This window comes from Lynx canadensis, chromosome D1, assembly GCF_007474595.2.
Source record: "Lynx canadensis isolate LIC74 chromosome D1, mLynCan4.pri.v2, whole genome shotgun sequence".
NCBI classification, from domain to species: Eukaryota; Metazoa; Chordata; class Mammalia; order Carnivora; family Felidae; genus Lynx; species Lynx canadensis.
In genome coordinates this window covers 708078-996435 of record NC_044312.2, presented here as the reverse complement: position 1 = coordinate 996435, position 288358 = coordinate 708078, and the positions used below count along the sequence as shown (strand labels likewise).

At 47.5% G+C, this 288358-nt stretch overlaps 5 protein-coding genes and 3 long non-coding RNA genes across 13 annotated transcripts in view; 3 read left to right on the top strand and 5 right to left on the bottom strand.

Annotated features, from left to right (window-relative positions):
- TMEM123 (transmembrane protein 123) overlaps positions 1-34908 on the top strand; it is a 57051-nt gene extending 22143 nt beyond the window's left edge. The window contains exons 3-5 of the mRNA XM_030330862.1: positions 30280-30540; positions 31374-31527; positions 33008-34908. Coding sequence (XP_030186722.1) covers positions 30280-30540; positions 31374-31527; positions 33008-33032 — 440 coding nt within the window. The 3' untranslated portion in view covers positions 33033-34908. The remainder of the gene's footprint in view (positions 1-30279; positions 30541-31373; positions 31528-33007) is intronic.
- On the bottom strand, positions 32337-39690 carry LOC115524517. Of its 3 annotated transcripts, XR_003972119.1 has the most exons (5): positions 39674-39690; positions 39091-39243; positions 35515-35659; positions 32995-35134; positions 32337-32698 (listed from the first exon to the last, which is right to left on the bottom strand). It is a non-coding gene; the product is annotated as an uncharacterized LOC115524517 (long non-coding RNA). The 3 variants fall into 3 exon arrangements; XR_003972118.1 differs by lacking the exon at positions 39674-39690 and having other exon boundaries at positions 35515-35635; positions 39091-39105; XR_003972117.2 differs by lacking the exons at positions 39091-39243; positions 39674-39690 and having other exon boundaries at positions 35515-35808.
- A 641-nt stretch (positions 39691-40331) lies between these two features.
- On the bottom strand, positions 40332-67220 carry BIRC2 (baculoviral IAP repeat containing 2). The gene is made up of 9 exons (XM_030330860.1): positions 67128-67220; positions 63275-65399; positions 63084-63183; positions 59399-59477; positions 58752-58800; positions 43652-43894; positions 41582-41836; positions 41266-41307; positions 40332-41156 (listed from the first exon to the last, which is right to left on the bottom strand). The coding sequence occupies exons 2-9, from the start codon at positions 64167-64169 to the stop codon at positions 40963-40965; spliced, it is 1857 nt and encodes a 618-aa protein (XP_030186720.1). The 5' UTR covers positions 64170-65399; positions 67128-67220; the 3' UTR covers positions 40332-40962.
- LOC115525293 (proline-rich protein 2-like) lies at positions 66275-67252 on the top strand. Its single transcript, XM_030332419.1, has one exon. The coding sequence runs from the start codon at positions 66275-66277 to the stop codon at positions 67250-67252; it is 978 nt and encodes a 325-aa protein (XP_030188279.1).
- A 10615-nt stretch (positions 67253-77867) lies between these two features.
- On the bottom strand, positions 77868-79095 carry LOC115524519. Its single transcript, XR_003972121.1, has 2 exons — positions 78789-79095; positions 77868-78414 (listed from the first exon to the last, which is right to left on the bottom strand). It is a non-coding gene; the product is annotated as an uncharacterized LOC115524519 (long non-coding RNA).
- A 363-nt stretch (positions 79096-79458) lies between these two features.
- On the bottom strand, positions 79459-97596 carry LOC115524514 (baculoviral IAP repeat-containing protein 3-like). Of its 2 annotated transcripts, none has more exons than XM_030330858.1 (9): positions 97527-97596; positions 90975-94045; positions 90766-90865; positions 89332-89410; positions 86467-86515; positions 84298-84540; positions 80539-80793; positions 80077-80118; positions 79459-79723 (listed from the first exon to the last, which is right to left on the bottom strand). In XM_030330858.1, the coding sequence occupies exons 2-9, from the start codon at positions 91885-91887 to the stop codon at positions 79530-79532; spliced, it is 1875 nt and encodes a 624-aa protein (XP_030186718.1). In that variant the 5' UTR covers positions 91888-94045; positions 97527-97596; the 3' UTR covers positions 79459-79529. The 2 variants fall into 2 exon arrangements, with proteins under 2 accessions (XP_030186718.1, XP_030186719.1); XM_030330859.1 differs by lacking the exon at positions 97527-97596 and adding an exon at positions 96513-97326.
- A 220-nt stretch (positions 97597-97816) lies between these two features.
- On the top strand, positions 97817-100711 carry LOC115524518. Its single transcript, XR_003972120.1, has 3 exons — positions 97817-98013; positions 98595-98815; positions 100207-100711. It is a non-coding gene; the product is annotated as an uncharacterized LOC115524518 (long non-coding RNA).
- Positions 100712-168847: 68136 nt separating this feature from the next.
- On the bottom strand, positions 168848-282993 carry YAP1 (Yes1 associated transcriptional regulator). Of its 3 annotated transcripts, XM_030331841.1 has the most exons (9): positions 282682-282993; positions 279212-279462; positions 226294-226409; positions 205846-205959; positions 191045-191220; positions 188847-188894; positions 178685-178815; positions 174663-174775; positions 168848-172563 (listed from the first exon to the last, which is right to left on the bottom strand). In XM_030331841.1, exons 1-9 carry the CDS (start codon positions 282991-282993, stop codon positions 172325-172327), a joined length of 1500 nt encoding a protein of 499 aa, XP_030187701.1. In that variant the 3' UTR covers positions 168848-172324. The 3 variants fall into 3 exon arrangements, with proteins under 3 accessions (XP_030187701.1, XP_030187702.1, XP_030187703.1); XM_030331842.1 differs by lacking the exon at positions 188847-188894 and having other exon boundaries at positions 191033-191220; XM_030331843.1 differs by lacking the exon at positions 188847-188894.
- Positions 282994-288358: the final 5365 nt, after the last annotated feature.

Genomic DNA, 288358 nt, shown 5'->3' with positions numbered 1-288358 from the left:
TGATGTGATAAAAATTTCTTCAGTGTTTGGATTTCTTTTTCTTTAGTTTTTGTGCACAGGCACACCTTGAAGATACAGTGGTTTCAGTTCCAGACCACCACAGTAAAGAGAGTTAAATGAATTTTTTGGTTTCCCAGTGCATTTAAAACTTAGGTTCACACTATAGCCTATTAAATGTGCAATAGCATTCTATCTAAAAAAGTACATATCTTAATTTTAAAAAGTTTATTGCTTACAAAATGCTCATCGTCACCTCAGCTTGAAGTGAGTCCTAATATTTCTCCTGGTGGAAGGTCTTGCCTCTGTTGTTGGCTGCTGACTGATCAGGGTGTGGTTGCTGAAGGCTGTGGATTTATTAAAATAAGAAGACCAATCTTGCCACATTGTGTGACCTTTTTTTCCCATGAACGATTCCTTCTGTGTCACGCGATGCCATTAGATAACATTTTACCCAGAGTAGAACTTCTTTCAAAACTGGAGTCCATCGTCTGAAACCCTCTGCTGCTTTATGAACTAAGTTCGTGTCCTGTTCTGAATCCTGTGTTGTCATCTCAACAGTCTTCACAGCGTCTGCACCAGGAGTAGATTCCATCTCAAGAAACCACTTCCTTTGCTCGTCCGTAACAACCAGCTCTTCATCCGTGTACGTTTGATCACGAGATTGTAGATGGATCCGGTCTGTCTTCAGGCTCCACTTCTGACTTGAGCCCTCTGGCTGTTTCCTCCACATCCGCAGCAACTTCCTCCACTTTGCTCTTGAACCCCCCACAGTCCTCCCTGAGGGCTGGAATCAACTGTTGTGAAGCCCTGCCCCCCCCCCTTTTTTTTAACATTTATTTATATTTGAGAGAAAGAGACAGAGCATGAGCAGGGCAGGGGCAGAGAGAGGGGGAGACAAAGGATCGGAAGCAGGCTCCAGGCTTCTAGCTGTCAGCACAGAGTTGGACGCGAGGCTCGAACTCAGGAGCCACGAGATCCTGACCTGAGCCGAGGTCAGATGCTTAACTGACTGAGTCACTCTGGCGCCCCCAGCCCCACCGTGAAACCCTTTTTAATGTTGATGTTTTGACCACTTCCCATGAATCGCTCATGTTCTCACTGGCATCTCAAATGGGGAATCCTTTCCACAAGGTTTTTCATGGACTCTGCTCCCATCCATCAGAGGAATCACTGTCTGTGGCAGCTACAGCCTTAGGAAATATATTTCTTTCCTTTTTTAATTCCACTGTAGTTACTGCACGGTGTTATATTAGTTTCAGGTGTACAACATAGTGATTCAGCACGTCCATATATGACTCAGTGCGCAACATGAGCGCACTCTTGATCCCCTTGACGTAATGAAAGGTATTGCTTAAATAACAACACTTGAACGTAGAAATTACTCCTTGGTGTGTGGGTTGCAGGGTGGGTATAGTGTTGGCAGACATGAGAACATTGACCTCCTTGGACATGTGCATCACAGCTCTCGGATGACCAGATATCTTGTCAGTGAGCCCTGATGTTTTTATTTTTTTTAAGATTCCACTTTTAAGTAGTCTTTACACCCAGCGTGGGGCTTGAACTCACAACCCCAAGTTCAAGAGTCACACGCCCTACGCAATGAGCCAGTCAGGTGCCCTAGCACTGATATTTTTAAAGGAAACTATTCTTCTGAGCACAAGCTCTCAACCTCGGGCTTAAAATAATACAGCGTGGCCTTTGGGCCAGTAATTCACCAAAATGACCAACACAGAGGGAAAGAGGAGACGCGCCCACTGCGTGTTCTCTGGCCTCCTGGAAAACGTGGCCGTGTCCCTGTAGCCACATACCTTTGAACCCAGGGGACGCTGTGGACGCGGAGGGAACGGGCTCCGGTGAAAGGAGCGCCCCCTGCAGGTGCCGCCGTGGCCACACCGGAAGTGTCTGCAAGACTCCCAGCATGCTCTTGGTACGGTGGCGAGCAGGCCGGTGAAGGGCAGGATTCGGCCGAGAACTAGGGCACGTGGCGAGCCGCCGGCTTCCCGAAGCGCGGGAAGGAACGTGACTGGGAAGGAAGGAAGCCACGCAGCGAGGTGCTGGGGCTCAGCGGGGGCGCCGGCCTGGCCGGGGACCCCGTGGGAGGGCCTGAGCTGCTGGGGCCCGGGCCCTGGGAGTCCCCGCGCGGGCGGTGTGAAAAAACCAAAACCCTCTGGACTGTTAAGATATTAAAAATGAAAAGCTCGAGCGCTGCCGTAAATAACAGTGCCGTCATCGGGCTTTGTTGTTCCAACCGGGGCCCGGGTGGGGTAGCCGGGGCGGCACCTGCAGAGTGGCCCCTGGGCCCCGGGCCCCCGCGCGGTCGTCGCCGCCCTGGCCCTAGCGGGAGGGTCAGCCTGTCCTGGGAAGCCGGGCGCTGACCCGTCTCCGGCTAGGACATCCTGGGCGGGCCCTTCAGCGGGGGCCGTCTTGTCCACGCTGAAAATCTGTCGTTTAGTGTAGCTCCCTCAGGTGGGCCATCCAAGTGAGTCGGCGGCCTCTCCACCGGGTGGCTGCGCTGGGGCGTCGTGGAGACGGCCTCACGCACCCACCTGGCCAGTCTCGAGCTCCGCGGCTTCCTCACAAGTGCCCTGGGTGACACTTTGGCGTAAGGGAGCGTCGTGGCTGGTCTGATCTGTATTGGGACCTTTCGATCGTCGTCCACACTGGCAGTAAGGCCGCCTCACTCGCTCTCTTACTCGTGTGCTCACCGGAGCCGCGCCTCCCACGTCTCTGTGGAACTTCTCTGCTCACAGCTCGCCGTTAGGCCGCAAGTGAGGCTTTCCTCACTAGGCCCAGTCACTTGTAGCGTTCGAGGCGAGCGGACGCCTGAGACCCTTCTTTGCACTTGAGCGCTTAGCGGCTGTCACGAGCAAGAATATCCTGTCCCCTTGAGGTCGTTCCAGCCGGACTGAGAGTCAAGTGGACATGAGACGTGAGCAGAAGATCACATTTAATAACGTATGTATGAGGAAGCCACACAAACATACAGACTCCAGCAACACACACAGTGAGGTGTGTCCGTCATCCTGAACCAAGGGGGTGGGGGTCTGAGTCTTGAAGGAGTGAGTCCTCTGGAAGAAGGAGGCGTTTGCCGGGCCACTCACACGATGGGCCTTGCTAGGCTCCTCCCTGTCCTCCGTCCCCCGTTCGTACTGGCGGCTCTCTGTGGCGACCGCTGGCTTCCTGGGGCAGGCCCGGCCCCTCACGTAGGTGGTTTGAGGTAGTTGAGGGCTGGCGGGGGTGGAAGAGCCTCTGCTGAATCTGCTGGTTCCTGATGGCTTTTAGCTCAAAATGGTCTTCATGCCAAAGTGGCCCCCCGTGGTGCAGCCTGCCCTGGGCCCCTGCAAGGCTGTCGGTCTGCTTCCCATACCGTTGTGCCTCCGGGAAGAGGGAGAGACCAGAACGGCGGGTCAGGGCGGCAGTCAGAACACACACGCAGGTGCGGTTTGTGGCGCCCCAAAAGAATTAGAACAGGAACACCAAAGATGACTGGTCGCCGTAACAAGTGTAATAACGTAAAAGCAGGACACGTTGCCACAGTCACCAAAATGTGGCGCAGACACGAAGTGAGCAGATGGTGGGGGGGAAACGGTGCTCGTTCGATGCAGGATTGCCATAAACCTTGAATTTGTTTTAAAAAAAAAATAATAAAGCGGTTGTAAGGTACAATAAAGGGAAGCACGAGAAGAGGTCAGCCTGCCTCCCTTACAGGTTTTGGGAGTTCGTATAGAACACCGTGTATCTTCACAGTCTCTTCAGTTGGTGGTCCCTGAGGTTAGAACACATCCTAAAAGCACTACGTTTTTACTCTCCCCTCCACGTTTTATATATTTGACATCATATTGTATGTCTTTTTATTTCGTATGCCTTCTAACTATTACAGATACGGTTTATTTTTACCCCTTTTGTTTTTTAACTTTCATGCCAGCTTTATTTTTTTTTTAATATTTATTTATTTTTTAGAGACAGAGCGTGAGTGGGAGAGGGGCAGAGAGGGGGGGACACAGACTCCGAAGCAGGCTCCAGGCTCCGAGCTGTCAGCACGGAGCCTGACGCGGGGCTCGAACCCACGGACCGTGAGACCATGACCCGAGCCGAAGTGGGACGCTTAATCGACTGCGCCACCCAGGCGCCCCTCATGCCAGCTTTAGAAGTGGGTCATTCGCTGCCTTTATTATATGTGTGCTTTTGCCAGTGAGGTGTTTTTTCTTAATTTTCCTCTAGTTATGGCCTGTTCATTTCTCCTTTAAAAGGTCCCTTTAACAGAGGGACCTTTAACCCCTTTAAGTTTTCCTTGTATGGGAAACTCCTGATCTTTCCCTCAGTGCTAAGCGATAATATTGCTGGGTAGAGTGTTCTTGGTCGTAGGTTTTGTTCTTTTTACTTTTTTTTTTTATATTAGCCTTTTTTTTTAAGCTACTTATTTTTGACAGAGAAAGAGAGAAAGAGTGCACAAGCAGGGGAGGGGCAGAGAGAGAGGGAGATAGAGATCCAGAGCAGGCTCTGCACTGAGAGTGGAGAGCCCTATGCGGGGCTCGAACTCACGAACTGCAAGATCATGGCCTGAGCCGAAGTCAGACACTAAACTACTCAGCCACCCGGGTGCTCCTGTAGGTTTTTTTTCCTGAGGGCACTTTGAATAGATGCCTCTCCCTTGGGACCTGAAAAGGTTGTGCTGAAAAATCAGCTGGTGGTCTTTGAAGGCTTCGGTTTTTTTTTTTTTTTTTTTTTTTTTTTTTTCCAACGTTTATTTATTTTGGGGACAGAGAGAGACAGAGCATGAACGGGGGAGGGGCAGAGAGAGAGGGAGACACAGAATCAGAAACAGGCTCCAGGCTCTGAGCCATCAGCCCAGAGCCTGACGCGGGGCTCGAACTCACGGACCGCGAGATCGTGACCTGGCTGAAGTCGGACGCTTAACCGACTGCGCCACCCAGGCGCCCCGAAGGCTTCGGTTTTATGTGGCTGGTTGCTTTACTGTTGCTCCTTTGCATCTCTGTCTGTCTTTGTGGACCTCTTTGGGTTTTTCTTGTTTGGGACTCTCTGTGCTTCCTGGGCCTGGACATCTCTGTCCTTCCCCAGGATAGAAAACATTATCCCTTCACGTACCTTTTCAGCCCTTCCTCTCTTCTCCTCCTGGTTCCCCTGTAATGTGAATGTTAGTGTGCTTCGTGTCATTCCAGATACCGCGTCAACTTTCTGTATTTTAAAAATTCCTTTTTGTCGGGGCACCTGGGGGCTCAGTCGGTTAAGCGTCCTAAGCGTCCGCCTTCAGCTCAGGTCATGATCTCACGGCTCATGGGTTTGAGCCCCGCGTCAGGCTCTGTGCTGACAGCTCAGCGCCTGGAGTCTGCTTTCAATTGTGTTTCCCTCTCTCTCTGCCCCTCCCCTGCTTATTCTCTCTTTCTCTTTCTCCCTCTCAAAAATAAATAATAAACATTGAAAAAAATTTTAATTCCTTTTTGCTACAAATTAGATAAAATTCCTTTCTGCTGCTGAGCTTGGGTGATTCCCACCACCCAGTTTTCCAGATCTCGGATCATTTTTCTTCCTCCTCTGCTTTGCTGTTGATTCCTCTAGTGTATTTCTCATTTCAGTTATCATAGTTTTTAGTTCTGATTGGTTCTTATAGTTTCTAATTCTTTGAAGTTCTCCATATGTTCATCCATTCTCCTAATTTGGGGGGTTACCTTTTGACTCTCACTTTGAACCCTTTCTCAAATTGTTCATCTGTTTCATGTAGTTATTTTTCTTGAGGGTTTGTCTCATTCTTTTGCTTAGAATGTATTCCTGTGTGTCCTAATTTTGCCTTTGCATTTATCTCTTCTCTTAGGTAGATCAGGTATGTCTCCTGATCTCGAGGGAGTGGCCTTCTACAGAAGGCATCCTGCAGGGCTCTGAGGCATAGTCTCCCTAGGCCACCACAACTGGGCACTCCAGGGATGTCCCCTGTGGGCCTCATGCACTGACCCTCTTGTGGCTGAGTCATGACTGCTGCTGGTGAACTGGTGGGGCGGGACTTCCCCATCCCCCAGCCGGAGCTGCTTTGGAGGGGGGGCGGGGGCTGGTCCTGTCTGAGGCGGCCCACTGAGTATGGCAGGGAGGTGCTTCGGAGGGGCCCCGGTCCCAGCTGAAGCTGCACCCCGGGTGTGGTGTGGGTGCCTGCCAAGGTGGGCAGTTTGGGCAAGGGGGCTCTGCGGGAACACTGGGGTTACAGGAGTGACGCTCACACGGTGGGTGGGGAGTGTCGGAAGTGTCAGCAACTGGTGTTGGGTCAGCTAGGCAGAAGGAGAGTGAGAAAAGGTCCTCTGCTGGCCCTTCTGTTCCCAGAGAAACTCCCACGAAGATGCCCGTGCTTGGCCTTGGTACGACTTGTCTTGCGGCCTGTGGAACATACGGTCTATGCTAGAACACGTTCCCCGTGCTCTTGAAAAGAACGTGTATTTTGTTGTCAGACTGATTTGCGTATGTCTCTTGGGTCCATCTGCTGTGGGACATTCAAACCTGCTGCTACCTTAGTAATTACTGTTTCTCCTTTTGCCCCTTAGTTTTTGCTTTACATATTCTGCAGCGTTTGGGTACATAAATAATTATAATCGTTACTGCTTTTGAGAGAGCAAGAGCAGAGGAGAAGCGCAGAAGGAGAGAGAGAGAATCCCACGCAGGCTCCATGCTCTCAGCAAGTAGCTCGACTTGGGGCTCGATCCCATGGCCTGAGCCGAAATCAAGAGTCAGACGCTGAACCGACTGAGCCACCCAGGCACCCCAACGGTTGTGACATCTCTTTGAGGGATTGGCTCCTTTATGATTACATCATGGCCTTGTCTGTGTATTCTTGGCACTTTCAGTTTAAAGTGTATTTTTGTGTCCACTAAGTGTAGCTACTACGAATTCTTCTGTTTACCATTGGCTTGGAATCTCTCCCATTCGTTCACTTTCAGTCGGTGTGTGTCTTCAGGGCTATAGTGAGTCTCTTGTAGGTGGCATGTCCTAGATCTTGTTTTTTTGTGTTTGTTTTTAATCTATTCGGCCATTCTATGTCTTCTGATTGGAGAGTTTAATGCATTCTTATCAAAAGTAATTGTTCGTACGTAAGGATTTACTTTTGCGTTTTTGTTGATTTTTGGCTGTTTTGTAGATCCGTTGTTACTTTTTTCATATCCTGCTTTTCTGTGTTTGATGTTTTTTGGTGTTTGAATGCTTTGACTTCTAAATCATGTTCTTTTGTGTAATTAACTGTAGATTTTATCTCGTGGTTATTATGAAGCTTACATAAAATATTTTAAAATTTAACACCCTGTTTTAAGCTGATAACAACTTCAATAGAATTCCTAAGGTTGACACTTCTGCCTCTGGTCCCCCTTATACTTTAGATAATTAATGGTAGTTTATGGTTTTTTTGTGTCGTGTAACTTGTAACACATCTTTGAACGTATGGGTATTTTCTTATCGAACTTGTGGAGTTCTAAATGAATTCTGTACCACCATTACCACAACAGTATCACTGAGTTTTACACTACCTTTGTATGCTTTTGTGATAACTTTTGTTTTTATTTTTTTAAAACGTGTATTTTTGAGAGAGAAAGAGAGGATGAGCAGGGGAGGGGCAGAGAAAGAGGGAGACGGGGGATCCAAAGCAGGCTCTGCATGACAGCAGAACGTACCGTGGGGCTTGAACTCACGAACCACGAGGTCATGACCTGAGCCCGTCAGATGCTCAACCGGCTGAGCCACCCAGGTGCCCCGACAGCTTTTTTCCCCATCGGTATTTGAGTGTATCCTCCCCTTCCTTCCCTGCCTGGAATACCCTTGTTGAGAAGCCTGCCTGTAACCCCATGGGCATTCCCTCACATCTGATTTTCTTTTCTCTTACTGCTTTAATGGCATCGTTTCGTTTTGTTTTGTTTGTTAAGAAAAAAAAAGAAAAATCGTTCTTTGTCTTAGACTTTGACAACTTAGTCATAGGGTGTCTTGGCACAGCCCTATTCGTGTTTGACCTTTCGGGGCTCCTTGTGGCCTCACGAACCTGGACGTCTGTCTGTCTCCTGGGGTTTGGGAAGTTGGAAGCTAGTAATTTGTTCCTTTGGTGTGACGCTCACTCAGTTGTTCATGAGTCTGCGTGTGTAAGCAAGCCGTTGTCTTCTTCTAGAGAGTCAGGTCTTCACCCGATGTGTCCGTTTGGGTTTGTGGACGCGGGCAGGTGGGCTTGCTCTTGGGGTCTGTGCGATCGGCCGCAGAGAGATGGGCGGGACTGGTGGCTGGGTTCCCTGCCTGGGCGAGGCGGCATGGTGGGCGCTGTGGCTGCCTGGACTTGGGTGGGGCTGGCCGTCCGGGCTGTCCACACTGTCTGGGCCATCCACGCTGTCTGCACCGTATACACTGTCGGGGCCAGCCGCACCAGCTCCTGAGCAGCCGGGGGCTGGGCTCTGAGCCAGTGTCTCTGCCGTGGGGGGCCGCCAGCTTTTCTGCAGGTCCGTTGACCCACCCGCCGTGCGCCGTGAGCAGCCCTGAGGACGGCCCGTGATGCGTGCCGTGTGCGGTTTGTCTCCACGGCTGAGCGGGCTGCAGGGGGAACAGCGCTGGAAGGGGTGGCGAGGGCGCGTGAGCAGAACGAGCTCCGGGGCCCACAGGGCTCGTGTCTGGATTCGGGGTGACTCTGGCTGAAGCGGGCCACCGGCTCTGTCCTGCGGGCTGACCCCCGTGTGCGCTGCTCTGCAGGCTCCGAGCGTTTTGCGGGCCTCCCTGGGTGGGGCCGGGCCGGGCTGTGGCTCTGCTTTCCCACCAGGACAGGGCCGGGGCGAGCTTCCCGGCAGGCTGTCTGGGCAGGAAGGGGCCCGAGGCTGCACCCCACGGTTGACCGGCCTGGGCGGGGGCAGGCCAGGCTGCAGGGCCAGCAAGTGTCTTCATTTGAGGACCCGCAGGAGGCAGGGCTGCGGGGCACACGCTCCCTCGGCTCACCCCTGCCTGGGTGCTGCAGATGAGCGGGGTTGCTGCTGGGCCGGCCGGCTGGGCCCTGCGAGGGGGACGTCTGTTTGCTAAGATCCCCGTTGGGCACAACTTGAGTGGGGGCTCCCGAAGAGGCACCGGCAGGATGGGGGAGCTGGATATGCGTCCCGGGTCCTCTCCCGCCTGGAGGGACCACAGGTACCGGGGGCATCTGCCCGGTGCAGCGCTGGCCTGGGGGAGGGGCACTGCGATCACCCGTGGCCGCCTCCTACCTCCTGATGTGCTCTGTCTTCGGCCTCTGCCTCACGGTCTGGGACTCTGTCGCCGCTGTGTCGGGTGTGAGTAGTTGTTGAGCGTGTGAATCGTGGTGGTTCTCGGGGTGGGGGGCACAGAAGCGTCCTGTGTCGCCGTCCGGCGCCCTCACTCTCGAGGATTTCTTACCAAATGCCGACGTGCAGTCCCTGCTGTTGGAATTTTTCCTCATCAACATGTACTGCTACGTAGTTTAGGAAAAGGAGTCGTACAAGTATTTTTTAAGTAAAAGTGTGGATTTCTAATGTGTTTAAAATGTGGACCTTGTTGACCTACCTCCTTTTATTGATGCGAATCTCCTTTTTCACTGAGTGAAAGAACACGCGACTCCTGTGTCCGAGGAATCAGATGGGCTCGTGATACAGCTGCCAGACGGGATCCTTGACCTTTCCACAGTCATACCCTGTGGTCATGAGAAACTCAGGAAGGACTGGCCAGTGCCATGTGATGTGTGGTCTCCAGGGTCAGTGAGACCCCGGAATAAGGCACTACCTTTGCCAGACCGGAACAGCCCCTCCAGCGGATGACACAGGGCGGGGTGGAAACTGAAGAACACTGTGGAATCTGCACCCTCAACCCCCGGGAAAGTAAACACTTACACCCTGCTACTTAGAGACAGATGGTATAGACTTAATCTGGACAGTGCCCGTCAAGTGTCCTAACAGGCAAAATACAAGGGACTCCTCGGGGTATCGTTCTGGGGAGACCACAAGATTTAGGAAAAGATGTCGGCAGGAAACGTCACTTTGCCTTACTCGTAGGATTTATCTTTCCGTGTGTTAAGCCCTATCCTGATGCTCAGCTGTGTGATAGTCACTGTGTAAGCTCACGAGCACCCTACAGCTCTTGCCTGAACCCTCAGACTGAACGAGGAGAAAGTGTTGAGTGGTGCTCGTTGGCAGTCAAATGGACGATTCTAGGCATTCGCTTGCCTTGGAAGTGTCGCTGTGTGATCCAGATTTGACGTGACTTCGTCCTTTCCGTCCACAGAGCTCCTGTTTCAGGGTCGAGCAGTCTGGAGTGATTCTGTACCCAGGACACTGTGTAAGCGTCATCACGTTGGTGAGACTTGGCACCACACGTACGGTCCGTGTGTCACTGTCTCTGCAAAGAGCGTAGCCTCCCTTCCTCCTGGGTCTCCCGGGGTTGCTGCTCCTAATCGAGGCTCCAGGTTCAACTTCTTAGACTAAGTGCTTCAGGTGCTAAATCCCTGTGAATTCAGGGAGTCTGGCCGCGTCCACCGAAGCGTGCTGTGTGTAAGATGTAAAACTTGTGCTTAGTGCAGTGCTCTGATGGCGGCAGTCGGCTTGGCTTAAGTATGGTGACATGTGGCAAACAGGACAGGAGTTTCTGTTTCTGTGTTTGTTCGTTTTAGGAGATGTTTTTCTCAAGGCTGGAGTGGAAGATTCAGAGAGGGGTGCTGAAGACCGTCTCCAAGAGAAAAGTCTAATCGTAGAAGCTTCCACTTGATTCTCCAGAACTTACCGTGTAACAGAACACTTCCTATAACTGTCCCGCAGGCACAAGCTGAAAAGAGCATTCTGGGGGTGCCCGGGTCGGTTAAGGGTCCAGCTTCGGCTCAGGTCATGATCTCATGGTTCATGGGTTTGAGCCCTACATGGGGGGCTCTGTGCTGACAGCTCAGAACCTGTTTGGGATTCTCTCTCTTTTCTCTCTCTCTCTTTCTCTCTCTCTCTCTCTCCCCCTCCCCCCTCAGACTCTCTGTCAAAAATCAACATTTAAAAAAAGTGCATTCTTGTAGAAAGACAATTTTTGAAAAGGATAAACCATAAACACTATTATGAAGAACCAGAATAAAACCAAGAAGGAAGTGGCCTCGCCTGAGTTATTACTACTTTAGGGCTGGAATGAACAGAAGATCTCTTACAGTGTTGCCACCAGGGTGTCTGTGTGGATTGTGTTCCATCCGGGGAGAGGGACAGGCTGGTCTGGTCACTTGTCCGTCCGCCGTCCCTCAGCCCCACAGGGGGAGCCGGTGGCCCCTGTCGCGGATGGTCGTGGATGGTGCTGGCCCTCGGTCCCTCCAGGACCCTCCATCGGCTCTGTGCTCACCCGTGAGCTGCGGCAAATGCGCTGTGTCCCCTGGAGTCGGTGAGTGGTCACGCCCGTGACCCGCGGGGTGTCGGTCCTGCTCAGCAGGAGCATCTCCAGGGGGTCAGTTACCCTGGAGAGGCTTCCCCGTGAGCTCTTCCTGCGGCTTCTCGCAGGTGCAGCTGTGCGCCTTCTCCAGTCTTCACAGATAGGACGTCCCGTCCTGTTCCCGGCCTCTCGGCAGGATGTTTCCTGAAAACCGATGCCCTCCCTGCCCCTCCCCTGCGGCAGCCACCCTGTCCCCTCGCCCCCGGGCCATGGGGGCCTGGGCCCGCCTGACGCTCGCCCTAATCGGCAGAGGCCAGGGAACAACAGCTGAAGTGTGTGCAGTGAGCACGGCCACACTGGACACCAGACGTTGTCCTGCCCCGCGCCGCCCACGGGCAGGGTGACCAAGAAAGTGGGGGAGCGGACATGCCTACTCTGTCACCGGTGTCCCCAAGCGCAGGACGGTCCCAGAGGCGCACGCCATGCGCGCCCCGGGGAGCCGCCAAGGTCTCCAGGGACAAGTGTGCACCCAAGTTCACCGGGAAGAAGTGGGAACACACATCCTGCCCCGAGGAAGAGGGGGAGCGGGCAGCGAGCTGCACAGGGAGAGCAGGGAGCCATGTCATCGGTGGAGAGGATGGAAGGATGCCCCTGTGTTCCCACCGCAGCCCGGAGGCCTCAAGGGGACCACGACACAACCTTTTCTGGGGCTCCCTCCCCCGCGCACGGGCTGGTGTGGCATCAGACCGCAGATGCACGGCCCCTGACACACGCCTGCTCGTCCACAGTTGGCTACTCCCGTGGTGACAACCCGATGTCCTGGCCCAGGCGGGAGCCACCTGCCACCGCGTGATGGACGGGGTGTCCCCAGACCGATAGAAGTTTTCTCCCCGTGTCCGTCTTCACGGGTGAAGGACGCCCATCGAGACATGGGGATCAAACGGCCTTTGACACACGATGCCGCAAGCTCATTGGGTCTCATTTCTCACGCTGCAGGAAATTGGCCCTTGCTGTTACACAGCAGTGACGGAAGGGATCCCAGATCGTGGCGTGCATTATCGGTTGTGAACCTGCTGCTTTTTTCCATTTCTATGAAGTTAAAGACCATCTCGGTAACTTCCTGAGACGGCTAAGACTCCTGAAGTCACCCCTTCAGGGAAAAAGTGGAAAGAACTTGATCCTAGGGAAACTTGCACCCAAGACGATGGTTTTACTTAGATAGGTTTTCCTGTTTGTAAAAAATCTGACTGTTTGCCCTTTGTTAATGTGGTTCCCTGCAGAGCAGCTGACGGCAGGCGGGCAACCAACCAACTCGGCAGATCGGTGGGAATAGATTATAGCTGGTAGAAACTTCTGCCTTGGTGGGGGGAGGGCATAAGTGTTAGTAGCCCTTAAGATAAGAATGGGGGAATGGGAAATAAAACAGGCATCTGATTTTAACCTGCAGGGGTTCTGTGAAAATTGACGGAGGCAAACTGTCAAGAGTGTAGCGATGCTTGGGAAACTCTTAGTTCACGAGTGCATTTTTACTTAATTTTTTAAACGTTTAACCATTTTTTGAGAGAGAGAGCACAAGCGGGGGAGGGGCAGAGAGCTAGGGGCACAGAGGGTCCCTGGCAGGCTCGGTGCTGTCATTAGAGCCCGATGCAGAGCCCAGACTCGCCAACTGTGAGATCGTGACCTGAGCCAAAATCAGAGCTTCACCCCCAGGCGCCCCCACAACAGCGTTTTTGAACTGTTGGCTCCTGTTGACTGGTCCATTGGCCTTGCTTTTTCTCACCCTAGTTCAAAGCAGAAGAATTACGACGTGACCTGACACGTCTGTGTGCCTCAGTTTCCCTCTACTCAATGGGGTTGTAGTGCGGATTACATGGGTGACTGTTCGTGTAAGTGCTGGCTCTTGTTCTGACACGCACGCGGCGGTCGGGAGTGGGGGTGGGGGGGCGGGTCCGAGCTCTCGGAGGTCACTGCGGACCCTCAGACTCTGCCTCCGGAACCCGGCTGGTCTTGGATCCGAGCCACCCGACGGTTCTGCGGCCCCCGATAGGCCCATGACGTTCCCTCGCCGCGTCCTCCGTGCGCCGGGCAGGGTGCGAGATACGGCGGGAGCCTGGGACCTGATGCAGGCAGTGCCCTTACCCTGCTCGAAATGTAAGTGAAAAGGCGGGAAAGAAATCGCCCTACCGAGAGGTGAGTGGGCGAAGTGCGGCCCCACAGGGCGCGCTCGGAACAGGAGAGGTGGCTTCCAGGTAGAGGGTCTGGAAGGAGGTCGCCCCTGAACTGGCGAGCGGACGTGCCCGTCAGAGACGCCTCCCGGGGGAAGAGGCGAGCACGGCGGTCGGGAGGAAGCGGGTCTGTGCCGCGGCCGTGTCTGTGTGCGCGTCCCCTGTGGGGATGGAGGCCGTGACCATGGCAACCGCTGGGCTCTCAGGCCGGGCTTGGCACAGGTATCTCCCCTGTCCCCGAATTCCGCACGGTAACCGGGTGAGATGAGGAGCGTGGCCCTGCTTTAGAGGCGGGGCACGCGGGTTGGAAAGCGTGTGGCCGTTTGAGCGCCGGAGGCGTTAAGCGCACGAGCCTGTGACGCTCGGCTGCCTCCGCAACGTCTCGAGTGCTCGATGGACAGAGGGTCAGACGCGTCACAATTGTCCTTCTTCCCACTGCTGTGTTTCCAACACGCAGGTTCTCTGCCACCTCCGGCGTTTGCCGGAAGCCCGTTCTGAGACGTGCCTGCCCGTGAAGGTGAACGCGGGTCGGAGCAGAGCTGCCCGGTCAGGAGGGAGCCCCGCGAGCGGCCCCCTCGCCCTTTTCTGTATCACATCGGGGACCCGGGTGACCCAGTCAGCGTCGTTAGCGTGGGATTCAGGGTGCTGTGGGTCCCGGCTCCACTCCCTGGTGTCTCCCCGTCTGTGACATGGCGGGAACAAATATTAGGGAATACTTAATAAACCGCTCACTGTTTTTGTAGTCACGCCCTCAGGGCTTCTAGATACACGGGGTCTTTGTTCGCGCCCTCGAGTGGTTCACATGCCTGTTTCAGCCTCTGCCTTGTGCGGAGACCCGACCGTCAGCCTTGCCTTGGTGTCGGCCGCCTTCCCGGGGCCCACGCGCCTCTCGGTCCGTGGCTTTGAATCAGCGGTCGGCCAGAAAAGCACGTAACAGAAACTTGTTAGCAGGGTCTAAAATTAAAGCGGTTTTCTTTTCTTTTATAGGGACTGAGAGTTGTTTTAATTTCAATTTATGCAAGTTTTTTTATTTTTCTTTTGTCACTATGGGCTTTGAAAAAACCGTTCAAGTTAATGTGGGTGCGCTTACTTAGACCATCTAAAAGAGGATCTGCCCCACCCATCTTCCCCTCCCAGTAATTCCCTAGAAATATCACTGGTGTGAATGCACCAAATGGGTACATACGTGCTGTTCTGCAGCTTGCTGGGAAACACTGATGTTTCTGCGTCGGCACAGTGTTGCATCTGCTGTGTGACCGAGCCCCGGCACGCGGTGACGGGAGGCTCGTCTCCGGGCTCCGTGGGTCAGGAGCTGGGCACTAGCACAGCCGGTGCCGACGAGTTCGCTTCAGGAGGCCGGGCTCGAGGGCCCACTTCCCAGGTGACTCCTCCGCTGGCCTCCAGGCCTCCGTTTCTCCTGGTGTAGCTCCAGCGCCCTCACAAGAGGGGGTGCCTGCTTCCCCTGAAGCGAGCAGTCCCAGCGGTCACTAAATCCTGGAGCACCAGGCAGGAGCTGTCCTTCCTAAGACCTAGCCCGAGAAGTCACAGAGCGCCGCTCACTCTGCCCTCTGCTTGCTTAGAAGGAGGTCAGTGTCAGGCCTCCATCGGGGGAGGATGGGTTAGGGTTCACCTTGCAGAGGGATCAGAGAACCCACGGATGTGCATTAATCACATCAGTATGTGTGGCTCCGTCCCCTCCTTGGTTACGTTTCACGGAACGGACGCACCGTGATTTTCTTAGTCCTTCCCTCATCGGTGCGTATCGTCTTGTAACAAGTGCCGCGCACACACACCCCTTTCCCCCGTGCGCCTTTCCTGGACGTGGGATGTTGGTCGGTGCTGGCTTCAGCGCGAAGGCCCAGGAGGATGGATCTCCTAACACTCAAGGGCCGGAACGCGTACGAACACATTTCACCTGTGAGCCTTGGCGTGAGCCGTTACATGTCATCACGGCATGGAAGCAGCATCGTGAAACGGCTCTCACGATAACGTAGTTAAATGTCGTGAGAAGGGAGGTGGAGGGGCAGATGGCAGCGTGACGAAATTGATGAACGTTGGTAACGTTAAATACAGAAAACAGGAACGGAAAACACCTCCTGTGCGGAGTTACTCGCATAAAATTTGAGCATGTGATACTACTGTATCACTTAGAAGTAAAATTACAAAGAAATCTGGGGCAAATTCAGGATTGTGCTTACTCTGGGGACCACAGCTTCCAGGAGTTTCTTAATCAGCAAATTTTTATTAATCAGGATAGTGAGAACACAGTGGTCATATAATTCTTTGTACCTTTTGTACATCTTTCAGTTTTAGTTACTTAGCTTTTTTTTTTTTTTTTTTGGCTTAAAAAAATTAAGAGTGTTTCAATATTTAAATTTTTAAAAATCTATGATCTTTTTTTTTTTTAGGTGTATTTATTTTGAGATAGAACAACTAGGGGGGAGAGACAAAGAGAAAGGGGAGAGAGTGAAATCCAATCAGGCTCCGAGCTGTTAGCACAGAACCCTACACGGGGCTCGAACCCACGAACCTGAGATCATGACCTGAGCCAAAGTGAAGAGTTGGCCACTTAACCAGCTGAGCCCCCCAGACACTCCAGCAATCCTCTTATTTTAGCTACAACTTTTGGTGTTAACCAATATTTGTTTTGTTTTTTTTGAGAGAGAGACAGAGACAGTGCAAGCAGGAAAGGGGCAGAGAGAGAGGGAGACACAGAATCCAAAGCAGGCCCCAGGCTCCCAGCAGCCAGCACCGAGCCTGACACAGGCTCTGACCCACAAACTCTGAGATCACGACCTGAGCCAAAGTTGGACGCTAAACCGACCGAGCCACCCAGGCACCCCCAAGTATTTGTTCATTGATAGTGGTTTAGTGCAGTGAAGGTGGTGAGTGATAAAACAACTAAAGTATATACAGCGAACCTTCATCGGGAGACAGCAAGCAAACACGTGAAAAGGTCACCAGGCTTGGAGTCTGGTGACGCGGTGAGATTTGCTCACCGCCTCCTGCAGTGACGTGGGGCATTTCTCTGGCGTTGGGGTCTGTGTTTTCGCCTGTGGGTGGCAGGGGACAGCCCTGACTTTGAGAGGCACCTATGCACAGCGACTGGCGTGGACTCCCACGGGCACCTGCCCCCCTGGTTCCGATACCGCTCCCAGCACTTAAAGGGATACGGGTCTTTCGTAACTGCAAAGTTGATGTTTTTCTTTAGTCTTACAAGAAAAAAAACGCTCAGTATCAAATACCTTCTGACACCTTCATACAGTGAAATACCGTTTGCTAACGGATACTGGACTATATGGTTGTCATCTCTGAAGATTTGTTTTTGCTGACATTTGAGCAGATAGTTTTTTTTGCTGAGCGACCATCTCTCTGTGGTGACGCTCCGAGCAAGCGTCTTTGGTGGCGCTCTGAGCTCTTTAATGACCGAAGTCTCCTGTGGTAGCTGCTCCTCACACTTGCTTCTTGTCCGTGTCTAGACCAACAATCTTCGTAACTGAACGACAGCACCACCTGCACAGGCTTTTGACATTGCAAATAACAGCCCTAATCGGACACCTAATTGGGGTGTTGCAGAACAGTCAGGACGTGTTTCCGCACACATTTTAGCCCTGCTGGGACAACGAGACAATACAAGGGCGTGAGCGTTTGGGACTGTCGTGTGTGTATTTCTCAACGGAGACGCGCTGGTGTGTGTCCTGCGTGTAGGCTTGTAGGACGTGTGGGAGAGCAGGACTGTTTGGTACACACCCAGCTCGGGCTTATTACACACGCAGAGCAGTTCCGAGAGCTGTTGTCTCTGTCTAGAATCTGGTGACTGGCACCTTCTCAGCCAGCTGCTTGTCGAAGGCAGCAGTGAGGCGACGACGCAGTCACTGTCCCTGAACGAAGCTTCGCCACTTGCTTGTACTACTTTTCGTGACTGGCGGCCAAACACAGTGCCTGAGAACGGGGTCTTGAGTCGCCTGCCCAAGTTCAAACCCTGGCTTCTCTTACTAGTTAGAGCTCACGTTGAACCCCTGCCTGCCTCAGTTGTACCTGCAAAGTGGGGATGACCATAGGATCTGCCTCCAGGGGTGGTTATGAAAATTGCTAGTGTTATGGAAGATTTTGAACGGGGTCTAGCTTGCAGTGAATACCGTTTACTTATCCAGTATGTGTGTGAGGGGTGGACAGATCTCTGTAGAGCCTGTCCACCGAGCTCATTCCGGGTCGGGTCCATCCCGACCATCCCCCGGTAGTAAAGGCCGTGTCCTTCCGGTCGTGTGAGTCGCACAGGCTAATAACGGTAAGGAGGACTAACACTTGTTGGCAAATGGTACTTGCTTCCCTCGGACCAGACCGGAGCCACGGAGCAAGGGGCCTCTGTGCAGCTCCCAAGAGTCCCTGTCAGGGCAGAGAGCAGGCAGGACAGGGTGGGGAGGGGTTTGCAGGGACACACAGGTGCTAAGCCAGTGTCTTTGTGCACATTCACGTGCGGTGCACGTGTAATACGTATTCGTGCGCCTATTTCTACACCCAAATTATCCTTTTCCATTCTCTTCCAATACGTTTTCTAAGTTACTACAGAGAACGGTGTAGTTTCAGCATTTAATTGGGAGGAAAGATAGAAACGATCAAAGCCACTTCAAATGTACTTCCGGCATCACTCTTTCTGGACTTTTTAAAACAAGGGAGAAACCATTGATGTTCTAGCTAATCCAGAAAAGCTGCTCCAGGCGGGGGAGGAGCAGACAGAGCCAATGGCGGAGGTGAGAACCCTACTTCCAAAGTGGGAGTACCAGCAAAGCGACCCCGTCTTTATACCAAATGCTTCTGCTCTGTGCCGCCAACTTCTGTTCGTAAATAAGTGGAATTCTGTTTTTGGATGAACGGCTCTACTCCTGAATCTGTCCCCTCCTCTACTGATGGAGCCCCGTCGAGCCCCTCTGCTGACGTGCGGGGATGGAATGGACAGAAAGGGGAGGGGAGCGGCCACTCTCTGGGGACTGGACACAACGCTCTTCGGGGGAGGGGGAGGTGGGTCGAGGCTGCGATGGTGGATGGCACTGTCCGGTCGTGTGGGTGGGTGACTGGTCCGTGTCCAGCCCCAGCCCCACCCCAGCCTCCGGCGGGGGCTGTCGTGCTTACACCCTTGGATTAATCCCGCGCCCATGCGCACGAGGGGCGGGGTCTCCTGGTTTCAGGCTAGGCTGCTGGCAGCCAGTAAGCGGTTGCTCGCGACGTGAGGGAGCACGCTCTTCCTCCGTTGCAGGCCTTCCGGAAGACGCCTAGTGCCCAGCGTGGGCGGGGGCTCCGTCGGCCTGACCGCTGTGCGCTGCGTTCAGGGAGAGTCTGTGGACGCCGCGTCGCCTCCGACAGCCGGGATGTCGTCCCGCCAGACTGACGAAGCGGGATCGCCTTTCTCGGAACCCTGTGGTGGGCACAGTTGTAGATGATCCCCAGGGCCGCTCACACCGTGTGATTCCTTCTCTTCGGGGACGGTGAGCCCGCATTCCCGTGGAAAGAAGGATCTTGCAGATGCGATTAGAGTTACCCATCCGTTGACCTTTCGGCCCCTGGTCAGGTGGGCCTGAGCTAAAGCCACCAGGTGTCTGTGGCCGGCGGCAGGGGGGTGGAGAGATGGCAGGCGCGTGGCGGACATGCTGATGCTGGCTTTGAAGGCAGAGGGGCTGCGGGAACGTGGGCGGCCCCTGGAGCGAGAGGGGCTCGGAGCCCCAGGCTCGGGGACCTGGCTTCCTCCAGCAGCCTGCGGAGAAGAGCTCGGCTCGGAAACCTGGCTGAGCCCTTCCGCTGGAACTTGCTGGAACATCCACAGCCAGGAGCTAATCCAGGGTGGTGTGGACGCTTCTGAACACGTGGACGTGTTCACCCGGCAGCGCAGGACGGTCGTGTCTGGGTCCCAGGCTCTTTCATGAGGCGCTGGATGTCAAACCTCGTCTTCGTAGGGAACGCCTGTGTGTCCCGCTCACGACTGCGGAGGGGGGGGGGGGGGCACGGCTGCCTTGTCTTGGTGAGTGTGGCTGGTCTTGGGTCACTGTGCACCCCGGCTTTTAAAAGAGCAGCACTTCTCTAAATCATAGACCTTTACTTTCGCGAAGTAGAGTCCATCTAAAGTGTGTGCCCGTGTCGGGGCGCCTGCGTGGCTCAGTCAAGAATCCGCCTTCGGCTCAGCTCATGATCTCACGGTTTGTGAGTTCGAGCCCCACGTCGGACTCTGTGCTGACGGCTCAGCCCGGAGCCTGATTCAAAGCCTGGGTCTCTCTGTCTGCCCCTCCGCCCCAAAATAAACAGACATTTAAAAAGATGGCGATAAAATGCGGGCCCATTTCTTAGAGGCCTTTCCCACGAAGGCTTTCCCCCACGAGGAGACAGACCTCAGGCACTGTTCCTCCTCGACCGTGGTCATCACCCGTGGCGGGAACCGTGCGGACCGCTGGCGCATCGCGTGACGTTGGCGAGGAGGGACGCTCCGGGCTGAACCACCCGAGGTGCTGGCTTAGTGTCCCCGCACTAACGCGGGAGGCGGCCTCGGCGGCCGTCTCCTGGCTCCCAGCGGGGCGTGCCGTTGAGGGGAACAGGCCTGCCTCTTGCCCGTCCCCGCCTCTGGTCTCCGTTGAACTGGTTTCTGCCTCATCTGGGCTCGTGGGAGGACTGGAGGCGCCCTTCCTGTTACGGTAAGCGGGTGAGGGCGGCTTGTAGGCGGCCGGCGTCCTTGCGTCCTTTTGTCCTTCCGCGGCGGCTCCGCCCCGGTGCGCAGCTGCCTGTGAGCCGTCGCGAGAGCAGAGCCATCGCTTCTGCGTGCGCCCCGTGTACCAGCCGCCGTGCCCGCGTCTCCCGGGCCGGACGCACAGCCCCTGCCGCGCACGAAGTCTCCACGTCGAGGGGCCCCGACGCACACCGTGCGAGCAGCTCGTCCCGGGCGGTTCTGGGGTTCCGCTCCCGTAAGCCGTGTGCGCCTGGTGCCTGAGGGACGGCGTGGTGACCCTGAACTCCTCTGTTAGTCCTTACGGACTGACACCCGACAGGCCGCCAGAGTTTCTGTCACGAAGAGCCACGTGGCCTCCCTCCCAGCCCCGCTCCGCCCCCACATGGCAGCGGCGCGGACCGCAGGTAAGCAAGTGGCCACGTTCCGAAGAACCTGACTCGCGAAGGCCCGCGAGTCGGGCCTTGCCGATCCTCGCGCCTGGGGTCTTTGCCGGGGAATTCAAGTCGTCCAAATCGCGGCGAGCGGCAGGGCGCCACGTCGGGGAGCGCTGGCGGCCGGGGGGCTGCAGCCACTCCTCCCCAGCCCTCGTCGCCCAGCCCCTCATTCCAGGCGTCGTCCCTGCCTCGCGTGGCTCAGGTCCCTGCGGTGGGTCCTGGCCTCCCGCTCCTCCTGGCCTGTGTGTCTCACCCCCCCCCCCAGTCCCCCCGCTACCGCCGGGGAGTCCTCGTGAGTCCACGCGCACCCGCTGTCTTCTCACGCCACCCCGCACGCGGGTGACCCTGTGCCGCGTCGCCCCGGCGGCTCCCCTCCTCGCCACGCTCCTCCTGCCTTCACGCTTGAGCCTCCTTCCGTCCTCACCGCGTCCGCCCTCTGTGGCCTGGGTCGCCCGTGCCACGCTTGAGTTCTAGGCCGTGCACGTCCCCTGCGCCACAGCAGCTTGGGTGCCCTTGGCGTGCTTTCTCCTCCCATCATTGGTAACAGCGCGTCCTCTGTCAACGGGCAGCACGTGTGTGTGTTTACCCCAGGGTAAGTTACGCCAGATTTGTAGACTCAAATAATTGGTGGGTTTAAGTGAATTCGGCCTCACCCAGCACCTTGCTCATCCATGTTTAGGGCTCGCCGTGCAAGGCTGATCTGTCGCCGCTTTCCTCCCCCTAGACGGGTACTTGAGGGCTGGGAGGTGTACTCGGTACCGAATCTCAGAGCCTGGCACACGGGGTGCTCGATGTTGAGTGAATCCGGGGGTGGTTCGAATCATGTAGCAATGAATGGATGATCAGTGGGTTTTTTAGTGAGATGTCTACTTTTTTAAGAACGGTGAGCGTGAACGCTGAAGAAGTCCCAGAACGCACAAACCTAGAACGGAACCCGTACATGGAAGAGCCACCTCGAGATGCCGGTTTCAGCAGAGCTGGGGCCAAGCTGGGTGCTCCTGGGTTCGTTCTCCGTGTGCACGAACTGTCCCTTGAAGGGAGCCTCTGAAAGTAGAGTTTGGGGCGCCTGGGTGGCTCAGTCGGTTAAGTGTCCGACTTCGGCTCAGGTCCTGATTTCACGGTCCGTGAGTTCGGGCCCCACGTCAGGCTCTGTCTGTGCTGACAGCTCAGAGCCTGGAGCCTGCTTTGGATTCTGGGTCTCCCTCTCTCTCTGCCCCTCCCCTGCTTAGGCTCTGACTCTGTCTTTCAATAATAAATAAACGTTAAAAAAAAAATTAAAAAAAAAAAAAAAGAAAGTAGATTTTGGACTCTGGCCTTCAGGAGTTCTTACCTTTCCTCCCAGGGAAACCTCTGTCTGCGTCCCAGGAAGGGGTGGTGTGTGTTTGCCGGGCTGACCACGTCAGAAGTCTGTGCGAACCTAGATTCCTTTCTGGTAGATGGATTTAAGCGGCACATTCCTCTCTCTCTCTCTCTTTTTCTTTTTTAGTTTTTTTTTAATGTTTTTATTTTTTGAGACGGAGACAGAGCATGAGCAGGGGAGGGGCACAGAGAGAGGGAGACACAGAATCCGAAGCAGGCTCCAGGCTCTGACCTGTCAGCACAGAGCCCGACGCGGGGCTCGAATTCACAGACTGTGAGATCATGACCTGAGGCGAGGTCGGATGCTCAACTGACTGAGCCACCCAAGGCGCCCCTCTCTCTCTCTTTTTAAAATTTTTTTTTTTTTCAACGTTTATTTATTTTTGGGACAGAGAGAGACAGAGCATGAACGGGGGAGGGGCAGAGAGAGAGGGAGACATAGAATCGGAAACAGGCTCCAGGCTCTGAGCCATCAGCCCAGAGCCTGACGCGGGGCTCGAACTCACAGACCGCGAGATCGTGACCTGGCTGAAGTCGGACGCTTAACCGACTGCGCCACCCAGGCGCCCCTCTCTCTCTCTTTTTAAATGTTTATTTGTTTTGAGAGAGAGACAGCGTGAGCAGGGGAGGGGCAGAGAGAGAGAAAATCCCGGGCAGGCTCCACACTCAGTAAAAAGCCCAGCATGAGCTCGAACCCACAAAGCACGAGACCATGACCTGAGCCTAAGTCGAGAGCTGAACACTTAACCAGCTGAGCCACCCGGGCGCCCTGTGAAATGTCCTTTCTTAAAACGTTTCTGGTTATGACTTTTGTCTTAAACACTATTGCATATGATTATAGTTTCAGCACTGTTGTTTGAGTATAATCGGTGAACAATTACAGATGTACAACATATGATGACTCGATATTTGCATGGCGAAATGATCGCAGTGAGTCTGGTTAACCTTTGCCACCATACATAGTTAGAAGTTGGCATCATAAGAAGAAACTTTCTTAAGACGTACTCTTAGCATGTTTCAAGTATGCAATTTGGTCTTATTAAGTATGGTCACCCTGCTGTGCTTCACGTTCCCTTGACTGACTGACTTTATAACTGGAAGTTTGTACCTTTGACCCTCTAGATTCACTTTGCTCCCCTTCCCTCCCCAACCCCAGCCCACCTCTTAGAACCACCAATGTATCGTGTCTGTGAGCTTAATTTTTTTAATTTCACATATAAGTGAAAATCATACAGTATTTGTCTTTCTCTGAATTATTTCATATAGCAAAGTACCCTTAAGCTCCATCCACATCGTCCCAAATGGCAAGATTTTTTTTTTTATCACTGAATAGTATTCCATCGTATACATACACCACGTCATATTTATCTTTTTACTTGTCAACCGACACTTAGGTTGCCTCCATATCCTGACTATTGCAGGTAATGCTGCAATAAATACGGGAGTGTATATACATTTTTACATTAGTGTTTTTGTTATCTTAGGGTAATCAGAAATGGAATTTCTGGATCATATAGTATTTCTATTTTTATTTTTTTATGTTTGTTGATTTTTGAGAGAGGGAGAGAGGATCCGAAGCGGGCTCTGCGCTCTCAGCAGAGAACCTGATGTGGGGCTCGAACTCGTGAACCGTGAGATCGTGACCTGAGCCAAAGTCGGATGCTCAACTGACTGAGCCCCCCAGGTGCCCCTGGTATTTCTATTTTTGATATTTTGAGGAACCTCCATATTGTTTTCCAGAACAACTACACCAGTTTGCATTCCCACGAATGGTTTAAGACGGTTCCCCTTAAGCCACATCCTTGCTAACACCTGTTGTTTCTTATGTTGTTAATGTGAGCCATTCTGACAGGGGTGAGGGGGTATCTCATTTTGGTTTTGGTTTGTATTTCCCTGACGATGAGTGACGTTGAGCATTTTTTTCATGTCTGGTGGCCATCTTCATGTCTGTGGAAAAATTTCTCTTCAGATCCTCTACCTGTTTTTTTTTAATTGGATTGTTTTTCTTTTGCTGTTGAGTTGAATGACTTCTTTATGTATTTTGACTATGAACCCCTTATGCGATGATTTGCAAATATCTTCTCTCATTCCATAGGTTGCCTTTTCATTTTGTTGACGGTTTGCTTTGCTGTGCAGAACCTTTTTAGTTCGGTGCCCCATTTGTTTATTTTTTGCTTTTTTGTTGCCTTTGCTTTTGGTATCCGATGAAAAAAAAACAATAGCTATGGCTGACGTCAAGGAGTGTGCTGCCTATGTTTTCTGCCAGGAGTTTGTGGCTTAAGTCTTAACATTTAAGTCCTTAATCCATTTCACGTTAATTTGTGTGTGTGGTGTAAGCTGGTGTTCCCGCTCACCCAGCGTCCTTTGGGGAAGACGCTGTTTTCCCCATGGTATATTTTTTGATCTTTTGTTAGAAATTGACCACAGGTGTATGGGTTTATTGGGGCTCTTCTGTTCTCTTGATCTAGATGTCTGTTTTTCTGCCAATACACGCTGCCTGGATCAGTACAGATTTGTAGTAGTTTGAAATTGATGTCTCCAGCTTTGTTCTTTTTTGTCAAGATTCCTTGGGCTACTTGAGGTCTTTTGTTGATTCCATACAAACTTACGGATTTCCTCTTTGTGTGAAACATGGCATTGGAATTTTGATTGGGACTGCGTTGGGTTGTAGACAGCTTTGGGCAGAATGGATTTTTTAGCGATAGTAATTCTTCCAATGCATGAGCATGGAATAGTTTCCCATTTATTGGCGTCACCTTCAGTTTCTTTTATCAGTGTTTTACAGTTTACTGTCATTCACCTTCCCGGTTACATTTATTCCCGGGTGTTTTATTTTCTTGATGCAGTTGTAACTACAGTTGTGTTTTTAACTTGCCTTTTTGCAGGTTCTTGGTCAGTGTTTAGAAATGCTGCCGATTTTGCATAGTGATGTCTGTATCCTGCAACTTAACTGAATTTGTTTGTTAGTTCCAACACTTGTTTTGGTGGTGTCTTTAGGGTTTTCTGTATGTAATATGCCATCTGTAGATGGCGACAGTTTTACTTTTTCTTTGCCAATTTGCCTTTTATTTTTCTGCCTAATGGCTCTGGCTAGTTGAATAAAAGTGGCAAGAGGGGCATCCTTGTCTTGTTCCTGAGCTTATAGAAGTTTTCATTGAGTATGAAGTTTGCTCTGGGTTTGTTACATATGGCCTTTATTGTGTGTTACGTTTCCTCTGTACCCACTTTTTTGAGAGTTTTTATCATTAACAGATGTTGTATTTTATCAGTTACATTTTCTGCATTTGTTGAGATGATCATGAGATTTCTAACCTTTATTTTGTTCCTGTGGTGTATAATTGATTCAGAGATGCTGAAGCATCCCTTGCATCCTTGGAAAAAATCCCACTTGATCATGGTGTAGGATCCTTTTAATATATTGATGAATATGGGTCGCTAATACTTTGTTGGAGATCTTTGCATTTATTTTCATCAGAGATAAAGGTATTACATTTCTTTGCTTGTGGCATCCTGATCTGGTCTGGGGATCTGGGTAATGCCGGCCTGGTAAAACGTGTTGAGAAGTATCCCCTTCTCTTATATTTCCGAAAGTGTTTGAGAAGGAGTGTTGTTATTTCTTTGAATGTTGAGCAGAACTCAGCCTGTGAAGCCGTCTGGCCCTGGACTGTGGTTTGTTGGGAGGTTTTCTTTACTGACTCGGTCTCCTTAGTAGTGATAGGTCTGGTCGGGTCTGTTCGGATTCTCTTATCTTCTCATGCTTTCGTCTTAGAAAGTTGTGTGTTTTTAGGAACTTACCCGTTTATCGTAGGTTGACCGATTTTTTTGGCAGAGAATTGCTCCTGGCAGTCTCTTACGGTTCGTTCTTGCTGATTTTGTGGTATCCGTGTATCTCTTTGATTTCTGATTTTATTTCAGTCCTTTCTGTCTAGGTGATTGTAGCTAAAAGTTTGTTAATCGTGTTCATCCTTTCAAAGAATCAGTTCTTTGTTTCGCTGGGCTTTTCATTCTCTCCCACTGTTATTTCCGCTGTGATCTTCGTTGCTTCCTTTCTTCACCTAACCTTGGCCTTTGTTCTTTCTCTGGTTCCTTGAGCTGTAATGGTAGGTTGTTGCTTTTGGAACTTTGTCTCTTGAGTAGACGTTCATCTTTGTAAATTTTCCTCGTAGAGCCGTTGTTGCTGTATCCCATTCGTTTTGGTGTGTCGCACTTGCATTTTCATTTGTCTTCAGGTATACTTTGATTTCCCTTTTGATTTCTTCTTTGAAGCGTTGTTGAGTAGCATGTCGCTTAAACTTCACGTAGTCGTAAATTTTCAAGTTTTCTCCTAATTGATTTCTAGTCGCATACTGTTGTGGCTGATAGGCTTGGTATGTTTGTTTTTGTTTTTGTTTTTTTAATAAGACTTGTGACCTAACATAGTATCTATTCTGGGGAATGTCCCACGTGCACTTGAGAAGAATGTGTCTGTCTGCGAAGTCCACCTGGTCTAACATTGTTTAAGGTCAGTATTTTTCTTATTTCCCTGCCTAGTTGATCTGACTATAGGGTTGCTCTTATTGGTTTTCTTACTCCCTTGTGGTCTATTAATGGCCGCTTTATACACTTCACTCCTCTATGTTGGGTACATTAAATACACACAAATATCTTATTCTCTTCTTGAATTGACATCTTTATTCAGTGCCCTTTTTTGTCTTGTTACATTGTTTGTTTTAAAGTCCATTTTGGGGGCACCCGAGTGGCTTAGTGTGTAGGGCATGTGACTCTTAATCTCAGAGTTGTAAGTTCAAGCCCCACATTGGATATGGAGGCTACTTAAAATTAAAAAAAAATAATAAAGTCTGTTTTATCTGATTTAAGTGTGGTTACCCCAGCTTTCTTCTAGTTGCCATTTGCACGGAATACCTTTTCCCGTCCCTTCACTTTCAGTCCTTGTCTTTGGGTGAGCTCCACTCAGAGACACGAAGTGAAAAGGCACTAGTGTCCCATTTAAAACTAAATGTGATTGTAAAGTCTTCATGTGTATTTTTAAGTGTGTATTTGATGCCCTGATGAAAGCACATGGTCACCCTCAACCTTGAAATTGTTAGGTTAAAGGGAAAACATGGCACCTAGCTATACCCTTGGACCCAAGGCTGCAGGAGTGAGGGAAGTGGCTTGAGCGGAGCCGTAAGGAGACAGCCAGGTAAATCCAGACGGTGGACGCGGTGTCCCTGTTGTCAGTGGTCCTGGACACTGGCCTGGTTTCACATTATTGTCCTGGGTAATTGTCTCGATGAACTGAAGAACCCCGGCACCCTCTTTGATATGATGATGTTCAGATGGCGTTGGTGGTGACCCTGGGGACAGGGGATGTGACGGTGCAGCTCGGTGCAGGAAATACGTACAGCTCATGAAGCTCATGCTCAAAAAAGGGTAAAAATTGGTGCAGCTGGGGGAGGGGGAGCTCAGTCAAGCGTCTGATTCTTGATTTCGGCTCAGGTCATGATCTAGTTGTGAGTTCAAGCCCCGTGTGGAACTTTGTGCTGTCAGCGAGGAGCCTGCTTGGGATTCTCTGTCTTCCTCTCCCTCTGCCCCTCCCTCCCCTGCTCTCTCTCTCTCAAAATGAAAATAAAAGGAATAATGACTCACTGATGTTCCCTCTGTCACAGGCACTGTGCTGCTTGCTCAACCTAAATTATCTCTGTTGCCTCTCGTAGACCCTTGTGTGGCACCGTGTTTTCTAGAGGCAGGAGGGTGAATCTCCTTTTATGAGATCCCTCCCAGTGACCTCATTGTGACTCGATCCCACGTAAGGATCCTGTGTGCCAGTGTGTGGGACATCCTGCGGTCCTGGGGTGAGGGCGTCCCTTTGAGTTGGGCCCGCCCCACAGAGCAGCAGCTGGCATGCGTCGAACACGCCCTTCCCCCACAGCTGTATCCACTGAGCGCTGACTTGGACCTCGGGTGCCTCTGCCTTCCAGAATGATCCTAAGATGATGAAGCCGTGGTCATCCGAACCTAGGGCTTAACCCCCTGTGCCAGGCCGGGCCACGGCAGCATCGGGGCTGGCGGTGGGGAGGGGACATGGACGGCTGCTGGGCTCCGGTCGTCCTCGCATCGCAGGACTGGACGCTGGTGGGCTGGGAGGCCGGGACGCCTGCTTCGGGCCGAGGTGGACTCCTGGGCCTCCCCCGGCTGGGGCCCGACTCCTCCCGACCCGGACTCCACACACCCGTGGCCCAGGTCCTGTGTCCTCCTTGCCGGTCACCCTCCTCCCTCTGCGGAGCGTGGCCACAAGGCAGTCAGTGGGGCAGGTGCAGCCGGGTGGGGGGTGGGGGGAGCGAGCTGTGTACACTGTGCAGGGCCTGGGGGCTGCATGGGGCAGGGGTGGGGGCCAGACCGGGGTCGTGGGAAATACCGCCTTTGCTGTCAGTGTGAACAGTCTACACCCAGCTCCGCTTTCTAAGCTTCACCGCCGGGACCGGGCCCTCGTCAGGCCAGAGTCACTCGGTCTCTGTGCCCCACAAGTCCAGGGGCTGCTCCGCCGAAGGCTCTCCTGCTTGGTCCGAAGCGGGGGTGGCGTTCTCGTCTGCCCCTTCCTGAGCAGAGGGACGAGCGGACGGACACACGCACCCTCCCGTGACGACCGTTTGGGCCTCGACGGCGTCTCGTTTCGGCACTTTTACTGAGATCCGGTCCCGGCTGTGCGCCGACAGCTGTGCGTTTTTGCAGAGCCGTCCCCACACGGAGTCCGAGCTTTGGGCACCGAGCGCGGTCACGGGGTTTTGCCTTGTGATGACGACCTCGCAGATTTGTTTTCGGCAACTTGGAAACGCAGTAAGAGTGCGTGCTCCGCGCAGTGTGCTGCGTCCCGGGACTTGCTCCGTGCCCGGAGCCCTGGGCCTTGCGAGCCCCTGTCCTGCCCCGGGTGCCACCCGCACCCGCACAGCTTCTGTCCCTCGGGGGCCGGAAGACCCGCGAGTGCACATGGGCGCACGAGGGCGTAGTGTCACTGGGCGGGAGCTCCTCGCCGGCCTCCTGGGATCTCGGTGACGCTCGTGGGCATCGGGACAGTTAAAAAGCCCAGGGGCCTGTCGTGTCCGTTTGTAGAAATGTTCAGCTGCTCGTTTCTTGAACACGGTTGGATTTTCTCGCTTGGAAAGACTAAGCCGTCGCGGCTCCGTCTTTGCTCGGGTGACCTGGCGCAGCGAGGGGCCAGGTCTCGGGGCAGGGGCGGGGCGGGCGCGCGGGTCGCGCCGCGCCTCCTGGTGGACTGCGCACAGATCGTGCTGGGCTGAAAATGCGATAGAAACGCGTGTCGAATCCACCGCGATGGCACGCACCGGTTTAGAACAAAAGGGAGCGTGTCCGTCCTGAAGCGTGTCGTCTGAGCACAGAGCACCCACAGTAGCTCAGGTTCTTGCCACTTGTGTCCTCCGCTCGGAATCACGAGAATTTACTGGTTCACCGGTCTCCATAGCACAGCAGTGTTCCTTGGGCCTTGCTAAAAAAATGGGGTCACACGGCGCGGACGAGAGCGCACCGTAGGGACCCGCGCCCGGGGGAGGTACCGGGAAGCCGGTAGACACGCGAGCCTGGCGTGTCCGGAAGTCTTCGAAGAAAAAGTCCAGCGGACTGGAGGCAAGGGTGTTCCTGTCGGCGGCAGTCCCCTCCGGCAGTGACGGAGCGCGACACCCCCGGCCTGAGTCGCTCTCCCCGGGGAGGAGCGTGCGAGTGCCGGCTGAGAGGTGGAGACAGGCCCCGTGGGACGGCAGCGCCGCGGGTGAGCCCGAGGACAGGGAACAGGCGGAGATCATCACGGCCGTGCGAAGGGGCGGAGAGAGGACGGAATGTCTCTGTCCCCGGCAGCGTGCGCCTGGGGTGAGCTGGCGCTGCCGTCGCCGGGGCGGGGACCCGGGACACGTGCTCGGTGCGCACGGGTCCGAATCGTCCCCGTGAAGGCCTCCGCCCCAGGCGCGAACGGGGGTCTCCGGGATTGAGGGGTGTCTGGAGCCTCCAGCCGTGGGAGGTCGTCCCGACAGCCACGCCCCGGGGGGCGGGGGGGGGGGGGGTCACCCCTGACAGGCTCACCGGCCGGCCACGTCGCACGGGGTGCGCACTCCCGGCCACCCACCACCCGCGCCGTCTCCGTCCTCCCGTCAACTCCCTTCCCAGAGATGAGGGCCCTGTGTCATGTTCATGTGTCTCATTCTCGCAGGCAACGCCACCACAGTGACCTCCAGCCACACGGGTGCGCCCCCCAACACGACGAAAGCCCTCGCGCCCGCCCTGTCCCAAGTCCTCAGGACACACGCTGTCAGCACCTCGACGCCCACAGCAGCACCCAGATTCACGACACGGGGGGCCTCCCCGAACACGACCTCCGCCACCCACGTCTCCCATAGCGCGTCCCAGATGCCGTCCACCGCCAGCACGGCCCACAACCGTTCGGCCACCTCTGTGCCTTCACCCGTGACAAGTACGTATGGGAGCTGAGCCCCTTCCGTGCTCAAAGCCGGTGTCAGATGCCGCACTCGCGTGGCTCCGTTCCGGCGGGAGTGCGGACGACCGTGTCGTGTACAGAAATCACCCGTGCGGGTGCCGCCAACCTTGTCCCCGTAGGAAGCGGGTTTCCCCTGAACCAGGCCATGTGACTGGAGGAGGAAGTCCTACCCGGATGGTCCTTCGCGTGGTTGTCCGGGCCCCTCGTGCGCGCCTGGGCGGGGCCTCCACCCCCACAGCGTGCTCACGGTGGTGTTGGCTCCTGGGTGTCACGGGCGCGGCCACGCATATGGTGTCCGCCAGCACGCTTCGTGCTTGGACTTAAGATGGAACGTGAAACCACGAGCTCAGAGCCCTGGCATCGTCCCTTCAAGGTTTTCCAAGTTCAGGTCCGCTTGAAGGCCAGCACAAACGGCAGGCTTCGTCGTGTCTGCCGCAGATTTCTGTATTTTCTACCCTAAAGCCTTATTCCTGCAGTTTGTGTTCTGAAATCTGCTGTAATGTCACCAGGGCCCTCGATGTGATACAACAGTCTATTTATCGAACAGAGAACTTCCGTTAGACGCCCTGGTTCAGGCACCGATTCTTCCCGGGACAAGGGAATAAGGAAACAGTCCCAGAGGGTGCTGCCCGAGGCTGTGGTCCCCCAGCACAAACACCCTCAGGTGGGGGAGGGGCCCCGGGGCCACCGGGCAGGAGGCCGGCTGGGGAGCTCCTCCCGCGGCTCTGCTTCCTTGGATAGAGATTCGAGTGGCAGCTTTTTGTAATGTTTTTTAAAAACCACTAAAGCCTACTTTTCTTTTCTCCTAGTCACAGCAACTATCAATTCTAAAGAAAACCCAGGATCGAAATTTGATATCGGCAGCTTTCTCGGTGGCATCGTATTAACCCTGGGAGTTCTGTCGATTCTGTACTTCGGATGCAAAACGTACTATTCACGAAGAGGCATTCGGTACAGAACCATGTGAGTTTGGATAGGATTTCTGTATTTCTTTCACGATCGTGACAAAATACCGAAAGGGGGCCACAGATTTATGAACTGTACTTGCGAACAAAAAATGGATGCTCGTGCCGGTACAAATGTCCCGCTTCCTGAGTTCTCCCTCTTCACTCACCCCTGTAACCTTACCAGGAGGGTGTGGCTGGTGCTCGTCAGTAGCACTAAGGGAACATCCTTGGTAGAAACCTGGTTTTCAAGAAATTCTTCACGGTCTCATTTTCTAAGTCATTGCATCAAGTGAGTTAAGAGCTCTTACCACGTTCACCCTTTCCATAACTGTGTGGGTCTTACGTTGTTTGGAGGGTTTAAGTCCCTTTTGGGGTTTTTTCGCTCTTATAGAATACAAGAGCCAATTCGTTCTTTTGATTCTTAATGTACTGTAAACACCACCGAAGGGCTACTTTTCCCAATTTTTTAACTCGTCATACACGTGTGTCCCACACCAACTTTCACGTCGGGAGCTGGTTTAGCAAACTTGCTTTCAGAGCATCGAGGTGTTTTGCCAGATTCTGTGTTTCTAGAAATATTTATCATGTGTGCTTGATAAATTTCACCAGTGAAGGTACGTCTTGATCATAGGACATGAAATGCCACTCACTCTGTTATAGCATCAGTGTTTATTGATGTAAATGAGGCTACAAGTAGTGAAGCAAACCGTGTTTTCGTTTTAAGTTGCCTTAAGCACACAGCATGTGCTGTAGCTAGTAGGAGCCAGTCTTCACATACACAGCCGTGCTCCGCTGCCTGGGAGGGGCTGTGCCTGGAGTCTGTTGACAGAGCCCCAGAGAAAGTACCTCACGGACTCGAGTGAAAGTCCGCGCTGCTTTCGTTTTGTTCCCCCTCTACGGCACGTCTCCGAAGTTAGGGTGCACCTTACCGTCCACGGACCACAGCGCCTTTTTCTTAGTGCTACGGGACGGCACATTTAGAAGCCGAGAGCCGCTCTGAAGTTCGAGTTCTTACAGAACGCTGGATTTGTCTGTCCCGCTCAAAACTGGAGACGTTCCCCACGTAGCAGTTGTAGCAGTGAGCATGAAAAGGTTACCCGCGGTGACAGAAGCGTGCAGGGGTGGGGTTTGGTGCAGGAGCGGCACTTCTGGGCACCTTCCCACGTGCTTGCTTGGCTTCAGGTCCTCTGCAAAAACGAATAAAGGAAGCCAGTACGTAAATAGGGTTTCCGGGAGGATGAAAATGAGGTATGTGACACCCGACACACAGGGGATGGTCCAGGAAGGAGGGTGCCTGTTTTGGATTTCTGTGGCTATCGGCCGAGAAGCCACAAGGGGCAGAGCAGACATTCGAGGGTCACTATGGGAACCCTCACGCCCCGTGAACAAATTTCACGTAAATGACAATTTTCATTCTGCAGCTTTGAAGTTATGTAAAAATACTAACCGAAACCGCTTTGGCACGAATACAAAACAATTTTACCTTTTGATTACAGCGATGAACACGATGCCATCATTTAAGGGACTCCAGGCACCAATGGGAAGATCAGTACAGCCCTATCGATGAATTTGGATGACTCTCCTTGGAAACAGTATACGCAGATCATGTTTATATAGTACGTTGTACGTTATACGCATGTAAAGATTCCTCAGGATTACTGAAGAGTTTGGTTTCGGTTTTTAAATGAGCATGTGCAGTGGTTACAGTCACTTCTAAAAACACAGACCAGTGCCGTTCTCCTTCTTGTGGTCTTGGTCACGCCGGGGGAGTAACTCACTGGGACGGCACGTACTGACGACGACACAGACCTTCACTGCTCCCCAGAGCCGGCTCTGCTCTAAAGCCACACCGCAGAAATTCCGAGTAAATCAGGTCTCCGACATAACTTTAGTTTCAAAGCTTCATGCTTGGGTGAGAAACAAAATGCACCACCCCGCCCCCAGCACGAGAACGTGTGGCTGAGCCCTGTCAGAGCTTGTGTCATCGTTACGGCTTCTGTGGCACTTAGTCTGTCTTTTCCCTCTCTCATTTCTGCACGTCGTAGCAGCGTGTTCACGATCTCGTCCGCTTACCTTCCTACCGTGAGTGTTGCCACTGCTGGAAACTGCGCTGTTTCATACGCACCGGTTAACTGTAGGTTGAGTCGTAGGATGGTTTAATGTAGTGTAAACATACTAACATAAGCCCCTGTGGTATTTCTCTAGAGTTCTAGAAGGCTGTGTGGATCGATCCAGGGATAGGAGGGCACCCCTCAGGCTACTGACCTACAGGAAGATGCTGTATTTTTGTGCACTGTTGATTTTATCTGATTTGGGGATATACTAAAAAACCTTTATTCCAAATACAAATCCTTAAGCAATTTTTAAGACCAGAAACTTTTCTTATTCTTTAGGCCCCTCCTCTCCTGTAGAGGGGCACTTTAGGCTGCATTAGGTTAACAGAAAAAGCACGGTATTGTCGGGACACCAGTATCAGTCAACTTATGTTTGGGTGTTCAGTTTTCGAGTTTACAACTCACGGTCAAGTTTTGACAAAAAAAAGGCTGTTTCAGTCATACTAAATGACTACGCAAAGTAAAGTACCACCACTTTCTGCCAACAAGCTAAGCTGTCCTGATGACAGTGCGTCTACACTGAAGAGGATGGCCCTTCTGGGACCAGCTTTTGGCCTTCAGAGAATGTCAAGAATTTTGATACGGGACAATCCTTCCTAGTCACTGTGCAGCCAACTGAGGTGGTGACCATGGGTAGTGTGGTGAGGACAGAGAGGTGGGCTGACTGTGTAACTTGCCTACCTGGTCTTTAAACCACTTTGATGGATACAGTGATGGGGGCCTTTTACCTTTTCGTCCTTTTGTCTTCTGCATTCTTCAGTACTTGAGGTCGAACCTTGTCTTCCCTGATACTTGCTTCTCTAGCACTTTGAAGATGTGAAACCACTTTTTTTAAGTACTACAGGTCATTATATGCCTTTAAAGATAGAAATAATGTAGTTAATGTTTTCTCTCTGCTACCTTCAAATACCAGTAGTGGGGTGCAGTCACTTTTTTTGGTTATCTGCAAAAATAGAGGGAAGTGGTAACATGAACCACTGTTTCCCTAAGCATAAATTTATATCCCAATTATGTTTAAATATTTCATTGCATTCTCAGAGAATGTATTTACTTGAAGATACATTAGAATCCAATCTGTGACTTTAAATGTCTTTGGATAAAGTTAATTTGCATACAGATAAATGAGAGTTCGCAATATAGTACAGTGAGAATTTTGTATTTTTGAGGAGGAAAATTTTAAGCAAATTTTTTACCTCTTTTTTTCTTTTTCTTATAATGACCAGCTTTTGGTATTTCATTGTTACTGAGATCTATTTTTAGAATAAAACTTTGTCTTCATCTAAGAGGTTTGTGTGTGTGGTTTTCTTTCATTTCCACAAACTCAAGAGAAATGAAAGCCCCAAATAAAGACACTATTTAAGTGTGTTTGGCTGAGAAAGCTGTTACAAGCGCAAATTCTTACCCACACCCAGACATCCTGGTTCAATGTGTTAACGATCCCACCTGGGGAATTCGTAGGACCACCAACCTCTGCGAAGGACTGCCCCGGATTCTCCTTTCATGCCCCTGCTTTACGCAGTTGGGTAGAATTATAAAAACAGGTATATTTGTGTTAGAAATAAAAAAATGACTGCCCCCAGTATACAGTCCAGCAATACACTGAGGGGTCTCCCCTGCACCTACGAGACCCCCATTGTGGTCTCGACCACTTGGAACCTGTCACAGGAGAGCTTGGGGGGGGAGCCTGCGTGGTTCAGTCACTTGAGCATCCGACTCTCGATTTTCAGTTTGGGTCACGATCTCACGGTTTGTGAGATTGAGCCCCGTGTTGGGCTCTTGGTGCAGAGCCTGCTTGGGATTCTCTCTCAAAAATAAACACTAAAGAAAAAAAGAAGGGAGGTCTTGTGGCGGGTAGCGCTTCGGTCTGTAGAGGTCGGACGGCATCCTACCTGCAATGCCCAAGTTCACAGGCATCCCTGCTCGCGTGCAGAAGCAGCAGACTGGTGCAGTTCTGCCCGACTCGGATCCTCAACAGAAGACCGTCAGCAGTCCGGAAAGCCTGGTCTGTCCCTGCCCAGACAGAGGAGCTGAGCTCTAAAAGCAAGAAAAACATAAGAAACACACATCCTACCAAGACTGAATCACCAGGCGAAAATCTCCCCATGAACAACAGCTGGGACCAGGTGGCTTCACTGGTAAATTTTACCAAAGAAGAAATAATGCTAATCCTTCCCAAACTCTTCCAAAAAAATAGAGGAGAGAACACTCACAAACTCGTTTTATTTCATTTTTTTTACCTTTATTTTTGAGAAAGCATGCAAGGGCGAGGGGCAGAGAGGGAAACAGAATCCCAAGCAGGCTCCAGGCTCTGATCTGTCAGCACAGAGCCCGACGCGGGGCTCGAACCCACAAACCGTGAGATCATGACCTGAGCCGAAGTCGGATGCTTCACCGACTGAGCCACCCAGGCCCCCACAAACTCATTTTTTAAAGTAATCTCCATGCCCAACATGGGGCGTGAACTCACAACCCCGAGATCAAGAGTCACGTGTTCTGCCTGAGCAAGCCGGGTGCCCCCCACGGACACATTTTAAAAAGCCAGCATTACCCTGATCCCAAAGGCAGAGTCCCTGATGAATATAGATGCGAAAATCTTTAAAACTAGCAAAGAGAATTCGGCCCATTTAAAGGATCATTTGCCGGGACACCTGTGATTTATCCCTGGGATGCAAGGCTTTTCTGACACATGCACGTAACACACGTGATACACCACAATGATGGACTGCGATCATACAGGTTTGGTTTTCTTAGACAAGAGCATCTGACAAAATTCAACATCTGTTCACGATGAAACCTTAAATTAGATCTGGAAGGAATGTCCTTCCGCTATCATACGTGGACGGCGTACAGGCTATCATCGGGGTCACAAGGAAGACGGGGGTGGGGCACCTGGGCGGCTTAGCCAGTTAAGCGTCAGACTTCAGCTCAGGTCATGATCTCGCAGTTCGTGAGGTCGAGCCCCCGTGTCAGACTCTGTGCTGACAGCTCAGAGCCTGGAGCCTGTTTCGGAATCTGTGTCTCCCTCTCTCCCTGCCCTTTCCCTGCTCACCCTCTCTCTCAAAAATAAGTAAACAAAAAAGAAAAAGAAGACGGGGTAATCACTATTTGCACACAAGATGAGAAGTTCGAGCCAGAGCAGTTAAAAAGAAAGAAAAGGCATCAGAATTGGAAAAGAGTAAGTACAATAGTCTTTATTTGCACACATGTTCTCATAAACAGAAAGAAAACCCTAAAGATCCACCAAAACCGGTTAGAGCTAATGGACACAGTTGCGAGATAAGAAACCGATGCTCAAAAAGCAGTACTTCTACATACTGACAACAAAGCGTCTGAAAAATAAAGATGATCCCATATTTATAACACCAAAAACAAAGTACCTGCGATTAAATTTAATCAAAAAACACAGAGATTTCTACACTGAAGACGACAAGACACTGGGGAAAGACACTGAAAACAAACAGAAAGGTATCCTGTGTGCATGGATTGGCAGAATTAATGCTGGCAAAACCCATAATCTGTAGTCCTCTTAAACCTGGTACCCATCCTGCCTGTCCAACCTTGTTTCTCGTCTCACTATTCACGTTCTTTTTCCAAAAATGCCTCATCCATTTTTGTCTTTCTTCCTATTTCTCCCTCTGCCTGGAAAATACCTCTGTTCTCCAATTCAGCATACTCTAATCCTACTTAATCCTTGATAGCCAACAGTAGACAAAAATCAATGACATTGACAGACTACAAAACCCAGAAATGGACCCACACCTATATGGTCAGCTCATCTTCGGCAAAGCAGAAAAGAATACACGATGGAAAAAAGTCTCTTCAACAAAAAGTGACGGGAAAACTGGATGGTTGACATGCAGGAGAATGAAACCGTACCGCCTCTTTTTTTTTTAATGTTTGTTTCTGAGAGAGACAGAACACGTGAGTGGGGGAGGGGCAGAGAGAGGAAGACACAGAATTCGAAGCAGGCTCCAGGCTGGAACCAACGAGCTGTGAGAACATGACATTAACCAAAGGCGGACACTTAACTGAGCCACCCAGGCACCCCCTGTACCACTTCCTTACACCATATACAAAAATAAATTCAAAATGGTTGAAAGGCCTAAATATGAGACAAGAAACCACCAAAATCCTAGAGAACACAGGCAGCAACCTCTTTGACATCGGCTGTGGCAACTTCTTACTAGACGAGTCTCCAAAGGCAGGGAAACAAAAGCAAACATGAACTATTGGGACCTCATCAAGACAAAGACCTTCTGCCCAGTGAAGGAAACAACAAAACTAAAAGACGACCTACTAAATGTTAGAAGATGTTTGCAAAAGACAGACCCAATAAAGGGATAGTATCCAAACTCTATAAAGAACTAATCAAACGGGCAGAAGACATGAATAGACCTTTTTCCAAAGAAGATATCCAGATGGCTAACAGATGTCACACATCTCAAAAAAAGTGTCCTATATATATATATTTACATATTTTATATATATACTTACATATATATATTTATATATACTTATACACACACACACACACATATATATACGTGTGTATATATATATATATATATATATTTTTTTTTTTTTTTAAGTGTATTTATCTTGAGGGAGACAGAGAATCCCAAGCAGGAGCCACGCTGTCAGCACAGATCCTGACATGTGGGGCTCGAGTCCATGAACTGTGAGATCATGACCTGAGCTGAAATCAAGAGTCCGACGCTCAACCAACAACCTCCCAGGCACCCCTCAAGTGACATACTTTAAAAATCTGCATAGGGGCCCCTGGGTGGCTCACGTGCTTAAGCATCAGACTTCGGCTCAGGTCATGATTTCACAGTTAGTTCATGAGTTAGAGCCCAGCATCAGGCTCTGTGCTGACAGCCTGGAGCCTGCTTCAGATTCTGTGTGTCCCTCTCTCTCTGCCCCTCCCCAACTCGCGTGCACTCAAACATAAAAAAAAAAAAAAAAAAAAAATCCGCATATACTGGTCTCACACAGCATATGTGTGCTGTTCAAGGCTCATCCGTACCATGTGTAGACCGCCACCCAGGCCTCCAACAATCTACACTTCACTGAGCCTAAATTTGCACCGTTTACAAGTCTCCTAGGGTTTTAAGCATTAAATAAAGCAATTAACAAAGCATCTGACATTTGCCTCTTGGTTCAGGTACACCTGTTATGATTATCATTGTTAGGAGAGCAAAAAGGAAGCGACTAAAACCGACTCACCCTGATCTAGGCAGACAGGACTCAGCAGGTAGATAAAATGTGAATCACGTTACCACTTCCTTACACTTCATGCAATATTTTTACCGAACGCAAGAAAGACGTTCTTACACATTAAAATGGACTAGCTGAACAAAGCCAAGACAGATCAACTTTCAGATACACAGAATTCAAATTTAAACACTTGGTTCTTATGCTGGATCACAGTCCGTGCAATTTTTAAAAATATTAACGCAACTTACTAGAATCATTTGTCCAAAAAGCACAGGCTAAGGAGCCAGGCAGACCCATGTTCAAGTTTTCCTTTATGGCTGTTGGCAGGAATCAGGCTAATGCGCTTCTCGCACGTTGCTTTGTCTTCGAGGGCCACCGTAACAGAGCGCCAGACTGAGTGACTTAAACAGAAACTTACTTTCTCACCGTTTCTGGAGTCAGCAGGCTACAAGATCTGGTTTCTTCGGAGGCTTCTCACCGCGACTGCTGATGGCCACGTTCCTCTGCTATCTCTGGGTGTGTCTGCATTCAGATCTCTTGTGAAGACACCAATCCTCCTACACTTGGGCTCACCGGACCTCCCTTTGCCATCATTACCTCTTTAAAGGCCCCACCTAGAAATACACTTCCATTCCCAGGTACTAGGGAGACAAGGATGGGGAGCATAACAGCCCGGGACCGCATCCTAATTGTTTAAAGAACACAGCACTGGGCCTGGCACACAGTGGATCCTCAACATATACAGCAGCGATCAAGCAAAAGAAACAGAACAGTTTCTAAAATGACTTAATGTGCTCTCAACTCCTTCTGGAAGGGCAGGGACCGACTTACCTGCAGACGCACGCACGCGGACCTACCAACTCCATCAGCACCTCCTGCTGGAAACAAAGGTGGGAAGAGACTGGAGGATGGAGAAATCTGGACTCTTCCCAGTCTCTAAGGGATCTAAGGAGTTACAGGGTAAGAAGAAACACGGAGCATCTAAAGTATCTGAGCTTTCCATGGGACCTCAGCCATCGACCAGATCTGGGACAGTAAGCCGGGCCCAAGGAGGAGTCCCCCACCACTGCCTGCGTTCCACCTCCTCAGCTCACCAACGCCCACGCAGCAAAGCCATCACACTCGTTTTTAAATCCCAATGCAGATTTACCAAATTTGTTTTAATATGGATTTTAATAATTTCTATAATATAAGGGCACCTGGGTGGCTCAGGTGGTTAAGCGTCCAACTTTGGCTCAGGTCATGATCTCACGGTTTGTGGGTTCGAGCCCCACGTCAGGATCTGTGCTGACAGCTCGGAGCCTGGAGCCTGCTTTGAATTCTGTGCCTCCCTCTCCCTCTGCCCCTCCCCTGCTTGCACTCTCTCTCTCTCTCTCTCCCTCTCAAAAATAAACATTAAAAGAAAAAAATAGTATCTATAATATAAAAGCAACTAGATACTGTCATCTAAAAGAATTTCATAGGTCACATTAAACACTTCTTAGTAATCTGTTTTATGAATTCAATTTTTTATTTAACAGCTAACATCTGAGTGCTTACAGGGTGACAGACACTACCAGTTATGTACATTAACTCATTTAAATCTCATAAGGCATATAGAAAATAATTTTTAAGAGAAAAAAATGGTGCAATCTTTTTAAAGAACTTTATTAAGATGTTTCTCACAAATTAAGAAAAAGCTTATGTACCAGTAAGAAAAACACACTTATTTCAAAACACAAATGAAAAAACACCAGAGAGAATTTGGCACCAGGATTTGGGGCAAGTCCAGAGCTCCTGGTGTCCGTTTCTTTTACACTACATGCTAATGCAGCACTCAAAGCCTCCAGAAAGAATTCCAACACCAGGCACTGCTGCAGTGACTCCCCAGCGCTGAGGCTACGCCTGTGCTCACACACGTACGGCACTAGGGCCCGCCAAACGGAAACCTCCCCTTTTGTAGCAATAAAGACTAGCATTAAATAGGATAAATGATACTATTTTTTGAAACAAGACCACTAGTACCAAAGCAGATTACAAGTGTCATAATTAAAGAACAATCTTTCTATATTCCGGATGGCTTCAAATGTTCAACAATGTTTTCGACACTTTTCTATATAAGCAAACATACGGTTTTTCTTTTATGAGAGAAAGGTCCGGACGGTGCCCTTGATTATACCCCTGCAAATGGGGCATTTTCTGAGGGAAGGGGCGCAGTCTTGGCACACCACCAGGTGGCCGCAGGGAATGAACACTATGGACACTTCTCGGTCCAGGCACACTTTGCAGGTTCTTTCCTCCTGCAGCCTCCTCAGCTGCTCTTCCAGCGACAGACCTGAGACGAACAGAACACCTGAGTGAAATTCAGTTCCTACTTAATTCCCGTTAGAAATTTTAACCACGGTAATATTTCAGGTTGGTCTCGGGTCTGAATTTTGTTTTACCTGAAACATCTTCTGTTGGAATATACTTCATGTTCTTGTCCACTAAGGAAAGAAAAACAACAAAAAGCATTATTCCACCAAACAGAAGGTGGCTTCACCTGCTCGTTCTTTCCCACCCGCTGTCTAGTGAACACAGGTTCTACCTACAGACTGTCAGGAAGCACGTAGCCCTACTACGTCCGTGATGAAATCTTCCTTTTCTTAGAGCGAGTTACATTTATCGACTACAGTTTGTGAATTACATTTATCTTGTTTGTCAAACTTCAAAGTGAACATCATCTGAAAGGTTTCTAAAATAATTTTACCAAAAACTCACCAAATAAGTTCTTATATAATGTAGGGTCAATTTCTTTTAAGCAGCTTTTGAAGATGTTGGCAGCAGCATTTCCTTTGACCAAAACGGTATCAATCAGTTCTCTTGCTTGCAAAGGTATCTGTGTTTTTTGCTTAATAATATCATGTTCCTGTTTATTAATGACATTGGCCTTTAAAAGATTATCCAGGATAGGAAGCACACACGTCAACTGTTGAAAAAGAGCCATTCTGTTCCTCCGAATTAATGACAGATCATCTTCATTTAAAAAAGAAAAAAGGAAAAAAATCCGTTAGATTTTAAAACGTTCCAACCGTGTGCACACACACAGTCACTAACAACCAAGCCTACAAACAGTTCAGGCAGTAAATACATAGGAGCTTGAAAAAGAAGCACAAAATTACCTGTTTGCGATTTAATGCCTATCATCTAGAAAACTTCTGGAAGATACAGCTAGGGCATATTGTGTAGTGCACACAACACACAGTGTCTGTTCCTGTCACTTCTAAAAGTCTACATACTTACATGTCTCATGACCCTGCTACCTAAGAGAATTTTAAAGGACAGTAGAAACTTCCCACCTCTACTTTTCCACCCCCCAGGAAAACTGATAACACTGACTTAAGTTTTTTTAACGTTTATTTTTGAGAGATCGCACACACGCAAGTGGAGGAAGGGCACAGAGGGAGGGAGACACAGAATCCGAAGCAGGTTCCAAGCTCCGAGCTGTCAGCACACAGCCTGAAGTGGAACTCGAACCCAAGAACTGTGGGACCATGACCTGAGCTGAAGTCGGACACTTTACCGACTGAGCCGCGCAGGCGCCCCTGATAATACTGACTTCTATTTGCATTACATCACTTTAATTTCATTAGCACTTTCATATCAACTGCCTTATTTGATAAAAAGATCCCGTCAGGTAAACAAGGCAGGTATGACGGTTCTCACTTTCAAATACGGACACCACCGCCTCAGCAACGACTGCCGTCCCTGCGGCCAGAGAAAGCACCGGCAGCAGAGCCAGCATCCCAGCAGAGAGCTCCTCCCTCCGAGTCCATGGCTACCACGGAGCCTCCCCCCCCCCCCCCCCCGGCCAGGCCCCCTGGCTGCCTGCCCTGAGCGCGACCCCTTCCGGGTCAATCGAGTGAACACGAGGCGTCTTCAGGTGCTTGCAGCTTCTCCCTTCATCCTAGAGCGACCCACACAGCGTGTGCCACTGTCATCTCCACTCCACAGGGGACACGGCCGACGTCTGGTTACGGAAACTGCAGCGTGTGACTGACAGAGCCCGGATTTAAACACAAATCTGTACCAACTGAGAAACCAGACCTGAAATACTTTCCTACGTGACAGAGTAAGGTCCTCAACTCCTCCTGTGGTTCCTCACAAGCTCCAGCCTAAACCCCAGTGGGCGCTACAGACACCACCTCCCTCCCCTCTGCCGGCTCAACTCGGGGCCTCCCCTACACCCCACACCGAGTCTGGGAGCCCCGAGCAAGCACCACAGCCGGCACAGTACTTGACACAGGTGCTCGCGCTCAGTTAACACTGCAGAAGGAGTGATCACTCGGGGGGCTTAGCCTGACGTGGACGGACACCAAGATAGTGCCCTTGCACCGGAGCTGCTCACCAAGTCCTAGGACTTCATCACTAGCTCTATTTTCTGTATAAGGACCACTCAGCAAGGATCAGAGAGTTAAAATACTGCTTTAAGAGTACGATTTGAAGAAGGTGATCTTAAAAAAAAAACAAAAACACAACCTGCACTCAACTTTAAAATCTTCCTTTCTCAAAACAATTTAAAATTGTTCTATATCAAGAAGAAAAGCAATACGGCTCAAGAAAAGTGACGCTAAGATCCTCTGATTAGCATAAGTCTCAGGTGTTACTGAAAGATAAACGTATTTTAGAAAGCCTAGAAAGCCACGGTCAATGATCGTCAGCACAGCCCACAGGGCAGAAGGAGACGACGCGCAGCCGCCAGCAGTGAGCAGAGGCGGGTAGGCCTGCATCGGGTCACCCAGTCCCAGGATCCTCATGGCAATAAGGCAGGTGACTAACACTCCCCAATACCTGATGCCAGCTCTTCAGTTTGTCTTTCCTTCTCTTCTTCTCTGGTCTCATCTTCAGCATCAAGAAGTGCCAACACAATATCACTGACTGTTTTGTAATTCTCCCCGCTCGTCAGGATCTTGCTCTGAACGGTCTGCTTCACCAGGTTTCTACTGAAGCCCATCTCCAAGGCCGCTTTCACCACGGGTGTGTTCATCATGACGGCATCTTCGGAGGAATTTTCTCCAGGCCCAAAATGAACAACTATTTGAAAAGACAGGTTACCAATGGTAAGTTCCACAAACATAAAAATACGGAGAAAAACAGTATGTCCCTTACCAGGCATATATCCTGGTAAGGGATATGAGCTATATGCACCAATTACCTATAATTCCAACAAAAGTATCAACTCAAGAAGGTTCAAGTGAGACTGTAATAACAAGTGAGACTATAACAAGTGTAATACACTTTTCCAAAATATCACTTCCTGGGCTGTGTCCTGGAACCTACTTGATGAGAGACTCGCTAAGGACAGCACTTAGGAATTCATGTCTTTTTTAAATCCCCGAAATGATTCTGAGGCACGGCCATTTTGGGGAACCAATACACTATACAAACGTAGGTATAGTCCAGGAAAGCGGGGGGGATCAACAAAGACTTCATTAAAGATGGCATCAGAGTTTGGACTTGAAGGATAAACAGCATCTACAGAGGTGAACAGACAAATCAGAACAATATGGGAAGGAGAGTGACATGGGAGACCAGTTTGTGCAAAATAGGTCTCAAGATGTAAAATGTGGGTGAAGAAGTAATGTGATATCAGACAGTGACAGGTGTGGAAAACAAGAAAACCAGTAAGATAAACTAGGAGGCAGGTAGACAATGGAAATGATGGGGGGGAGGGGGTGGCCAGGAAAGCATTACCAGGGAACAGGGACACTTGCGTGAAAATTACAAAGAAACCTGACTGCCACCTACTGGAGAACTGGCATAATAACAACTCCCTTGTTCAAACATCTGGGGAAAAGCTGTCTGAAGGTAACACCAGAACACACATGGGAACCAGAAGGAGGAGCTCCAGGAGTACTGGAAAAAAATCTCTAGGCAAACAGAAAAGCAACCGTAAAAGCCCTAAACAAGACAAAAATCATCTCAATGTATACAAGAAGTGTATAAGTGACAAGTAGTCAAGAGATACAATGATCCCCAGATCATGTAGAGCCTTGCACATTTGTATTTTACTATGTGCTAGAATGTTATGCAAACACTTTAAGCAGAAGAAAGATGAAATTTGATTTGTTTTTCCCAAAGGTGACTCTGGCAGCTCTGTGATCAACTCTCATGAGGTAGGATGGGATGAAGAGACCAATCAGGACACTATCACAGACAGTGATGACAGGTCTCCATCAGGTGGACGGGGGCACTGAGATCTGGGTGGGGCACAGGCAATGAAGGCACGTGGACGGTCGTGCTGGGCAGGGGCACCGAGATCTGGGGCACAGTATGAAGGCAGGAGATGGAAAGACCTCCACGGATTAAATATACAAAGTAAAGAGAAAAACTGGGATGATGCCTACCCAGAGTCAACTTTTTGACCTTAACAGGTGGGGGCCGTTAACAGAGCTAGGGAAGACCAGACAAGGAACAAATCCAAGGGATGACGGACAAGAGAAAAGATTTACTTTGGTCATATTAACCCTGAAATACCCACCATAGTCAAGTAGAGATTCAAACATGCAGGTGGACATGCCAGCCTGAAGCTCATAAAATGAAGAGATAAATTTGGGCCAAGTGTCGAGGGATACTCTATCATTTGTGGTTTGAAAAAGGAGCCACAAAGGAGACTGTTCATGATTAAGCAGAGAAATCGCGGAAAACCAACAATGTGGTGTCCAGGAAGCCAAGCAGAGAAGATGTCTTAAGAAGGATGCAGAACAATCATGTCAGCAAGACTTCTGAGTAAGATGTCCCCCCACACGTATCTTGACTCAACAGCAACTTGGAATCCACCTGTCAACAACAGCGCTTCTGAGCAAGCTTTGAGATGCAGGCAGATTTTGAAACCCCAGTGGAGTACAAAACCAAGAACTGTTTTAACAAGACGGGCGGGCACCCGCAGGGCTGACAGTCCTGGCTACAGCCCCACGCACAACTCCATACCCTTCAGGACGTGGATACAGGCCATCTGGCTTGGTCCTGCACCAGCACCCCCCACGTCTTGGTCCTACACCAGCACCCCACACGGCCTGACCCTGCACCAGCACCCCCCACGGCCTGACCCTGCACCAGCATCCCCCACGGCCTGACCCTGCACCAGCACCCCCCACGTCTTGGTCCTGCACCAGCACCCCACACGGCCTGACCCTGCACCAGAATCCCACCACACACAGAATGAGGAGGAGCTAGGCCTACCCACGCTTTGGCACAGAGACAGGTCTGTAGACACTGAAACTGCCTGTGAACTGGATGTGGCATAGTCTGGGAGCCACGAGAGAGAAACACACCAAATTCAGTCAAAATGCAGACTACGAAAGGACCTCGTAAAGAGGCTCCAACCTATCCCAGCTGCAATCTGCAGACAGGCCTGCTAGCCCCGGGACCCAGCAAGAGACACCCCCAGTACACACCTAGAGTGCCTGAGGGACCCCTGTACTTGGCTCCAGCTCCCCTACTCTCGGTCCACAGCAATACAACTGGCATGGGACACTCCTGTCTCCACCTCAGAAGATCTTGAAACGGCTCCAGCCTCCAAATGCAATCAGGAAACAGTCCTGCCCCCCAAGCCATCTAGCAGGAGACAAGGCCACCTGTGTCTCCACAGCCAGGTCTACAGACCTCAATCTTGGCTGTAGGACCTGAAACAGCCCTGGGACTCAGTTCCAACCCCTCTCAGCCACTGTCCAGGGCCAGTCCCGCCGCGCCAGGAACCCATCCGTGACCAAACAGGAGCCCTCCCGAGGACCCAGAGGGAGCCACACCCATCTGTGTATATGGTAACGGTCGTGCTGTCTGAGGACCCAACCGTGGACACTGAAGCAGACCCTCATCCCAACATCCTACGGAAGAATGTACTGGCAGTGGAGGCAGTACCGCCCAACAAGGGACGGACCAGACAGGATCCGTGCCAACCCCAGCCGCTGGAAACAAGACCAACCACGGATTCCACCACAGACCTAGCAACAGCTTTGAAACTGGCTCCAACCAAGCATCGGCCAAGGGAAAAGACAGGAAAAGGTCTTTATCTGCCAAAAACCAGCGTGAAGACCAGAAAAGATGGTTCTTCCTTCAAATGCGGACACCACCGAAATGCTACTCAGATCATGCAAAACAGGCAAAAGGACAACACCAAAGAAAACCAATAAAGGTCCAGGAATTTACCCCAAAGAAATGAATAGAGATCTACAATTTGTTATCATCTTACACTTAATGAAATTTAAGAGAACAAAGGAAGGCAACTAAATGAAATAATACGTGAACAAAATCAGAAATTTAATAAACAGAAACCACACACACAAAAAAAAAATCCTAGGGCTGAAAAATACACTGAAAAATTCAGCACAGGTCTTTAGTAACTGCCTTGACCACGGAGAAGAAAGAATCTGAGAGTGAAGGGAGATTATCTGAAATTAGCCGGTTATAGGAACAAAAAAGTGAAGAAAGCCTATGTGAATTACAGGACACCACCGAACAAGTGAATATCCCATCACAGGGGTTCCAGAAGAGAAAAAGCAGGAGAAAACTTATTTAAAGAAATAATAACTAAAAAGTCCCAAATCAGGAGACAGATATGGATACCCAGTATTATCCATGGATACCCACGGATAAAAAAATCCAGTATCCATGGATACAGTAAAATCCGAGAACCCTGAACATGATCAACCCAAACATTCCTCTAGATCGGCAATAATCAAAATGTTAAGAGTCAAAGATAAAGAGGGAACTTTGAAAACTGAGGGAAAAAAAGATTCCTTGTATACAAGGGGCACCCTCAGGCTGCCTGCAGACTCTGGAGAAACCCTGCAGGCCAGGTGAGACTGACAGGATACATTAAAGAGTGAAAAGACAACAACCACACTAAGAATCACTGCAAAACTGTCCTTCAGAAAATAAGAAAAGGTAAAAACATTCCAGACAAAAGTTGAAGGAGTTATTCACCCTAGACCTGCCCCACAAGTAATGCTAAAGGGAGTTGGGCAAGCTGAAGGGACACTCAGTAACACGAAAACATATACAAGCACACAATTTACTGGTGAAGGTAGACAATCAGTCAAATTCAGGATTCCCTACCATGTAACCATTCCTCTGGTATAAAAGCTAAAGGACAGTGACAATAATAAGTACAGCTAGGAGCACCTGAGTGGCTCAGTCGGTTAAGCACCCGACTCTTGACCTCAGCTCTGGTCTTAATCTCAGGGTTGTGAGTTCAAGTTCCATGATGAGTGTGGAGCCTACTTAAAAAATAACTAAGTAAATAATACCTATAGCTAAAATAACTTGAATAGATACAAAATAGGAAAAGATATGAAGTATGGCATCAACGGTGTAAAATGTACCGTAAAGACAATAAAAGTGTAAGTTGTAACCAGCTTAAAACAGACTTACATCTATACTTTGTTTTAGGTTAAGCCTCATGTGAACACAAAGAAAAAACCTAGAATAGATACACAAAATGTAAAGAAAAGTTAATTAAAAGCATACCACTACAAAAAATAAATTAAAAAGAACTGCAGCCAGAGAGGAAGAAATGAACAAAGGAATTCAAATGTCTTTACGTTACCAGTAATGACTTTAAAACGTAAATGAACTAAGTTCTCTAATTAAAAGACACAGAACAGTTGAATATTTTTTAAAAAACAAAAAACAGGGGCGCCTGGGTGGCGCAGTCGGTTAAGCGTCCGACTTCAGCCAGGTCACGATCTTGCGGTCCGTGAGTTCGAGCCCCGCGTCGGGCTCTGGGCTGATGGCTCGGAGCCTGGAGCCTGTTTCCGATTCTGTGTCTCCCTCTCTCTCTGCCCCTCCCCCGTTCGTGCTCTGTCTCTCTCTGTCCCAAAAATAAATAAACGTTGAAAAAAAAAAAATTTAAAAAAAAAAAAAAACAAAAAACAAAAAAGAATGCAAAAAAAGAATGAACTAAAGCCCATGGTGGGCAGAAAGAAGACAATATTAAAGATTAAAGCAGAAGTAAGTGACACAAAAACTGTAAAGACCATAGGAAAAAACAGTGACACTAACAGTTGGGTTTTTTTGAAAAGATATACAAAAACATGACAAACCTCTAGCAAGACTAACCTAGAAAAAAAGACTCATACAAAAATATAAATGAAAGAGAACACATTAAAACACATCCAAAAATGCAGAAGATCCTAAGAGACTACTGTGAACATTACAAACTAAACAATCTATATGAAATGGATAAATCCCTAAAAACCTACAACGTAACCACGACTGAAATCAGGAAAACATAAAATATCTGAACCAATAACAACTAAGATGACTGAAGCAGTAATAAAAACCTCACAACAAAGAAAAGTCAAGTATTAGATGACTGAATTCATGAATTCTACCAAATATTTTAAAAAGGATTAACACCAATCCTTCTCAAACTCTTTCAAAAAGATGAAGAGAGGGAACGATCCTAAACTCATTTCATGAGGCAGCATGACACTAAAGATAGATAAGGACACTACATGAATAGGAACCACAGGCCAATATCCTTAATGAACACAGACACTAAAATTCTTGGGGACGGTGAGGGCTAAAATGGCAGTGGAGTAGGCGGACCCCAGGCTCATCTCATCCCTCCAACACAACTCGGTAACTATCAAATTATCCTCCATATCCAGAAATCAACCTCAAGACTAACAGAACAAACTCCACAACTCAAGGGAGAGAAGAAATCACAACTGAGGAAGGTAACAAGTGTACAGACGTGGTTTGGGGGGAAATGGATCACAGGTGCTGTGGATGGGGGGCGGGGGTTGGGCATGGTCGCAGAGAAGGGAGAGAGAGAGAGAGAGAGGAACACACAGGTGAATGCACAAGGAGAACGTTTCCCCAAAGCCAATGGCTTGGAAAATCAGAGGGGCTGATTTTCATGAATTCTTACCACCAGGAGGGCTTAAAGCCTGGAGTTTCAAAGGTCAGAGGGCCTGGCTGGGATGAAGCCTGTAAGAGTTACCTGGGGAGAAGGCAGGCAAACAACCTGGAGGCGGACAGCATGGAAACAGGATCTGAAAAATGCCTGGGGCACACGTGGCTTCCCTGTGAGGCAGCATTCTGGGAGACGGGGGGAAAAAGCAGCCAGCTCCCTCCCAGGGGAAAAAGCAGCCAGCTGCTGCCATTTCCCTCCCCTGCCTCTCAGCATCGACAGACTCAGCCACCTGCAGTAAACAGCACAGCGCCCACACTGGCTGCCTAGCCTGCTTACACCAGATCCCACGCCCCTGCGCTCCGCCAGTACTACCCTTCTCAGTCAGGTTTGCCTCAGTCCCCGTGTGGGCGACTCCTTCCTCAGAAGACAGACAGAAACACCTGCCCACACCACATAGAAAACACCCACCCACACCACATCTCCGAACCAGAGAGCTCTGCAGAGCTTTAGTTCCAATGGAGGTGGTGACAGGTCTCACTTCACAAGCAGACCAGAGTAAACATCGTTAAAACTCGCTACGCTCAGGCCAGGGACCAAACACTGCCCACAGCCCTGCAAGAAACATTAAAGGGGACTCTGAGTGGAAAGGAGAGACCAAAAGCGACAAACATAACAAAGGAACAGAGAAAACCTCCAGAAACAAAGTAATAAAAAAGCACTGAATTCCTATTTATTGACAATTATTCTGAATGTAAATGTACTAAAGTCTCCAGTAAAAAAAATAAATAAATAAATAAGGTATCAGAATGGATTAAACAACAACAACAACAACAACAACAACACACAAGATTTATCTATATGCTGACTATAAGACTTTTGGACCTAAAGACACCTGCAGATTCAAAGCAGGATAGAGGGGCGACTGGGTGGCTCAGTTGGTTACGTGGTTGAGATCATGATCTCATGGTTCATGAGTTCAAGTCCCACGTCAGGCTCTGTGCTGACAGCTCGGAGCCTGGCGCCTGCTTTGGACTGTGTGTCTCCCCCCCTCTCTGCCCCTCTCCTGCTTGTGCTCGCTCTCACTCTCGTTGACTCTCAAAAATAAATAAAAAAACATTTAAAAAATTTTTTTAAAAAGTGGGGACAGAGAAACATTTATCATGCAAATGGCGTCTAAAGAAAACGGTCTAAACGTCTAAAGAAATGGTAGCAGTACTTATATAAAACTAGATTTTAAACAGAAGACTGTAACAACAGATGAAGAAAGGCATTATATCATAACAAAGGAGACAATCAACAAGATAACAACTATATATTTATGTCCCCAACACGGGAGCACCCAAATATATAAAACTATTAATAACAGAAAGGGACTCATTGATTATAGTTCTATAATAGTAGAGGACTCTAACACCCCACTTACATCAATGGACACATCACCTAAACAGAATTATATGTTAAATATTATTTAATGTCAAACTGGTTTCCATACAACACCCAGACCTCATCCCAACAGGTGCCCTCCTCAATGCCCATCACCACTTTCCCCTCTTCCCCACCCCCCATCAACCCTCAGTTTGTTCTCAGTATTTAAGAGTCTCTTAAAACACACATACTTTCCAAGTGCACACGGGACATTCTCCAGAAGAGATCAGATATTAGGTCACAAATCAACAAGCACAAAAAAGTGAGATCATCATGCATGTGTTCTGACAACACTGCTATGAAATTAGAAGTCAACAGCAAGAAAAAACTAAAAGACCACAAATACACGGAGGCTAAAGAACATGCTACCAGGGGTACCAGGGTGGGCTCAGTCAGTTAAGCACCCAACTTTGATTTCAGCTCAGGTCATGAGCTCACAATTCTTGAGATGGAGGCCTGTGCCTGCTTGGGATTCTCAGTCTCCCCTGTCTCTGCCCCTCCCCCCTGCTCATGCTCGTGCACTCTTCCTCTCTCTAAAATTAAATAAACGTTAAAAAAAGAAAAAAAAAAAGAACATGCTCAAGAAGCAAGAAAAATCTCCAATACATAACCAAACATTACACCTAAAGGAGCTAGAAAAAGAACTACAAAGTCTAAAGGCAGCACAAAAAGGGAAACAATAAAGATCAGAGCAGAAACAAATGATATAGAAACTAAAAAAATTGAACAGATCAATGAAACCAGGAGCTGGTTCTTTGAAAAACTTAGTTAAAAGTGATAACCCCCCAGCCAGACTTATCAAAAAGAAAAGAAAGAGAAAGGACCTAAAAATAAATAAAATCACAAATGAGAGAGGAAAAAGAACCAACACCACAGAAATACAAACAAGTATAACAGAATATGATGAACAACTATATGCAACAAATTGGACAACCCTGAAAGAAATGGATAAATTCCTAGGAACATATAAACTACCTAAACTGAAACAGGAAGAATAGAATACTTGAAGAGACCAATAACCAGCAAAGGAATTCAATCAGTAATTCGAAAACTCCCCACAAACACAAGTCCAGGGCCGGATGGCTTCCCAGGTGAGTTCTTACCAACATTTGAAGATGAGTGAATACTATTCTTCTCAGACTATTCCAAAAAATAAAAGGGGAAGGAAAATTTCCAAATTCCTTTTATTAGTCCAGCTTTACCCTGATACCAAAATCAGACAAAAACTCCACTAAAGACAATTACAAGCCAATACGCCTGATGAACATGGTTGCAAAATTCTCCACAAAATATGAGCAAATCAAATCCAACAATACATTAAAACAATCATTCACCATGATCAAGTGAGATTTATTCCTGGGTTGCAACGATAGTTCAATATTCACAAATCACTCAATTTGATACACCACATTAATAAAAGGTAAGAACAATATGATCTTTTCAACAGACACAGAAAAAGCATCTGACAAAATATAACATCCATTCATGAAAAAAGCCTCAATAAAGTAGGTTTGGAAGCAATACAACTCAACATCATCAAGGCCATATATGAAAATCCCACAGCTACTATCATAATCAAGGAAGAAAAACTGAGAGCTTTCCCTCTATTGTCAGGAAGACAGGGATGTCCACTCTCACCTTGTTATTTAATACAGTACTAGAAGTCCTAGCCACAGCAATTAATCAACAAAAAGAAATAAGTCATCCAGATCAGCAATGAAGAGGTCAAACTTTCACTATGTGCAGATACCATGACACTCTAGATAGAAAACCCAAAAGACTCCAGCAAACAACTGCTAGAACTGATACACAAGTTCAGTGAAGTCACAGGATACAAAATCAATGTACCGAAATCTGTTGCATTTCTATACATCAATAATTAAAAAGAAAGAAAAATTCAGGAATCAATCCCATTTAAAATTGCATCAAGAATAAGACACCTAGGAATAAACCTAACCAAAGAGATGAAGTATCTGTACTCTGAAAACTATAAAATACTGATGAAACAAACCGAAGATGAGACAAAAGAAATGGGAAAACATTCCATACTCAAGGATCATAAAAACAAATATTGTGAAAACGTCAATACTACCCAAAGCAATCTAAACATTTGCAATCTCTAACCACAAGAGACCCCCAATAGCAAAAGCAACCTTGGAAAACAAAACAAACAAACAAACAAAAAAAAAAACACAAAAAAACAATGCTGGAAACATCACAATTCCGGACTTCAAGTTCTATAACACAGCTGTAGTAACGGAAACACTACGGAACTGGCACAAAAGTAGACACATCTCACAATGAAACAAATAGAAAACCCAGAAATGGACCCACCACGATATGGTCAATTAATCTGTGTCAAAGCAGGAAAGAATATCCAATGGGAAGAAGAATGTCCCTTCAACAAATGGTGTTGGGAAAACTGGATGGCAACATGCAAAAGAATGAAACTGGACCACTTTTCAGCCAAACTAAATTCAAAATGGATGAAAGACTAAAGTGAGACAGGAAACCATGAAAATTCTAGAGAACACACGCAACAACCTCTGACATCTGCCATACCAACTTGTTAGATATGTCTCCTGAGGCAAGGAAAATAAAAGCAAAAATAATCTATGGGGACATCATCAAAAGGCTTCTGCAAAGGAAGCAATCAAAAAAACTAATAGGCAACCTAAAGAGAAAATATTTGCAAATGACGTTATCTAATAAAGCTTTAGTGTCCAAAACATATAAAAAAAAACTTGTAAAAAAAAAAAAAAAAGGCAGAAGACACCTGGGTGGCTCAGTTGGTGAAGCGTCCGACTTTGGCTCGGGTCATGATCTGGTGGCTTGGGGGTTCGAGCCCCAAATCAGGCTCTGTGCTGACAGCTCAGAGCCTGGAGCCTGCTTCAGATTCTGTGTCTCCCTCTCTCTCTGTCCCTCCCCTGCTCACACTCTGTCTCTCAAAAATAAACATTAAAAAAAATTTTTTTTAATGGGCAGAAGACATGAATAGACATTTCCCCAAAGAAGACATCCAGATGGCTAACAGACACATGAAAAGATGCTCAACAGCACTCATCATCACAGAAATACAAATCAAAACCACAATGAGGTATCACCTCACACTGGTCAGAATGGCTAAAATTAACACAGAAAACAACAGATGTTGCACTGATGATGGTGCAAAAGCAAACTGGTGCAGCCACTCTGGAAAACAGTATGGAGGTCCCTCAAAAAGTTATAAATAGAACTATTCTACCATCCAGCAATTGTGCTACTAGGTATTTACCCAAAGGATACAGATACACTAATTCCAAGGGATAGATGCACCCCAATGTTTACAGCAGCACTATCAACAACAGGTGAATTATGGAAACAGCCCAAGTGTCCACCAACTGATGAATGAAGAAATAAGATGTGGTATGTATACGTAATAGAGTATTACTCAGCCATCAAAAAGAATGAGATCTTGCCACGTGCAACAACATGGATAGACCTAGAGTGTATTACGCTAAGCAAAGTTAAGTCAGAAGGACAAATATCATATGGTTTTACTCATGTGAAATTTAAGAAACAAACAAGAAAATGGAAGAAAATAGACAGCCAACCAAGAAGTAGACTCTTAACTACAGAGAACAGACTGATGGTCACCAGAGTAAGGGTGGGTGGGGGGATGGTGAAAACAGGTAATGGGGATAAGCGGAGGGACACTTGCTATGATGAGCACCGGGTGATGTGGGGAAGTGTCGAATCACTATACTGTACACCTGAAACTAGTGTATGATAATACACTATACATATGTTAATGGGAATTTAAATAAAAACTTAAAAAAAAATTATCAACAAAATACTACCAAACTGAATTCAACAGCCTATTAAAAAGATCACATAGGGGCGCCTGGGTGGCTCAGTCGGTTGGGCGTCCGACTCCGGCTCAGGTCACGATCTCGCGGTCCGTGAGTTCGAGCCCCGCATCGGGCTCTGTGCTGACTGCTCAGAGCCTGGAGCCTGTTTCAGATTCTGTGTCTCCCTCTCTCTCTGACCCTCCCCCATTCATGCTCTCTGTCTCTCCCTGTCTCAAAAATAAATAAACATTAAAAAAAATTTTTTTTTAAAAAAAAGATCACATGTGATGAAGTGGGATTCATCCCAGGGATGCAAGGATAGTTCAACATATGCAAATCAGTAAGCACGATAAACAACATTAATAGAAAAAAGGATAAAAAGCGCATGATCCTTTCAATACTCAATAGATGCAAAATTTGAGAAATCTGCATGTGAAAGGCAACACCCTTTCACAACAAAAGTTCTCAACAAATTGCATACAGAAAGGACAAACATGGACATGGAAGGACACAACATGAAAGCCATATATAACAAACCTGCAGCTAACATGCTAAATGGTGAAAAGCTAGAAGCTTTTCCTCTAAAATCAGGAATAAAACAAGGGTATCCACTCTCCCCACTTTTATTAGTACTGGAAGTCCTAGCCATAGCAATTAGACAAGAAGAGAAATAAAAATGAAGTTTTAATTGTGTATGTTTGAAGATGACATGATCTTATATATTCAAAATCCTAAAGACTCCAACAAAAAAGTTACAATAAGCAAATTCACAAAGCTGTAGAACTAAAAAGTCACATTTCTGTACACTAACAACATAGTAACTGAAAGAAAAAAATCCCATTTATAATAGCATTAAAGCAACTGTATCTCAATAAAACAATAAAATACTTAAGAAAAATATTTAGCCCGGGGGGTTAAAGATCTGTACACTGACACGGATTTAAAAAAAACAAAAAACTGGAAGACAAAAATAAGTGGAAAGATATGCCATGTTCACGAACTGGAAAAATACTGTTAAAATATCCATACTACCCAAAGCCATCCACAGAGTCCATGCAATCCCTATCAAAATCCCAATGTTACTTTTTCACAGAAATAGAAAAGAAAAATTCTCAAATTCATCCCAAACAGCCAAAGCAATCATCACGGAGGAAAAAAACAAAAACAAAAAAAAAAACAACCAAACCTGGAGGCATCACACTTCCCGATTTCAAACTTAATCAAAAAGCTACAGGAATCAGAACAGTATGGTACTGGATGAGAGAGAGACATATAAGGCCCATAGAACAGAACAGAGAGCTCAGAAAAACAATAAATTTGTGCACATAGTTAACTAATATTTCACAAGGGAGCCAAAAACATTCAACAGGGAAAAGCGAGTCTTTTCAACAAAGTGCTGGGAAAACGAGAGACTCATATGTAAAAGAATGAAATTGGACCCAAACCTTCTACCACCACAAAAATTAACTCAAAATGGATTAAAGAGTTAAATATAAGCTCTGACACCATTCAACTCCTAGGAGGAAATACAGATAAAAAGATCCCAGACACTGGCTGTGACCAGAATTTTTTGGATAGGACGCTAAAAAGCCCAAGAAACAAAAGCAAAAACCAGTCAAGGGCACTGTATCAAATTAAAAAGTATCTGCAAGAAAGTATCTGCAAACATGTATGAGAGAAGTGGTTAATATCGAAAAGTATATGAACTCCCAGAACTCCAAGGGAAAAAAAAAAAAAAATTTTAAACATGGGCAGAGGAGCTGAAGGTATTTTTCCAAAGACATACAGATGGCCAAGAGACACATGAAAAGATGCTCAACATCACCAATCAATGGGAAATGCAAATCAAAACCACAATGAGGTATCACCTCACACCTGTTGAAATGTCTAGAATCAAAAAGACAAGAAAAAACAAGTGCTAGTAAGAATGCAGAAAAGGGAACCCTGGTGCACTGTTGGTGGACATGTAAATTGATGCAGCCACTGTGGATAAAATCATGGAAGATTCCTGAAAACATTACAAACAGAACCTCCCAAGGATCCAGCAATCCCACTTCGGCATATGTACCGGAAGGAAGTGGAATCACTCTGTCCAACATTTATCTGCACTCCCGTGTGTACTGCAGCAAGATTCACAACAGCCAATTCATGACGACCTCTAAGTGTCCATCAACAGATATGAATACAGAAAATGGAGGCACACGCATACGCACACAGCGGAGTATCATTAACCCACAAAAAAGAAGGAAACCCTACCGTTTGCAACACGGATGGACTTTATCAGAGGAGTACGCTGTGAGGATCTGATGTACGGTGTATTGACGACAGCTGACAGCACTGTATTACACACTCTGAAGTCACTAAAAAAGTAACCCTTAAACGCGCGTATCTCACAAAAAAACTGAAATTACGTGAGGAGACCAATGTGTTCATCTTAATGTGGCTCAACTGTGCACTTCACACCCTAGACTTACATGGTGCTGCGTGTCAATTACATCCCAATAAAGCTGGGACGAAAGGGATGAAGCACTGAACTGTTTCTAAGGCTGAGGACAGATCAGTACATTTACTGAGCTGGTGGTTCTTGGTGACCATGACAAGAACAGCCTACAGTCGAGTAAGTTGAAGAAAAAATGACAAAGAAGAGCGTAAGCTCAGATTAAATTCTTCCTTTGTTGTAAAAGGAAGCCAAGAAGTGAGACAACAGCTAGAAGACAACACAGGTGCAAGAAAAGGTCCTGTTAGGGTGGCGACGGCACAGAAAGTTTGCACGATGAAGTAAGTAACTTGGAGACAGAAAGGGAAGGTCACTGCCCCAGCCAAGATCTTAACACTGGCAGCAGGTCTGAGATACGAGGACAAAGGCCAAGTGCAAGAGCTGGCCTCAGTCCTTTCAAGAGGGAATGGACAGGAGACGTTAGGATGGCCTGCGGACGCTGACTCTGCTAGGGGAGACGGAGCAGTTCTCTCTGCACCCGTGAAGCAAGGCTATGAGCTGACAGGAAGTCAGGGAAGAGGGTGTCGAAACTTAGGGAGAGAGGCAATGTCATTTTCTGAGGGAATCACGCCAGGGCGGCCCAAGACCACTCGGCCCCGGTAGCTTTTCCAGTTCTAACATACAGGAAGGAGTTATGTCAAACACCAATTCCAAACCCTCAACAACCCTCCCATGTCATGGTTCCCAAGACCCATATGCATCACGGTCACCTCGTTCTGGTCCTGCTGCAATTGTGACAATATTCCTTTCAGTGGCGTACCACCAACAGAACACCCCTTTCTCAGTGCAGGGCAGAAACCATGGACTGTCACCTTCACTATTTTGGACACACTAACGTATGTAACTTACATATGTTAACTAAATGCCTATCCTTGCACTAGAATACTACATACCTCATAACTAACTAACATGTAGCGTAAGTCTTCCATCGTGTCAACTGACCCTTTTCAAAAACACCAGCTCGTGGCAAGCTTCCCCTCTACGGGGGGGCGTATTGCTCACACCTCTAATCTGGTACCTGTGAGCTACCTGTGATGCTCAGGTCTCTTCTGCAGGCGTCTGGTCTCCCCAGTTGCAACGTCAGCACTTTAAGAACAAAGATTAGTATACCTGCCAGAATCCTCTAAAAGGGTCATGAATCTTAGTACATACGTCGTATTTGTTAACTTCCCTACACTTTTTCCTATGTCCTCATAAATCAAATTCTCTTTACATCCTTTCATGTTTAACATTCTTATAAAAATGTCCACTCTATATTTGGAATATTTTCATACGTACTTGGTGGATCAGTATTTTCATCTCCAGGAGTATCTGAAGTTGACAAAAGCTATGAAACAAAAGAAAAATTAATAGGTAAAATCGGAACTCTCAAACAACCTTGAACAGCGCACCATTAAGATCAGTGTACCTTGAGTAATGTACATAATCATCCGACAACTAGATAATTTATAAACTTACTTTGCTTTGTTTCACCTTAACCACCATAAAAATCCCCATAAACTTCACCTACTTCCAAATTAAAGTTCAAGTATTTCTGTAGCTTCAGGAAAGGAGGAACAAATATGAATGGCTTCTCATTCCACTGAAAAGGTGTATTTCAGCTAGGTCACTGTCAGTGATTCCAAACTCCTAACAAGTTGGTTGGTTTGTTTTTTCTTGAAAAGATAGAGGAAACACTACAGATCCTCCTCCAATTGCACCACAAATCTGTACAGGAGCAGAATGATTTTTCAAAAGACTAAAAGCAAAAAACCTTTTCTAAAAAGCCTTGAACAACGTAGTTACAAAAAGTAAAATTACAGATCTCACTAATTGGATATAAATCAACCATAATTTACAGGAAAACAGATGTAAATATTATTCATAATAATTTTTGGTTATTATTATTTAAGAGAATTCAGTGTTGCCAAATATAACTTACTCACCTGCTCAAGAAGGTGAGGGTATCGAGCTTGAATCTCATCAACAAAATCCTGCCCCTTCATGCGAATCAAGAACTCACATCTAAAAAAAAGGAGAAAAATTACTTTTAACAAGTATTATATACCAAAAATATAACCTGATCATTCTAGAAAAGTGGCTTTCAAACTCTGTGTCCCCAAGTATAAATATTTTACATCACAACACAAATATGTATGCATTTGTACATATCAAACAGAAAAAAAAAATCCTCGTATAACACTACTATCTCTTACTACGTATTGATGCATTCTGGTATTTTCTATTTAACCACATTAACACACAACAACAATGAAAGGGTTTGAAACTCAAAGGGAGCACAAGGTAAACCTTGAAAAATGCTGTTCTGGTCAGTTCATTTTTGGGGTTTCACATAGTCTCAGAAACTGTAATTTGCTATTTCTAAGATATAGTCTTTCACAACAAAGTAATTAACAATCTTTCTCCAGGGTCCACTCTTCCATTATATGTGATTACATGTGAAGCACAAACCCTCCCTCTAAAAAATACGCAAGTATTTCTATCTACATACAGTGTCTCCCAAATTCTTGCTTACAAACCACAACTTGTTAAAGAAGTTCCCAGTAACCTGCATTCCATTCCTTTTGTTTTTCAATAAATCGGTTCTAAACAACTCAATACCCATTTGCAAAAAACAAACAAACAAACAAAAAAAACCCTCCACCTTTGTTTGCCATACTACAGGCAAAAGTCAACTAACAAAGAAACACAGAACTAAGCTTTAAGCCTAAGGCAATGTAACTTCTAGAACAAAAACAGTAGAAAATTCTCTCGTCCCTAGGTCAATTAAGACTTCTTAGCAAAGAGATCAAAAGCATAATCCAGATAAAACTGAAAAACTACCATCCTTAAAACCCACTGTTAAAACAATGAAAAGACCAGCCACAAGCCGAAAGCTGGCTGGCAAAACGCTCTCGATAAAGAACGTGTACCCAGAATTTAAGAACTTTTCAAAGCTTAATAATTAAAACTAAAATGGGCAAAAAGATTTGGACATTTCACCAAAAAACATATGTAGATGACAAATAAGAAGCTCACCATCATTAACCATTAAGGAAATGCTCGCTGAAATCGCAGCGAAATACCACGACACACCTCCGAGAACGGCTAAAATAAAACCACCTGCTGATCCCAATCTCAGGGAAGAACGTGAGCACCTGGGGATCTCCCACACCGCGGGCGGGCTTCCGAAAACAATAGAGGGGTTCTCAGGAATTTAAAACTTGCCATACAACTCACCAATCTCACGCCCAACTACCCACCCAAGCAAAAAGGAAAACGTACGTTCCCAAGTGTTTACAGTGGCTTTATTCAGTATCACTCCACGGTGAGAAAAACCCAAATGCCCTTCACCTGGTGACTGGGTAAAATCAACAGACGTCATCCAGGCTTGCTCAAAACTTAAGTTTATTGTCAATGAGATAAAACAGCTGGTTGTCACTATGTTCTCGGTCTTCACACGGTTTTAATTTATTTTTATTCTGGGACCAATCAATTTATATTCCTGATGATTACAGCAGGAAGTAAAATGAACCCTGCTTAATATATCTCCCCTCCTCTAATAAATCTGACAAAGACACATTTGTCTTAGTCACTGCTATGTCTCCGGTATCTACGATAGCATCCAGCAGGCACTCAAATATTTGACGAATGAACTGTTACAATACAGTGATTAGCAATTAATCCATTTTGGTTTCTCATTTACTGAGATTAAAGGTTATCCCCAATTGAAATTTGCTGTTTTCAGACGGTTTACTAAAAGCACCCTGTCTTTTCCCTTATTTAGCCATCTAAAAACACAAATGACAGAAATAAACCAAGGTTTGGTTTGGTTTGGTTTTACTTTATAAAGGACAAAATGTAGTAATTCAAACACTGGAACAGGAAAGCTGTTTTTGTTTTTTTCATACAGTATTAAATTTCAAATTACGTGTACACAACCCCCTGGAGCTAGGCATAATCAAATCATTTAAAATTCTGACAATATGCTTTTTCCTACATACGTAACTTAACCAAGATATAGGTCACTTTGAGAGTTAAAAAGTCAAATGTTCTATTATGAATTTAAAGATAAAATTTTAAAACACAACTTTTAACAACGTGCTGATCCATAATAAAATATTTCTTACTTCAGGTTTCTTTTTTACTGTATCACACAAAAATGACAAAAGGATGTTTCAATTTCTTCAAGGGGTTCAAGAGACGACTCATTACTGTGAAAGGCACTCACAGGTCACAACACTGTGCTGTGCAATCCCACCTACATGAGGTAACTAGCTCAGTCAGATTCAGAGACAGGAAGGAGAGTCCTGGTGGGAGCAATGGGTACAGGTGACAGCTTGGGAAGGTGAGAAAATCTGGAAATGGAGGGTGGTAATGACGAACAACGATGTGATTGCACTTAATGCCACAGAACTACAGACTTAAAAATGGTAAAAATGGTAAAAGTGATAAATTTTGTTATGTGTTCTTAACCACAATGTAAAAAAATTGTCTAATCCAACGCCCCCATTATAGAGATGAGGACAGAGTTTCAAATGGGTCACACGACGTCCATCCAAGTTCACACAGCTCCTCAAAAACGAAAAATTTCTAGTTCTATTTCCACTAACAACAGGGCCTCTCAATTCTTTGTAGGCAACAGTATAAAACAAGAGACACCACTAGAGACACCGTGACTAACAGGAGATGAGCAACAGATCACAGATAACCCGTAAAGGGGGCACCCGGGGGGTTCAGTCAGTAAAGCATCCAATGTCAGTTCAGGTCATGCTCCCACGGTTCCGGAGTTCGAGGTCCCGCACTGGGCTCTCTGCTGTCAGCACAAAGCCTGCTTCAGATCCTCTATCCCCATCCCTCTCTGCCCCTGAGCAGCATATTCTCTCTCTCAAAATAAATAAATACAGTTAAAAAAAAAAAAAAAAGATAAACCGTAGAGAAAAAAATAATTTACAATCATAACCAAACTTAATCAGCTTTTATTCTATGTATTTTTAGGTCTTCTCTAAACCATTTTATGTCCCTTCTTATTCTTTTTTTTTTTTTCCTATGTATGTTCTTTCGTGCTACTTTACACATCCTTGTAATCCTTAAGATTTCTTTTTTTTTTTTTTTAATTTTTTTTTTTCAACGTTTATTTATTTTTGGGACAGAGAGAGACAGAGCATGAACGGGGGAGGGGCAGAGAGAGAGGGAGACACAGAATCGGAAACAGGCTCCAGGCTCCGAGTCATCAGCCCAGAGCCCGACGCGGGGCTCGAACTCACGGACCGCGAGATCGCGACCTGGCTGAAGTCGGACGCTTAACCGACTGCGCCACCCAGGCGCCCCCTTAAGATTTCTTTAAAGCAAAATGGGAACCTCATAAATAAAACGCAGGGCCAAAATGGTAAACCAATCATCAAGAGTAAGTTAAACTACATCCTGAATACATGGCTTACAAAAGAACAGAACATTCTGAAACACTTTTCATCAAAATAATTAACGCTAACTAACATTCGGGGTTTTAAAATGTTCCCCAATGGCATAAAAGCAGCTTTGATATACTGAAACGTAAACATAAACCACTCAAGGACGTCTACCCCTTGTAAGCCCAGGGTTTTGTGCAGAAATACCTTCCAGAAGAATTACCTTGGAAACCACTTGGCGTGCTCCACCCACGGGTCGTCTCCAGATTCCCAACACCTTAAGCCACCATCACAACAAAAGCATTTGACGTCATCATTGCGACCTGAAGAAAACAGACCGAAGTTCAACATGCAGGTTCTAATACGTAAACAGAAGTGAACGGGAGAAAACACACAGCTGTGCTAGGCTCTCACCCACGTAATAGAAGCCGGCACTGGCGAGCTGCTCGGGTTGGACCGGGACGCTCGACGGCCAGCACACGAACGTTCTCAGCCGAGCCGCGTGCGTCTGCATGCTCAGGTTTGAAATGCTAAACCTCAGCGTCTCCAGAGAATTTTCCAGAAACGGGCAGTTGGGAAAATGTCTCCGATGCTCTGACAGAGCGTCATCCTTCGGCTCCCAGTTACTGAGAGTGCCACCGCAAGCAAAGCAGGCCACCTTGTCCCCAGGCCCTATGTAATAGAAGCCGGCTCTCGCCAACTCTGAGGGTGACAAGAAGGTTAATGGCCACATGTGGTAAGTCAGAAATCGAGCTTCCTCAGTACTCATCGCGTAACTGTAGGGGTTAGTCCTCAACGGGGAGAAGTCTTCGAGTGCTCTAGAATTCACAGGGTTTGGTGAAAGGTTGGAATGAGAACCACTGAATGTGCCGTGTTCCAAAGTGGGAGACAGCAAATGCGGAAAACTGTTTCTCATTGGAGAAGCATTCTTAGAGGTGGATTCCAGACTAGTAAGAGAAACCAGACTGTGAATAAAACTACAGCTGGGATACAGCTGTTTATGCTTTTCAATAGGACTGTCTCCATGCTTCCAGTTGTCCAGCATCAGGCCACAGCAGAAGCATCTAACCTTGTCCTTCACACCAGTGTAGTAAAACCCAGCACGCGCGAGACTCCTTTCTGAGACAGGAACACCGGCGGGAAACGTCGAATACGTGGACATCCTATACAGTTCACATGAAAGGTCATACTGTATTCTTTGTTTGCTGCTGACTGTCCGATTTGCGAAGATCGTGCTATCTTCCATCGTACTCTTAATTCTCTGACAAGAAGAACCTGGCACGAGTCTCTGGGAAGTAGTTTTGTGCATGAGTGATTTCACTTTTTGATGGCTAAAAACCTTCACATGAAATTTCTCAACTCTTCGCCCTGTATTAGTTTTTTTTGTTGCTGTTGTTTTACCGTAAAAAAGAATCAAATAAGGTCCTACTTATGTGAAGTTCACCACACCCTCTTTACAGGATTTATACCTGAGTTTACACTCAGGTGGGATGAATATCTTTCCTTAAGTAGCAAGGTACTATTTAGTACTGTTTAAGACTATAACATCATTTGGTGTTATACTAACATAAAGGCCTCAAAGAAGCTGATACACGAAAGTATGTTAAAACTGCTGGATTCTGCAAGGAGGCTGATATTCCCCAAATTCCAAATTAACAACGTACCTTAACTATGCCTTTACTCTTAGTTATAAGGTACAAAGCCTGTTTATCAAGACAATTACTGATTATGCCTCAAGAAGGAAAACCTATACTCAGATTTCTTTCAAGCACTTTAACATTTTTTTAAAAACTTGTTTTATTCTAATAAACAAAAATTAATGTCTTCATAGAGTCATATTATCTAAAAGCTAATTTCACATAGGTTATCACAATATTCACTTAAGTGGGTTACATTAACTTCAGTACCTACTTCTGGGGATATCAACACCCACAAGCTTTATTGAACCTATAGCCTGTTTAGCGTGTATGATGTCAAAGGAAACGAAATCTCCCTAAAGCGAACTCTTCCACCTTGGTTAAATATTGTCTATATCTGTTTCTATTTCCTGCAGCATCGTTATGTTGTCTTTCTTCCTAACTCTGCCTACCAATTTATTATACTTGACCAGTCGAAGGTATTTTCTTCATCAACTACTGAACCATAAAATTCCCATGAGAGAAACTTCTACACTGCATTTAAAAAGCCAATAAACTATCTTTCATTTAGAAATCATGTATATAAAATATTCATTTTGTAGAGATAAATCAACTTACGAAGATAACAGCTTACTGTTTCTAGTGTTACCACAAATGCTTAACAAAACATCATAAACAGAATTACTATTTGCGCACATGTACCAGTAACTGACCCTACCAGGCTTCTTTCTGAAAACGCTTAATGTTTTAAAACTGTAATTCACACACAAAATTACACTCTATAGAATTCAAACTACATCCCTTTATAAAGTTCCTCCGTAATGGGACTCTCCATAACGGGATTACTGCAGGGGAAAGAAATGGGTGGGGGGAGGGGGAGTCGACTCTTCAAGGCTGAAAATCTGGAAAGAAGAAAAAAGCTATTTTAGAAAACTGTACTTTCATGGTAAACAAAACTAATAGACTGTTCAGGGTATTCAGTAAGTCTAAAAACGATTTACACTTCAGATAACTCCAGAAACAGTCACCAAAATTTTCCAACTAGAAAAACTCTTAAAATAAATGCAACATACCCCATGAGCACTGATTATACCTTTTTTAAAAATAATTTTAGAGGGGCGCCTGGGTGGCGCAGTCGGTTAAGCGTCCGACTTCAGCCAGGTCACGATCTCGCGGTCCGTGAGTTCGAGCCCCGCGTCGGGCTCTGGGCTGATGGCTCGGAGCCTGGAGCCTGTTTCCGATTCTGTGTCTCCCTCTCTCTCTGCCCCTCCCCCGTTCATGCTCTGTCTCTGTCTCAAAAATAAATAAAACGTTAAAAAAAATTTTTTTTTAATAAAAAAATAATTTTAGTATTTATTTCTCTGTTCCTTTTTTAAAAATGTTTATTTTGAGAGGGAGACACAGACGAGCAGGCGAGGGGCGGAGAGAAGACCAGAATCTCCAGCAGGCTCCACCCCAGCAGAGCCCCAGGCAGGGCTGGATCCCACGATCCCGGGAGCACCACCTGAGCGGAAATCAAGAGTCCCGCGCCTAACCGACGGAGCCACCCAGGCGCCCCAGCACTAGGATGATTTGTAAAACACAAACAGTGCTGAGGACAGACATTAGCACCTAGAAAGCTACGCTGCTGTTGGTCCCCCCACTTCTGGTGACCACTTCTAACAGCTTCAGGACACGTCTGGCAGTTTGCCGGACGCAAAAGACGGCAGCGGAGGAGGGAGCCTGCGGTCCCTAAGAGGCACACGAACAGCAGTAACCTGACAGTCACGCTGTGCTAATGCCGAGTCTCTGCAGGGCCAGGCGACTGGCAGTTAAGAAGAGAGGCAGCGAGAGCTCGCCCCTCTCAACACCTCACCCGCGCGCACAGAGCAGCCAGAAAACCCGCACACACCGCGGCCCGCGCGAGGCTTCCCTCACCTCGGACCCCGCCCTCCCGGGGCCGCGGGCGAAGGAGCCCCCCCCCGCCCCGCGCCGCCCTCAGCCGGCCGCGGGACCCCGCGCGCCCCAGACCCCGCCCTCCCGAGGCCGCAGCCGAGAGACGCCCTGCGGCCCGCCCCCGCCCTCCCGAGGCCGCGACCGAGGGACCCCGCACGCCCCGGACCCCGCTCTCCTGATCCTGAGGCCGCGGCCGAGGGACCCCGCCCTCCGCAGGCCGCAGCCGAGGGACCCGGCGGCCCGCCCCCAGCGCCCCGGACCCCGCCCTCCCGAGGCCGCAGCCGAGGGACCCGGCGGCCCGGCCCCCCGCACCCCAGATCCCGCGACCCGGACCCCGCCCTCCGGAGACCGCAACCGAAAGACCCCGCACCTCAGGTCTCGCGCCCGGAACCCCGCCCTCCAGAGGCTGCAGCCGACCAGCCCCCGCGGGGACGCTGAGCGCGCGGCTCTGCCGGAGTCCGACCGACGATGCGGGGGCGGCGGCCGGAGCGCACCTCCCGGCAGCTCGGCTCTGACTCCCCTCGCCCTCGCGAGCCTCGGGGCCGGGCTCTCGAGCCGCACGGGAGCGTCGGCGACCGAGAGCACAGAGCCCAGGCGCCTGGCCGAGGGACCCGCGGCCTTCCCCTCCCCCCACCCAGCCTGCGCGCCCCGACCGCCCCGAACCCGCCCCGCACCCAGACTGGGGCCGCCCTCACCGCGGACACGGCGCGCCGGCCTCCAGAGGGCCCGAGCGGCGGCGTCCACCGGAGATGCGGCCGGCCGGCACCGCTCCGGCGTCCCGAGCCCCCGCCCAGGCGGGGCACGCGCTGACGCGCGCTGACGTCAGCACGACGCCGGGGTTCGCGTGAGAGGGCGGGGCCTCACGCCAGCTGGCGCCCCGGACTCACTTCCTCCCGAGGGGCGGGGCACGCCCCGCGGAATTCCTCCGGAGCTGCGTCGGCGCCTGCTTCTGCGCCTGCGCCTGCGCTTGCGCTTGCGCTGTGGGCGCCCGCGCCTTAGGATGGTCGCGGGTTGCGGGGACTTTCGCTCGGCCGGGCTGGGCGGACGGGGCAGTCCCAGCGGTACGCGGACGAGTGTCAGGCCGCTAATCTTGCAGTCGGGACTTTGTACTCTCTCGGGAATCCCGTCTATTCATAATCGCTCAGTGTGTCCTTTTGTTCTTAAACTGTTGGTGTTGCGGTCTGGGAGCACGTATGTCAGGACAGCGTCCTCGTCCCGACAGCGCTCAACCCTGCCGTGAGCGCAGTACGGGGCCAGGCTTGGCGGCCGGTCCGCTGTGGACGGGGGACCGGGGCCTGCGTGCACGGCGGGCAGATGGGACGCCCAGGGCGTCCCCGCACGGTGATGAGCCGCGAGTGACTGCGTTTCATACGCGGTCTGTCTTCTCGCGGGGACCCTGGGGGCGACCTTTCTAGACTCCCAGCTTGCGAGCCACGTGGTCAGGCGGCCGGGGAATTCCAGGACCTGAGCGGTCTCCGTTTCCTGCCCCTGTCCCTTCTGCCGGGTCACCGAACAGGACACAGGGCTCCCGGTGACTAAACACTTCCAAATACGCGCACATGCCTCCCTACTGTGTCGGAGTGCAGCTCAGTCCCTGTTTCTCGGAAAGTTGCAGAACCTTCCAAATATAGGTGGGAAAATACATGTAGCAACACTGTGCGTTCTCAAGTCAAGATTATTTCTCTTTTTCAGTTCTTGTCCTGACCAAAAAAAGTAAGATAATGAATATACTTCCGTCTAGGGAACATTTCACATTTGAAGCACTCAAAAAAGCCTTAAATACTCTTCCCAAAAAGTATGTAATAACATTCAGGTATAATAAATACTGCTTTTTAACCTTAATCTTGTAGAACCTGGTGGTTTACTGTTAAATTTACTCAGTTACCCACTTCTTCATATTTCCAGTGTGGAGTTGGTGGTAATTTTTAAAAATAGGATATATATTTTTGCTGAGGTTGCCATTCTAACACTTTTCACATTCATGTAGGAAAAACACAGAATCTGAGACAATTTTGCGAAAAAATAGGACTGAAGGGACTTGTCCTCCAGACACCAAGTTATATGATGAAGCTGTAGTAATTGAAAGGGTATGGTATTAGCACATGGGTGGACAAATACAGGAACAAGATGAGCCCAGAAAAAAAGACGTACTCATGTATATATGAATTCGATGTGATGCTGGTATTACACATTAGGGAGAAAAGGATTAACTGGTCAATAAGTAGGGCTAAACGAATGGTTATTCCAGAGGAAAATGAAATTAGAACATGACCTAAGCTATTCAAATCCTGGTGGATAAAAACCCTGAAAGTGAACAGCTATCATTATGAATTCGGGGATTAAACCTATCTCATGACTTGTACTCCATTCAGTTCTTGTCATTATTGGTGGGCGGGGGAGATAACTTTTTCCTCCATCCTTCTAGGTTCTTGGCTGAGACGCCCCTGTGGCACAAAGATGAACAAGAGAAAAACAAACGCAAGTTTAATAACATGTATACCTCCTGTATACCATGGGAGAGACGGGAAAACAAAAACTCCGTGAAATGGGGGAAGTCATCACCTTAAACACCACCTTCAGCTGAAGACCAGATGTTGGGGTGGGGAGTCAGTTAAGGGAAGTTACAAGAAAAGCACAGTTGACAAGGGTAAAAGCTTCTATGCAGATATAAGTCCTTGCCTTCTCCATTGATAAGAATTTCTAGAGATGTGATCATCCCCCTCTTCCTGGTAATGCCAAGAAGACACCCTTACAAATGGGGATTTCCCTTGTACACAGAAACATCTCTTACAAAGGGCAACTTCTACTTGGTTTTCAGAGTTTATCCTGTGTCTGCTGTTTCTTAAAAATAACCAGCTCAAAAAAATTCTTATGTCAAACACATTTTGGGATGGCAAAATTCTACTCCACCTCAGGGCTCAGGTTTTATCTTATTCACCTTGGTTCCTGAGTCCTTTTTAACCTGGCCCTAGTAGTCTTTGCTCCCTGGGCTGGTTTTCTACATTTCTTACCCATACCTGTAATAAGCATTTATTCAAAGTGTCCCGGTTCATTGAGTGGTAGTTTTCAAGTATCATAAATCTGAATGTTTGTGGTGCTGATTCTTCTCGAGTTGTATTGTTTTTATAACCTGTTTCATGAAGAGAGCCAGGTAATATGGTCTTGTGTTTTGGGGGGGGGGGCGGTTGGGGGTGCATATTTTTATAATAAAATGCATCATGAATCTTACTTTGAATTCCAGTTCGTTGATCGTACATCCTTCCCTTCCTTCACGCTGAAAAATCCTGTCTCCATTCTACTCCCTTCCTAACCCATAGGTAATGATTTAAACATTTTTTATGGTTCATTTTTTTTTCAAGTTGTAGTTAATCATATATTTATCCATATCTCCCCTTTTCTTAGATAGATGGCAGCATACATTCTTCTCCCTTTTTTCACTTAATAATACATTCTGGAGATCACTCAATACGGGTGTATATGTAGAGAGAGATTCCCCACTTGTGCACAGTAGTCCGTTGTATAGATGTACCATAATATATTCAACTAGTATCATAATTATTCAAATACTTCCCTCTTGATGAACACCTTGGTGGTTTCCAATGTTTTGCTTTTACAAATAGTACTATAATGAATAATCACAAACATACACCTTATTTTAAGATATATTCCCAGAAGTTGGACTTAAGGTCAAATGGTAAATTCATATGTAATTTTGCTAGACATGGCCAAACACCCCTCCCCTTCCATAGGAGTGCTAGTGTTTTACAATCCAGCCAGCAATATATGTGAGTTCCTTTCTCTGCACAGCTTCAGCGGGGGAGTACATTATCAAACCTGCAGATTTTTGCCAGTCTGTTAGATTAATAGTATTTCAGTATAGTTTTAATTTAATTGCTCTATTTTGAATGAGATTGAACATCTCTTCATGTGTACCAATTGCATATGTAACATTTTATGTATTTTTAAAAAGTATAAAAAAATGTTAGGATTGATTATGTGGTACTGCTAAAGAAAACCTTATTCCGACACTTGTTGAAATGTCAACAGGTGAGAACAGGTAAGGGAGACTTTATTCAGGACGGTTGCAATAAGAGCATTGCAACAGGGAGACAGCAGGCTCAAGTCTGAATCCCACCAAGGCAGCTAAGGATTTACAGCCAACCAGCAGAATGAGGGGGTTCGTGGAGTCATCAAGGGCAGGGGGATTCTGGTTGAAGACAGGCTAAGGGCTTATACATCAAAGGTAGAGGGTAAGAAATTTGTTCAGGGGCGCCTGGGTGGCGCAGTCGGTTAAGCGTCCGACTTCAGCCAGGTCACGATCTCGCGGTCCGTGAGTTCGAGCCCTGTGTCGGGCTCTGGGCTGACGGCTCAGAGCCTGGAGCCTGTTTCCGATTCTCTGTCTCCCTCTCTCTCTGCCCCTCCCTCGTTCATGCTCTGTCTCTCTCTGTCCCAAAAATAAAATAAAAAAACGTTGAAAAAAAAAATTAAAAAAAAAAAAGAAATTTGTTCAGATATCAAGGGTGGGGACATTCTCACTAAGCAGAAGTAGCGGGATTCTTGCTAAGACTGGGAAAAGGGAAGGCAGACAGAAGATGTGGGGCTTGACCTGCGGAGAAGGTGCAGACTTAAGTCTGCAGGACAAACCTCACTCTTGTTTCCTGAACTTTTCCTGCTAGCCTCCCAGAACCGGCCTCCTTGTACCTTTATTTTCTTTGGTCTTTAGCTGAAGAAGGTATTTAAGCCTGTACTTAGGCCAATTCAAGGAGTTACTAATTTTTCCCATGTATGTGTAAGGTGTACATGTTGAACTGCTGTTTCTTCTTCTCTTGTTAATCAATCTCATAGTCATGAACTCAGAAGGGTAGAGGGAAAATTATTTAAAAAGAATTTACCTTTATTTTGAGAGAGTGAGAGCACAAGCAGGAGAGGGGCAGAGAGAGACAGAGAGAGAGAGAGAGAGAGAGAGAGAGAGAGAGAGAGAGAGAGATTCCCCAGCAGGCTCTGCACTGTCAGCCCAGAGCCCAACATGGGGCTCGAACTCACGAACCATGAGATCATGACGTAGGCCGAAACCAAGAGCCGAATGCTTAACTGACTGAGCCACCCCAGACACACTGAGAAAATTATTTTATAGTACATAGTCATATACTGCAGGGAAGGTTCTCCAGCTGGGGTCCTGTAAACTAGACTGGACCAAGATATAGTAACAAGAGAAAAACAGTTTACTAAAATGTGCATCACACATGTACATATGAGAACCCTCAGTAATGAGTAACCCAAAGAGGTAGTTAGAACTCGGGTTTAAACACCAACAAAGGAAAAGAGGTTTGGGGATTCTGGGTGAGAGAGGAAAGTCATAGGAAAATGACCAGGAAAAATATGGTAAGTTTCTTAGTAAGATGTGTTTTGGCGGATTTAAGACCATGCCCTCTGCATTGGTAAGAGTCAAGAGTCCTTCTCTTCCTGATACTTCAGAGGGAGACATGTCTACAAATGGAAATTTACTTTGTAAATATAAATTTCTGTTTGGGAAAGGAAAACTTGTGCCGTTTTTAGAGTTTTTCCCGCATGTGATGGTTCTCAATGGCCTTCAGCTCAAAAGAATCCACATAGCAAAGAGACACATTTTGGGGTGGCATTTTCTGGTACCACTGAGTACACAGATGAAATGTACACTTTCCTGAATTTTTGAAATACTTCAGTGAAAGGAATGAACAGAACCCAGAACATTAAGCACTGGAACATTTCGGCCCCATCGCGGTTCTTTGGTCCAACTTTTAGTTACTTGCAAGCATTCCAAGCACTACATTTCCACCTGTTTTTTTTTTTTTAAATCGCTTTATATTTCTGTCTTAAGACTTTGTTTTGTGTTTTCAATATATAAAACCTTTTCATTAGGGTTTTGAGGGGAACTAGAAAGAATCTGAACTCACTTGCTTTAATCAGCATATTTTGCATATGAAGACTTGACCAAGATGACTGCAGAAAAGTTTGTAGGGCTCTCTCCTGGAGAAGCTGAATGTTCATGGCAGCTTTAAAACTGTGTTGTCTATCAAAGTCAAATTTTCTACATTTCAGAAATATTTAAAAGCTTAATAAGTAAACTTTAATCATTTAATATGAATTAAAATCTCAGCAGCTCTAATTTAAAAAAAATCAATGAATTAAAAGTTAGGATGATAAGGGTGTTGTACATATGGGTTAAATGTGGTCCCTATATACGGGCCTCATACTATTTACTTCTCTTTTTTTTTTTTTTTAATGTTATTTATTTTGTGAGAGAGAGAGAAGAAGCAGGGGAGGGGCAGAGAGAGAGGGAGAGAGAAAATCCCAAGCAGTCTCCATACTGTCAGTACAGAGCTCATCTCCTGGCTCGATCTCACGAACCATGAGATTAGGACCTGAGCTGAGATCAAGAGTCGGGCACTTCACCCAGTGAGTCACCCGGCGCCCCTCAGGCCATTTACTTCTTCACAGCAGGCTGGGATCAGTCGCTCAAAAGCTTGCCTGCGCCAAACTCAAAATTTCACACATCTCATTGCTTTAAAATAACGCTTTTTTGCCTGCCTGCTTTGCCTGCCTAGCTAAAGACAAGCCCTCAGGCTACAAAGGCCCCCAGGCCACCGCTGCCCTCTTGGCCTCCTGACTCCGAGCGTCCCCGTCCAGCTGTTGTGCAACTTCACATGTGAGCCTCCCTCCTAGCGGTGGCCCCCGCTCTTGGTTTCTGGAAGGTCTGCTGTGAGGGTCTTCCGCTTGCACACTGTCAAGGCACCACCAAAACAGCGCTCACGTTATACGCTGCTGCCACCTGTTGCCGTGTCTTTAATCAGCCTCCGCATCCTCCTTGAAGTTATCACAAAAGGAATCACAATCCCAAGGAAAAGCCTTACGAGTGCAGAAAAATAGTCACAAGAAGTCATGCGGGCAAATACAAGGCAGAGGGGAGCTGGTTCTTCCTGTATGTCCTGACAAAGGAGGCAAAGATAAAAGATTTCTAGGACCCACAAAGCTGATGCAGGTCTGGGGTTTCCCAGACAGCAATCATGCGGGTGACTCTGGACAGCTGAGGCCATAGTTAATATTGTTAGAAAGCCTTGAAAAAGTGCAATAAATAAATATACAGAACTGTTAGGTGACTTAGAAAGTCGCATTCTCCCCATGCCCATTTATGTAAACGAGATTACATAAATATGGAAAACATATATTTTTAAAAATGACAGCATGAAATGATTCTCATCTTTGCAATATATCCAACACGTCACAATGTATTAAACTTAAGCATGAAAGTGAAACAGCCTTTACTTTAATCTCTGCTGCTTTTCCTTGGGTTATATGGCCTTGAGCAAATTCTTTAACTCTTTCATTCTTTTAAGAAGTATTTATGGAGTGTATACCTTGGACATAAGTTCTAAAAGTGCCATGCCTAGGAGCTCACAGGTGACACAGAGTAGCTTCCTAGAGAGAATAATATTTTATAGTGCACATTACCTTTGTATACACTCTGATGAGTCTCTAATGTCTTGGCAGTGAGAAAATTAAGAGCAACTCTATTTATCTAGACCTGGCTGTCCAATAGAAATGTAATGTCATCTACATAAGTAATTTTAAATTTCTAGTAACCATATTAAGTAAAAAGGAACAAGTGAGTTTATTTGTAATAATATATTTATATAACCCAATGTATCTGAAATATGAGTCAACATGTAATAAATATAAATTATTGAGATATTTTCTATTCTTCTGTACTAGAACTTTGAAATTCATTGCACATTTTATACTTACTACGCATCTCAATTTAGACCAAGGTACCTTTTAAGTGCTCAGTAGCCTGGCTAAGGACCTACCGTGTCAGAGCACACAAATCTATTTTCCACCAATATTTTCAAGTTTGAAGACCTCCTTCTCAAAATATTTTGAGAATAACCACATTATAGTTCGACGCTTTTAATATCCACTGATAAATCATTGAAAACGTTCTTATGAATAAATTCAACATTGCTTTTCCGTGTGTATTTATTTTGCGTGTGTCTACTGTTAAGAAACAAAACTGGGGGTGCCTGGGTGGCTCAGTCGGTTAAGTGTCCGACTCGATTTCAGCTCAGGTCACAATCTCACGGTTCATGGGACTGAGCCCCAAGTCGGGCTCTGTGCTGACAGCGGAGCCTGCTTGGGATCCTCTCTCTCTCTCTCTTTCTCTCTCTCTGCTCCTCCCCCCACTTGCGTTAAGCACTCCCTCCCTCTCTCTCAAAATAAACTTAAAAAGTCAACCGAATGAAGATGTACTGGGATGGGTGGAATGGGCACCGTCCCTTCTTGCTCGTGGAGGGGAGTTCCGAGGGTTGACTAGCTGGAGGAAATGAAAGGTTTTATAGGAAGGAGGACGGGGCAAGAAAGTTGTTAGCAAGAGGATTGTTCCCAGGAGGGGGAAGTGGGGGGTCTTATGCAGATGACCTCATCTTCCCCCGGGGGATGGAGAGGGGGATGGAGAGGCTTCCGTGGCTGACTCACTGTTGCTAACAGAAAATTCCTGAATGACCGGTGAAGACTATTTCCTGGGGAGCTTGAAACTGCAATTCCATTAGGTATTAAGCCCTGGTTTGGGGACACCATTTTTGGGCCTGTGGCCTTCTTTCTAACGCCATGTATGTTTGGAAAATAGTACAATAGGGCATGGTATTATATCACATTAGAACACGCTATGGATGAACAAGCTACTCTGAACCGAATTTTGGTCTGACAAAGTACGTGGATGGCTCTTTCTAGGCATGACCTGAGTTGTGCCGTAAGCACACCTATCCAGTAAGATGATTTGAGCTGACCCGATGACCCCTTTGTGACAGGCTCTTTGCAGAGGTGACTCATACATCCTGCCGGCAGGATGACCAGCAAACAAAAGGATTCCTACAATCCCCCAATTTTTGGCAGCAATTAACCCTATTCTCCTCCCCCGCCTTCACGCACCTGCCTGGAGACCCCAGGTGATGACGGGGTTGTTTGCATGTTTAAAGAACAGGAGCAGTTTCTAGTTAAGAACACTTGTGAAGCGTTCTAGGCACCCCCTTAAGCGTGTGAACTCATGAAATCCTCACCACAATTCCTTGAGATGCCGCTGTAGGATCCCCATTCCACACAGGTTCATCCAAAGGTACAGATGTTCAATAATTAGCCCAGGGGGACTCAGCTGTGACTTGACCCCCAAAGCCTGTATGGCTCATCCCTGTGCTATGCTGCCTTTCTTTTCTTTAAAAAAAAATTTTTGGGGGCGCCTGGGTGGCGCAGTCGGTTAGGCGTCCGACTTCAGCCAGATCACGATCTCGCGGTCCGTGAGTTCTAGCCCCGCGTCAGGCTCTGTGCTGACGGCTCAGAGCCTGGAGCCTGCCTCGGATTCTGTGTCTCCCTCTCTCTCTGCCCCTCCCCCATTCATGCTCTGTCTCTCTCTGTCTCAAAAATAAATAAAACGTTAAAAAAAATTAAAAAAAAAATAAATGAACATTAAAAAAATTTAAAAAAAATAAATGAACATTAAAAAAATTTAAAAAAAATAAATGAACATTAAAAAAAATTTTTTAAAATAAATGAACATTAAAAAAAATTTAAAAAAAAATAAATGAACATTAAAAAAAATTAAAAAAAAATAAATGAACATTAAAAAAATTTAAAAAAAATAAATGAACATTAAAAAAAATTAAAAAAAAATAAATGAACATTAAAAAAATTTAAAAAAAATTTTTTTAACATTTATTTATTTTTGAGACAGAGAGAGAGTATGAACGGGGGAGGGGCAGAGAGAGAGGGAGACACAGAATCTGAAGCAGGCTCCAGGCTCCGAGCAGTCAGCACAGAGCCCGACGCGGGGCTAGAACTCACGGACCGCGAGATCGTGACCTGAGCCGAAGTCGGACGCTCAACCGACTGAGCCACCCAGGTGCCCCATGTTCATTTATTTTTGAGAGAGAGAAAGAGAGAGAGAGAGAGCGAGTGTGGGAGGGGCAGAGGGAGAGAGCCGAGAGAGACAGACAGACAGAATGTGAAACAGGCTCCGGGCTCTGAGCTGTCAGCACAGAGCCAGACGCAGGGCTCAAACTCACGAACCGCAATATCATGACCTGAGCTGCCTTTCTTAAAGAGCAGCGCACCTCAGATAAGACTCTGTGTGGACACCTAGCACGTGCAAGTTCCGCAAACGTCTGCCATTATCAGGATTCTAATGCCTGTGTTTGTGCCTTTTTAAAAATGCTCTCTCCTGAAACACTGCGCTCCATCATTCAGGACACGGCTCCACACCCCACTTTGTTCGTGACTCTGTTTTGAACTGGATTGAGCTTTCCTTTCTAAAACGGCCCTTTGCTACCTAAAGGAGTGCAGAATTTGGCCCCCGGTTCTCGGTCGGTGATGATGCCATAACACTTTATCGATGGCAGGAACTCAGCAAGAAGAAACCCCACCCCCACTCACAGAAAGTGGCTCACTCACTCATTTGTTCAGTGAGGGCCTTTTCCAGGCCAGGCTGTGTGCTGGCCACATGCCGGTGAACAAAACACATGGCCCCCGTTCCCATGGAAATGTTCACGATGGAGTATGACGTTAAACAAATAAATCTATAACTACAAACTGCGTTGCACAGTAAGCATTGTAAGGAAAAGGTACAACAGTCTGCGAGATAGAAGTCAGGCGGGGGAAGTCAGAGAACACCTCTCTGAGGAGGTAACATACAGGGACAAGTAAGACCTGAAGTATGAATAGGATTTGTCAGGTAAACGGTGAATGAAAGAACATTCCAGGCAAAGACTTGAAGCGAAAGAGCGTGTCGCATTTAGAAAGCGCAGAAAGGCCACGTAGCTGGGATGCGGTGAGCCTAAGGGGAGAGGGGCCAAAAGTGAGGCAGAAACCTAGGCAGGCCGTGTGGGAATCTGATAAGGAGCAGGTAGATTGTGCAATGTGAAAAAAATGCCTATTATTTGCACAGTACAAACTGAAAATTCGCGTAGCTCCTCTTGACCACACGAGTGGGGGTGGGCACAGTCTTAAAAAGAATACTAGTGTCTTTCAAGGATATCAGTGTTGTTTCTAAAACAGTGAGTCTCTTAAGCGTTCCATCTGATAGTCTGGCCTGGAATATACTCAGTCAACACCATGAGGCCCACTGTGGTGTGTAAGGTGTCAGGGGGTGTGAAGATGGTTAAGTGACGGTGACCAAAAAGGGACCTAATGGCTCACAGCATCAGGTACACATGGGGAAGTGGGAGAGGTTAAACTCAGGGCAAAGGTCTGAATTACAACGCTTTTTATATGTTGTACACTGAGCCCCATTTCCGGGACTGGAGGCCAGGTTGGACAGGGGCGCAGGGGTCAAGGCTGGGGACAATCAAGTGAATTAATGCGCATCCAGTGCTCCCAACTGGGGCCTGATATATTGTCAGCACACCAAGCTGCCCTTACTATCCATAGTGATTTATTTTTTCCAAAACACAATTTCACGTTAAGTAACACATAGGGCGATAACAAAACATTTGAATGAATAAGTTGGCTATGTTAGCAACGTATTACCAAAATGAGCAATGAACAGGCGTCTCCCAGTGAGGATGGCAAATTTAAAATATTGTGTGTAGTATGCGGTAAGAACCAGATTAAAAAAAAAAAAAAAAAAAAAGGGAACCACACTCTGTAAACATTTATCCTGTAACAATGTTAGGTTACAAACGACCTAAGCAAGAAGGCAATGTTGCAATTAATTTGGCTGAGTGACTCCGGAGGATGCTGTTAGTATGTGGCCAGACAACTGAGCCTTTTTACAGAGAGGCGAAATCAGCTGCACCTGAGGATTCCCTGCGTGGAGACACCCCCTCCTTCCTGCTGGGTTCCAGACCTTTCCAGGTTGCTGGGTTTCCAGACACCTAGAGCTGCTTTCGATGGTTGTCCCTTGTTTGTCCCCCGCAGTATTCCCATTTCTGTGTCACTTCTCGTTTTGAAGCCCTAATAAGTCTACAGGAAATGAAGGATAGAGAATTATGAATCGGGTGTGCTGAACACCAAAAAGTAACGCCAACGAGGAAACTGTGCTGCGCCGAGAGTACAGAATAAATTTATTCAGAGAACCGGGCGCTGGTTCCAAAGGCTGCTAATCCGCATACTTCCTAAGTCCCAGATTTCATACCATAGTGGTAAGACCCAAACGAGGGCCTTCTGCCCATGGGCAGGCAGGCCTGAGACTTCCCGAATGAACAAGCAAGCTCGGTGAGAAGGCTGTCCGATCTCCGCTCCCACCGCCCTCGGGACCCTGCAGGTGCAGCCCTGCAGGTGCGAGCCAGGCTGGGCGAGCCCGGTGCCCTCCCGGTGTAAACGCAGAAGCATCTTACAGAAGGGGGTCTCAGTACAGCTCAACACTCCAGAGGTCTTCAGGAGGATGAAGGCAGCCACGGAGGGGCCAAACCACACAGAAAGATTTTCGGAACACGTGGAATGTTGGTGACTTTATTAAAACGTTCCTCACAGCATTCTTTACAAAACCACCAAGGCCCTAAAAAAAATCGCTCAACAAATATCAAGACCTTCTACACACAGGACACTGGTCCAAAGTGCTCCCGATTCTTTTTTCTTTTTTTTATTTAATTCTATTTTTTATTAACGTTTATTTTTGAGACAGAGAGAGACAGAGCATGAACGGGGGAGGGGCAGAGAGAGAGGGAGACACAGAATCCGAAGCAGGCTCCAGGCTCTGAGCCGTCAGCACAGAGCCCGACGCGGGGCTCGAACTCACGGACCGCGAGATCATGACCGGAGCCGAAGTCGGACGCTCAACCGACTGAGCCACCCAGGCGCCCCCAAAGCGCTCCCGATTCTTCATACAACTCCAACGTGTTTCAGTAAGTATTGAGCGTGGAGTGCTCTCTCTACTCCTGTTCACAGGAACGAAAGCCCACCGTTCTCTTGCTAATATACGTATGCTTCATATGTGTTAGGTGTACGTTTATATAGAACGGTTTTCAGCTGCAAACAGGTAAAAAAAAAAATCCTCAGGAAACCAAATCAGTATAGAAGTAAAAAACAGAATACGTTTGATCCGTTAGTTATCAAGTTTAAACAGTTTTGGGTCCTCTTCAAGACAGAAAGGTCCGGACGGTGCCCTTGATTGGGCCCCTGCAAATGGGGCATTTTCTGAGGGGAGGGGCGCAGTCTTGGCACACCACCAGGTGGCCGCAGGGAATGAACACTATGGACACTTCTCGGTCCAGGCACACTTTGCAGGTTCTTTCCTCCTGCAGCCTCCTCAGCTGCTCTTCCGGCGACAGACCTAACAAGAGAAAAGGATTTTCTTAATGTTTTTTAATTTTACTTTTTGTGAGAGCAAGAGCATACGCACGCGCGGGGAGGGGCAGTGGGGGGGGGGAGAGGGAGGGAGGGAGGGAGGGAGGGAGAAAGAGAGAGAATGCCAAGCAGGCAGGCCCCTGTTGGGGGGGCTCGATCCCACAAACCGTGAGCCCGTGACCTGAACCGAAATCAAGAGTCCGATGCTTAACCACCTGAGCCCCCCAGGCGCCCCGAGAAAAGCATTTTTAATGACAGGAAACTTGCTGCTTCTGCTCCCATGAAAAGCCAAGAAAATAAAACCAATGTTTTCTATTGGTTAAATTAATACTATTTTACCTGAAACATCTCCTGTGGGAACATACTTTAGGTCCTGTTGCACTAAGGGAGAAAAGCAAAAAGCAGTAAAGAAAATGGCACTATAACAAACAACGTTAATATTTATTCACGGAAAACACATCTTTAAACTAACAGCTTAGACTCTGGCCAAATGCTATACATAACTGTCATAACGTCAAGGCAATAAAAATCTTTTATCTTTTTGTGCAATTAATAGTTTATAAATTAGACTGAATTATTTTCAATGATCCCAAAGTATTAAGATGAAAGCATATTTTCTTTTTTAAAAACCTGAATTGAATTGAATTTTAGATTCCAGTGCGTTAGCAATGCAATATTCGTTTCGGGTGTACGATATAGCGACTCAACACTGATTGATGTACGACACCCAGTGCTTGTCACACGAAGAGCGTATTTTCAATTGGCTTAGAAAGATCCCCCGAATAACCGTGCAGCACTCACCGAAGAAACGCTCGTATAACACGGGGTCCATTTCTAGGAGACAGTTTTTAAATACGGTGACTGCAAAACTTCCCTTCACTAACACAGCATCAATCAGCAATCTTGCTCGCAGAGATGTTTGTGCTTTCTGTGTAATAACACTGTGTTCTTGCTCAGTAATCACTCTGGCAGTTCGGAGACCATCCAGGATGGGGAGTACGGAAGTCAGATGTTGAAAGAGCGCCATTCTGTTCTTCCGGATTAATGACACATCATCTTTGTAAAAAAGAAAACAAACATGTTCCCACTGTGCTCACACACTTCCTTCCACGCCTACACGTAACTGCATGAAAAAGCAACATAATTCGTGATTGGTCAGGCAGCGCAGGTGGCTGGGGTCGGGGCCACCTGCTGCCTGGGCCATCTTGACGATCACTGTGTTAAGCAGTTTGCATCACATATTATTAATTCCTTCCACCTCCATAACAGCTGTCCCAGGGAGGCGCCCTGCCCCCACTTAGCAGACCAGGAACCGGAGGCACCGGGAGGCGAACAAACTGTAGAGGACACACAACTCGCGAAAGTCAAATGCAGGCGGAGGCAGTCTGGAGCCGTGATCTGTGTTCCTGGACATTCTGAACAACTGCTGAGCCTTTAACCAAGTAACATTTAGAACCTGATAAAACTGAAATTCCAATTCAGTCTAGTCAGCTTGGGGAAAGATAAAATCAGGAGATGAAAACAACAGAACGTTTATTTCTCAAATGATCATTCACCCGTAAAATTTCTTCAAAATTCCATTTTAAGATGAAATTTTAATTATTTCCCCAAATTAGACACGATGTTGCCATTACTCAAATCTCTTTTTAGGAAGTGGGGAAAGGCATTAACAGCGTGTTAAAAATTAAATCCTACTGGTCAGGGATACCCTCCCGTCTACAGGATCACCATATTCCCCTTGAAGATCTAGGTTTTGTACCTCTTGGCAAAATACTTTGCATTTCAAAATTCTGCAATTTTATTATCTCCCGGCACTATGATTTATGAACCTAAGTTTAATCGTTATTATACAATTTTGCCATGACCCATAAGGCTCTTTCTATAAAATAACTAATGACAGAAGTGGGGCTATCTAAAAAACTTATGTGGGGGAAATGACTGTTGGATTTTAGAAACGCTGACTCTGTCAAGTAACAGGACACAAAAATAGAATCATTTAATAAAGGATAAAAAATAGTGCTTAGTCAAAAAGTCAAGGCCAGAGATACCCTATTTGAAGAGAGCTGGAGCTCTGGGAAAAAACTGGGAAATGGCCAGGACCGAGATTAGTGTGGGGCACAAAGAAAAGGCTCCACAAGTATGCGTTGAACAGAGGCGCAGGCAAGCCTTCATATGTAAAGAGCAGAAGGAACAAAGAAGTAATGGCCAGAGGGCTATGACTTTGCACCTAATGCACTGGGGTAAATCCTCTGGTAGAGAAGTAGTGATATAATTTGCACCTGGTGTTGAAGTATGTTAGTTTTTCCATCTAACATTTATGTTTCTAATTACATTTTACTTAGACAAATGTAACAAGTTCTCTGCAATTCCCAAGGCTTCTAAAATTGGATTGCTAGTGGTTGAGGAGAAAAGGACTCATCTGAAACTCACAGACTGCATTCTGGCACGTAAGAGGGAAAGACTTGAATAGACCTTTGAAGCATATTATTCTTTGGTTCTGGAAAAATTATCCTAAGTTTACTTACACACCTGTCAAGAAATTACTTACCTACTGCTCTTGGAAAACTATAAAATCATCAGTAACCTGAACGGAGATATTTTCGTTCACTCATTCAAACAGTATTTCTGGGGCACAAACTATGTGCACAGGGTGCTTGCCAGTGTGGACATTAGGGTGTGTGGAGACGCTAAGACATCTTTCTGACGATGTCAATTACTGTATATTGTTGACTGGGGTCATCTGTGCAGACTGTGGATTTTCTTTGAAAGAAACGTAAGTGCTTTATAGCTGGATGCCCTCAGACTTTGAGAAGTGCTCGCTGGTGACTAGCAGCTGAGTCGGAGCAGACCAGCACCAGGTCAAGCAGCCGTATCTCCACTTCACGGTGAAACAGGAACCCTGACGAGGCCAGGCAAAGATGAGCTTGGGCTCTGTCACTGCCGTCCCAGGGGTCTGCAGACTGAATAATGCCTGCTTTGGTAAAGCTAGGATGCCGTCCTGCTAGGATTGGGTACGTCTGTCTAGGTTGGCCCCGAAGACAAAGCCACCGGAGCGGTAGGCTTGTCCAAGCACAGAGCGGACGATCTTACGGTCAATCCTCCTGGGAGGAAACAGATCCCAGATGGCACTACACAAGACAAGGGGTGAACTTTTCTCATTCTGGGCTTTGGGGATACCGGGGGACCTGGGCTTTCGCAAGGGACGTCCCTAGTCATGTGTGTAAAACGGCCACAACTTTGGAGAGATGAACCAGAACAGAAGCTAAGCAGATAGACGCAGGAAGAAGGCCTCAGAGGCACCGAGAGGCCCAAACACTTAGAGCCGTCAATGGCCATCTGTGACACAATGCTCTTCTGTTATCCCTACATCTCCAGGAAGAGCTTGTTAAAAGTTGCAGTCTGTTTTCAACCGTGTTGAAAACACTTACGGATCTGGTCCATGCTTAGCAAAGGGTGGCAACGGAGAGATTTCTCTTGGTCTAGGCCAGAGGGATGGCAGGGTCCAGAGTCGCCAGATGGGAATGCACATGCTTGGGGGAGGAGAGTTTTGCAAAGGAAGGCTGAGCAGAGATGATACAGTGGCAGACAAGGCTGGCAAGATAACCTGTCCCGGGAGAATGGAAACAGCATCCTAGACCTCCCCTAAACAAAAGACACCCCAAAAGGGAACTAGGTTCCTGTGTGGGCAGGTAGGAAACTTAATCATAACCCATACATTAATGTATGTTATTAATGTTATCATAATGTCATTGGGCGGAGACACACTGTGATGGTAATTTTAAAATACATACTTGCCCCTGATTCTAGGGGGGCATATATGATTACATATACAGTCAACGACCCAGAGTAAAAATACAAGTTAAGAAAATCCTTTCACTCAGGGCGCCTGGGAGGCACAGTCAGTTAAGTGTCCGACTCTGGATTTCAGCTCAGGTCATGATCTCAAAGATGATGGTCAAAGATGAGCTTGGGCTCTGTTGCTGCCAGCCTGGGGGTGTGCAGGCCTGAATAATTCATGCTAAGCACTGAGGTAGAACCTGCTTCAGATTCTTTGTCTCTCCCTCTCTCTGCCCCTCCCCTGCTTGCATGCACACACACTCTCTCTCAAAATAAATAAACGTTCAAAAAGAAAAGAAAATGCTTTCATTCAATATATACATTTTCAATTTACTAATGAGCAATTCAAAAATATTAAAAAAAATTTTGTTAATGTGTATTTATCTTTGAGAGAGAGAGAGAGAGTGAGCGAGCATGAGCAGGGGAGAGCCGAGACAAAGGGAGACACAGAATCCCAAGCAGGCTCCAGGCTCCGAGCTGTCAGCACAGAGCCCGACGCGGGGCCCAAACTCATGAACCACAAGATCATGACCTGAGTCGAAGTCGGATGCTCAGCTGACTGAGCCACCCAGGCGCCTCTCAAGTATATTTTAATGTAAAAATTTCCAGAATTCAAATTCAGAACATTGAACACAAAATCTGATTGGACTATGAGCATACTTTCAGTAGCTCAGAGACATGAGCTCCATACAGAAAGAGACACTGATTACTAAATGCATGTACCTGATTCTTTTTCCTCAGTGGCTCTTTCTTTCTCCTCTTCCCTGATTTCATCTTCTGCATTAAGTAAATCTGATACAATATCACTGACTGTTTTGTAATTCTCCCCGCTCGTCAGGATCTTGCTCTGAACGGTCTGCTTCACCAGGTTTCTACCGAAGCCCATCTCCAAGGCCGCTTTCACCACGGGTGTGTTCATCATGACGGCGTCTTCGGAGGAACTTTCTCCAGGCCCAAAATGAACAACTACATAAAGTCGAGAATTTGGCACATGTTGGGACAGTCTACATATTTTTGGAATTGAAAGTTATTAGTTTCAAAAACATAAAGTCCAGTAAAATGTAGAGCCATTATTTTGTCTTAACTTTGTTAAACTTAAAATAATGATACACGCGTTCAGTCACGAAGATAAGAATATGGAATATCATATTCCAATACAAAATATGCATTCCCCAGCATAGCTGTGAGTGGGAGAAAGAAACAGAATGTCGAGGATCACCGGCCACCAAACATTCTTTTCTCCCCGTGATGAAGGAACAAAGGAGCTTTCTAAATCCAGTATGTTTCATGTATTTTTCAAAGAGGCACTGTCCTCGCTCACTCCATCGCCGCAGGGCCTCCTACTGAACCTCTCCTGTCTACTTCCTTCCCGGCCCTGCAACCAGAGTGACTGTCACACACAGATCTGACTGTGTCGTACTCCTTCTGAAACTCCATCAACAACTGCTTCGTTCTCACAGACACTCAACTGTGGCTTACAAGACGGCACCCAATCTGGGCCCCGCTCACCTCGTGAGCCTCATCTCTTGCCACTTTCTCATTCACGCTCTACACTCAAGACCAGAAGTCACAGGCTGGTGGCTCTTGGGTCCAAGCCCGCCCGCAGTGCTGACCACTCTTAGCGCTGGCCGGCTTCCTTCATGTAACTGTTCGTGATCCCACTTTTTTCTGGCCATACAGAATTTTGCTCATTTCTTCAAATGCGCCTGCTCTTTTGTGTGGCTTAAGACTTTCATGTATTCTCTCTGCCTAGAATATTCTTGTGCTCCCTTGGTCATCTGGTTAACTCCTACCCTTGCCTTCAGTTCTGTGCTAAGACAAGTACTTCCTCTGGAAAGCCTTTTCTGATCTTGCCAGTTTGGGTGACCCGCCCCTCATGCACCCCCAGAGCCCAGCACGCTTCACTTTTCCCATCATATCCCTTCCCCTGTGTCCTTGTCTGTATCTCTCGCACTATTAGCTCACGAGAATAGGACGTATGTTTACCCTGTTCTCTATTTTTTTCCTCCGAATAGCAGAATCACAATAAATATTTACTGAAGTGAATTAAACACTAGATAACAGAGTTATCATGTTATAGGAAGAATATGTGAGCAAGCTAATGTCGTGGTGCCCGCGCTCCCACAAGGTCTGAGAACAAGGGTGAGGCTGGATGTAAGCAGTGTGTTAAAACTACAGATAGTCAAGTCCCACCCTTAGATACCATGACTCAATATAGTAGGTTTAATGCAAAGACCAGAAATCTGCAATATGTTTTAAAGAAATTTTTAATGTTTCTTTACTTTGAGAGAAAGAGACAGAGCACAAGCGGGGGAGGGGCAGAGAGCTAGAGACAGAGACCGAGAATCTGAAGCAGGCTCCAGGCTCTGAGCTATCAGCACAGACCCCGACGCGGGGCTTGAACTCACCAGCCGAGAGATCATGACCTGAGGCAAAGTCACATGCTCAACGGACCGAGCCACCCAGGTGCTCCATAATCTGCAGTATTTTTTAATGTTCTTCAGGCAAATATGATACACACTGAAGTTTGACAAATACCGACTTAATGAATTTGAGAATGCAGTGCACAGTCCAGATCATACAATGTACATTATTACTATCATCACATTTCAATCACCAGAGTACCAAAAGGTTCTATTTAAATGCAGTAATTAGGGGCACCTGGGTGGCTCAGTCAGTGAAGCGTCTGACTTTGGCTCAGGTCACAATCTCATGGTTTGTGGGTTTGAGCCCCACGTTGGGCTCTGTGCTGACAGCTCAGAACCTGGAGCCTGCTTCGGATTCTGAGTTTCCCTTTCTCTCTGTCCCTCCCCTGCTCACACTCTGTCTCTCAAAAATAAATAAACATTAAAAAAATAATTTAAGTGCAGTAATTATCATCATTATACATACTTGGTGACTCAGCATTTTCATCTTCTGTGTTGTCTGAAGGAGATAACAACTGCAGAAAAAAAAAAGTATATAAATTAGGATAGATATAAGTCTTACCCTGTCCGTTATAATATAAATGAGTCAAGAGATCTATTTTATTCAATTTATTGGAAACTGACTAGCTTATAGGCAAATGATTTTTTTACCTCAAAAGCAATATTGCATCTACATTCAAAAGTAATTCTCTATGCCATAAACTATTCTTGATGAAGCCGATACTCATTCATGAAGGCAAGAAAAGGGCTACACCTTCTCAGTGATATGAGACAATCATTGTTTGCCTTTCATCCCAAACACCTGACATTTCCTGGGTCATCCTTTGGGATAAGTTGGACCCTAGATCAGTTCTACTGACTGTGGCTACAAAGTAACCCTCAAACTATTATATACATTCTTATCTGCTTTTCTAGGAAGATTATTTTCCTCCAGCACTTTGAATATTTCTTGCCATTCCCTCTGGCCTGCCAAGTTTTTGCTGAAAAATCCCCTGCTAGCCTTATGGGGTTTCCCTTTATATGCAAATATCTTTTTTTTTTTATTGCTTTTAAGATTCTCTTCATCACCACTTTTTAATTACTATGTGTCTTGGTGTAGACCTCCTTGGGTTGATTTTATTGGTGGCTCCCTGTGCCTCCTACATCTGGATTTCTGTTTTTCCTCCCCAGAGCAGGGATGTTGTCAGCTGTTATTGCCTCACATAAATCTTCTGCCCCCTTTCCTCTCTCTTCTTCTTCGGGGATCCATATAATACAAATATTGTTATGCTTGATGGAGTCTATTCTCATTTTGCATAACTTTTTTCTCTTTCCTGCTCAGCTTGATAACTTTCCATTCCTCTGCCTTCTAGGTCACTAATTCATTCCTCTGCTTCTTCTGTCCTGCTGTTCATTCCATCACCCAGGTTTTTTTTATTTCATTTAGTGAGCCTTTATCTCTGCTATGTTATTCCTTATCTCTATGTAAGGATCTCACTCATACTTTCCACTATTTTCTCAAGTCCAGTGAGTATCCTTATGATAATTGCTTTAAATTCTCCATCAGACTTATTACTTATCTTTGTTTTGCTTGGGTCTCATACTGTGATTTTTCTCCTGCTCTTCCACTTAGAACATATTCCTCTGTCTCCTCATTTTGTCTAACTGTGTGTTTGTTTCTGTGTGTTAATAAAGTCAGCTCCATCTCCTGCTCTTGAAAGTAGTGTCCTTATGAAGGAGAGAACCTTCCATGTCCTGCCGTGCTGTCCCCTGTTCCCCAGAACCTGGCCCTTCGGGGGCATGTCCTGTACGTGATGTGCGCCCTCCTGTGGTGGCTGAGCCCCCTCTGCCTTAAGTCCAGTCGTCCGCACAGGGTGTCTTTGCCTGTTGTGGGCAGGGTTTTGTCCCTGGGCTGTTTGTGGGCCAGTCTGGGGCCACCTTGGGTTTGAGTTGAGTCAGAGCAGGGGTTCGCCAGAGATGCAGTAGCACCGGCCTCGTGCTTGTTGCTCCCTGAGAAGTTTGTTGGTGAGCAGGGCCTGCCGTCAGACCAGATGTCTGCCCCCCCACCCCCACCCACTACCGCAGCCAGTTGGGACCGGTGTGTGTGGTTGTCTTCCCCTCCCCCTGGGGCGGGACTCATTTCGGAGTGGCACTGGCCCTCGTCGGGGCTGTTGCGCCCCGCCAGGCTTGCAGCCCCGGTTTGGATGAGCTCCGGCCAAGAGCATGTTGGATGAGATGGATCCACAAAGCGCAAAACGTGGTGTTAGCAAGGTTCATGCCAATCTTCTGGTTGCAGGGGACCCACAGCACGGGGACTGGGGTGGGCCCAGCAGAGGGGGTGGTGTGATTTAAGCAAGTCAGGTAGCAAGTGTAGGCGCTGCCCTGGTTCCCACAGGTGGCCACGTGCTTATGCTGAGGGACAGAGCAAGGAAATGGTGCCTGCCAGCTCCTTGGTTCCTAGAGAAGTCCCTCAGTGAAGTCTGAAAGGAGTAAACACTTCTGCCTCCCACAGGCCCCAAACTGCTGCTTAGTACTCTCTGTCTCCGCGGGCTGTTTGTTGTGCTGTCCAACGGTGGGGACTCAGCTTCCTCTTACCTATTGGCCGTTCCAGAGCTGAGCGTGCCAATTTTTAAAATTCCAGGTTTTTAGTCCTGATGGTTGTAAGAACTCACAAAATTCAGCCCTTCTGGTTTTCAAAGCCAGACGTCACGGGGATTCGTCTTGCCCACGTGGGATCCCTGCTGTGAGGGTCTGTTTCTCTCCCCCCTCTCTGCACCTGTGGCTCCCTCTCTCCCGCAGATGGCCTGCAGTCCACTGAGCTGCCACTGCGTCCCTGCCCTTCCTGCCATCTTCCACGTGGCCTTTTCTCTATATTTAGTTGTAGAGTCTGTGTGGCCAGTCTTCAGGCCGCTTTCTGGGTTATTTACTGATGTGGCTGTTCTCTAGCTGTATCCGGCGTGGACGAGGTGAGCTGAGGGTCCTCCTGCTCCGCCCTCTTCCCAGCAATCTCATTCCAGGAAGAGGAGAAGGACCAGTACAACTCTCATTCTCACATCTTTTCAAGAAAAAACTGTATAGTAAAACTATTACATGCCAATTTTTTCCCTCGAATAATTTAACTTACTGAAAGCTTGTTACAGAAATACTCAGAGCCATACCTTACATATTATTTTTCAGTAGGTCTCTAATTCAGCATCTGTATGCAAAGACTAGCTCTAAGATCATGTTGGGTGTTATAAAAAAATGAAACGTATTTTTAAAGCAACTCTTTGTTCGCTAAGTACTCCTCTCTGTGATTAGCAGAAGATAATTTATCTGTTGTTGACCAGTGATTTGTAAAAGCCACCCATACCTGTTCAAGGAGACAGGGGTGACTGGCTTGAATCTGACTGATGAACTCGTGTCCTTTGATTCGTATCAAATACTCACACCTGAAACACGAACAAAGTTAAGTCTGGGGGGTTGTTTTAACCCCATTATTTGTAGGCAGCTAAGTATTTCCAGGGAACATAAACGTACATATCAGCACTTAACATTCATTTCACACACGGGAAGAGGCAAGATGCCGTAAGTGAGAGACTGCACACAGTGCCTCACCAACGCTGGGGCTCCAAGGCTCACGGGGCTCTCAGTCTCCACTGGGAGCTCCCGGCTGTGCTCTTCAAAATTTCGGAGAACAGAGTCAAAGAGACAGGGAGAAAGTTGTCTAATAAATAATGCTGCTCTCTCACAAACCCTGCACTGCACGTTTAAAAGTTAAAAATACACGAAGCAGGACAAGAGAGGAATAATGAGGAAGGTGAACACATTTTCTAACAAGACAGATGGTCCCAAGTCAGCAGTTCCTAGATCACACACACCCACTGTCACCCAAGTATAAAAGGAACCCATATTCACCCTTGTCTTTATATATTCTCAAAGTTCCCGCAATGGAAAGCTAGGAGCACTTCTTAGAAACACCAGAAGTTTGGACCATGAACAATACCATCGGAAGCCTCTTGACTTCAATTTCAAAACAAGAGTACAAATAAGCATGGAATAATCAAAAGTAAGTGTAGGAACTGACCAGGAAGTGTTCTGTAGTGATCAAAGGAGGAGAGATGTGTCTATATTGACCCGGATCACCCTATTTAATACTCCAGCCTGCTTGGTGCTTCTGATTTTTCTCACCGTCCTGTTTTCTCTCGTTGTCTGTAGCACTTGCTATCTTCCGACATGCTACATAATTTATTAAGTTTTTATGAAGTGTCTGCTTCTCTGGCTATTAAGTTAATGTGTGAGACCAAGGATCTTGGGTTTGTTCAACTGAGTATTTTAACCCCCTGGAACACTGCCTGGCAACAGATGATCAATTAACATGAAATGCTGAATAAATGGAAATATGTCCAAGACATGAGGCTAACTGAAAAAAGGTTTCAAAACGGTATACAGAATATCTAATTCACTTAATACTGTATACGTTCATCTACCGATGTACGCATGTTTCAAGAGGTGTCTGGAGGGATAGTCACTAAAATGCTCACTGTGGTCCTCTTTAGATAATGAGGTTTCTGGACTTCTACATTTTCTTCTCTGTACCTCTCTACGAGGTGTGTACACAGGAAACCGTAAACCTGTATCTTCCGTCAAAACGGCTTAGTTATTTTTCTAAGCAATTCATCCTAAATTTATTCACGAGTGCATTTTTGAAAGAAAGACTAAAGCAACAGCCGACTGTCAGGTAAACACAAATAACCCGTCCCGTAACGATGACAAACGTTCGCACGCACGGTTTCAAAACAATCACCTTGGAAACCACTTGGCGTGCTCCACCCACGGGTCGTCTCCTGATTCCCAGCAGTGCAGTCCACCGTCGCAGCAAAAGCATTTGACGTCATCACTGTGCCCTGAAACGAATTTTGGACCGAGACCCGTGAACACACACAAGGTGCCCACTACGACGAGCTAAGGCACAACACGCGGGCCGTTCTCCCGCGACCGCACGAGGCCCCTCACCCATGTAGTAGAAGCCAGCCAGGGCCAGCTGCTCGGGGAGAACAGGCACGCTGGGGGGCCAGCTGCAGAAGCTTCGGGAGCGGGCCGCGTGCGTCTGCATGCTCCGGTTGGACACGGCGCACCGCAAGGTGTCCTGAAGCCGGCTTTCCGCGAACGGGCAGAAGGGGAAGTGTCTCAGGTGCTCTGACAGGGCGTCGTCGTCCGGCTCCCAGTTACTCAGTCTCCCGCCGCAGGCGAAGCAGGCCACCTTGTCCCCAGGGCCCAGGTGGTAAAATCCAGCTCTGGCCAGCTGCTCCGGCAGCGGGAAGGTCAAGGGCCAGCCCTGGAAAGAGTGCAATCTGGCTTCCTCGGCCTCCATCGCACGGTGGTGGGGACTCGTCCTCCGGGGACAGAGACCTTGGTTTGCTCTGAAGGTCACAGGGTTCTGCGGGAAGGTGGCGCAGGAGCGGCTAGGACAGCCCCCGTTTTCCACGCTGGGAGGCGGCAAGAGCCTGGAGCTCGTCCCTGAGGAAGGACAGGCGGGCTGAGAGGGGGCGCCCGAAGCGCTCACCGGACGTAGACTCTGGATGAAGCTGCAGCTGGGGTACAGCCTCCGATGCTTCTCCAGGGGACTGTCCCCCTGCTTCCAGTTGTCCAGTGTCAGGCCGCAGCAGAAGCACCGGACCCTGTCCTTCCGGCCCGTGTAGTAGAACCCGGCCCGGGCCAGGCTCCGCTCCGAGACAGGGGCGCCGGCGGGGAAGGCCGAGAACGTGGACATTCGGTACAGCTCACACGAGTGGTCGTATTTCAGCCCCGACACGGTGCCGCCTTTCAGCAGCTTTGATGACAATGTGCTGTTTGCTCCGATGTTCATGACGAAACGGACGGGGTGGCAAAGGGACCAGCCTTTCTCTGGGGAGGTAGCTTTGTGCATGGCTCTGGACGGTGGTTACTTTGATCACTAGGCGGACACCCAGAACAGGAAGTCTCTTGTCCTTCTTTCCCTCTGTGTATTCAGGGCTTCCGCATGGTGAGATTCTAAGCTCGACGCGGACACGCGGTAGGGGGAGAGTGTGTGCGACTGCACTTTTCCATAATCTTTACACACACAGCGCGAGCACGATGGCACACGGCACCTCGTCGTGGAAATCAAAACCCTGCGCACAAGCGGGGAGCGCTTCAGGTCACCAAGATGCCACTCGGCGTCGGGCACCCCTGCAGGCAGGACAGCGCCTCGGCGGGGGGGCTTCACGGTGCCCGGCTGGCCTGGAGACCAGGCGTGGGGCTCACACTGCCAGCCTGTTTTCGGGGAGGAAACCTATGCCCTGTACGTGCTCCACAGAAAAAAATCCAAACTATGTTTATTTTGCTTTTTTTTAATTATGAAATTTGGTAGCCAGAAGGAAAGAAAAGCGTAAGACCTGCCTGAACAGAAGAAACGAGTACGTGGGGGTCATTTCACTGATTGTAGGATGTATCTTTTTAACTAACACCTCTGTTACCCAGAGGTATCTTTCAGCTAACAAATACCGTATTTTAATTAGCAGGGCTTTTATCTCTTGGAACTATATAAAATAATGGTGTGTTTTCCAATTAGTGACATCTTAGATGCGATGGAATACAATCTATCCCAAATCGTGCTCAAATTAAGTAATTTTTCTTCCTAGAATATCTGTAATAGGAACAAGGAAACGATCTAGAATTTTCCTACAAACGAAGAGCTGAAGTGGGAACAGAATTGGCTGATGCATCTTAAGTCCTGTTTCAAAATTACCTGAACGACAATTACTTCCCATAGTCAGCAGCTTGGTTACTTAGTCCTAGTGATGCCAGTAGAACTTAGCAAACTGAATACTGTATTTCAAATAAATCCTCAGAGCAGAATGTGTTTGTTCAACTGGTCTTTTTAGGCTCAGCTTCACGCTGTTGAAAGACACTACCAAATCTATTCTGACAATGGATTTGTTTCTTAAAACAGTCAAAAGTCAGAGGGCTGAGTCTGTACACTAAGATGAATAATCGAAGTGTAAAAATGTGGCTTTGGTCAGAAATCCCAAAGACAGCATACCTTGAGTCAGAATTCATCGCAACAAGAAAATAATGAATTTACGTTGTCACAATCCCCTCCTTTTGCCAAACAGAGACCTTGTGAAAGTTCAGAGTTTCTCAATTACGACCAGCTATCAGTAAAAAGTTTCTGTGTCAGTAACATGAACAACAATCTGCAAACGGGTCTTCGTGGCTTCTCTAGCCGTGATTTCTGCGCAGTTTCCTGGGTCCCACAGGTGTTGGGGTTTCCGCTGCGACTTTGGCTCTTTACTTCCAGGTGATATGAGAAACGTAGCTCTGTTCCAGGGATCAGTGATTGTGTCTAACGTCAGCAGTGGACAAAAATTTTACACATTACTGCAGAAACCCTTCCAGGGCTAGTCACTGTGTCTGCGTAAGTCTGTTCTTTTCCCAAAATGGACCACCCAGCCATCATTCTCACCGTCATCCTTCTCGGAGATAACAGCCCATTCAAACAAGCCGAACTTGAGGCTTTTAACACATGCACAGTCAGATAAGTGCTTAGATCATTCCTTTACCGATCGTCCATGCTAGTGTGCCATACTCGACACTTGGGGCACCGCAAAGTCTTGTTCTGGACATTTCTTTGTCACCATGGAAGTCTCTTGACCTGTCAGAGGCCTCACCTGCGTGCTTCTCTAACTTAGTAGAGGGGTGAACATTGTTCTAGATAACTGTCGCTCATTTTCAGGTCTGTACCAAACACAAGTTCCTTCTCTCTGTTCTGTTCTGGCTACAATCACTTCCCTTTATATCCACCAGTCAAATTCAAAGACGAGATCATCATGACTTTATAGTTACACCTCATGCCACTAGACTGTATTGTTTAAAATTAACATCCTTTGGGATAATAAAAACTCCAGTTCACACTTAATTTGTTTCTTCATGCACAAAACTACCTCCCGGAGATCAGACTAAGTCCCTTTTAAGGGTGTTAGGCCTCCATTTTGAGATGTTTTGATTTATGGGGAAAAAAAATGGAAAAAATCTAGAGGTAGAACACTTTGCCTCTTTTGTAAAACCTGTTTAAAACGAGAAAAAGACAGTTTTAAAAGTCAAATACCTCACAGATATAACACAACGATCTCCCTGTAAACATGTTCTTCAAGCCAGAGCACTAGTGTTTGCTGATTGGCGACCTTGCCCAACACACGGTGCTGTGTGATGCACTGCAGAGGCCACGAAATCCCAAGTGAAAACCAGAGGGCTCCAGCGGGTGGCCAGCAAGGGCATTATTATGTTCGGCTTTCACAGAATTGGGTCTCAGTATTTTACTCATTTTTTTAACTTTGGATTTTGAAATGAATTCATACATACAGAAAAGTTACAGAAACGGGAGGGTTCCCACATACCCTATGCTCAACTTCTCCAAAGCTACTATCTTACGTGATTGTGGGACAACTGTAGAGGCCAGGAAATTAACATGGATACAGTGCTGTTACTTAATGTACTTGCCCTGCTTCATTACTAACACTGTTAAAAGTAAGAGATTTCCCATGACCCTAGATCCCAGGTCCTTGTGAAAACCAGACTGCCAACAGTGGGTGACAAGCGGCCGGCGGGCACACAGCGGCTTCATCTTTCACACAGGGCACACGCCCCGGCCCTCTGATACGGATACATTTGTCCCTGAACTGGGACTGTGGTTTTTCTCACAGTACGGTCAGCAAGGGAGTGAGACTGCTCTAATACCTGTGTCTGTCAAAAGTACCAAAAATGCAAGGTGGACAAAGAGAGACAAGTTTGGAGAAAAATGAGAGTCCTGTATTTGTGGAGAAGAAGAATATTCCTACATGTCAAATGCATAAATAGAGTGGGGTTTTGTTTAAAAGAGACACCCCCAGATCTGTTCGCTCTGTCACCTGCCTGGCCTCTATACATCTGAGACTGTGAACTGCTTACACAGGCCTTACGCTGAAGAAGGCACATGCGTGCCTGCGGAAACACAGGCAACAGTTGTATGATAAAGTACAAAAAAATGCCCACCCCAGATGGATTCAAACTCTCTTACCCTCTTCTAGCACGCAGACCCCAAATATGCTGGGGACCCCTGAGGCCTCCCTGCAAGCTTGAGGACCTTCACAGCCCTCCTCCCAGACTGGGGATCCCAATGGCCTCCTCCCAGGCTGGGGACCCTCACGCCTCCTGCCCCAGGCTGGGGAGCCCAGTGGCCCTCCCCCCAGGATGGGGCCCTCCCCTGTGGCCCTCCCCTCAGGCTGGGGACCCTCACACCTCCCGCCCCAGACTGGGGGCCCACAGTCTCCTCCCAGGCTGGGGACCCCAGTGGCCCTCCCCCAGGATGGGGCCCTCCCCTGCGGCCCTCCCCTCAGGCTGGGGACCCTCACACCTCCCGCCCCAGACTGGGGGCCCACAGTCTCCTCCCAGGCTGGGGAGCCCAGTGGCCCTCCCCCCAGGATGGGGCCCTCCCCTGCGGCACTCCCCCCAGGCTGGGGACCCTCACACCTCCCGCCCCAGGCTGGGGACCCCAGTGGCCCTCCCCCAGGATGGGGCCCTCCCCTGTGGCCCTCCCCACAGGCTGGGGACCCTCATGCCTCCCGCCCTAGGCTGGGGACTAGGACAGCCACAGCTCTGGTGAGCTAGGCAGCTCCTTGGCCCCTGCAAGTCTGCAAACCTGCAGGGCCCTCCTCAAATTTCTCCTCCACTGGCCCGCATCCTGTTTGCTAGACTGCTGTGCCTTCTGGCAGAGACCTTCACCTCCACAAACCCATGCCTTTCTGCCTCACAACCTACCCGCTGCCTCAGAAATCCTGCTCTCCGCCCCAGTCCCTCACCCCTTCCTCTCTGCGGACCCTTCCCTCGATGTAGCAAGCAAGCTTAAGTCTGTCTCAGTTTCAAAATGAAAACACCAACAAAAATCCTCTCTCGACCCCACTTTCCAATCTGGCGACTACCGCAGACCCCTGGACAATGCAGGGTCAGGGGCACCCACCCCTCTCCCCAGGCTGTTGAAAATCTGAGCGTAACTGCTGACTGCCGAAGACCTTAGTAACACGCTACAGTTGACAGGAGCCTTACCGATGGCACTCGACTAATGCATATTTGCATGTTATATGTACTATGCACTGTATTTTTGCAATAAAGCCAGCTAGAGAAAAGAAAATGTTAAGAAAACCAAAGGAAAATACATTTACAACGCTGTGCCGTCCTCAGGGGAACCACAGGCACGTAAGGGGACCTGTGCGGTTCAAACCCTGCTGTCAAGGCCCAGGTGGTGCCTGCGTCTCACCTTGTCTTCACCGCCAAGGGCCTCGGGTGAGACCCCCCTGTACAATTACATTCAGCCAGCATCACTTAAAAGTGCTGTCGATATTGTTAACGCCAACGCCTTCTTCCCCACAACCAGTGGAAATTACATTTGGCCCTGGCGCCTCTTAGATATGTCCCAGTCCCCTGGCTACTGTGATGCCACCCTCTGGGGATTCCTGTCTCCTTTCTAGAGGTTCCTTCACAGAATCATCCTCTTCTTACCCTTAGCGTGACGTGGGCAACCTTCCTGATCCCCGGGCTGGTGGCCGTCTCTACCGACTTGGGCGCTTGACAAATGCACAGCTGTGACCCTGGCCCCTTTCTGCCTCCCCGGACTGCGAGCTCCTCCGGATCAGAACCAGGTTTCAGCCCTGGATGGCCCACCCACTGCCGGCATCTGCCGGGCACCGTGCGGAAGGCAGACACGAAGTTCAGAGCGAACGTTAGCAAAGTTGACTGAGCGCCCGGTGATGACAACGCCCTCACGGTCACCGGCACAGCATTAAGAACATCAATTTTACAGTAATGACTCCCAAGTCTGCTCCCCGACGGTTTCATACGAGGGTCTGAAGTGAGGCTTCCTACGTTTCCACTCAGGTGACCGAGACCGGAGGGGTGCCCTTGGGCAAGAAAACGTCCCTGAGCCTGAGTTCCCTCATTGTCCACGGAGATAATAACGGTACCCCTTTCTGGAGACCGTGAGATTTGAACCCGAAACCACTCACTCAAGGTGTCTACAGGGTCCCGGCACCGACCACCGGGGAAACGACCAGAAATCTACTCTCTGTGCCACCACGTGCGAACATTCCAACGGTCGTTCCCCCGCGGGTTTGAGCAGGACTCGACCGGGGCCTCCCCACCAAGTTGTGGGGCGCCCTGTCCCGCAGCTCACTGGGCATCCACCGAGGCGCGGGGACACCTCCTGGCCCTGGGGTCACCCCGGCCGCGAGGGCCTCCCACCGCACTGGCCCTCCACTGGCTGGCGCGGGGGTGCACACGGCAGGGGCTGGGGGGGGGCATCGACCCTCGCCCTCCACCGCACGCCCCGTGAACCCCCCGCCCGCGCGAGGGGAGGTCCGCGCACCGTACACCCTGCCCCGTGGGCCCCTTGCCCGAGGAGAGGCCCGCGCGCGCGCACGCACGCGCGCGCCCGGCGGCCCGTTACCTCCTGCCGCCCCGGGGGGAGGTCCGCGCCCGCGCACACACGCCCCCGCGCCCTCGCGGCCCGTCGCGCACCTGCCGCCCCGAGGCCCCGCGCGTGCCGGCCGCGTCGTCGGTGGCCGCCGTCGCCCGGCTCCGGTGCGCGCCGCAGGGCGTCGCCGCCTTTTAGCGCCTGGCGCCGACCCCTCCCCGCCCCCCCCCGCCCGTCCGTGCGCCCGCGTCCGGCGCAGCGGCCGGTGCTTTCCTCGCGGGACGAGGGGGAACTCCGGGGCGGTAACCACACGCACTTCCCCTGACCGCGGCCTGGCCAGCCCTCCCCGCCCCCACCCCGGGGGATTTCCGCGACCCCGGGCACCACCCCCCCCCCCCCCCGGGCGGCCTTTCAGAGGGCCGGCGCCGCGCGCTCGCGCCCGGGCAGCGGCCGCGTGCTCGGGGTCGGCCCGGTCGCGCGTCCCCGCCGGCGGTCGCAGGAGCGAGGGCGCGGGCGGAAGCGCGGGTTCCCCGTGGGCCTAGCTGCAGTGCCTGGGACGGCGGCGTGGCCTTCTTCGTTGCCGGTAGCGAGGTGTGTGTGTGCGTGTTTGTTTTCGCCTGGTTGGTTGTTTTTGTAACTAGGGTGGGCCTGGCTATAAAAAAAAAAAAAAAAAAAAAGTCCCTTCCTTTAGGCTCTTGTCCCGCACCGGACAGCTCTCAGTGACGGCGGTCCTCTCCGGGACACCGGGGTCTGTGCACCTGCCGTCCCTGCAGCTGCCCGGCGCACGCGGGGGGACCGCCTGCCGGGGTACCGGATGGACGGGGGGCGCTCAACCGACTGCCCCGCCTTCCAGCACAGCTAAGATGGTCAGGAGCCAAAGGAAATCCTGTAACGTTATTCGGGAATTCTTCCTCCCGTGGAAACAAAACGGACGCCCGTTCCATTCGGCACAGTCAGCACGGGCTGGGGCGTCTTCAGGATGCGGTGGCTCCGGCCGCCCAGGGCAGTCGGGGCTCCAGCTGGAAGGGGCCAACGTGACCGAGTTCATGTCACGGGGAAATCGCAGTCCACTTCGACCCTGCCCCGTTCAAAACCTGGCAAGACGTTTTCAACTCACCTCGGAGGTGACTGAAAACCTTTTTTGTGGGCGTTATATGCTTTTGATCTTGTAGCCACCAAGAGGATTTTTGAAACACGAAACTCCTCTGGACATTTTGAACTTGAAAGCATAAAAGTTGTCACGGTTGCGAAGCACCTGCAGAATGCAAACACAGGTATTTTGGAACACAGTGGATCCGGCCCTCTTTTCAACCGATTGGTCGAATACAAATACCACAGCCAGCCATTCCATACCCACCATCGTCCATTGAACACCAGCTCGGCTTCAATAACTGTAAATATTATAGCGTTGCGTTTTGTCCTTGAACATTTTACTGCCCCCACAGATTTTTATTTAATTTTATTTGTTATTCCACTACAGGTAACATACAGTGTTATATTAGTTTCTGGTGCCTCCACAGTATTTCCGTATATGTTTGCGAGGGACAGCTTTATGATCCCTCTGGCACGTATTTCTGAAACAAAATGTGTATAAATTGAAATTCGTTTTTTTCCAAGCAAGGCACCTCGGGGGCTCAGTTGGTTAGGTGTCTGACTTTTGGTTTCGGCTCAGGTTATGACCTCACAGTTCATGGGTTCCAACCCCGGCCTTCGGCTCTGTGTTGACAGCACAGAGCCTGCTTGGGATCCTCTCTCTCTCTCTCTCTCTCTCTCTCTCTCTCTCTCTCTCTCTCTCAATAAATAAATAAATAAATAAATAACACTTGAAATTATTTTTTCCTGTGACCAAAACACTCTAAGTGTTAAAAATTTCTCTTTGATTGCATTACTGATACTAGTTTCAATACTTACTATACAGTTGGTCAAAACATTACGGATCAGGGGCATCTGGGTGGCTCAGGCAGTTCAGCGAATGACCCTTGATTTCAGTTCAGGTCATAATCTTCATGGTTCGTGGGATTGAGCCCTGCATCGGGCTCTGCACTGACAGCACAGAGCCTGCTTGGGATTTTCTCTCTCCCTCTCTCTGTGCCCCTCACCTGCTCTCTCTCTCTCTCAATAAACAAACTTTAAAATAGTTTTAAAGATTTAAAAATTAAAAAATGTAGATCACAAATGTTGATAATTACTAAATATAAAAAGTAAAACTCTATTATAAATGCAATCTCAGTGGGGGTGTCAGCTTATATTTGAACAATGTTCAACTGTGTGTTCATCAGTATTACCTATTACTAACTATAATAGGGCTCAGCATAGATTCTGCTCCTTTTATTGCTAAAGATTGTAAGTGTTGAAAACCTTCTTTACATAAGTAAGTATAGACAGGACCAGAAAAATGTCATTTGTCAATTTTTCACAATATTTTGACCTCCTGTTTTATACCTCCAAAATCCTTTAATGATCTTTAATTAAAAACTGTAATTAGTTACTAGCAGACAACTCCATTTTGTTGAAATCAGTGACTTGGAAACCACAGGCCCTTTGTTCCCAGAGAGAGTTGCCACAGTTAGCAAATGAAAATACAGGACGCCTCGTTAAATTTAAATCTGAGATAAAACAACAAATAGTTCGGTGGTATAAGTTTGTCTCATACAATACATATTCATTGATTATCTTACATTCAAATTGAACTGGCTGTCCTAGATTTCAGCTGGCAGCTCTATACCCAGATTTGAGAGTCATTCATGTTCTCAGCACCAATGCCAATTATCTCCAATTGTTCAGGAAGACTTTACACCTGGGGTGAGACGCTATTTTACAAGCCAAGATGGGTGAGCACGAAGCCTTCTCTTCAAGAAGAGAGCCCCACGATGAACAGGTTGGTGACAAGGCGGGACAGCCTGGCCCCCTTGGCAGCTCTTGTTTTCAGGCTGATCGGGTTTAGGAAGAGCCCCGTGTGGACTTGAAGCACCAGGCTGTCAGTTCCTTTAACACTGAGTTCCCACTTGCCTGGGGCTAATCTTTGTGAAGACGTGGTGAGCCTGCCCAAGGGAGTACCTGTCCCAACTGAACGACCAGCGGCCTGAGGAATCCCGGTGGGACTGGCTTTCCCAGGTGCTTCGGGCACAATGAGAGTGGAGAGGAGACCTACCTGCCAGGCCCCGGAGTGCATCGCCACGTCTCCTCCACAACCTTTCACGCAACTTTAACGATGGATTTTTTAAAAATGTTTACTTATTTATTTTAGGAGAGACAGTGAGAGAGAGAAAATGGGCAGGGGAGGGGCAGAGAGAGAGAGGAAGAGAGAGAGAATCCCAAGCAGGCTCCGCACTGTCAGCACGGATGTGGGGCTCGAGCCCACAAACCATGAGATCATGACCTGAGCTGAAAGAAAGAATCAGATGCTTAACTGCCTGAGCCACCCAGGCTCCCCGGTGATTGATGTGTTAAAAATAATTGTTTTCCTATAATAATGCTAAGGTGCACAGGAGCAAGGCTGCATGTATTTTGTTCAGCACACTATTCTAGTACAAGCAGGGTACCTGTAAACAGGGAGTGTTCAATAAACCTCTGTTGACTGAATGACAAAGACGGACTCAGTGTATCCACTTGGACCCTCTCTCTCCTAAACCTGCACCCATTTTTTTTTCTCTTTTATTTTATTTTATTTTATTTTTTTATATATATGAAATTTATTGACAAATTGGTTTCCATACAACACCCAGTGCTCATCCCAAAAGGTGCCCTCCTCAATACCCATCACCCACCCTCCCCGCCCTCCCACCCCCCATCAACCCTCAGTTTGTTCTCAGTTTTTAACAGTCTCTTATGCTTTGGCTCTCTCCCACTCTAACCTCTTTTTTTTTTTTTTTTTCCTTCCCCTCCCCCATGGGTTCCTGTTAAGTTTCTCAGGATCCACATAAAAGTGAAACCATATGGTATCTGTCTTTCTCTGTATGGCTTATTTCACTTAGCATCACACTCTCCAGTTCCATCCACGTTGCTACAAAAGGCCATATTTCATTTTTTCTCATTGCCACGTAGTATTCCATTGTGTATATGAACCACAATTTCTTTATCCATTCATCAGTTGATGGACATTTAGGCTCTTTCCATAATTTGGCTATTGTTGAGAGTGCTGCTATGAACATTGGGGTACAAGTGCCCCTATGCATCAGTACTCCTGTATCCCTTGGATAAATTCCTAGCAGTGCTATTGCTGGGTCATAGGGTAGGTCTATTTTTAATTTTCTGAGGAACCTCCACACTGCTTTCCAGAGCGGCTGCACCAATTTGCATTCCCACCAACAGTGCAAGAGGGTTCCCGTTTCTCCACATCCTCTCCAGCATCTATAGTCTCCTGATGTGTTCATTTTGGCCACTCTGACTGGCGTGAGGTGATACCTGAGTGTGGTTTTGATTTGTATTTCCCTGATAAGGAGCGACGCTGAACATCTTTTCATGTGCCTGTTGGCCATCTGGATGTCTTCTTTAGAGAAGTGTCTATTCATGTTTTCTGCCCATTTCTTCACTGGGTTATTTGTTTTTCGGGTGTGGAGTTTGGTGAGCTCTTTATAGATTTTAGATACTAGCCCTTTGTCCGATATGTCATTTGCAAATATCTTTTCCCATTCTGTTGGTTGCCTTTTAGTTTTGTTGGTTGTTTCCTTTGCTGTGCAGAAGCTTTTTATCTTCATAAGGTCCCAGTAATTCACTTTTGCTTTTAATTCCCTTGCCTTTGGGGATGTGATGCACCCATTTTTTAAATAGTGAAACATAACTTACCTTTTCCCTCCCAACTCTGTGAATATCCCAGCTATTTTATATAAAAACTCCACTTTTCCTTGCAGCACCCAAACATCACCTAAATATGTTTTCTCTCCAATACTCTTGTACACACAGAAGGAAGCGAGGAAATGCTTCAGGACAATGACAAGATAGACACACGAAGCCATTAGTATCTGGTTTACAACAGCCTTCTTCTGCTGTCCATGTCTAAGCAGGGTATGAGAAGCGTGTTCACCCCGTTCCTGGTTTGGAACTTCTAGGACTCTCAACTGTGGTGTGTTCTCATTATCCTATTCTATTTAAATCAAGTTTAAAATATCTGTTTCCCTTGAGGGCGATCATGATGAAAAAAATACTCCCTCTCTGGAAGGAATTTCACGTGGTCGTCAGTGCTCTAACAACTTCAGCGCCAGTCCAAGGGTATTTCACTCTAAGCTAGTACATTTTTAGTTAAGGAGATACATAGAAATTCTGCCCCGGAGTCTAGAACTGAAAGTAAAAGTGAAATCTAACAGAGGGGACATGGTGTTCCTGATTCCAAAGCAAATAGGAGAGTCACTGTGAACGTTGGGGATTTCCTGGTCTGTTGGCAACTTCGTAACTTGCAAATAAAACACAGATCAGCCCTGAACAAGTGCTAATGAAGAAGTTTACCTGGAAGTGTCTGTTCGTGTAGACAAAGTGATGACGCTGGGCCTCATACATGGTGGCTTACTTTTGATTTCTTTGTCCTGACAGCACTTTACCCGTATAATTTACATTACACAGTCAAAGTGCACACATCTTACGTGCACAGCTCACGAATCTTAACAAATGTGTATACTTGGGGGACCACCAACCAGACCCATACCAAGAACACTTTCCCACCACCCCAGGAAATTCCTTCATGCCTGTTTTCGGTCAATACTTATCCGTAGAGCCCGGCCCCCCGCCTCAGGCACTGTTCTGGTATCTTCTACCTCAGCTTTGGTTTGTCTGTTCTCACACTTCACAGAAGTGGAATTGTGTGGTGTGCACTCATAAAGGCTTCTTTCACTAACTATTTGTAGTTTCATCCACACTGTACCACATCTTAGCCGTTTGCTCATTTTACTGACAAATGGTATCTATTACCATAATTTGTGTATTCATTCTCCTGCTCATGGACGTTTGGGTTATTTCCTGGTTTGACCCCTTACGCAGAGTGAAGTTACGAACATCTTGGTCTGAGTCTTTGTGCGACTCTACGGATTCGTTTCTGTTTTGTAAACGCCTGGACACGGAATCTCGTGGGGTAGGTGCGTGTTTGTTTTCACAAGGAACTGCCAAGAGCTTTTACAAAACGTTTGCAGCACGTTACACCCTGCCAGCAATGTGTAACAACTCTACGTGCTGAACATCCCTCCTAGGCTTAGAATTGTTTACTTTCTAAATCTGACCTCTTCCTGGGAGTATGTCCTGGAATCTCATTATGCTTCTAATTTTTATTTCCCTGGTAATTGATGATGAATATATTTTCATATGCGCCTTCATGACTTCGATCCTCTCTTCTGTGAAGCGACTGTTCAAATCTTCTGTTTTTAAACTAAATCAGTGGGGCGCCTGGGTGGCTCAGTTGGTTGAGCATCCAACTTCGGCTCAGACTGTGATCTCACGGTTCATGAGTTCAAACCCCACATCGGGCTCTGTGCTGTCAACTCAGAGCCTAGAGCCTGCTTTGGATTCTCTCTCTCTCTCTCTCTCTCTCTCTCTCTCTCTCTCTGCCTCTACCCGGCTCACACACTGTTACTCTCTCTCAAAAATAAGTAAACATTAAAAAACATTTTAAACTAAATCGATTGACTTTTTATTATTGACTGAAGGGAATTCTTTACATATTCTGCATATGAGTCCTCTGTTGTGTGCATTGTGAATATTTTCTACAAGTTGGTGGCTTGCCTCTTGCCTTTACTAACAGTTTCTTTTAATAAGTAGAATATTTTAATTCTGATGGAGCCTAAGTTAATGTTTTCTTTTATGTACAGTACAATTTATATCCCATTTAAGAAGTCATTACCTACCTCAAGATCATAAAGATTTTCTTCTATGTTTTTTTTCCAGAAGATGTGATATTAACCTTTACACTTAGGACTATGATTCATCTCAGATTAATTTTTGCACGTGGTGTGAGTTGAGGGCCTAGGTTCATTATATATATATATATATATATATATATATATATATATGCTATAGATAGATACGTAGATATGTAGGTTTCACACTCAGCATAGACCCCGACACAGGGCTTGAACTCGTGGCCATGAGACCAAGACCTGAGCTGAGATCAAGAGTTGGACACTTAACCCACTGAGCCACCCAGGTGTCCCTCTTTTTTTTTTTTCCTAAATATTGTTCCAACACTGTTTATTGAAAAGACTCTTTTCCTCATTGAATTGCTTTGGTGTCTTTGTCAAAAATCGATTGAACTTACATGTGGAGGGGTTTTTTTTGGACACTGTATTGTGTTCTGTTTCTCTATTTGTCTATCTTTATGCCAATACCATACTGTATAGGTCACTGTATTTTTAAAATAAGCAGTGATACGAAATACCATTAGTCAAACTTTGTTTTTTTTTTTTCAAAATTATCTTGGTTGAGTCCTTTCAATTTTTGTATAATTCTTAGAATTGTGAATATCTTTTTAATTTTTTTTCTTAATTTTTTAAATTTATTTTTGAGACAGAGAGAGACAGAGCATGAGCAGGGAAGGGGCAGAGAGAGAGGGAGACACAGAATCGGAAGCAGGCTCCAGACTCTGAGCTGTCAGCACAGAGCCCGACGCAGGGCTCGAACTCACAGACTGTGAGATCATGACCTGAGCCAAAGTCGGATACTCAACTGACTGAGCCACCCAGAAGCCCGTGAATATCTTTCTAAAAGTTACCAGGAATTTGATTGGCATTATGTTCAATCTATAGGTCAATTTTAGAAGTACTGATGTCAACGTTATTGAGTCTTCTTTTTTTAATGTTTATTATTTTGAGAGAGAGAGTGGGGAGGAGGGGCAGAGAGAGGAAAGAGCAAGAATCTCAAGCAGGCTCCATGCTGTCAGTGCAGAGCTTGGTGCAGGGCTTGAACGCATGAACCATAAGATCATGACCTGTACTGAAACCGAGGGTTAGATGCTTACCTGACTGAGCCACCCAGGTGCCCTGTTACTGAGTCTTCTAATCCATGAACATGGTATGTCCCTCCATCCACTGCCTTATTTAATTTCCTTGTGTTCAGTACAAAGATCTTACCTTTTGTTACATTTATTCCTAAATATATTTTTATGCTATAGTATTTTTTTAAATTTAGATTTCCAGTTGATAATAATTTTTTTTAATTTTTTTCAATGTTTATTTATTTTTGAGAGACACAGAGAGACAGAGTGTGAGTAGGGAAAGGCAGAGAGAGAGGGAGACACAGAATTCAAAGCAGGCTCCAGGCTCTGAGCTGTCAGCACAGAGCCTGATGTGGGGCTCGAACCCACGCACTGTGAGATCATGACCTGAGCCGAAGTTGGACGCCCAACTGACTGAACCACGCAGGCGCCCCGGTAATATTATTTTTAAACTGAGTGTTCAGTTATTTGTTGTTAGAAAGTGGAAATAAAATCACTTTTAGTATAAGGATCTTTTGTCCTGCTACCTTGCTAAATTCACTTATTGTAGCCAATCCTTAGATTCTTCCGGATTTTCTTTAGCAAACTACCATGTCATCAATATATAAAAACAGGGGCATCTGGGTGGCTCAGTCAGTTAAGCATCCAACTCTTGGTTTTGGCTCAAGTCTTAATCTCACAGTTTATGGGTCTGAACCCCTGTTGGGCTCTGCACTAACAACACGGAGTCTGCTTGGGATTTTTCTCCCTCTATCCATTCTCTCTCTGCACCTCCCCCACTTGCACTTTCTATCTCAAAATAAATAAATAAAGTTACAAAAAAAAAAAAAAAGAATTTCCAGGGGTGCCTGAGTGGCTCAGTCAGTTAAGCATCTGACTTCAGCTCACATAATGATCTCAGGGTTCATAAGTTTGAGACCCACATCAGGTTCTGTGCTGTCATCTGGAGCCTGCTTTGTATCCTCTGCCCCCCCCCCCGCCCCTCCCTCTTTCAGACTCTCTTTCAAAAATAAAAATAAACATGTTTAAAAAAATGTCCAAATATTTTTTAAAATAGATAAAAACAAATGTATTTCTTTCTTTCATTTATTTTTTCTTGCTTGATTGCATAAGTCAGGACCTCTAATACAATGGTGATGAGACTTGATTAGGGTCAACCTCCTTGCCTTATTCCTCACTCAGGGAAAAAGTGATGTTAACCGTAGATTTCTCATAGATATTCTTTATCTGATTGAGGAGGTTTCTTTTTTTCTGTTTATTCTGTGAATATGGAGAATTGCTTTGATTTATTTATGAGTATTAAACCAACCCTGCATTTCTGGGATAAACTGCACTTGCTCAGGATCTCATAGCCTTATTATGTATTGCTGGATTTCATTTCCTAATATTATGTTCAGGATTTTTTAGTTGAGGGTAGAAAAGGAGAGAAACAACAGGAAAATGGAAGTGGAATAATTGAGATACCAGGAAAACATAGAGCACCGCTAGCACAAACTATTTAAATTCGGTAGAGGAGGTAAGAGCTGATTAAAAGTCAACAGTTTATATTAAACACACTTGCTGTGTCGGTGACCAGAGAGAAGGATGTGATGAAATACACTTACCCTGTTTGATCCCACGAAGTCAGTGTCACTGGCAGAATTTCACAGCCAGGAGGCCTCGGGCAGTGGCCGCAGACTCGCATCAGCCACGGACAATTCCTGAAGTGGGTCGGGGCGGAAGCAGTTAGTGGCTCTCACGGATTTGGGTTCCGGTGCAAAGGGAGATAAGGCAGGCGGAGTCACAACGGAAGGCAAAAGAACCCTAGGCGTGTGCCCCCGGACTGGACCGATTCTTACAGGGGCCAAACCGGCCGAACACGTGATCCATTTGCGGGAGAGGATGCTGGGAATGACAGTCTCGTCTGCTGGCTAGGAGATAAGGCTCTCGGACCCGGGGAAGCTTGTTTAGGGCAGAGGAACTGGGCGAAGAAGACTGGACGACGTTGTGGGAGACAGAGTGCATCCAAACACTGCGTGTGTGTGTGTGTGTGTGTGTGTGTGCGGGAGCGCGCTGGGCTGACTGGTCTCCCCACTCGCAAAGCTCCCCAGGCTCCCTGAATCCGTGCCTAGGAAGGTTTGAGGACGTGTCTCAGGGGCAGCAAGTTTAAAAGCTGAAGCGATCCATTCCAGAGGCCTGCCTCCCTCCTCCTACCATTTTCTCCGGGGATGAGGTGGAGGAAGGGGAGCCTCCGGAAATACCAGGATCCTCCGGGCCACGCCTGCTCTGCTGTCCGAAGAGAGGGGGTCGGATCACAGCCCCTCTCTCAGGGGTACTGGGAGGGCACGAGGGACACGTGCGGTACAAAAGCCCAGGAGGCGCCGGCCGGCGGGTCGCGCACCTTGGTCCTGGCCTCGGGCAGATGCAAAGTGCGCCCCGAGGCGCCTTCCCAGATCGGGAGCAGGAGAACCAAGCTTTGTTGTTGAAACGGTCCTGCGCCCTCTGAACTGAGGGGCGTAAAATCTTCTCGAAAGGAAACAACCTAAACCGTCTAGGGAGCCGGAGGCCGACTTGGCTTGGCGGGTCCGGGGCGTGAGGCACGCGGAGGGAGCCGTGGCAGAGGCGACGGCAGGCCCCGGAAGTCTGCAGCTGGCTGCCCGGCTTTGGACTCCGCTCTCCCCTCGGTGGCCACGTGGCACCACGTGATGCAGACGTCACCGGCGCCCAGCCCAGACCCCCTCCACCACCCTGTGCACCTGAATCCCAGAGGCACCAAAGCTGCTAACGGGGGACAGCTGTGACCCACCTGGAGCGTTATACCCCCGGTCGGTGTGGGTCTGAGACCACGACCACAGCTGCTGCCACTGCCTCCCCGCTCTTCCCCCGTGGACCCGGGGAGGCCAGACCCTGTCTTTGTTCGGCTCACCCTCCCTGCTGGATCCGCTCCCCTCCCTTGCTACGGGCTTCCCTGAAGAGCAGGACACTTGACAGATCCCGTGGCCCTGAATCCCGTGCCAGCCTCTGTTGCCAGAGAGCCTAACGGAGTGGTGCCTGGAGCGAGTCACCCGCCAGCCGCCCACCTGCCCTCAGCTCCGGGGGCACACAACCCTCCAGAGTGTTGTCAGGAAAGAATGGGCTGATGTTGTGAGGCACTTAGAAGAGTGTCTGGCCCACAGAAAGGGCTCGGCCACTTTAGCTCTCATTATGAGAGGTTGGTGCCGTCGGATAGAAGATAGGGTGGTTCTTCATGAGGATTTTCAGAATGCCCGATCGGTACAGTTGTTTTAGGACGGCTGCTTCTCAGGCCAAGTTCGTGTCTGACTTTTACCATGAGTCACAAGGAACACGGTACGTGGCCTCTGTGGTTCAGAACCCACCACCCCACCTGCGAGAAACAAACCCAACGTGCATCCATACTAAGAAGAGGAAAATACACAGCACGTGTATGTCCCTCCCCCAAGTCTGTCAGTAGAGCAGTAATTAAATAAATGGTGTTTGGACCATGGAACATCATACGACTGTAGAAAAAAAGTAAGTTGCCTCACAGAAGCAAACCGAAGTTCTTTCTGGAGGAATGCATCCTCAGAATGGGTCTCAAAAACCCACTGATAGAGCCGCAGTGAATATGAGCTTCCGTGTAAGGGTCGTAAGACGTCCAGAGTCATCAGATGCAAAAAAAAAGTACACCCAATATGTTTATAGAAATACAAGAGGGGGGCCACTGAGTGCTCCGTCGGTTAAGCGTCCGACTCTTGGTTTCGGCTCAGGTCATGAGTTCGAGTCCTGCATCAGGCTCTGTGCTGACAGTGCAGAGGCATGCTTAGGATTCTCTCTCTCCCTCTCTCTCTGCCCCTCCCCTGCTCGCTCACTCTCTTTCTCTCAAAATAAATAAATTAAATAAATATTTTTTAAAAAAAGAGGGAATTGAAAACATGGGTAAGGAGCAACAGATTATTAAACAGGCAGATTGGTAAAAGGACAGGACAGCACCTCCAGAAACTGAAAAATAATCACTGCATTGAAAACCATAATGAAATCATTAAACTGCTGACAAAGAGATAATGAACGAACTTGATAACCTGTGGAGACTGCAGCACAGAGAGACGAAGACACCAAAGGTTTGCCTAATTCCAGAAAGAGAGAGAGAGAGAGCAAAGAGACAGGGAAAATCCAGGCTAAAGATGCAGTGGCCGAGACTTCCCCAGAAATTTTCAAAGACTCATAGCCCCAGATTCAGTGATTTAAGGTGGCAATTGCTTCATTAAGCCACAGCCAAACAGAAACTACCAGTGAGTATTCAGGAACGGAGGACTTCCAGACATATTTGAAAAGTCCTTTCCAAATGCCAATAAGAACCTTGGTTTTTTAGGAATGTTCTCAGAGAGAACTTCTGGACTTACCCTGTCGGTCCATGTTATCTCTTTTAAGGCAGAGGTGATGTAACAGACTCCTTGTAATCAACGCGAAAGAACGGGTTGATGAAGTAAAACACAAAAGGATGTTGAGAGAAAAGAGCAATGTTCTTGTTTTAAAAAAATTTTTTGAATGTTTATTCTTGAGAGAGAGAGAGAGAGAGAGAGACAGAGCATGAGTGGGGGAGGGGCAGAGAGGGAGACAGAGAATTTGAATTGTGCTGACAGCTCAGAGCCCGACGTGGGGCTTGAACCCACAAACTGTGAGATCATGACCTGAGCCAAAGTTGGATGCTTAACCGACTGAGCCACCCAGGCGCCCTTTGATTTTTTTTTTTAAGCAGACTTCACACCCAGTGCAGAGCCCAATGTGGGGCTTGAACTCACGACCCTGAGATCAAGACCTGAGTTGAGATCAAGAGTTGGTCACTTAACCCACTGAGCCACCTTGACTCCCCTATTTTTTTTTATTTTTTTATTTTATTTTATTATTTTTTTTTTAATTTTTTTTTAATGTTTATTTATTTTTGAGACAGAGAGAGACAGCATGAACGGGGGAGGGTCAGGGAGAGAGGGAGACACAGAATCTGAAACAGGCTCCAGGCTCTGAGCCGTCAGCACAGAGCCCGACGCGGGGCTCGAACTCACGGACCGCGAGATCATGCCCTGAGCTGAAGTCGGACGCTTAACCGACTGAGCCACCCAGGCGCCCCTCCCCTATTTTTTTTTTAATATAGCTATTGTAGATTGCATTCTTTGGCAAGGAGACCTTCAGATGGAGACCGTGTGCAGGTGGGTTATGGGATGTCACCCTCAGAGATGACAGCTTTCAGCTCCTCACTGTCCCCTCAGAGGTCTTCCCCTGAGCACTGCCAGCAGGTGGCACCCCCCAGAGCTGGGGCAGTGAGGGACTCAGCGCTGGAGGCAGATCTGGACACCACAACACATTCACCATGATGGCCAAGGAGGAGAAGGCTTGCTGTAGTCACACATCTCCCCTCGACTTGAGGAACGTACATCCCGGAAAGGTTAAAGGTTCGAGGAAAAACTAACCACAGGAGATGGGCAGCCAGCAGAGCATTCATTCGTTTGACAAATATTTAAAGTAGACCTGCGGTTGTTGAACTTCGCGCAACAGACCGCAGAAGCAATGAATGGTGATGGATGGTCCTGACCCGTGTGCTGAAGCCAGGGGCTGCCTGCTGGTGAGGGCCGGTCACAAGCCCCTCTTCCCAACTGCCAGTGATGCCCAGCTGGCAGCAGGAGATGGACCGCAGTGGACGAGAGCCAACTGTTAAACACGTACCAGCAAGATAATGCGCCTCACTTCTGAGCCGATCATTCGACAGAATGTAAAGGGTTAAAACTGTCCGCTCTGCCGCTTGGGGTGCCTGGGTGGCTCCGTTGGTTCAACATCCAGCCTCAGTTCGGGATGTGAGCTCATGGTTTGTGAGTTCAAGCCCCACATCAGTGCAGAGCCCGCTCCTGATCCTCTGTCCCCCTCTCTCTCTGCTCCTCCCCCGCTCACGCTCGCTCTCTCGCTCTCTCTCAAAAATAAATATAACGTTACCAAAAAATAAATAAAATTGTCCACCCTGCCTCTCGTTGCACACACCACGTATGTATAAAAGGTAGGTTATCAACCAGAGCCTTAGACTCACGCTGTCCAGTGGAAATGTGTGAGCCACATACATAACTTAAAATTTTCTACTAACCATATTTTTTAAAAAGTAAAAAGAGTGAAATTGTCATTCTATACCTTATTTAACTCAATATATCCAGATTGTCATCGCAACATGTAATCAATACAAAAAGATTTCGTATTACCATGTATTTTATCGTACATTTTCAAGATCTATATGCTTACAGCACATCTTAATTCAGATGCTAAATTTAGGGGTTGGGAAGACGGCGGAGTAGAAGTACCCTAGGCTCACCTTGAGAAGAAAAGCGAGTAAAAACAAGATAAAAGGGGCCAGCCAGATGCGCAAGGCTGGACACTCCCCGTGCAGACTTTTGGCTTCTGCAATCTTGCTTACCTCCTGTGCCCACCGACGGCCTGGGTAGCACCACTGACGAGGGCCCCCTGCCCTTTTTCTTTGGTCTCTCAACCCCCTACCATCCCAGCCATAAGAGGAGGCCGACGCCAAGGTTCGGGGCTCAGCCTTTGGTGCGCAATAAACAATCTTTTCTGATTCCCTGAGTGCGTGTGGCTTGTCTCTTCCTGGGCGCCGAGTATTTGCTGTGACAGCCTTGCCCCAGGAACACAACTAGGTAACCATCAAATCATCCTAAATATCCCAGGTCTCAACCTGAAGACCAACAAAACAAACTCCACAACTAAAGGGAGAGAAGAGCCCACAGTGGAGGAGGTAAGAAGCACAAAGACGCGGTTTGGGGAGAAACACCACAGGAGCTGCTGAGGGGAGGGAGCCGTGGTGGAGAAGGGTGACAGACAGAGGAACACACGGGAGAGTGTACGGGGAAACAGATCCCCAGAGCAACTGGCTTGGAAAGTGAGAGGGGCTGAATTTCGTGAGTTCTTGCCCCCAGTGGGGCTTAAAGCCTGGAGTTCTAAAGTCAACAGGCTTGACGGGAATGGAGCCCGGCATGCACTGCGCTGCTCCTGGAGAGAAGGCAGAATAAAGGGCCCACAGACATGACGGATGGAAACAGCCCCCTGAAGAATGCCTGGGGCCCACAGCAGCGCGGTTACTTGCTCATCTCAGAGCACGTCCCACAGAGGCAGCTCCACAGAGAGACCCCTCCAGGAACAAAGGAACTGGCCAGCACCATTTCCCTCCCCCACCCCTTAGCATAAGCACAGGCCACCGGCAGGAACCAGTGCAGCCACACCAGCTACCTAACTTGCATGTACCGAGCCCCTCCCCACCCACCCTCTGGTGGAACTGACCTTCCCAGTCACACCTGCCTCAGTCCCAGGCCCCCGCCCCCAGAAGACTGGCCCAAACCCCTGCCCACACCGCGTCCCCCAACCCAAGACTTTTGCAGGGATTCTGTTCCAGAGGCAGTGGCGACAGGTCTCATTTTACAAGCAGACCAGCAATCGCTAGTTAAAATGCATCACACTCGGGCCAGGGACTAAACACTGCCCGGAGCAGGCAATGAGAGCCTCTGCAGACAACTGGCCTGAAGGATAAAACGGCCAGGACACAACAGCAGAGCACATGCAGCACACACTGGAGGGCACTACAGGACCTCCTCTTCCTAAGGTCATTACCCTCAAGTGTAAAAGACGAGGGTGACTTTCTTAACACACAGAAATAGAGAGAGGCAGACAAAATGAGGAAACAGAGAAAACTATGAAATGAAAGAACAGGACAAAATCATAGCAAGAGACCCAAGCAAAACAGACATAAGTAACCAGCCTGAGAGAGAATTTAGTGTAATGATCATAGGGGTACCTGGGTGGCTCAGTAGGTTAAGCATCTAACTTTGGCTCAGGTCATGATCTCGCAGTTCATGGGTTTGAGCCCCACGTTGTGCTCTGTGCTGACAGGCTCGGAGCCTGGAGCCTGCTTCAGATTCTGTGTCTCTGTCTCTCCCTGCCCCTACCCTGCTTGTGCTCTGTCTCTCTCTGTCTCAAAAATAAACATTAAAAAACAAAAATAACTAAAGTAACGATCATAAAGATACTTGCTGGGCTGAGAAAAGAGTGGAAAACACGTGAGAACACAAAGGTAAGGAATAACAGCAGACATAAAGGGCTCAATAAAAAAATGAGGAACACGCTTGATGGAATGAACAGCAGTCTGGAAGAAGCAGAGAAATGAATTCATGACTGAGAAGAAAGAGTAATGGAAAGTTATCAAGCTGAACAAAAGAGAGAAAAAAGAATTATGCAAAATGAGAATAGAGTTAGGGAACTCAGTGACTCCATCAAACATAATAACATTCACATTACAGGAGTCCCAGAAGAGAAAAGAAGGCAGAAAATTCAATTGAAGAAATAATGGCTGAAAATTTCCCTAATATGGGGAACGAAACAGAAATCCAGATCCAGGAGGGACAGAGAATGCACCCCTCCACCAAATCAACAAAGGCAGATCCACACAAAGACATATTGTAATTAAAATGGAAAAAGTAGGGGCGCCTGGGTGGCGCAGTCGGTTAAGCGTCCGACTTCAGCCAGGTCACGATCTCGCGGTCCGTGGGTTCGAGCCCCACGTCGGGCTCTGGGCTGATGGCTCGGAGCCTGGAGCCTGTTTCCGATTCTGTGTCTCCCTCTCTCTCTGCCCCTCCCCCGTTCATGCTCTGTCTCTCTCTGTCTCAAAAATAAATAAAAACGTTGAAAAAAAAATTTTTTTAAATGGAAAAAGTAATGATACAGAAAAAAAATTTTTTAAAGCAACGAAAGAAGACAGTTACACACATGGGAAACCCCATAGGGCTAATAGGGGATTTTTCAGCAGAAACTTGGCAGGCCACAGGGAGTGGCAGGATATGTTCAACGTGCTGAATGGGAAAAACCTGCATCCAAGAGTGCTCTCTCCAGAAAGGCTGTTACTCAGAACAGAAGGAGAGATAGAGAGTTTCCCAGATGCTAAATTTACATCAAAATACTTGAACTGTATTAGATTTCAAAAAATTCATGGTTGCAAAAGATTCACATACCCAAGTTGTTGCATACATACTTAAAATTTTCAAATAACTAAACCAAATACACTTATCTTCTTTTAATATTTGTATTCACATTGACAAAACCATTCATCTTTTCTAAAAATTGATTTGACTTTGAAGCAAAAGCATATCGAGTGGCCACAATGCTTTGTAGTTCAGTCTGGGAGGGTATAGGGCCAACACCAAACAAGGAATTGTATTCTTCCCAATCATGGACCCTATAAGATTTGGATATGTCTTTCATGTTTGACTGAATCTACACAGGGTTCTACAATATGCTACAGTTTTTAGGATTATGTAAGAAAACTAGCAAATTGATATTTCTTAGGTTGGCTAATCTGAGAAGAACCACATTGCCACATAAGCTAAAAGATGGCAGACTTGCGGGGCACCTGGGTGGCTCAGTCAGTTGAGCATCTGACTTCAGCTCAATGATCTCACGGTATTGGAGTTCAAGCCCAACATCAGGCTCTGCACTGTCCCAGTGGAGCCTGCTTGGGATGTTCTCTCTCTGTCTTTCCCTCTCTATCTCTCAAAATAAATAAATAAACTTCAAAAAAGTAAGCTTTTCTTTTGCTTGGTGTTTCAAGGTTTGCTTGCCCATGTGCAGTGTGATCTGAGTGAGAACACACAAATCATGCTGCCTGGTTCTGTCTTTGATTATTGACAACTCAGCAAACATCCATGGGAATAAAAGGCACAATACAGGAAACAGTCAGTGCTATTGTAATAGCGTAGTATGGCAGCCACACGTGTGAGTACAGCATGAAATATAAACTTGTCCAATCACTACGCTGTACACCTGAAAGCAATGCAACATTGTGTGTCAACTATACTCAAATAAAAAAATATATTAAAAAAATAAAATGTTGAATTGGAATTAGCAACAATGTAAATCTTTGTAAAATTCCTTTACAAGTCAACCAATGAGCATTGGTAAACAACACAAGACCATCAGATTCAGTTTCTTCTACTTCCCGCAACAGTCCCATCGAGTGGTGCTGAATCACAGCATTTGCATGTATAGATTGAACAATTTTAATAACTGTATCCTTGACACTTCCCATGAGTCTGATTCAGAAAACTAAGCAAAAATATTTTCACTATGTATCACATGGTAAAACAAAGCAATGAGGGAAACATCAGTCCCTTGTTTTAAACTCCCAATAAATCTGCCTTTTTTTTTTTATGTCATAGCTAGAGCTGTTAGAAGAAACTAATATTTTTCCCTATTTATCTGAAATTCCTTGATAGTCAGAAAAGGTTCAAATATATCTATGTCAGGGTTTGACGTTTTTGTCTACGAGTTAACGATACTTCTTCACAGATTTGGAAGTCCTTCAAGATGAAATGTATCTAGAATACTAACTGCACATGATTCATCTAAAACTTAAAAAAAAGTACTTGCAATCTTTCAAATTTTGAATCAACTGATTTTTGAAATTCTTTTTTTTAATTAGTGCTTATTATTTTTTTTTGAGAGAGAGAGAAAGAGAGAGAACAAGCAGGACAGGTGCAGACAGAGAGAGGGACAGAGGTTCCAAAGCAGGCTGTGCACTGAGGCAGAGAGGCCAACACAGAGCTCAATTCATGAATCGCGAGATCATGACCTGAGCAGAAGCCAGACGCTTAACCAACTGAGCCACCCAGGCACCCCTTGAAATTCTTTAAAAAGGCTTGTGTTTTATGGACGATTGTTTGGTGACTCCACCAAAAATATTTTACTTTTTATAAAATATGATTTTTACTCTTCTAATAATTTATAACGATGTTTCCATAACTGTAATGATTTCTTTTACCATGTCACCATCTAAAAATTATTTTCTTGGGGCACCTGGCTGGCTCAGTCAGAAGGGCATGAGACTCTTGAATTTGGTCAGGGTCATGAGTTCAAGCCCCACATTGGGTGTAGAGATTACCTAAATAAATAAATAAAGTTTAAAAATGCTTTTCCTTTCTGTGCAAGAATCTAAGCCATTTAATATCCGGCTACATTGCAAGCTCAGATCCTGTTAAACATGATTTTTAAATATTTCATTGGATATTTATTTCTGATTTCAGGGAACTAATTTATTCTTTTCAAACCTTTTGTGACTATTAAGTGGAAACATCAAATTCACTACATACTTGCAGAAAAGGTCCCTACTATTGTCTACTTTATTAGAGAAAATTGTACACCAAGCAAAGAGCTTTTTCATTTTGCTCTGGCACAACAGACTACAATTGTCATTCACTGTGAAATTGGAGGCATCTCTTCTTCCAGTCTTTTTTTTTTAATTTTTTAATGTTTTTATTTATTTTTGAGCCAGGGAGAGACAGAGCATGAGCAGGGCAAGGGCAGAGAGAGAGGGAGACACAGAATCCGAAGCAGGCTCCAGGCTCTGAGCTGTCGGCACAAAGCCCGACACGGGGCTCGAACTCACAGACTATGAGATCATGACCTGAGCCAAAGTCAGACGCTCGACCGACTGAGCCACCCAGGCGCGCCCCTCCCCCCTTTTTGTTTTTCTGCTCTGGTTGTGGGACTGACTTCTGCACTTCAGTTTGATTCTGCATCATTAGGATGCCCTAGTTTTAAACTTAAATTTTTGCCCATACTTAAATGTAAGATTAGAACAATAATATAATTATAATTAAACAGTGAGTATATCCATCTAATTACCAAGTACAGCTTGTATAGGTATCACTATACCTTGCGCCATCTGCATAAGCATTCAGATAATCACGTTATGATGTTACATTGGTGCATAGGAAACAACACTTAGATCATTTCGTTGACACCCGCTGGATTGGAGACGTGTGCATGTGTAATCCTAGAAAAGACACCTGCACACAAGGTGTACTATCACATCAAGTAACATTCGCCACGACTCATCACTTACAGTGAAATGCAGTCCTATCAAACAGTAGGGTTCTATTTAATAGAAAAAACTGTTTTACATTGGTTCAATTTGAAATTTTCAACGTATTGGGGCATCTGGGTGGCTCAGTCAGTTAAGCATTTGACTATCGATTTCAGATCAGGTCATAATCTCATGGTTCGTGACATTGAGCCCTGAAATGGGCTCTGTGCTGACAGTGCAGAGCCTGCTTGGGATTCTGTCTCACCCTCTCTCTCCGCCCCTCTCCTGCTCACACACTCTCTCTCAAAATAAATAAATCAACTTAAAAAAAAACAAAAAACACAGCACAGGGATGCCTGGGTGGCTCAGTCGGTTAAGCATCTGACTCTTGATTTTGGCTCAGGTGATGATCTCACAGTTTGTGAGTTGGAGCCCCATGTCGGCCTCTCTGTTGTCAGCACGGAGTCAGCTTGAGATTCTCTCTCTCCCTCTCTGCCCCTCCCCTGGTGTGCTCTCTCTCTCAAAGTGAATAAGTAAACTTTAAAATTTTCAATGTAAATTAATTGAAAACTCAGTTCCTCAGCGTGCTAGCCACATGTCAAGTGCTCAGGAGCCCACGCATCCAGTGGCCACCAAATCTGACACCGCGGCCTTATGCCACGCTTGCCGGTCCTGACTTGCTTTCCAGCCCCCATTTTCTCCTGTTTGCTATGCATTCAATTCTCTGTGCCTCCGGTGGACACTAGCTTGGACCCATCTCGCGTCCCTCTCTGCTCGCAACTAAGACTATCAAACTTGGCCCCTCCTCCAGCAGCAGCTACTTGGCTAGCACGTCTCCAGTCCAGCCTGGCCCCTGCCGGGTCTTGATGGGAACAGAATGGGGCAAATGTTAGTAAGAAGAAAACAGAGGTGAAGATACAAAAGGAGGCTGGAAAAAGCAAGTACCAACTCTAACAGAGTTTTACTCCTTGTCTTAAACAGATGACTTAGAAAAAAACATGCAGAAGATATTTCGTCGACATAATTATTTTTAAAAAATCACGCAAACTAAGAGAACTGAAAATAAGCCATCATTCTCACGTTTAAAAAACGAAAGAAAGGAAATTCTGCAGACAATTCAGAGTAAATCACCATCTGAAGCAAGAGTCTATGATGAATTAGCAGAGGGCAGGACGCACGCTTTCAGAAAAGGAAGAGGAGGTCAGCAATCCTAACGAACCGTCTAGGCCTGACCCACCCACTTCCTGTTATGCTAACTTTCGTAACGCTGTCGGCTTGGTGATGCTGCCCAAGTCTGAATCTCATCGAAGCACCTGGCGATGGCTCACGACGTCTTTGTGGCCAAATGGACAGAAACTGGCTGCGTGTTGGCCTAAGAGGCACTGATTCTTTTTGCAAGTAAAGTCTCCTCTGCCTCCAACATGGGGCTCACACAACCTGAGATCGAGAATCACATGCTCCATCGCCTGAGCTGGCCGGGAGCCCCGACGGGCACTGGTTTTTAACTGATGTGCAATCCAACCTAATGTTTGATGAAGAGATTCTTTTCTCCCTGCAGCTTTTAATGACGCCTCTAGAGACGTCTTAGCTACTAGCAGCCTACCGTTGACCGGGAGCCATGACATACATGGTCGATTAATTCCTATTTCTTGTGTGTGTTATGTAGTGGACTCTTACAGTAAAAGTCGGCTAGAGAAAGAAAGTGTGACTCAGAACGTCGTTAAGAGGGAATACGTTTACAGCACTTACTGTACTGCAGTGAGAAAAACCCACGTAGAGGTGGACTCATACAGTTCACACCCGTGTTGTTGGAGGGTCTGCTGTATCTGCCTTGCCAGTGTCCCCACATCGTCCCCCTGTTAACACCAGTGCCTGAGGGGTCTAGCCCTTGCCACTCCCGCTCATCGGTAAAGACAGTCAGGAGCTGAGAGCTCGCTAACTTGGGTCTCCCGTCCATACAGGGGATACTTAGTATTGCCAGGATTCTACCCGGCACAGATTATATCTTTCATTCCCCTGGTCTCTGCACTGCAAGGTAAATCTGATCCAAGTGAGGACCTCCTACCCCCAGAGCCTGGGACACAGCAGACACTTAAGAAATACTTGTTAGGTGAATGCACGAAAATTTTGGTTCAATCAAAGAACTTCCTAACCACAGAAGTTTTCGAAACTGGAAAGGACTTCCCCCTAAGGCACCACGTTTCCTGTGAGTGGGGATATCTGCTTACCAGGGGCATTGGGCAGTGCACTCAACCGCTAATGGGAAGCAGGGAGGGAACCGGAGAGACTTTACATTTGCTGGAAGTGTGACTACTCCAGCTTCGGGTAAGCGGCCTGAGGCAATCTCTGAACGTGGGTCACGATTTACTTGACCCAGCAAAGCCTACAAAATCATGCAAACCAAGAGGTTCAGATCTTGGTGTTCACTTTAAGAACACACGTGAAACTGTCCAGACCATCGGGGTGCGCGCACCCAAAAAACCAGCAAGACTCCGAAGGATGTGACTTTGCGGAAGCAGCACGTGCATTCCGGTGCCACGATGGTGGAGTTGGGGGTGCGCCCAGGCCACACAGTGGGGCTGGCCACAGCGTCGGGGGCCCAAAAAGAGTGCACAAGTTTTACTGCACGTGTTTACAAACGCAGAGAGTGATGCTGGCCTTGAGGGTTGGGACGTAGGCTCTCTGGTCACTGAGTACATCAGGGTGAACAAAGCCCCCAGGTGCAGGGCAGAACTTACGGGGCTCACGATCAGATTAACCCACCCAGGAGCTCTCCCTGCCCCACGGAGATGATCCTGATGGGAGAAGAGCAGACCGTTCCTAAACCAGAAGAGGAAGTTGCACAGAAGAAAAGATATCCCACAGGAAACGGAAGAAACAAAGACTTATGACCCAGGAGTCAATTCTGCATAAAATAAATGCACATAAAAGTACAAAAATAAAGTGACTATTAATAACGTTAAAAGATAAAGATATAAATGTGGTTGGATTTTTCATAAGCACAACTGATTTCTCTCTCCACTCTCCAGTTCTCTTCACACATGTGCGTTTGTCCCTCTCGCGCCCCATCTTTATGTAATCTGGATGTGGCTAGCCGGAGCACCCCACCTCGGCCCTGTCCCTTGAGATCTGGGTCATCCTGAGCTTACGTTTCACGGCCTGGGGGTGTCCAAGATGTCTATGAATTTCTGGAAAGGTGTGTGGTCTCTTCATCTCCATACCTCAACTACCTTCTGCATCTCAACATGCTATCTCTGTTCAACCAGCACCCACAAAACGTGAAATCCAGCCTTTTCATCATCTTCCGCCAACCTGAGCACATAGACCTCACAGAATTGCGGGGTCCATCCGATCACATACCGCCCACGGTGACAGGGACACCTCCCTGCCGACCTGTGTGGACTCCACTCCTTTCCTCTGTAGAGCACTCACCCCGAGTACGCCCAGGCTCCGGTGCCCACCACACACCCAAACACTGACCTGGCTGAGGGTCTTTGTTCCAAACAAAAGTAATGGCTTTCCCACGCAGGGCTGTGGCGCAAAGCTCCCTATGATTTTAATTGCCTCTTTTTACTCCTACAACGTATTTTGAGCTCGTACTATACGACACGCCTTAACTGCATTTCGTTTTTACCCTTTAGCCTGAATTGACACTAACGAACCTGATGCTGGAAAGAATCCATATGTGGTAACTGATTTCTTCGTTTAGAATAGCCAGAAAATAAGACACTGAAAGAAAGGTATGACCACTTCGCTTTCTGGGTAAATAAGAATTGACTTACTATTTTTATAGATGGTAACAACTCCTCCCCGGTGAGCTATCTAAAACACAACAACAACAAAAGTTTATTATCTTTTCTGATAATACACACATACACACTCATGAAATCAGAAAATACAATTTGGATAATGTAGGACAGCGAATACTTTTTTTTAAAAATTTTTTTAATGTTTATTTATTTTTGACAGAGAGAGAGAGAGAGAGAGAGAGAGAGAGAGAGAGAGAGAGCATGAGCGGGGGAGGGGCAGAGAGAGAGGGAGACACAGAATCTGAAACAGGCTCCGGGCTCTGAGTTGTCAGCACAGAGCCCGACGCGGGGCTCAAACTCATGGACCGCTAGATTATGACCTGAGCCGAAGTCGGACGCTTAACCGACTAAGCCACCCAGGCACCCCGACAGCGAATACTTTTTGAGTACTTGTTATGTGCCGGGCACTGTTCTAAGTGCTTCACCTGTTGTTATGAAGTGTCCCTGCCTCCACTAGCTGTTGTGGAAACTGAGAGGTACAGAGAGGTCACATTTCTTTCTCAAGACCACACAACCAGAAAATAATGATAACACATAATGACCCTATCTAGAGACCAACTTCATTTGGGTGAGTATTTACCATGATAAAGTCTTACACGGTATTTTAAATGACACCGAGGCGAACACATTATCCATTCATTTTTTGCTCACTTGTGGGATATTTTACCTCGGTATACATTCTAAGAAGCATTGTCACTGAGTTCAAGAATGTGCCTCAGGGGCGCCTGGGTGGGTCAGTCGGTTAAGCGTCCGACTCTTGATTTTGGCTCAGGTCACGATCTCAGGGTTCATGGGTTCGAGCCCCCATCCGGGCTCTGTGCTGACAGCGCGGAGCCTACTTGAGATTCTCCCTCTCTCAACCTCTCTCAAAATAAATAAATAAACTTAAAAAAAAAAAAAAAAAGAAAAAATGCGCCTTAGGTTATTTTAATACATTTGAGAGACTAAGAGATCATTTTTAAAGTGTATTCCTTCTTTGCGTTACTGTTCTGGATTGAACATCAATAACAAAATTTATGACTAGGTGTCGTCCCATTAGAGCAAAAACAGACTTGTAATGTTGTCTTTTCAAATCAAACTACTATCCATCGATTTTCCAAAAATAAACATATAAATGGATTTCCCCGCGGGCGCCTGGGCTTCTTCATATGGTTTGTCACATTTGAAACTACATTAAACGGTGAGCTTTCATTTCACAGGGCTGTTGGCACCTTCTAGTGGTAAGAAAGCAAAACGTGCCCGTGATGGTTCAGGTTTGTTGGTTTTTTTGTTTCTTTTGCTTTTTTTTTTTAAGTAAAAAGACAAACATAATCTACAGCTTCCTGGTATTTTTACTTTTCTTTCCTTTTGTTAGCAAAGCCACAAAGGCCATGAAATTCCAAAAAAGAGACTAAAATATTTCGAAGTCAATTCAGAGCACCATTCCGTCGTAAATGTGAAACTACGTAACGTATCGGTTATAAAAGGTCAAGATAGTTCAGGGAATTTTAGGTGTTTTTGGGTTTTTTTGAATGGTGACTTTTCTCAACGCCTCTGATTGCTAACCAGTACTGGATCTGTCATTGCGTTTGTTTGTGGTTAATGGTTTCACAGCCTCTAGCTCAGCATTACACGGACGGGCGTCTGGACAGACGGGTAAAGCAGAAGAGAAGATGTGCCCGTGCTCACTTAGTCCCAAAAGGAAGGAGACATGGCCCCACCGAGTCGGGCGATGGCTGAAGAAGGGACCACCCTCCTATTTCTTGCAAAACCATCTCCTATACCTGCGTTATGCTGAGACACTTTCACTTCTTGTTGAAGTTTTTTTTTTCTTTTTTTTAAATTCATTTAAGTCATCTCCACACCCCAGGTGGAGCTCGAACTCACACCCCCGAGGTCAAGAGTGGCCTGCTCCACCGACCGAGCCAGCCAGGCCGCCCGGTAAGACACTTTAGAACGCCATTTTGAAGGTTTTCTTTTTGACATCGTTCCAAACTCTGGACATAGTTTCCCTCGTGTGGGAAGTCTTGGTACGTTTTTTTTGGTTGCTGAGGGCAGTCAACATTTGGTGAGAGGGCTTCATTGTTCTGAGAGGTGGATCTAAGTCTGTGGTCGGGGCCACGGGCACTAGCGACGTCCTTTCCATGCCCAGGGGCTCTCTCTCACTGCTCCTGACATCACGCTCGTCTGTGAAGAACGAGGGACGGTGCAGGGAGGCGGTGGGAGGCACCGTGGGACACGTGGGAGGTTCCCCGAAGGCAGCTTGGAACACACTTTTGGCCGCAGAGAACACGGGAGCCGTGCTTACGGGAGGAGACTTGTCTTCTGGAAGGCCCAGCACAGCTGTTGCCGTGCCCAGACTGTCATCGCTGGTATCGTGTCCCAGGATGCAGCTCTTCCCCCATTCCCTCTAGTCCGGGGACAGGGGTGCAGCCGTGAATGAGAGAAGTCCTGCCTTCGGGGAGCTGACCTCGTAGTCGGGGGCCGAGGCAGACACACAGACAGCGGGCATGCTCAGGAGGAAGAGGAGAGGCAGGCGCAGAGGGCGGGGGCCCTTCTGGACGCAGGGTCAGGGAAGCCCCTCTGAGGCCTGGGCACCGGGCAGCGAGTGGCGAGGCCCGGAGGGGGAGCCCAGTGCCCAGGGCAGCCGGGGCTGAGTCAGCGAGCCCGAGCCGGGAGGAGGAGGGCGAGTGGGAGCGAGAAAGGTCACCGAAAGACGGTAACATTTACAGCTGACGCTTGAGCGGAGCAGGGTTAGAGGCGCCAACCCCCGGGCGGTCCAAACTCGACAGCTGACGCCCCCAAACTTAACCACTGACAGCCTCCTGTTGACCAGAAGCCTTACCAGTAACAAAAACAGCTGACTAACCGCATTTCTGTTGTGCGTGTTGTACGCTCCATTCTTAGGACAGAGTCGGCCAGAGAGAAGAAAATGCCGCTAAGAAAATCACGAGGAAAGCAGCTCTTCCTGCCCATGGGTCCTGTCCCCATGCTGTAATAAAATGACCTTTTTGCACCAAAAAAAGAGAAAAGAAAAAAGAAAAAGAAAAGAAAACCACGAGGAAGATGACTACATCCGCGGCACGTACTGTAGTTAATTAACAAAACCCTCAGGTAAGTGGACCCACGCGCTTAACGCCTGTGTTGTTCAAGAGCCGACCGTATCTTACGTCACTTATGATGCACCTTTTAAAATGAGATATTCTTGGGGCGCCTGGGTGGCGCAGTCGGTTAAGCGTCCAACTTCAGCCAGGTCACGATCTCGCGGTCCGTGAGTTCGAGCCCCGCGTCAGGCTCTGGGCTGATGGCTCAGAGCCTGGAGCCTGTTTCCGATTCTGTGTCTCCCTCTCTCTTTGCCCCTCCCCCGTTCATGCTCTGTCTCTCTCTGTCCCAAAAATAAATAAAACGTTGAAAAAAAATTAAAAAAAAATAATAAAATGAGATATTCTACGTGGTAAAACAAATATTATAAGACAGCCTCAAAAAAGCACTGATGACTAAACATTTGGGCATCAATAATGAACTAGATGACAAATGTCACACTGTCCCTGAACTATGATGACATTCGTCCTCTGAACGCGTCTGGGATTTAGCCCCTCCAAACCAAGGCATCTTCTGGATAAGGTCATTAATGCGCTCAACGAGACGTCTGAGCGCACACAGAATGCTGGGCACTGTGCCAGTTGATGGGAAGATAGTGTTTGGAGTTCCCAGTACGGGGAGGGGGAAAGACAGTCAACAAATAAAGCTGGACTTACACCTTGTGGCGAGCACCCTGGAGAGACGTGGCGGGGACAGAGGCCGGAGGGGGGCCGTGAGCACGTCTGGCGCGAGCGCAGACGCGTGGCCGGAGTGTGGCGGAGGAGGGCGGGGCAGCCCTAGAAGGGGCAGGGGCAGGGGCAGGGCTTCCCACTCTGTGCTGGGGGCCGGCTTGGGCCCAGGGGGTGTTCAGCCGCCTCCCCGGCCTCCACCTAGCGGACACCAGCAACACTCTCCCTGTCACCCCAGCTGGGACAAACGCACAGCGTCTCCAGGCTGTGCCGGATGTCCCCAGGTGACAAGCGCTGTGCCAGAGGCCCCGGCAGGGCCTGCACTGTGTCCTGAGTCAGTGGGAAGCCGTCCAAACGGCCGCTGTCACCCCCGCTTTGACTAGAGCCTGCCAGTTGCAAGTGTCTTCCCGGCGTGGGCGCCTCCGCATCCACACGTCCCCGGAGGCCGGCTCCCTGGGGTCCCTTCTGGGGCTCAGACGGCAGCCCCCGCCCGCACGGCTCTGAGCAGGGCAGCTTGGGAGAGCGGGGTGGAAACACACTTTGCTCAGCCGCAAGGTGGGCATGCCGTCCATCTCCGAGGGCCGCCAAGCCTGGCGCGGGGCCTGGGCAGAGGAGCACTCACCCTGCGAGTCTGGGAGGAAGCAGAGCAAAGCCCGTCTTGTGACGGCTACAGACGTGTGCTTCCCTTCGGACCTGCCCTTCGGAATAGCTGTGCCGCCCCTCGGCCACACCAGCCGCCAGTGCCGGCCTCCGGTGGCCACGCCTCCCGGATCTGCGCAGTCCTCCCCGGAGGGCGGCACCGGGGCCCGGGTGTCTCCGGGCCGGCCCGTCTCACCGGCAACCCCGGGGTCAGCGCCCCTGTCCAGCAAGCGGAGACCTGTCCCCTGTGCAAGGAGGTCCGAGGCCCCGCGGCCAGCAATGCTTCCTGCTCCCTTCTGGTTTTCATCCGCATGACTTCCCGGCAAGCCCCCTGGACTCCTAACTCTGCCTCAGCATCTGCTCCCAGAGGCCCCGAAGGACACACTTCCCACGTATGTGGTCTGCACTGTGCTCGGAACTAACTTATAGTCAGCTGCTCCCACCTCCGTGTCCCCAGGACACTTGGCTTGTACCCCTATTCCAGAGACGGGAATGGGAGCTGGTATTTACTGAGCACCTGCTGTGTGCTGGGAACTGTACTAAATCACAGATGTAGATACAGATACAGATCCTGATATATAGAGAGATACAGATACAGATAGATATATAGATACAGATATAGATTATATTAGATATTAGATATAGATATAGATATAGATATTAGATATTAGATATTAGATATAGATAGATACAGATACAGATACAGATATATCTCCACCCTGAATTTCATATTACCTGAGGACGGAGGCATCAACATTCCTATTTTGTAGACAAAGGCTCAGTGCTACAGCGATCTGTATTTCAGAATAGTTTTTCAATTTTTCTGACCAAAAATCCTGCGATTTAGTTTCACTATACTGTACTACAATACATTTCATGTGTTTTATTGATTTCTTGTACTTGATGTGATTGCCTTTCAAATATTTGAGGGTTAGATACCCTATCTTTATAGACAACTAAGAAGCCTGGTGCTATGCAATAAACACAGAGTAAATCCTTAAGGAACAAATGAACAAATGAATGGATGAATGATGGCTACAGTCCACTTAGTCCACTTCGACGCGAAAAGGTGCTTTTTCAGTAATTGCTAAAATGCACGGGCGTGTAACCAACACGGGCCTGGATACAGCAGAGCTGAGAAGGCCTCCAGGACTGTTCAAGGCTAGGATTCCATCAACTAGAAACGTCTGGGTTCCACAGAGGCCTGTGTAATGGGATTTGCAGCTGGGCCTTTCAGATTAAAAAATACTGCCACTTACAGTAAGAAGAAAAGCCAGGTAAACTGGGCCTGAGGCCAAGAGGAGAAAGAAATCAAAATGGCAGACCTCTGGATTTGCAGAAAACCCCTCCAGGAGTGAAGAGTAAATGCACCTGCAGGACGGGCTTGCCAGGTCAGCAGTGCAGTCTGGGAAATGGGTGAGTGCAGTGGGGCACGTGTGAAATCTCTGCTAGGGAAAATTGTGTGTGTGTGTTTTTTTTTTTAATGAACAAGTAGCTCGGTGTCTTATCTTTATTTTTGGCTCCCAAGTTTGAGACATCTGAACTAAATCAGCTGCTGAGGACTGAGCCACCACTGTGGGGCTTAAGGTTTGGCAGCCCCCCACTTAGTTGGATTGAAAAATTTGGGAATTGGAAGAGAAAAGATAATATCTAAGAGTACTTACAAAGGGAAAAATCTCATGATTCGCTAACCCCTAGCATTTTGGAGGGTTGGTGAGCATGAAGGGGCAGACATGAGAGGCTGGATCACAGAGGTTTGGGCATGTGTGGTTGATGTGATCCTCCCTTAGAGCCACCTTTCGAGGACAGTTTTGGGGCTGTAAAGAGGTCATCACAGAACCAAAACATTGCCACCTAGTGGCAACTCTTGTGAACTTACCATCTACCCACCCATTATCTCCCTCCACCACCCATCCATCCACCCATCCAACAACCCATCCATCCATCCACCCTCTCATCCACCCACCCACCATCTCCATGCATCCACCAAGCGATACATCCCTCCACCTACCCAACCATCCATCCACCCATCCATCCACTCACCATCCACCCGCCCATCCATCTACCCACCCATCCACCCATCCTTCCATCCATCCATCCACTCACCGTCTATCCATCCACCCATCCATCCATCCATCCATCCATGCATCCATCCACCCACCCATCCACCCACCCATCCACTCACCCATCCTTCCATCCATCCATCCATCCATCCACTCACCGTCTATCCACCCATCCACCCATCCACCCATCCTTCCATCCATCCATCCATGGATCCATCCACCCACCCATCCATCCATCCATCCACTCACCACCCATCCATCCATCCATCCATCCACTCACCACCCATCCATCCATCCATCCATCCACTCACCACCCATCCATCCATCCATCCATCCACCCATCCATTCACTGCCTACCCCTCCATCCATCCATCCATCCATCTATGCACCCACCCATCCTCCAATATTTATGTGTCTTCTATGTGTTAGGTACTGTATAACAGCAAACAGTGAAGGGTTAAAGTAGTCTTAGCCCTGGAGAGACTTATATTCTAATGGGGGACAGACAGGCCCCAAACCCCACTGTGGTGGTACAGCTCTCTGCAACTGATTTAGTTCAGAAGTCTCAAACTTGGAGGCCCAAAATAAAGATAATACACTGAGCTACTTGTTCACATTTTTTTAAGTAAAAATTAGGGGCGTCTGGTTGGCCCAGTTGGAAGAGCATGTGACTGACTCTTGATCTCGGGGTTGTGGGTTTGAGCCCCACGTGTGGAGTAGATATTACTTAAATAAATAAAACTTTAAAAGAAAACAGAGGAGTGAAAATTATCTTTTAATGGAGAAAAAAATGGACACATTATATGCGTGTAAAGCAGCTTCTGAATGAACCAGCTTGACCTTTTCCCAGGTATTTTTTAGCTACTTAGTACTACATCAATCACCTGCAGGGGAAGGGCAGAGAGTGAGAGCGACACAGAATCCGAAGCAGGTTCTAGGCTCTGAGCTGTCAGCACAGAGCCCGACGTGGGTCTTGAACCCACGAACCGTGAGATCATGACCTGAGCCGAAGTCAGACGCTTAACAACTGAGCCACCTGGGTGCCCCCAGAATAAGCCTTTTCACACCCTCTCCGTGTGGACATGCCATCGCCTGTCTATGGAACCAAGTGTGGGGGAGGGAAGGGTCCATCCGACCTCCCACCTCTGTGTAGTGGCCACGACAATTCTATTTTTTGAAACAAATAAGAAAATGTGTTATACATGGTTACAATTAAATACTAATCTGAGTATGATTACCCATTCCATTTTTTTAAGCTTATTTTTTTTTTTTTTTGAGAGGCAGTGGGGGAGGTACAGAGAGAGAATCCTAAGCAGGCTCCGTGCTGTCCGTGGAGAACCCAACTGGGGACTCGAAGTCACAAATCATGAGATCGTGATCTGAGCTGAAACCAAGAGTTGGATACTTAACTGACTGAGACACCCAGGAGCCCCCCAAAAACTTTTTCAATGTATATTTATTTTGAGAGAGAGAATGCAGATGGGGGAGAAGTAGAGGGAAGGAGAGACAGAGAGTCTCGAGCAGGCTCTGCACTGTCAACAAAGAGTCCAACACCAGGGGCTCGAACCCATGAACCACGAGATCATGACCTGAACTGAAATCAAAAGTCAGACGCTCAACCAACCGAGCCCCCCAGGCACCCGTGGATTCTATTTTTCAATCCGTATAAATACACTCACTGGCGTTCAGGTAGGAAGACACAACGCTTAGAAAGGTTGGACAATGCTTGTGACACAACCGCACCTTTAGACTCAGCGCAGAGAGAACATTTAAGAAACATAAACACAGGGGGGCGCCTGGGTGGCTCAGTCTGTTGAGCGTCCGACTTCGGCTCAGGTCATGATCTTGCGGTCCGTGAGTTCGAGCCCTGCGTCCTGTGCTGACAGCTCGGAGCCTGGAGCCTGTTTCAGATTCTGTGTCCCCCTCTCTGCCCCTCCCCCACTCATGCTCTGTCTCTCTCTCTCTGTGTCAAAAATAAATAAAAACATTAAAAAAAAAAAAAAGAAGAAGAAACATAAACATAGGCCTGGGAAGAAAACACTGTTCAACAGACCAGGCAGCCGTGACCACCACAAAAAGCTGAGAAGTGTCCCCCAGTACAAGCACCCTCAGGGACGCCAGTGAGGTCAGATAAACCCCATTCCGCATCCCCCCTTCCCCAGGACTTTCTCGGCCTCTCACAAGCTCCCCTCCTCAGTTTCACAGATGCAGGGAGGAAATACATCACCAAAGCAAAGATGGCCCTCTTTTCTATTTTACTAAAAATACCACCCACAAACACCATTACATTCAGTGACTAAAATAGGTCAAAACACAGCAACAAATGGGTTTAATTAACATGTCAGGAAAGAAAATAGTTGTGAGGAGGGCACACGTTATGATGCGCACCGGCTGTCATACGGAATGGGAACCATTACGTCCTACACCTGAAGCCGCTGGGATTTAAATAGAAAGTAAAAAAAGAGGGAAAAAAAAACCAACGAAAAAATAAAATGCCTGTGTGGCTTTTCTTCTATAATTTCACGGTTCCAAATACAGAAAGTGTGAAATCTTTGGTGTGGATTTTCACTGCAAAGTCTGGTCTCTGTTGCATCCACTCTATTTTGTCTTTCTTAGGTTTAGGGCCACAGATTTCCAAGCCACGTAACAGAAAGTAGTAACAGGAACATGCAGAATCGCGTAGAAATGCCAGCATTTCGTCTGCACCTGCCCTGGGCCCCTAGCTCCACCCTCCCAGAGCTGAGAGCCAAAGTCCGGGTTCTCACAGTGGGTCCACTGGCACTTTTGGTTTTTTAATGTTTATTTATTTTTGAGACAGAGAGAGACAGAGCATGAACAGGGGAGGGGCAGAGAGAGAGGGACACACAGAATCCGAAGCAGGCTCCAGGCTCCGAGCTGTCGGCACAGAGCCTGACGCGGGGCTCGAACTCAGGGACCGCGAGATCACGAGTCGAACCCTTAGACTGAGCTACCCAGGCGCCCCGGGTCCACCGGCACATGTTAGCATGCTAAAGTTTACCCATAAAACGCAGACTGCTTTAGGGGCGCCTGGGTGGCTCAGTCGGTTAAGCGTCCGACTTCAGCCAGGTCACAATCTCGCGGTCCGTGAGTTCGAGCCCCGCGTCGGGCTCTGTGCTGACAGCTCAGAGCCTGGAGCCCGTTTCCGATTCTGTGTCTCCCTCTCTCTGACCCTCCCCCATTCATGCTTTGTCTCTCTCTGTCTCAAAAATAAATAAACATTAAAAAACAAAAAACGCAGACTGCTTTAAAATCAGTTTTGTGTTCCTCGTCAATGATTTCAGGATCAGAAAGCTTCAGGAGATGTGGTCCTGTCAGTGGGCGGCGTGTGAGAGGAGATGTGATCTGTCACGAGCACGCTGCCCTCCGTCGGGTCTAATCTGCAAACTCTGCAGCATCGTGCCAGGCTCCTCGGGCTGCGGAAAGTGAGCTGCGTTGGCGCAGGTGAACGAGAGGATGTGGGTTTGCCCTGGGAGCCGGCGGGAAACAGGACCAGAGGCGTGAACACGGCTCAGCCCCACGAGCCCCTCTCGGCACCGGGGGTTCAAAATTCCACGTTTCTTAAACGGCATCAACAGCGGGACGGGTCGGTCCTCCGAGCAGCACGGCCCCGGTGCGAGGGCTTCTGGAAAGGGCAGGACGGTTCTGAGTGGGGGAGCACCCTGCCCAGAAGGCCCCCCCCCCCCCCCCCCCCCCGCTGCACGCCCCTCCACAGGTTTCCTGCCTTTCTGTCACGGGACACGGAGGGAGGACGGCTGTCGCGTCCGACAGCTCCCTTCCCGTCCCGAGGACGAGCGTGTGCGTGCCTCTGCGTGTAATCGAGCTGCTCCCTGTTCACACCGTACCCCCAGCAGGAGTCCGATGACGCGCCTGGAGTTTCACGCTCACCTCTCGGCGGAAAGTTCCAGCTTCCGGACGGGACAGGCCAGCACCTGCGCCCACAGGACTCAGCAGTCCTGGTGATTCTGCATCCAGCACTGAAACCCACCCCCCGCCCCCCCGCCACCCCAGAAAAGTCATGTCCAGCTGGAGCCTCGGAACGTGGCCGCCTTTGCAGATGTCACTGAGGTGGGGACTGAAATGCCATCGCCCTGGGCTGGCGTGGGCCAGGCATCCACTGACAGTGTCGTTACCAGACACCGAGTGAGGACACGTCCCGAAGCATGGGGAACAGGAGGTCAATCGGAGCATCGGACCCACAAGCGGGGGGTCGCCTGCGGCCAGGGACACATCTACATGTGGCGCCTAATTACTTGAAGGAGGCTGAGCAAACAGCACAAGCAGGACAGTCACCAGGACCCTTGTCCCCTGAAGCAGATCGCAACACCGCCCCCCCCCCCACCGTGAGAGGCGCCCACACACCCCTGTCTCCGTACACAAAGGGACGGCAAGAATCCAAACCCACAGGCTGTGCCAGCGTCCCCCCGGACGGCACGGCCTGTGTCACTTCCCCCTTCGTCACACCCACGGGAGACACTCAAGACAGCATTTCCTCACGGGGGCTCGCGCGTCACATGACGCACGCTTGACAGGTCTGCCGGCCTGTCCCCGATTAGTCGGCTTTGCGCTGGGATCCAGCCTGGGCCACGCAGGCAGGGGAAACCCTGTGGGCCCTGTAGCAGCCACGCGTGGACCCCAGGACAGAGGCCCCGGCACGCTTTCTCCCCCCCGGACCCCCCAGGAGAGGAGCCCGCCCCGCTGACCCCCGATTTCGGACTGGCGGCCTCCTGGAGGCCGGAGAATACACTCGTGTGGTTCTGAGCCACTCGCTCGGGGACACTTCCCTGTGACAAGGCTGGCGAGTCGGCGTCCACAAGTGGCTTGTCCAGAGTTCCTCAGCTGCTCTTTCGGACGCTGCGGGTCACCCAGCTGGAAGGCGGGCTCCCTTTGCCAACAGAGAACAGGCGTCTTTGGGCGGGCGACACGCCCGTCCTCAATCCTGCGTTTCCCAGCCAGGGATGGACGAGGACAGAGGGGCGGAGGGCACCGAGAAGGCTCTGCAGGGGAGAATGGATGGCGTCCCCCACCGCGGCCAGCGGCACAGGTGTCACGACTGGGGACCCTGGGGCTGGGACCCGAGCTCCAGGGAGGTGGAGTAAGGGGAGCGAGGGGCCCCGGTGGCTGCAGAGTGGCCATACCAGCCCCGGACCCCCGAACACAATAGAGGAATAACGACCAACCAACACTTCGTCTCCACCACTGGGCTCCAGGGGAAACCTGGTCCCCACTCAACCTCTGCTGAGAACCAGGAGCAGGATCTGAATGGAAACGCACACGACGCTACGATCTGACATTCACTCTATGACCTCGCGGCCGGGAGCGCAGGTGTGGGCACCGGCCCGGCTCTGCCTCCGACGCTGTGTGCCGTGAACACTGTGCACGACCCGTGTAACGTTCCAGGCGCCGTGACAAACGCCGCACACAAAAGTCCCTGGGAGCGGAGTGTCCCAGTGAGGGGGACATACGGTGTTTAAAAAATATATGGGCGCAGAGCACGTGAGCCGGTGTCGAGTGCTGTGGACAGAAATAGCCCAGCAAAGGCGGCCCAGAGTGCCGGCGAGGAAGGCTCGAGCCTCTGTTGGGGGTCAGGGTAGGCACCCCCCCACCCAGGAAGGTGACATTCGGGCCACCGCCCGCAGGAGGCAAAAGCAGACAGAAGGACAACCAGAGGCAGCGCCTTCCAACCCCAGCCCCCAACGTGCAGCACGAGATGACCTGACAGGATAGTCTCGAACATTCCTTACACATGTAATGAGTGCTGCACATGTCTGGTCCAAGGACTGGCTGGAACCTTGCTTGAAAACACCCCCCATCCACGAGGAGGTCCCAAATGGAAGCTTCTATGCTAGAGTTTCTCTGAGTCGGATGGCTGTTTACGGGGGGAATGGACGTGGAGACTGTTCCCAGGTCAAGTAAGCTTGGGAACCTGGCTCAAAAAAGTGAAATAGGATTTACTCACTGCAGGACTTCTCAGGTCCTTTAAAATGCCAGTGTAGACGATTGTCCAAAAGCGACTCGTGGCCCACTGACTCAGACACACTTATCCAACCGCGGGAGCCGTTTCACACGCAGGGTACCAGACTACTCCACGGAACACGCTTTGGGAACAAACGCTGTACTCGAGAGTCTGGCAAACACCTTCTGTAAGGGACAAAACAATCAACATTTTAGGCTCCGGGGGCCCAATGTTCTGTTGCAGCTAGTCGACTTGCCATTGCAGCCTGAAAGCTGTCACGGACGGCATGCGGATGCAAACGAATGGCTAAGATCCTACAATTTCGCCTCAGTAGAGCTCTTGCCTGTTACGTTACTCGTTTTGATTTTTTTAAACCATCTAAAAACGTCAACCGTCCTTGACTCGCTGGCCCTACAAGCACAGACTGGACTGCACTGGGCTTGTAGGCCGGATTCTGCCAACTCGGGCTCTAAACAAACGCGCTTTTATCCTGTGTTTTCCGTAACTGGTACATTTTTTAACGCATCGCTTCAAGTCGCATCAAGTCATCCCGGTCAGCAGAAAACGCGGTTGTAAATCACATTCCCAAGTGTATTTGAGGCAGAAAATGGTTCAGAAGAAAAATCACATGTTTAGACATGGATCCTTTATGACTTCTTCTTGATAGAAAAATAGTCTAACTCTGCACTTAGATTTTAAGCCTACTCTGATTATTAGGAACTATTGGGAAAAAAATTGGCATATACTTTTCTAGTATTGATTTTTATTTTCCTCTGCCTAATTTTTGAAAATCTACTTATCGCTCTTTCAATAGAAGAAATTCCAAATGCTTGTTGAAGGAACGCATCATCCTTCTGCTGAAAGGAAACGTTCGCATTCAGCCTGGTCTTAGCCAGAATTGAACTTAACGTTGTCTTCAACTTGCTCGCCTGCCTTTTTTCCCTCCACGTGGTACATCTACTTACTTATTGCTGCTTTTATTTATTTTTTTTATTTTTTTTAATTTTTTTTTTAATTTTTTTTTTTCAACGTTTATTTATTTTTGGGACAGAGAGAGACAGAGCATGAACGGGGGAGGGGCAGAGAGAGAGGGAGACACAGAATCGGAAACAGGCTCCAGACTCCGAGCCATCAGCCCAGAGCCCGACGCGGGGCTCGAACTCACGGACCGCGAGATCGTGACCTGGCTGAAGTCGGACGCTTAACCGACTGCGCCACCCAGGCGCCCCATGCTGCTTTTAAACGAGCATTTCCCCTTTCCCTCTCTTGCAAAAATCTAAATACCTTCATGCTCTTTCCTCTTCCACGTTTTGTTTAAATCTGTGCTCAGGATACAGAAGAGCCTGGCTCTCCCTATGGTGTAAATGACTTATACAAGCAAACAGTTCTACTATTCTGCTGGGCATGTTTGCATTTTAGCGGAAGGAATGGAGCTTTATGTCTGGCACTCAGATCCCGATGGAGCTGGCAGGTGAGAGGACCGTGTCTTCCAGGACCTCAGGGAAGTTTCCACTCCTGAAATCACCTCCCTGGCCCTCGAGGGGAGACACTCCCCTTCGAGCGGGTGGTGGAGTCACATGTGGTCCCAGGCCGAGGCCCTAGTCAAGGCTAGCCTCCTGGAGACCGGGCTGACTGGGGCCAACAGTGCCCTCCGAGAGGAGCCAGAGAAGATCCGGTGTCACCCTCCCTGGGAGGACGACAACTAGTTTTCCTTCAACTCCTCTGAACTGGCGGCTGACACCCCCGTAACGAGGGGGAAACACGAAGAGGTCCGCAGACGCGTCCCCCCCACACCCGTGGGCAAACTCCCTGAGGCGACCTGAGCTACCAGTGGAAACTCCAGCAGCAGCTACAGACAAAGAGAGGTGTGTGGGTGGGGACAGGCCACCGAGAGAGGCCACGAGGCCGGCACAGGGATGGCTCCCTGCAGACGACACCGTCTCACGGCCGGTCGCCCTCCTCCTGCACGCAGACAAGGGTCCCTCACGAAAGGCTGACTTCTCTGTTTGCAGGACGTCTTCTGCAGCCACTGTCCCCCAAAACGACCAGCTCGGAAACATCCTTTTGCCAAGCAGTGGGATGTGCTGGCCGTGGCACCGACACCCCAGGCCAGAACAGGATGTACCCCCCGCCCCCCGCCACCGCGGCCCGAGGCGGTGCTTATTCCTTAAGTTCTTCCCAGCTTCTCGCTGAACTCGGGAGGATGGTTGGGGAGCGGGTCAGGGCTCCCCCCCGGTGCAGGGACCCCTGGCCGGCAGGACCGCGGTCGGCTCAACCTTTGCTGCCCACCAGCATTAACCCCCCGGCTCTGCCCCACACTTTCCTCAACTAAACCTGGACACCTGCTTAGGACTTTGGGGACAGTCTCCGAGCCGCTGGTGGACTGCCTCCCCCGCATCGGCCTCACTGAAACACGTTCCTTTCCTGGGATTTTGTCCGAACCTGGCCTGTCCGGGGCCCCGAGCCGGGTGCCCCAGCGACAAACCCTGTCAAAAAACATTTCAAACCAGGGGCCTCTCCCCGCTGAGACGGTTAAGCCCCAACACAGAAGGGGGACGGATTGGGGTGCTTGGCCAGCGGGTGACAACGTGGCGCATCAAGGTTTGTGTCACCGACACTTAGTAGGTCTTCCTTGAGTAAGGTGCGGAAAATACACAAATGCGCGTCCAGCCCACCGAGAAGCGCTCTCTGCGCGGCCTGTCCCGGGCTTCGGACCGTTGCCCCCATGATTCGGAGCAGAGGGACTCTGAGATGCACCCGGGGATGTGAAGTTCACCCCGGTCCGCGGGTACGACGGAGTTCACACCACGCACTGCACTTCCTTCCCCCTTCTGTTCAGTCGCTCTCCACCAGGGGATGCGATTTCTGCAAACCCCTGCTCTTTATGCGGACGTTTTGCAGGGAGCCGCAGAGAGTAAGGCTGGAAGAGAAACGGGACCTTCGTGTTCTCACGTTACATTGTACTTTCCAGCCGTTTGAAGTCCGGGTAACCTTCCCCAAGTACTTGGCAAACTTTAAACCCTACATCTGTGAAGCTGGGGTTTTTTTTTTTCCTTCCCGTCACCTTTCACCTACTTTGAAATAAACCACTCATTGTTCTCAAGAGGGAAAACTCAAACTTGTTTTCTTTCTCTCTTTTTTTTTTTTTTTAAGTAACCTACAATGGAGGGAAGGTTTGCAATTAACTAATTTACTGTGCAATAAATCTGCAAGAAATTGAAGTGAACGACGTCAGGGCCTCTACCTGCTGTTTTTAATTAACAAAGCATAAACTCTCCTTTAAATTAGAAAGGTACATGAACCCCATGCTCCAAATGTTTAAATTACACAGAAACTTATATAATCAAAGGGGAAGAGGACAAGCCCACTTTCTTGTGTATACTGATTTGCTTTAACATTAAAATAATGACAGCAAATGCATGGAAATGAGAAGTGTGTTTGCAAATTTAATTAGATTTCACTTTTAGTTTTACCTATATTTTCCCAGGTTTTATCACTAAGAGACGATAAAAACTATTTTTTAAATCATCAAGACATTACATACAGGGTGCCACAGAGAAGAATAAGGCAGGACGCAGGGCTCTAGGATGGACGTGTATGGGATGAAAGGGACACCTCCTATTTTGCCTGCTAAGGCCTTTCGTGATCTGACCGCCTGGTTTACGCCGCTCCGTGGACCTGCCTTGCCCTGGAACCACGGGAAGCTGTTTGCAATTCTCCAAACACCCTCACCCCTCTCAGCCTTTATGCCTTTGCAAACACTGACCGCTAAGCCCTCTCCCCTGGGATCGCTTCGTGAACGTCTAGGAGCCCTTCAAGTAGCAGCTCAAATACCATGTAATCTTGGTGACTTCCAGGCCCCCAGTTACTCCTTGGACCCTGAGAGGATAGCGTCCAGACACAGTTACATCCCGTGTGATCATCGAGTTGTTTCTGTCCAGAGAGCTTCTTGAGAGGAAGAGTAGGGGTGGGGGGGGGGGATGTCTCATCTTTATGCTCCCAACAATTATCCACCCGGCCCAACGCAGGTGGGCGATAATGCCAGGTGGTGGAAACACCAGGGACCGAGCGACTCTGTCGCTGGCTGCAGGGAGGCAGGCCCGTGCTGAACTGTGGCCACGAGTTCCCCGCAAAGCCAAGAAAACGGCAGGTGCAGAAGCAGGCAGACGAGGCTCGCCGAGTGGTGGTGATGAGCCGGGGACCCCACCCGACAACTGCCAGGTGTGGGTTGGGGCAGAGGCAATGCGGCCAGACCGGGGGACCGCGGCTCTGCAGCGGGGACGAGAAAGACTGTCTGGGGGCGGAACTGACGCTTGACAGCCTGGGGGGGGCTGGGGGTCAAGGGAGGGTGTCGAGCCTGCGGCGGACGAGCACAAGGTGCTGGAGAAAGAGCACCGTGTGGGGGCAGGTGGGATCTGGGCACCGCAGGGGCGAAGGCCACGAGGAGCAGAGTCCCGGCCGGCCATCAGCCACGTTGCACGTTCAGGGGATGCTGGGGGCCTGCCCGTCGACTCCGCCTTCAGGTGCCACCTGTTTCCAACGGAAACGTGACCTGTTTCCTAAGGTGAGTTGCGAACACTTCCTCGGGAGGCAGCCCACACGGCGTTGGGACTGCTGTTCGGAGGCAGCGGGTGTGGGCAGCCGGGGCCAGGCCAAGCGAACTGCGCCGTCCGGATGCACCCGCGACGCTGGGCATCTGGAGAAGGTACCCCTTTGCTGCATCAAACGCGTGTGCTTTTCTACTGTAGCAACCGACGCCTGCCAACTCTTACCAAGCTTCCCGGGCCTGGAAGTCCAGGGGTCCGGGGCCGCGCATTCCTGGTGAATAAGGTCAAGCGTGTGGTGACGGGAAGTGACAGCAGCTGTGAAAACGACACTCCGGTAAAATGAGGTTGCAACTTGAAGGCAACGCCTCCCACTGACTTCAGGACAAAAAAGAGTATTTGTCATCACTGCACAAAACAGCTTCGTGAGAGGGAACTCTAGCTACAGACGCCGTTTACGGCCTGCCCTGCGGGCTCCCGGCTGCCAGCAGTGATTTGTGCTCGCGGGGTTTATGCACAAGGCACAGGCTCCGGGATGCTTATCCAGCTGCCGGGGACGGGGGCGGCGGGCGGTGCTCCGGATGGGGACAGGGGTGACCGGGTTCCCGGGACGGTTTCTGGAATCCAGAGCTTCTTCTGCACCTTCCAGGCCCTTCCTCTCACAGCCTAGTGGCTGAGGCAGGCAGGGGCCGCCAGGGCGTCGGTCTGACGGCTGTGGGCAGGAGTTTCGGAGCTGAGGGCCGGAAAGCACCACACAGACAACGTCTGGAAGGTAAAGTGCAAGTGTCTACCAAAAGGGGGAAATGGAGACGTGCAGAGAAGGCTGTGTTCAAGCCACAGGAGGAGACCTGGACCGTGCACATGGACAGGCCCCGGGCAGGTCACAGCTGCTGTCACGATGGGCCCCGGCAGGTCACAGGTGCCATCATGGTGGCCCCAGGCAGGTCACAGCTGCTGTCATGATGGCCCTGGGCAGGTCATGATGGCCCTTGGCAGGTGACGTCACGATGGGCCCCAGGCAGGTCACAGGTGCCATCATGGTAGCCCAGGCAGGTCATAGCTGATGTCGCGATGGCCCCAGGCAGGTCACAGCTGCTGTCATGATGGCCCTGGGCAGGTCACAGGTGCCATCAGAGTGGCCCCAGCCAGGTCACAGCCGCTGTCATCATGACCCCAGGCAGGTCACAGGTGCCATCAGGGTGGCCCAGGCAGGTCATAGCTGATGTCGCGATGGCCCCAGGCAGGTCACAGCTGCTGTCATGATGGCCCCAGGCAGGTCACAGCTGATGTCGCGATGGCCCCAGGCAGGTCACAGCCGCTGTCACGATGGGCCCCGGGCAGGTCACAGGTGCCATCAGGGTGGCCCCAGGCAGGTCACAGCTGCTATCACGATGGCCCCAGGCAGGTCACAGCTGATGTCGCGATGGGCCCCGGGCAGGTCACAGGTGCCATCAGGGTGGCCCCCAGGCAGGTCACAGCTGCTGTCACGATGGCCCCAGGCAGGTCACAGCTGATGTCACGATGGGCCCCGGGCAGGTCACAGGTGCCATCAGGGTAGCCCCAGGCAGGTCACAGCTGCTATCACGATGGCTCCAGGCAGGTCACAGCTGATGTCGCGATGGCCCCAGGCAGGTCACAGGTGCCATCAGGGTGGCCCCAGGCAGGTCACAGCTGCTATCACGATGGCCCCAGGCAGGTCACAGCTGATGTCGCGATGGGCCCCGGGCAGGTCACAGGTGCCATCAGGGTGGCCCCAGGCAGGTCACAGCTGCTATCACGATGGCTCCAGGCAGGTCACAGCTGATGTCGCGATGGCCCCAGGCAGGTCACAGCCGCTGTCACGATGGGCCCCGGGCAGGTCACAGGTACCATCAGGGTGGCCCCAGGCAGGTCACAGCTGCTATCACGATGGCCCCAGGCAGGTCACAGCTGATGTCGCGATGGGCCCCGGGCAGGTCACAGGTGCCATCAGGGTGGCCCCCAGGCAGGTCACAGCTGCTGTCACGATGGCCCCAGGCAGGTCACAGCTGATGTCACGATGGCCCCAGGCAGGTCACAGCTGATGTCGCGATGGCCCCAGGCAGGTCACAGCCGCTGTCACGATGGGCCCCGGGCAGGTCACAGGTACCATCAGGGTGGCCCCAGGCAGGTCACAGCTGATGTCACGATGGCCCCAGGCAGTCCAGGAGAAACCAGCTGCTAGAGAGGCTCCATCACACCTGAGGGGCCGGGCTGGCAGCTTTCAGGCCTCAGGGCCCTGGGACGTTAAGGCAGAGAAGGCGAATTTACAGGGAGACAGGCACGAACAGCGGCAGAAAAGAGCTCACAGGCACTTCTTGTTCCCCAGTCCCCGGACAAAACCACGGAAATGCAGACCTGATGACCGTGTGCACCTGATGGAGGGCTCAGTGGCCAGCCGCCGGAGCACTGTGGCCCCACACAGCCTGCCTGAGTGACGAGGGCCATGCTGCCTTCCCAGAGAAGCCATCTCGGTCGCTGACCAGATTGGGCCCTGCGCCCACACCCCTACTCTGGACGATCCCGGAGGCCCTCCTGACTTTAGGGACCCTGCTTTGCTGCTCAACGTCTCCCTCAACCCAAACGTCCTTCCTGCCCTCCTCCCCTCCCCTCTATAGGAAGTGACCCCAAGAGCCTGCACCGGTTACCTACTCTGTACTGACCGCCGGCTCAGAGTGGGCGTCCTGGGGACCCCAGCCCACACTGCGTGGTCCCAGAAGGACCAACAAAACTGGGATGGGGGAGGGGCTGGACCGGCCACCACCCACTCGGAAACGGGGACCCCATCCATGGAAGTTGAGGGTACGCACACAGTCCAGCACAGGCAGTAAGTAGACTAGTAAAAACTGGCACCAATAACAAAACGGAATGGGTTTTTATAGATGGATGTGCACTAGGTGTGACATAGCAGGTGTTCAAGAAATATGGGGGAAATAGTCACTTACGGGCAGTTCTTATGAAGCAGAAGTCGGGCTTTGGAAAAAGAAAACAAATGGCCAAGAGTAACCAAATGCTCACTGTGAAAACCAGAGGGCCTCGTTGGCAGCATAGAAAGAGGCTGGTGCTGCCCGCAGGGGGACCGGGGACAGAGCCAAGGACCAGACTAGGACCTAATCACAAGAGGAAAAGGCAAGTGGCAAGATGAGAGGGGAGCCCAGGGAAGCCTGACGCACTGAGAGTTACAGAAAACTCAGAGGTAACAGAACACAGCCTCCTAACGGGCAAAATAGATGCGTAGCCAGAAAGTCTCTATACAGGACAGACTACTCTATCTGTACAGTCAAAAGAAATCAAGGATGGATAAAAAGGAAGTTAAAGCCAGCCGCTCAATAAAAAGTCACAAATTCTTTGCCAATGTCTCAATCTGAACCAGTGTTCCAACTTGGAACCCAATGACCAAAAGAGAAGCCCGATCCCCAAGAGGAAGCTCCAGGAAACACCACATCTACATGGTAAAGATCCCCCCAGCCCAAGAAACCAGCGGCCGTGGACTTACCTAGCTGCGTGCTGGGGAAAGGGAATGACCAGATACTTCAAGAGTCCTTGAACCCTGGGTCTGACATGAATAATGGAGACCTGAGGTGACAGCACAGGTCCCCTTACAGAGGGCCGCAGAGGGCGGAGTACAAGTGGAGGCCAGCTCACAGGGGCCCGCCCGCTCTGCAGGCCACCGCAGCATGCACGTCCCTCATCCCCAAAGGGGGACCTCACGGTGGGGGCTTGGCCTGGGGGGTAAGGACCACTTTCGTGGGGAAGTCGGAATATGACCCTCTAAGCTCCCTCCCTCCGCTCCCAGCCGAGACACCGAGTCAACGCCGGCACGTCGGCCCCAGGAAAGCGGAAGAATGAATCAGGGCAGGAAAGGAGTCAATGGGAAGGTGACCTCGAGCCAAGACTTGAAGGATGTGAGGGTTGGATGGGAAAGAGAGTAACAACTCCAGGTTCTGGTTTGAGCGTCTGGACAGCGTCGTCGTCTATGAAGATGCGGACGCGAGAAAGCGGGTTTGGAGACCAACTGGACCCCTGAGCGTGGACTTGTGGAGGGTCCCGGGCTGGACACAGATGGCGTGAGGGCTGAGCGCTGACAGCAAGAGCCTGAGTGCACTGCACACAAGGGAACCAAACCCCGATCTTTGGTATGGAAGTAAAGCAAGGGAGGAGGGAGAGAGGAGCCCAGGAGGCAGGAGGGAAACGAAGAACCTTGCGGCGTCTGGAAACAAAGTCGGGAGGGTCTGTCCACCGTGTGGGGCCGACGACAGCCCTCCGGACCCACAGGGCGGGTGTCACTGGGGACCTCCACAGAAGCGCTGCTGAGGTCCAAGGTCTGACTGGGACGGAGTCAGGAAAGAAGGGGAGAAGAGTGTGCAGGACGGGCTGTAACCAGGGGAAGAAGGGGAACTCAGGGTTTACGAAGAAGGGATTTCAGTGGTGCACATGGGGGAGGGAAGACCGCGGAGGGAGGGTGTCGCATCCCCGCGGGGATGGGGGACAGGGAAACAGTAGGGGGTGGGGGCAGGAAGGGCGGAGCACAGGGGCAACAAGCAGGTGCATGTGTGGTGGGGCAGGAGCTGTGACACTTGTGTGCGGCCACAGAGGAAGACGCGGCCAGTGCAGCTGGTCCACTGGGACGCGAGTATGACACGAAGAGGCACAGAACCAATGATCCAGGGTCTGGACGATGGGAAGGAAATGACATGGCGCAGAGATGCTGCGGGGAGGCAAGTACGGTCAGATTTCCTTAAAGCCCCCCCATTTCCTAACCCGTGTGCATGTTTCTGCAGGGTACAGATTGTCACCTGACCGTATAATTTCCTCTCGTTTGTACATGGTGTCCCTGACTGGACAACAAAGAGCAGGAGTGATGTCAGGACACAGACTCAGTCTTGTTGTCTGTTCCGGCTCCACCCCTGGTGAGTGCTGCCCGGGACTGATCGCCGGTCCCTGGTCCCGCACCTGCCAGCATGCCCGGGACTGATGGCAGCTGTAATAAACACCAGCTGAACGAAGGAGGGACGTGAGGTACAAGGTACAGGAAAGGGTCTGGGATCAGCTCAGAGCCCGGCCTTGGTGCCTGGGGAAGTGGCGGTGTGCAGACGGCGACAAATTCTGCAAGTCCATTCGACCTTGAAATGAGAAGGAAGTGAACTCGGAGCGGCTGGGAGGCCTCGCAGCTCGGATGCGCACAGCCAGCTTCTGTCTGTCTGTGCTGCCTGATCCCCCGGGAACCTGGCCGAACCACAGGGCCGCTTGGGAGATGACACTCCGCGCCAGCCGACACGTGACCCGGGGCTGCCGTGCGGAGAACGCTCCCTGTGTCCCAGGCGCGTCTCTCGTTAGTTTACACGTATTACCTCGCCGGATCCCGCAAGGAGAAGGCAGAATGAGACACGACGAATATTTCCTGTGGCTGCTGCTGGGAGGGTGTGGGCAGGTGTGGGCAGCCCGGCCACTCTTCCTCCAGGGCCCCCTGCGAAGCTCCGAGGCCCCTGCACTCGTGCGGTTCCTGTTGGCGCGTCTCCCGTGGCAACGCCACGGTAACGGCTTTCGTGTGTAGGTCATGTGCCCTTGAGGGAAAGGAATACTTTCTGTTTTTCTTTTCATCCTCGATACCGCTGTTGAAAGGGAGAAGCCACCGAACGAAAAGCCGAGCTGACGGCTTGTTAAGCAAGAGAGCGTGCAGTCTCTTCGAAACAAAGCGTAAAGCTCATTTGTTTTCTTTATTGAGGTCTACGTGACAAAAATCATTTCCATACATGAAGGCACAAACTCGGTGTTGTGATATGCATCTACACTGCAAAATGATCACATCAAGCTAGTCAACACCCCACATGGTTCCTTCCCCCCCTCCAACTTACTCTTCTCTAGAAGCTGGGGAAATATGGACTTCAGGGACATGGGCAGGGATTGCCTGACCTCCAGCTATACAGGTGTGCTCGTGGGAGGGACACCAGTGGCTTGCCGGCCTCACAGGTGCGATGCTGTGACCAGCCTCTGGTTTGCAGAGCTCTGGTCCCTGACGCTGTCGTGGATTAGCTGGGGCCGGTCTCACACCGGTCTGGCATTACTTGCGCGACGAGCAGAGAACAGGTGGGCCTGTCCTGGGAGCCTTTTACTCTCAGTGCCTAACACGGCATCTTCTTCGGTTAGTGCTCGTTTAGAATGGGTAATAAAATCACTTTTTTCTCCCACTTCATAATAAACAATACTCCTTAAAAGCCCATAAAATCAGTATCTTAAGGGGCGCCTGGGTGACTCAGTCGGTTAAGCGTCCGACTTTAACTCAGGTCACCATCTCACGGTTTGTGGGTTTGAGCCCTGCCCGCGTCAGGCTCTGTGCTGACAGCTCGGAGCCTGGAGGCCGCTTCACATTCTGTGTCTCCCTCTCTCTCTGGCCCTCCCCCGCTCACTCTCTCCTTCTCTCTCAAAAATAAATAAACATTAAGAAGAAAAATTTTAAACAAAATAATATCTTAAAAAGACAGAACCAAAAAATCCAAGCCATCTAAATGTCTACTAATAACATAAGGAAACTATGATTTTTTTCAGCCATGACGTTATGAGCCCTCTGACCATATTGCAACATGAAAGTATGTTTTTGATAGAATAAGTGAAAGAAAAAGATACAAAATTTTGAAAAGAAGCAAAAGGCACACACACACAAAAAAAGAAAATACACCAAGATGATAACATGGATTGTAGTTTAGGGAAGGTGGAATTAATGATTTTTTTAAATGTTTATTTTTGAGAGAGAGAGAAGAGAGAGACAGAGACAGAGAGAGAGAGAGAGAGATAGAGACAGAGGCAGAGACAGAGACAGAGAACGAGCTGGGAGGGGCAGAGAGAGAGAGAGACACAGAATCCGAAGCAGGCTCCAGGCTCCGAGCTGTCAGCACAGAGCCCAATGCAGGACTCAAACTCACGAACCACGAGATCATGATCTGAGCCGAAGTCAGATGCTCAACCAACTGGAGCCACCCAGGTGCCCGAGGGAAGGTGGAATTATTAGGTGATTTTCGTTTTATTCTTTCTATTCTCTAAGTGATCTTACAGGTGTCAATATTACTTAAAAATAAAGTAATCTCTACATCCAACGCAGGGCTCGAATGCACAACCCCAAGATCAAGGGTCCCGCACTCCACTGACTGAGCCGGCCAGGGGCCCCTAACTAAACATTGTAAGCTGTACTTACTGTCTTCTCACCATGGCTCCTGGAAACAGAGCAGTGGTGTGAACGATTTCACACTTGGTCTGGCCCTACTAATCAACCTGTCATCATCACCACCATGCACGATACCGCCCAGCTCACTGATGTAAGAAGAGAGAAAGCAGATCTGGACAGAAAAGAAAGATGAAGGAAAACAACTTTGCATAAATTCAAACGCTCAGTCTCCCCTGAGAATGTGAAGGGAGACAAAAAATAAGCATTAGTTGTCACTCCTCACCTTCTGTTCCCCATCTATTTAAATATGGCACGTTTCCCAGTGAGCCTGGGGGGGCCCATCGGTTGAGCGTCCAGCTTCGGCTCAAGTCATGATCTCGCGGTCTGTGAGTTCGAGCCCCGCATCGGGCTCTGTGCTGACAGCTCAGAGCCCGGAGCCTGTTTCAGATTCTGTGTCTCCCTCTCTCTCTGCCCCTCCCCCACTCGCACTCTGTCTCTCTCTCAAAAATAATAAACATTAAAAATAAAATAAAATAAAATAAAATACAGCATGTTTCCCATAGTCCCTCTTCCCTTCCCTGTTCTCACCAAAACTCTGGCCTGAATGGACTCCCAAACCAGGGAATGAAAATTCAGAATGTGCTCCCTAGACCTGCAAAGACTGAGACTTACTACTCGGTAGGTCAGTCACTCCTCCTGGAGTCTCCCCCTCCTCACAGCTTGGCTCCCATGTCCTGACCAATCCCTAGATACCCACCCATCCCGGAAGCCCTTCCCTTCCCCAGCCTCCATGCCTCTGTGCCCAATGTGGGACTTGCACTCACAACCCTGAGAATAGGAGTCACATGCTCCACAAACTGAGCCAGCCAGGTGCCCCCACACCTCGACTTTTAGCTATGATCATAGCAACTATGTGTAGTGCTAATCAGATGTCAGTATATAAAACTGTTAAATACACACATATTTATATATAAAAAACACATAAAACTGTCACGTCCATGACTGATAGCCGTATATATAACACGTACAAAATTTATACATATAACTTAAATATATAATTTCTAAAATAAATTACATATATACATATATACACACACACACACACTGTCTTATTTAATGTGGGAAATTTACCAATTAAAAATGCAAATTAGTAGGCAAAATAGATTTTGAAGATGAGGATCATGAGAGAGGTATTAGGAAATGGATCCCTTTGGTGGGAAAGAACTTAAAATATATTGGTAATCAATGAAGAATGTTAGATATCTTACATTCTTTTTGAAATAAGATGGAAAAGGGGCACCTGGGTGGCTCAGTCGGTTAAGCGCCCATCTTCAGCTCAGGTCGTGATCTCACAGCTCATGAGTTCAAGCTCCGTGTCGGGCTTTGTGCTGACAGCTCAGAGCCTGGAGCCTGCTTCGGATTCTGTGTCTCCCTCTCTCTCTGCCCCTCCCCTGCTCATGCTTTCTCTCTCTTGTGTGCACAAAAATAAACAAACATTAAAAAATTTAAAAAAATGAAGTAACATGGAAAATAAGCAAATACAGGAGATACTGATATCCAAAAGCAGCCATCTAAAAGGAACTCTAACAGGAAACCAAATTTCACAGAAAAATAAGTATTTTTGCATGTTATTTTGAAAAACACAGTGAAATAAAAATAAGTACCTTGTCTCTTAGTTTAGAATTCCAAAGAGTCAAGAATTTACTGTATTATTGGCATCACTCTCTGAAAACCTTCATCATATTTGCCCTTCCCAACATCATCACAGAGAGGATCCTTTGTATAAAAACATAAAAAGGCTTCTTGAAAATTTCCCCAAGGTCTGCATGAAATCTGTTGCTAATTAAAGCACTTACCTCATCACCACCCTGGCTGATTTTGCCTTGTTTTCAGGTATTTTCATCCAGCTCAGTTCTCGTTAGTCAAACACTTTGCCATGTCCAACATTACCATGGTCAACTTGATGTAATCCTGTCAATTTGACAAGATTTAAAATTTCACTTAGAAATCAATTTCCAATGACAAGAAGGCCTGACAGGCAAGTATGTAGATGTAAACAGGTGTTTGAGGGGGAGGGGTCATTGGATTAGTTTCATGCTCTGTCCTCAAGTGCAGGGATGTGACAATGACCGCTCCGATGACCCGCACCGCCTAGATCAGGAAGGAAAACTTCCAGCATTTGGTCAAACTCGCATTTTAATTTTTTAATGTTTATTTTTGAGGGGGAAAGAGAGAGAGAGAGAGAGCATGAGCGGGGGAGGAGCAGAGAGAGAGACACAGAATCCAAAGCAGGTTCCAGGATCTGAGCCGTCAGCACAGAGCCTGACCTAGGGCTTGAACTCGCGAACCACAAGATCATGACCTGAGCTGAAGTTGGACGCTCAACCGACTGAGCCACCCAGGCGCCCCTCAAACTCTCATTTTATAATTCAGCCTTAGGGAACTGAACGAGTAACCCCAGGTCATGCAACAAATGAGGAATAGCTCAGGGTAAATTCCAGATCTGCACTGTGTCCTATGTAATCAACCAGGTGGAAAGAAAACAGATTTGATGTTGACAAGACTCAATCTCTTATAACACCCTCCCCCAACCTGGAGAAACCAAATAGTTCATCCCCAAACCTGCTCAGTCACCCTCCCCATGCATGGCCAGGGCTAGGCCCACAGGGCCCAAAGCCTGTGCTGAGCAGCGTGGGATCAAATCACTGTTCACTGGGTCTAAACAAGGGCGACAGCACGGTTATTAGCTAATCCTGAAAACTGCTGTTTCAAAAGCAATATTCAGGGGCGAATCACTGAAATCAAAACAAAACCAACCAACCGACCATCCACGTATCATCTAACAGGAAACAAAGGGAGAGGAGCAAGCCGGCTTACTTAGGGCTTCTAACCCACCAAGCCAGGCCTCAAATCCCAGCCCGAAGCCTCAGCCCGGCCCAACCCCACCCTGTTCGGCTTTCTCTCCAGAACATCTTTAGGGAGGGACTGGTCTTATGCAAGGCGGGTAGCACCTTTCATTGCCTGCTGGCCTCTGGAACTCAGCAGTAAGGAGCGTGGAGGAGAGTGAGAAACCAAATTTACACAGAGGCAGTTGAGCAGGTATAAAACTTTTACTTCTTTTCCCGCCTGAGTGATACAGTTCACGGTGGAACCACGGTTGGTTTGTAGAGGAGATACTATAAACCAGCTCAATCTGGCTTGTAGAGAAAAAACTAACAAATCCTTGCTGTCACTTGTGAACTCAGGATTACAGGGCCTGACCTGAAAAATTCCAAATAGTCTTTTCAGAGCTCTGGAAGAATTCTTCATTTGGCCAGGGAAGCCGCTAACGGCGAACCTGGTGTTAAACTGCACTTGCATGGACCTGATCCAGGGACTCTAAGAACCTTCCTAGAGTCCAAATCGGACTCTGCTTTAGACCATTCAGTGGTTATTCTTTGAGGGCTTCCTCAATACGGCCTCCAGCCGCACCTTTCCAGCGGGCGTGAGCTCCTACCAGCGCCCTGGCCCTCCTGCTCAGCCCGCCTCCGACCCACTGCAAGCCTGCCTCCCTCCACAGCCCTCTCCACTCGTCCATGGCCTTCTGTTGTTTCTTCTTGGGGGAAGCCCTCCTGACACCTTGAACCTGGCCTAGAGGCCTCTCTCAAGTGGCCCGGGAGCAATTCTGCCATCACAGCTCTCCCCGCGGCCACCTACTGGTCCCTTCTCTCCCCCGCACAGGCTTCTTGAGTGTTATCTCACACTGTGTCTCCAGTGCCTGGAAGCTAGTGGACGCTCAGCGGCCGGGGGTTGAATCAGATGGGGTTTGGAAAGAAACTAATGCCAATGAGAACCTACCAGTGCTAGGCACGCCAGTAATTTAGATACATCTTTCTTTTAACCCTCAAACAGCCCTAAAGTGGCTCATTCACCCCATTTCGTGGATAATGAAATCGAGTCTCCAGAGTTCACTTTGGCAAAGAACGCACGGAGTAGGATGGAGCGGTCAGCAGCTACAACGCCCTCTTGCGCAGCGGACCGGCCGCTTTGTGCAAGCCCTGGGAGCAGGTGTCAGAGCGCAGGCCCCGCCCACTCTGCCCAGACCCCGCCCACCACCTGGATGTCCCACCCACTCCTGCCCAGGGCCCTGCCGGCACCCAGATGCCCCGCCCACCACCTGTGTGCCCCGCCCACTCCTGCCTAGGGCCCCACCCCCACCCCAGATGCCCCGCCCACCTTGTCCAGGTCCCGCCCACCACCTGGATGCCCCGCCCACTCCTGCCTAGTGCTCTCCCCACTCACCCAGGTGCTCCGCCCACCCGCGGGGCCACCCAGGGCAGTAGTGCTTCCTCCACACCCTGGGCTGCTTCCATGGGAAAGTGGTCGCGCGCCCTAGGTGCGCGGCCCGGAGGCGGTGGGACAGGTGGTCAGCAAAGAGGGGTCTCCCGCGGCCTGCCCCGGGAACAGACGCGGGCGCGGCTGGCACCGTCCGGGACAGCAGCATCTCCACCTTGTTCGAGGGCGGTCACGCTCTGCCGGCCACATTTCCCCGACAGGGACCAACTCTCGACCAGGTGCCCTGGGTGGGGGCAGTGCAGCTGGACACTCTGCCCGGTGCGAGGGTAGTTGGGGATGCCCGGTGCAGGGCTGCGAGCAGCTGGGCGCTGTGCCCTGGCGTTGGAGGGGGAGGGCAGGTGGGTGCTGTGCCCTGGAGCGGGGGGGGGGGGGGGGGGAGGGCAGGTGAGCGCTCTGTCCCGGAGGGGGAGGGGAGAGGGGAGCCGGGCGCTGTGCCCGGGGGTTGGGGGTGGGGGGGGCCGGCGCAGGGCTGTGGGCACAGTCACCCAGTGCCCGGGCGTGGCCTGGTTCGCACATCTGCACTCCTGGGCACCTGCCAGCGGTGCACTCCGATGTCCTGCTCTGAGCCCGAGACACACATCTCTGCACACGTCCCCCTGGGACACGGAGTTCGCGGGCTCAACTCACCTGTGGCGCTGCCTCCCCAGAGACGGGGAGCTCCTTAGGTCAGGGCCTGCTCTGCCGTCCCTGCGTCAGCACGGTCCTGGCACTCAGAGGCAAGGCTGTAGGACACCCGCGTCTCTCCAACGGTCACCAGGGAAATCTTCCAAGCACGTGAATTGTCCCGTGGCCCATGCAAGGCCGTGTGGGGGACACCAGAGAGGAAGATCAACCTAAAGGAAGAGGCATTGCAAGCCAGCAGGTGAACGTCTCCTTCGTGTGACCTTCTATGCATCCAAGCTACTCAGCTAGATCCTGAGGCAAACAGCTGGAAATTAAAGCATTTTACGTCCACCATCCTCTCCTCCCCATTGCTAACCCACGCTGACAGTACGTCTAAATTACTGTGGGAATTCAGAAACGGTCATATCACTTACATTCATGGAAGAGATTTTTATCTCGGTCGACCCCATCCTCCTCCACCTGTTCCTATGCAGAAGGAGGCCTGGGCAGTACGGGAACTGGGCGCTATTAGTTTCAATGACCGCAGAGGCCCAGGTATGATTTTTCACTTTTCAAAGGAAGGAATTCGTGCTTAACCTCATCTACAACATTCATCCAGTTACAGATGCTTAAATTTTAACTTAAATATTCAAGTAAGTGCTGCCTTCTTGGGAGGAGGCTATATGTTTATTTAACAATGCTGTCATTTCTCAAAACATTTTCTGACATGTTTAAAGGTCATGAGAAAAGCGGCCCTGTTTCGTTGGGGTAACACCTCAAATACCTGGGTTCTGAGTGCAGGACGAGCAGGCTAGAAACCTTTCTGGTCCCCACTCCCCTCCTAGTTTCTTAAATTCAGTTAGTGTTCTTTCAACACAAACAGACAAAAATGCCTTTTCTGAAGCAAAAAGGAGCATGACTGACTGACCTTATTTCACCAGAGGAAACGCATGGGGTCATGGCTCCAAATCCCTGAGGATACGCGTTCACTTTCCCTACTTTCCTTTTCCTTGAAATTGTTTCGGGGAAGTTGCAGATTCTCTACCCTAACCTGTTGATCTCAGTCAGAGCTCAATAAATGACCTTCAGGAGAGCTGGGTAACTGTGACCTTGGCTGTGTTGGTCTTCATCATTCTAGTTCTCTCCACCCCACCTCCCACCCTGTCCTGTCCCATCCTACCAATGTGTGTCCTTCTGTCCCCATGTTGTCCTTCTGTCCCCTGTGTGTCCTTTGCTCTCCTATGAGTGTCCTTCTGCCCTATGTGTCCTTCTGTCCCCATGTGTGTCCTGCCCCCACATGTCCTTCTGTCTCCTGTGTGTCCTGTCCCCTGTGTGTTCTGTCCCCATGTGTGTCTTTCTGTCCCCATGTGTCCTTCTGTCTCCTATTTGTCTGTGTGTCCTTCTGTCCCTTCTGTCCTTCTGTCCCCATGTGTGTCCTTCTGCCCTTAATGAGTGTCCTTCAGTCCCCTATGTATATTAACAACAAGAGGCTCATCTAAAGCTCACAGTAACTTTTAAAGGGTGCCTCTTTTCTTAGGCGCCCTTGAGGACTAAAACTGTGCCAAACTGTTAAGAATTATCTTTCTTTTCTTTCTTAAAAATGTGTCTATAAATACCTAAGTATTGTGGGTGACGCTCATGGTTTCAGATCATGCTGGCTGTCTCGTATTGGGCGTGCCTTTCCTGACACTGTCAGTTCTCACACAGCCACACTAGTCTGTCCCAGTTAGCACCCCTGCCCTGACCCTGTTTACGCAGCCCTGCGCTCTCTGCAGCACTGCTGGTCACCCCTCCATCTCCTTTCTGAGGACGCCCAGCTGCCTTGCCCTCTTTCCTGTGGAGACAAGAGGTGAGAGCCTGAGCTGATCTCTGCTGCAGTCTGCTAGGCAACTGCTGTGTTTCCCCCCTTGGCTAGGGGTGAACATGGCTCACGACATCCCTTCATATCATCGTTAAGCCCTCCTCCTCCAGTTTTTGCACAAAGCTTGAGAAAAATCTCAAGGGGAAACTTTCTAAAATCTAAAACTAGGACCACATTCTAAAAATACTTGGAATATGAATAGAGATGATGGTCTGAAGGGTGGATATAGTTGACCCTTAAATAATGTGGGGGTTGGGAAGGCATCAGCCCCCACCCAGTCGAAAACCCACGTCTAACTCTGGACTCCCCCCAGAACTTAACCACGAATAGCCTACTGCTAACCAGAAGCCTTAACAATAACATATACGATCAATTAACCCATATTTTATATGTCACATGTATCATACACCATATTCTTAATCCAAACTCGACTAGAGAAAAGAAAATGTTATTAAGAATCACAAGGGAGGGGCACCTGGGTGGCTCAGTCGGTTAAGTGGCCGACTTCGGCTCAGGTCATGATCTCACAGTCTGTGAGTTCGAGCCCCGCGTCGGGCTCTGTGCTGACCGCTCAGGGCCTGGAGCCTATTTCGGATTCTGTGTCTCCCTCTCTCTGACCCTCCCCTGTTCATGCTCTGTCTCTCTCTCTCTCTCTCTCTGTCTCAAAAATAAATAAACGTTAAAAAAAAAAATTAAAAAAAGAATCACAAGGGAAATACATTTATGGTACTGTATGTATCAAAAAATCTGCATGTAACTGGATTAACACAGTGTGAACTGTGTGGCTCAAGGATCAACTCTACTGTTAAAAGCTAACAACCACTCCCACAGCCCCCAACATGAGACCAGGTGGGGCCGGAAGGACGGGTCACCAAATTCTGTGTGCTCTATTCTAGGGAATCAAGACCCTAGGGAATCAAAAGGCAGCATCCAGGAAGAGAGCAGATAGGCCCAAGTAGAACCATCTCTGGGCAGATGTATGGTTCCCGCGTCCACCGAATACATCGTTTACAAGGAACAGGCGGTCAGGCCGGTGGAAAGTGCAGAGAACGCAGGACCGGGGACCGGACTCTGAGCCTCATCAGTAACAATGGCCCAAGTCACGTTTCCTGTCCGAATGCACAGTAACTTAATGCTGGGTCTTGTAGGCATGCAATGAAGTCATACCAGCACCGGGCAAAAGTTTTAACTTAAACACACGTGATGCATATTAATGGCCTAATGTGACATCAAAGCAGCAGTTTGAGATTATTTTCTTTCTTTTCCCAAATGGGCTTCGATCTGGCGCCTTCTCTCACATCGTCAGGCTTGGTGTGATGTCTAGAGGTTCAGTGTTAGAAACAGACTGTTACTTAAGGACTCGCCATGTGGCTGTGACTGCCACTCGCTAAGTCCAATTTCCTGCGCAGAGATGGGACCACGGTCAGCTCTACCTAAAATAAAACAAAGCAAAATGAACTCAGGAAGGCTTAGGATATTGTACCAACAAATATCAAGAGTAAACCTTTCTTTAAAGAGTCTGTTTCTATTACTTTATTTTATAACTGCTGTTTTTCAAACATTTTAACGTATAAGAAATAAAAAACATTTTGAATTAACCTGTGTAAAATCTAATACTTGAAAATGGGATACGTTCTGTAGGTCAGTAAAGTACAAAGACAGAATAAAATTTAATAATTTGATATTTAGAAACTTCCTAACCCCTACTGTCGTATTTGGGGAAAATACAGAAAGATAAGCAAAAATGCACTGTAGACCAGTAAATAAAACGGAGACTTTATAAGATGTTTTTAATGTGTATTTATGTTTAAGAGAGAGGGTGTGTGAGTGGGGGAGGGGCAGAGAGAGAGAGAGAGAGACGCAGAATCCAAAGCAGGCTGCAGGCTCTGAGCTGTCAGCACAGAGACCGACATGGGGCTCGAACCCACAAACTGCGAGATCATGACCTGAGCCGAAGTCGGACGCTCAACCGACTGAGCCTCCCAGGCGCCCCTAAAGTGGAGACTTTAAATGCCCTTTTTTTAGCATTGAGGAGTTTGAAAGAGAAATTTCTTCTTTTTGTAAATGTCAATCGATCTCATAAGCTGAGCTGGACATACACCATTCCTTTTGGCTTTCCAGCCTCTCAGCAGCAGGGGCCGTATTCGCAGAAGCCCCGTGTGCACCACGGAAGCTGGAGTGCTGGATATCTGCTTTCCGGGTCTGCTGTGTGTCCGGAGAGGAGGCGTGTGGCCAACGTGTCACCAGTAGAAGTCCTCTCCGGCACTCTGAGTTGGAAACCAGCGACACACAAAAAAAGAGACCACTCTGACTCCGTTCTGGCACAGGTGGCCACGGAGGTGGCTGCGGTGGCCACTTCACAGGGGCAGCAGTGACAGACACTTTGTGTCCTGGTCCAAGCTGGGTGAGCCATGGAGGTGGCAGTGTGTGCCCAGCACACCCCCTCTAGGGCACATTTGGGCATAATTCCCAGCTCGGCGGCAGCCTCTAACTCTGGTGGTCTGGCTCCTGCAGTCTGTGACCTCCTCGATGTATATTTTATATTATATATATTTTTTTATTTAAAAAGCATATATGTTTTAATCGGTTTTCTGCAGAAAATAGCTTAAATTTGTTTTTGCTGCCGATAACAAGACACCAAGGACAGGAGCAGCTACAGGCAGCAGGCTTTCAGGAAATCACTCGAATCTGGGAGTCCTCGTTTGGACTCCGGGGACAGCAGGAAGCGTCCAACTAGTATGAAGGACAGAACTCTGGGCACACAGTGGCGAGCTATTAACCAGAAACGCGTCTCGAGTGCTCATGAAAGGCAACACTATGGAGAAAGCGGCGGTGACCCACACAGAACAGTATGAAAGCCACAAGGAATTCATCTATGGGAGTGGGTAGTGGCTGCTGGAGTCCTAAATTGTTGGCCACGGGCCAGCTGAGAACAAGAGCCTTTCTATGATGGCCCTGAAAGGGAAATATGTGTCTTCCAGCGACTGGGCTGAGGTGGCTGAAGCCAGACTCGAAGCTGATCTTGCTGGTTGCTGCATCAGTCGAATTCAGATTCCCCAGTTCCAAGAAGTGAAAGTCAGAGCTCCGGGCAAGCATGTTGCCAAAGAACTGAAACGTGTCTCCAACGTATCGTGAGCCTCCCCCTTGCTAGAGGACGCTGCCCGGCCTCCCTTCTCACGAACTATCTCACCTGCTGGCTTGCAGGCCGTACAACCACATCACCTGTGTGACCAGTTCTGCGTGTGCCCTGTCCCTCCGCCGCGTGGCAAGCCGTCGCCAAACCCAGAGCCCAGCTCGCCCTGCGTGGTCGGCTACGGAGTCAAACCGATGGGAGGTGATTTTGCCAGTTTACGATAGGAAAGAAAGAAGAGCTTAGCGGTGCTCTGATGGCGTAAAGACGGAACCTCTAGGTTAGACTGAGACAGTCAATGCGGGTGAGGTTACCGGAGGTCCTGCCATCACTGGGCTGGATCCAGCAGCTGGGAGCCATTCCAAATGTGCTGTTTTTACAGTAGGCGCTGTGCTGCCCAGGCCTGCCACGGTACAGTTTCTCACAGGCCCAGCAATGCAGAAAGCCATGAAAATAGCAGGAACCATATTATATTTCTGCAGTTGACTAAGAAATTCCTTTTATGGACATAGGTGGACCCTTGAGTGATGCCCTGGGCTTTCCTTCTTTCAGCCTAAAGCGATACGAAAGGCAGCTTCCTGGGGTGCCTGGCTGGCTCAGTGGGTGGAGCAACTGACTCTTCATTTCTGCTCCGGTCGTGCTCCCAGGGTTGTGAGTTCGAGCCCCGTGTCGGGCTCTGGGTGTGGAGCCTGCTTGGGATTCTCTCTCTGTCCCTCCCTTGCTCGCTCGCTCACCAAATAAATAAATAAACTTTAAAAAAGAAAAGAAAGGTGTCTACCATGCTTCTATATTCGGACGACTTGACGGATTCGTTGACTGTGTGAACACTGCTGAGGGTACCGAACTTAGGCTTCACCTCTGTGATTAACGGGGAGGGGGGAGGTAGGCTGAGGCGTTTGTCTACGCGCACCAGCTTGTACCCTGAATGAACTGTGTACGTTCTGAAGCAATTGTAAAGTCAAGTCTTAGCGAAGTCTCAGCTGCCAGCCCCGGGGCTGCAAAGACACGGACCTGCCCGTGGGGTCCGGCCCAGCTGACCCGGGCTCATTGCCCTTGATATGCTAGCGGTTCCCTGGTGTAACGGGAAGGAAACGAGTCAAAGACCCGGGGGGGGGGGGTGGGGGGGTGGGAGGGCTGGTGAACTGCTCACTCTTCTCCCGGCTATGTCCCTTGAAAGGCAGGAAGACACCATTCAACAAAACCCTGCGAAGTAGCAGCGAGCCAAGGACCGGAGCCTCGCGTAGGGCCAGAGTGGCTCTCCGGAATGACCGCACTTGAAGTGAGCGCCCTGATTCCCACAGGGAGGACGACCCCAGGGCAGAGGCGAGAAGTGTCAGATGCACAGCGAGTGTCACGACAGAAGTAGGCGGCAGGGTCGGGCTCATCGTCAGAACCGTCCAACCTCCAGGAGGCGCAGGCAGGGACCAAGAGAGTTCCCTGCGGCCAAATGATCCACCTAACAACAAACAACAAAACAAAACACCAAATCTCTAGGTCTGGTGAACAGAGGCGTGGCGTGAATCACTCTTCCGGTGAGTTACAGATTCACAGCTGGTAGGACCTGGTGAGGAGGACCCCGACACCTCAGTGAGACGCCTCCGTCCCCAAAGGGTGGGTAAATCCCACATGAGCCCAGGGGCTGACGTGGTGTTCCAAAGGGTCTACAGGTCTAGAGCACATTGGCATATTCTCTCCTAAGTAAAGGTTAAGGGATTAATAAATACACCTGTAAAAACAGATATTCACATGTTAACATAGTATCTTATGCAAAGTCAGAAGACTAGTGATAAATGGGGGAACTTTTCTGTGACTTTTGTCAGAGACAGAGGGCTAATTTTCCATAAAGAATTCCTTTGTATTCATGGGGCGGGGGGGGGGGGGGGAAAAAAAAACCCAGAGCAAGAAACCACTGACTCAACAGAATGGGAAAACGACCCAGAGGACAACTCAGCGTAAGACAAACACAAATGGGTCTTAAATATCTGGAAGACGCTCAGCCTGATTCATAACAAGTGACACGCAAATTAGGATCACAGAGATACCATTTCTTACCGAACGAGGTGCCGAAATGCCACGAGGAAGAAGACGTGAGGCTCTGTTGGTAAGGTGGGTGCAAAACCGACACTCTCACCTATTACTGGCAGGAGCATAAAAGTGAAACTTCCGTGCTCTGAAACTTGTCTGTACTGATCGCATTACAAGGGCACATGCCCAGTGATTCGGCATTCTCACCTGGAGGACTCTGTCCGACAGACGCACCTGCACACGAACAGGGTCCTGCACGGACCAGTGCGTTTGCTGCAGCATCACCGGGAAACGGCCCGAGACTGGGAAGGGCACACGTCCACCCATCGGGGCTGTTGCACCAACCACGGAGTGTGCGTACAACACAACATCGTGCAGCTGTGAAAACACTCGCGGCCTTCAGTGCTGATAGAGGAAGTACGTAGCTTACACTGATCAGTGAGAAAGCAAGGGACAGAACAGCGTGCGCGATGCGCTGCTGTCTGTGTAAGAAAGGGGGTGGGGACAGGGCTGCGTGCTGCTGCTGCTGCTTCCAGACTCAGCTGACGGCAAGGAAGCACGTGTGCACACTGCCCCGTGTACGGACCCACGTCTGCACAAGTGTGCCATCAGCTGTGTCCACATTGAACCAAACCCGAGTTCGTGCCGATGTCCCCGGTCTAGCCCGGTACCACACACACCCTCGTCTTGCGTATACAAGCCCGTACTCCAGCAGCGGGAAACCCGGCCCCGGTCACGGTCATCCATCTGGTCAATCGCTGAGTTCCAGGGCACAGGAGCAGGAGCATCGGAAGGGAGCAACATTATCGAGTAGACCGCAGGGCTGTGCACAGACTTCCATTCACTTCTGAGGCTACTTAGGTCAGCAACGTTTCCCCCACCCGCTTCAGAGAGGTAGTTTCAAGACTTCTGGATTCCATCCCGGGACCCCCTTAAACTCGTAAATTTAAACTTGTAAACTTAAATTTGTACATGGTCTTTTACAAATGTGCAGACATTATGGACAAGTCTTCGTGATTCACAGCTCTGTGGGTTTTGACAAGTGCGCCATGTCACGTATCCACCACTGTAGTGTCACGCAGACTTCGTCATCCTTGGAAATCCAGACGTAACATTTGAAAAACAGCTTGAGAAGCTATAAATCACGTGTAATGACCGTACTTACTTAAAGCAGGTGACGGACAAGGTTTCAGACTCGAGATGCATCCTGTAGGAAGATAAATTCTCTCCTGCAGGAATAGTGTCTACTCAGACGTTCAGATTGTAGAGATTTCTAAATCACAAGTCTGACACTTTTTCACTGATATAGCTAGGCCAAACAAGGATTTTAAAATAAAGATATATATTTTATACCCACTTCCTTCAGCAGCTCGGATTAATACCTTGGCTATACTCTGTATTATATAGACTCGGTCTCCACGGCTGGGTTATATTCTAAGAACTCTCTGCCAGTTGCTTGTTTGGAACCAGAATGAGATTAGCCATCAAAAGCAAGGTAATGAGTACTTCTCAATCCCTAATTCAGCACATCAAGTCTGTTTGATTTGTGATGCAGCTGCAATATTAATGAGGAGTTCTGTGTTCAAGACCCCAACGCTCACCCTACGAATTATGCTGGGTCATGGAGAGTTATGCCAAGAAGCGGGGCTCGTCAAGCCAGCCAGACCCCGTCTTCCTGACGGCCACTCCTGATCAGCCCCTCCTGGAGACACGGGCTTTGCTGCTGACCACGGATCCAGGCAGAGAACAGACACCTCCTGTTGGGTATGAAAACCTTCGTACCTGGTGCCTGGCCCCTTACCCTCAGGAGAGCCAGTCTGACCCCAACTGGCTCGGGCAGGACCAACCAGCAGCTGTGAATCAAAGCAGCGCGATGGGAAGGGAGACTCCCCTTGAACACACGTGCTCAGGGAGAGGCCTCAAGTGGCCCTCTCTCACGGTTACTTCCTCTGACACTTTCTGACCCACAGTATCTGGGTCAGGTGTCCCCACTATGGTTTTCCTTGGCCCATGGGGATGACCCAGACCATGGCGCACTGAGCCACCCCTACCACCTTCCATGTCCGCCTCCTCATGTAGCCCAGGGGTTCTCAACCCTGGCTGCACATTAGAGTTGATGCCCAGGCTCTATACCTGTCCAATTAAGGCAAAATCTCTGTGGGGAGAACCCACACATGAAGGTTTTTCAAAGCTCACCAAGGTTAAGAAAATAATCCTATTAAGAGGTGCACCAAGAAGAATGAAATACCCAGAAACAAACTTAATCAAGGAGGTGAAAGACCTGTACTCTGAAAACTGTAAGACACGAGGAAGGAAACTGGAGGCGATATAAGCAAATGTAGAGATACACCAGGCCCATGGATTGGAGAACTAATACTGCTAAAAATGTCCATGCTACCCGAAGCCATCTACAGATTCAACACAATCCCCATCAAAATACCAACAAAATTTTTCACAGAACTGGAATAAATAATCACAAGCTTTATATGGAATCAGAGAATACCCTGAATGCCAAAGTCATCTTGAGAAGGAAGAACAAAGTGGGAGATATCATGCTCCCTGGTTTCAAACCATATTACCAAGCTGTAGTGACCATGACAGTACGGTACTGGCACAAACACAGACACAGAGATCAGTGGAACAGGATAGAGAGTCCAGAAATAGACCCAGGACCATATGGTCAATCAATCTTCCACAAAGCAGGAAAGAATATACATTGGGAAAAAGGCAGTCTCTTCAACAAATGGTGATGGGAAATTTGGACAGCCACACGCAAAACAGTGAAACTTTCTTGCACATAAAAAAAAAAACCTGAAAAGGATTAAAGACCTAACTGGGAGACCTGAAACCATAAAACTCCTATAGGAAAACACAGGCAGTAATCTCTTTGGCACTGGCCATCGCAACATGTTTCTAGATACGTGCCCTCAGGTAAGGGAAACAAAAGCTAAAGAATTGTTGGGACTGCACCAAAACAAAAGACTACGTACATCAAAGGATACCTTCAACAACACGAAAAGGCAACCCAACAGAATGGGAGAAGATATTTGCAAGTGATCTAACTGAAAAGGGGTTAATATCCAAAATATATAAAGAACTTCTAAAAGTCAATGCCAAAAAAATGAATGATCCCATTAAAAAATGGGCAGAGGACCTGAAGAGACACTTTTTCAAAGAAGACATCCAGATGACCAGCAGACAGAGATGCTCATTATCGCGGAAATACAAATCACAACCTCAATGAGGTGTTACCTGATACTTGTCAGAATCACTAGAACCAACAGGACAGGAAACAGCGAGTGTTGGTGAGGATGTGGAGAAAAAGGAGCCCTCTTGTACTGTTGATGGGAATGCAAATTGGAGCAGCCACTGTGGAAACAGTATGGAGGTTCCGCAAAAAATTAAAAGTAGAACTACTCTATGATCCAACAATCCTACTAGTGGGTATTTACCCCCCAAAGCCCCAAAACCCTAATTTGAAAAGATACACGCACCTCTACGTTTATTGGAACATTATTTACAGTCACCAAGCTAGGGAACCAACCGAAGTGTCTACCGACAGATGAACGGATAAAGAAGACATGATGCGTATATATGTGCAATGGAATATTATTCAGCCATCAAAAAGGATGAGATCTTGCCATTTACAACATCATGGATGGAGCTAGAGGGCATTATGCTAACTGAAATAAGTCAGACAAACATCATATGATTGCACTCACATGTGGCATCCAAAAAACAAAAGACACAAAGAAACGAACCAAAAACCAGACTCTTACGTAGAGAACATACTGGTGATGGCCAGGAGAAAGGTGGGTGGGGAGAAAGGGAAAAAAATAGATAAAGGGGAGTAAAATGTACAAGCTTCCAGCTATAAAATAAATAAGTCTCAGAGAGAAAAAGCACAGCAGAGGGAATAGTCAATAATATGATAACAACATCTGGGGACAGATGGAGACCACCCTGATCATGGTGGGCACCGAGTGGAACTGTTGGATGGAATTGTTGAATCAGTATGTTGTGCATCTGAAACTAACATAACATTGTATGTTAATTACACTTCAACTTAAAAAAATACATACAGTGAAGATTTTTAAAAAACGGGCACCTGTGGGTGGCTCAGTCGGTTAACCGTCCAACTTCTGCTCAGGTCATGATCTCACGGTTCATGGGTTTGAGCCCCGCGTCAGGTTCAGTGCTGACAGCTCAGAGCCTGGAGCCTGCTTCAGATTCTGTGTCTCCCTCTCTCTCTGCCCCTGCCCTGCTCATGCTCTCTCACAAACAAACATAAAAAAAAAAAAATCTTACAAAAGTGGGGTGCCTGGGTGGCTCTGTTGGTTAAACATCTGACTCTTGATCTTGGCTCAGGTCAGGATCCAAGGGTTGAAATGGAGCCCCACGTGGTCTCTGCATGGAGCCTCCTTGGGATTCTTTCTTTCTCTGCCCCTCTCCCACTCACTCATGCCCTCTCACTCCAGCGACTCTAATATTCAGACAGTATTTGAAACTACTTCTCTAAACAATGAACTGGTTGGAAGCAGAGTGTGGGCTCGTTCATCATTGGTATTAGAGGAGTCCTAACACTGTCAGACCAGCGCCCGGTGTGCCCAGCTGCGTGGGTGGCAGCAGCAGTTACCCGCCAAGGCCCTCCGACGGGCATCTTCCCACAGCCTGAATTTGCACGAATCAAGCTACGTGCGCTGAAGACAGAGGAGAGGGAACGAGAGGTTTCCGAGGCTGGGTGGCTGCACGGACCCTCCCCTCTGTGAGCACAGGTCCCAGAGGGATGCGGGTCGCTGTTCCTCCATCAGGCTGCATGCTGGGTGTCTGCCAAGGTGTGAGCCCTTGCTGTACTATATACACACAATTTGAGTTTTTGAGATTAATTTTGACTCTGATTTTTACCTATGTGGTTACAGGATACATTCACGGGGAGCCAAAAGTCTCAGGTTCTACTCCTGGCTCGACTGCTCTATCAGCTGTGTGGCTCTGAGCAAGGGTCCCTGCCTCCCTGGGCCCCGTCCTTCTCTGGAGACTTCTATTCTGAGTTTGGAAGCTGGACGCACCCTGTCTTAACCCCTCTCGTCTCGCTCTGTGGCCTGGTGGATCTGACTCCCCAGTCATGACTGCGTGGGCCTCGCCCCTGGCAACCCTGCCCGGGTGCCTCTCAAGACCCCAGGAGGCCTCTCGGCTCCAGGGGTTGGTGAGGGGGTTGCCGGTACCGGCCCGAAGGCCCAGCAGCCGTGGGGCTGAGTAGCTGGTATGGAGACCGGTGGTCATTTACATTGTAACCCAAGGGACAAACACTCTGCCGTACGGAGGGGAGGGCGGACCACAGGTCTCTTTCCCGGGTGCCGTCCTGGGGACAGAGCGCTCCAGCAGGTCCGGCCCAGGCTGCTCTCTGGGGTTTCACTGGGCCTGACCAAGGGGTCTCTCGGCCCGCCCCCCACGGTGTCATCAGACACACAGGTGGTTCTGGTCCACTTTAAGACGCAGAGAGTGAACTGGAGAAACGAGGTCGATTTCTGTTTGGGATGAAGTAACAGGATTGCCAACCTTCCCTCGTCACGTGCGTTGCCTTAAATGAGAATCTTGGTGGCACCAGGTCTGAACCATATGCAGATATGTGCTAATGGGGTTTAAAATAGTGGAGTGACAAGTGTTTGAATCCACGCTGTGCATCTTGGAGGGCTCTGTGTTGGTTTTGGTTTCTTCGGGTGGTTTTGCTCCGGATTCTAAAGGCACTGCGGACTGGTCTTGTCGTCTGTGGGGTTTCCTGGGTGTCGAGTTCAAGTTGAACGGGGTCAGACACACCAGAGAGCCGCCTCAGGTTAAGGTGGTGAGGTCACTTGCGCCTCGTGACGACCCAGGATTAACACAGAGCGAGCTGCACTTGGCGAACGCTCTCTCTGCACCTGCCCGTCCTCCGGTCACTTGCCCGGCCGCATCCACCTCGGGCTCCCCACACAGTGCTCCGTTTGCACCGTCCTGGGGGCTGACTCCAGCTCACCGCTGCCTCAAGGTCGTGGGGGACACGCCGGTCCACTTGCCCTGGCCCCTGGCCCGCACCCGTGCTCTGGGTCCCCGTGCGCGGCCTCCCTCACTCCCTGACCAGATGAGGGCCCTCGGGCTCTGACTCTTCAGGGGTTGAGCGACCACGGCCGCAGGTGGCCGCCACGCTGCAGGGAGGGAGGCTGCCCTTCGCTACCCTGCCCACACGCCCTGGAGGAGTGAGGTGTGAAGGGTGCCACCAGCACCGGGCACTGGGGGTCCTGCTCCCTTTGCGGCTCCTCCGCGGGCACCCGCTGGAGAGCTTCTGAGCCACGACTCTCCCCTCCCGGCCCAGCTGCCGGCTTCCTGTCGCCACCGGGGTCCACGAAAGCCGGGTGAAACCGAGGTGCACTTGTACACTAGGCCTGCCTGGCCCCAGCTCACACTGGCCTGCATGATATGCCCGCCTGGACATAGGGAGGAGCCAGGACCGTCCCCATGCGCCCAGGAGTCGGGCTTTGCTGCCAAGGACCCTCCCCTGACACGGGCTTGTGGTGGCCTCGTTTTTCTTCACTTGAGGTAAGTTTCACGAGTTAAGAACGTGCTCAGACAGTACCGGCTCGTGTCCGTCCGATGAACAGACTCTCTTCTACGGTAACTCTCAAAGCAGACAGCCTTCAAGGTCCCCTCCTGTCCCTGTCCCCCATTTCCCAGGTGAGGAGAACAGACCCAGGACGCGGGGGGAGCGACTCCACCCCACCCCCGGTTTACATCTGGGGAGGTGCGTCCGGAAATCCGTTAACTTCACTTGTGTGTCAGCCTCTGTCTGTTGCTCTTTGGGTGAGTTCGATCATGACTTGCTTCAGATTCGGTTTGAGAGCCTGCACTTCAGTAACTTTTGGGGGCAGTATCCTTCTGCGCAGAGGACCTTCCGAGGCCTCCGCTGCTTCTCGGGTGCACACCCCTCACTGTGGGATCCGACTCGGAAGCGGCGGGCGGCAGAGGTCAGGTCAGAGGTCAGGTCCGGAGCAGCACTGGGGTGAGCGAGCACTAAGCCAGTTTTACCTGCCAAGCTAGGGCAGACCTTCCGTCACTGGCCTGCTGCCAGGATTCACTAGGCCAGTACGTGGGAAGAGCCTGGCAGAGTGAGCGCACAGTACCCGGTCCTGGCCCGTCCAGCATCCTAAGATTTAATGCCCTGCACACGTCACTCAAGTTCTATGACCCCCTGTCCGCAGCCCGAATTGAAACAGCCCCACCCCCACACGTCCCTAGTTCTCCCTCCGCGCTATGTCCTCTGCCCACACCTGTGCTCCAGGCGGCTCCATCACGGCCCCTCGACGCCAGGTTCGGTCCTACAGGCGCGGAGCTTGAGCTCGTCGTCTCGGGAGGAGGGCAACTTCCCAAAGACTCTGCTCTCGCGGCACATGGCGCGGACCGTGCCGGTCGGCACTTAACCTTCTCGTCTCCTCGGTCTCTCAGGCGACGCGAGGAAGGTACTCGAGTATTACCCAACGGTGCGTTTGCTGAACCGATGTACAGGACTTCAGAGAAACGGGACAGATTTAATGACCTACAGGACGGAGCACGGTCTGTGTCGCGCGGTCCCTTTAGGACTGTGTCTGCACGGAGAGCAGGTCACAGCTGCAGTGGAGCAGGGAAGCCCAGAACCAAGAAGTAAGGACAGTCGTGAGCCCCAGGGAGTACGACCTCGCGCACGCACGTTTCCGTTACAGGCTTCCCGCTCCACTGGTAGCCCCTGTAGAACGACGCCGTGGGGTCTGGATCCTGGTTCAAGCCACGCAGTTAAGCATGGCAAAACGCCTGCATCTTAAAGGATTTGGTATGACCAACGAAGGTAACAGGTGCAAATGTTCCCGTAAGTCATGATTAAAATAGTTACTGAAAACAGCATACTTCTGTAAAACTGGGGAGGGGAAGGGACTCGGTGTGTATACTGATGACAGGGCAGACCTACTCAGATTTGAAGGATTCTGAACGGACCAGTATGCCTCTCTTGAAGGGTATACTGAGAAAGACCATGGTTACGTTAAACAATTTTGCTTTTAAGGGTTATCAGTGTGCCAGTCATCCTAACGTTTTGGTTTGGTCCTCACGCCCAGTGTTGGGAGACTGCACAGATTATTCCCGCGGTAAGTGACGACAGGAGTGCATAAGCTTGATTAATTTGCTTTTGAAATTTGCCACGTTTAGCGGAACACAATGGAATCTCTTGTACATGTTCGGGCCTTGAGGTTTGTGCTGTAATGAGTTTGGAAGACTGAGAGATTCGGTCGATAGTTAATTTTTAGTTCAAGTTACTATAAAATTCCCTCAGCAATATTCCAGATTTGGCCAGGGCTTGCCACCCTGTTCCAGATGAACCATGTGTCCTCCCAGGGGAGTTCTGAGCTGGTTAACACACACATGCCCTGCGAGGCACCGGCCAGGCTCATGCTGTTCTGCAGACCCCCTTGCGGAATCCCACAGAAATTCCTCTGGCCTAGAATGTAGCAAGAGGTACGTCGTTGTTCCTGGTGTGGATTATAGAAGACAACCGAGTCTCAAGGCCACGTTCCCCCCACCCCGTACAATCCCATCGTTACTATCTTATAAGGGCGCCCAGAGAAAAACATTGGAGCAAATGTGGGAGCTTTTACAGTATGACTTCAACCTCCTCAACAAATAGGATTCTTTGTACCCTTCATAAAACCTAAGGTCTTGATTCATGGCGCCGTAGGTTGTGATCCTCTCTCATTTAGATCCTGCTGAATCACAGCCGAGGCCCCTGCACCGAACCCCAGTTGGACACACGCTTCTCTCCGTCGGCAGGGAGAGGTGCTTGAATGCAACTTGCTTCGAGGCTCCCTCGGGGAGAGACGATCTCCGTGCAGGGGTGTTCCTGAGATGACCTTTCCTCAGATCCTGCCACTTGATCCACAGCTCTGAGTAACTTTCAGTCAGCCGGAGCACCTTGTTCGGCCCGTGCAAATCCCTATGACCCAAGAACTTGCTCTGTGACTGAACCAAGGGCCTTAAAAGGGACTCAGACGTGGTTTCTAATATCCCACAACGAAAACTACATCCAAAAGGTGCTGTTTGACTCGTAGACTCTGTGGAGGTCACAGGAACTAGTTTCATCGTCAAACACACATGGGGACAAGACAGGAAGAAGTATGCGGGTAAAGGTGTATCCTACCCTAAGAAGCCAGCAGGCTTCAATATCATGCTAACTAAGGGTGTCCTCCTGCTTTAGATCCTATTTTCTTTTTTTTCTTAAAGAAGTTCCTTTTACTAAGAATCAAGACCTGTCCACTCATCCACTTGGAGTACTAACTAATCACAAAGTTAGAGTAACTAGTTTTTAATAGTTTCCCCCTTTTGGGAAAGGCATTCTAAGCACCAGATTAGCTGTTTAGGGATTTTGCAAAGTAGGCTCTTGGCTCGGGTATCTCCAAATACTGCTTTGAATAGCAGGCAGAAAATCACTTTTTTCCCTTTTTTTCTGGTTGTTGTTTTCTAAACTTCTCACAGGTTCCTAGCAGCTTGGAGGTCAGGTATCCTGGTCCAGAAGTTTGTTTTCTGCTAAGATATGGCAGATTTTAAAATTCAGAATCTCTTGTTTAAATTTAGAATTTAAAATTCAGAAACCATCTTGTTTTGGGGGCGGGCGCCTGGGTGGCTCAGATGGTTAAACGTCCGACTTCTGTTCAGGTCATGGTCTCACAGGGCATTGGGCTCTGTACTGACAGCTTGGAGCCTGGAGCCTGCTTGGGATTCTGTGTCTCCCTCCCTCCCTCCCTCCCTCCCTCCCTCCCTCCCTCCCTCTCTCTCCCTCTTTCGCTGCTCTTCCCCTGCTCATGCTCTCTCTCTCTCCTACAGAGATAAATGTTAAAAAAAAAAGTGAAAAAAAAATGCCACCTTGTTTCGCCCATGCCTCTATTCTGCACCTGTTTTCAACAGTGACCGTATTATGTTGGCTGTGTTTACGCTCAGGAAGTTATCAATTTTACATAGTTTTTTGTATCCAGATAATATGGCCCAAAATACTCCATGTGTCATGCGGAAAAACTGCAGTAAGAGATATCATGGAATTCAATTTCAATTTCATTTCTAATTAATTAGATTTTTAATTGAAAAAGACAATCCTTTACGAAGTTTCTTGTGATCAGGGACACAGAGCAACTCCGTGTCCAAAGAGTGAAGCGAGACGACACGCGGCCGGTTCCCCACAGCACACAAATTTACCTGGCAAGCCAGACTTACAAAACTGAATATAAAGCTAACATAACCTGTGGTTCCCAGGTCAGGGATGGCTGGCTGTTCTCGCAGAAGGTAAGGAGACGTGATGGGGTCCTCGGGGAGGACCTCAGCTGACAGGATGGAGGCCGCGGGCACTGAACAGGACTCACAGGTCTACTGACCACTCCCGCGGTCATCACGTAGGCTTACTAGTTACTGTTCTTTCTTTCTCTGGAAAACCATTTTTCTGTTCACCAGCTAAGCAATTCACTTACTGGCATATTTTACTGTAGTTCTGGGTCTATCTTAAAAAAAAAAAAAAGTAAATTACTGCACATCAGGTTCTCAGTGAGACACCGAACCCTTCCCCAAACACTTAGAAGGCACACCCTTGCTCTCCCCCTAGAGGCTCTTCTTCCCACATCCAAATTAATATATTCCTGAGTATTGTGCCACACACACTCACTAAACCAACTACTTAAAGATTGTACAATTAGGACCCAGAGGACGCAGAGTGAGGGCAGCACTTCTATCACTGGGCTTCCAGCTGTCCGGCAAGTGCGTGGCCTCTCAGAGCAGCCCCCGGGGGTCAGGCCATGCTACACACACGAGGCTCGGTTCTGAACTGAGAGGCACAACCACGACACGTTGGACAAGGTAAGGGGAATGCTAAGGTTCCAGGGCCACAAAATTAGGATTCCTCCACTGTAAAGAAATTACACATAACAAAAGATGAAGTTTTCAGATTTCCCTCTGCAATACTGATGTGTGACAGTTTAACTGAAAGATATTACTACACACACAAGCACAGAAATAAATCATTTTCAAGGACAATCACATCTACTTCTTATTCAAAGTTCAGGACCTACCACCTAAATTTGTGAATGTTATTATTTATAAAACAGTAATAATTGTCATTAACCTAAGTTTTAAATTTTGGAGACCATGAGAAAATACCGTGGAGAAAGAAAAACCAAAGGCTATTTTGAAAGACTGCATAAAGCTCCTTTCAGTTTCTTCTGAACACCACCACCAATGGCCATGGTCCACGTGAAGAGCACACAACATAAAATTCAAAGAATTACGTCCAGGGGCGCCTGGGTGGCTCAGTCAGTTCAGTGTCCGACTTCGGCTCAGGTCATGATCTCGCAGTTTGTGAGTTCAAGCCCCGTGTCGGGCTCTGTGCTGACAGCTCAGAGCCTGGAGCCTGCTTCGGAGTCTGTGTCTCCCTCTCTCTCTGCCCCTCCCCTGCTCACGCTCTGTCTCTCTTGCTCTCAAAAATAAATGAAGCATTAAAAAAAATTAAACAAACAAAAACCCAAAGAAGGACATCCACGCTTCAAAAGGTCCAAAAGCCAAACCAGCCTTAAGTTTAACGTGTCTACTGGTCACAAGTATAATCACTTTATATTTCCTTGTCGTTAGGACTTGCTCTATTGGAAGACCAGTAAGAAGCCAAAAGGTCTTAAATATATTAATTGTTAAAAACACCAAAGAAGAGTTTAAGGAAAGAATATATTTGAACCACATAAACAAAAAAGTATTACATAAGAAAAAAAAATGTAACAATTTATGTAAGTACCTAACATTTGAGCATGCTCTTACATCTAAAACAGATAACAAAAAGGTAATGGGTACTATATATGTACATTTCACAAGTGTGCGTTAAAGAATTCTCTAATATAAAACATTTAAATTGTGGAGAATACTTTTCATGATACAGAAGACAACTGTTAAGATAGGCACACCCACAACCCTTACAAAAACATGCCTGCCGGAGATAAAATACATCTGAGTACTCACTTCTCAGATGTGAACACTCCGCACTTGTCAGTCATTGGACACCGCTTCTCGCTTTTGCACTGTGAGTGTCAACACTGGTGTGGGTTATGAATTACAATCAATTACCGTTATTTTTCAATGCTTCTGCCAAACTCCCAATAAAATGCACCTATTTAATATGAATACTTGAAACAATATTATTTGTATATAAAGTCACTTCCTTAATGCTTTTTTTTCTTTTTTAAAAAAGACACTATATTTATTAGAAAATAGTTATGACCACACATAGTGCTTTGGAAAATCTGAAACCCCAAATCAACACGTTCCATCAAGTGTGAGTAGCTCTAAGAAGCCCTAACTGAAAAGAACACAGAATGTAAAAAGCTGATAAATTTAAAGATTATAAAATTGGTTTATTGTGAAAGCAATTCAAGAATACCCAGTTAAAATCTTATCCCGACGCTACCCGATACAACCAGGAAGCACTTAAACACTTTTACGTTAGGAACGAGGACATACAACAAGAAAGGCCACATCAACGCTGTGATCAGAGGAAGGACTCCTAGGTCTCTGTCAGGTCATCAGTACAGAGGGCATGACAAGGTCAAATAAGGCGGCCGTCAGGTGCCTCATGAGGCACCAAGGTGTAACCGGGCGAGCTAAAGTCGAGGCGACAAGAACTCCTATTCCTGTTTTGTGGCTGTACTGAAGTGACTGAAACTTTAGGAACAACCACCTTTAATGACAGCGAGTTGCAAGACCAGTCTTTACGGAAGAAAAAGAAATTCATCAAGTCCTCTACCAAGGTCCCACTGAGTCCTTGAGACCCCTGCCATGCCCCCCCCCCACCCCCCGCCCCCGGGCCTAAGCCTACTCTGTGGCTGTTTCAGATGCAGCTTACTGGCAAACTGGGAGTGCCTTCCGAGTAGCTCTGACCTTCAGCACAAGAGAAAAAACAACATGCTGGATCGTCCATTTACTCAATTATGCGTTCTAGGTACAATTTCATTATTGCTCTTAAAAAAAAAAAAAATCAGTGAATCTGCACAGTGGCCATTTCCCCTCAGGTAAGTCAAGATTTACTCTTTCTGTTGTTTTCTTAATAAAACCCTTAGATCCAGTAATTGCAAATGATCAACCTAAGGATCATTATGTACAGCACAGCGACTGCATGTTTGAGCACTGGAGGTGCTTAATCTAAAATGTCTCACTCCTGACTTCTGCTCTCCTCTAAACTGAAGGGTCAAAATACTCTGATTTTGTAATTAAAAAAAAAAAAAATCTATCTTCCGAAGCATATCTTCCATTAACAGTTTTAGCCAGGAAAATAGATTTTTATGTCTGTCATGAGCCCTTGAAAATAAGGGCTTATTCTAGAAACAACAAAAGACCCTTAATCACAGAGGCGCTAGCTGGTGCCACTATAATTCACAACCAACTATTACCTTCATAGCTTATACTGAAGAGTTGATTCATGCTCATTTTGTTCCTTTAAAAAATACTCTTTGGAAACCATTATGACTCCTGTAGACACATACTCTAGTTATATCTCTTCCTGTAAAAATAAAAGTATAATCAGGGTTATCTCTATTTCTTTGCTAAACTCAACTACCGATATACATTTCTTAAATCTGATCACTTTACCAGCTAACTCACAACCTCGACAGAATTGTATGTACTGTCCAGGGTCAGTTCTCAGCATACAGAAGTAGGAGCAAGTCTTTTAAGAACTATCTTGTAGGCAATATTTCCATGTAGTCTTTAATGTGTTTGTTACAAATGAGAACTAAGGTACTAGAATTTACTCCCAAAACTAGGGCGAAGGTAAATTTCCAAAGCTAAAGGAAGGAAAACCACTATGTAAAGCTTACCTCTGTCACGTATATTATGAGCCTATTCAGTGATTTCCCATCAAAGCTTAAAATTAGTCCCAGGGATTATCAAGGGGAAAATAAAGCCCTATCTTGTTTTCTTCTTTCAAATTCATCAGACAATACTGTGTGCCAGAGGGCACACTGTGCTCCTCTCAACACTCTACGTAAAAACAGCCCTTTCTAGAATACTAAACTACCCAAATGTCTGCAGACTGCCCCAACCAGGTTTAAACTACCTCTGAAATATAAACTACTAGTCATGTATTCTAAATGCATACATTCAAAACTACCATTTTAAAATAAATTGGAAAGTAGGGAAACCTTAAAAAAAAAGATACATTCTGCTATCACACTATTACAAAGATTATAAGTGTGTGTGTGTGTGGGTATATATAGAGAGAGCAGATAATCATGATTTAAATAAGATGTTAAAAAAATCAGGAAATGTAGATTTTTACCAAAGGCACTACAATAGCCGCCCCGAGATACAACTATAAACAGATTCTTCGCTACTATGGTAATTTGTCTAGGTTGGGGGGTGGGGGTGGGGGCAAAAACAAAAACAAAACAGAACAAAAACACAACCCAACCAATCAAAACGGAAACAAACAAACAAGAAGCAAACCCACAATAAACCCACCCAAACCTACACTAGAGTATGTGGCAATAATTAATATATTTCTATGGAAAAAACTCTCTCATGCCTTATAAGCTCCTAAAATAAAATCAAGGTCACTATGTGACTAACGAGAACACTAGGAGGGGAAAAAAAACCACTGAAAGTAAAACAGTCCTCAGCCTCGGTTTCAGCTAGCTCATCACATCTGCGCGAAGTACGTAGCATCAGACCGACATTCCTGGCCTGGCAGACGAGCCAATTGTGGTTTTCCACTGGCCACACCACACGCAGCTGAAGAAACAACTGCCTGACGGAGGAAATGCTGTGACACGAAGCATCCGAGTTCCAAGTCTGAGTACTCAGTTAGGGTGAAGGGCGAACGTCTAACTGGGCAAAAGGAAAGGCGTCCATCGTCCAAACAGGCTCACTTCCCCCAGCCCCCAAAACGAACAGTAGTTATAGTAGCAAAAGAAACAACACAAGTCTCGAGTCTCTAGGGCCAACTAGGATAGAGGTCAGCAATATATCAACAGCAGCAACGGACAAGGAAGAGCGAGACAGTGGGTGAGAGAATCTTGCTGGACGTCTGTTCATCGTTCTCTGCGTCAGTCACAAGACTGCGACCGGCTGTGCCTGGCAATTTCGGGCACATCTCCTCAGATCCTTCACAGATTTGGAATTCGGTCTACCTGAGGGCTCTATAGCCATGTGAGAAAGCTTTCTTTGTCGAGCTTGGTGGCGGCCAGCACGGACTCCATGTCGTTGAGGATGTCTGAGCTCAGGGCTTCCTGCAGACTAGGCATCAGCTCTTCCCCCTCTATGTTCATCCCGTCCCCCTCCAGCGTCCCGAGGTCCACGTTCGTCCCAGGAATGGCTTCTAGGTAGTCTGGGAAGCGGTTCTGCTGAGAGGGGAGGGTGCTTTGGTTGATAGTGTCGCCTAATTGGGACGGAGAGGAGAGAGTCGGGTTTGAAAAAGCGGACATCAGAGCTGTGCGACGTGAGCCTTCAGACACGCCGGACTCACCCCCGAACCGATGCCCAGAGTTTATTTCAGGCTGAACAACTCACCGAAGACAAAATAATGCCAAGTTTACTTTTGCTTCAACGTGGGTTCAGACACTAAAGCCGCAGCTTGACTGCTTGTTACTATGTACTGAGCACTGAAGGGGGTCACGGGAAAAACCGAAATCCCTTGAAAAACTATCTCCAGTAAGAGAAAGAACACGTACATCACACACGTGCATCGCTACTAGATGCTCTTCTAGAGAGAAACCACTAAGTGAGATAAATGTAAAAGTCACGGTGTGGAGTGAATTCAAGCACACTCTATGGCAGGTTGAAACTGATGTTTTCCCGGGTTTAAAACAGCGCGGACAGCTTAAGCGCTCTTTGACCAAAACTGGTAACGTGACTTATTTCAGCACTTAAAATACTGAGTTAGCTGGCCAGGCACTTGAGGGCCCTCTCCAATGACTCGTAATCTTAAACCTGGAGAGAGACTCCTCTCTGTGATCCTCCTGTTGTACGGGATTCAGTGTTACACCCTGGGGAGCACTAGTGTAAAAGGACTGGATGAAAACTCTATTCCGGCCTTGGAGAGTCCCGTTCCTCACGGCAAAACAAGCCTCCCAGAAGCCCGTGAATAAATAACCCTCCCTTCCCTTCCCTCTAAGGGTTCCCTGATTTACCTGGCCAGGAAACCTTTTTTTGAGCATGACCACATTCCCATTCCTTAGAGCTCCCGGGCACATACCTCCCGGGAAAGCAGCACAGAGCATGGAGGGCACAGGGGTTTGGAGAAGAGCAAAGGGGACGGAGGAGGGGCAGGGGAAGCGTGCTGGGCGTGAGATCGGTCTCAAGTGTGGGCACGGGAAGGGGGACCAGAGTCTGAGGGAAGCAAAGAAGGTGGCAGGGTGCACTCTCAGAAGCACTGAAGCCGTGAGCTGGATGAGCGACCCGACAGCAAGGGAACCGGCCGCTGGAGCTGCCGGGGGGGGGGCTGCTCCGTCTCTCGGCCAGTGCATGCCCTGCGCTCGCTGCCAACTCCAGGGCCATCGGTGCTCGCCAGTTCCTGGATTACCCTTCTCGGCTCCTGCAAGATGCCCCGCAGGTATTCTGACAGTAAGCAGGTGAGCCCCACAGCCTCATCTTTCCCCCTGGTTTTCTGAGCCCCTGACACCTAAGTTGGAGCAGAACCCTCAGGGAAGGGGCAGGCGCACACCGAACCGCATTCGATAGAGGGCGAGCGGATCGCAGACAGAAGTCTCTCTCCAAGATTAAGAACACGAGCCATCAGGACACCAGGGGGCTCAGTCGGTTGAGCGTCCGACTTCAGCTCAGCTCATGATCTCACAGTTCGTGGGTTCGAGACCCGCTTCCGATTCTGTGTCTCCCTCTCTGCCCCTCCTCCCTTGCTCATGCTCTGTGTCTCAAAAATGAATAAATGTTTAAAAAAAAAAAAAGTTTTTTAAAGGAAGGGAGGGGAGGGAAGGAAAAAAAAAGACAAGAAAAGGAAAGAAAGAAACTGAGTCATCAGAGAGGGTCCTCAAAGGCCTTGCCAGCTAACTCAATATGTAAGGGCTAAAATAGGTCACATCACCAGTCGTCATCAGAGCTAAGTCGTCCAGGATATTTGAAAACTGGGAAACAGATTACAAAGTGCCATGGAGAAACAAAGCAGGCTTGATCTGAATCAAGTTTTCAGGATTTTAGCTGGTTTTATTTTTTTAAGGGTATTTACTTATTTTGAGTGAGAGAGAGAGAGAGAGAGAGAGAAAGAGAGAGAACACGAGCTATGGAGGGACAGAGAGAGTGGGAGAGAGAATCCCAAGCAGGCTCCATGCTGTTGGCACACAGCCCGATGCGGGGCTTGAACCGTGAACCGCGAAACCACGGCCTGAGCTGAAGTGAGATGTTACCTGACTGAGCCCCGCAGGTGCCCCTTAACCGGTTTTCTTCCGAACTGCCTTTGCTCACAGCAGCTTGACAGACCTGCCGTGTCTTGCCGACGGATCACTAAGAATGAAGCACACCCACCTGTGTCCATCTCATCAACACTGTTCAAGAAGTCGTCAGGGGTTCGGGGGACGCTGTAGCTGCTCATGCTCAGTCCGCTGTCTGTACTCTCATCGCGGGAGTGGTAGGTGCCACTACAAAACAGGACAGTTACAGAGCAACACGAGGGCTTCCAATGATTTCCAGGTAAACATGGAACGCCTGCTGAGGACCAACACGGTTCTCCAAGATGACGAGTAACCATTCCTGCAGCGTAAGAAACGAGCCCCTCCTCCTTTGGGATCTTACACAGCCCTGGAGGGAAGGGAGGCAGACAAGTTCATCCTTTTCTTTCAAAGTCTGTTTGTTTATTTATTTGAGAGAGAGCAAGAGAGACATTTCATGTGTGAGCACAAGTAGGGGAGGGACAGAGAGAATCCCAAGCATGCTGCACTCCCATCAGCACACAGCCTGACATGGGGCTCAAACTCATGAACGGTGACATCATGACCTGAGCCTAAAGCAACAGTTGGATGCTTAACTGAGCCACCCAGGTGCCCCAGATAAGTTAACCCTGACTGAAGCTGGCAGCTTTAATGAACCCAAACCACTCTGAAGGTCCTGGGTCAGGTGGCAAGAAAAGAAAATAAGAGGGTGCCTGGTTGGTTCAGTCGGTTGAACATCCGACTTCAGTTCAGGCCATGATCCCCATGGTTCGTGGGTTTGAGTCCTGCGTCAGGCTCTGTGCTGAAAGTGCCAAGTCTGCTTGGGATTCTCTCTTCCTCTCTCTCTGCCCTTCCTCTGGTCTCTTTCTCTATCTCAAAATGAAATAAGCATTAAGGAAATGAAAAGAAAAAAACATACAGCCACAGTTTCCTGGATGACAGAAATTCTCTGTGTAGGTATGCTCTCTGCAACACCATCTCTGTCGGGGGGGGGGGGGGGGCGCGGAGCGGGTGCACACAGTCTGCTTATTTCAAGGTCTCCATCTCCCAGGTGGGACAGCACAGGCGTCGAATCAAAATGCAACTCCAGGTACTGGCGAGACAGGTTGGCACTACACTCAGATCCCCAGCTTGTGCAGAGTTCAAGCGAAGGAAACACCAACCCAAGACAAAGAACCAGAACTCCTTTTGGACCGGGCCAAAACAGACGGGGTCACCGCCGACAAGGTGAGAATTTCCTTAACCAAATCTCCTTGCTTCTGTGTAGGGGAAAAAACCCAAACACCTCAGCTTAAGACAGGAACCCTTATCGTTCCAGCTAAAGGGCACATTTACGAAAACAACTACAGGGCACACACCCTGGGGAAAAACAGAAAAACATGAATCAAGATTTTAACTTTAGGCTAATGAAGTTAAACACAGTCAGTCTTCATTGCCTACATGAACACACAATCTCCCCTCATTGCCCGCATGAGCACACAGTCTAGCCTAAATATCCTCACTGCCTGTGTGAGCACCCAGTAGGAGATCTCACTGCCTGCTCGAGCACACAGTACGGTAGATCTCCTCACTGGCTTCGTGAACAGAACATCGCCCTGAGCTCGTGGCACTCCCAGCAGCTGGCATGGACAGCAAAATCTGGGGAGTACTAATTTTTAAAAATCTACGGTAAAGTGGGGTTCCTGATGGTCTCTGACAGGGATGTGAACCGTAACTTTTCTCAACACCTGGACACTTGGGCAGCTCTTTAGCTCACACAAAAGTGCACCAAAAAACCCACCTAAAGCTATGAAAACCAGCTTTCACAGTCACTTGGGGTTGAACACCCAATCCCCCCACATTTCCTCCCTTATTACCTGATGCAGGTGCTCTGTCCTCCCCCCAACCCTGCACCCCGAAACTGCTGGGTTACTCCGATGCTTCTGCCAGATTCTGGCAAGACGCAAAAGCCTCACAAAGACACAAGAAATCACAGATGAGCGTCTGAGACCGTCTGTGTAAGATACAGCTGCCTTGGAGCAGGCCTCCCTCAGGATACGCTCGGTTTCCCTTCCACCAAAAGCGCACGCACGCACCACGCACAGGGCACTCGGGGGCAAAGGGCTGACTCACGGGGCCATGCACAACTCTTCCCGAGGAGCCCGCACTCCTGGGGCCTGCAGCCCACCACCTCACACATGCTCCCTGGGCACCTGTTCCCACGGGATAGGCCTGAGCCCAGGTCCCTGAAGACAGAGAGGGAACAACAAAAACCTACGAATGATGCTTTCTGAGAGGCTCATGCCGTCAAGGAGGGAGGTGAACAAACACGGTGACGGATCACGCTCCGGCGTTAAGCGAGCAAAGTGTTTTTAGAGCGAAGAGAGGGGTGTGGAAAAGTCTATGGAGAGGACACGAACCTGACCTCCGAGGGTGTCGGGGCAGAGGGGACACGGGATGCCACACGAGGGACAAGAGTCAGCATGGTGGCAAGGTGGGGTCCCAAGTGTTTGGAGCTAAGACACGTTTGAACACTAGACAACAGGGAAGCCATCCAGTTTCTGTAAGAGAAATGCTACAGTGAGATGGGTTTTAGAAGCTGGGGTACTTCACCGAGTGGAGAAAGGACTGCCCCCACAACAGCAGCATGGACGATCGGACACCCCGTGACCTTTATCAGGAAAGTCTCAAACTGCAGCCCAGCCTTCAGAGAAGTTCTAAGAGAATCTTCACGAACAGCTGCCAGAAGGACATGCCGTCCACCTGCATCCCCACAGTCCAACTGTACCCCGGGGCCAACACAGGTCTCCAAACGGGCCCTGGATTCTACTGATCTGAATTCTCCTTGTGGGGAAAAACAAAGTTCTGGCTTCAACCTTTCCAAATTAACCTCGTTTAAGTTCACAACTGCAATCTTGTGTAAATACACTCAACTTCTGGCCCAACTTTAAACTGAATGTGTCAAAGGACCCAATACAAACTTGAAATACATTCTCGATGGCCTTCGAAATCAAGCCTGGGAAGCAGGGCACCAGTGCCAGTCTTAGCACCAAGCAAACTATGGGATTTCTACGGTACTAAGTATTTTGGTCACATGAGAGAAATGTTGTTTTTCTAAGATCACGAAGTTTTCAGCTTAGCTGGTGTTGACTGAAAGCACGGTACGATAGCTTTCCTAAACCAAACATTTTTTAAATGGTTTAAGAAGTGCACTGCTTGGGGCGCCTGGGTGGCGCAGTCGGTTAAGCGTCCGACATCAGCCAGGTCACGATCTCACGGTCCGTGAGTTCGAGCCCCGCGTCAGGCTCTGGGCTGATGGCTTGGAGCCTGGAGCCTGTTTCCGATTCTGTGTCTCCCTCTCTCTCTGCCCCTCCCCTGTTCATGCTCTGTCTCTCTCTGTCCCAAAAATAAATAAAAAACGTTGAAAAAAAAATTAAAAAAAAAAAAAAAGTGCACTGCTTAGAACTGGTTAAACACACACACACATACACACACACACACAAAACCAAAAGTAAAAGTACACAGACAAGACAGCATTTGTTCCTTATTTTTAAAAACCGAAATTCCATAAATATCTTGCAACCCAGAAGAATGAACCGTAGTCAAGCCTTAGTTGTAAACGGTTTTCCTGGCGCAGAGTGTGACCTGCTTCCATACACGGCACCGACATTTCTGCCGGAAACCCATCTGGGTGAACTCACTGAAAAGGACCTGTGGGCTGCGTGAGTTTGAAGCAGTGTCTTTGATAGCTGTGTGTTTTTACAAAAGGCACAACCTTACGTTTCATGTCCTTGAACTTCCTGTAGCGAAAGCGCAGGGCCCACACTCATGTGGGAAACTCCTGCCCAGGATCCTTCAAACGCAGGCCTGAGGACGTTTAGGACCACGTTCATCTGCTTTCGTGGAAGGGCACGCACGTGCCCGCCGACTCTGTGGTGTTAAGTCACCGCAGAAGCCAACACGTGACTGGGAAAGCGTCCCCAGGTCCCCACGGCCCATGTCCTCCCACGGGAGCCGGCTCTGAACCTGGAGTTCCACTGTCCTCGCCATTTACAGCAATGCTGTCTGGCGTCCCCCCCCCCCCCCCGACGCTCCTGAAGCTGCTCCCCTTCTCAGTGGCCGGGAACAGCCCTCACCCACCTGTTAAGAAAGGGATCGGAGCTAGTGGTCGTCATTGTCCTCAGCTCCTGAGACATCCCAGGCGAAGGCACTGGGTTCTGAGTCCCACCTTCCTGGTCCAGTGTTGGTAACTGGCTACGAAGAGCTAATTCCTAGAGAAAAAAAACACAAACAGAATCAGTCTACTGACAACAAATGTACCGTTCGAATGAAAGAAATAAAACGCACACTAGGGGGCCAAGTACATACAAAGTTCAAGTGTTAAACTGTCTACTTCAAAGCTAACAGTTTTCCTGGTCAGAAAGACCAAGTTCTCACATGCATTTCCAATGACTGAAAATTAAGTTGCATAAATTCAAAGTTGATCTAGTCTTATTATCCCCCAAATGTACACACTTTCCTACCTAACTTCATTTTGTTATTTTTTCTCACTCTGGCAGACACTCCCAAGCCCGCCCTACCGGGCACGACGGCAATTCTGGTCTCGCGAAAAAGAATTCTTCAAGTTTACTTCTATGCGCCAACTGTCCTCTGAGTCTGCACCAGGAATAAAGTCAGAAACACGCCATCGGAGGGTTTCTGAGCAGCCGCCATTGTCTCTCTGCTGGACATTGTCTCTCTGCTGGACCCGCGCACCCAGACAAGCCCGGCCGAGGCCACGCACCTCTCTCTGCTGCTCTGTCCTTTCTCCTCTACTCCCCTTGGGTCCCCGCCCTGCCTCTCAAGCTCTTCTAAAGCTCAGGTGTGCAGCTTCCTCTCTCTTGGCTTTCTGGTTTGACTTGAAATGTGGCTTTTGACTCCAAAGGACGCCGCCCCCACAGAGCGCACCCTCCTCCCTCCTCTGCAGTCTGAGCCTGCACCACCTCCCACTGAACCAGGTCTACGCCTGCTGAATACAACAGCCTACGAACGGGGGTTTCTTAACCAGAAGATCATGACAGAATGCAGAGGGTCTGTGAACTTGGGTGAAGAAAAGAAAATGCCACCTTTATTTTTCACCAACTTCCAACTGCAATTTAGCATCTTCTTCAGTTACAAATACAGGCAACTAAACAGCAGTGTTTGTTATACCCTCTGACTTTCCATCAATGGAAAACATGTTCATATCATAACGTAGTTGCAAATATCTTAAATTACCACTCATGCTCATCACTACTTCAGTGCTACTTAGTTATAAGACACGCTGTTATGTCTGGTTACTTACACATCAATTACCAAGTGAATGATTCGCTCAACAGGACTGCTCCTCAATCTTCCAGATTCCAATGACCCACACCCACCTCCGTCACCCACTTGTACAGCTGAGACTGTGTGGTTTAAGACCAAACCTACCTCTAAAACCTCGAGTCACGTTTGGGACAGTGATCACTGTGTCACTTCAGTGCACTGGCTCACCCTGGGTCACACCTGTGCACAACGCCTACCTAATCATCTGTCACCAAACTCTTGGATCTCTGAATTGCAGTAAAAGTGACCACCATTGTACTTCAAGCCCTAAACCCCTCTGCGTCACCCCGGAGCAGGCACGGACAGTCCTCCCCCAGAAATCTCACACACACTCCTCCTGCCTTCTGGGACCACAAGTGTTCTGCCCACCAGCTTCCTGTGTGACCTCCACCCACCTCCCCTCTCCTCCTGTTCCAGTTGAGTGGCTTCCCCTTTTTTTTCCCATTAAAAAAAACCCTCAGGTGTAAGTAACACACGACATTAATCTCCAGTGTGTAACACAAAGACTCAGCATTAGTACACATTGTGAAGTGACCCCCACAATCACCTGAGTAGACACCATCCCTACACAGCTATGTTTTTTTTTCTTGTGATGAGGACGTTTAATATTTATTCTTTTAGCAACTTTTTTTAAATTTTTTTTTTTTCAACGTTTATTTATTTTCGGGACAGAGAGAGACAGAGCATGAACGGGGGAGGGGCAGAGAGAGAGGGAGACACAGAATCGGAAACAGGCTCCAGGCTCTGAGCCATCAGCCCAGAGCCCGACGCGGGGCTCGAACTCACGGACCGCGAGATCGTGACCTGGCTGAAGTCGGACGCTTAACCGACTGCGCCACCCAGGCGCCCCATCTTTTAGCAACTTTTAAATATGCGATTATTATCCCGTTAATTATTAACTGTGGTCACTGTGACCTATTTTATACCTGGAAGTTTGCACCTTTTGGTCCCCATCCCCCAACCCCCAATGTGTTCTCTTTATCTACAAACTTGGCTTTTGTTTTGGTTTTTAGATTCCACTTCGTAAGGGAGACCATGCGGTATTTGTCTCTCTGACCTCTCTCACTTAGCGTAACACTTTGCAGGCCCATCCGTGTTGTCACAAATGGCAGGATTTACACACACACACACCCCTTCATCCATTCAACTGTCAAAGGACACTCAGGTTGGTAAGTGGTGGGCAGCTAAATGGACACTTCGACAGCTCTCAGGTCTTGGCCACCGTGAGTAATGACACAGGGATACAAGCCTGAGCTCTGAGCTGATCATCTGAAATACACAAGAGGCCACCTCACAGCAAACTGCCACCACGAGTCAGTACCACACACATGCTTCCTCCATTTCTACAACAGGATTGCTAAGAAATGCCAGAGAAACACACAGCTGTCCAGACTAGTCTAAACCGATGGTCTCTGGCCTTGAATGGCCACAGTCCCACTCTGTGATGTTCTGTTTTCTCACGTCCCCACCGTCACTGTCCCACACCCGGCACACGCTCTCAAGCCCGACGCAGTCAAGGTCGTCCAAACGTCTGTCCCACGTCAGTAGGAACGCACAGGCCGTCCGGCTTTCTGCCTCCTCCTCTCGCAAAGCTCTCCCCAGTCGCACTCCTCTTCCTAACTCGTCCCCGAGTCTCCCCTGTCCCTGCCGAAGGCCAAGCCACTCTCCCAGCAGCCTCTGGGGACTCGCTGCATCTGTCCCCTGTCCATGCTCTCCACCCTCGCCAACCCCTCCCGCTGAGTGACCAGAACTTCAGAACTGCGAGGGTCTGTAGCACGGCCCTGCTGTCCACACCGCCTTTCAACTAGAGCGCTTTGCTCTCTTCTCTGTTATCTAAGACTCTGTTCCCTTCCCTGGGGAGGGGAGCTCTCTGCCATGATCCCATCTCCATTTCCGGAGAGACTGGACAGAGAGAGGTTACATCTGTAACAGTTTGAGCACAGGTATAACATGATCTTAACACTTATCACACAATAGTGTAGTTCCTTCCTTCCTTCCTTCCTTCCTTCCTCCCTCCCTCCCTCCCTCCTTCCTTTCTTTCTTTTTCCTCTGTTCCTTGAGGGCACACTAAATGAATGAACAAATGGACGGTTTGGGAGCATAATACCTTAACTTCTGAGGCTCTGAAGAATTTATGCTGCCATTAAAACATGAGGATGTAAATAGGAAGAAATTTGAAAACGACGAGTATTGTAAGCTCTGGATGAAGCTGATGCTTAGAGTTCTGTGAGGGAGGGAGCCGGAGATCTGTCAGAACACGGCAGTACCTCGCAAATATCGTAGAGAGAGCCTCATTTGCTTTCTACTTCCTATCAAAGAAGGCAGGCACCAGTTTCTGCAGAGCAAACACAGGACCTGACACTACTCCGACTCGTTACTGAAATAACCAATAAATTGGCTATGATTTTTATGTTAACCAATTTTTATTTTGCTTTTGTTTATGAAGTTCCCACTTTTTCGACATCGTTTTATGAAGCTAAAGCTAACGGTCAGGCGCAGATTCTCCATGTTTTTGCTACTCTGGATTTTACCACTTTGCCGAATCTCGTCGGCCGCGGTCTCTGACAGCTGAACTGCCGTTGTCAGCGGCCGCCACAGACCCGCCGCCAACGCTCGCAAAGAAGTTCATCTGGAGATGTGCCTGAAGCCGCCTGAGGGCTACAAGGGCCCACGGAGCCGCGCTTCTCATCCAATCTGTGCGGGGGCCGTGACAGGGGCCGTGTCGGGTTCATGTGAAGTGAGTCCGAGAGGCTCAGGAGAAAATGCCATTTTTACCGCACTGGTGTGGGTGGGGTGGGGGCGTCAGCACTGCCAGCGGCATGAAAACAAACATAACGTGCTAAGGCCAGTGACACATATACACACAGATCACAGAAACCAAAGCAAGGTAGGAATATTCAGCCCAGTTTTGAAACTTCCAGACATAGCAAAAAGAACAGAGTTGATTAAATGCCCTACGTAATTTCTGAACAGTTTTCCTGAGGATAAATGACGTATAAGTACTTATACACATATTACCCAAAAATGGATATTCTTAACACAGCCTAGTATTTGCTGAAGACAAAACTGCTTTAAGTAAAGTCAACTTGGTAGCCCCCTCCCCAAGTCATTAATTCTCAATGTTTGTATTTCCATCTGCTGTTAATATAATTTATTCCACTGGGTTCAATAAGGAAGATGGAAAAATTTTGGTGATATTTGAAACAAACTGTCAAAAACAGGGGAAGGAAACCAAACGCATTTACGCATTTACGCAGGGTAACAGACCAACTTATTTCCCCCTTAACTTATGACTGGAGCTCAACTGAGCGCAAAGAGAACCACCTATGTGCCTCCCGCGCAAACACACGTGCACGCACCACACACCCACACAGAGAGTCCTGTGAAGGCAGACCTCAGAGGTGACACGGAAATTTGGGGAAGTGCTTGACTCCATGCTCTGCCTCGTCAGATTCTGGAGGAAAGGACCTGTGGAGTCAGCAGGGACTGATAAATCCCGGCTTTTCACTGAAAGCACGCTTACAACTGCTTGTACCCTTGGCCAAGAAATGGAAATGTGAAAGTGAACCAACTTATGTAAAATCAAGAATTTTAGCGGTACAATACTGAACTGTGTTTCAGAGCCATATAGACCTTTTGCAAGTGACTTTAGAGAAAAATAATTATAACTGGATAGGTATGAAAAAAGCTACATAAGCTGAATGTTTTAGTCACAAAATATATTCCATAGAAACCTTTTGTCCATTATACGGCATTTAAAACTACGCCTGCATGCATCGATACGAACCTGTATAGAATAAGCCTACTCTAGTGCAATAAAGTAGTTTTAGCAGAACTCACTCTGGACAAATATGGACAGTGAATCTGGCATAGACGTTTCAAAACAAGTTTGGGGACATAACTGGATCATCTAGAAAAACTGATTTCAGTTGAGACACTTCATGTTGAAAGTTATGTCTATCTCTAAGGAGTCTTCTACTGTGAACAAATGCCTAAAATTAGAATACTAAGCTAAAAATACAAGTTTGTTAAGCTTCTCTTTTTCCCAAAGGTAGTTAGAATAAATAGTTTGACAGACTTTCAAAAACAGAGAAACAAGTTATAGGAAATTTGGCCAAAATTTAATCATGCTTCTGTATTTCAAAGGTCAAAAAGTTCTTTTAGAGCATTTGACTTTTTCTAAATGAAGCAAGTATTTTTAGCTCTTTTTCTTCTGTAATAATAAAAAAATGTGGCAGCTTTTCCCAGCGAGCTTCTAAATCTTAGCTAATGTGGCACAGACACATTGGGAGTCACAGCTATCTGCACTGTGAGTAACACGGATGGTCCCAGCTTGGTCCAAAGGGAACTTTCCGGGGTGGCTTTGTGAGGGCAAACTCAAGTTGGCCCTCGTTACGTCGTGGACTTTTATGGACTTGGGGTCTCGCCAGAAGCCACTGGCCCTTTTTACGTTTCCCTCCAGTCGCTTAAATAGCAGTATCCTTCCCCACAGGGTGAAAAAGACACTTTAAGATAATATATATCTGGTAGTTAAAATATTTTTCCCCCATAAAAAATGAGTACTTTGCTTCACATCATTTAGAAAAATAAGGAGAAAGGCAGCAGAAGCAGTCATCAGTCTGGAAACATTTAGAACATTTCTGGGTTACTGAATTCTTAGGGTATCCAAGAAAAATGAAAGCACATGTCTACACAAAGTCGAAATTTGGAACAACCCAAATGTCTGTCAAAAAGTGAAAAGAGAAAAAATCATAGGATAGCCCTACCATGGAATACTAGTTAGCAATAAAAAGAAAGAAGAGAGAGGTGCCCGGGTGGCTCAGTCAGTTAAGCATCCGACTCTTGGTTTTTGGCTCAGGTCATGACCTCACAGTTTATGGGAGGGAGTCCTGTGTAAGGCTCTTCGCTGACATCGCGGAACCTGTTTGGGATTCTCTCCCTCCCTCTCTCTCTGCCCCTTCCCCACTCACTCCCTCTCAAAATAAATACGTACACTTAAAAAAAAAAAGTACGGACACAACATGAGTGGATCTCAAAATAATCACGGGTGAAAAGTTATGATTCCACTTAGAGAAAATTCTATAAAATATAACGTCAACTTCAATTACTTTTTTAAATCAAGTCTGTCTTTAAGCAAGCAAGCACTGAGCTGTGTTAACAGTGCATCCACTTTAGGGTAATACATGGTGCGTGATTGAAGGCGTGTTTTTTCAGGGTAATCAACTTAAGGAAGGTTAGTTTAGTGAACCAGAAATCCAAACTTAGAAATGGAGAGTAACTCTAAAAATATACATCTTATAACAGTTTGTCTTAGTGATAGCAGGTTATGTCCATAATTTTAAAAACAGAGGGTAAAAAAAGGCCATTTCTTCCACTGTTCCAGAGACCTTGCCAGACCCCGCTTCCCAACCCAGCTATAAACACAGAATATTTCCTTACATTTTAAGTGACGAAAACATTCAGTCAATGATTAGAATGCTTTTGGTGTTTTAGTATGTGTGCCATTCACCAAATTATCTTTAGCTGCAGAACATTTTTTACTAAAAAACTGTACACATGGATCTGGGGCAGTTTTGAGAACTACAGTATGATAACAAAATCTGAAAGGGGTTGTCCAAAAGAGATTTGTAGTCTGGTGTTCCCAGCATTCTCCTGAGATTCAACACTTTTTCTGAAAGATCTCCAGAATTAGGTCTTCAGTAATTTGTTAATTATAGTGTCAATTCAAGTAACACACATTATTTTAACATTCTTCAAATAACAGAAACCTCAGGGCGCCTGGGTGGCTCAGTCACTGAAGAAGCATCCAACTTCAGCTCAGGTCATGATCTCACGGGTCACGGGTTTGAGCCCTGAGTTGGGCCTTGTGCTGACAGCTCAGAGCCTGGAGCTTGTTTCAGATTCTGTGTCTACCGCTCCTTCCGACCCTCCCCTGCTCGCACTCTGTCTCTTTCTCTCTCTCAACAATAAATAAACGTTAAAAAAAAATTAAAAAAAATTATAGAGACCTTAATGAGTAACACAAATGAGATAACATGTTAGAATACGCGGGTGTGAAGTATATCAGAATTTTCAACATGCTTATTAAAAATACAATCTAAAAATTGATGAGGAAACACCTAAATGAATTTATGGTTTATTCAGTACTAGGACTTCAAAAAGAGGAGAGATAATCTTGGGCAAAGTCAACTCTGAAACAGCTTTAACAAGAAAGACAACTTGGAGAAACAAAAAGCCAAATTCTTTACCGTTCTTAAACTCTAGGAAAAAAAAGACGGCCATTGGTTTCACGTGACCCTGAGCAGTGGTATTACGTTGCTCCATGTGGCTAAAACTAGGGACATCCAACCCTCTTCACCACTGCAGGCGACCAGTGTGGCGTCACGTCCTCCACACAGACACCGTGGGTCTCACCCTCGGGTGCATCTAGCACTACCCGCAAGAAATGGCAAGTACGCCAAGTCATTAGCGGCAAACTACTTACAGCTATCATTTCTATGAAGACTGAAGCAGCTATCTGCTCAGAAATAAAGCTAAGATACCTACGCACAGCTGTCTTGTTTCTCTTTCCTGAATGGTCTCGAGGACTCTGAGAAGGCCACGTAGAACGGGTTTTGACGTCCAGGCCTCGAAGAGGAACCGGACAGTCTCACTGGGCAAGAGGGAAGGGGGATGGCTCACGAGCGGGATCAGGGCCACCGGACGCAAGAGTGCACGCAGCCAGCGGGGCGGGAGTCCACAGGAGAAGGCAAAAGCGTCCACACTCGGGGCACAATCTTTCTCAAAATATGTCTTTCAAAAGACCCCGAAACAGAAATGGAACTGAAAACCACAGACAGCGCACACGGCACCGACCCTCTCGGAAGGTCTCCAACTGATGGACGAGGAAGAGACGCGGCCAGAAAAGTGAGCATTACAGGCTCAGCCTCAGGAGCGGACGTGACGTTTGTAGTTGCAAAAAGTGTTTTCTGAGGACACAAATAGCTTTTCCAACATAAAAACAGTGAATAATCCAAATGAAATAAAAATTTTTAAGTGCTCTGAAGACAACTTTTTCCAAAATTCTGCAATCAAATCCTAATAAATTAAGGTGGTTATTTCCCATCTTTAACTAAGATCTACCAATCCTTTTAAAGTTATCTTACTTTTTCAGAATTCTGCATTAACCTCACGCATACTGTCATCAGTTTACACGACCAGAGAACCCTGCTGTCCAGATCTGTTTAGTTAATCCTATTTGGAAAAAATGAAAGACAGCAACACTGTGAAGTTTGGTATCTTCCCACATCCCACAGCGTCTGAACGTAGTATATGATCGTATGTAAAATTATAAAATAATGACACTGACTTCCTGTTGCTTGGGAACTCATCTGCACTTAATTTCTATTAGAAAAGTAAAAGAAAACTTTGAACAGTGACTGGCACTGAACTACTGAATAACCCATCGCCTTTCCTCCACTATTCTTTACAGGTCCGGTTCCTCCAGACTGGAAAGGTCTTCCTGGCTTTCTTGATCATCCTGGAAACCCTGCAGGAAGCCATCCGCACTTAAGACAAGGCTCCTCTTTGTGAGCTTGTTCCTTGGCTCTATCAGGTCATCTAGAAAACACGCAAGAACACACACGCCTGCTTGACACAAACACTACCATGTTCTGTGTGTTCTGAGCTATTTCAAATTTAACCCCGTGCCAAATTTCCTAACATTTATTGACATTTCCACAACTGTCAGGGAAACACAGTGACCAAAACTCCTGTAACAAATCCTATTTCATCCTCCAGCATATCCGAGGTTGATTTTAAAACACCTCTTCCAGGTTTCTTGTTCTGGCTTAAATAAATCTCAGGCATCAGCTGGCCTTCTTTCATAAACACTCCGGAGAAAAAGCAAGGGCACGGATCTTCTCCTTTTAAAGGTCCACAACCGTGGCCTCCAGGCGCACGCGCGAGCAGCGGCTCTCGGGGCAGGATCGCGCTCCGCTGTCGAAGCAAATGTCCTGACTTACCCGCCTCACACAATCTCCTGATTCAAGAACACATTTGTGGGATAAGGAACCGCTTTCCCTCTCACATAGCTACCTAGTCTCTGGGAGGGTGGTATCCCACGGTCAAGGTGACAATATCCAAACCAAGAGGGGCCCTGCCAAAGCCCGCTTCCGCCGCTAATGCTGACGCAGCGGCCACACGGCGCCTGCTGGTTGCTTCTGCCCACCTGAGACACAAGCCGCGTCCCCTAGGCTTCAGTCCTTCCAATCTTGTGAACCCTGAGCACAGAGGTCTATCTTCCCATGAACCAAACAAGTGCTTGCAGTCAAAGGGACACAGGGCCACAGTCCTGCCGTCCCCGTAAGATGCCTTCTCAACCAGTGCTCTCTGGGGTTCATCAGGGAGGAATGTGGATAACGTCCACAAAGAAACCCAAAACACTACCCCAGCAGACCCTCCTCTCTTCTGAGAATCGTGATCTTCTTCCTAAGAAACGCCCTGCAAAAACTGTTTCTGCTCAGAGCACCATTATGACTCTTGAGATTTCTTCCAGTGGCCTAACCAGGGAAATAGTCTGTGTCACCCTGTTGCTGTTCTAACGATTAATTCCTATAAATCCTAAATCATCATAAATACTATTTTAAGCTATGCGAATGAAAATCAGGCACACCTGAAGGCTGATGGGATGTGCAACTGAGACGTAATACGCTTCAAATGTGGAATGAAACAATAGTTCCATGGAATCAAAATGAGAACTAGCAGCTTCCTGGGAGGAGTGAGCAGGAAGCAGGCAGCACAGACTTTCCGGGAGCGGCAAGATGAACCTAAGTTATTCTGGGAGAAAGATGGCTCAAAAGTTATACCTGAGCTAACGTTCAGTGTGGACAGGCCCCTTGAGCACAAGGATCTCACTTTCCTAATTTAATATCTTTTTTTTCTTTTTTTCAATGCTAAAACATCAGTAAGAGCCTACCTGACATTTTGGAGAATTTGCTGAGCTGGGATTGATATTCCGCATTGCCTAAGAGTAAAAAATAAGATGGATAAAAATTACTTTGAGCCGCATGGTTTGGCTGTGTAGGCTGACTTACAAATTTCATCCAGACACATGACCACAGCACAGGATTCCCAAGCCAGCCCAGGAAGCAGCAGACCGAGGAAGACAGGAGCCGACGGAGTCACAAGAAACCAAAACCTCCCCGAGGACTCAACAGCAAGGACAGGACAGCAAGGCTTGAGGTGTCAGGACCCAACTAAAATGCGAATGGGTCAGGTAGACTGTTTGCTTCTGAGAATCAGAAGCAGGAAAAAAAATATAATTTAATGTTTCAGTGATAAGAGAAACTAACAAATTCACAGGAAGCCAAAAGACTTAAGACATAATGAATTTATACTGATTGCCAAAAAACAAAACCAAAAAATCCTAACAAACAGACTATTAGTATAAGAATAGAGGAGATCTGTCACTTCCACATTAAGAAAAGACAACAACACAGTCAGTAGTAAAGTAGAAACAAAGAAATTACCCATAAAGGAAGCTAAGCTATGTTGGCCAGGGCCCATCACCCACAGGAAGAGTGAGAGAGAGACTTGGAAAAACTCTTTGGGAGGAAGAGTTTTATAAACAGCAGCATCGCCCATCACAAAAAAAAAACAAGACAATACAACAGACAAACAAAAAGCCCAGGCTGATCTACGGAATGCAACATAATGATGGACGGCCCATTTCTAGACTTTAAAAAACTCAGGACACTTTAAAATGGTTAAGACTTTGACACTGGCAATTAACTAATTGTTCTTAGTGAGATTTCTCAGTTTTGATGGTTTTCACCCCGTGTGTGAAACTGAGCCTTGTCCTTCCTTAGACCACCTAGGACCGATCAGTGATGGAGTGAAACGCTGCGTTCTTTCTTCTAACAGAGACATAATTACATCCTTGATGGTATTCCCTTGTTCCGAGGATAAAGTTTAATTTAAAGGAAAATTATTTTCCCTTTCCAGTAATTTGTTGGAAAGAGACACAGTGAACTGCGTCGGCTTCCTTTCTGCACCCTCTCGAGGGCAGGTAAGCACTCCGTCCGTCACGACGGCTCCCTGACACCAGCCCTGGCACAGCCCTTGCCATCAGGACCCGCTGTGGGCGCCAAGCACGCTCGAGTTACACGACAGGTCGCGGGCAGCACGGCCTCAAGCTGAGCCTGTCTGGGACTTCCCCGGCTTAGGTTCCTTCCCCAGGGCTCCAGTTTCTCAAATCACGGTTTCCAGGAACACTGTGAGCGCACGGCCCTCAGAAGCGCCCGCACCCGGGTCGATGCGGTCACTTCCACACGTGGCACACTGCAACTGCGAGACAAGTAGCGGATGCACGTGTTTCACGTCTGTGAACACAGAGGATGTGTCTGGAAACACAGGATGAGAAACTGGTGGTGACTGACGCCCGAGAAGAGAACTCAGGACACGGAGGAGGAGGAGGAGGAGGCTTCGTCTTCGCGGACCCTCGCCTCCCGCACTTTCAGAATCGCACTCCCTGTCGTGTGGACTGTCACAACAGTTGACGTAAAACTTCAACAGTAAGTGACTCTAAGACCGCATCCCCGGTGTCTGAACCCTGTGGCCTCAGCTCGCCTTCCGGAACAAGGCGGGGCCCAGCGCATCCTGAGGGGACGGACCGTCTGCCCTGGTGGAACACGAAGACCAGCGGCACTTTCTGAAGGGAAACTCCGGGGACAGGTCCTGACAGGTTCCCAGCCATCCAGCGGTAGGCCGCACCCGGGCCTGCCAGCGCAGGGACCTTCTCAACTGGGGGCAACGTGTATTACGTTTTAAGTCAAACACCCTGGATTCAGCCACGCCGAATCCCACGTGTCCTCTGAGAAATGCCTTAGTGACCTATCACCCCTGACGGGCTTCCGTCTCCGGGAAAAGGGGTCTTCCGAGGGACGCGCCAGGGTCCCGAGGGCAAAACGGTCCGAGCCGCGCCGTCTACGGCTCCGCAGCCCAGGGGCGACAGGCGCCCACCCGCGGTGGGGGCCGGGTCGGGGAAGCAGGACGAGAACGGAGCCGGCGCGTCGTCTGCGTCACCCCAGCCGTGACAGAGCGCCGAGCCCCCCGACCCACGCGCGGCAAGCGAAGCCCGAAAAGCGAAGGCTGGCCTCTAACCTGGGGCCTCACCTGCCGGAGCAGCTCCTGCTGCTTCAGACGCAGCCTCTCCTTCTCCATCTGCAGCTGCTGCAGCCGCATCTGCTGGTTGGAGCCGCCGCTGCCAAGGACGCCCCCCGGTGGGCTCTGCGGGGCCAGGGGCGGGGGCTGCTTCGCCGGGGCGCTCTGCCCGACCCTCTGGTTCACGGCTAAAATGAAACAAAACATCGGTCCTAAAAATCTAATCGTAAATGCAAAGGACAGGTTTTCAAAAGCATCTGGGCACAGTCAGTGTAGCAGGAAAGCCACCGACAGGATGACGGTTAGGTTAATTTACTGTTCTCGCTGTCACCCCTGCTGCCGTTACGAGATGCCAGCCAGGTGAGAGCCCGAAACAAGAAGACGCTCTCACCTGCAGCGACAGGGGCAGAAGACATGCCACGTAAAAGCAAAGCATGTCACAGGAAGCACAGGACGCGTTACACGCACATCCAGAGAGGATCGAGCGCAGGCTGGGGACCTGTCTTGTCCGCTGCCTCTAGAGCTGGGAGGCTGACAAAGGACTGAGCGGCAGGGACGTCTGTGGTGACTTCTGCAGTGTGAATGACGTGAGCACAGGGTTTATGACAAATATAAAGATGCAAGTCCCACAAAATGACACTCAGCATTCAGAGCAGCAAAGCCCATTAAAATGATCAACCCTTAACACACAAGCAGATTTCCACGACGGGAGGCTCGCTCGTGATCGAACAAGCCCACGAGATCTGGACAGCAGAGGCTCATCTCCAGCAACACCGCTGTGTCCCCTCACACAGCCCAGGGAGACTCAGGAGCCGGTTCCTAGTTGAACCTGTAACCGTGTGACAATCAGAAACGGGTGGATCCTTATTCTACTGGATTTCCCGCGGAGGGAAGTTTTATTATGTGAAAATGGGAAGGACACATCACCTTTTCAGACACGTGTAGAACTGTTCAAGGTGAGATTTTGGGTCCCTGCTTCTACTAAATCGTTAATACACACTGACCAACAAAACCTCAGGCCCAAACAACTTCACAAATGTTGAATGAGAATACCAATCTCACACCACCTTCTCCAGACAACAGCAAACAAGACACACTTCACACAGCATTCACGAGGCCAACACAATCCTGACACAAGGGCATTCGAAGAAAGGAACATTACACACCAACCTCTCTTGTGACCCTCACCACCAAAATCCGACCTAACGTACGCGGACAGCTCCTGCGACCCACTGCTGCCCCAGGCAGGTACCCAACTCCTCATGACAATTTCTCACACATCCTCGGCTGTGCCACAGAGGCCGCCTGGTAAGTGCCAACTCTGGGAGATCTGAGCGAACTGCCCGGCATTTCGCGGCATCCACGATGCGCTAAGACCCTCGTCCCTCCAGGCGCCAGCACAGGAATGGCCTATGTATCCTCGGGGCTCTGCAGCATCTAGAACAAGGTCGGTGCTAACAAAAACTCGAGTTGAGTATTCACTGAGGCAGAAATGTGAGTAGTGAAGACAGACAATGTATAACTCGAGCAAATTCCACCGAAGACTGGCCACCTGTGCTGTGGCACCACGTGTGTTGATATGGAGCTGAGGACATCACAGGAAAGACCGTTACAGGCCAAACTCATGCACCACGGCCTCGTTCAGTCCGGCCTACTGGGTGGGCAGTGTGCAGTAGGTGATGAGGCTCCCGCCTTTTCTCTCCAGGCTTTCTCCAGTTCTTTTTCTAACTTCTTGACTTGAAGTCGTTTAGTTTAAATCTTTTCTTGGAGGATTTAAGTCAATAAATGTACCCTTAAGTCGTGCTTTTCCTGAGTGTCCTACATCTTCAAATAGCGTAATTCATGACTGTTCCATTCCCAGTACTTGTAGTTTCTACTGAGATTTCCATCTGACTCATGAGCTATTTGCTACACTGTAATGCTTCCAAACAGGTTTCAAAGTTTCCAAATAATTTCCACAGAGGGACAAGTAGAAAAAACACAGATGACAGATCTTCACGTGCTCATCAGGCAGCATCCTAACCCATGCACATGGAGTCCCTCCTATCCTGCCGTCTCCCCGATTATTCTGAAGCAAACATCATAGCCTTGCATCCAGACGTAATCTCGGTACCTACCATTCGAGGTGTTTACTTGGATTCTTTGATCTTACAAGCATTTTCTCTTATGCTGAAAAACCTGGTTCTAACAACATCAATAGGTACTGCCCTCCCCAGACTGTTAAACTTATACCCAACAAAATGATTATTACAAGTTTCTAATTTGTCACCGTTGACTCAAAACATTCATTAGGTACATACGGTCACATCACTGTGGGTTAGTTAACCTAAGAGTCCCTCTCCCTGTCACATGGCCACTGACCCAATTTACAGATTCACTTGTGACACTGTGCTCTCGAACTGGAGAAACCTGCCTTACTTCCCCCACCCTGACCAGCTCACAGCCAACAGTCACCAGTGTTTGCAAAATCGACGCAACCACACGCACACTTCTTAGACACAGGGCAGCATGTACGCTAAGGCTACTTTTCTACTGGTCTCCACTTTGCCTTTTTTGTTATTTCCTCACCAACAACATATCCTTGGGACCACTCCAAAGCAGGATATAGGGGTGTTCTCTCACTTTCTTTTTAAAATAGCTTATTAGTATCCCGTTCAACCAATTTCCTGTTAAGTTTTCACTATCCTAGAATAAGCTCATACACACATTATTTTGTCTCTTTGTTACTGTATCCTGGGGTGCAGCCCTAGTTGGGAGAGGTGGCTGACTTCATGTTAAAAATGAGTACTTTTGCCAAGTCTCCCTGCTTCTTCCCTCCCACACCAGGGTTGTACCTGGCTGTATCCCTACCAGTGATGTAGGACAGTCCTTTTTCCCCATGAAATCCTTGCCAAACTTTTGGACTTCTGCCAATCTGAAAAGTGAGAAATGGTTGGACAATGTCATTTTACTTTGCTACGTTTTATTTCAAAAGTTCGATCCATTTCCCTATTTTAAAGGGCCATGTGCATTTTTCATGCCAATTGTGTCTGTACCTTTTCCAAGAGACTTGCTAGTCTTTCTTTACGTTCTCTATTTTAGATAATCTTTACATACGAGGGGGAGACAGCTGTGGTCACATATATGTTACAAATAATCTCCCTCAGTTTACCATCTCTCTTTTTAGTTTGCTTTTTCCATATAATTGTATTTTTTAAGCAAATTTATCAGTCTTTTTGAAATTTGGGCTATGTCTTCCCCACTCCCTGATGACAAAGCAATTCATCAACTTTTTAATTCAAAAGCTATTCACTTTTTTTTAATGTATTTATTTGGCAATTCAATCCACTCCACTTGGAATTTATCCTGGAATATGGAGTGAATAAATCTGATTTTATATTTTCATGCCTATTTGCCCAACACCACCCACATAAAGTATATCCTTCCCCCAAAGACGTCTTTATCAGACTAAATTGCCACATTACGTTGCTTCTGAACTTTCTATTCATTAATCTTATCCCAGATGCCACAATTTTAATCCCAACATTAATGATATGTGTTAATGGCTGGTAGGGCAAAGCATATACATTTTTCGAAGCTGACTTTTTTTATCGGGACTATTTTTTTTTTTTTTAACACGTTCATTTATTTTTGAGAAGGGGGGTAGGGGAAGACAGCGAGGGAGACACAGAATCTGACGCAGGCTCCAGGCTCTGAGCTGTCAGCACAGATCCTGAGGCGGGGCTTGAACTCACAAGCCCCGAGATCATGACCTGAGCTGAAGTCGGACGCTAAACCTAGTGGACGCTAAACCCAGTGAGCCTAGGCGCCCCACAGGAATCTAATTTAACTGCACCGTAGTTAAAAGAACAGGGTCTGTGTACGGATTGCTGAGATTTGTACTGGATGCGTGGTGAGTCCTCGCTCTTGGACTAGGCCAGGCCCACAGCTGTCCTGTCTCCCTTGTCCGTAACCCTCTGAGCTCCTGACATCCTCAGGCCCCGAGGCCCCTTAACCTGCCTGCCCTTGCTCACTGTATTATGTGGGTTTTACCTTCTGACCCACAGAGATTATTTTCCGCAATTTATGACCCTAGTCATGTCCTTCTGGTGATCTCTTTTTAGTATTTTGTCTGGCAGAGCAGAGACGGGACGTCAAAACAGGACCTGCCGCTCCATGCTGTTCAAAGCCGGATTAGTTGTCTTATACTGCCCAACAAAAATCATATTTATTTATGATCTGTCTTTAGAAAGAAGAAATGGCTTAAAGTTTCATAATCACGGTTGTAGTTTAGCATTTTGTAGGGGAATGGATACAAAAAAATAAGCCCGAAATTTTAAGTGCTAAGATCTGCCACAATCTGTATTGTGATTTCCATTTAAATCATAGGCTATTCAGGACACCGTTATGCTTCCAAACACGTTTAAGTCTGGAATCAACAATCTCACTTAATACAACTGCTTACATCTACTTGTCACCAACAGGTATTGTCACAATACCAAACACATTGCCTTTGTAGTCAAACCAACCCCACAACTCAGTCATTCCTCTAATCCTCAGCTTCTTCAACTGTGTCCGGGGATACTGTATGTCCCCTTCGGAGACACTGTGGAGATTAATCTATGCAGAGCACACACTCTGGCCCTGGGGACAAGAGGTGCTCCATAAATGCTACCTTGTTCCTTCCCTGGGGCACTTCTTCCTAAACTTTAAGATTCCTAGTCCTACAGATAATTATGCTGCCCTCTGCCTTCTCCCACTTTACCAGGCCACTCCCGGGGTTTGTCAGTACACTACAATTCAGAGATACGAATATTTATCTTTCCAGTAAGATCTAAACGGAAAAAATGGGTAGTGGAGTCTTAACCCTGAGACATCCTTCTCCTTTAGTGAAACACACTCCTGGCATTCCAGCACAATACTCAGTACTCGATATATTTCCCCTCAGAAATGTTCTATACATTTGCTATTTCAGCGTGGAGGAGTTGAGGGGATGATCTGAGAACCTATCACATGCAGTGAACACCTCATAAAGTGCAACTTAGAACAAACAGCTATTGGGGAAAATATGTTTTTGGTTCCAAGCAATTACATAATTTAAACAAGAAACTGCTACGAAATAGCCCATTAATAACTTGACTGATTGCAAAACTGACTCTCGAGCTATACACTTATATATTTCATCTAGTAAGAAGCATCTGAAAATTCAGCTTTCCCCACTGGATTTTTTATTAAGAAATACAACATTTAACAAGTTAATATAAATATGTACTGTTGTGAAAATGGACAATAACAAATTGCTTGAAAATAAAGAGGGAAGGATCCTGTGCTTCCCTTCAGTTTTCCAGAATTAAATACTGTTAGCGGTGATCATCAAGGACAGTGAGGGCTGCTGAAGGCTCCTGAATTGGTTGGTAGGCTCTTTTTCAGATCTAAGCTTATTTAACTATTCAAAACCCACATAAAGGGAGAAACAGGAGAGCAAAAGATGAAGGAAAAACAACTCTGCAGAACTGGACAGAAGTTTGCACAAAACTAGCAACAGATATGGTCTCTCTGGCTGACACTGGTGAGGACTTAATTATGTCTGCCCAAACGCCGTTACCTGTGGATACAAACAGTGCTACAAGCTTTCCCTATGAAGAGCGTATTTCAGTGACCAACTCAAACAACCCCGTGATCTACGGAAGCTGCAATGATTCCCTCCAGAAGCATCCTGCTCTTTACCTTCTCAGTATCTCACGCATTTCAACAAAGCAGAGCAGCGCACCCACGGGGGCCTGGCAGAGAGAGACCTCACAAGCAGGGGAGAAACAAAACAGGCTTTGTTTCCCAGGAAAAGGGGGCAGGGCGGCTAAAAAAAAAACAAAACAAAACAAAACAAAAAAAACAAAACAGAACAGCAGTGCGAAGTTCTTCTCTCCGTGATCAACTACTGAAATCCCAAGGTCTCCTCCACTTTTAATAACATTTCTAGAAGGTAAAGAGAACAAAAAAGTCCTTAAAAAAATGTGACAGGATTTTAAAAAAATATTCTGTATTTTAAAATTCAGAGTCTGTGCAGCTTGGACTATGAAATAGTAACTGTTTCAAGTTTCACTTAACAAATCAGTCCTGTCAGCTTTATGATAGCAAGCTATGGTCTCAGCAATTACTGCAAAGACCCCACCTTCTCAACACACAGGAGGCCATGCCCCCGGCGGGCCTGGTCTCTTCCCAGACTTCACCTTCAGGACCTGCATTTTCAAATTTCAGAATGTTTTTAAGACTTCATAATTGCTAACCTCAATCTTGAAATATTACAAAGTATTACAGAACGGACAATCAACCATAAACTTGGGGAAAATACATTCAGTCCTAGTGATGCCTTCATTAAGCATAAATTTAAAATTGGAACCAGTGTCTGAACTTTTAAAACGTTAACTTACACCCAGTCCCTCATGACTCAAGAAGGCACGTGTTACTTTGTCTAATATTTTATCAAGTCTCAGACACTGCATGCCTACATATTAGTTTGTTCTTAACATTTAAAAACAAATTTTAGGTTTTGCACATATCTACAAGGATACTCAAGACTATAAAATAATAGACTTGTTAAAAGAAATGAATGCTCGGGGCGCCTGGGTGGCGCAGTCGGTTAAGCGTCCGACTTCAGCCAGGTCACGATCTCGCGGTCCGTGAGTTCGAGCCCCGCGTCGGGCTCTGGGTTGATGGCTCAGAGCCTGGAGCCTGTTTCCCATTCTGTGTCTCCCTCTCTCTCTGCCCCTCCCCCGTTCATGCTCTGTCTCTCTCTGTCCCAAAAAAATAAATAAACGTTGAAAAAAAAAATTAAAAAAAAAAAAAAAGAAATGAATGCTCTTGATTAAGCTATGTGCTCAAATGGCAGTGCTGTGCCAGGAATGATTTCTTAAAAAGTGAGCTTTACTGGGGTGCCTGGATGGCTCAGTCGGTAGAGCGACCGACTCTTGACCTTGGGATTATGGGTTCCAGCCCCATGTTGGGTGTAGAGATTACTTAAAAAATAAAATCTTGGGGGCCTGGGTGGCTCAGTCGGTTAAGTGTCTGACTTGGTTCTGGCTCAAGTCAGATCTCACAGTTCACGAGCTTGAGCCTGGTGTAGGGCTCTGGGCCGACAGCTCCAAGCCGGCTTGGGAATGACCCTCTCCCTCTCTCTCTGCCCCTCCCCTACTCATGCCGTCTCTCTCTCAAAAATAAAGAGACTTAAAAAAAAAAAAAATCTTAAAAAATAAGTTTTACTGACCTATGTCACCCTTTTAACAGCTTGTATAGATTCGCAGAATTGTGTGGCCATCACCAATTTCAGAACATTTTCATCCCCTGAAAGAGACTGGGTATCCTCAGCACTGCACTTCCTGTGCCGCCAACTCCGGGAGACGGTGACAGATTTCCGTCTGTCGATGTGCTGATCCTGGACAGAACGGAGTAAAACAGTACGTGGCCTCTGGGACTGGCGGGTTCCACCGTGCACGTGTTCGAGGTTCAACCATCTTTGCAGCATGCAGCAGCATCTCCTGTCTTCTGGCTGCCAAGTAACATTCCACCATGCGGATGGAGCACCCTTTTCATCCGTTCGTCAACTGACGGGCACCTGTGTCATTTCCACTTCTCGGCTGCTGTGAAGGACGCTGCTGAGTACTCGTGTTCAGGTGTCTGTGCAGATGCACGGTTTCCACTCCTTCTGCATAAACACCTAGGAAAGGACCTGCGAGGCCCTAGTGCGACTGTGTGTCCAACTCAAGGATCTGCCAACACCGTTTTCCAAAACGGCTATATCAGTTTTCAGTCCCCTCAGCACCCAGTGAGGGTTCCAACTTCTCCATATTCCGGTCAACTCTTGCACAGTCTGTCCTTGATTTCAGCAGTCTGACCGGCTACCAGCCGGCATCTCACTGTGGTTTTTTTAGGTGACAGCAGCTCATCTCCTCCAGACCCCGGCTCCAGGCCCCAGCTCAGGGCTTGGCTGCAGGCTCTGAGCCCCAGGGCCCAGGTCTCATCACAGGCAGGGGGTGGGGAGTCCCTCATCCCTCAGTCCCTCCCTCTCACACTCTGTACTTTGCTCCTTTCCCAAACATCAACCCACAGGCCTCCAAAACTGGGTTTGAGACTTTAAATCTCTAAACTGTTTAAAAAATACTGACAACAAACCATTATTTAGGTCAATTCAACTTCTTTCAAACATCTATCAAGAGACTGGCATGAAAGGGGCTCCTGGGTGGCTCAGTCGGTTAAACGTTTGACTTCAGTTTGCGTCGTGATCTCACGGTTCGTGAGTTGAGCCTTGCACTGGGCTCTGTGCCGACAGCTCGAAGCCTGGAGCCTGCTTCAGATTCTGCATCTGCCCCTCTCACTCTCTGCCCCTCCCCCGCTGAAGCTCTCTCTCTAGCTCTCAAAAAATGAGTAAACATTAAAAGGAAAACATTTTTTTTTAATAAAGATTTTAAGTTTTAAAAATTCCACATGGAGGGGCGCCTGGGTGGCGCAGTCGGTTAAGCGTCCGACTTCAACCAGGTCACGATCTCGCGGGCTGTGAGCTCGAGCCCCGCATCGGGCTCTGGGCTGATGGCTCAGAGCCTGGAGCATGTTTCCGATTCTGTGTCTCCCTCTCTCTCTCTGCCCCTCCCCCGTTCATGCTCTGTCTCTCTCTGTCCCAAAAAATAAATAAACGTTGAAAAAAAAAATTAAAAAAAAAAAAAATTCCACATGGATAACTCCCGTAAAAAAAAAAGATGTTTCTTCACTATGTGATTGCATCCGTAAACCACCATCAAATACAAACTACATGCAAACTCACTAACACACGTGTGCTCACCGTTGGTGAGACTGCTTTTATCATCATGGATCAAGTTTTTGGGCACCATCCTCCTGAATGTAACATTAAAAAGCAAAAACCAAACATGATAAGACAAACCACACGTACACAAATAAACAGCAAACCTCCGGTACTGAAATTATTTTGATATTCCATAACGTTCGGCATTAAAACGCTCATTTCAAAAAATAGATGTTCATTTCACTAAGTGCCGACTTAAGTTAAAAAAAAGCATAAAGTAAGGGTAATAACTGCTGACAATCTCGAACTGTGCTTTAAGTCAGACTTCACTACGTACACAGCCTGGGATATTCCTTCACATCAGCTTCCATCAGGCTTTTGCCTTTTCTATCAGAGCAGCTTTACGGGAGTTCTCCATTTTAGAAACAAAGCATACCAAAGATGCACCATCTTTAAGGCAGCCAAGCTGAACCCTGCTAATGTAAGCATTTTTAAACTCCTCTGCATCCAGAGACTGAGTGAGGACCAAACTGTTCGACGCAGAACGCCCCCCCCCCCCCCAATCAGGTCTGTTTCCTGGGCATACGCACCACGGGATCAGGCTCGTCTTTAGGTTAAGGGCTGAAAGATTTCTCCGTCTCCTCTTCAAAAGTACTTCCCAGCTGTGACCGGAGGGCCAAGCGCTAAACTGAGATGATGCAATAAAAAGTCCAAAAGTGTCTCTGAAACCTCATGGGCTCGAGTCCGTAAGGCTGCTGGGGAGTAGCCTTAAGCAAGGGTCCAAAGCAGTCACTGAAGAACCCACAATCTAGCATCCTTTATTAAATTTTAATTAAGCGCCAGAAATAATTCTCAAAAAGCATCCAGTATAATCTCATCGCATGTAAGTCAAGAGAAGCCAGGTACTCTTCTGAGTGAGTTGGGTTATTCTGTGGTACCAGAAAAGCTCAGATCTCGATTCCCGATTGAGCAGGTAACATCTTCTGCATCAGAGCTCACCTGAACTCAGCACATTACGGAATAACCACTACACAGTAAGCGGGAGGCTAGCTACAATCTGTCCTTCTGTGGATGTGGAAACAGGATGTTTGGAAGGCATACAAAAGTTGAGACACACCCTAATTATCTTTCTCAGTGGAAAACACACACATAAAAAAAGACTACCTTGCGTGTTACATTTAAAGAGTCAGTAGTAAAACGGTGTCCAGAGAAGGGGAGCAACCTGGTTGAGATCCCAGAACTCTTAGTGCACGAAAAAAAAAAAAATGGACAAGCCACAGTAGGACAGAGAATGCTTCTGGGATTGAACTGTATTCACAAATCTGATGGGAAGTAAATTTCTAGGTAATAAAGGGACACATACTTTCTGGTCATTAGAACTTTCCTTAAATAGAACCAACTGCTAAGCTCCTACTCTAGGGAAAGGTCAAACCTGAGGCTGGAAGACAGGCTCTTAAGGACATGATAGAGGTGGCATGATAATCCATCCGGACGGCTTCACACTCCGCTGCCATCGGGCCATCTCTTCTGTAACTGGAAACCTCCGAGTAATTTCCTCAAGGTGAGTCACAATAGAAATGCATTAACCATTGTCACCTTCTTCCCTCTGAAATGTCCACGTATCAGTGTTGATGAATTAGGGGTGTTCCTAAAACAGTAACTGCATGGAATCTAAATTTCAAAACACTTCTAGGTCTGAAAAGATCAAGTTCAGATTCCAGTTCTGTCACAGAACTATAAAACCTTGACAGGTCACAGTTTCCCTACGTCTCAGAGGAACACCTATTTTGAGCAATTCTTCGTATGTCTTCCCCCATTATTTTTTTTTTAAGCACGTATGTGTTGGTGTGGGGAGTCAACAGCGACTGAGTGGCACTGGTGAGTGAGGGCCAGGGATGCTGAGCGCCCCCAGCCCCAGAATACCACTTTTCACCGCCCAGCTACATCTTGACAAATGCGGGTTAGAGGCATTATAAATTTCTTTCCAGGGCCAAATTTTGGGAGGTTTATCCATTAAACTTTTTTCATTAGCAACAGTTCTTCTTACCTAAAATACGATGAATTATCTTTTTCCCTCTCTCCTAAGGAGTGAATAATGCAGTCTACAACCCAGTAGGTACAATTTGGGATCACCAGGAAAGATTTAAAAGAGTGTAAGGAAAAAAAATACTTTTACGCATGATTATCCAGACACTTGTTTTAGTAAAATTCAAATGGTTAGATGTTGACATTCTATCCACCCAAGACTCCATTCACGGAGATACAGTTCAGTGTCCACGGCCTTCAGTGCATTTTCCTGTGTCCACTAGAGCAGACTTAGGTATTCAGTTGGTCATTAGGTACATTTTCATCAAAAGTAAAGTACCACTTCACTTATTACAACAGCTATCGAGAATATTTGGCGTTGAAAAGGTTAATGTATATCTAAAAAGTTAAAATTTTTAATAAACCCCTCATTATTGATGCAAAGATTTAACCTTGATTAAGAAATATGTGCTTGGGGCGCCTCGGTGGCTCAGTTGGTTAAGGGTCCGACTTCGGCTCAGGTCATGATCTCGTGGCTTGTGAGTTTGAGCCCCAAGTCCGGCTCTGTGCTGACAGCTCAGAGCCTGGAGCCTGCTTCAGATTCTCTGTCTCCCTCTCTCTCTGCCCCTTCCCTGCTCATGCTCTGTCTCTCTCGGTCTCAAAAATAAATAAAACATTAAAATAAAATAAAATAAATAAAAAAGAAATATGTGCTTAACTTTGGCTATGAGTCTTAATAAATTATCTATTCTTCCTTTTTTCATTTTAGTTATCTTTATTTTAGGAAATTCCCTCTCTCTCTCTCTCTCTCTCTCTCTCTCTCTCTCTCACACACACACACACACACACACACACACACACACGCACACCAAGTTTTGGGAAACTGAAACAAAGAACCAAAATCAACATCTGGGTTTTAATTACCTTTGACATTTCTGTGCACGGAATTTCTATGCACAGAACTGTTAGGAATTAAAGACTATTCTGTTTTTCCCACACCAGATTGTTCATTACATCGTTTAAGACTCAAAAGATCTATTTTTTAGCCCAAATCTCTAGTTCCAATATTCCATTTACACCAAACATGTTTTTTTCCAGTGGTACCATCAGCACCTATTTCCAGAAACACAAATTGCTAACATTATTTAATATGTCCTTTTATACAAACAGTAAGGACAGTAACATTACACAAAAGATGAGTCCCCTGATTATTAGTGTTTTGGAGATCTTTCATTCTAAAAAGAAATGATATTTTTGTGTGTTTTCATTAGGGCTTTTACCAGACACTATTCATAGGACTATTACATAACAAGGAAATGTTTAAAACTTGAGACTCTTCATGTTTACAATACATTTACATATTTAAAATCTCCAGGAAAGAGTCATTATATGAAGTAATGTAGCAGCCTACATAATATTCAGGCACCAATTCCTAATTGGATTAATTCAAAATTCCTGACAGGAATCCTTAAAAACAAACAAAACCCCTTCTTTTCTCAAAGCCAATAAGTATCAGGGAATCCTTATTGTCAGTGATGTCACTTCATGATTTGTTACAAATTACTAGTAAATTCTCTAAAATAACGTAAATGTCAAAAAGGTATAGTTTTTAAATGTTAAACAAGAAAATCGGATGAAAGAAAAGCAATCCACAAATTACTCTTTAATTTCCTAAAGTCATATGGATAATTTATTAACTTTCTGCAGGAAGGAGGACGGACACAGGATTCTAAAATGTAAGAGGCTGGTGTCTGAAGAAGGGAAGGGATGTCAAGCTCACACAGCTTACACAGAGGTGGATCCTTCTATTCCACAACGTCACAAGAGAAGATTAACTTGACCCAAGCTAAACACAGGTAAATAATACAGATTTGGGGAGTACAGGAAAGCAACCTCACAACCACGAAAACAAGAACCCACCGTTTGTACGTGCACAGCTCAAAGGGTCAGAAAGCGGACAATCTGTATTTTTCTGGCAGAGATAAAACCCACTCCTGTCTCGAACCTCAGACTTCATGAGCACCCCTGCACTCAGCAGCCTGGCTCTAACCGCCAGAGCCCCAGCCTGGAGAAGCCCCCGCCCCCCTGTTACACTGGGGCTCTGATTGAAAAGGTCTGGAACAGATTAAAAGTCAGGCCACAAAATAAAAAGCTCTGGCAGGCTATCAAGCCTGTCTGGAAGACACACACACAGTGGGCCCAAACAGGGAAACTATGGGCAGTAAGAGAATTTTATGGAACTTTTCTTTGGAATATGCAATTGAATGTGCGTATGCATGTGCTGAAGGCAGGGTGGGAGAATTGTTTTCAATACTCTTCCTTACTCAAAACAAAAGACCAAGCTCTGTGCATAATTAATGGATCTACCTAGGGTCACGGTCAAGTTGCTTTATTTCACTATTTTAACTGAAAGCACTTACAGAAAAAAACAAAGCAAAAACAACAACAACAACTTTGTCCCAATTCCTGATTTCTGGAGTTAGCCAAGAGTTAATTATCATCTTTCATAACCTTATGTTGGGGGGGTGGAGGTGGGGGGGAACCACAGACCACTTAAAAAAATATCTCCAAAATGTGGACAAGCTGAATCCGTTTCATTAAATACGACTTAAGGAAACATGGCTGTTATCGCTCCAGTCCATACAAATGGCAACATTTATTAAAATTCTCTACCTTACTTGGTTTCCTATTTCAACCACAAGGCTTACTGAAGTATTAAATAAAATCTGAAGTTGCAAATTATTAACATGCCACATTACTTTTTTAACACCCAAACAGACTCTGAAGCTCAACAGTCTAACACTGAAGCCAAGCGGCTATCCGTCAAAAGGACAGTCTGTTCTTTGATCCACCTTGGCTTCGTGTGAACAGGGGGTCCCAACTAGCCCACCAATGACCAGTCAGCTTGGGGGAAACCCAGATGATGGAGGTTTCTGGAGGTATACATACAGACATAGCCAAACCGTTCACAATGTTTCTGAGAGGGAAGTAATTTTACCCAAGAAGCTCTGGGCAGAGTTTCTTTCCCCCCCCCAGGATTGTGTTTTGAAGGCATTCACAGAGTTAATTCCTCCTTCCCGTAAGAGTCCCCACAGTTGTTGTTAGGTCAACCCCGCAGAGCTTCAAAAGCCCCACACTCCTCCGTCTGACCTACTCGATGATCTGCACGTTGTTTTCATTTAGCTGTATCCAGTCCAAAATGCAAACTTCAAAACCACAATGCTTTGCTCCTTTTTAGATTCAGTTTTCCGTGGCTTTGGAAGAGTGTCTCAGAAACCCCACTGAAATAATAGAACAGCGGAAAAACACGGGATAAAAAGGCACTAAAGAGGTTGTATATGATTATCAGAATGTGAATGTGTGCATGTGGGATCGGAGTGTTCCTTTGTGCAGAGGGTGATTTAGAAGGGAATACGGCTTTGCTTTTTTGTTTCCTGAATAAAAAACTAAGGAACCTTCCTTAAAAAAAAGAAAGCCAGTCGGAGGAAGAAGAACAGAGAAAATGCCTTCACCGGCGCCTCCCCAGGGTGACAGCTCCAGCCCAGTGGAGGACAGAAAACCAGACAGCCTCCAGCACAGGCCACTCCTCGCTGCAGGTGCACAGAAGCAGACACCGGGTCAGGACCAAAGCCGGCATCCCAGGCCTTAGAGCAGTGTGGCAGCCTGACTAGCACCGCAGTCAGAAAGACCGTGTTACGCACATTCACTGCGTCGCTCAAAGGGTGAAAGGAGCAGGACTGTGGTTAGTAAGCTGCCACAAGCCGTCCCACCCCACCCCCAGCCCAGGCGCCCAGGCTGCAGAGCAGACTCACACCTGCTTGTGTCAGGTGCAGAGTGAACATATGTAAGGAGGTATAAAAGCAGGACTGGAAAAGCTGGCTGGGCAGTCCTCCTGTTCAATACTAGAAAGCAACGCAATTTTATTTCAGGGGATGTTCCCAAATTCACACACACACACACACACACACACACAGAGTTATCAAAAATATCTAAAAAAGGTTTTGAGTTGAACCTTTACCAAAACGAGGGTCAAGCCTCGGGTCTAGCCAAGAGGTGGTCTTGTTCTTATGGTTTATATAGTAGATTTCTCCATCCTGAGTCATGGCTTGTTCCCATCCGTCAGGCAGAGGACCTATAAATACAGAAAGAAAAAAAAAAAATCACCGTTGGTTTTTACTTGGTAGAAACAAAAAAACAAGGGGTGGGGAGTGAGGGGAGTGCATATTTAAAAACAAAACGTCACAGAATTGAGCACACGTTCAGAGGAGAAAAGGAAACCTGTATCCCGATTCCTGACCCGTCTCCACTTCTTTATACAAACTACTAATTAATAAATGACTACAAGGCTCTTCGGCTTGGGGCGCTGCGGTCCACAAGTGTCAGGAAAAGGTGCCGTTTCAGCAACCCAGAAGTGGCTGGGGGAGGAGGGCGAAGAAGGGGGCAGGGTCCCCCATCTGAAAGCTATGGAGAGAGGGAGCAGCACCCGGGAAGGGAGCTGGGAGATTCCTGCACCTGCCTGGGGGGAGGAAGCTACAGGACGGCTGGGCTGTGAGGGCTGCAGCAGGAAGAGGGGAACCCAGGGCAGACCTGTGAGTTCCAGGTACCTCTGGGCCCACCTGCGCGCCTACCCCAGGACCCGGGGAGGTGAGTCAGGTGGAGACGGGAGTCGGAGCGCTGGCTGGAATTCCACGAGGTACAGGTGCGGATGGGCGAAACCGAGGGCCATTCCAAGTGGATGGTGCGTGTGCGCTCCCCGAACCCCCACAGCAGCGGCGCGGACCCCACTCCAGCGGCAACACCGAACCACGACAGGGCTCCGTGTGCTACCACATCGCACAGCTCACTCCACCCCTCACGGCCTGAGTCCTCTTTTCCTCCACGTACCAGCCCTGGCAGGTGCCAGCCAGCCCTAGGAGTGACCCTGAGGGGGCTCTGCGCATTCCCCCCCCCCCCCACCGCCCACGGCCACAGGCCAGTCGGCTTCGTGTCTGACACCGGGCACTGATGGGGTCGCACGCACTCCTAAACGGCCCCCCCGCCCCGCCCGCCGGCTTGGGGCACCCAGTGCCAGCCACGTCCAGGGCTGCAGCTTGCTGGCAGGGCCGGTGTCTACCAGCAGGCGAGTGGGAAGTAACCTCGGTGAACACGACAGACCCAACCGCTTTTCTCAGCGGCAGTCACTGTCGGGTGGGCTCGACGCCACTACTGGGAAGGCAGAACCTCCACAAATGAACCCCGATGGCTGGGCTCCACCTTTTCTTGGGAAGAGGGCCCGGTGGCAAATCGCTTTTGACATTCCAAGTTCCTGAGCAGCCGAGAGAGGAACAAGTCAGCAGCAGTCGCGGGGTGGTTCCGGACACCTCCCCCAACGGGCCCTGCCACCGTCCCCGAGCCTGCCCCCGTGCAGGTACCTCTGCCTTTTCTACCGGTTATGGCTCTCCACCAAGAGCACCATCCTGGACACACACCTGCCTCCCCTGTCCCCTCCACCCGGCAGGCAGGCGCCACTGCACTGTCTCCGCCTCGTCTGCACCAGGGTATCGCTAAGAACTCAGCCTCCCAGAGGCAGCAGCTCTTCCTTCCTCACCACTGGGGAGCCTCCTTCAGAGCCCAACTTCTCACCACGCCCCCTATTTCCAGGGTCTTCTATCTCGAACAGCCACCAGGCTTTCCTCCTTCAGATGTCACCCCTCCCATCAGCCTTCCCTGACCACACACATTAGTTTTCTCTTCGAGGCTGCGTTCCCATGTACGGGACAGAGCTGCAATGACCTGTCTGTCCTGCCAGTGACCTGCTCACCCAGCCTTTAGGGCACAGGCCGGCAGACCCTGCACAGTAAATACCTGAGGAAGAATGGAGGGCCTCCCTTTGAACATTCCGAACCTTCTGTAAATGAGCTTAAAATCATGTAGTACATACACTTCAGTTAATAGGTTTATAAACAAAAATGACGTTATTAAATTCAGTACTTTGTGCTCCTTAAAGCAAACGTTTTCTTCCTAAGTGTATTTATTTTTACAACTCTTTTTTTAATGTTAACAACTACAGAAAGGCAGAATGGAAAAAGACTAAGGAACACCTGGGTGGCTCAGTCGGTTAAGCGTCCGACTCTGGATTTTGGCCCAGGTCTTGATCTCACGATTTGTGAGTTTGAGCCCGGTGCTGGGCGTCAGGCTTCACACGGACAGCATGGAGCCTGCTTGGGATTCTCTGCCCCCTCTCTCTCCGCCCCTGCCCTGCTCACTCTCTCAAAAATAAGTAAATTAAAAAAAAAAAAAAAAAAAGGAAAGAAAAAGCCTAAGTTTTTTGTGTCCAACTCACCAGGGAAAAAACTAAACAACTTCAGTTTTCAGTTTTGTGATATGTTCTGCATTTCTCCCTCATGCATGTGTTTTGGTAACACATGTATACCCACACATGTCATACTCTACCTGTCCCATACTGGCTTTACTCACTAAATATATTATTGGCATCTCTTCTTGACACAGCACATAGATCTTTTTCTTTTTAATGCTTCATATATATTTCAGAGACGTCGTGGGCTCCATTGAGACCACTACAATAAAGTGAGCCAAATGAATTTTTTGGTTTCTTGGTGCATGTAAAGTTACGTTTACGGTAGTGAGAAATAGCGTTATCTCTAATAAAAGTAACAATGTGCATACCTTAATTAAAAAATACTTATAGCTAAAAAATGGTAACCGTCAGCTGAGCTTTCAGCAAGTTGTGCCCTTTTTGCTTGTGGAGGTCCTGCCTCAGTGCAGAGGGCTGCTGACTGGTCAGGGTGCTCAGCATGGCCACGGCAAGTTCTCAAAATGTTCTCAACAATGAAGTTGGCTCTATCAACTGACTCTTCCTTTCATGAATGATTTCTCTGGAGCACAGGAGGCTGTCGGACGGCATTTTACCCACAGCAGAAGTTCTTTTGAAAGTGGAGCCCAGGGGCGCCTGGGTGGCGCGGTCGGTTAAGCGTCCGACTTCAGCCAGGTCACGATCTCACGGTCCACGAGTTCGAGCCCCGCGTCGGGCTCTGGGCTGATGGCTCAGAGCCTGGAGCCTGTTTCTGATTCTGTGTCTCCCTCTCTCTCTGCCCCTCCCCCGTTCATGCTCTGTCTCTCTCTGTCCCCAAAATAAAATAAACGTTGAAAAAAAAAAAAAAATTTGAAAGTGGAGCCCATCCTCTCAAACCCTCTGCTGCTATATTAACTAAGTTCGTGCCCTATTCTGAATCCTGTGTTGCCATCCCAACAGTCTTCGCGGCGTCTCCACCAGGAGTAGATTCCATCTCAAGAAACCACTTCCTTTGCTCGTCCGTTCGAACCAACTCTTCACCCGTGTACGTTTGATCCCGAAACTGCGGGTCAGTCCATCTCCAGGCTCCACTTGTGATTCAAGTCCTCTTGCCGTGTCCACCACGTCGGCAGCAGCTTCCTCCCCGGAAGTTCTGGGCCCCGCGAGTCATCCCTGAGGCTGGAACCAATGTCCTCCAAACTCACGTTAATGCTGATGCTAACTTCTTCCTATGAATCACGACTGTTCTTAAGGCTATCTAGAATGGTAAAAACACTTGCCAGAGATTTTCAGTTTACTTTGCCCAGATTCAATCAGAAGAACCACTGCCTTGTGAAATGTATTTCTTAAATAATGAAAGACTTACTTGAAAGGAGAAATGACTCCTTCCCTCCTTTAACCTCATGAACCAACCTCCACTCGCTTCAGACTTTTCTTCTGAAGCTTCCTCATGTCTGTCAGCCTTCACGGAATTGAAGAGAGTCAAAGCCTTGCTCTGGATTAGGCTGTGGCTCACACGAACACTGGGAATGGTCTGATCGGCGTGGAGGCTGCCTGGCTTTCCTGTTCGTGTGTTCACTGGAGGAGCACTTTTCAGGTCCTTCAAAAACTTCTTTGCACTCACAACATGGCTGACTATTTGGCACAAGAGTCCCGGCTACTGGCCCGTCTCAGCTTTCACGTGCCTTCCTCACGGGGCTCGATCATCTCCAGCTTCTGACTTAATGTGACAGACGTGTGACTCTTCCTTTCACTTGCACACTGGGAGGCCACTGTAGGGGCACTAATGGACCCAATGTCCCTACTGCTGTGTCTCAGGGAAGAGGAAGGCCGAGGGGGGAACTGCCGTCAGTGGGGCAGACACAACACAGGGTTTACTGATTATGTTCGCCGTCTTACGTGTGCATGGTTCACAGCACCTAAAACGGTTCTAACAGTAACATCAAAGATCACGGATTACCAATCGCCGTTAACAAATATAGTAATGAAAAAGTCTGAAATATCATGAGGACTGCCAAAATGTGACAGAGACATGATGTGAGCAAATGCTGCTGGGAAAACGTGTGACAGACTTGACTGATGCAGGGTGGCCGCAAACATTCAGTCTGTAACAAACACAGCGTGTGAGAAGCCCGATGAAGTACAACACGTTAAAATGAGGCATGCCTGCATCAGAATTCACTTCTCCCTTTTCACAAGATTAGGGGCCACAGGCGTTTTTCAATTTTGTCAGCGTAACGCACAACCGCTGGGGGCAGCTACGGCAGCGCCAGTAAGGACACGGTCACACAGATGAAACACAGGGACATTTGGAGATGTCATCCACCCAAGGTCGACCGTAAACTTGCTCAAGGTAAAATCTGAACTCAGATCTCTGACTTGAGAGCTTCCGCTTTTAAACCATACAATATGCTCCTTCCCAAAGACATAAAACCTATTTCCCAAGACTTATGCATTTCCATACATTAAATTTGCAAAATGGAAATAGTGACTTTATCGCTTTATATCCAAGTTAAATCATTAAGTACTTACCATATTTATTATATGTAAATATTATTTGTTATACGTGAATCAACAAATGTTTAGTATTTCACTAAAAACAGCAAACTTCAAAAATTAAGTTCAGGAAACTTCTCACTGATACCATTCTTATGCACCATCAACAATCAAAACTGAACCTCTGATGGCCCTCATGTTAGACACGAAGGTACAGAGGAGAAGCAATCCCAGCGCAAACTACTGACTGCTGCCGATTCTCACACCTATTTCTACTTGAGGAAGGTGCATATGAAATACAAGTACTGGGGGCGCCTGGGCTCAGTCAGTTAAATGGCCGTCTTCAGCTCAGGTCATGATTGCGCAGTTTGTGAGTTCGAGCCCCACATCAGGCTCGGTGCTGAGCGCACGGAGCCCACTTCAGATCCTCTGTCCCCCTCTCTGCCCCCTCCCATGCAAGCGCTCTGTCTCTCAAAAATAAACATTAAAAATGTTTAAAAATTACTGTACAATTAATTTTAGAAGCATGCTAATGTGCAAAACAGAAAAGAACGCTTTATATATTTATCTGTATTTTTCATTTAACATTCTGGGTAAATATGTTACATGGAAAGAGATGGTTCAAAATAGATACCGAGAAAGGTACTAATCAAAGGCAAAGGCACAGATGAGCAAAGATTACCTTCAAATAGGGTTGTACCACAACTGAATCCTTAGTGGCAGAAAAAGATAACAGACAAGAAACAGATCTTCAACCTTAAATGTGAATGAAAGAAAACAATATATCGGGGTGCTGGGTAGCCCCGTCAGTTGAACGTCCGACTCCTGGTTTTGGCTCAAGTCATGACCCCAGAGTTGTGGGATCGGGTCCCACGTTGGTCTCCATGCTGAGCATGGAGGCTGCTTGGGATTCTCTTTTTTTCTCCCTCTGCCCTTCAAATATATACAGACATATAGTCAGATCTGGGCTACACACACACATGCACACGCACACGCACACACAGAGATTTTTAGTTAAGTAGTCCTTAGAAGAAATCCAGTGCCTTGATCCTTAATGCAGGATTCTAAGTCATTCTGCTAAACTAATAAGCTAACTGTTGAATAACCATGAAAGGGGCGCCTGGGTGGCTCAGTCGGATGAGCGTCCGACTTCGGCTCGGGTCGTGATCTTGCGGTCCGTGAGTTCGAGCCCCGCGTCGGGCTCTGTGCTGTGCTGACAGCTCAGAACCTGGAGCCTGCTTCTGATTCTGTGTCTCCCTCTCTCTCTGACCCTCCCCCCATTCATGCTCTGTCTCTCTCTGTCTCGAAAATAAATAAACGTTAAAAAAAAAAAAAAAAAAAGAATAACCATGAAAAGCACAGAGAGCAAGAGCGACAGACTGAGTCACTGGTTACACAGGCTCCTAAAAGTTTGACTCAAACATGTGTTTGGGCTAACCTTAAGACACAGTAAAGTACTGAGTCCAAGGGGAAATCTGGGTTTCCCACAAAACTACATTCTTAAGAGAAAACCACAGGAATTGATCAAAATAAATTTAGAATGATCTTGGAGTTCAATTTATATTCTGATTTAACGTGTTATAAATTTCTTCAATATGGAGCACACGAAATGAAGCAAATGTAAGTAGCCAAATTTTATTTTATTTAAATCAGATGATCTTAAATCTGTGCTCAAAATCACCAGGAAAGCCCCACCCTTAGGAGTCCAGGTTCAGAAGGTTCGCCCATAGGGCACTGATGGTGCCGGCCTGGGGACACTTACAACCGCTGAGGGCTGGTCAGGCGGCACCTCTACACCCCAAGTGTCCACTAGCAGGTACCGTGGGCGGCTCAGAGCCCCAACCATCAAGCGCTGCAGGTCTGGGAAAGGCACCACCTTTGCCGGGAGAGGGCGACGCGAGCGGCTATGTCCACCAGGACCAAACGAGTCCTGAGTGGTGCTCCTCCTGTAAACACGTGAAAAGCCTGAATGGCTCCAGCAACTGTTAAGGAGAAGCAGCTCACAGGTCTTCTGCCTGTGAGAACTACGTGGAACTGAAGAGCGGGGACCCTGGAGGTGAGACGAGTAGATGAGATCCCCGGATTCTCACCGGCGACTTGGCCCGACACCATGTCTGGCTGAGAAAGCTTTTCTGTCCCGGCGGAAATGAAGAGCCCTCACTCGTCATCTGGCTCTAACCGGCTGTGCGTTTCTGTCCAGGCCAGACGGGGAAGTGCCTGCACACAGCAGTGTCCGTTTCTGTGCACACAGTGCATTTTCCTATTCTATTGTCCAGCAGAGGGCCGAGGGCCCTCTACTCAGAAAGGGGAATAAATGTCTGAAACTAATCAACATGGAATTCAATTAAAATCCTTGATTTACGCTCTTGAAACAGTGTTTTTTCCGCGTAAGTTCAACCTCTCCATTATCCAGCATGACTTAAACCAAGACACGGAGATAGTTACCAACGTCCTACTACATCCAGACACACTTCTGGGACTGGAGATGTACAGCTGTGAGCAGACCAATCCCTGTCTCACGGAGCTTCTGTTCTAGCCGGGAGGACAGACAGATATGGACAGAAGAGTGCTGGCTAATGAGTGCACTGAGCAAAAAGACATAGAGCAACACGGATGCAAAACACCTGGAAAGGGTCCTTTAGACACATGGGCCAACATGGGCTGCTCGGAGGAAGCAGAGAGTCCAACAGGGTGCGAGCTGGGGAGGAGCATCCCAGTCAGTGGGACCGGGTGGAGGGCGGAGGTACGTGGGGCACGGTTTTGGCGGTCAAGACTTGACCAAACAGCTTTCATCGTTCCAACCAGGAGAGGGCTGCACGCATAATACCTAACACAAATTACCAGTGCTCCAGGGTGATACCAATTCTCCAAGCCCAGGGAGAACCTCGAAACGAGTCTGAGTGGACCATGAACATTTTCATGCTAAGTCATGTTCACGTGTGAAGACAGGCCCTCAGACACAGGGAAGATATGGGAGCTTTCCAACCTATCACACCTGACCACCGCACCGAAGTCTTTTGGGGAAGAAGGGGAAATAAAAAAAAAAAATAAAGCACTAATCAAGAAGGCAGAAAGATGTCAGCATTTTAATAAGATGTAAGGAGGGTGAGAATTTTTTTTAAGTAAGCTCTACACCCAACTCACGACCCCAAGAATCAAGAGTCGCGACTGAGCCAGCCGGGCGCCCTAAAGGTGAGAAATCCAAACTGGGATAAGCAAGAGGAAGAAGACTGTTAGGCTACTGTTAAAGTAATTCATAAATCAGAGTTACTTATCCTTGGGGAAAATAGATTTTTAGGTGGGCTTTACTACTGGTTGAACGGTCACTTCTCTGCTACAGCAATGTAACTTCCTGCAATATTTTAGGAATGAAACACTCCAGGTCCTAGCACACATGGTGACTCAACACCCACTTTTGCATTAGTGACGACCGCCATCTGCAACGTCTTATCAAACAAGAAAGTCTGGATGAGCCACCCCTCACGCTGAAGAGCAGCCCGTCCTACTGGCCCCGCGGTTCGGGGTAGAGCCGACACCCACGACCCAGAAAGTTCACTAAGCACGCCCTGCTGAGTGGTTCAGAGTACAGAATTCTCAAGAAGTCATTTCCTCCGAACGTAGGAGGAGCCGCTGTAAAAGACGCCGTGGCCTCTACAAGGAATCTGCCGCTGACCTCTGTGAGTTCCGGACTCCGGTCCTAAGCTGGCACTGAGGACAGCTCACCAACTCTTACTTTACGTGGGGGCATTCGACGCTCTGTGCAAGTGCGTGTTGACTCCTTTACCAGCCCCGCGGTACAGGAGCTATCATTTCCCCCACTTGCAGATGAGGACACGATGGCACAGACAGGCCGCCCAGGATGCGTGCCCGCCAGCACCGGTCACACGCTTTCTTCTGCAGGCGCCAGTGCCACGTGCACGACGGCTCCCACACCTTTCGCGCTTCACCCGAGGCGCCAGCCTCTCTCTCTTCTCCACCAAGTGGACACGACACACTTTACAAAACATGTTCCCATATTCGGAGTGGCTTCTACTTAAAAAAAAATTTTTTTTTAATGTTTATTTTTGAGAGAGAGAGAGATAAAGGGAGACGGCGCACAAGTGGGGGAGGGGCATAGAGGGAGGGAGACACAGGATCCGAAGCAGGCTGCAGGCTCCGGGCTGTCTGCACAGAGCCCGATCCGGGACTCGAACTCACAAACCGTGAGATCGTGACCTGAGCCGAAGTCGGACGCTGGACCGACTGAGCCACCCGGGCGCCCCTGGATTCTACTTTAAAGTACCACGAGCTGCACTTGCCCCTGAAACCAAACTGGCACGCAGACTTTCACATCTCCGGGACGGGGTGGTATTTCAGCCGCAGCCTCCCAGCTGGCCTTCACCCGTGTGGTGGCGCAGCACGGAGCCTATTCGGGAGTCTCTGTCCCCCTCTCTCTCTGTCCCTCTGCCACTTGCACAGTTCTGTCTCTCTCAAATAAACAAACTAAAAAAAAAAAAAAAAAAAAAAAAGAAATCGTACTCGTTTAGATTTCTTGGAGGTTTATACTGCACACTGTCTTGTATTTACTCTCTTACCCTGAGTTTAACTAGAGGCCAGTCAGTGGCATGGGAAGATACATCATTCTGCCCCAGAACACAGAAAAAGAGTTTTGTTTTGTTTCTAGAAGCAAGTGTGCTCAATTCTGCAAGGTGGATGAGAAAAAACATGGCAACATTTATTAGAAACTAGCACTAGGCCTAGTGTGCAACACCCTGCTCTGCAGACTTGAGGTTTTCAGAATATGTGGGAACTGAAATATATTCACCCCTGACTCTTCAGCAGTTCTGTATCCAAAGGAGTCTTCCATAGACATACGCGTCTGAAATCCCTATACCTGGTCTTCTAAACCCTAGACAATCCCTGATAAAATCTTGTCCACACGAGAAAGATTCTTAGGTGGACACACTCAAAAAAACTGTCATGTACAATCATTAAGTATTATTGTCACTAACTTTTTGTGTGCCTTCAATAATCTAAATGTGGGACAAGTATTTATAAATGTATTGGTTGAGGAAAACAGCTTATAAAATCAAGTTTTGGTAAAAGAAATAGGATTTCCCTTCTGTATCTACAGCAACAGTGGACTTAAAGCACACAGCCCTAGGTCACGCGGTCAAAACTATCATTTTTGGGTACAGGCCTAGAAGCTAAAAAGCCTATAAATATAGCGATTAAAATCTGTTTCACAAAAGTAAACACAAGGGTGGTGACGAGCCGTTTCTTTTTCTCCTTCAAGTTCGGATGTGCTCCTATAGGCCGCCGGAAGATTCTCGTTCCCAACGACTAGAGACACTACCAAGCCCAAAGCCAGGCTGCTCACCTGCACGCAGTGCACCACTCACTCGCCTACCCCCCACCCCCGCCTCCCCCATCAGGCCCTGAGTCTTAAACAAACACCCTGATTTCTTCGTCTTGGTATCCCCACAGCTGAGCACAGCCACACTACACAACCAAAGTCTGTTGAGCGAAAATGATTAAAAACCTACCTGTGGAAAGAATAATTGATTGGTCTTGATCAAGTCACAATCTCTCGGATCTTTAGTCTGTGCTTTTATAAATCATAGGTTTTTTACAAGTTGGTACCACTGGGGTGCCTGAGTGGCTCACTTGGTGAAGCATCCAACTCTTGATCTCGGCTCAGGTCATGATCTCACAGTTCATGGGTTCGAGCCCCATATCAGGCTCTGTGCTGACGGTGTGAAGCCTGCTTGGAACTCTCTCTCCCCTCTCCCCCTCCCCCCCCCCCTCCCCCTCCTCCTCCTCCTCCTCACTCTGCCCCTACCCCACTCATGCACGCTCGCGCTCTCTCTCTAAATAAATAAGCAAACATTAAAAAAAGTTGGTACCATTTTTACAGAATTTTTATATTAAATAAGCTCTCATATGAACTGATGGATTCCTACCTATCACTTGTGTAGCTTTTATTCCAACAGAAAGTAGGAATAATATGAACACAGAAGTAACAAAGTAGACCTTAATAATACTTCCGTGGTCTCAAGTTCACCATTCTAGAGCCTCTGTTCTGTGCAGCCCATGAACCGGCAGCATGGACACTACTTGCAAACGTGTTAGAAACGTGGAGCCTCAGGTCCAGACCTACTGGGTCACCGTCTGATTTTAACACGCCCCCAGCCGGCCCCCCCTCCTGCCACAAATTAAGAACCACTCATTCATAACACAAAAAACTAATAAGGCTCATCTGTGTTCACTAAACTCTTATAGAACGACCTACCATTAGCTCAAACATCACCAACACAGCAACCGTGCAATTCGGTTGGTTAGTAAAAAAACAAAAACAAAACACCCTTGACGCATAAAAATGCAATTAAGTATGATTTCAGCTCTATATTAACACTCTAGAAAGACAGCCTAGTTTAGAGAGAAGCATAAAAGGGTTCGAGATTCAGACGGACCTACAGTCAACCCTGCTGGATCCTGTACTAACCTTCTAACCTTGTGCAAGTTCCTTACTCTGCTTGAAACTTCCTTTCCTTATCCACAAAGTGGGAGATGAACACTCCATTCAATGGGAGAGGTTTACAAGAACTTGACATAAAGTAGGGTAGGTACTTTTTAAAAAAGTCAGTTCCCTACTCTTTCCTGGAACAGTTGTGCGATTTTGTTCCAATAATATATTTACTTTACTAAAATTCATACACAATGCAAAGAGTCAGGTTGATCAGGAAATAAACCTGGGTCTCAAAGATGCAATGAAGGGCACCTGGGTGGCTCAGCTGGTGAAGCATCTAACTCTTGATCTCAGCTCAACTCACAATCTCAGGGTTAGGAGTTCAAGCCACACCCAGTGTGGAGTCTACATTAAAAAAAAAAAAAAAAAAAAAAAAAAAATTTAAAAAAAAACCCCAACTTTAACCTAATTGAAGTTTTGCCACCTCCTTATCTTACTGATTAAAAGAATAAATATTTTGGAAAACTCTTTGTTGTTGCAGGATTCTTTTTATTTCACTGATGCTGCCTATATATGGTAGTTTATGGATATCATTTTTAAAGAATTAGCATTTTAATCTTTCACACAAATATTCCTCTTATGAGTCATAAAATTACTGTGGCAAAAGAGTAACCAGAAGTATTTAGAAATCAGTGGGAAAGACAAAAATAATATTCCAACACTTGTCAGGAGAAGAAATAAAACAGGCATTTATTTTTTTGTTAAATGTAAATAAGTGAGTCTCTTTCTCAGCCTCTCTACTCCAAAGCCAAGCAACGTTTCCAAAATTCTACAAATAATCACTGAAAACAAAGTTGAACATGGCCACTTCTATCTGTAAGCACCAATATCCAACAACTCGTGTCACAGAGAAGCTGGCAGCAAAGACACTCACATGCCAACTTTTTCCTGTATGTTCTTTACCAATATCCTCTTACTCTACAAGTTAGTCTGTTGGGTAAAATAACAGAACATTAGGCTCAGTATTTACACTAAAATCTTAGTAACTTCCAGAATTCAAATGAGCTTCACTTTCCCGAACGATTACTTCAAAAACTCCTAGTAGAATTTTAAAAATATCTGTTATTTGTGCCCTAAGACCAGGTCAAGGGAACTCAACAGCCTTGAGTTTCTGTATATTCTCCAATCACTGCACAAAGAGAACCTCTAACATGAAGCAAAGAAGACAGGAAGGAATTCCTTTATCTAAAACAGAGGCATTATAAAAACTTCTGATGGGGCGCCTGGGTGGCGCAGTCGGTTAAGCGTCCGACTTCAGCCAGGTCACGATCTCGCGGTCCGGGAGTTCGAGCCCCGCGTCGGGCTCTGGGCTGATGGCTCAGAGCCTGGAGCCTGTTTCCGATTCTGTGTCTCCCTCTCTCTCTGCCCCTCCCCCATTCATGCTCTGTCTCTCTCTGTCCCAAAAATAAATAAACTTTGAAAAAAAAAAATTTTAAAAAAAGAAAAAAAAAAAAAAAGAAAAAAAAAAACCTTCTGATCCCTAAGCTATTGAAAAATGAAGAAACTCTATACATCTACCTTTCAACATGATTAGCTGGGTTGTCTCCAATAAAGGAATGAAGAAATGGATACTTTGAAAATGCTACAGATTGTATAGGGCAGCACATTAATATATAAACACATACCTCAATTCCAGAATAAGCGACCTCACAGTTTTGCTTCTGTATTTGGGGACTGGGAGATTCCTACACAGGGTGCTTATTTTAGACTCAACATAAAGAAAGACGATTTATCAGCCAATATCTATTGTTCCATTTGCCGAATGTTGCTGCCTCGTCCAGGTTAATTCTGAGTTTTAGTATTATTTAGAAAATAGTTGAGCTTCCCCCATCAGAGCACCACAGAGGCCATTAGCTGACTCGACACCAGTGGCACACTCCATTGAGAGCAAAGTCCCAAAGCCACCAAGATTGAGAAGTGCCCTATGTAGTACGTCACTGGGTCTAACAAGACTTCAGAAGGACAAACTACAAGACACGTGATAACTGCAAGCTACTGTCACTTGCAACCTGGTCAGACGTTCACACTGAATTAACTATTCTTGTTTTTTTTTTAACGTTTATTTATTTGAGAGAGAGCACACCTGTGCCTAAGCAGGGGCAAGGCAGAGACGGGAGAAGAGACAGAATCCCAAGCAGGCTCCGTGCTGTCAGCGCAGAGCCCGATGTGGGGCTCGAACCCACTAACCATGAGATCATGACCTCAGCCAAAATCAAGAGTCAGGCGCTCAAGCAACTGAGTCACCCAGCCGCCCCGAGTTAGTTTTTCTATTTCACAAATACTTTTATCTTCATAGTTCCCATATATTGTTTACTTGCGACTTTTTTTTTTTTAACTTTTTTTTCAACGTTTTTTATTTATTTTTGGGACAGAGAGAGACAGAGCATGAACGGGGGAGGGGCAGAGAGAGAGGGAGACACAGAATCGGAAACAGGCTCCAGGCTCTGAGCCATCAGCCCAGAGCCTGACGCGGGGCTCGAACCCACGGACCGCGAGAACGTGACCTGGCTGAAGTCGGATGCTTAACCGACTGCGCCACCCAGGCGCCCCTACTTGCGACTTTTAATAATATGAACTAGACAGGCCCATATTTTTAAAGCAAAAAAATGGCTGCTTCCATATTACCATTTTCTAGGAACTTCATTATCAAATCAATCAAGACATAAACTATGTACAGAAAAAAACCCCAAGTTTCCAGAGAATTAGTTATATTGGTCTTGGATTATTATGCTTTTTTGCTTTTTACTATTCTCTTATCCTGTGGCCATCTTTTCCTAATTTACCTACATTTCCAAATGGGAAAAAAAAAGCAATTTTGGTTTAAATAATGATAATCTGGGATAGGAGGTTGAGAGTAATGAGTGAAACACGGTCTCTGTCATTTACGCCATTCACTGCTCTGTCTTTGGGCTTTGTTGCTGTTTTATCGTTTGATATATTTTAGTATACTCTCAGTCCATATATAATCACTTCAGGTTAACAGATAATTTCCATCTTATAACCGTCAAGATCTTTCAGAAGAATCAAAAAAAAATTTCACTCTGTAAAAGAAGAAAACCTTATTTAACAGTCTACCATCTATACTAGAGCAATGTGTAAGAATCTAAAAGCCAGAAAATAACGCATGACTGGGATGAGAGCCAATGACCTGTATTTGAGCATAAAAAATTATTTTAAGGGTGCCTGAGTGACTCAGTCAGTTAAACATCTGACTTCAGCTCAGGTCATGATCTCAAGGTTTGTGGGTTAGAGCCCCACGTCGGGTTCTGTGCTGACAGCTCAGAGCCTGCTTGGACTTCTCTCTCCTCCTCCCTCTGCCCATCCCCACTTGTGCATGTGTGCGCGCGCTCTCTCTCTCTCTCTCTCTCTCTCTCTCACGCTCTCTAATAAACTTACAAATATATATATATTTGTGTATATATATATAGTGTGTGTGTGTGTGTGTGTGTGTGTGTGTATATATATATATATACATATATATTATTTTAAAGGGAGAGTGGCTACCTGTTACTATCAACTGCTTAAAATGTAAAATATCAGATCAGATCACACTTACTTACCTCTTATACACCTGACAGATACCAAGCGCGATGTATCTTGAGTAATTTTTAACTATGCACAACCACGTTACGTGGACTGTGTTAATCTTCACAGCGAGCCTACTGTAAGTTCAATGTTAACTGCTATTCCCATTTTCCAGGTGAAGACACTGGTCGCTCCTGCAGCCCATCCAAGATGGCGCAAGCAGTAAGCGACAGCGCCGGGATGCAAATCCACGTCCGCCGGACTTCAGCCCTTACTCTCCATCCCTCCGTTCACTCAGAAGGTGAAAAGCAGGATTCAAAGCTGATGAGCTACAGTCAGGAAGCAGGAAGCAGGAAGCAGGAATTAGAGGCTCCTAAAGCTTCGGTCAGCTCTGCCACTTGGCTCCACGCCCTTTGCTTTTTGAAGTTAAAAACCTTACACCGATCTACCCTTTACTGGTCCTTTTACCTCATCACATCCACTCTCTGCCTGTCATTTTTCTTGGTAACCCTCTCTCTTCCCCCACGGGTCAGGAGGCCCCGACAGAGACTGCATGAGGCCAGCAAACGTGATGGCAGCTCCATGTGCCTCTCTCCGCCTGCTTCCAAACAGTCTCCCCCACTGCCAAGAAGGGGGTCAGCACATTCCTCTAACACGTATCATCTCTGGTGAGCAGGAGGCCATTTTCTCCACCCACCTCGAGGCGTTTCCTAGGAGTTCCATGCAGGTTTTCATAGCAGGGAAATCTCAAAGAGCTCCACTGGTAGACCTGGACGTTAGTCAAATAAATGCCTCACTTTAAAACATACAGACAATGAATTCTTTAAAATGTACCTGTAAAATAGGACATCTGACTCTGCATGGGTACCAAAGGTACATTTTTAAAAAGCAGATAATTGGATCATTGCTTAATTTAAATCAAGGCTGATGATTTTTAATGATTCTAAACAGTCACCAGCCTCTGGCATTCAGTTATCTGTGGATCATCACATGGTATACTTGTCCTTGACTTTACCATTACTCTAAGATTCCACAATCTTACCGGTTATAGTTAACGAGCTACTACTCAACATTTAATATCTTCACATAAATAAAGCTGGTGAAGCAAGTATCACGTTGTCTATCATAAAAGTCACTAACGTCCCACAAACTCTCCGTATGGAGACCAATTTTACACAGATCACGAGCATGCACAAAAGGCTGTTTGCATGCTATAAACATAACACACTTGACAGAATTTCCCAAGGGCAATCATCTCAAGTAATGTTTTTAAAGTAATCTCTATGCCCAAAGTGGGGCTCAAACTCCTGACCCCGAGACCAAGAGTCACCTGCTTCACTGTCTGAGCCGCTGGGCGCCCATCATCTAGAGTAATATAAGAGAGTAGGGCTTCTACATACTTTTATATAGGTACACGTTATTATAGATTTTTACGTAAAATGAAATAGGAATATTATCTTACTGAATGGCTCCAATCTCCTTTTAGTTTTCTTTTCCTCACTTATCAAATTCCTTTTACAAAGTTCACTGTCATTTATATGCCAATTAGGTGGACACTTAAAGGATATGAATTAATCTACTTCATAAAATCTAGTTAGGTTGGGGAACCTGGGTGGCTCAGTTGGTCCGACTCTTGGTTTCAGCTCAGGTCATGATCTCACAGTTCACGAGTTCGAGCCCCATGTCAGGCTCTGCGCTGTCACTGTGGAGCCTCCTTGGGGTTCTCTGTCTCCCTCTGTTCTCTCTCTCTCTCTTTCTCAAAAATAAACAAACATTTAAAAATAAAAAAGAATCTAGTAAATCAGGTCTCTAGAACCCTCTCCCGGTGTACCATTTAACTGGCAAATCAGTGATTTCTCAATGATACATATTAAGAAATTTGGCCAATTACAAACCACGGGTATCCAGTGTAGCAATGGAGTCCATCACTTCAACCTCATATTTTGAAAAAGAACTTATGAAAACAGAAGTAAACTGATCATTTTGCTAAACTAAATTAGACTGAATGCAAAAAATAGGATTTCATCCAATCTCAGACTTGGAGAGAAATTTAAAAGATCAGTCAGTTCAGTGAACCATTGAAAAGTGATACAGAAAACGGGTCTGGAGAGTCTAAAGAAAATGAGAGTTTTAAGGAGGTGGTCTGATTAGAAACAGACCAGAACACAAAGCTAGACTCGAATATTTGAAGGAGGAGAATTCTTTTTTAAAAAGCAAAAACGAAAAAGTTCTTGCTTAAATGATTACGGACAAAAATGTAAGCCAAGTTGCATTTAGCATGACCGACCCAGGAAAGTGCTTCAGGAGAGACGTGCAGTGACCACTGTGTGCGCCCTGCTGAGCTGGAAGCCCCTTGCTGTTCTGTTACAGCGAACATTCTCGAATGTATTTAAATACCTACCCTCACAATTCTTCTTGCTCCCCGTCTCCAGGCTCAAAACTCTCCTGAAGAGATGACCTTGGTAGCACAGGGGGGCAGATCCGGCCAATCTCTCTTGTGGTGATCTGCGGAACCGGCACGCACCCCCCCACTCCGGAAAGCACAGCCACCAAGCACCGTGCGTGCGTCCCAACAGAGAAAGGGGAGCCCCTCGCTTAAGACCTGACTGAGGTGACATGAGAGCTGTCGTTTCACAGGAAGGGAGGATGTGACATTCGTTCCAAAGCATTTCAATACCGTGTACAAGTCCCCTATTCTTAAATGTCCACTAGCTTGGAAAAAATGAAAGCCAACCACGGAGTCGTGTGAATTCACACCATACACATGCCATCTACAGCCTCAGCACTTGACGCGGCACTTACGCCATTTGTGTTTGTGACCAAATTCACAAGAATCTAGATTTAAATTTGTGCCATTGTAAGAATTTTCATATCCCCTTAACATCTTGCTCTCATTCTGAAACTCTGTGTGACTCCTTTTCTTTTTTAGGATCAGTTTTTGTCTTTGAGTTAAAACAAAGCAAAACAAAACACTTTTTGGTTTTACCCTGTCTCTTCCTTTCTTAAAGCACCGTTCTGCGCCACCAGCCCACTGAAGACAATGACCTTGCATGCCCTCCATAAATGTTCTCTCTTCTTAAGGTGCAGTATGTACTCGGCGGCGTGCGGTGCGGAGCCTTGTTCGGCGAGCCCCCCACACCCACCACCTTCTGGAGAAGAGCTGTCCCGTGAGCCGGGCGCACTGACAGACCGCCTCCGGCTGCGTGGAGGCTTTCCTCGGACACTGACTCTAAGCCTGGTTCACATGTAGATTAAGAGGATGGGCTCTGGGCCTCCACCGGCAAACCCTGAATCCTGGCTTCTACCGCTTATCAACTGTGTGATGTGGGGACAATTATGTAAGTTTCCTCATACGGGAAGGAAGTCTAGTGAAAGCACCTAACTTAAGTGGCCACTGTGAGAATTAAGGGAGATGGTACAAAAGGACCCCAGAACCCTTCACATGTCTTCCTACCATTCTCTCCGACCACCCCTGACACATGCCCACATCTCTCTCGGGGGCCTGTCCCATTTCAGGTCAATTCTCTTCCCCCCCACTCCTAACCCAGCACGCCACTTGGCTGGACGCCACTTGGCTCCAACAGTCCCTGCCGGAGTCACTCTGTTCACCAAACAAAGCTACGGGCAAGCGTGCCTACTGGTTTATGTGCGGTATATAAAACATACTTTACAACCAAAACACGGAGCTAAAAAAATACATGCAAATATTCTAAAACCCACTATAACCAATTTGATATATACTTTTGAATTTAAACACAAATTTGAATACAAATTCTCCCTACTTGCTCAGGCCGTTATCATCAGAAAATGTAATAGGAAAAAATTAAACCCATGTTCTAAAGGATCACAATCAAACTTGTTACATGCAAAATGCCTAAATCTTCCAAAATAAACTTTAAATTAATAACCTACTTATTACTGGCTTCCAGGGCATGGTTTTAGGTGGAACATGACAAAATGAATAATGTGAGTCATCTTCTTTGGACTATAAATACAAGGCAGCTTTCACAACTTTTACTTGGAAATTTGATAAAAGAGAACTAGATGTCAAGTAAAAATATTAGTCAAATACATACATAATATTTTGCCTTAAGACTTAAATATCACACATAAGTTTCTGCAGGATAAGTAAATGTATTCACATTAAAACAAGCTAAATGGAAGATTAAGGGAATGAATTTTTCAACAGTTTATATAAACAAAGTTTATGACAAGAAAAGCTTCGTCATGAATCTTTCTTCATGTTTGTTTTCAGCACGTAACTCTTCAGAATTCAAGTGTCTGGCCCAGCAAGGGCAAGGACAGACCAGAGACCCCACACGCCAGCCCCGCCTTCCGGGGCAGAAGGACGATTCCAGTCCTGGGCTCTCCTGGGCCCGGAGCCGGTTGGCTGGCCTGTTGTCCCCACAGGCCAGAAGTCCTTTCCAAAGCCTGCTGCCGAAGACAGTCTACACTGTAGCCACCCACATGGGCTGGTCAGTCTGCCGGGTGAGCAAGAGGAATGGGCCGTGACAGACACACCGTCACGGCCCTGAAGGTGGCCCATTACGGCCGCTGCCTTCTGTGCTCCGAACCGGGGCCGAGGCAGAAACCCACCCCGAAGGCTCCAATCCCAGATGCAAACACGGAGCCGTGTCTTCCCGGGGCACCCCTTCCCCATCTGCACGAAGAGGCCCAAGGGGGTAGCTATGGCCTGGGGCCCACACAGCAGAGGTACCTGACTGACTAGGAAGTCACTAAACCTTCACTCAGTACCTATTCTGCACTAGAACTGTAAATAAAAGCTTTATATGTATTATTTCCTTTAATATCTCCCCCTCTGTAGTAATGGGCAACAGAATCCCCATTATGTAGATGAGAAAACCAGCATGTTTCAACACACTGCCAACCAAGAGAAAAGAGCCACCCTCAGGTCTATCATCAGTGAAAAGGGCAGACTGCGTTCAGTAACACATACTAGTGGTTTCTACATTGCGACCTTCCGGTTACTTTCAAGGTAGAACAAATACGCTCGTTAAAAGGTAGTTAAGAACACCACAGCTTGGCTTCCCACGCAAACCACTAAGAGAAAAAAGAAACCTCCAACTTTAAGACCTCAGACAGAAAAAAGCAGTGGGTCAAAGTCGACTCAAACACAAGTGTGTCAAAATTAACCAAACTAAGAATCGGGAGACACTGACTTCAGAACTGAAACTGTAAGAACGGTGCCTTCTGGTTGCAGCCCTTCTATATATTAGTAACTGAACAAGGCTTGGGTAAAGCATGCGATTTTGAAACAAAGGACGAAGTCTCCCACAAAAAACCAGGTAGAAACGGGGCGCCTGGGTGGCTCAGTCGGTTGAGCTTCCGACTTCAGCTCAGGTCATGATCTCGCGGTCTGTGATCTCGAGCCCCACAGTGGGTGCTGTGCTGACAGCTCAGAGACTGGAGCCTGCTGCGGATTCTGTGTCTCCCTCCCTCTCTGCCCCTATCCCCCTTCTCAAAAATAAATGAACGGGTTAAAAAAACAAAAACAAAAAACGGGTAGAAATTAACGGTCGCCCATGCTCCAGTTTTCTTACAAGGATAATGATTATTTTCCATGGAAGGTCCTTGTGGTGCACAAGCCTTTCCTCCATGTGCTCTAACGACAGGGTCTCACTCACCTGAGGCCGAGTTCATCATGTTCTGCTGCACCGGTGGGCTGGTGGGTGCCGTGACGCTCATCTGGGAGAGCATGGCCTTCCTGGGGTCCTGCCATGTTGTTGTCTGATCGATGTGACTGGGACGAAACAAACCACCGCGTTAGACAACGAACACCAGGTCCTCAAAGCAACAACCCCGCCTCCCAAAGCAGAGGAGATCTGTGTGCACCCATGGAAGGCCTCTCACACAGTCACCTGCCCGCCCGTCCTCTGTGAGAACCTTCCTCGGCCTGTGCCCACTGCACTTTCACCACCCAGATCCTACAGGAACAAGAGATGTGAAAAACCATGCCTGGAATTTAAGGGAAGGGAACACCATTTTCACCTAGGAGACTATTACCGGCTGCTTCTAATTTACACATAAAAGGCGATTTGTACATTAATCACCTATGACGTAGTCACATGACCAGAACCCAAAATTCACAAGAGAACCACCCACTTTTTCCTCTGGGAGCTAAGAATGCCAGTTTACATATACTTTTTTAGACCTTCAGGTAAAAATACAAAGAGGGGAAAATATATATATTAAAATATATATTATATATTAAAATATATATTAAGTATTTAAATTAAATATTAAATTAAAATATATATTAAATATTTAAATATTAAAAATATATTGAAATATATATTAAATAAAACTTATATATTATAAATATATATTCCAAAGCCAAAACAGAAGTAAAACCTAGATCTATTAAGTTTTCAGTGTCTCGTGACCATCAAAGGCCTTTGTTAGTTGCTAAAGAAAACATTTAAACGTTTTCTGCATACTGTTAACTTACTGCAAAATGTCTTATTACATATGCACGTGGATATTTTTAATCTGTAAAACTGAGGGTGCAAAGGGTCGAAGATTCTGCGAACTAGAAGACTCCAACGTGTCTAGCACAGTATCCGACGTAGGATGGTTCAAGTTTTCTTCCTCCAGCAAAGTCTGTTTCAGTGAAACAGTAACTAGAATCACTATGAATATAAAACTACCTAAGAAATTAGGTTTAAGGAATACCCAGAGAAGTATTCAAACATGTATGCAAAGTTCTCTCTGTAAAATTTATAAAAGCAAAAATTTGAAAGCCAGCTAACATCTAATCAAAGGCATTGGCTAACTAAATATTATATCGTACAGTAGACTACTACAGGTATTGAAAATACTTTAGAAGAACATTTAATAATGAAAATGTTTGCAGTACTGCTTTTTAAAGGAGGTTGTAGGGGCGCCTGGGTGGCGCAGTCGGTTAAGCGTCCGACTTCAGCCAGGTCACGATCTCGCGGTCCGTGAGTTCGAGCCCCGCGTCGGGCTCTGGGCTGATGGCTCGGAGCCTGGAGCCTGTTTCCGATTCTGTGTCTCCCTCTCTCTCTGCCCCTCCCCCGTTCATGCTCTGTCTCTCTCTGTCCCAAAAATAAATAAAAACGTTGAAAAAAAAATGAATAAACATTAAAAAAAACAAAAACAAAATCTTACTGACAAGACAGGAAAAAAGGATCATTACACTCTGGCTAGAATGAACCTTAGGCATTACCTACTGGCAATGGGAGGAGGGGATGAAGCACACGGAGTCTGCACAGTTCAGAGTGACAGTGGCACCTGTCAAGTGGAGGCCACTGCAGGCCAACCATCAACAGAGGGAGTATTTGTGTCTCTCTGGTGGAGCACACGGTTTCTCAAACCCCAACCTCCCACCCAGCACTCCTTTCTCCAGCAGTTGTAGGCTGTTCAGCAGCAGCACCAGCACTTGCTCAGGTGCAGACAATACAGGCACAGCCTGCTCTCTGTCTTGCCAGGGAAGCACCCCGTTCCAGAAGACCAAGTCCTTAGCAAACCCAGTAAAAGCTTACTCCTCCTCCTCTTCAAGCCTCCCTAGGAGCCACGCAACAAATTAAAGTGTAAAATGTCTAGATGTGCAGTGCTCCTCACACTTCCAGATCTCACACATGGTAATGCATGTAGTCATACTGGAAACAAGCTTAACATCCACAAGAACAAAATGGAGAGAAACGTTTCTCACCGCCTGTTTAATGTTAAGAAAGCAGGAAAGGAAATGGCCAAGTGATTACTACGGGCCGTTAAATTTCAACGTATGTGTCACTGCATACTCCTGGTCTCCAGGCTTCCTAAAGGCCCTCCACTTGCGAGGACCAAGGAGAAGAGTGGGTGCACTGGAAGCAGGCTCAGGATGCGGACTGCTCCAAGTTTCTGAATACTCAGCAGTTGGGTTTCTCTCAAAACTAATCAATGACACAAACCATCTTAACCGACTTATAACTAAATTGGCCTCTATGTGAGAGCTGAGAAGACCCTGTTCTGATGGCCAACCATAACCACCACATGAACATTCTGGAATGTGGGCACCAATGTGTAAATATGCTCTCAATGCATCTTTCTCCTTGAAATAAATTATGGTTTTGAATACAATACAGAGAATGTATACTTTTACTGCTGTCAAGAGATCAATTATTTTGCTGAAACGTTATGTAAGCACACAAATGCTAAAATTTCTCTTCCTGAGAAAGCTCTTAAACCCCAGTCAGTTAATTCAGAGCCCTATCAAGCTGGACTACGTTACCTCAGCTAATGTCCCATTTGCTTAAAAAGTATCTACATCTTCGGGGCGCCTGGGTGGCTCAGTCAGTTAAGCATCTGACTCTTGGTTTCTGCTCAGGTCATGATCTCATGGTTCATGGGATTGAGCCCCTCCCTTCCCCGCCCCGTCGGGCTGTGCTGACAGTGCAGAGCCTGCTTGCTATTCACTCTCTCCCTCTCTCTCTGCCCATCCTCTACTCTCTCTCAAAATAAATAAATTAAAAAAAAAAAGACCATCTAAATCTCCTTAAGAAATAAAGATGCCATTATCTAAATTGCCCGACCATAAAAGCATGTAATCATTTAGATGCCAAAGAAAATATAAAATAAAATTTACCTTAGAATTTGCTTTCGCTTAGTCTGTAAGATTAAATCATGAAAAATACTGTTTTATCCTAATAAGTCAATTTGAAACAGTATACCCCAAAATATCCAGCCTTCCTTTTTATCATAAGAACAAGAATCTTTACCAAAACATTTCATACCACACAGAAGTATTCTTGAAAACTCCAAGCAAACAGTTTGCAAGCCTCCTATCCCCCCGGACACACGCGCGGCACCCCCCCTCACCTCCGCCGGTCCCTGAGGCCCTCCCTGTCCACGCCACCTAAAATGTGTCCTGTCTAAATCCAGTCTGCTCCCTCTTCTTTGTTCTATTTTTTTCCTGATAATCTGACATATGTTACTTATTTTGTTTGCCTGTCCCCTCCAACGAACAAAAAGCTCCAGGGAAATAGGGACTTTTATCCGTTTTATCAACTACAATTATCTTCGGTGATTAGAAGCGTGACAGATATTTGTCAGTGCATTAATGAAAAGAAAGCTTTTTTCCTTTTTTGCCCCAAGAACATCAAACTTTCTCTCAAGGTCACCCACCCACCTCCTCCAGAAAAGAAGCCACTCGGGATGAGAGATCCAGCAGAACGAGCAGGGAGGGCACGGGCCACGCTGGCAAGAGGGGCGGGGGCGGCAGGAAGAGGGCACGGTAAACGGGGGTGAGGTGGCCGAGCGAGCTGTGCCCAGGGAGGCAAGCGGAGCTACGACCAGAGGCGGAAGAGGTTTGGTGTTTAAGAGGAAAACAGACACATTTAAATGTGGACAGAAAGAGACGAGCTGAAGATGTGCTAAGGGGTCACTGCACACGGTGGGAAGGAACGGACCGTGGGCCCGGCTTCCACTGCATCAGCCGGGGGACGGGGCGAAGGAAGGAATCCTGGCTGGTCGGAGCGGGAGTTCTGGTGTGAGGATTTCCATTCTCTTAATTAAGAAAGAGCAAGAGGGCGGATGAGGCTGGTATTACTGGTGGTCCCACTACGCAAATGAAAACTCGGGGACTGGCACGAGGTCGCACGTCCAGTACACAAGAGGACTGCACGTGGTACCCAGGAATTCTGAAAACAATTTATGTACCAAATATATGAAAAGGACAACGCTCAAAAATGTTAAGTCCTGGGTCATACATACCAAATAACAAAAACATTGTATAAATGCTAAGAGGGTAGAATAAAAAGACATGGGTATTGAAGATTCAATAAAAGACGCCAGAATATTACAAAACACAATTGTTATTACCACTAGGATGTAAGCTTCTTGAAGGAGGTGCACTCGGAAGAGTGCGGGGAACCTAGCGTAGCTCGGCACGTTCCCGAGGGAATGCATATTAAACCAGTGTGCGTTACTTAAGAACATGGGTGATGAAGAGTCCACATAAATGCTAATATGAAAAGGGTTTGAAAAGAACTGTCACTCAAACTACACTGATTCTAAAAAACGTCAAATTATAAATAACAATCAAAATATATAAACCAAGAAAATCAAATCAAGGGAAACTCCTAGAACAGTATTTTCCGAGTTTTAAAATATGCGTGGTTATACACCGCATAGAAACAAAGGTTCAGTTCATCATGTTTCTACAAAGTCTGGATGCTGAACTTATTACAGGAAACAAGAAGTGTGAAATCTTGTAGCACCTTAAAAATATGTAAATAAATCTTTGCTATTATTTTGGAACAGAAAAGCAACTGGATTTATGACCAAGATAAACCCTATGATCTCACTCTGGAGCAGCAAAAGCCGGCAGACAATGAACTTGTCAACTTTGGGACTGATGAAATGTAAGCGGCTGTACTTGACGGAGGACCACGCCTGACAATGGTCTCTCCCGCATACACAGTGGCTTGTCGGTCTCACTTTACATGGCACAGTCTGGTCTCACGTACCAGATGACTTAGCAAAATGTATACACAACCAAAAAAGGGGCAGAAATACTGAAGTAAATAAACCACTAGAAAACGGACGTTCTGCGTAGTCCCACAAGTTCATCACAGCTATGGTATTTACAAATATTTATGGAGCTCAGGGCGCCTGGGTGGCTCAGTTGGTTAAGCATCTGACTCTTGGTTTCTGCTCAGTTCATGATCTTGCGGCTCGTGAGATCGAGTCCCACGTCGGGGCTTGGGATTCTCTCTCTCTCCCTCTCTGCCCCACTCCTGCTTGCACTCACTCAATCTCAAAATAAAATAAACCTAAAAAAAAAAAAAAATCTGTAAGGAGCTTTGTATTTACACTCTCCCGTCCGGAGTACATCTTAAGAAGCTCAAAGCTGGGCCTTGAAGATGCAGGGACTCTGACCTTAAAAAGAATAACACTATCATTGCCACACCTCCAAATTACTGGGGAAACCATAAGAACAGGAAGCTACAACGGGAGGGCCCAAGCCCTCATTCCCCCAGGACCGCTGTTCAGCAAGGAGGATGACAGCGTGCCATTGTGTTTGGACTCTCTCGGAAAGGTTGGAAAAAACACTAACAATAACAACAACAAAACAATAAAGACAACAACCTACAGTTTATTAAGATTAAGAGACTTGGGGGCGCCTGGGTGGCGCAGTCGGTTAAGCGTCCGACTTCAGCCAGGTCACGATCTCGCGGTCCGTGAGTTCGAGCCCCGCATCGGGCTCTGGGCTGATGGCTCAGAGCCTGGAGCCTGTTTCCGATTCTGTGTCTCCCTCTCTCTCTGCCCCTCCCCCGTTCATGCTCTGTCTCTCTCTGTCCCAAAAATAAATAAACGTTGAAAAAAAAAAAAATTAAAAAAAAAAAAAAAAGATTAAGAGACTTGTCCAAGGGCAGATGAGCTAGTATGAAATCTCCAGTCTCTGTACTATCGACGCTTCCTCTTATGACGTGAGAGCATCTGGGGTGCTGTTTAGATGCCTTAAGACAACCTCGCCATCACCACCTCCGTCCTCCAGTCCTCGCAGAATTAAGCGCGAGTAGACAGAAATATCTGCAACGACACCCAGCACAGAAACCCAGGATCACATTCTTCTGAATCTCTCCCGCTCACATACAACAGGACTGTGGTAGATGAGAGCAGCTGCCAGGATTTCGGAGGATGGGATCAGTGACACACAAACATGACCTCTCCCAGACCCCTTGGATACTACGGGAAGAGGGGAGGAGAAACCCTCCATATAGGTTCTGAATGTCAAATGTCCCACAGGAGTGCCCAGCTGCCCCAGTCAGAGGAGCAAAATCTCGGGGTTGTGAGTTTGAGCCCCACGCTGGGCATAGAGATTACTTAAAATGAGTAAAATGTGAAAGAAGAGAAGAGGGGAGAAGAGACGAGACGAGACGACACGACACGAGACGAGACCCACCGACACTTTCCCACACGTCAGATACCATGCTGGCTCCCCACAGAAGCCCTAGGATTTACTGTGCAGAGGAAAGGTGCCAACCTCTGCTGACTTCTCCCGGGACGCTGTAGCTCTTCCATGGAGACGGTGACCAAGTGACAGGGACCGCGGAGACAGAAGAGACAGCAGAGACAGGGACCGCACGGGAGAGGCCGGTGCTGAGAAGCAGGCAGTGGGCCCGATCAGGACTGCCCTAGCTGAGAACGGAACCCCCCACATCTGCCCTCGTCCACTGCTCGAGAACAGTCCTTCCTTAACAAAGAGGACAGCAGAGCTGGCCCTCGGTCACCCTGCTGGCAAGCAGCAGAGCCAGGATTAAAACGTCTTCTACCTTCTGGCTCAGTGCTCTTTCCACCTCATCTTACTGGTCTCTAAGCAGAACAGGGTTTTCTAAAATGCTAAACTGCCACTCTAGCACAAGAGAATTTCTTCAAGGAATGTAATTAAAAGAGAGACTCGGGCGCCTGGGTGGCTCAGGTGACTGAGCATCCAACTCTTGGTTTTGGCTCAGGTTACAATGTCCCAGTCATGGGATTGAGCCCCACAGCGGGCTCCGACCTGCCAGTGCAGAGACTGCCTGGGAGTCTCTCTCTCTCTCTCTCTCTCCTTCTGGCCCTCCCCCACTAGCACTCTGCCTCAAAATAAATAAAACTTAAAAAGAGGGAGAGAGAGAGACTCAGAATCCTTTTATTTGTTTTTCAATATTTAATTAAAAAAATTTTTTTTAGAGAGACTGAGTGTAGGGGGGGGGGGGCGCAGAGAGAGAGAGAGGGAGACACAGAATCTGAAGCAGGCTCCAGGCTCTCAGCACACAGCCTGGTGTGGGGCTCGAACCCACCCTGAGATCATGACCTGAGCCAAAGTCGGACGTTTAACCGACTGAGCCACCCAGGTGCCTCTCAGAATCCTTTTAAATGCTTTCTTTTCACGGCCTGCCTTTGGTTCAGTTAAGTGACCAACTCTTGGTATTGGCTCAGATCACAATCTCATGGTTCATGAGTTTGAGCCTCGCCTCCAGCTCTGTGTTGACAGCGCAGAGCCCATTTAAGATTCCCTCTCTCTCTCTGCTCCTACCCTGCTGGCTCTCTCTTTCGAAATAAATAAATAGATAAAAACTTAAAAACAAAAAAAACCCTTAAATGCTTTCTTTTCCAATTCATCAACTATGAAGACTAAAAATTCAGGACTAGCAAATGAGTTCTGCCATCAGAAGAGAAGGTGACCTTTATTACAGAGAATGTACGATCATCATTAAAGAATGTTAATGATCAGTTAATTGGTAAAGACATAAATTGGTTTTGGGGTACTATGTGTTTCTATTCCTTTAAATTGGTGGTTTGTACTCTAAAAATTTATGCTGGTTTTGTTTTCCCTGCTGTGTTTCTTTAAAACAAGCTTTCTGGCACTGGTATAACCTGAGATACATGCTAACACACACGGTGCTTCCGTCTCTAGGCACGGTCTTCTTGTTACATGACAGTGTCTGAGCGCCAGTAAAAATACTGGCGTCAAAGACTCCGGTTAAATCGTCCTCAGAATCTACCAAAAGTAACTCTTCCTAGTGTTTACCTCAACAACACAAATGCGTTCCATGATGAGCAGTGAGCCACACACGATGGCTTAGACGACACATATTTCTTTAAAAACCCCTCATGCAAACCAGGTGCTGTCAGCACCATATAATCAGCAGCCATCTAGCCTAACAGGAGTCTCTTACTCTTTTGAAACATCTGGGGGCAGGGCCTGGGCGGCTCAGTCGGTTGAGTGTCGACTTCGGCTCAGGTCATGACCTCACCACTTGAGAGTTCGAGCACCGAGTCAGGCTCTGTGCTGACAGCTCAGAGCCTGGAGCCTGCTTCCGATTCTGTGTCCCCCTCTCTCTCTGCCCCTCCCTCGCTCATGCTCTCTCTCAAGAAAAAATAAAACATTAAAAAAAAAAAAAAAAAAAAAAAAAGAAACACCTGCTACATTTCTCCAGACTACTTCAGGCCATCTTTTCCTCAACTGGACTATAAAACACCTAACTTCCATCTACCCTTTCAGAGACCCAAATCCCTCCTTCTAGAAACCTCTCTGTGGAACAGCAAGAAAAGTTAAAACAGACATGGATTGAAATCCCAGGTCCGACAATGATAATCTGGGTTGTACAGGCAGGTCACTTTTTTTTTTTTTTTTAAGTTTATTCATTTATTTTGAGAGAGAGAGAAAAAAAAAATCCCAAGCAGGCTCCGTGCTCTCAGTGAAGAGCCCGAAGTGGGGCTTGAACTCATGAACTGCAAGATCATGACCTGGGCCGAAGTCAGAAGCTTAACTGACTGAGCCCACCAGGTGCCCCAAAGGCAGGTCATTTTATCAAAATGTTTCATCTTCACTAAAACGGGAATGATTTATTTACTTACTTCCTAGGGCTGCAAGGATTAAATTCAGTTATATAAAAGCAGTAGTAATGTGGCCCCTCCAACACAAAGGCATCAAATATCTTTCTTGGCTTTGTTCCTGTGCTAGCCCACTATTTAAAATAGGAAAAACTCGGGGAACCGGGGTGGCTCAGTTGGTCAAGCGTCCCTCTGACTCTTGATTTCAGATCAGGTCATCGAGTCGGGACTTTGGACCCCAGGTCAGGCTCTGCAGTAATAGTGCTTGAGTTCTCTCTCTTTCTCTGTCCCTCCCCTACTCACACTCTCTCTGTTTAAAATAAATTAAAAAGAAAAACAAAAGATGCTTTTCTAAAAATAATAATAATAAAATAAAATAGGAAAAACTTCATAATGGATGGGCCAAGTCAAGAACGTTTAAGCACCTGGGAAAAAGTCTGGTTTTCACCTGATGGCGACAAAGAGACACAGCAGGGAGACAGGACAACTTTCAGGGAAGGAAACAGAAATGACAGAAATGTTTCTGGACCATTAGTTCAATTTGCACACACCCCCAGCTATGAATAGGAAGGAACCAGAACTGTAACGACCCAGGTGTAGACAGACTGACTCCTGGGACAAGAGCAACAACGGAATTTGGGGATAAAGGAGAAATCTCAGTCCTGTAACCAAACGTCTCAGAATGTTCATTGTTGAAAATCTCTTCATACAATCATTTTTTCACATAGGCTGTAAGAGGCTCAACTCTGTTAATCTAAATTCCAAGACAAAAGAGGGAGAAGCAACATTTCTTAAGTAACCAGCAAAGCCCACCCCAATACATTCTAAAATGCTCTTCCAATTTGTGCTCGTATGCTGTTATCGAACACTGAACACCTAATCCTGTAAGGGATAACTGAGCCAACATCATGGGAAACGGGTTTTACAGTAACAAAAACACTGAGGAGTTCCTTACATCTATTCCCAACGCTTGGGATGAACTTGATGCTGCTCACGAATAAAAGTACTGGAAAAGTAAGCTAGTGAGGCTCCATGCAGCAACTTCAGCAGAAGACACAGATGCTGATGCGGGGGTCCCGGTCAGAAGCCGCCCCCCCACAAAGGGTGGCCTCAGGCCAGCCCCGGGGCGGGGGGGGGGAGAGCGGGGGACAGAGCTGCTGCTGCAGTAAATCCAAAGCTTCCCAAGCTGCCTGGAGAGCAGCCTGCAGTGTCAAGGGTGAGACCCCGACCCCATCACCATCACCATCACCTCCGCTGAGGGGCTCACGCCTGCAGGGTTAACTCTTCCGTGTCCGTGAAGAACTACACGGTTCAGATGCCAGACTTCAGGAAAGCAAAATTCAACAACCTGCAGGGAAAACTCCAAGTTTTTCCCCGTTCCTGCAAAAGGGCACGGCAAACTCCGTGAGTCCCGCCCACCTCCCCGCTGGCTGGCCGGCCACTCTGCTCTGAGTCCCACTGTCCCATCGTGCCTGCCAGTGACGGGGACCAAAGCTAGAACGACTGCAGTCTTTCTACCTCCCGTCTGACTCCGCACCAGCATTTTACTGGGGGCGGCGGGGGTGGTGGCGGGTGGCATTCTTGGCTATCGCATTCCTGCAAACGTTTGATTTGGGGAGGGGGTGCCGGACGCCAGGTTTCCCGCAATGCCCGCCGTCTCCAACAACTGTAGCGTCTGACGAGACATCCATGAGGTAAATCCGCACCTACTAGAAAGCTCCACTTTGTACTTTTTTTTTTTTTAATTTTTTTTTCAACGTTTATTTATTTTTTTTTTGGGGGGGGGAGAGAGAGAGACAGAGCATGAACGGGGGAGGGGCAGAGTGAGAGGGAGACACAGAATCGGAAACAGGCTCCAGGCTCCGAGCCATCAGCCCAGAGCCCGACGCGGGGCTCGAACTCACGGACCGCGAGATCGTGACCTGGCTGAAGTCGGACGCTTAACCGACTGCGCCACCCAGGCGCCCCTCCACTTTGTACTTCAAGAGCACATTTTGCACAATTTTAATTATATGCCGAAATTGTCTGGAAGGCAATCAACCACACCTACTTTTGTTTGGAACACTGTTAATGATATATCCTTTTTGGATGATCACATTATTGAGAGTAACGCCCCCTTGGTTCTTGTAGTTACTAACTCATCACACTTGGTCCTTATTCAGAACTGTCATGTTCATGGTGCCCATAGGTACAGACACAAGCACGAGACTCCTGATACACTCATGCCCAAGCATTTATATGTTAACACATATGTTATTTTATCCCAAGTTACTTTATTTCTCCTCCGTATTATATAGATGCTGATTTTTTAAATTATGTATATAGTTAATTCCATATGAATTTGACTATCACCTATGAATTTTATTTTTTTAATTTTTTTTTCAACGTTTATTTATTTTTTTGGGGACAGAGAGAGACAGAGCATGAACGGGGGAGGGGCAGACAGAGAGGGAGACACAGAATCGGAAACAGGCTCCAGGCTCCGAGCCGTCAGCCCGGAGCCCGACGCGGGGCTCGAACTCCCGGGCCGCGAGATCGTGACCTGGCTGAAGTCGGACGCTTAACCGACTGCGCCACCCAGGCGCCCCTGAATTTTATTTTAAAATAATACACCCTCTCCAGAATATCTCCTGCTACAAGAGGCTGACGCGGACTGGCAGCTAGAAGAACCACCAGCTACAAACAAGGGAACAAGTGTCTCTACACCACCAGGTTATAACTGATCTCTCCTATGAGATCATGAACTTCTCTGCAGGGTAAACCACCTCACACTCCATTTCTATTTCAGATGTGCACACGGCGCTCAATAAGCACGTGAGGAACAGAAAACTTATTCCATTGGCTTATTGTTTGGTCCCCAAGTAATACTGTGACTTAAACCCTAAACGGGGTCAGCTGTCCCAGAGGGCGTGGCCACTGTGAGCAATGAGTCAGCAAGATTTTGAGAATGAAGACAAATGAAGAGAATGAAGAGAATAAGAGTCTCTTCTGTTTTGTCCCCCTCCCTGTTTTTATATTATTTTTGCATCCCCGCCCTTATGTTCATCTGTTCTGTGTCTTAAAGTCCTCATATGAGTGAAATCATATGACATTTGTCTTTCTCTAACTAATTTTGCTTAGTGTAACACCTGGTTCCACCCATGTAGTTGCAAATGGCAAGATTTCATTCTTTTTGATTGCCAAGTCATACTCCATTGTGTGTGTGTGTGTGTGTGTGTGTGTGTGCATTTGTGTGTGTATATGTATATGTGTACACACACACACACACACACACACACACACACACACACACACACACACTACACCTTCTTTATCCATTCATCTGTCGATGGACATTTGGGCTCATTCCATACTTTGGCTATTGTCGATGGTGCTGCTATAAACATGGGGATGCCTGTGTCCCTTCGAAACAGCACACCTGTAACCCTTGGATAAATACCTAGTAGTGCACTTGCTGGGTCGTAGGGTAGTTCTGTTTTTAATTTTTTGAGAAACCTCCAGACAGTTTTCCAGAGTGGCTGCACCAGCTTCCATTCCCACCAACAATGCAAAAGAGATCCTCTTTCTCTGCATCCTTGCCAACATCTGCTGTTTCCTGAGTTGTTAATGTTAGTCATTCTGACAGGTGTCAGGTGTTACCTCATTGTGGTTTTGATTTGTATTTCCCTGACGATGAGTGCTGTTGAGCATTTTTTCATGCCTCAGTTGCCCATCTGGATGTCTCCTTTGGAGAAGAGTCTATTCGTATCTTTTGCCCATTTGTTCACTGGATTATTTGGTTTTTGGGTGTTGAGTTTGACAAGTTCTTTACAGATCTTGGATACTAACCCTTTATCTGATATGTCATTTGCAAATATCTTCTCCCATTCCGGTGGTTGCCTTTTAGGTTTGCTGATTGTTTCCTTGGCTGTGCAGAAGCTTTTTATTTTGATGAGGTCCCAATAGTTCATTTTTGCTTTTGTTTCCCTTCTCTCTGGAGACAGTTGAGTAAGAAGTTGCTGCGGCCAAGGTCAAAGATTTTTGCCTGCTTTCTCCTCCAGAATTTTGATGGCTTCCTGTCTTACATTGAGGTCTTTCATCCACTTTGAGTTTATTTTTGTGTGTGGTGTAAGAAAGTGGTCCGGGTTCATTCTTCTGCACGTCGCTGTCCAGTTTTCCCAGCACCACTTGCTGAAGAGACTGTCTTTATTCCATTGGATATTCTTTCCTGCTTTGTCAAAGATTAGTTGGCCATACGTTTGTGGGTCCATTTCTGGGTTCTCTATTCTGTTCCATTGATCTGAGTATCTGTTCTTGTGCCAGTACCATACTGTCTCGATGATTACAGCTTGTAATACAGCTTGAAGTCCGGGACTGTGATGCTTCCTGCTTTGGTGTTCTTTTTCAACATTGCTCTGGCTATTCAGGGTCTTTCCTGGTTCCATACAAATTTAAGGATCGTTTGTTCTAGCTCTGTGAACAATGTTGGTGTTATTTTGATAGAGATTGCATTGAATATGTAGACTGCTTTGGGTCGTATTGACGTGTTAACAATATTTGTTCTTCCTATTCAGGAGCATGGAATATTTTTTCATTTTTTTGTGTCTTCTTCAATTTCTTTCATAAGCTTTCTACAGTTTTCAGTGTATAGATTTTTTCACCTCTTTGGCTAGATTTCTAGGTATTTTATGGTTTTTGGTGTAATTGTAATGGGATCAATTCCTTGATTTCTCTTTCTGTTGCTTCACTGTTGGTGTATAGGAATGCAATCATTTTCTGTGCATTGATTTTATATCCTGCCACTTTGCTGAATTCATAGATCAGTTCTAGCAGTTTTTTGGTGGAATCTTTTGGGTTTTCCATATAGAGTATCATGTCATCTGCGAAGAGTGAAAGGCTGACCTCCTCCTAGAGGATCTGGATGCCTTTTATTTCTTTGTGTTGTCTGATTGCTAAAGCTGAGACTTCCAATACTATGTTGAATAACGGTGGCTAGAGTGGACATCCCTGTCTTGTTCCTGACTTAAAAAAACTGAGAGCTTTCCCCCATTGAGGATGACATTAGCGTTGGGTCGTTCATACATGGCTTTTATGATCTCGAGGTATGATCCTTCTATCCCTCCTTTCTTGAGGGTTTTTATCAAGAAAGGATGCTGTATTTTGTCAAATGCTTTCTCTGCATCTATTGAGAGGATCATGTGGTTCTGGTCCTTTCTTTTATTGATGTGACGAATCACATTGATTGTTTTACGGATATTCAACCAGCCCTGCATCCCAGGCATAAATCCCACTTGGTCGTGGTGAATAATTTTTTTAATGTATTGTTGGATCCGGTTGGCTAGTATCTTGTTGAGATTTTTGCATCCATGTTCATCAGGGAAATTGGTCTATACTTCTCCTTTTTAGTGGAGTCTTTGTGTGGTTTTGGAATTGAGATAATGCTGGCTTCACAGAAAGAGTTTGGAAGCTTTCCTTCCATTTCTATTTTTTGGAACAGCTTCAAGAGAATAGCTCTTCCTTAAGAGCTATTAACTCTTCCTTAAATGTTTGGTAGAATTCCCCTGGAAAGCCATCCGTCCCTGGACTCTTGTTTTTTGGGAGATTTTGATTACTAATTTGAAATGTTTTTCTTCTAAACCAGTAAAACCTACCTTTCACAAAAGCCAGTCTCATTAAACTGTACCTGGCTGACTGGTTCTTTCCAACTCAGCCAAGATTCTGTGGTGTTTGATTGATGGCACAAATCAATTTTAAGAATTTAACAACATAATAAACTATATGAACAGAAACCATCTAAAAATACATCTGACAAGTGTTTAAACTCCTCAGACACCTTTCAGACCTTCTTCATTGTGTAGGGGAAAACCAAAAAATTTGGCAGGCATGTAGTGACCCTTGATAAAATGCACCTTTGTGAAATCATCTTTGCTGCATGGGCTTGTAATGCAACTATGCCACGGGCACTGTTAGAAATTCCTAATTTTCTGGGACACCTGGCTCAGTCACTAGGGTATACAACTCTCGATCTCAGGGTTGTGAGTTCGAGCCCTACCCTGGGGTAGAGAGACTTTAATAAATAAAAGTTATAAAAAAAAAAAAAAAAAAGGTTCAAGACAAAGAAAAAACAACCAGTCTTATTAAAAAAAAAAATTGTTGATTTTTCCCAATAAAGGTGAACAAAAATGAAATGAAAGAACTATGCTCCGCTTTTATGTTAGAAACATCTAGGCAACCAAATCACTGTCATTCCTCAAGAAAGTAAGCCCATTTGTACATATATATGAGAAGCCAAGCGACCAAACTAAAGGATTCTTGTTACTAAGAAAAGTTGAACAACAAAATAAGATTATAACCAGAAACCCAGGAATAGATACGAGGAACGTTTTAATTTTATAAGTTGTATTGCTGCTTTCAAGCCCTCAAAGTATTACGACAGCAGGACTGGCTCTAAAATTTGGAGAAGTGGGCAGTCGGCCCAGATTTATTGCTCACTTATCAAGCCCTGTTTGTTGTGCAAGTGTTATTTATAGAGTCACATGCTGGAGGCCGTTCCCAAGCTAAACCTACACGCTTAATTGACTCAGGAACAATGATACATTCTTCAATCTAATCCTTCTCTGAGCTACGATTCCTAAGCCACAACCATACGCTTTTTATAACTGTGCGTACCTACCATGGACTATTTTTAGAACCCTCAAAAGTTCAGAGATATGCACATATTATAATTTCTTGATAAGGATGAGAATTTGCCCTTACGATAACGCAGGTTTTACATTACCAGAAATCAGAATCTTCAATTGAAACTTAAATAACTGGGCTGTCACTAAGGCATTAAAAATGGGTTAAAATATGAGCAAGTGTGGGCAGAAACACATGAAACAAACCAGACCACTGATCACACTGTATAAACTGTAATCAGACCCTATACCTTTAGGTTAAACAAAATTAACATTTGCTCCCAAGTATGAAATCAACTTATGCAGCCTCAGCACATGGCCGTGTGAGAGTAACTTAAGCGTGTCCCTTTCCAAATGGTTGTTCCTCAAGGAAGGGGGGAGAATCTGGCCAGAGCTTGAGCGTTCGCTTCCTGAAACAAGCACACCTCTCTGAACCCTCATCCCAGGCAGCTTTTCTCTGTATTCTGTTCACAACGCCACAGGGACTGAAAACATCTTCCCAAAAGTTCAAGAAGGAGTATTTCTGTGTCCCCATTTTATGACGCCGACAGTGAAGATTGTCACCGTACATGCGGAGACTCACAGATGTGGTACAAGAGCGAAGACCAGAAGTCAAGTCTCTCTAAATTATAAGGGCTACCTAGTTCCTTTCTTAAGAATCACTGTAAAAAAGAGAGAGAGAGAGAAAAGAAAAAAAAGGGAGAAGAATGCCACAATTAAAAAAAAAAAAAAAAAGCTAAGAAATTTAAAGGTCCAGAACACGCACAAATATTGTTCAAAGTACAGTCCTGAAACCACTTACATGAGAATTAGTGCAAGACTTAAGGGCTCCTCAGTATTTTTAAACACAGTGAGATTGGACAATAAGTGATCTAGCCCCATACATATTCTTTCATAATCTGAGATCCTTACATAGAATAGTAATGCGGTTATTTACCCAGAAGATCCAATCTCTTTAACAGATGACTGTCCTACTCCCCTGTTTTGCTTATATTGATATTCCTGAGCAAATGCTGTTTTAAATGAAACTACCACATATATGCCAGAGGTCAAAAAAGAAGTCAACTTTCTCACCACACGTTAGAGACCCTGGCAGTGTTACCGTTTCATTCGAGAAATGTCCGTCTGGAGCTGGGAAAAGCCCTGTGCAGATCAGCAAACAAATGGTTGTGCACCAACTCTGACTTCATTTGCAGCGAGGTGACTCAGAGGCCTGCGGCCTCAACCAAAGACCGAGAAGGGAGACAGGTTTAGGCATCCAACAAAGCTATAATCAGCCTTCTGTGTTTCTTCAGACACCAGTGGCTTCCAAATAAGGACCTATTCCCTCTGCTGGCTCACATGTCTCCTGTGAGAGCCACATGCACTTGGTATCTACAGCTATGTTCAAGTTTTCAGCTATTCACACGCTTTCAGCCACCCAGAATATGAACACAGGACGAGTACAGCAGCCCCACACACATTAACCAGGTGAAAACCCGCAATAAACCCTTCTAAGCAGAGCAGGCGGATGGCCCCACCGAACAGACATACGGGGAACTTCTAAAAGACTGCTGGTCCCCCGACCCCGGATACTAGAGTCAGCTGAAGAATCTTGCGCATCTGTCTTTAATCCCCATGTGCCGTGAACACTTTGACGACACTGCAGGATGTCTTCAATTGCCTGAATTAGCACCCTAACTTGGGGAGGGACCCCAAAACCTGAACATTAACTTGTACTACTCTATGCTGCACTCTCGGGATGAACAGGACGAACAGTGCAAGACGGTTTCTATGGAAATAAGCAGTAAGCACGGTCTTACTTAGCCTTAATTGCAATCCATTACAAGTTATATAAAAAGTATTTTATTTTGATGTTTTGTTATTTAATAGATGTCACATTAGAAGCTGTTACTTGGATAACTCTGAAATCCTGTTAATCACATACGAGTGAGATCATATGATGTCTCTTTCCCCGACTTATTTCACTTAGCAAAATATCCTCTAGCTCCATCCATGTTGTTGCAAACGGCAGGATTTCATCCTTTTTGACAGCTGAGTAATATTCCATTGTGTGTGTGTGTGTGTGTGTGTGTGTGTGTGTGTGTGTGTATCACGTCTTCTTTATCCACTCATCAGTAGGTGGACACTTAGAAAAAATTTATCTTGAATGCAGTGATACAACCACTTAGCTAAACTACAGTTATTGGTATTAATCATAAATGAATTAATAAATTTTACATGAAGGACTATTACAGATGATAATAGGGTGGTTTGCCAGACCTGTGTATTTTGAATGTTACAAAGGGAGAATAGGATTCTTATTTATGGCCAAGTAGTCCACATCCTCCCTCTATCCATTATGTTTGTGTCATCATGCCATGCTGCTATTTTTTTATTTTGATTTTCTTAAAGAAATCAAATGCTAGACACTTGTTCAAACCAAGCTTATCTTATTACGTAGGGCTGGCTCACAGAGACTACTCGGCAATCTATCGACAATGAATTATAAATACAGATTAAATGTCTCTCTTCTGTCTCCTCTGGGCTTAACATGTTCATTAAAAAGAGAAAAATCACTCTGTAAATTCCCCAGTTCAGCAGAATCAGAGTATCTGTTCACACTAGAAACTAGCATTCAAACAAAAAAAAACAAAAAAACAAAACAAAACAAAAAACAGCAGGGGTTGGGGCACATGGATGGCCCAGCCCATTAGGCGTCTGACTCTGGATCTTGGCTCAGGTCATGACCTCACACTTCGTGAGATCAAGCCCTGCATCAGGCTGTGCACTGATCGCACGGAACCTGCTTGGGATTCTCTCTCTTCCTCTACCCCTCTCCCCCGCTCACACTGGTGTGCACTCGTGCTCTCTAAAAAAACACAAACAGAACACCTAGCGTTCAACTTGCAAGTGAAGTATGATCCTGTCACTGAAAACAGTTTTCCTGGGGCGCCTGGGTGGCTCAGTCGGTTAAGCGTCCGACTTCAGCTCAGGGCATGATCTCGCGGTCCGTGAGTTCGAGCCCCGCGTCGGGCTCTGTGCTGACGGCTCAGAGCCTGGAGCCTGTTTCAGATTCTGTGTCTCCCTCTCTCTCTGACCCTCCCCCGTTCATGCTGTCTATCCCTGTCTCAAAAATAAATTAAACGTTAAAAAAAAAAATTAAAAAAAAAAAAAGAAAATAGTTTTCTTCTTTGAACTTCACAAATTAAATGACTCTGGAATTCAGTTATACTACAAAATACATTAACATCTTTTTTTTTTTAATTTTTTTTTCAACGTTTATTTATTTTTGGGACAGAGAGAGACAGAGCATGAACGGGGGAGGGGCAGAGAGAGAGGGAGACACAGAATCGGAAACAGGCTCCAGGCTCTGAGCCATCAGCCCAGAGCCCGACGCGGGGCTCGAACTCACGGACCGCGAGATCGTGACCTGGCTGAAGTCGGACGCTTAACCGACTGCGCCACCCAGGTGCCCCAAAATACATTAACATCTTATTGAAGGGGATTTTTTTTGCATATAGGTAGGATGTCCTAAAAAGTCACAGTCATGGTCATTAAAAGGAAACTAACAAAACGGTTATACTGTTTTGTTAACAAAGTACCAAGAGCAAGTAGGAACTGTTTCAACCTCTGGCAGCCTGTTAATAGGAAGACACACTGCTCAAGGGACAGTTCCCAAGAGTGTGTCGTCATTAAGAGTTCTTGTGTCTGAAGAGGGCATGGCTCCAATCTCTGGATGCCTACCAATTTACTGAGAACAAATCCAAGCTCTAGGAATCTAAAACATTAACGAAGACACTACCAGACTGTGAGTTTCAATGAAATTCTCTTTAAAATTCTCTTTTGTTAACTAAAATGATTAACAACTCAAAGAGGTTCCCAAAAGCAGCAACTTTATTTGGTTACTGGTGGAATTCATTTTGTTAAAGTTGTAATTCACATATCACGTACTTACATAAAAACAATGGCTTCTTTAACATAGTGTCAGTGGGTGTCTGGGTGGCTCAGTCAGTTAAGCGTCCAAGGCCTGACCAGAATGCCCCAGTCCAAAAAGTTCAAGTCCCAAGTGGAGACAGGACCACAACACCAAAAGAAAGGCAGATTCTAAAGTTCTTAAACTATGAAAAAACACTTTAGGGGCACCTGAGTGGCTCAGTCAGTTAAGCGTTCGACTTCGGCTCAGGTTATGATCTCACAGTTCATGGGTTTGAGCCCCGCTTCAGGCTCTGTGCTGACAGCTCAGAGCCTGGAGTCTGCTTCTGATTCTGTGCCTTCTCTCTCCGCCCCTCCCCTGCTCACACGGTCTCTCTCTGCTTCAAAATAAATAAACATTAAAACAAACACTTTACACCGGAAGGAAAACTTCAGCCACTGATCACTCCTTCATGTCTCCAAGCCGTCAAAAGCCTGAGGCCAGCTGAAGTGCCCATACCTAGGAAGGCTCCCCCAGGCTCTCCTATCTCCTTGAAAACTTCTACAGAGGTGCCACCACAATGACCGAGGGACGTGCACGTCCAACCCCCACTGTACCGCATGCCCGATGGAGGCTCAGGACCTTCGACACATGTGCACGAACGTCTTCAGGAACCAAGAGAACATGTGTGCAATTGCGTAGATTTGGGAAGCTCTATGGAAGTGGGAGGCACTGTGGGGAAGTAGAACCATGCCACCGTAACAAATCTAGCAGAGAAGAAATCTGAGGATCTGAGAATTTGTTTTACTAGTAAGTATTAGGCTAAACCCTGACTCTATTACACAAATCGTTTCAGATGCATGAGTTAAAGTAGAAACACATCTGTATCAAGAGAATTTTTATGTGATCAGACAAGTACATCAGGGAGAAGACCCAGTATTTGTTAGAAGAGCCTCTCAAGATCTCAGAATTTCCTAATCCAAGACAATCAGGTCACAGACTGGGAAAATGCCCAATCAGTGGTAAAACGGACTTGTTCTTCTATAACCAAAGTCCAAATAAGTAACCTTGGTAGCTTCCGTGGGCAGGGAAGTTGAGGTAGGACAGTGAAACAAAAACAACCTGCCAGTTTAAGCAACCCCCAAAACGACTCAAAAAAAGCCCTGATAAAACCACCAATATTGGGGACCATAAAGATCCCAAATTTGCACAGTAAAGAAACAATGAACAAAAAGACCAAACCTATGGATTAGGAAAAAAAATATTTGCTAAACTACACCTCGGCTAAGGAGCTAACAGCCAAAATATGCAGGGAATTCACACAACTTCACAGGAAAAAAACCGCAATTAATCCAACTGAAAATAGAGGACCTAAACAGGCATTTATCCAAAGATCTACATACCGCCAGCGGGTACGTGAAAAGGGGCTCAATATCACTGGTCATTAGAGAAAGCAAACCACAAGGAGTTACCACCTCGCACCTGGTAGCATGGCCATCGACAACAGACAAGACGTGACAAACACAAGCAGGGACAGAGTAAGGGACCCTCGTGTCCCACTGGTGGGACTGCAGACAGGTGCAGCCACCGTGAGGAGCCGTGTGCGGGTTCCTCAAGATATTAAAAATCAAACTACCCTACGATCCAGCAATTGCACCTCTGGGTATTTGCCCAAAGGAATCAAAAACACAAATTCAGAAGATCTGTGCATCCCCAAGCTCCCACTGGTATTGTTTACAGCAGTCAAGACAAAGAAACCACCTGAATATCCATCTACAGATCAACGGGGTGTGGTATACACATACAAGGAAATATCATTCAGCCACCAAACAACCAAGGAAATCCTGCCATTTGCAACTACAGGGATGCAACGTGAGGGCGTCATGCTAAGTGAAGTCGGTCAGGCAAAGGACAAGACTACAGGAGCTCACACAGTAAGATGTGTAAGATTTTGAGATGTGAAATTTTGAAACGGAAAAAACTAAAGTCCTAGGAAAAGAAATCAGACCTGGGCCACTAGAGGTGGGGGGTGAAGGGAGGGTAAGGGGAGGAAAGTGGCCAAAAGGTATAGATGTCTGGTGATAAGATCAGGAATCCTGGGGGCATAACGCACGGCGAGAGGACAGCAGTGCGTGCTGCTCTGGGACATGCGTGAAAGCTGTTGGGAGAATAAGTTTCTAAGACTTCTTTGTTTTTTTTAAATTTCTTTTAATGTTTATTTATCTTTGAGAGGGAGAGACCGAGACAGAGCATGAGGGGAAGAGGGGAAGAGAGAGAGGGAAACACAGAATCCGAAGCAGGCTCCAGGCTCCGAGCTGTCAGCACAGAGCCTGACGCGGGGCTCAAACCCACAAACCGCGAGATCATGACCTAAGCCGAAGTCAGACGCTTAACCAACTGAGCCACCCAGGCGCCCCTCTAAGAGTTCTTATCACAAGGAAAACATTCCTTTTCTATCCCCTGCCCCAACCCCTCTCACAGAAATTGTGTGGCTGAGGTCAAGTTGTGGTTTGGGGAAACCACACAACACCAGTGCGGCCTCGCCCTGGGAGAACCACCTTCGGGATCCAGGCATCTCCCCCGCCTGGTGGTTTTTCTTTTCCTTTCGTTTTGTGTCTACATAAGATGATGGGTGTTAACTACACTTACTATGGTGATCATCTCACAATGTACATAAGTGAAAGCATGATGCTGCACACCTTGACCTTGTACGGGGCTGTATGCGAGTTCGAGCTCAATAAAACTGGTGGGAAAGCCCCAAATCTGTGTGTTCTTTCAGTAACCTGTTTAGGTCTCGTGGAGCTGTCTTAATCACTTCAACCCTAATGATCTTTCCCAAAATCTTACAGTAGTTACAGTGTTTTACTTATCGTCCAGTCCTTTACCCATTCAAGGTCCTAACACTGACCAGGGTATCAGGTACAGGGGAAACAAAGATGGACAAAAATGCTTCAGTTGTGAGAGACTTTAATTCTACAAAAGGCTTCTAAGTATTTGCTTATTATTCATAAGCAAATGTTTATTTTCCTTTTTTGTACAGACTAAGACACAGAATAACAAATTCGAGTTACTGAATGAGAGGAAACCCTGAATATGCACGATCTATTCCAGGATGGCTGTTCAACTTACCCTCCAATCACTTCATCACGACACAACTGACTTCTACCAATTAAAGCAGATGCTAAATTATATTCAGACCATTTGCTTATGTTCCAGGCAGAACCTGAATCTTCTGAATCACTAACTGGTGATTAGGTCAATACATATAAAAGAATCACTGAAATCAAAAGGGAAACCTACACAGAACAGTACAATGTTAGACCCAGAAGGAAGCTTGCAGACCAACTGTTCCATTTTATAGATGACGAAATGGAAAGACAGAGTCATTGAGTGCTTGCAACGGGGCTGCAGCACAGACTTGCAGACTCCGAGCACTGTGGCCTCTGGAGGCAACACCAAGACTGATCTCTTAAAGCGAGAAGCTTGGTTTAGAGAAGCCAGGATGAAAGGTGCGGGCCCTGCCCACCTGTCCCAACATCTGCTGACATCAAGGTCACCGGCAGAAGCACCATCCACGACTGCTTTGATGCCAATGACTCAGAGTTTGAAAAACAACTCACGGCCAAGCCATGTCGTCAGCATCTTGAAGCTCTTCATTACCGGGTGAGCAGTGCTCAGTGAAGACTGTATGTGACCCACACTGAATAGAACACTTCGCTTCCCCAGGTCGTCAGTACAGCAGAAAGCACACCCTAAGCTTTCCTATACTGGTAACAGGAGGGGCCTCCTTATTTGGATTCCGAGTGTTTGGTATTTCCTTACTGTTGACTACTGTTTCTAATCCCCCGCCTTAAACTACAGGGAAAATACCTGGAAGGTACACGAAGGCCTGCTCTGTTCCCTTGTGGACACACAGCTGTGTTCAATAAGGCTGCCTGGCCTCTGGCTATGTGGGTTGTGATACCATGTTTACAGGCTGAGCATGACTCTTGACCTGGGAGGCCCAATCTTCCCTCACTTCACAGAGAACAGAATGGAGATCCATGATGGACTCAACCCCCTGCCAGAGATCATGACAGAGTACCCAGCAGAGGGAGAGCTAGAATCCAAGTCCCCTTTCAATCAGAGTTTTCTTCTGCAACCCCAAAACTCTCCCATACCAAATGAGAAAACTAAACCCAAAGCCAACAGTAGCGTCTGAGTTACGGTCCGTTTAAAACACTTGCCGAATACGTGCCAAGTGCCGAGTACTGCCGACGTCAAAATGAAGAAGACGTGGTCCCTGATGTAGAGAAGTTTCCTACAGGAGGGGAGGAGCCACAACAAACAGATTCTCATAAACAAGATAGAGAGTGGGGGACGCCTGGGTGGCTCAGTCATTTGAGCATCCGACTTCGGCTCAGGTGACGATCTCGCAGTTCATGGGTTCTAGCCCCACAGCACGTTCTGTGCTGACAGCTCAGAGCCTGGAGCCTGCTTCCGATTCTGTGTCTGTCTGTCTGACTGTCCCTCTCTGCCCCTCCCCTGCACATGCTGTCTCCCTCTCTCTCAAAAATAAATATAACATTAAAAAAAAGTTTTTAAAATACAGATAGGGAGATTCGCAGCGCTTGTGGAGAGGTTCTTGGCCCACCTGAGGGACACAGAGGACACGCAGAGGAGGCAACCTCTGACCTGTGCCAGGGGCTGGTCAGCGCGGGCTCTTGTCCACTATCAATGAAAGAGCCCTTGTAGGTTCCCACTAACCACCCTCCTGGCTGAAAAAGACTACCACGATTCTAGCAATCAAGCTGGTCTCTAGACATTACCAAATGCCTCCAGGGAGCAAGCAGACTAAACCGATCCTGATTAAGTCTTAACAGAGGTCACATTCGACTCCCAAGAGTCTCTTATTACAGAACTAAGGTGCTACATTAAAACACTACGACTTAACAAATACGAGGTGAATAAAACAGGAACATTTTTTTTTTAATTTTTTTTTTTCAACGTTTATTTATTTTTGGGACAGAGAGAGACAGAGCTGAACGGGGGAGGGGCAGAGAGAGAGGGAGACACAGAATCAGAAGCAGGCTCCAGGCTCTGAGCCATCAGCCCAGAGCCCGACGCGGGGCTCGAACTCACGGACCGCGAGATCGTGACCTGGCTGAAGTCGGACGCCCAACCGACTGCGCCACCCAGGCGCCCCAAAACAGGAACATTTTTAAGTGAGAACAGATCTAGGAACACAGGATCAACGGGACAAGGACGGCTACGCGGCTGCAAAGAGAGTGTTCACAGCAGCAATAGGCACGGATACTGTGGCGGAGACCGTCAGAGAACACTCGTCATCTCAGTCTTTACTTACTAAGAATCAAACACCACAACTCTGATTCCAAACTTACAAGTCTCTGTTATCTCTACGTGGCAGATACTTTTACTGATTATCAAAAACCCACCAAAGGCTCCTGCGCATTTCTTACGCTCTTTCCAAACGAGGGGTCTAGGGGCTCGTTCCTGCCAACGGGCTGGAATAAGTTCTGTCTCTCTTTCAGGCAGAGCACTGAACAACAGGTGTGAATTTTCCATGTTTCTTTCCCCTTTGTGTGGTGACAATAAAGGCACCGTGTGAAACGGCAGTCACGTGAGAGAGACGTATGGCATGGACGCCTGAAACACCACAGGGAAGGGAGCACCCTGCAAAGCCACCAGATCACAAAATGCATTCTGTGAATGAGAAATCGAGTGTTTAGTCACTGAGATTTCTGGGCCGTTCGTTGCCCGGCAGAACCTAGCCTGTCATAATACAAAGTACAGGGAAGTGCTGCCAGTATCTGACATGTCCACTCGCACGTTTAAGACATGAGAGCACTTCCTGAGGAGTCTGCATAGGCTCTGAACTCATCTTGCACACAGGAAAAATAAGGATTCAGAATTTTCGGTGTGATTACGATCTTGGATCAACAAGGTGAGCAAGGACTTAAGTGTGCGCTTCTCCGAAGAAGACGCAAAACGTCAACAGGCACACGAGACGACGCTCACACACCCACTGTTGGGAAAGTACAAATCAAACCACAGCGAGCGACCACCTCACACCCACCAAGGACGTCTACCACCAAAACCACAAGTGTCGGCAGGGATGTGGCACGGTAGGGACCCTCCTGCGACGCTAACGCGAACGTGAGGTGGTGCCGCTATCGCAGGAACAGGCCGCAGTTCCTCAAAAAATTAAACCTGCACTTACCGCATGACCTAGCAGTCCCACTTCTGGACATACACCCAACAGATACGCATACAGCAACACTCACAACAGCACAAAGGGGAAACCCGCCAAGTGCCCTCAACACGGAACAAAAGGACATACACACGATGAGTATTGCTCGGCCGTAAGAATCAAAGTCTGACACACGAAAGGACAAATATTGTATTTTTTACTTCTATGAAGTGCAGAGAACAGCCAAGTGTATAGAGACAGAAGAACAGGTTTCCACCGGGGGCTGGGGGAAAGGAGAATGGAATTGCTGTTTAACACGCACAGTTTGTGGGGTTACCAACAAACTGGCAATGGACACTGGTGATGGCTGCACGATCTCATGAACATACTTAATGGCTCCAAACTGTACACTTAAAAATGTATCTAAAAATGGGAAATTTTAGGGGCACCTGGGTGGCTCGGTCGGTTAAGCGTCCGACTTCGGCTCAGGTCATGATCTCACGGTCTGTGAGTTCGAGCCCCGCGTCGGGCTCTGTGCTGACAGCTCGGAGCCTGGAGCCTGCTTCACATTCTGTGTCTCCCTCTCTCTCTGCTCATGCTGTGTCTCTCTCTGTCTCAAAAATAAACAAACATTAAAAAAAAAAAATGGGAAATTTTATGGTATGTATCTATGTGTTTTGTACCACAGTCAAAAAAAAAAAAAAAATGATTTCACAGGCAAGTAAGTTAATCGTGCAGAATACTGGATGTTTCCCTTTCACAGCCGAAGACCTGGTGAAACTCCTAATACTCTCTTGAATCACATTTTCAATTCTGTCTCCCAACAACTGCAACCAGCTTCATCTCAAAGAAGTTCAGCAGTGAGCCCGCAAACAAGGAAAATTCAAAGAAGAGATCTCTCTCTGTGCAACTCAGCGGACTCTCCAGACCCACAAACGCCGTGGGCAGATCCAGGCTCTGACAGCCGGCACACAAGCGTGGCAGCCAAGAAAGGGGCAGGGGCTCCTTCAGAGAAGCCACTCGTGGAGACCAGCGCTCAGCCAGGAGATAACTCCTCTCAGGGAAAGGTTCCCAGGCTCATTTCATAGCAACGGCATAATTTAGGGGGCTCTGAAAATAGCGGGTATGGACACAAGTCCAAGCAGAACGTCAAGGTGCGTAGGGTGAAGTGCTGGGGGCACTGGTGTAGAACCTCCCCACACAATCCTCAAAATCCCAGATACATCTCCCAAGTGAATCCCAAAGCATTAAGAGGGGCAACATAAAGACTCTACGTGGACTGAAAAATGTTTCATAATCTCATCAAGGTAGAGAAAATGAAATTTCACACTATGATCACGAGCACATGAAAGAAAATACAGTTTGGATAGATGTATTTCCATAAGGAAATACATACAAAAAAAGATTTGCATGTATAAGAATTTGTCACCCTTTAAAGGTTCTATCAGTAGGGAGCCCAGCCCCAGTCCAACGCGCAGAGTACGTGACTCTTGATTTCAGGGATCTGAGCTCCAGCTCCAGGGTGGGTGTAGATGTTAAAAGTAAAACCTTTCCGGGGTGCCTGCGTGGCTCAATCGGTTGGGCGACTGACTTCAGCTCAGGTCATGATCTCACGGTTCGTGGGTTCGAGCCCCACATCGGGCTCTGTGCTGACAGCTCGGAGCCTGGAGCCTGCTTCAAGTTCTGTGTCTCCCTCTCTCTCTATGCACCTCCCTCACTCACTCTCTCTCTCTCTCTCTCTCTCTCTCAAAAATAAACATTAAAAAAAAATTTTTTTTTTTAAAGTAAAATCTTTCTGGAACGCCTGGGTGGCTCAGATGGTTAAGCATTCGCCTTCAGCTCAAGTCATTATCTCATGGTCCATGAGTTCAAACCCTGCGTCGGGCTCTGTGCTGACAGCTCAGAGCCTGGAGCCTACTTCATATTCTGTCTCCCTCTCTCCTGGCCCCTCCTCCACTCGCAGTCTGTCTCTCTCTCTCTCTCTTACAAAAATAAACTTACAATTTTTTTTAAAAATAAAGTAAAAATCTTTCTAAAAAAATAAATAGGGGCTCTTGGGTGGCCCAGTTGGTTAACTGTCCAACTCTGGATCTCAGCTCAAGGTCATGATCTCAGGGTCGTAAGATCAGGCCCGGCATCTGGCTCTGTGCTCACAGTGCAGAGGCTGCTTGGGAATCTCTCTCTCCCTCTCTCTGCCCCTCCCCTGCTTGTTCTCTCTCAAAATAAACATTTACAAATAAATACACACATGCACACATAAATGTTCTATCAACATTCTGAATCTGATGAAATAAAAATAGCCAAGGGAACCCCTACTCTCGGGAACGCCACCTCAAAGGAGGAAGAGAGGAGGATCAAACCGTCAATAACCAAATACATCATCTAACTCAGGCTTCATCAGATTCTACATCCACAAAGTGCCACGCAAGATAAGTGAGCACTGACCCATCATTTCAAAGTTGCCAAAATGCTGGTGGACAATACTTCAGTTGGCCGAAGACCAAAACATCTGAGGCTTATTGACAGACACGAGACGAGGGACGCTACAGCGACACTGCCAAGCTCTGTGGAAGGACGTGGGCACACTGCTTCTCCTTCTCGGCAAGTGGCTGCAGGGGAGCCGACCCCACGCGGCCCCTCTGCCCTCACTTGCCTGCATATTTAGCCCAGAGAAGGTCTGTGCAGTGAGAGCCTCAGGTCCCTGCACAGGACCATCGTGGTGTTGAACTATCCCCCAGAAAGGTGCATTCTCTCGTTCACGCAATTAGTCCAAAAGCGTCCCTTCAAGTCCCACAGGACCATGTTCTGCCCACAGTGGCCACTTGGACAACTTAAAAAAAACTCACTTCAAAATGTAGTAAAAACTACATAGCAATATATGGAGACACACGAGGCAATCCACGAAAATGCCACAAACAGCAGTGAAGATGTCCTGTTCGAACAGGTTCTATCTTCTGCCACCAGGGCAAGCCCAACAGGTGTTACCTTCGCTGCGCAGCCATCTGATCACGTCCAAGGACTAGACACAGTACAGAGAGTCTGAAAATACAGACAAATGTTACCAGTGGGTAGTGAGATCATAAGTAACTTACTGGAGGGTTTTTTTTTTTTTTTGCCTGTTTTTCTAATTTTCCCCACTTTATTGAACCTCCACCACTTGTGCAATAAAAAATGCAACTTTTATTTGTTTTTAAAAGTGGACTGTTCTTAAGTGGGGACCTGGCAAACGCTGAATACAGACGTTGCAGGCACTGGTGAGCAGAATAGTATCCAGAGAGTAGCAAGGTAGCACTTGTTTTTAAAGTTTATTTAGCCAGAGAGAGAGAGAGAGAGAGAGAGAGTGCACATGCAGGAGAGGGGCAGAGGGAGAGTCCCAAGCAGGGTCTGCACTGTCAGCGTGGAGGTGGACACGGGGCTCAATCTCTAAAACCGTGAGATCGAAAGCATGAGCTGGACGCTTAACTGACTGAGCCACTAGGCGCCCGGGGAGAACAGTAAGACAGTACTGAAAAGGGCAAACCAAATACATCCGTGACGGTTCCAGTACTGTCTGGCAACCCCAAATTTGATACCAACTAGGTCTCGTCACCCTCACGGGATCCTTAAACCTGGCAGCAAGGGCATCCAGAAACCCTAAGTGTGGTGCGCGGGAAGCACGCAGGACCCACTGCATCATACCGAGCGACCACCGCTGAACCACGGAGGACTGAGTTGTAGGCCTGGTCTGTTCGGTTCTTATCTATTACACCAGATTTTCCAGACAGATAAAAGTGAATCCAAACCTGTCCGCTCTCTGCAGAAACACAGGTGGATATAAACCTACACTTAAGTTCCACTTTCAAACCAGTGGTGCTCTTAGACTCCTAAAAAGCCACGAACCAGGTATTTACAGGTAACTCAGGATATTTCCTTGCAGTGTAGAGATCAAAGCTGCGATCTCTCTTACACGTAAACTAAGAAACAACACAGTGTCCCGAGTGCATGCACACCCCATTACTTTCTTTTGTCACGAAATGGCTAGAACTTACAACAAACTAAAAAACATTCCAAATTCTCATTTCTAATGTAGACTCTGTATTATTTATTCTTTTTTTTTAAATTTTTTTTTTAACCTTTATTGATTTTTGAGACACAGAGAGAGAGCACGAATGGGGGAGGTTCAGAGAGAGAGGGAGACACAGAATCTGAATCAGGCTCCAGGCTCTGAGCTGTCAGCACAGAGCCCGACGTGGGGCTCGAACTCACGGACTGTGAGATCACGACCTGAGCCGAAGTTGGACGCTCAACCGACTGAGCCACCCAGGCGCCCCTGTATTATTTATTCTAAAGAAACACTTGGAAAACTCACAAGGATGCTTTCAAAGCTTTTTAAACTTTTCTAAAGCTTTATTTTACCCCAATTCCACACGATATTCAAAGTAACTTCTAAACCCTAAACAGTTAATGGTTTCCTTCTCTTTTTTCATGACTATTATTCTCCTTTCTTTCACTTAAAAGATCAGGTTTTTAAAGCCCATGCTGTGACAGGCAGAGAAACTAACGTTAAATATAAACACAAGGTAATACAATTTTTAACAGCCACTGAATGATTTCTAGAGTAATTCTCTGGTAGAATAAAAGGATGGTGAGGAAAAAAGACCTCCCCAAAAGCCTAAAACTGAGAATACAATAGCACCACAAGGGACCTGCCTCCTTGAAGGTCCTTCCCAGGGGCAGAGACCCAGCACCGCCCTGGACTCTGCCTGGCTTCCTGTCCACCAGGGCCCCGGTCACTCGGTCTGGAGTCCCTCATTTGTGAACAGGGGCGCTGCTGTCTTCCTTTAGTACAGAGGGTGTAGCTCATGTCCTTGAGCACTAGATTCATTTCAGCAAGTGGGTTTAATAATTTCAAAAGGTAGGGGCACCTGGGTGGCTCAGTCCGTTAACTATCTGACTTCAGGTGAGGCCATGATGTCATGATGTCATGATGTCATGATGTGAGCTCGAGCCCCACGTTGGGTTCTGTGCCGACAGCTCGAGCCTGGAGCTGCACCGTGGAACCTCACCTGTCTGCAGTAGGTCCCAGAACACGGGGACCTTATTTCACCCAACCTAGCAGTTCGTAAACTGTAAGAAGTACCCTCATTTCAGAGGCTCACATGTGAAAACTACGTGAGAATCGAAGAAATGCTATAGAGATAAAAATGAATGCAGTTAATGCTCCAGAATTTGAGAAAGGAGGTTCCAACACGGTCAGTAAAAGCTATGGAAAAAATCAGTGCCGCATCCGAGCCTTACAACAGGAAGTGGCTGAGGAGACCGCCGATGGCAGCAGAGGGATCGTGCCACGCCAACACACAAATGCACACGCACGCTCTCTGGTGGTGCACGCTGGGGGCAGTGAGGCCAGAAAGGAGACTGGGCCAGGCCGCAGGCCCCAATCTCTAGGCAAGCGGTGGCACAGACATGTACAAGAACATCACTTACATGCGTCTTAAACCGATTTAACTAAGCAAACTAGTTCCTTGATGTAACTGACTGGGCTAAGCCAACCTAACCACATTTCTATTAAGTGACCTGTCTTAACTACCTAGGGGAGCGTCTCTTCTAGATCTCTCCAGTGGACCACTGATTTTGTAACCAGTTTTGTCCTGAAAGACTCCAAAATATTCGGGCATGCAAACACTGCCAATTTTAAAAAGCGTAAGGAACAAAATGAATAAGCAAACCGGTAGAAAACGCAGAAAAACAGAGAAGGCAGCCTGGGGCAGAGAAGGAGAATCCTGAATTTCTGAGGTATGACTCATCTTGTCCATCAGATGCAGACCTAGGAGGCTGTCTTCACTGTCAACACTTCAAACTAACAGGTTCGAGTTTTCGGCCAGGTTTTCACGCCTCACAGACAAACCCACTTCTCGATGCTTTCCAGTAACCTTTCTGTACTGTTTTCTCAGTTCAATACTACGGTTTCTGACGCTTACGTTCCCAAGCCCGGAAAGACTTAACATGGTATACACATATGACACGTTTCTTTTCAAGCGGTTACAGTTCACGTAAGTACAGACACTTCTTGCCGCACCTGAAGGTGCCTTCTATGGGGTGAGGACAGGGGTCTCAGGAACGGGCTCCCCTGGTCCTCTGGAACTCTTCCCGAGCTCTCTGAAGAACCCTGCACATTCTGTCCCTCCTCCTACAAAGGCACAGTTGCTAGTCCACTCGAAAGACAGACAAAACCAGCCAGTGTATCTGAGAATCTGACCAATTCTTGGAGGACGTCATAAGCACAGATTCGAGCTCCAACCGTTAGGCAGAGTACTTCTACTCTTAGGAAACAGCAGGCGTCGGATCCGCTGGCAACACTCCTGGATCAAGAGGCCGCAGCCTCACATTTCACATAAGAACTCCAGTTCACACCCCGTGCCGGCCCTCCTGCAGAATAATTCAAGAGGCATTAGATGACAGTCCCATCAAAAACAAATATCCGGCAAAACTTCAAACATCAAAATACAATGGAAGCAGAATGGACATACTAATTCCTTTTTTAAATAAAAGCCCGTGTGCTTAAAAAAAATCAGAGAGACAAAGAGAAAGAGAAAGAGAGTGAGCAGTTTTCAGCCAAAGGTAGAGACAAAGAGTAGAGCAACACGTGCAATAAAGATTTTATTGAAAGTAAGCTTCTGGTGTCTAAATATTTCTATGAAATAATTCAGCTTCACGCTAGCATAGTGGCCTAAAAATATAGGAAAAACTTCTGCAGAATCTAGAGGCTGTATCAAGAGACTTCATGGAGACCATCCACAGCACACAACTCAGACCGGGCGGCACCAAGTGATTAACAGCTCTTTACAAAAATAGATGAAATCATGTTGCAATACACACGCTCTCATGTGAAACACTAGGCTGAATTCCTGAAAGCAGAAGCTTATTCTGTATTTTAAAAATAGGCATCCTAGTAAAATCAGTACACCTCATTTCAAATTCACACAACAGGTGTCTTAACATAAAGAATACCAGAGTTCCTAAAATGTCAATAGGTAAATTCCCTAACTAAAAGCGTTCTTTCTGTGCTTAAAATTATATAATAAAATATTGCCCTGCCATGGAAACAAATCAACCCTGAGATCATGACAAAACTATAGAACTTGAACTAATTTCGGGCAGAGCTGGGGAAAAAAAAAAAATCATCTGTGTGTGGGTGTGAAAAACTTTTATAATGCCATGAATTTTCAGTTTTTATTTTAAATTGACTCGTCTGGTATCATTGCTTTCAGCGTTCAAACAGCGTTAGTTACCACTCTTGATCACACATCTGGAGCCAGAAGGTGCCCAGGAGGCCACGCAGTCTCTCAATGGGAACAGGGACCACCAGTGCTGGGGTGCCCTCCGCCACGTGCCTGCCAACCTACCCACGTGCTTAGTCGTGTGCTCATCTTTACGAAGAAGGTCACTCTATCTTAACCATTCCTGCTGCTTAACATTCCCAGAAACAGGACATCCCAACGAGGACAGATCCACTGGGGAAGTCATCATAAATAGTGTAATTTGAATTTGCTACTGTTTTCAGTTATTTTGTAAGAGCAGAGCAACACAAGCCTAAATGAAATCCTTATCAAACTCTAATCCGACGTATAAGCACTGACGAGCAACTTGTTTGACAAAAACACTGATCTTCAGATAAAGCAAGAGGTCTATGCAACCTCCTCCCCCAACGCCTCCTATGTGACCTGCTCTTAGCGATCAACAAAGCAGGGAATAAAAGAGAACTTACACGCCCCTCCACAATTTATGCAGCACTCTCACATACGCTATCACAAATACACATGAAACAATAAAAGGAACGTGTAAATCAGCAGCAGAGGTAGTGGCAAGAGAGGAGGAAGGGCTAACTTCCACGTGCATAAAATGAAAACTCACCCATTTCACAGTGTGACGTCTGTGTTTAATAACATGAAAGAATATGTAAGTACACGCTAAACCTAAATACTCTTTTCAGGGGCACCTGGTGGCTCAGTGGGTTGAGCATCTAACTCTTGGTTTCAGCTCAGGTCAAGATCCCAGGGTCGTGGGATGGAGCCCCATGTCCAGCTCGGTGCTGAGCACAGAGCCTGCTTGGGATTGGGATTCCCTCTCTCTTTCTCTCTGCCTCTACGCCTCCCCAACTCACATGCTCTCATTCTCTCTCTAAAATAAATAAATAATTTTTTCAATTCATTTAACAACTATTTGATAAGTAGATGTACACATCAGAATCACTCAGGAAGCTGTTGTATACTAATAATTCATCCTTACTGGTGTCATTTCTTTTAAGGAACACGGTAAAGAAACCGAAGCATGCTGGTGTGTACTTAAAGGGCAGATTAAACATGGGCGCCTGGGTGGCTCAGTCGGTTAAGCATCTGACTGCGGCTCAGGTCATGAACTCATTCATGGTCCGTGGGTTCAAGCCCTGCATCGGGCTCTGGGCTGACAGCTTAGAGCCTGGAGCCTGCTTCAGATTCTGTGTCTCCCTGGCTCTCTGCCCTTCCCCCACTAGCGCTCTCTCTCAAAAATAAGTAAACATTAAAAAAAAAAAAAACAGATTAAACATCTCCTTTTCTAGGGAAATATATATACATATATATATTTGTTCAACAAGTTGTTTATTAGTCCCCAAACGAGTACTCAATATTGAATGAGACTGTATGGGAAATACAGTGTAGATTTAACCCAGTCTACAAAAAAACTTGTAGGACAAAAACAAAAAAACTTTATGATCGTAAAGAGAGAGACATAGATTTAACAGAAATAGTTCATGCAATGGAATGACAGGCCGGGATGGGTGAATCTGTGTTTCCTCACCTCTTCGAGGAAGACCTCCCTTCCCTAAAACCGGTAATACCTACACCTGCAAGACTACACAGAAGATTAAAAGAGTTCTTGTTGAATATTCACACAGCAAGTATTCAAGAAAGGACTACTGTAACTTTAAAGCAGTAAGAGCAGCAATATCAAAGGTAGTACATAAACCAAACTTCATACACTCAAAAAGACAATTCTCTGAATGTTTTTCTTTCAAATTCAAACTTAATACAAATCAGTATCCAACTCACAAACTATTAACATTCTTCCACACCCTGGAATGGACAAAGCCCCTAAATAACACCAGCAGTCTGTATTCCTGCCTACAATGGGCATAAAAACAAAAAAAAACAAAAAAAAACTAAGTTACGCTTGACAATCAAAACAGTCCTAAATTAAAACGGACTGTGAAGAAGAGATCCCCAAAGACATGGAAAAATGTCTGATACTGCTATGCTGTGGCTCTGACAACAATTAAAAGCACTTCCCTCAGAAAGCTCTACAAAGCCCTTTTCTAGCTCTAAGGAATAATGACAGAACTCTCCCAGTTTGTGCTAGAAGACACACATGAAAAAGAGCTGGAAGCTTAAATCTCCAAATCCTTCTCTAGTATCTTTTTTACAGTTCAACAGATAATACACAAGTAGTGAAATGTTAGTACTTCCTCAAAGAGAACCAGGATTTCTCAAAATCAGTTTGCATTCTTACCAAAACCATACCCCAAAACTAATCACTGATTCTTTATCTAGAAAAGTCAGCCTTCTTGTGTCCAACTCCTTCATCTGCAAATATCAATTTTCCACCTTAACTTCTACTTAAATCCCTTCATGTCAGTGTTTAAGCTTTTTTACTTTCCATTTTCCTCCCGTTAAGTCACAATAAGAAAAATCCCTCCTCTAAGTATATCCCTCTTGTTTCCCACATTACTAAGTGTTTTGCTTAGTGGTGGTGATTAATATAGTAAACTTAGTACACTTTATGCTAAATGGAAAATCACTGTAACTACATCACGTCGGAAAATACTTAACTTGATATTTATATAAAGACCTGAGAATTCACATGAATTTTCTCATTTATCTTCACAGAATGTGAAAGCTGGGCAACTTCTTACAAATCACACATTCCAATCCACTACTTGTACCGAGGAGGAAACCAAGGTTCCGGAAGTGGGTGACTCAAGCGGCCACTGGCCCATTACCGGGCCCTCCGGGTGTCTGAGACAGAGAGCTGAAATGACAGGCCTTTGCCTGGCAATATTGCGGGGGGGGGGGGGGGGGGGGGGGGGGATGCAGAGTGGCAGGCAATCAGGGAACTGAAGTAAGAGGGAAAGGCTGTTAAACCAGAAGCAGGATTTTACTAAAATCACACACTGTAAAGTTACCAAACCATTCACAAATAGAGCGAAGTCAACAAAAGGATTCGGGACTTAGTACAGAATAAAAACCTGCCGTCCTTGCAAACAACCAAAGACCACGCTGCCCCACAAACCCCCAACACGGCAACCTCTTCTTTTCCTGGGTCCCTGGCATGGCCTAGTCGGGGCGCTTGCGCTGAGGGTCAAGGAGATACTGGCTCACGCCTTCTCTAATTGCTCCCACACGCCTGCCTGCTCACGGAGGAGAGACCACGGGGCTCGAGATTCTTTTGTTACCAGAGCTGGAGCCTCCAGAAGGCAGCCAAACAGAGGAAACGGAGTCAGTATTTCTGAAACGACTAGGAAAAACAGTTACAAGCAATTCCCAACACTGGGTGGTGAGCAGTTTGTGTGTGCTGGCGATGTGCCCGCTCAGCGGGGGACCCGGTGAGGCTGTAAGTGACACCCCACTCCCTGAGCACAAGGCCCACAGGAGGCCGAAGAGGGGACTCCACTTCATACTTGGGGCCAGGAAAAATCTGGAAGACACTCTAGGAGAATTTGTATTTCATCTAAATAGATTCTGAAAAGAGAGGTGCACAGGTGACGAAATCCAAAAAGCAGTTCCCAAAAGTCACTGTTGAGCGAAAGACAGAAATGTCTAAAATCTCAGTTTAGGCTGAAAACTAAGATATTTCTCTGAATTCTAACTGCCACAGCTCTGAAGCTCACTGCTTCACACAATCTAACTGTGAAACTCAAAAGGATTATTCAGGGATTAGGGAGCCATTTTTAACAGGCCTAATAATGTGGGGGACATCCTGCCACAACACTGTTCTTTTTCCTTTTAGTCTGTGCTGTCGACAGTCATGGGCTGTTTTGCATAAAGGGTTGGGGGAAGGGGAGACTGACAGAGACCCTAAGTTAGGAAACACTTATCTCTTATTATGTCCATGACAGAAAACCATCTCAAATATCCCACATTATTATAGCTCCAAATGTCAACACTTTCAAAGAATTTGAATTCAAAGCAGATTTCAATTCTTGTAACAATAATTCTGATTTTATCAGATGATGCTTTCTTGAAATTAAAATGACAGGTATTGCAAAAATAAATAAAATAAAATTACAGATAGGACTAAAATCCATTTTTCTCCATGATTTAAAATTTTCCTGAAACTGAATCCAGAACAGTGGGAAAATGTTTTTTTATAAGGTGGAGAATATTGTGGAACAATGCCTAATTTTTTTAAGACATCGCGCTGTAATACAGAAAACCTACTAAGTTTTAAAAGTTTGACACCAAAGAGCAGAAAGGATGTAAGAATCACAAATTAGAAATGCCCTGACGATAAAACCGCTATTAATTTTATCCCGAGCAGAATGAAGTTCACTCGTCCTCACTTCATTACTGCTGTTATCTAATCAAATATAATTTCCAACATTCAATTAACTCAGTTTCACACAGATGACCAAAAAACACAAATGAGTCCATTTTACTTTCTATCACCATTAAAAAAACCCCCAACACTCTAGAGAAACAAAAGAGGTTTTCACAGGTAAGCCATGAATTGATGTAAATCCCCAAAAGGAACTCCTCTCAAACACAGACTACAGGTGTCAGGGTCGTACACACTGAACCGCAGTTCCTTTGACAGACAGCTGCCAGCATCTGCTCCCTGGAGCCTGAGCAACAGGTCTGGAGTCCTGCCTCTAAGACTGACCTGATTGTGCGCAACTACAAGGGGGCGGGGACTGGGGGGAGTCACCGTATTCTTGGATGCTGAACAGTTTCCTGAAAACCCCGAAACCAGCTTCTATCGTGCATCCGGTCTTGGGTTTGCACGGACGGCAGTCCTGAACGCTCGCTGCGTGCAGGGCGGGGGCTGCAGTGAGCGCTGGCCTGTCATCACCAACTCACTCAGCGACTCTGCCATGATGGCTTCAAATTGCAGGCCTGAGGAAATGCTCCAGAAATAGCTGCTCTTTTTTCTTGTAAGCCTCATCACAGACCTAATACAACTCCACTACCAAAAATGGAGGGATCACCATGGACCTTTTTCCTTTTTTTTCCAAGTCCAGAGAACAACTAGGGATATCCTGCTAACCACATTACTCATTTTGGGAGTATGAATCACAGGGCTAAGATCTGATTCACTGTTTCAATTCAACTTTTAGATAACATAGATTACAATGGATTAAACCCATTTTTATAACTACTCAATTTCATGAAGAGGAAGAAGAGCAGCTCTGTTTATAGGCCTTTCAAGAAAGACATACAGACTAGGTTCTCAAGTTAAATTGTTTGAGAACGTTTTCGTGAACTCCCAGTGAGGCAGTGCCCCCCGAGTGTTCGTTCATATGCTACCTGGAGCCTACACAATACACCGTGGTCATAGAACATCATCAACGTTCTGACGTGGCTGTGAGGACTCGCCTCCCTCGCTGCCTTGTTTATGCATTTTTACACACATACCCATGTTTTAACTTGATAGTTCAGACAACTCACCAGTCGGTAAATTCAACCAACAAAACTCAACCAACAGCCAATTACTAAAGTCAGAAGCATGGGCTCTAACAATGGAGACTGCATTCGGGTAGGGAAAGGAAGCAACACTGTAATTAAGCCAAACACAAGGCAGTGCGAGGAAATCCAGGCTCCGCTTCATCTGCGGCCGTTCTCCATGTGGGTTCACGCCGAAGTTCATCTAAAGCTCAGTAACTCCGAATGAGACGGCTTTTTGATAAAATACAAGAGGCAAGTTTTAGAGGATGAGGAGTATTACGCTTTAATTGGAATCCATGGTCTTGAACACAAACCCTCAAGTGGAACCAAAAAGCCCATGTTCTAACCCACTGGATGGTTTCAAAATAATGGCTGATCTGATGGTATCCCAAAAGGAAACACCTATCACCTCGTATTATTCACAAAACATGACATTTTATTTAACAGTATAAACTTTTCCCGTGAAATTATGTTCCACCCTCAGCTGTGGTTTTGTTGGCTGGTTGGTTGGTTGGTTGGGGTTTTTTTGGCCTCAGATGATAATTCACCCATCCTGAAGATTATTTTTTAAAACGTCCGATCAAGGGTGGTAGACAAGAAGCGCCGGCGGCAATAGCCCAAGGCGCCTCCCAAGTAGCAGTCTCCTCCCCACACCCCCAGTCTGGGCTGACCTTGTTCAGAGCTTAGGCGACAGCACGCAACCTGGCAACACTATGGGAGCGGACACCTTCGCCTTGCGGGTTCCCACTCCCCTGGAAGGAGAGCTCTGGGCGCCAGGAGGGCACGCGAGCCCGGCGACGGCCCTCGACCCTAGTGCACACACCTCAGCAGGAAGACCACCGTGCTGGCCCCTTGCTCCTGGACTTCAAGCCACCACGACCGCGGGAAACCCTGGATGACTTATCCCGCTTGCACGCCGGCGGCGGCGTCTGCGTGGCCGACTGGGGGAGCTGCGCCGCGGGCCCCCGTTTCAGCTCCTTCCTCCCAAAGCGCGGCGAGCGCGGTGTCCGGGTGGAACTCAGAGCACTGCGCTCCAGCAGAACTGCCATTAACAACGTGAACATCGGGCAGGGCAGCCCCCTGAGCGCCCACTGATCTCCCGGGTTGGTGGTTTCAAGCCCCGCGTCCGGCTCTGCGCGTCTGGTTCTGCGCTGACAGCGGGGTGGGGGGAGGCCTGTCTGGGATTCTCTCTGCCCCTCCCCCACTCGTGCGTGCTTTCTCGCCCCCTCTCTCAAAATACATAAACATTTAAAAAAATAAATAAAACGCTAGAGTGTTTTAAAAAACAAAACTTAGTTTCCACACTAACTTAAAATGATGATAGGCAGAATATTAGATTTTGTCATTTATTTTAATAAAGTTGATTGGTAAACAAGTACTCAAATGTTTATTTGGATTTGGTAACATAAAAGAGATGCAACCATCTGATTCTGCTTGTCTAAAATGAATTCTAAAGTTTAATTTAAAAAAATTCTTGGGGCACCTGGGTGGCCTTGGGTAAGCAGCCAAATCTTAGTTCTAGCTCAGGCGGTGCTCTCATGGTTTCATGAGTTCGAGCCCCAGGCTGGGCTCTGTGCTGACAGCGTGGAGCCCTTGGGATTCTCTAGCTCTCTCTCTCTCTCTGCCCCTGACCCCACTCTCTCAAAATAAATAAAATTAAAAAAAATTTTTTTAATTCTTTAAATTTCTGAAAGAACATGTTTCATTTATCAGCAGCTTCCCTATGCAACTTTATGAAGTAAAAAAATTGGGGGCGCCTGGCTGGCTCAGTCGGAAGAGCATGCAACTCTTCATCTCAGGGTCTAAATTCGAGCCCCACATGGGGTATAAAGATTACTTAAATTTTAAAAAATTAAAAGTAAAAAATTGTAACTTCTTACACCATATTTTACTATTAGTTCTATTTGTGCAGCATATAAAATAATGTACGAAAAAGGGTTTGTATTCACTTTGCATGATGCTAATAAAGTTTACTTGGTAAACAAATGAACAGGAAGCTAAATTTAAACAGTATGAGAAAAATGAAAAACCCTTTCAACTAGCATTTTCTCAGTGTCAAAAAAAACAAATCTTAAGATACCGTGCAACATCAAAATAAACTTTCAAAATGCATACAGAATAGAATTGTACTAGAAAACATTCACGTAATGGGCAATCCTCACTTTTAAAGCATTTTTTTTTCAAGCAGTGAATAAAACCAAACCTTTTTTTTAAATTATCTTTTTAATGTTTATTTATTGGAAGGGGAGAGAGAGAGAGAGAGACACACACACAAACAGCGTGAGCAGGTGAGGGGCAGAGGAGACAGAGAATCGGAAGCGGGCTTCAGGCTCTGAGCTGTGAGCACAGAGCCAGACATGGGGTTTGAACCCACGATCCTGGTGTGTGAGATCATAACCTGAGCTGAAGTCAGACCCTTAAACCAACTAAGCCACCCAGGCACCCCTAGAACGAAACCATTTAATGGTTTTTCAAGTGTTATGATAGTGGAACTGGGTTTTTTTTTTAATGCCCAAAGTCAGAGTACAGATTTGACCACCATCAATAGGTTCATTTTGATGAAGAGGGGGGGAGTCTTTTTTTTTTTTTAATGTTTACTTAGTTTTGAGAGAGAGCGAGAGTGTGTGTGTGTGTGTGTGTGTGTGTGTGTGAGAGAGAGAGAGAGAGAGAGAGAGAGAGAGAGAGAGAGAGAGAGAAAGAGAGCGCGTGCGCGCGCAGGGGTGGGGCAGAGAGAGAGAGAGAGAGAGAGACAAAGATCAGAAGCAGGCTCCAAGCTCTGAGCTGTCAGCACAGAGCCCAACACAGGGCTCAAACCCACGATCCTGATGTGTGAGATCATGAACTGAGCTGAAGTCCGATACTGAACTGAGCCCCCCAGGCGCCCCAGGAGGGAGTCTCTTAAAGATGCAAAGGTCATTCAAGAGAAGGGCAAACTTTTTGGCTGCTCCCAGAAAACCTGTCTGCAGCTCAGTGTGGACTCCGCACGCCTACGCACGGAGTTGAAAACGCTAACTGCGTTGAGCACAACATGAGTATGCCTCTTCAGGGCCTCACTGCCTATTATTACCTCTCCCCTGGACCCCCCAGAGCAGTCTTCCCACTGGGATCACTTTTCCAATAACGGAATTTTATTTCTTCATCATTGAATTCTAAACCAGTCAAATATTCATTGTCCATGGAACAAACTTGGAATAACCTGAAGTACAACCATTATTCATTCATATCCAGAAAACATGCAGAATTTTTTTAGGAGTCCTAGTTATTTGAGTTTAAGAAGAGCCTCAAACTTACAAAATTAACTTCAGAATATAGAAACTAAATGCTCTGCCATCTTCTTAAGATGCAGTTGAAAAGCCACTGTAATTATGCAGGGACCACAGACACTAATGAAGCTACGGAGCAGCAGACTCTGCGATCCATGAGCAGTCGAAGTGAGGCCATCTGTCAGCAAACACATCAAGAGCTATATGCACAGCGCTGACCAAAGAGGCAAGGTCTACCCTCAGTGAGCCTCCGAGCAGGTAGCCTCAGCGGTTTCTCCAGTGAGAGAGTTAGCAGCGAAAGGGCAAACAGGATCCCTTTCAAGAAAGGGGAGACTTGAGACCCACCCTGTCCCAACCCCAGAGTGGGACCCAGCGAACCCTCAAAAACGACGCCTGCTACATAAAACCACTCGGCGGGTGTTTATGGAATCAAGAGACCTCTGAGCGCATAAATTGAATTCAAAGACAAGAGCAGGAGAAAGAAACTATTAACTATGTGAACGCACGCGCCCCAACACACACCATCCAGAACCAAGCGGGTCTGTTCTGGGAAAAGAAGTGGAGGTAATCAGACTACTGAGAGATGACGCTGTGCAAATTCCTACCCACGGCGTGATGCACACTAACTGGAAACTTCATAGACAGGTACGCAAGAGCGGGGCTCTGTCTTCGTACACAGAAGACAGTACTGTTAATTTTCCACATTACCGTCTAGTAACCGTGTTTATTCTGTCCCCAATAAGAAGAGATCTGTACCAGTCCTAACAGGAAAGTCTGCACACCCTCTAGCTGGGAGGGGTTAAAAGTGATCCTGTTACATCATCTGGAGCCCATCCAAACTACACGATTTCGGAAACAGAACCTGTATCAGTCTGAACATGTGTAGAGGAAAAACAGAAACATCTGCATTTTGGCCAACTCTTCCCCAGAGGTTTGTTTTTTTGTTTTGTTTTTTTTTTTAATTGGGGAAAAGAAAGTTATGCAAGAGAGTTCAGTAAATTTTAACTGTGACCCCCACCAATGCTAAGGATTAGTTCCACGCAGGTCTCAGAAATCTCATTTAGCTCATTTCCCACCTTAGCGTATGGCTTAATGTACTTCCTCAGTCTACGTATTTAACTAACATGTAATGATTCTGTTCCATTCTTCTGTACCATTCATTTTAAGACCTTTTACTACCCAGAACTGCCCATTTTTTTGGTATCATTATAACCCTCTTCTCTGATAGCTAGAGGGCTCTGGTCTGGTTTTGCATTGGTCATTTATGATTTTACGTGGTTTTATTAAAAATAAATGAAATTTAAAAAGGGACACCTGGGTGGCACAGTCAGTTGAGCGTCCGACTTCCGCTCAGGTAATGACCTCACGGTTTGTGGGTTTAAGCCCCACAGTGGGCTTTGTGCTGACAGCGCAGAGCTGCTTCAGCTTCTGTCTCTCCCTCTCTCTCTGCCCCTTCCCACTTGGACGCCATGTGCTCTCTCAAAATAAACATTAAAAAAAAAAAAAAGAGGGGTGCCTGGGTGGCGCAGTCGGTTAAGCGTCCGACTTCAGCCAGGTCACGATCTCGCGGTCCGTGAGTTCGAGCCCCGCATCAGGCTCTGGGCTGATGGCTCGGAGCCTGGAGCCTGTTTCCGATTCTGTGTCTCCCTCTCTCTCTGCCCCTCCCCCGTTCATGCTCTGTCTCTCTCTGTCCCAAAAATAAATTAAAAAAAAAAAAAAAAAAAAACGTTGAAAAAAAAAAAAAAAAAATTTTATGCAGTTTTTTAAAAAAGTTTGCTTCCTCTTTTTCCACTAAGGACTTCTATACGCAATCAAGGCAGAGGCTGTTCAAATTCCATCAACGCCTCAGACACTACTGTGGGTGAATCCATTCAAAATTAAATCCCGTTGGGGCGCCTGGGTGGCTAAGTGGGTTGAGCGCCTAACTTCATCTCAGGTCACGATCTCACGGCTTGTGAGTTCGAGCCCCGCACCTGGCTCTGTGCTGACAGCTCAGAGCTGGGAGCCTGCTGCAGATTCTGTGTCCCTCTCTCACTCTGCCCCTCCCCCGCTCAAGCGTGTGCACGCACACGCTCGCTCTCTCTCTCTCACAAACATTAAAAAAATAAAAATAAACCCAGTTTTCATGAAATTATAACTACTTACACTCCCATGGTTATATCACAAGTAGAAAATATTCTATGTTGTTTTAGGACATATACAATGGTCTACTGAAGAATGAGCACTTAGGCAAAGCTAACACCCAAACTAACTCAAAGCCAAGTCATGTACGTCTGAGGCTAACCTACATAAGTACACCAAGAACATCTAATCAATCTAGATACGCACAAATATTCCCATTATCCTACCACTGTCTACACCAATGCAAACCAGGCGTGGCCCCACTGTCACATACAGGAATAGGAAATCAGGCCTCCAGTGCTTCTGCCCCACACATTATTTCAGAATCCAAGCCTCTGAACAAAATTCACACAATGCGCAACGCCAACTCTGCTGTCCAAGTATACAGTCCCACCTTTAGGAAAATCTAACACATTAGGATGTAAACTAGCAAAACCATCATTAAACGAGACAAAGGCAATTGATCACATGCCTAGTAAAAGCATGTAATTAAGTATTCATTAAAAAGTGATCCGGGATATTGAGGTCAAATCATACGAAACTGTCAGTCATCATCGTTCTGGGCTTAGAAACGTGGCACCTTTACAGAGTCGACCTAATAATTACACATTGGATTCACAAAACTTCATTTTGCATACAACTTTTTATTTTTTCACTATTGTTTTTTATTTGAGAGAGAGTGGGTGTGCAAGCATGAGCAGCGGAGGGGCAGAGAGACAGAGAGAGAATTCCAAGCATGCTCCACGCTGTCAGCACAGAGCCTGACACGGGGCTCGATCCCACGAACCGCGAGATCATGACCTGAGCCGAAATCCAGAGTCTGACACTCAACCGAATGAGCCACCCAGGCGCCCCAACATAAAACTTAAAAAAAAAAACTACTGCACGCTCCCCTCCCTGGCCCAAGCAGGAGATGGAAAATTTATGTTACAGAGAGAGGGACCCAGAGGCTCTGGATTCAGACACTCGCAAAGCACAACCAAGAAGGGAGAAAACCCCGCAGGCCCCAAACTGTTCTGTCCTCAAATGCTGGTGGTGGGCATTCACACGCACCACCATCAACTGTCTGCTGGGGAGGGACTGGCAGATGTCTATCTGGAGAAACCAGCCACCACAGGAGAACCTAACTAGATACTGACAGGCAGGCCCAGGTGGCCCCAGCTCTCTCCCTCTACAGTGAAGCCCACTTAAGAAATAAAAGCAGATGAAAACTTAAAAAGAAACATCCACCATACTCAGACAAAAAAAGAAAAGAAGAGAAAAAAACCACACCCACTATAAAATCGTCAGAGAGAGATTACTACACGCATGAAATTAAGAATGGCATGTCATTACAAACAACAAAGGAACAATGAGTGCAGCAAAAGAATCTCTGGAAATTAAGAATGATAAAGAGCTTTTTGGGAAAAGACAAAACAACGATTAAAAAATTAAAAGTTGGGGCGCCTGGGTGGCGCAGTCGGTTAAGCGTCCGACTTCAGCCAGGTCACGATCTCACGGTCCGTGAGTTCGAGCCCCGCGTCAGGCTCTGGGCTGATGGCTCAGAGCCTGGAGCCTGTTTCCGATTCTGTGTCTCCCTCTCTCTCTGCCCCTCCCCCGTTCATGCTCTGTCTCTCTCTGTCCCAAAAATAAATAAACGTTTAAAAAAAAAATTAAAAAAAAAAAAAAAAAAATTAAAAGCTAAGTGAAAAGGAATCCTCCAGAAGACATAACTAAAGGATGAGTGAAGAAATACAGAGAAAAGACAAGACAATTAAAGAGTTATTTTGATTAGCAGGAATTCCAGAAAAAGAAAACAGAACCGACTGGAAGAAGTTATCCAAGAACTAATAAGAGAAAGCTTTCCCAGGACCAGAGGGCAGTTCAGACAATTCACCACACATCTTCAAGGGGCACATTCACACTGGAGACTGACTTTCCAAGCCATGAAATATTTACAGTGAATAAAAAAAGGTACATACCAAGGCATATCTTGAAGTTCAAGATTCCCCCCCCCTCCCCCGGCAAAAAAAAAAAAAAAAAAAGAAAGAAAAATACTAAAATCCCTGCGTTGGGCTCTGCACTGAGTGTGGAGCATGCTTAAGATTCTCTTTCTCCCTGTGCCCCTCTCCCCAGCTCTCATTCTAAACTAAAAACTAAAAACTAAAACACACACACACCACTGAAATCCCCAAAGGAGGCAAAATGGGTTGAACCGTTCAATAACAAAACAGGAAGCTAAACTAAAATGGAGCATGGCCTTCAAAACTCCAAGAGAAAATACCTCACCTACAACCTAACTGCCCACCAAATGTTGACAGAAATCTTCTCAGACATAAAGGATCTCAATGCAGTTACCTACCATGTACCCCTCTCCTCAGGAAACTCCCAAAGGATGAGCCAATTCTAGGAGTGAGGAAACCAAGGGAAGTGGGAAAGAGAGAACCCAACCATGAAGGGCAATGCGGGAACCTCAGGAGGACAGAATGGAGCAGCCAGGCCAGGGCAGGGGCACAGAGCGCTCAGGTGTGTTTCCAATGGGCAAAACACCAACGAAAACACTACCGAAGAGACCAGGCAATGAACAATTCCAAGGAAATATCAAAGGTGTTCAGAAACTCATACACAGCGCAAAGGGTCTCACGAAAAAACTTACACAGGGGCGCCTGGGTGGCTCAGTCGGTGAAGCATCCGACTTTGGCTCAGGCCACAATCTCACTGTCCGTGAGTTTGAGCCCCTCGTTGGGCTCTGCGCTGACAGCTCAGAGCAGCCTGGGGCCTGCTTGAGATTCTGTGGCTCTTCTCTCTCTCTGCCCCTGTCCCTCTCATGTTCTGTCTCTCGCTCGTTCTCTCTCTCAGAAATAAACATTTAAAAAAAAGGTTTTTTTTTAAGAAAAAGAAAAAAGTTACACAAATGACTGTGAGGATTAAGCAACGGATTTTAGGGGATGCAGAAATTTTAAGGACAGCAGTGGGGCACATTTTATAAGTAAGGAGTTTTCTTACATATGTGAGGAGGGAACAGATCTCTAAGGAGTTCCAAGTGTTTGCCTCTGGAGAATGCAAGCCCGAGATAAAGAAAAGTGGGCTAAGGCGCCTGGGTGGCTCCGTCTAAGCATCTGATTCTTGGTTTCAGCTCAAGTTCCGTGGGTTTGAGACCCTCATTGGGCTCTGAGCTGACAGTGTGGAAGCCTGCTTGGGATTCTCTCTCCTTCTCTCTCTCTCTCTCTCTCTGCCCCTCCCCCACTTGAGCTCTCTCATAAATAAATAAATAAATACTTAAAAAAAGAAAAGTGGGCGAGAAATGCCTTTTTTTCTTTATTAACCTTATATTACTAAGAGCTTTTCTAATTCTACGTATATGTTCCTCCACTAAAAGTTAAATATCAAAATATATACTTAGATATGAGACTCCCCGTGGTAGAATCTAGGAGTTTCCGCCCCTACTTTCCCCTTTCCTGAATTTTCCAATTCTCTCTAATGAACCCACATTACTTTTATAATAAAACAAACACCTTACTAAAAATCCACAAAATCAGACGCACGGGGAAGAAGAGGAAGGACAGTTTTGTAAGTATAAAAGAAAACCCCACACTCCTGCTCGCACGGAGAGGGAGAGGAGTCCCCACGTCCCCTCCTCCTGGGTGGCAGGGCTTAGTTCAGCTCATCCCCAGGAGTCCACCAGCCCTTACAGGCACTTCAGCACACGTGATGAGGTAAATTCCAAACAACTCTGTGGTCCACACTCAGTTCTATGGGAGCACGTGGGAGCACCCTGAATAAAAAAAGCCATCTTTACTCCAAACCCCACGCCAAAAGATCTATGCCAAAAAGCACATCTCTCTTAATGTACTTATTGGTCTCATATAGCCTTTACCTTAAAAACAAACAAAAACCATGCTCACTGTAGGTTAAGCAAGCAACTGCAAGAGGAAAAATAGAGCTTCTAACAAAATGTACCCTCAGTGCTCCCCAATCAGAACGCCACTGAAGAATTTGCTAAGTCCAGTGATACAGCACCCGTGCAGAGGGAGACGTGCCGGCCGCGGCCGGATAAAGCTGAAAATGTCGGTATTTTCAGACATCCCTAGCGGCAGTATTTTGTTAAGTTTCCACATTATTCAGAGAAACATCTGATCAACTGATGCTATGAAAGGTTATGATTCTTCTCATGCTAAGAGCCAAACGAGGATTAAACTACTGACCACTTTTTCTGGTCTAAAACATTAAAGGGAAAAAGCAAAAGGACCATTGTGATTTAAACCAAACTTCTTTGTTTGCTCTTGGCGGGGGTCAAGCCCTCCGCAGACAGAAGTGCTCCCCCCCACCCCCACCACAGTACTTGCTCCCGGGGACACCTGGTGCCGCAGGACCAGGACACAATTCTTCTCCCTAACAACAGGGATGTCCCTTCAGGGCCTGAAGTTCCGGTTCACCCCAGAACCCGGGGCCCCTTCTGTAAGAACCGCTGGCGAACCGCACAGCTCGTCAGGCCTCTCGCCTCCCTTTAGCCAATGCCACTCAACCGTTATTCAACTTTCGAGCCGTAATTAATGACTAAACTATAATATTACTGAAGGCAGCAAATTAAGTATAAATAATCTTAAATCTTAAACTGGTTTTTAAAAGGACTTCACTTGGTTTTGCTTTAAGTCTGAACTTCAGTTTTTGGCAACTAAAAGGTCAGGCTTAAAATGTGCCTGTCTCCAAAAACCTTAAGGTAAAAAGCAATTCAGATTTATGCTAGCGATAGTATTTTACGTTACACTGCGTTCCTAACTATGAAGTGAAACTTATTACTCTACATTACTTATGGGGACTGATCTCAAGATTTCAAAAACACTTTTTCTTCAGTTTCAACTATTCAAATGCTACCTACCTTTTTTTCCTGAAGTTAATTAATACGAGGCTTTTGGCAAGGAGTATTTTTTTGAATGTTATTTTTTATAGAAAATTAGCCTACCATCTTGCAGCCAATTGGGAGTTTGCTGTATTTCACAGCTGGTTTGTTAATGATCTTTCTTAGTTCACACAAAAACTGCTCATTATTCTCCTCAGGAAATAAACTAATCTCTATGTTCTATTTACTGTCACATCCGCTACCTCCAAAGTGTTTTTCTTCTGCCCTGTACTCAACAAGGTCTCCAGTTTTTCCGCGTAAATCCCACAGCCTTTCTTCCCTGGATGGCTACCTACTGAGCAGAGAGGGTGGGGACACACTCCCGTCTCCCCCCTCCACCACCAGGGAGCAGGACAGAGAAGCAGGACAGAGGGATGGGCAGACATCGGCCCTCCCCTCACAGAGAAAACACTCTGTGACTGCAATTTGAGGGCTTTGTTTTTGTTTTGCTTTTGCAGCTCAATTGACATTTAATGGCAATATTCCAAGCTCTTCATTTTTAATGGGAAATCATTGGGTCACACTTAACATATCAAGAAACCAGAAAACAGAACAGCCTTATTCTTTATGAAGCTGTTCCTTTGAAAAACATCTCAGCTTTATTATGGTAACAATATATATTATGCTTTTAGTCTTCTACTGGGCGAGGGTGCCGAGAATCGGGGAAGCAAGCAACGTCAAATTATAGTAGGAAAGGGTTTAATTCATCTCATTTAACTGATACATTTCTGAGGTAGCTTTAAATAGGGCAGTGGAACATTCACTCCTGAAATAACACGTAGCTAAAAAAAAAAAAAAAAAAAAAGGAAGAAAAAGAAAAAAAGGAACAAACCAGTTACAGTTACCAATAACATCTGCAAGGCAAGTTCATTTAATCTTGGAATACTGGCTGTTTGAAGATCTCCGGAAAAATACCTTCTTAAAACTGTGGATTAAGATACTCAATATAACTTTTGGGGCACCTGGGTGGTTCAGGGCGTAGAGTGTTAGACTCTTGATTTCGGCTCAGGTGATGATCTCTTGGGTTCGTTGGTTCAAGGCCCACTTCGGGCTCTGAGCTGAGTGTGGAGCCTGCTTGGGATTCTGTCTCTACCTCTCTCTGGCCCTCCCCTCGCATGTTCGTTTTCTCTCTCTCTCTCTCACTAAATAAATAAATACATACATACATACATACATACTTAAAAAACCAGGTAATATAACTTTTAATCAAATCACAGCCACAAGAAACCTTGAACCTTCAAGGACTAAAAACACTGTCCAATTATTCAGAAAATGACAAGTAATATAAATGAAACAAAATGACCTTTAAAAATTAGAACGTTATTAAAACAATGAAATTCGCAAACTTTTACGATCACTTTATCAAATTTCTAAAATCGTAATTCCACGCGGTACATTATATACAAGAAATTTTTTGTAACTATTACCATTAATAGTTACACGGTATCAGATTCAAGAAAATAAAATGTGAGAAGTAAAAACACTCCTAGTAACCAGACATGTTATAGAATACTAATTCAGGAAGTTATTCAGCAGCTTATAAAGAAATAGGAAGTTGTTGACCACCTACTTGAAGAACCATTTCCTGTAGGAAAACTCTAAGACAGCTGAAGAAGGCAGCAATTCTCAGAGTAACACAGACCAACGATTCCTGTACAATAAAAGCTCAATATACGATGTTGAAGAAATTAGTTTTAAAACCGTTACCTCAGCAGCACAAATATTACATAAAACACAGACTGAGCTTTCCCACCATCCTCACAATCACGCCAGAGCCCGAACGCGTGTTGCTGGTAAGAGTAGCAGCTACTGCACTGGTCGCGCTTGTCGAGCGAAGATCGCTCTTCTCCTCCGGAACAGCTCACTGCGCTATGGGAGGGTGGGGGGTCGGGGGGCTCAAATCTGCAATGATCAATCCTTCAGTAATGATCCTGCCTTGAGACTAAAGGCCAAGTGACTTCAAAAAGTCATTCATCTATGATCACAAGGCAACAATTAGTTTCCAAAGTCAACACTTCTAAGTTTTCAAATTACATCACCTTCCATGTTTGAACCACCCATAGTCAGATTTCTTCATGCCAAGTATGAATCTCAATCAATTATGTACTTTGTAACTTGAAAACATCAAAACTAGGATAAAAATGAACTTGGACAACAGCAACTTGGCTCCAAAAGCTTCATTTATCATCATCTTTGACTCACAGGACAGATTAATCCCTTTACCTGCACGGTACACCAAAGTAAGTTGTTTATTATGGCAACTCATCCAATCCAGGACATCAAGAAAGGAGGTAACAACTGGATGTGAACTAACTTTTTATAACTTCTTCAAATTACATATTGGTGTGAAGCAGACACTCTTTAAAAGAATATAAAATTTTATAAGCCCACAGGACCTATCTTCCACAAACCAATGCTTAGGGGCCCTCGATACAATTCCTGACAAGTACCAATTAATTCATGATTTGCCTGCTTTTACTGGGAAAGATCTACCTCTCAGAAAAAATCCTGTATTTCTGAAAGGTTCGATAGGAGAAAATTATTCCATGGAGTCCCAAACGCTCATGTTTCGTATCATATAATAAGCCCAAGTTCACTTCCATGGGAGAGACCCTCAAAAATCTTGAACAGTCATGTTTGTTTGTTTTTTAATTTTTCTTTTTTTTTTTTTCCATTCAAGAACAATCATGTTTTCTCTCTTTTTTTTCTTTTCCAGGTAAGCTTCTCTCCGCTCCTACAACCATTTTTCATACGGCATACCTTTCCATATTATTTTGGACTGGTTTACCATCCCTACAGACCCATTCAATTGCGGTATTTAGGGTGGTGTGGTGTGTTTGTGTATATCCCTCCTTATCATATCTTTATCAATATCGTTAAGAGACGTATTTCTTCCCAAAGAAAAATACATTGGAAACTTTTAAGAATAAATGTATAGAATAATTCTTTCAGCTCAAAGTAACTGAAAATGTAGGCAGATGTCACCTATAAGCAATTACTACAAGATACAAAAGACTAAGATGAGCATAGATGTTGCTCTTTAAAAAAAACCTTATACTTTTAGCTACAGCATCAATTAAAGACAGGAGACAAGCAGGCTATTAAGTGCTAAAAAAAAAAAAAAAAAAAAAAAAAAACCCAAAAAAACCCAAAAAACAACTCCCCAGGTCAGCACAGGACCCAGCAGGGAGAGGTTCAGAAAGTATAGCTTTTCTGTTTCCTTGTAACAACTTGGTTTGTTTCCATTCCTTTCCCCTTCAAGATGCATCCCTCCCAGCTAGCAGCTCTTTCAATCATTTACTTTGGTCGTCCATCTTGCTCATGCAGATGAGTTTGCCAGACTTGTGTGTACTTTCCAGTCTCAGGCCCTTTATTGTTCTGGTTGAAACCTGACCCTTTGAAATGGATACCAGGACACCAGAAAACAAATTTTAAAAGGAAATATATTACAGGAAAGGGGGCCAAAAAAAGAGTAGAAACTTCTCAAGATCTAACTTCTTTCTCTGCTCTTCTAAATAAGCAGGTCTCAAACCCTATCTTACATTACCAACAACCCCACCCTGAAAGACAAACAACATGAAATACTAAGACTCACACAATAAAACAGTATCACTAATTGTATTATCTGAGCTAATAAATAAATGTTACATTTGCCTTAGGAGGAGGTCGTCAAGACAGATCTCCATCAAAACTTAAAGGATCGTTTCTCACTTTATTATGTCAATCTGATCAACAACTTTTTTAAAAACATCGATTTCAGTTTATAACATGCACCAATAAGTCAGATAAAAATAGAAAGGTTTTACCTACAAATTCAAAGCGAAAAAGGATAAAATTCTATTTTGACCTCTTCGGACTTAACGAAATATTGCCATTCTGTTAATGACAAAAGGGCTCATAAAAATAAACAGTAGCCTTGTTTTTGTTTTCCCAGAAGAGAAGGATTTTGTTTTGAGGATCTGCTACCTTGAATGAAGTTTGCCACGGAGTGACTGTGTCCAACAGGAAAAAGTGAACTTCTCTTTACATTTGGGGGGGGGGGGGCTGGAGGAGGAGAAATAAATCACATCAAACTGCAGCTAAAGGGTCTGTCATGTCTCCATCTAAAGTGCTCTGCGATCTGACTCCCGAAGTCCTACTGCACCAGTGAGAGGTGCACTTGAAACTCGGAGTCGTGCCCTCCATCTCCCTAGACTTTGCCAGCCTGTAAATCTCACTACTTGAAACTTTTCAGAGTATTGTTTCAGTTTTAAGCCAAGCTCATTAATAGGTTTGGAACAAAGACAAAATGAGAACACCCAAACTGCCACAAAAGATTAAAAGTTTCCAAACCAAGAATCAATCGAGTTTTCAAAATATTACCCAAGCTCAAGAATGCAATTAGGTCATATCCAACTGAAAAATACACGTATATAAAACTAAGCCTGACATAAATATAAAGTAAAATAAACATAAGTGACATTTTACATCCCGGTATCACCTTACTGTGTTTTCCAAAATATGTTCTTCTTAGAAAACTCTCCCGCCATCATTGCCACTTACTTTAAGAAGTATCTCTGACCAGAAGAGGTCTTTGCCATCTCCCAGCCCGCGGGCAGAGGGACATCGTCGGGTATCTCAAAAGAAGACTGTCGCAGGTGCTGAGCAGCGGGTGTAGCCGCGGGACCCGAGACCACTCCAGTGGGGGTCAGTGTCCCAGGAGACACGGCCCCCAGTTGCAGGGAAGCTGGGGAGGAATGAGCTCGAACGTGCTGGGGAGCCAGCGCTCCGGCACTGCCTGCATCAGTACTGGCCTACGAGGAAGATTAAAACGAAAATTTCTTAAAAATGGTTTTTAAAGGGGTCCCTTTAAATTTCCTTGACAAGATTTTCATTGCAACCAAGTATCTAAGCACCAAGGCAAAATTTAAAATTCAACACAGAGGAATGTAGGTTTATAGTTGTGTATTTTTCAATGGTTTATGTGATTTCAATGTGCACTTTTACAAACATTTGTCACTTTACTGATTAGCAGTCCATCTAACTTAATTTCCACCTAGTATACATTACATGTACCTTCTACAGATTTTAGAGGAGAATAGTACAAAATGGATGGAACATTCCTAAGATATGTTGAATTTTAAAAATCCTAAAATTTCTAAATTTCTAAATTCTCAAATTTCTAAAAGAGCAAGGCAGCATGGGTGCTCTTCTGAGTTCGAAAATGTTCCCGGTAGAGCACAACCCAAAGAGTAACAACTATGCGTTCTTTTTCTTTTCTTTTTCAACTGGGTTTTAAGCAATGTTTTTTTCCTAAGCCAAGCCCTAAACGCAGGACAACTGTCATTTTTTTCTCCCTATGGACAAAGGCCATCAGTAAAACCATCACAAACTACACAACTTTTAATGAATGTGAGATTCAGAATCTTTCAAATGTTCTTACAGACACCTAACGAAATGAAAACAACAGCGCAGTTGTACCCAGACGATAAAAATGTCAACAATTGAACTGCAATGTAGTAAGAATATACACACTTACATGTTTACAAGTATAGAATGGCAGGAAAAAACTTTCCAAGCGGACCCCAAAGATCTGAGTTCCAGTCCAAACTGGCCAGTGTGACAGAGATCAAATCTCAGTCTCCGCAAGCCTCAGTTTTCTCATTTGCAAACAGCTTCTCGCATACATGTATACATCTATAGATATATGTGTATATATACATACACATACACATCTGTAGATCTATAGATATATATATACACATATATATATACACAAATGAACTTATATCCAATAGTTTGTGAACAGCACTGTTTACGATCCACATTCATACTTTTCATAATCTAGCATAGCTAATTCCTGATTAGAATTTGGGTTTGGTTATTAAAGTAAGAATTTCCTAGATTCATATGGGAAAGACTGGAAGCAATCAGCTGAGGCACTTATGCCTTAAAATCAGCTGGGCTGTTGAGTTCTTGATCAGCATAAACTCGAATTAGGAAATCCCTAGCAGAAATAAAAATTAAATTTGCAGATGCACAACACTTGGTTAAGAAACTTATCTAAACCAAACAAAACTATAGATTACGAATAGTATGAATCCATAAACTTGCCGACGGAAATTCTCGTAGTCATTTACTAAAAGATTTTTTTTTTTTTGCAACTTTTCCGTGGCAATTCTTTGTGGCCTACAGATGCCACAAAATGGGAAGTTCATCTTCCTGCGTGGGTTACGCTTTCCAAGCGCAGGAAGTAACCTGCATCGGAGCACACCTCTACCCACGCGAGGCTCGGAGGAGGGGGCACGGCACACCTGGGCCGACCTCTTACAAAGGAAGCGGCGGTTCCCCGCTCCGGCCTAACCCGAGGCTTTGCCAGCAACTCAAGGGAGTTTCTCTGGGCCCTGAACCCCGAGCTGTGCGGCAGGAGAGCGCCAACGGGGGGACCGGAGGCCAGAACCCTTCCTCCCGATCGAGTTACTGCACCAACTACGTCGCAGTATTTGGAAAACCAATTAACGTTTGGGCAAAGTTCCTACGCTGAAGCTTAGCCTGCAGCAAGTTCTTTTCAAAAAAAAAAAAAGAAAAGACGTGACCAAACCGGAGGACCCAGACCGTCGGAATGCGAACACTCTCCCGGCGGCGTGTCCCCGGCCTCCGGCTGGTCACCGCCGCTCCGCACAGAGCGCCCGGGGTCCCGGGCGGGGGGGGGGGGGAGGGAGAGAGAGAGATCCCGTCCCCCGCCCGCCGAGGCGCCCCCCGGCCCCGCAGGCCCCCCCCAGGGGCCGTGCCCCCTCCAGAGTCCCGCACGGCCCCCCTGGGTCCCCACGCCCGGCCGCCCCCGCGCTAAGCCCGCAGCGCCTTCCAGGAAAGCCTGGACGCCGCCGGGCGCTCTCGGGAGCGGGCGGGAGAAAGAGCCAGGCGCCCGGCTCCAACCCCCACCCCGAGCAACAGGGCAAAACAAGAGAACAATTATCCGACTCCCCCGGAGACGCGGGTGGCCCGAGGTGCCCCGCAGGACAGGGGCCCGCGCTCCACGCCGCCACCTCGGCCGCTCACCGCGGGGACGCCAGCGCCCCCCACCCCCGTTCCCTCGGGACCCCACCTCTCCCCTCTTCCGCCGGACTCCCCCGGACCCTCTTCCCCTTCCCCCTCCCCTCCTAGGCCGGACTTCCCCGGACCCTCCTACCCCCGACCGCCCCCCCCGCCCCCCCTCACGACCCCCCCACCCAGGCCTGTGCACTCGGCCGCCTCCGCCCGCCCTGGCCCCTCTCGGCTCTCTTCTCCCCGTTCCCTCCCCGCGGCTGTCCCGGCCGGCCCCTCCCCCCCTCCAGGGCCCGTCTCCTCTCCCCCTCCCTCCCGTCTAGGCCAGCCCCTCTCCTGTCCCCCCAGCCCGTCGCGGCCCCCTCTCTCCTCTCCTCGTACCCTGTCCGGGCCGCCTCCACCACTGACCCACTCTGCTCTCCCCCTCCCCCCATCCCGGCCCCCTCTCTCCCGCCCCCCCCCCCCGTCCCGTCCTGGCCGCCCCTCCCCCCGGCCCCCTCGGTTCTCCCCTCCCCCATCCCGGCCCCATCTCCCCCCCCCCTCCCGCCCGCTCTCCTCTCTCCCTCCCGTCCAGTCCTAGCCGGCCCCCCTCCAGGTCCCCCTCTCCTCTTCCCCTCCCCCTCTCTCCCCCTCGCATTCCCGTCCTGACCGGCTACCCCCCCCCCGGGCCCCTCTCCTCTCTCCCTCCGCCCGCCCCCCCCCCCGGCCGCGTCCCAGCGACCGAGGTGCGGGGCGCGGACGCGCGCGCATTGTGCGAACCCACCGCGGCCTGGCCGCCGCCGCCCCCCACCCTTTCCTTCCTCCCCCTCCCCCGCCCGTCCCGCCAACCCCCCGGGAGCCCCAGGGAGGAAGAAAAGAAGAAAGGAAGAGGGGGCGCACGGCCCCCGAGGCCGCCGCCACGCCGCGAACTTCGGAGGGATGGCAAACCTCGGCGCCGGACTCGGGGAGGGGGCCCCCCCGGTTCCCCCCGCCCCCCCATCCCCGGTTACCTGCCGCGAGTGGGACTTGGGCTCCGGCGGCTTGAAGAAGGAGTCCGGCAGCTTCCGCAGCCTCATGGGCACCGTCTGCGGCACGTTGGCCGTCTTGGGGTTCATGACGGCGTTGAAGAGCGCCTCCAGGTCGGTCTCCGAGTCCCCCCGGACGTGCACGATTTGGTGGCCGGCGGGGGGGGGTTGTGGCCCCGGGGGTGCGGCCGGCCCGGGCGCGGGCGGGGGGCCCTGCCCCGGCGGGGGCTGCGCGGGCGGCGGGCCCGGGGGGCCGGGGGCGGCCGGGGGCTGTGCGGGCGGCGGCCCGGGGTCCATGCTCGGCGCCGGCCCGACGACGCGGCCGAGGGCTCCGCCCGGGGTGGGGGTGGAGGGGGGGGGGACGGCGGCGGCGGCCCTCTGGGCGCTCGCGGGGCCGGGGGGGACAGGCCGCGACCCCGCGCCCCCCGCCCGCGCCCCGCGGCCCCGCCGGCTGCGCTCGGGAGGGGCGGCGGGGGCTCCCCTCCCCCGCTGCCCGCTCTGCTCCCGGAGTTCCTTCCTTCCTTCCTCCCCTCTCTCTCCCCCGGCGGCGGCTGCGCCCGACTGAGACAGAAACTCGCCGCCGACGCCAAAACTAAAGTTGAGAGAGCCGCCCGCCCGAGCGGCGCGTCGGCCCCGCCTCCTCGCGGCCCTTCCTTCCTCTGCGCGCCCGCCCGCCCCGGGTCCGCGGCCGGCGCGCGCAGGAACTTTCGCCCGCGAGTTGCCGCATTCCTGCAGACGCCCGGCCCGCCCCGCCGGCCCGCCGCACGTGACCCACCCGCGCGCGCGGCCCCCGGGGAGGCGGGGCGGGCGGGCTGCGCCCAGGTGCGGGTGCGGGGGCGCCCCGGGGGCTCGGGTGCGGGGGAATCCGGGGGGCGCGGGGGCGGAGGTGGGGGGAATCCGAGGGGGCGCGGGGGCCCGCGTGCCGGGGAGTCCAAGGCGCAGGGGCCGGTGCGCGGACCCAGGTGCGGATGCGGGAGGGCCCAGGTGGGGGGGCGGGCGGGGGCCCAAGGGCAGGATCGGGGGAATGCAGGGGGAGGAGGGACAGGGGCCCAGGTGTGGGGTCGACCCGGGGGCCCAGCGCGGGTCCTGGAGCCCGGCTACACGGGTTGTGGGGGGGTGGCGTGGGGGTAGGGGGACCCCGGGGACCTAGGTGGGGGGCGGGGAGGGAATGGGGGGGAGGGGCGGCGGCCGCCCGGGTGCGGGAAGTCGGGGGGAGGGGGACTGCGGGGGAGTGGCTGTATGCCCCCGGATGGGAGGAGTTTGGGAGACTCAGTGTTTATTTTTTTTTAAGTGAAAACTTTTTTTTAATTTGCATTCAAGCTTGGAACCTAGTCATGACATCCTGGGCCGCAGAAAAAAATCAGGGCTGAACTCAGGTTACACGCATTCTTCCCTACGCCAGGCACAGGGGGCTCTGGATGCCTGCTTCTCCTGTGGCAGTGTCCTGTATGCGAGGAGGCCATCGAAATCACTCTAAAGCAATGAAAATTTGCTTTTAAGTGCATTCAATCTGCTATTTTAAAAAACGGCTTTATTGGGATGTGATTCGCATACCATACAGACCGTCTATTTAAGCGATTCAGTATTTTTAGTGTATTCACAGGGTTGAGCAACATCACTCTGATTTTAAAGCTAGTAGCCCATGCTAGAGAAATCTAGCTTTTTTAATGATTTCTTCTGTAATGTTAGCGCAACCGATGTATAAATAGGACTGAGCAAGAAAAAATTTCCTGAGCAGCGAGATAATGTCTTCCTCCAGCCAGGACATGCCCTGGAGAATTCTGAGCAGGGATCGCTATCACCCATCACCTGGTGTGGTCCGGGCAGGCCAGAAGGGAGGCTGCGCACTCCGGATTCCACCCCACTGCTTCGGACCCGGCTTTCCTCCGAAGGGATCTGCGTCAGTAGACCCATGATCGCCTCTGGGACTTCTCCCCAGCCCCAAATGTCAAGACCATTTAAGCACAAACTTGTAGCTTCTGGAGTTAGGGAGATGTGAGTTCAGATCCCATTTCCTCCATTTAGTAGCTATGACACGTTGGGCGCATTACTCATTTCCTGTTCTTTAATTTAACATTGGGGTCAGAGTAATAACACCTACTTCAATTGTTGAAGCCTTAAATGAGCCAGTGGGCCTAAAGTCGGCCCTTCCCCCAGTTGAGGGCATCTGGGGAGTTCTGTGTACCTGTCATTGATCACTTGCCCCGTGTGTTGTGCTGTGGCCTCTCTGGGACCCTACTGTCAGTCTCTTCCCCTCACATCCGGTAGTCAGTCTACACAAACAAAGCCTGTGGGCAGAAACTGCATTAAAAACTTAAACTTTCAAGAACCAAAGTGATAGAAAATCTAGGGCTTTAGTGGAAGCTGTCCCTTAACCAGAACCTCTGTGGCTGGGGACACCAGTTACAGGGCTCAGGGTACAGCAGAGGTTGCTTTGCTCAATATTGTTACATCTCCCGTTAAACTGAGAACAAAATTCCCGTGATGAGTGGATTGGAAGAGGAGTGATTTTAAGTTCTCTGAGTCCTTCTGTGCACTAACCGAGATTTTGTCATTTACTATTTTTTATCTGTAAAATTTCAGTCCCAGGTTGATAATGGATAAAGATAACATGCATTCAGTCCTTGGTCCCCTCTCTTCCTCTCCAGCTCTGCTTTTGGAGCGATTCCCAGTTTAAGGCCCTGGAGACGGGATGCTCGTCACAAAAAGATCATGATCTTCAGCGTCCGTGTAGGTCACTGTCTCAAAATGCTACTCCTACAACGACTTGCACTCCATCCACGCCAGTGGACCTTCCCGTCCGCTCCACCTTAGCCACCAGGTCCTGTGTCCACGCGGTCATATTCAGAAATACGCCAGTTGGGAAATCAGGGTCTGTTACACTATTCTTTTAATAACCACTTGGTTCTCTGGTTTCATCCCTCATGCCTCATACAGCATTGTCTCCCTCTTTTCTACCAACCTGTCACTCCCTTGTTCTCACTTCTTTCCCAATTCAGTTTAGAAATCGTAACTCACTCCTTCAACCTCATAATCATCCCTGCCTTCAATTCCATTCCCCATGTATTTCACCGAACAAGATCTATATAACTGCACTAGTCCAGTCACCAGTTTACCATCATCCCAGAGATGTACGTACGTGATTACAAGAAGGCATGCTTTGTACAACTCTAAGTAAACGTCCTCTTACCAAGTGATACTGGCTGCAGTGGGTTATGAATTAATATTTAAGTAAATTTTGTAATTATCTGGTGTATCTGTGAATACAACTATATTGGATTGCAATCAATGCATGTTAAAATCATTAATTTCCTGGGGTACCTGGGTGGCTCTTCCGGTTGAGCATCTGACTCTTGATTTCCTCTCAGGTCATGATCTCACAGCTTGTGGGATGTCGGGCTCGGCACTGACAGCTCAGAGCCTGCTTGGGATTCTCTTTCTTTCTCTCTCTCTCTCTCTCTTTCTCCCTCTCTCCCCCCCCCCACCCCCCCATGCACTCTCTTAAGTAAATAGACATTAGAAACAAATAAGCATATGGACGGAGACCTCATGAGGGTCTTCCAATCCTCTTTAAAAAAAGAAAAAATCGGGGCGCCTGGGTGGCGCAGTCGGTTAAGCGTCCGACTTCAGCCAGGTCACGATCTCGCGGTCCGTGAGTTCGAGCCCCGCGTCGGGCTCTGGGCTGATGGCTCGGAGCCTGGAGCCTGTTTCCGATTCTGTGTCTCCCTCTCTCTCTGCCCCTCCCCCGTTCATGCTCTGTCTCTCTCTGTCCCAAAAATAAATAAACGTTGAAAAAAAAAATTAAAAAAAAAAAAAAGAAAAAGAAAAAAAAAAAAAAGAAAAAATCTCTCCCAGATGAAGAAACAGGCATACAAAAGTTAAATAACGTGACTAAAGTTGTACTGCTACTGGATCTACATCTGAATCTACCTGTCAGATTCCAGAGCTCAAACACTCCCTCAGGAATAGTGTAGTTAATTTCAGGCAGTTCAAAAGTGTTGTCAGATTTACTTATGCAGAATGATAAAGGGGTTTAGGACCCCTGTTACCTAAGGAAATTTTTATTTATTTCTATTAACCGATAAGTGGTGGTTTACAGTGATGTGGTCATAATGTTAACTGTTAAGGACAAAGCTGGGTTGATCTTTGGGAAGTCAGGTTGAAAGTATGAAGACACAGAATCTCATTCCAAATACAGAGTTGTTTAGGAAAACAAATGATGGGGCAAGATATTTTTAGGGGTTTTCATACCGCAAGGGCTGTGGGTTATGCAGTTAGGGAGGGTCTGACTTGAGACTCGGCAGGGAGAGAGGGAGAGAGAACCCACCCCTGTCCGTCCGAGGGTCCCGAGGCCTCCCTTTCTACTGAACCTGGAGATCTCGCCCGACCACCCTCGGGTTTTGTGCGCTCTTGGCTTCAATAACCTCCAAGCTCGGGCTTGTTCTGTTTCTGGGTCTTGCCGCGGGTGCGAACTGTGCATCTGGCTCACAGCAGGTGAAAATTCGTGAAACATTTGTCTACCTACGCGTAGGGGACCGATTATGTGCCGGGCCGGGGCAGTAATTGGTGTAATAATGCCTATTTCACAGCATAATAATGAAGAGTACATAAAATAACAAGTATGAATGAGTTTTTATTACGGCGTCATGCGGCTTAAGAATCCCGAGATCAGCGGCGCCTAGCCCGCTCAGTCGGTGGAGCAGGCCACGCCTGATCTGAGTCGTGAGTTCGCGCCCACAGTGGCTCTGGGGTCTACTTACAAATAATCATTTAGTTAGATTTCTTTTATTATAAAATGTGTCTCAAGTTATCTGCATGGGAGTCCTGAGAGCTAGACGGGAAAAACTTTGGAGTACGAAGCCCCACCAGCCTAGGGCAGACCCCTGTGGGACACATCCTAGAAGTTTCAAAGAGCCTTCCTGGGGCTGCGCATAGTACAGAGCATGCGCCTTCCACGTCCAGGCTTGAAAGTAAAGGCTACTAGAGCTCATCATGTACTCTACTTACTAAATTATACTGGAAATGAAAAGGTGACTTCTAAAAATACTAAGGACACCATGTTCCCTGTCAGTGGTTCTCAAGGTGTGGTGCCCGAACCAGCAGCAGCCTCACTGAAAACTTAAGATATGGACATTCTCACGCCGTAACCCAGACCTACGGAAACTCCAGGGGTGAACACAACAATCGGGGTTTTAACCGATTGAGCCCCTATCAAGCCCCTCTAGGTGGTTCTGATGCGTGCTAATGTTGGGAACTTTATATTACACTTCACATTCTGTTTTTATTCTATAAATAGTAAGTAACATGCTTTGTAAATATCATCTTCACTGTTTCATAGCTAAGTATCCCCTTAATCTTATTATTTATTCTATAAATATCTGTATCTAGCACATAATATATCTTTGGTAATTAAAAAAATTATGTTGTAAAGGATCTCCAAAAGTGATGTCTTGAATCTTATCAGAAAGCTGACAATTAATCTTATTTTAAAAGATCCATTAAATACTGACTCCAAATTGTTTATATTTTAATATTATGTGAGTATTGTATTTTTTAAATTTTTATTTATTTTGAGAGAGAGAAAGAGAGAGAACGAGCAGGGGAGGGGCAGAGAGAGAGGGAGAGAGAATCTCAAGCAGGCTCTGCCCCAACGGGGCTCTAT

Coding starts and splice junctions, on each gene's coding strand:
- BIRC2 (XM_030330860.1), bottom strand. CDS start 64,169: ATGCACAAAACTACTTCCCAGAGACTCGTGCCAGGTTCTTCTTGTCAG. Junction 63,184..63,274: donor TGCCGGCTTCTATTACGTGG/GTGAGAGCCTAG, acceptor TGTTTTCTTCAG/GTCGCAATGATGACGTCAAA. Junction 59,478..63,083: donor CACGCCAAGTGGTTTCCAAG/GTAATTCTTCTG, acceptor CCTTTTTTTTAG/ATGTGAGTTCTTGATTCGCA.
- LOC115525293 (XM_030332419.1), top strand. CDS start 66,275: ATGCCGAGTCTCTGCAGGGCCAGGCGACTGGCAGTTAAGAAGAGAGGC.
- LOC115524514 (XM_030330858.1), bottom strand. CDS start 91,887: ATGCACAAAGCTACCTCCCCAGAGAAAGGCTGGTCCCTTTGCCACCCC. Junction 89,411..90,765: donor CACGCCAAGTGGTTTCCAAG/GTGATTGTTTTG, acceptor TTCGTGTTTCAG/GTGTGAGTATTTGATACGAA. Junction 79,724..80,076: donor TCCCACAGGAGATGTTTCAG/GTAAAATAGTAT, acceptor TTCTCTTGTTAG/GTCTGTCGCCGGAAGAGCAG.
- YAP1 (XM_030331841.1), bottom strand. CDS start 282,993: ATGGACCCCGGGCCGCCGCCCGCACAGCCCCCGGCCGCCCCCGGCCCC. Junction 279,463..282,681: donor CCAAGTCCCACTCGCGGCAG/GTAACCGGGGAT, acceptor TCTTCCTCGTAG/GCCAGTACTGATGCAGGCAG. Junction 205,960..226,293: donor CATGATGAACTCGGCCTCAG/GTGAGTGAGACC, acceptor CTGTATTTATAG/GTCCTCTGCCTGACGGATGG.